The sequence below is a fragment of the Onychomys torridus genome, chromosome 2, assembly GCF_903995425.1.
Source record: "Onychomys torridus chromosome 2, mOncTor1.1, whole genome shotgun sequence".
Taxonomy (NCBI): domain Eukaryota; kingdom Metazoa; phylum Chordata; class Mammalia; order Rodentia; family Cricetidae; genus Onychomys; species Onychomys torridus.
This window is the reverse complement of record NC_050444.1, coordinates 7,080,664-7,353,086: the sequence shown is the minus strand read 5'-3', so window position 1 is coordinate 7,353,086 and position 272,423 is coordinate 7,080,664. Positions and strand designations below refer to the sequence as shown.

Below are 272,423 nucleotides of genomic sequence, written 5' to 3'. Positions count from 1 at the left end.
CTCATAATGTTGGTGGTTCTCTTTGTGGTTTTTAATTTCACTTTGTCAGTCACACATAGAATAAATGTAATTATTCCTGGAAACTCCTTTTTTTTTTTTTTCTCAAGTGTTTTCCCTAAAAATTCTTTGGGAACTGATGCTTCTTGGGTTTCTTATCTGGAAATACCAGCCGTTACACCAGACCTTGAGATTTTTCTGATTCAGTGTTGACAGGATCAGAGGCAATAAATGTTAATGGGCACATATAAGGAAGCAACACAGGAGACATTAAGTACATCTCCCAATTCTGGGAAAAGCATTAAGAGTGGTGTGGCATGATGGAAAAGAATGCCTTATCAAAGTTCACCCTTTATAGAGAGGCTTAGGCATGCAGGACCTTTTGTAGGACAAGGGAACAGTTACAGAAATACAAGCTAACTGTATGCAAGCAGCATACCACAAATCACCCCCATTTCTGTAAATATGTTTTGTTAAGTTTTGAACAATATTGTTCTTGAGAATGTGTGCCTGCCTATGTCTATTGCCTTTTAGCTTTGTTAGGACAGGATGTGCGTGGCTCTATATTTAGTCAAGCTAACAAAATGCTGAGCATTATTTTTAGTTTAGAAGTTGTTTTGATTTAAAAGTTGGAAGAGCACATTTGTTTTTGCCTGAAGTTGATGCTGGGGATGTTTGTTTTTGAATGATACATAAAGATGGCTTGAGCTATTTGGGGCCACCACTTGTATGAAACTCATCTAATGATCAGACTTTTCTTTGCACAGATGCCCCTTTCCTATCTCAGGGTCTGAACATGCAGGGGCAGGACCCCAGCAAGGGGTGTCTCCAAGCAGAATGAGAAACTTGTCAGAGGGGAAAATGTTGCAAATCACAGGGAATGGTGTCCATTATCCTTGTGATTGGAGCCCAGAGGGGGCAAGAGGAATTTCCTGACATAGCTGTGTGACATTTGTCATAACAGTAAACAAAGCAGACAGCTCAGGGGATACTTACCCAGCAGAGGAGAGAAGGAGAGGGGAGACAGCAGGAGGAAAAGAAGAAGTCCTTAGCAGGTGTAACAGGCTAGAGGTGTAATCACATAGGTGCCTACATGGAAGCCAGAGCAGAGCAGAGACGAGAGAAAAATGATTAGAAGGCAGGTAGAAGGAAGCAGCAGCTGAAGAAATGGACTCTAGAATTTGGAATCAAATTTTGTGGGTGACAAAAGCCAACAGAAACAAATAATCCCTACATATTTTAGGAGACACAGATCAGCGGCTTATTTCAGAGCAGCTGAGTTACTTGGGAGGGAACTCCTTGTGTTTGTATTCTTCTGGGGTTTCTGCACCAGGTGAGGAAAAAAATTAAATAAAAAGGAAAGGAACATGACCTCTCCTAGGTATGGTGGAGGAGAAAGTTTAGTGTAGATATGTTGGAGACATAGCCAGAGGCAGTGATCTCTGGGAGAGTCCAGAGTGGACATGACCCTGAGCCATGTGAGAAGAGGTGGGAGGGGGAAAGGGAGAGAGAGGGGAGAGAAGGCAACCGGGTGCAGCAGTCAGAAGGCCCAAAAGAAGACAGGTAACCAAAATGGCAGGAATATATAACAAAAAGCCTTTTGGGAAAGGGCAGCCTTTGGGGTAGAGAAGGTTAGGGTAGGGTGTAGAATATGCCAGCCAGGAAGAAGACCCTGTAACAGGTAGAGACTGAAAGATACAGGGAGAGCCTGGCAGTCATGTCTTCTTTGATAAGTTAAATAGGCACCTGTAGTGGGTAGCCATTCCAGCTTTGACCTGGAAATTCCAACCCCCATTAAGGCTTCAGTAACGGTCACACCTACAGGGCAGGGCTGAAAGAGAACGTTGAAGACCTGAGTTTCCAATGCCAGAGCTTGCTTGGTTCCAGGACCCTGGACGCTGGAGGTAGACTGAGCAGGGTTCTCCCTTCATTTGTAAGTTACCCCACAAAATAAATCTTCCACCAATATCTGGCACCAGCAGGACTGGAGAAAACTTAACCTACAGGCACCTCAACCATTTGTCCTGGGTTTGAAACCTAACAAAGGTTTTTTTTGAAAATGGATATATTTTAACTATTTTGAAACATTTATTCTACAGCCTAAAACATGAGTCCTTTCGAAACAGAAATGAAATAAAAGATGTGTCTGCCAAACATTTCAGTTAAATACTAAGGAGATACACTTTTGTAACAATTCTTACCAACTCAGACATTTTTCACAACTCTGGGATTCTTAAGACAGATATTTTTAGAGTGGTAATTCTGTTGGTGAGCTGAATACCTTTAGAGAAAAAGTCTCTGGATTAGAAAGAAAACGCCAAGCTGGGATTTGGAATAGCATGTTTTTAAGATTGTGGACCACTGTCAATGTTTGAATTCTAAAACATAATACTGAGTTCCTAGCACTACACAAGAAATACACACAAGATGGCAATTTATTTAACAGCTGTTGAGGTTTAACTTTTAAGAAAATGCATTTACAGGTCAAGACAAATTTCTCTCCTCTTCCCATGAACCTACAGATGCAGTACATATCAGTTTTACAGTAAACACTGAGTTGGAGGGCTTCCCTTTCAGATTCAGTTCCATGGCAATATTTTAGGTAACAGCCTATGTTAATCCCAAGGGTCAAGTAAGTGTAGCACCCAAACAAATGTGAGAAGCTTTCAGCTGAATTTATTCCAAGAACTGACATTCCTGTTGCTCTCTGTCTGGAATCCATCTCCTGTTGGAATCAATCAAAGTGTCTCACATCAGAGAGGGAGCTATGTAGCCCAGAGAGCAGTTAGGTCAGAGTTCCACCTAACAATCTGAAAGAAAACTCAGAGAAGACAGGCTTTCATGGTCTGACACATCTCAGAGGGCTCCAAGGCACTGAGATGCTGAGTGCTTGGGCAGAGAAATGTGCATTCTTGGAGCCTCTCCATGATTCCACAGGCCTCAAGATGAAGAAGATTCTGAGTCTCTTTCATATTTGGAGCTCTGTTCCTAGGGCAGAGTCCTGTTCAATAAATTTCAGTTTTGGTGATGAAGCTTGACAATGGTGAAACTAACTGGAAAACTCTTCAGACTCTACTGGGCAAATCAGAAATGTGTAAAATGAAAAGTTTCATTGACTTAGAGTTAACCCCTTTCTCTCCAGCTCTGTGTGAGTAAGTGTGTATGTTTGAGACAGAGAAAGTCTGTATGTGTGAGAGAGTGAGTGTGTGTGTATGTGTAAGTATGTATGTCTGTGTGTGAGAAAGTGTATGTGAGAGAATGTGATGTGTGTAAGAGAGAATGAGTGCGTGTGTTTATGAGACAGACTGTGTGTGAAAGAGGGTGTGTAAAGTGTCTATATGACTGGTGACATCATCAGCACCATGTTGTTTTAAGGTTTTTGTGTGTGTTTTTTGTTTTGTTTGTTTTTGATTTTTCAAGACAGGAGCTCTCTGTGTAGGCTTATATATTTTTTATAATCCATAGTTAATCTTCTCTGTTCTGTTCTGAAACATAAATATTCAATTTATTTTTAATCTGATATTCCCCATAGCTTACTAACTCTTAATCTAAATATCCTGTGATTTTGGTCTATGACTCATAGCCACTTAAAAATATCTGCCTCTAGCATCTCTTGTACTTTCGGTCTAACCGTTAGCTTTTCACACCCTCCAAAGCAGAGCTAGATACTCTCAGACAGTTCAGCAAAACCTCTGTAGATGCAAAGCAGTCAGTAAGATCTTGCAGCTGTGAAAGCACAAGCACAGGAACCTACGATGATGGAGAGCCAGACTGAGGTTATTTCTTTCACAGAAATGCTCCACATTTGAACCAAGAAGGAGAGGAATGACGCTCCTGCAGATTTACTGCAGTGTGAAAAACCTAAGGTCTCCTTTGCTCAAACCCCTGTTCACTGCAATTTCTTTCATGAACATGCAACCACCTCCTGATAACCATTCACCAATACAAAATTTTAGAAGATCTACTGTACATTTGACATTTATTTTAGAAACTGGATATTAGTCTCTGTTGTTGTGAAACATGTTTTCTAGTGAAGGGATAAAGAATACATCAAAAAGAGTCTCAAGTTTCTACTTCTAGCCAGGATAGAGTAACTATCACTAAACCTGCCATTCCCTGGGTTATGCCCAGATTGCAAGGACCCCCAAAAGACCACCACAGAGACCAAATCCCATATGTAAAAGCAAAGAGCCTTTATTTTCAAGCTCAGAACTTGGGCTCTCTGTCCAATGCAGCAGTAAGAGCAGAGAGCCCAGAGCCCAGGCACGGTGGGGTTTTCATCATAGCAGAGGTTGGGATGAGAGGATCTACAGGGTTCAGGACCCTAATTGGCTGGTATTTGTCTAGGAGAATAAGGAATTTTTGGAATGTCAGGTATTTCCTCTTAGATGCAGGCCCCACCGGGTGGACTAAGCTTATGGTTTTTTCTGTGTCCAGGGGTTACTTTCCAGAAGCTGTGTCTGGACCTCTAAGGCTGTCATGGCAGCTGTGTGGTCAAGCTGTTTGGGGGCCCCTCACATTCCTTCCCCTTACACGTACTAATGATGGGATTCAATCATGCATCCTACCTGTCCAGAGGTTCAAGTATATTGAGACCTAAGAACCATTAGCCAACAGATTTTTCCAGGGCAGCAGCATCTGTATCTATTGCCATTCTTAAGGCCCTGTAGTTCTGATCTTTGAGTATATCCAGATTATGATCTTATTTGATGTATCTTTGGTTCTACACAAAGAAGGTCACGTGTCTTATCTTATTGCAGAGTCATTTTAGTTAATAAATTCATCAACTGACAACTCTGAACTTATTTCCTGATATGTCAATGGGCATTGTAGTTGGCCATCTCGCCTCCACTCCTGGGAGTTTCCTTTTGACTCCGCATTTCAACCTTTTCTGGAGGGGAACATGGGATGATGTATTTTCTTCTGGAACTGCTTCTATCTGACATTGGGGTGCTGTTTTCAGAGTCCCTAAAAAGGCTAAAAGGCTAGTCAAAGGCTGGGTAATAGGATATCCTTCAGAAGCATGTGGCTATCTGACCCTGTAGAGACAGGAAACAATCGTATTGGCTAGGCTGGTCCACGTCAACTTTATCAAGTCTGGAGCTCATAATTATCCAGAGCAGTGCAGTCAGCAACTGAAGATTGGAGGTATCTGCCAGCCAAGTCTAGTTTAAGACAAACTTAAACTAAGAACAGAAGTTAAAATTTATGAACTTATTTGGAACCCTTAGGACCATAGTTTTAGCAACATGGAAGAGCAAGAGTCCCAAGACCAAGAGAGAGAAAAAAATATCATTCTTAGGAATAGACAAGTGGGGAAATTTTAAGCTGTACTTACCTGGGGTCCTTCCAATCTCTGTGAAGTAGATACAAGATTTATGACTCTTTTAATCCTCTGAGGCCTATATGAATTATCTTATACAGTGACATAAAAGTTTTAGATCCATTAGTATTATCAGTTTGTACTGAAATCCATATCATAGACAAAGCAGGTAATGGGTATCTGCAAAACAGCAAAAGTGGATTCATACCTTTGAGTCCCAACAAGAATTACAGATTTGGGTTAAAAGCATGTACATTTTCCTTCTGTCCATAAAGCCAGGTATGAATTAGACAGAGATTTTTGGCCTGGTGAGAAGTACTTATAGGTTTATATTTAGATATATTTAGATGACAACTAAAATAAATCTAAAATGTTGAGCCTATAACTTAACAGTAAGTAGTCATTGCTCTACCAGCTTATCAGAACTCCATTAAATGTAAAGCTCTGAACTGTTATATTATAGAAGGGGAGAGCAATCTGAAACACTTCTCATATTCTAAGTCATTTATTTATCTCTTTATAACTTGCATTTGTATCTTAAATCATGTTCTGAGATCCCCACACCTTTCTTAGATCCATATTTAAACCTTTATGACTTATTTAAACTCTTACATCTTAGAACATTTTCTTTAAAATTAGCTATAGGCTTGTGGAAGGTTGTCTGATGTTGCCAAGCTGACAAAATTATAGGTAACCTAACCATCAGTACTATCAGAGATCTAAGAAGGATAAATTATATCTGAGTGCAGGCCAAGCAACTTCTGATTCTATAAATGACAGGGACTAGTCCACATCAAGATCTCCATAGTGTTGGAGGCACAAGTATCAGAATGACGTCATCTTCTTTTGCCATCAGGACCATAAGGCAGAGTTTTTCCTGTGGAAGAGGGAAACAGGAAGACTGACAGATCTTACTTGGTCTAGGCAAAAAAAGGGTACAATCAATTCCAGTGTCCTGCTGCCTGTCCACAGTCTGGGCTGGATCATAGTGGCTGGCAGGCATTGCATTAGGGGCATCTTCCCCTATGGTCAGCGTTGTATAATCTAGGTGGAGACATTGCAGTGCCCTGTATGTAATCTTCTTTGGAGACCTTGGGTCACTGCTGGGATCTGAGAGTCTGTCTGATATAAAAAGCTTTTAGATCAACATTTTAAATGCCATATTATTGGTGAAATTATTAAAGCTACTCCATGTAGTTAAAAGGGAGGTTTATTTTGTGGGGTAACTTACAAATGAAGAGATAGGTTGAAGGGTCTGGGAAAGGTATGGCATAGTTCGGTGGTGTTCTCTGGAGAACTCTGCTTGGTCTACCTTCAGCATTCAGGGTCCAGGAACCAAGCGAAGCCTCTCCTCTCAATCCTGGGTCTTCAGCTTCCTCCCTCAGCCCTGCCTTGTGGGCATGACCATTACCGAAGCCTCAATGGGGGTTGGAACTTCCAGGCCAAGGCTGGGATGGCTACCCACTACATCTCCCCCTTTTGTCTAAATAAGAAGGTTCTAACCTAATACAAGACTATATTCAAAGAAATGGTTATCAAATATTATCCAGGAGTAATGAGGGATAATGACCTAGATAAGTTGGAATTATAATAAATGCAAACAATATCAAGCAAAAAACACATACTAAAATCCAGGGAAGTCTAGAGCATGGGTAGGTGGCATGTTACAAAGATCATTCCAAAAGGCATCCTACCCTTAAGTAATCTGAGTCTAATACTTAATATATTCTATCTAAGAATATATATATATATATATATATATATATATATATATATATATATATATATATACTAAGTTGTAATTTTAACTATAACTGCTAGTCTTCAACCTCATCAAAGACCTGAGAAGAACAGTTATATAAACAAATAGATAGTTTTTAAAAATAAAGTCTTTAAAGAGACAGTAGAGGAGTGCTGTGGCTGTGGATATTGATCTGTATAAATAAAATGCTGTTTGGCCAGTGGCCAGGCAGGAAGTATAGGCAGGACAAAAGAGAAGAGAATTCTGGGAGGTGGAAGACTAGGGCGGGGAGATACTGCCAGCCACTGCCATGACAAGCAACATGTAAAGACACAGGTAAGCACAAGCCACATGGCAAAGTATAGATTAATAGAAATGGTTTAATTTAAGATAGAAGAAGTAGATAACAAGAAGCCTGCCATGGCCATACAGTTTGTAAGCAATATAAGTTTCTGTGTGTTTACTTGGTTGGGTCTGAGCGTCTATGGGCCTGGCAGGTGAGAGAGATTTGTTCTGATTGTGGGCCAGGCAGGAAAACTCTAACTACACCATATTCTGCAGATCTCTGAAGTATAAAGGCTATCCAGGTGTATCTGAATAGATAAACTTTGTTTCTAGTTACTTATTTTAAGTTCAACCCTAAAGACATATGCAAGAGTCTGAGTATATGAAAACATATACAATTATCTATGTAATTAATTAAATCAATACTTAGCATGGCTACAATTAAAGAACTTGATTATTTATAAGATGACTATTTACTTAGGTTCTCTAACAGCCTATAATAAGTAGCCTTAAAAACAATGATTTTAAATTGAAGCTCTTCTAGTATCAAATATGGGTTCAATAAAGAAACCCAAACAAAATATCAATATAAAACATTTATATGACTCAGTTTATCCAAATAGCTTAAGGTTAACAAATTTAGCAAAGACAATGGGGCTAGGTATACATTCTTAAGCCTTGATGGTTCTTAACTTTCTCAATGTTATTTCATATCTGCAGTTTTGACATTGTTATGAATCTCAATACAAATATCTGACATACAGGTGGTCCTAGGCTCACCCTGTAAAAAGGTTTTTTCAACCCCCAAAGGGTCAAGACTAATGGAGTCAGAAGCTGTTCCAAACCCATTGCCTAGTTTATTGTCTTGCTGCATCACAAGAAATGCACATTCCAGTTTTTGGTTAGTATTTGGTGCTTATGGCTATGACCCTAATTTTTAGCTTTTTATTTTAAGTTCAAATATTAACAAAATAGAGCATTTTATAAACTTAAAATGTCCCACAGCCTTAACAATTTAAATATCTTACAAATTGTTCTTAAAAAGGTTAAGATCTCTCAAATGTCTTTTTGCAATATCAACAATAAAGTTTCTTCTTTTACTTTAAGAGGGAGAAAACATGGCATCACCACAATCTGTATAAAGCAAAACCAAGCTCCAGAAAGCAAACAATCCCAAAGCTCAATATCTGGGATTCACAATCCTTTCGGTTCTTTTGCTTAGAGGCTTGGATCATTTCTTTGGCCCTACCCTTGGCAGCATATACATAGGCTATCTTCTAGATCTCAGCCTGCTCCATTTCACTGTGGCTGGTGCTTTTGGTGACTATCACCTGGATGACTTTTAAATTACAAAATTTAGCTGCCAGAGCAAGGTATATTCTTGTGTATAAAAGTATTGAGGTTTAGCTTTAATATATTTATGGACTACCTTATTATCAAACATATGCTACCATCTATTTAAATTTTCTAAAAGCTTACTGTTGAACACTTAGCAAAGACAAAAGTTCTTGGGTATAAATCTCTAAGTTAGCTTTTGTTAATCTCAATAGATCTTTATAACCTTAGTAAAAGATGGCTGCCAGCACATGGTTTCTTATATCATGATGAAGTCACCAGGATGAAGGAAAGCCATATGGTTGCTGTTTAAAACATGGTTTTCTAAATAATTACTTGCACACATGTTCACAGTTGGACATGTTCACAGTTGGATCCAAGTTATATACATATACATACTGTTAAAGCTAGCTTACATTCACACATATAGTTAAATCCAGGTCATATAAATAATCTCCCCATTTTCACCAAACAGTTTGCAGAATCATCAGCTAATTTTAAAATGACAGTCAACCAAAATTAACTTGTTTTGTTTTGTTTTGTTTTTCGAGACAGGGTTTCTCTGTGTAGCTTTGCGCCTTTCCTAGAACTCACTTGGTAGCCCAGGCTGGCCTCGAACTCACAAAGATCTGCCTCGCTCTGCCTCCCGAGTGCTGAGATTAAAGTCGTGCACCATTGTTTGCAGGTATAAGAAATCACAACAACTGTAGTTCACATTCCCTCTGACCTTCTGCAACCTTCCATGTAAGAAATAATAACAACCATTGTTTACCTTCTGACCTTCTATAACATTCTATGTACCCTCAATCCATTTTTTTATTCCTTAGACATTTATTTTAAATTTCTTTTTCTTTCCTTCTCTTTATTATTTTAGTCTCCTGCTTTCTCTCTTATTATTGATTTATTTTTGTAATGCAGAAACTCTTGCCAAAGTCTCGTAATTCCCCTCAGTAGTCTAGAATATATTGTATGGCTACAATATTTTAAACAAGAACAGAAATACATGTACATACCATAATGAGAATAACTCTAAATTTGCATCAACATTGTACCAGTGTGAAGCATCTGAAACTAGCAGTAGTTTGTTTTTTTTTTAACAAATAATAATTTATAACCAACCCCTCTAAATGATGACAAATATTTATAATCTATTGAATCTGACTGATCAGAGCAGCCCTGGCTACAGCATTATTACACAGCCACTGTAGCTTAGCAACCACAGGCAGTGACAGACACTTCATTCCACCCTAGAAGTCAATCCTCCTTCAGATTTGGCAGACAGCTCCCAGGGCAGGTTGTAGGAGCCCCACCAATTAGCATGGAAGGCAGGCAGCATGTGGACAAAAGATTGTGACTAACCCCAGATTTTCAAGTGCACCTGAGCAGCAGATTGGAAGTGACTCCCTGACCCAGTCAGGCGCTCTTGGGGAGGGGCCCTGTAGGCCACTCTTAGAGGCAGTGACTCCAAAAGGGCAGTTCTCCACTAGCCCCAGTCCCACAGTGTGCTTGGGTCAGGTGTGCTCTGAGCTTCCTGAGACCCTCTGCTGACTTCTACCTGCTCTGCACTGCAAAGTCTCCGCCCTGAGGCTCTCTGTTCAGGGGCCTGGCCTCAAATCTGTTGTGCCCAAGCCAGTTGTGCTCATGGTCCAACCCAGCCCAGCGGCTAGGTCACCTTCAGTCCCTACGCCAGCTGCCACTTACCTGACATGCAGCACCACAACAGTGCCCTCCTGTTTGCTGTGTGTGCTCCGGTGTCTGTCCAGTGCAACCAAAGGGATCATCTGTCCCTTCCGCTGGCCATCTGGCCCCCCAAACTGTCCTTGTACAGTTACTTATCTGAAGTCACAACACATGCATAAGCTCAGGCACAAAACACAAGTACTTGTGGCCACATTTCTCACACATTCACACATTCATACAGGCGGACATTCCAGTAGAAAAGCAGACAGACTTTTTCCAGGGAAACAGTGTCAGTTGGTCCACTCAAAAATCCTAAAATAAGAGTCTATAGTTTCCATCAGCCAAGAAAAGAACAAAATTACAACACACAAGACAACAAAATAGCTTTTCTGGAACCTGGAGACAAAACAAAAAGGAAGACACTGGCCTCATGCCAGTCCCACAGGAATGACAGACCGTATCTTCTATACAAATCAAATTCAAATACAAATCAACCAAAGGGATCTGAACCCATCCAAAGGACCTTCTGCAACTTCTGCAGGTGCTTACCAATTTTGGGCTCCATAAAAAAGATATTCAAAAGAAAGTAAACACAGAAAATATGAAAGTAAACACAGACACAGAAACACAAAAAACGTACTGGCTGGGTGGGTGGTCCTGGTGGGCTTGGAGGATCCAGAATGAGCCCTCAAATGTTATGCCCAGATCACAGGAATCCCCAAAAGAGCACCATGGAAACCAAATCCCATATGTAAAAGCAAAGAGCCTATATTTCAAGCTCTGGATCTTGGTCCCTCTGTCTGTCCAACACAGCGATGAGAGCAGAGATCCCTAAACTCAGATGGGCAGAGTTCTTATCATAGCAGAAGTTGGGGTTGAGGGGATTCCAGGGTCCAGGGTCCTGATTGGCTGACAGTTGTCTAGGGGTATCTGTAAAACAAAACTAGGTGTATGCTAGACTCAAGGACATCTGGCCACCTTATCTAATGGTTGGAATGTTTAGGATGTCAGGTACTTCCTCACCCCTGGTGGATCCCTGGGTGGTATCAGCTTAAGGCTTTTCCTGGATCTGGGTGTTGCCTGCCAGTAAGCCTGTCACAGAAGCTGTGTCTAGGCTCCAAGCCTGTCACGGCTGCTGTGTGGTCAAGCTGTTTTGGGGCCCCTCCTCACATATGTGTATATATATGTATGTATGTGTATATGTATATATTACAAAATTTTTTTATATTTTACAGTCTGCCATAGGAAATTAATTTACATTAGGTCATTAGAAAACAAAGAAACTTTAACTAAGCACACAAAATTTAATATAATGAAAATAGACAACAAATGCTTAATTAATGCAAAAGGAGCCCTTATAAATAGCAAAGCAAATCTGCTAAAGTTACAATCAGCAACTCATTAAAAAGGAGATCTTTAAGACCTTTGAGTGTGTGGGTATGTGTGTGTGTGTGTGTGTGTGTGTGTGTGTGTGTGTGTGTGTGAATGTGTGTGTGTGTGTGTATTTGATTGCATGTGTGAGAGCTCCCATATGTTGTTCAGTATAGTGATATTTTATCTGTGTATCCCAATAAAATTTACCTGGGGATCAGAGGAAAAAGTCAGCCACTATATTAAACATAGAGGTCAGGCAGTGGTAGCACACACCTTTAATCCCAGTGCTAGTTAACCTTAGGGAGGTCTGGACAAACAGACAGGAAGTGATAGAGTTGAGCAGAAAGAAGAAGTGATGAAGCTGAGTAGAGAGAAAAAGTGAGATGACAGGGCACAGAAATGTATACAGGCATGAGTATACAGGAAGTGGCTCTCTCTGGAGGCTGAGGAGTTGATAAGGTGAGGTTGGCTGTGGCTTGTTCTACTCCTCCCATCTCTCAGTGTTCCCCCCAATATCTATCACCAGGTTTTTTTTGTTTTTTTTTAAAGACCATTTAGCAGTTTGTCTTACAGTTCAGAGGTTAGCACTGGGCACCTTCCTCTATCCCTCTCCATTTTATTTTTATGTTTTGAGACAGAGGAGAGAGTCTATCCTTGAACCTAGAGCTCACTAATTGGCTAGATTGGCTGGCCAGTGAGTTCCTGGAATCTGCCTGTCTCTGTTACACACACACCCACCCACACACCCACACACACACACCCACACACCCACACAACCACACACACACACACCCACACACCCACCCACACACACACACACACACTGTTACAGACCCTTACCATCATGCTCTACTTTTGTGTGGGCAATGATCTACACTTCTTTTCATGTGGTACCATCATTGTTCGGTCCTCATCTTGAAATAAATTGCCAGAAAAGTAGATTGACAACAGAAACATGTGTGTCTGCTGTTTCTGCTTCAAAAGTGTACAGATATAGACGTGAGTCTTCATGTCTACTGTCTTGCTCCTCTGAGGTTTACACTGATAGTTGAAAAAGGGTAAACGGCATTGTCAATATTCCATACCTGTTCTAGGTGTAGCCTAAAGGGCAGCGTTACACTATAATCACGGCAGGTAATATTGAACACAGAGGCTGAAACTCAGTGTTTCTGCCACTATGATGCTATCATCATGCTCCCTCCTTATAATTACCAAAGAAAGGGCGGTATCTGACCAAGGCCCCTGTTCCTTCCCATTAGCATGCATTTTGCCCAGTTGAGATAACTCTGAGACTTCCAGTTTAAATTTAATTGGACAAGGTAAATTAATTGGCATTGTAAATCAAGTGAATATTTTATTGTTGCTCAGTAGGAAAATTTTCCAGCCTACTCAGCCTATAGATCAACAGGCTTTTTGCAAAGTGTTGATACAAAATGGCAGCCTTGTCACTGTTAAAGCTAAGGACTACTGTTCACTGAGAGCAGGAACAGGGTGACACAGACACTAGGGTAATGCATCAATGACAATCTGCCTCATCACTACCAAAGCACCCACAGTTTCCCTCTTCCAAGTACACACAGAGCTTTGTTTGCTGGGTGTCACTCTGATTGTCTTGTCAGAGTGGAAGGAGAACCCAGGGCAACTAGGTGTGAGGATGCTTGGTTTTTGTCAAATCTTATGTAAAAATGCTTTTCCTTGTGTGCAAAAGTAGATTTATTCTTATCAAGTGTAATTCTAAGAATTTGTCCAGCCTTCTACAGTATGCTATGTACCTCTTCCTCTCAAACAATAACAAATTGATCAGAAATGAGTTGGCTACACCATTCTTAAATGGTGTAAGTTTATGCTGTCTCATCACAGAGCTTTGGCAGAGACTTTGCTGTATCCCAGACTACTGTCCAAAAGATGTTTGAGAAAGCCATGGTCACAGCAGCTTCTCCTTCCCAGTACCTGTCTGCAGGATCACAGAGCGCCTAAGCCATCTGTGAGCTGTTAAATCGTCTGCTATGTGCTTTCCTCAGAATAAGAAGTCTCCTAATTCAGCAGTGTGTTTATACTCAAATGAAGATGGAAAGAATGAGCATTTCTGGAAGAGTAATTATTTATACTTAAATAAGACAATCTCACAGGAAATGAAGTTCTATAATTTCCATGTTTAGAGAACAAATTTTTCATCAGGAACATTTGTGAAATTTGGGCTTGAGATAATGTCTTATTCAAAGCCCAAAAATGTAAAACAAGAACAGAAAGCCACAGTCAGGGGAAAATCTATTATTTTTAGAAGACACACTTCTACCTAGAAGAAAAAATACATATTCAGGTCACAAGGAAAACGGTCCTCTGAGGAAGTTTTGCAGCCAGGTGAATGTCCTCTGTGCCTCTCTATACTGTGAATTTTCTGTTATTTCTTCCAGAACAAGTGTTAATTTCATCTGAGCAAGAGAAAGCACATTTCATCCCCCATTTATGTGACATACCTCACTCTCAGATTAGGTCTCAGAGAAGCTAGTGACATATAAGGAACCACTGAATTTAATCTGTACAGTGAGTTTTTTAAGATGGTACTTCTTTTTTCCAGGAAGACAGGATCCCGTAGGCTGGGGCTGGTGCCTGCCTGGGTTTTGTTCCCTTTCATTGGTGAGAAAGAGACAGAGACCACAAGCAAGAAAACCAGACAAGCACGGCCACTGGGGTTTTGGGGGTGGTCTTTACTTCATCTGCTGGGTCTTTTCTAACTACTACAAAATGTCTATTCTAGAAAAATTCTTAAACCCCACCTATATGTTTTTATAAATTTCAGAACTAGTTTTTTAATGTCTTCTTAAATTTTAACTTTTATCACTTTTGTTCATTTGACATTCGTCTACTTTCATCACTTTCCAAAAAGTAACCAGAAAGAAAAGAGGGCCACTGGAGAAAAGGAGGCCCTCAGTGTTGGCAGCTGAGCACCAAGGGCTAGCTACAAATAAACATCAAAAATCAAAAAGAAAAACTTCTTTCGTTCTCTGATTCCTGGGAGCAAGCAAAAAGACTGTGAGGTAATCAGATCCATAATTCTGGATACAGGGAATTTTTTTCTTTGAAAATCCTCTATTCAGAATAATGTATTTCAATGAAAGATAATTCTTTAAACCATGTATTTCTATAGCTCTCATGGAGTATCTTATCTAGTTAAATGAGCTTAAAATTAGGTAATAAATAATTCGGTTGCCTTTTGTTCAATTCTAAAAACAATGATAAAACTGTGGGAGTTTCCACTTCTTTTTCTAACATTTTCAACAATAACAGTTTAAAAGTTGACCAATCCATAAAATTGAGTTTAACAATTAAAGAAGTTCTATACGTTTTCATATGTAAACATACAATCTTTCTCATGAATAGGAATAATTTTTAAATTAGTTTTTTGTTTTGTTTTGTTCTTGTTTTTGTTTTTGTTTTTAGTCTAGAGAGTTGTTTCTGAGGTTAGGAGCATATAGTGTTGTTGTGGAGAATCTGAGTTTAGTTCCTAGCACGCAGACCAGGCTGCTCATAACTCCATGTAATTCCAGCTCCAGGGAAATCAGATGCCTCTGTCCTCTGTGGCCACCCACATGTACACACACACACACACACACACACACACACACTAAAGTGAATCTTTAAGGAAAATGACTTGTTTTTCAAATAAAATCTGAAATAAAATTTGTATGGTAGGGGACTAGAAATAATTAGGAAAGATGCTTCTAATTATGAAAGATTATTAACAGAAGTTTTCTGTGATTTTAACATTCTATATATGGTCTTAATCTAAGATGGAGTAAAATCTAATTTCCAAAGATTTCTTCCAAAGCTTTAGCTTAATGATACATGGCACTGAATTCCATCAGTGCTAACTGACATAGCCTAGTGTCCTGTTATTGCACTGGGTGCTGGTTGGGTGCTGGCTTACATTGCAGCTGTACAGCTGTCCTGAGCCCATTAAGTTCAAGCCCCTCTGTCCTCCTCTGCACCAGGGCATATGAAGAGCTATGTGCAGTGGTTGTCACTATGATAAAATGACGTAATGAAATGAATCGTATCCTCGACAGGGAAAGTGCTTAATGAATGTTATCCGCTACTTGGGGAAAACTCGCTTGTCTGTGTGTTTGTAGATCTGAGAACTGTAAAGAGATGGTGAAGTGACTGTTTGTTTTTCTCCATGCTGCTGAGAGTTGTTGAGGTTCTAAGTGCCTCCAAATGTTCATTACAGCCATGGGAATTATGAACACTCATTTCTGCCTAACTTTTACAAATCTCCTCTACTATTGCAGTGTTTAAGTCACAGAAAATATGTAATATTTTTCTTTATCCCAAAGGATTAACAATTCATAAGTAGAAACCTCTACACATATGCATGTGTGTGTAAAGTTGTGATGTCCAGGATGCTGCATTCATTGCATTGGAGTTCCTGTGTCACTGATGAGGGTGGAGATGAAGGTCACAGCCACACACAATGCCGGTGCAGTCTCTGGAGTAGTATTACACTCCACTCTGCCCTGTTGCTGAGTTTCCTCTATACTCCATTCCATGGGTTATTTCACTGATCTACAAATACTTATTATTCAATGTGCTAACTTCGCTTATGTATCGGAGAAAAAGGTGAACTGGAAAAGAAAGAACAGTGGACTGAAAAGGCTTATTTATGTTTGTTAACTTTAAAACTATTAAGTACTCAGTGGAAAATGCTACAGGTCATCCTTATGGTTTTATGCATAAATACACACACACACACACACACACACACACACACACACACACTCCAAAATGTAGTGCTGTGCCACACTACAGTGGGCTAAGTTGCTGACTGTCAAATGGTAGGTGAGATCCTTAAGGAATCTAGAACAAAGTTAGCTTCGCGATTCATTCAGGCTTTTCTGACCTGCTGCTGCTGAGGCATCTAATGAATACAGCTAGTGAGGGTGAGATGACAGCAGGAAGAGGCTAATTAAACACTTCTGAGGGAACAGTACTGAAAAGGAGGCCATCTGCTTGATTGTCACAGTGGGCAGCACAGAGTGCTAAAATACTCTGAACACAAGGAAGCCAGGAGGGGAAACAGGAAAAATGTGCCAAGCATGACATCCAACTTTGTCTTCTCACTTGTCAACAGAGCAGAAACATTTCTATTGACCCAAAGATCTCTTTAAGAAGCAGCCAAAGCTCTACAGAAGTCTGTGCTGTGTGTGGTGGAGATCAGCTCTGTAGTGCAGGGGCATCATCTTTAAAACAGGGCATTGTTCAGGGAGATACTCTCACTGAGGGTGCAATCCAATCCAATCCAACCCACTGTTTCATTTGACTTCAGGACCTTATAGTTCAAAGTATTAGTTGAAATTGTCTATGAACACAAGTTTTCAAGTTTATCCAGTTCTTGAACAATGTCTCTGATTACAAGCAATAGAAACTGATTCACTAATTAAGGGTGAGGGGATGATAACAAAATAGAAGATCAAATAATTAGACAGGAAAACATCTTTGATGTTAAGCTGTCAAGAGTATATGGAACCCCATAGTGCAGATCGAGCACCCACAAAGACAGCTGCTCTCCTTCATACCCAACTCCTCCAGATATGGGTTCCAGCTGCAGAAAAATTCATCAGCAATTGGCATGCACCCCAAAACAGAAACCTCAAGGAGAGCCTCATGTTTCTCATCTGCACTGCATGGCACATGAAAATTATGTTTTCATGATCCTGGGTGAGGTTGTGGGTACTTAAATTTTTCCAGAGAGTTCTAAGAAGATGTGGTAGATGGAATGCAAGGCATCTAATACAGCAGCCATCTAATCTGTCATACCAAATGAAACTTCTCAGGGTAGGTAAAGGGATCTGTTAAATAATTATCCACCCACAGAGATGTGAGCCTCAACACCTCCAATGGAAGTTAGCAGGGGTGTGGTAAAGTGACAAGTACCTAATGTGCATTTCCCTAGCTTGTTAGCATCCAAGTCAAAGGTTCTAAATTTTGCCAAGAAACTTAATTTGTGTGCTCATCACACACACACATGCTTGCTCTCTCTTTCTCTCTCTCTCTCTCTCTCTCTCTCTCTCTCTCTCTCTTTCTCCCCCTGTCCCCCTCTTCCTCTCCTCCTCCCTCTCTCTCTCTCTCCCTCTCCCTCTCTCTCAGTGAAACGTGATTTTATTTGTATGTTAATAAATAAAGTTGCCTGGGGATCAGAGCTAATAGCAAGCCATAGCAGAAGCCAGGGAATGATGGCACACACCTTTAATCCAGATCACATGACACAGATCTCTGTGTGTTCAAGGATACAGCCAGCATGGAGACACACGCCTTTAATCTCAATACCAACCATAGAAGACCTGGAGGTCTGTATAGATAGGCAGTGACGAAGAAGTCATATGGTTGGGTTTACAACCAATGAGAAGGCAGAACAGAAAGTCAACAAAAAGACAGATACACAGGAAGTAGTTCTCTTGCTGAGGGGAAGGATAGCAGCAGCAGGAAGGGTAAGAAGGCAGTTTTAAGTCTCAGCTCTCAGGTACTGCTCTGACCTCTTGTGCTTTTAACTCTGCATTTGGCTCTGTGTTTCTTGTTTAATAAGACTGTTCATCTTCACACACTCGCTCTCTCCCCTTGGCACATACATACACACATCAAGAACTGCTTAATTATGATATTAATTGTTGTGGACGTTTTATGTTAAATGGATTTATGGTCCTCAAGTATGCAAGCTTTCAAAATTGAAAACTTAGGAAAATGCCCAAAGCTACAACTTTTAAAGTTCTAACTCTTTATTATTGTTATCATCGTCATCATCATCATCATCATCATTTTTTTTGGCTTGTGTTTGTGTGTGTTCCTAATTATATCATGACAATTATCTTTTTTTGTTTTTCTTTTGCTTTTTTTCAAGACAGAATTTCTCTGTATAGTTTTGGTGCCTGTCCTAGATCTCACTCTCTAGACCATGCTGGCCTTGAACTCTCTGAGATCTCCCTGGCTCTGCCTCCTGAGTGCTGGGATTAAAGGCATGTGCCACCACTGCTTGATGACTATTATCTTTAAGTACAGATAATTAGACTCTTTTATCAATTGATAATCATTTGGTCAAATTTTATCTTTAGCTTTTCCAAGTCTTTTGTCCTCCACAGTTTTGATATTTCTTCAAGATTTACAGTCAACTTCTTAAAAATAATTCTAACAAGGACTTTTAAAATAAATTTTCTTAAAATATTTACTCTTATGGGTTGTTTTGTATTGTACTTATAAAACTATGGAACTATTGTCTGAGATATTCTGCAGAAGAATAAGTTTTTACAAAAGGACCTAAACACTATTCTTTGAGATGTTAATGCATCACCAACAGAACAGACAGAATTAAAGTTGGGAATGGACTCCAGGTTACTCAACCTAAGGGCACTCCTTCTATTCCTTTTAGTTACTCTAGTGTGATTAAAAAAAAAAGAGGGTGGAAAATTAGCACTAACTTTTTTGAGAATTAGTAAAAATTATGGCTTGACAATTTCAAGAATTTATACAACACATTAAAATCAATTCTTTCTCTTCCAACTCCTTCCGTACCACCACATTTCCCTTTTAATTTCATGTACACTCTTTGTAGCTGAGTCCTCTTAGTACTGCCTTCATGCACATTACTGGAATATGAGCAAACTACCAGGGGCTGTATCCCTAAAGAAATCGAGTCTCCCTTCCCCAGTAGCCATCAATTGCCAACAGCAAGTCACCCAGGAGTGGTGTTTCCTGAGCACCTCCCCAGCCCATATCAGAATTTTGGCTGGATTAATATTGTACAGGTCTTGTGCATGCTGTACAGATAAAAAGTTAATGTATACAACAGGTCTGTCATGTCTGGAAAACATTTTTTTGCAGCAGTCATCTATAAATTCTTAGAATCTTTCTTGCCTCTTCTTTGTTGACCCCTGAGCACTGGAAAAAGGCATATTATAGATAAATTTCTAAACAGTCTTAGTAAATAAGAAACATAGAGCCAAATACAGAGGAAATAGGCAAAGAGATCAGAGCAATAGCCATGACTAATTTTAGCTTACCACCAGAAGTAGCTTCCCCAGAGAGAGAGCTTCTTCCTTCTGACATGTCTTTTTATTGCCTTTCTGTTCTGCTTTCTCATTGGCTGTAAACCCAACCATATGACTTTCTCATCAGTGCCTGTCTATACAGACCTCCAAGTCTCTATGGTTGGTACTAGGATTAAAGGCTGCTGTTTAAGAGACTCTGTCTGCCATGTGATTGGATTAAGGGTGTGTGCTACTACCACCTAACTCCTGCTTATGGCTTGCTTGGACCTCTGATGTCCAAGCAACTTCACTTATTAACATACAAACAAAATCACATTTCAGCACAAATAAAATATCACCATAGCATATATCATCATCCCATTTACAACTGCACAATACACAGTCTCTTATTCTATGTACTTTTACCAGTTGTGAGTCTCTGTACCAATTGCTATCAACTGCAAAAAAAAATTTCTCCAATGAGGGTTGAATGCTGCACTACTCTATGGAAAGGAATATAAAGTATTTAGAAACTAGTTTGATACTATGTCCACTTAGCAGTATAATAGTAATAGGTTCTTCCCTGAGGCATATGGCCTATCCTACCATGGGTTCTTGGCCAAGGTAACAGTAACATGTGGTGATATATTATTTACCCCAATAAAGCTTACCTGGGGATTAGAGGACAGAGCCAGCCACTAAATTAGTCATAGAGGTCAGGCAGTGGTGGTACACACCTTTAATCCTATCACTTAGGAGGTAGAGGTCCTTCTAGATCTCTGTGAGTTCAAGGCCACACTGGGATACATGAGAGAAACAGAGCCAGGCAGTGGTGACACATGCCTTTAATCCCAGGAAGTAATATAGCAGGACACAGAAAGGTATATATATATAAGGTGTGAGGAATTAGGAACTCGCTCTTTTGAGGCTGACGATTTCGTAGAGATAAGCTAGTGGCTGGCTGTTCTGCTTCTCTGATCCCCAGGTAAGCTTTATGGGGGTATACAATACATCACCACAGTAACAGGCATGAATTCTATCTTGTGGAGCAGGCTTATCATCCAATCAGAATTTGGTTGGCTACTCTCCTAAACATTCATGCTCTTACTGTTCTACTGGGCATATCTTGCAAGGGTGATCATTATTATAGCTCAGGAGTTCACAGCTGGTAAATAACTATTGCTTACTTTTCTCCTCTAGTAGTGTTTATAGCACCTTCTGGAACTATGAAAACTAGCTAGCAGGAGTAAAGATTTCAGGTCAAGTACGTGTGTCTTCAGCAATAGGGACTTCATCAATTTCTGAAAGGTAACCAAGGGCAATGTTATAGGAGGATCAAAAGGATTTTAACAAGACTTGATGCTAGGATTTTTGTGTAATAGTGTGTGGTGTTTGGTAGAGACTATCCCTCCATACAAGGCAAGTGCATTTAAAGTCATTTTATATATTTTGTCTAAATATTCACACATATTTGTATATGAAATTCATAAGATAGGTTTCCATATCAATTTTTCAGAGATCTTTAGTGTGAGTTATCATTTCCTATGCCCTCTCTACCCTTCCTTCCTTTTCTCCACCTCACTTAATTCTTTCTAATTCATCTTTCCTCTTGGCACTGATGTTTTATTATTTTCCTTACCTTAAAACTCCACATGTCTCTTAACAGTTTCCTAAATTATACTTGTACACCACCTTAAAGATATGCATCTGAAGATTCAAAGTGAGGATATACATATGAGACAGACCATATAATATTTGTCTATCTGGGTCTAAGTTACCTTATTCAGAATTATTATATCTTGTACTATCCATTTACCTATAAATTTCTTAATTCAGTTCTCTTACACCCAAACAAAATGACATTCCATAAATGTACTACAATTTTATTACCCATTCATCATTTGACAAAGATTTAAGGTATTTCCATTTCCTAGGTCTCATGAATAGGGCAGCAACATGCATGGATGAGCAACTATGTCTGTAGTAGGAGAGAGTCCTTTGGGTATATGCCTAGGAGAGGTTATAGCTGTATCATATGGTATGTGTATATATATGAACTTTTGAAGAACTTCCCTATTAATTTCTAAAATACCAACAGCAAGTGTTTCCCTTTCCTCAGATCTAGGCCAGCATTTCTCATCAGTTTTGCTTACCTTAGTCATCCTGACTGGAATAAGATGAAAACTTAAAGTAGTTTTAATTTTTGTTTCCCCGATATTTCCTAGATATTTATATTTTTTTTGAGAGCTCTCTGTTCAGTAGCTTATTTTTAATCAAGTGTTTTATTGGTGTTTGGTTTCTTAAATTACTTATGCTAGCATTAATTCTCTGTCATATGTACAGGGGGGAAAAAGATGCTTTCCCTTTTGTAGATTGCCTCTTCACTTGATTGATAGTGTACTTTGCGGTACAGAACCAATTTAGTTTCATGTGGTCCCATTTGTGAATTGTTCATCTTGATTCCATGCTACTAAAATCCTATTTAGAAAGTCCTTCCATTTACCTACCGGTTTAAGCAAACTTATTACTTTTTCCTCAAGCTGACCAGGGTATCAGGTCTTGTGTTGATGTGTTTATACATCTGGAGATGAGTTTTGCATGGAGTAAGGAATAAATACCTGGTTTCATTCTTCTATATACATGTAGCTAGTCAGTTTGTTCAGCACCATTGCTTTTCTCTAATGTATATTTTTGGACTCTTTGTCAAAATTCATGTGGCTATATATGGGTTCTTAATTCTATTTCATTGATCAATATTTCTGTTTTAATGACAGTAATATATAATAATAGACATGTATTTAACTTGAAATCAGAAATGGTGATACCTCCAAAATTGATTTTATTTTTCAGGATTGTTTTGACTATCGTGGGTCTTTTGTGCTTCCATAAGAATTTTAAGATTTTTTTCAATTTCTGTGAAAACAAAAGAGTTCAAATTCTGATAAAATTGTATTAATTCTGAAGATTGATCTTGTTAAGATGGCCATTTTTCAATATTAATCCTACCAATCTATGATTATGATAGGTCTTTCCACCTTCTAGTATCTTCTTAAATTTTATCTTTAATGTTTTGAAGTTTTCATTATACAAGCCTTTCACTTCCTTTGTTGACCTGGACCAGTGGGCCATTCTTCAGGGACAAGTTCTTGAGCAGGAGAACATAGGATGGGGAAAATAAAGAAGACAGGAACGTTGGAGTATGAGGTCTGACACAAGCTGATGGCTCATGCCAAGCAAGTTTATGAAGAACTACAGCATCTTATATACAGTTGTGGAGAGGGGGGCATTTGGAAGAGAGTCAGGAGAAAGCTATCATACAATGGGATAAAGTTAGCAGGAAGCTAATCAATCAATGATGCTCAAAGGGAACACAGGATATCTCATGTATGCCACAGGCTGATTTCTCAGTGGCCTTGGGACTGATAATGCATGTCTCTTCAGGGAGAAAAGTCGAGTTTCTGGAAACAGAAATTTTAACTCTTTGGAGGTCTTAACCCCAGCCACAGACTAGATCTTGTCAAGTTTGTCTCTGGTCAAGAATACAGAAATACCATTTGTTTTGTCCTTTAATCAAGGCCTCTGGAAAAGCCTTGGATTGGACTGTCTCCCAACACTTTGTTATGTTTATTCCAAGATATTTAATTAATTAATTAATTAAATTATTTATTTATTTATTTATTTATTTATTTATGTGAGGTTGTTATAAATAAGGATGTTTCTCTGATTTCACCTCAATTTGTTTGCCATTGATAACAAAGCTACTGATCTTGTGTATGTGTTAATTTTGTATTTTACCACCTTGTTGAATGTGTTCTTTAACTCTAAATTTTTGTTGGTAGATTATATAAGGTATTTTATGTGTAGATTCATATCACCTACAAATAAGGATATTGACCATTTCCTATTTGCATCTCTTTTTCTTGTATTATTTTTCTGACTAAAACTGCAATCATTATATTAAACAGGAGTAGAGAGACTAGACATCCTTGTTATATACATCAAAAAGTGCCAAGGTTTTCTCTGTTTAACATGATGTTAGCTATGGACTTGCTGTATATTACTATTGCTTTTATTAAGTTGAGTATGTTGTCTATATTCCTCATCTCTCTAAGTAAGACTTTAGTCATGAAATTATTTTGTCAAAGGCCTTTTCTGTATCTGCTGACTTGATCAAATGGTCTTATTATCTGGTACGTTATGTGGTAGATAATATTGATTTATGAATGTTGAAACATTCCTACAACTCTTAGATAAAGTCAAATTGATGTTAGTGGGTGATCCTTTTGGTCTTTTCCTTTATTTATAGGCACATTATTGAGAACTTTTGCATCTATGTCCATCAGACAGATTGCTAGATAATTTTTCTGTTCTATCTTCATCCAGCATAAGTATCAGTATAATGTTTAATTCATAAAAATAATTTGGAAAAAGGTTTTATTTTTCTACTTTGTGAAATAGTTGTTTGACAATCATCAATTTTAGTTCTTTTGAAGTTTAATAAAATTCTGTGGTGAATCCACTTGGAACTGGACTCTTTTGATGGGAAATGTTTTTAGTTTTCATTTGATTTTTGTTTTTGTTTTGCTCTTTTAATATCATTTTTGGTGGTGTATCTGTTTAAATATTTTATCTCTTCTTGTTTTAACTTTGCCAAGTCATATACATTGATAATCTGTTCATTTCTTTACAGGTTTCCAATTTGGTGGAATAAAGGTTTTAGAAGTACACCATTGCTCTCCTCTGGATTTCACTGATACCTATTTTTCATCTGTTTTCTTTTTCATCTCGAATCATTTGGGTCTTCTCTCTTTCTTTTGTTAATTTAGCTAAATCAATCTGTTATAATAGTTAATATCAAAGAATGAACTCTTCATTTCATTGATTTATTTTTTCTCATGTCTATTTTATTAATTTCTTTTTTGTTGTTGATTATTTCTTTCCATTTATTCTTTTAAGATGTTGTTTCTTTTTGCTATTTCAAGGCCTTAAACTACACCATTAAGTTGTTAATTTGCATTCTCTGTGCTTTTTTTAACAGGCATTTAGAGCTATAAACTTTCCTCTCAGGGGTATCTTTATTATATATCCCATAGATTTTGCTACATTGCATTTTAATTTTTATTCAGTACTAGGGATTTTAAAATTTGCTTTTTATTCCTTCAGTGATTCATAACAATTCCATAGTGTGTTGATCAACCTCCATAACTATGTGTATTTTCTTTAGTTTCCCTTGTGGTTGATATCTAGCCTTATTCCACGGTGGGAAGATAAAATGCAAGGAATTGCTTCAGCTTTCCTGCATTTATTGAGAAAAGCTTTCTGTCCCAACATATAGTCTGTTTAATGAAAGTTCCACAGGTTGCTGAAAAGAATGTGTACTCTGTTGTGTTTTGAAGGAATGTCCTGTAAACATCTGTTAGATCCATTTTACAAATAATTTCATTTAGCCCTAATATTCCTTTGCTGATTTCTGTCTGAATAATTTGTCCATTTGTAAAAGTGGGGTATTGAAGTAACCCACTATTAATGTGTTTGGGCTGATCTATTGCTTTATGTTTAATATTGTTTATAAAGGACTATTGGGGTCCAGCGCCTCAATAGCCCTCTCCCAGGGTCTGGGAAAAATCTACAACCAGTCAATAATCTAATCTTTGAAGATATTAAATGAATGTATGTACACGAAATTCTTAGTTCATTCACATTATTTTATTTCTCTCTACATGGCTTCTATTCTGCTCTCTTAGTTCCTTTCTTGCCTGGTTCTATCTACATCTTTCTATTTCTCTCTAAGGGCTATCTTAATTCCGTCATCTTAGTTCTTCCCTATCTTGGTCTTTCTCATCTTCTTCTTACACACCTTGTTCTTCCTCATTTGGCTCTTCTTCATCTTCCATCTTGCCCTTCTAGTTCTCTCTCTAACTCTCCAGTAACATCCTCCCAGTCTCTGAGATTTACAGATATATATCCACGTAATAGCAATGCTCTGGCTGAGGCAAGGTCACCAGGCTTTAATTCTTAGAGGGACATCAAGGCAGATAAGAGTTTTCCTCAGGCAGTGACTGTCAGGCTTTCTTTTCCAACCCAAAAGGGGAGTGGTTAAAGGAGGAGGTCAAATAAGAACTTAAATCAGTTAATATTTCAGAAAAGGGGAATTTATGTGCTCAAACTACATTTCTAGGAGTGGTTCGGTAAAATGTTAGTATAAGTCATGAGTAAAATAAAGCTGCTTATATTTCTTTAGGGCTTGAACTGTCTTAGTCACTCAGCTGTGTCAGGCAGGGATCTCTAGGTAGCCATGTCACAGCTTGATGTATCTGGTGTGCAAAATACCCTTTTGTTCTAAGTTAAATGACAAAAGGGAAGTTCTGGAGATATTGATGAGTTTGTAGAGGAAGGTCTGAGCTTAATTTGCACAGGAAACAAAGCTATATACCTATCACCCCCTGACCTAGGCAGTGTCTCCATATGGATATTTACCTTAATTCAAGAGATCAGATTTAGATGTGATAAGCTTACTCTGTCTGTGTTTGACCTTTGATGCCTGAGAGGAGTTTCAGATAAAATTCACTGTAGATGTTCTTGGAAGCACACACTGCACACAAGAAACTCATTGCAGGAACTGGCTAATATATGTACAAAAGCTAAGTATTACTAAGACTCACTAAGCTTTGGCTTGACCAAAAAGTCCTTGATCAGGTAGTAGCTTTTGTCTTTTTTAGTAGCTGATTTCCCACTACACATTCCTGTGACTTGCAGCAAATGTCCCCATGATGGATCATTCCCCTGGTAAGTAAGAAGTGACATATCACTTTTGATGGATTTTGGTTCGATGTCTTTTTTGTAAGATAATAGGATAGTGGTACCCACTTGTTTCCATTTGCTTAGAATAGCATTGCTCACCTTTCACTTTTAGTGTAGCATTTATCTTCTATGGTGGGTTGTACTTCTTGGAAGTAGCAAGATAATAAATCTTATTCTTTCAATCCAGTCTGTTCCTCTAATCTTTAACTGGGCAGCTGAGACTATTAATATTCAAAGTTATTATTAAAAATACATATTAACTTCTTTGATTTTTTTCATTTCATGATGTTTGTTTTCTTAGTCCTCTTTTGTTTAATTACTGATCTAACATTATTGTTATTTTTTCCATTATTACTTGGATACCCTTGTTGTTTCCTTCTTTCCTTCCTTCCTTCCTTCCTTCCTTCCTTCCTTCCTTCCTTTCTCTTTTTCTTTTTTCTTTCTTTTAGTTTGAAGTATTCATTACAGTATCCTCTTTGTTGGGCTGGCTTGGTAGCCATAAATTCCATTAGCCTGATTTTATTTACTGTTAGTTATTTGGCGCTCTTACCCTGTGAGAAAATGTCCCAAACACGACAAGACTACAGAAGAGGTTTTTATTGAAAGAAGGTAGAAGGCATGACAGGCCTGTGGGAAACACACCTGGTCAAGAGAAAAGGAAAAGAGAGGAGAAGAAGAGAAGAGAAGAGACCAGTGTAAAAATGGCACCGGCTTTTTAAAGAGTGGGCCATGCATGTGTACAGGAACGCATGTGGCTACTCCACGCATGTGTGTAGATTACATGGCTGTGTGTGCTTGCAAAGCCAATGAGTCCTAGTTACACAAGATGTTTTGACCCGGAAATGGCTATTTTGAACAGGAAATAACTAGGCGGTCCACCAGGCAAGCCCAACTGTGTGGGCATGTTGTGACTTCCTATCATTCCTGACTTGTTTTTCCTCTAAAAGAAAAAAAATGTGGATGAGTGGGTGTGGGGCACCATTTCTCTCAAAGACTGCTTTAGGCTTAATGGTGGGCCTCAATCGGTTCTTGGGGGGAAATGGGGAAGCTGGCTCCTGAAGTCCTGCAGCTGTATCCATCCTTCATGGTGTGGCTGGTCCTGGGATGAAGTTCTGCCATGCCTTGTCCTGCAGCTGTCCGTCCTTCATGGTGTGGCTGGGAACCTTCTGTCTGACAAGACACTGGTGACATAAAAAGCTTAGAGAAAAGACTCCTTATTTTATTTTTTGGAGTTGACATTTATCTGAGGTAGATCTGGCCTGTCTGGATGGAGACATGTTAAAAAGGTGGCTGTGATAAAATTAATAATTATTATGTTTTAGTACTCTTGCTTAATTTTTACCTGTGACAAGCCTTATTTAAGGTAGTTTATTTAAGGCACCTATTTGTTTTATTAGTTTAGCATTTAGGAAACACAGGTGATCAGTTGCTGAGTATTGGATAGTGATAGACTGTTATTTTTTGAACTTATTTTTTGAATTAGCGACAAGGCAAAGACCATGGCCTTGTCTGTATGCACATGAAAAACACAGGTGGTAACTTTAAAGTGAGACAATGAGCTCTTATCTTAGTTGGAAATCTTTCTCATTAAGTAACTCTGAAAGTACATTTAAATCTAGTGACGTAAATAAGGCTGTCCTCTGTTCCCAACATTAGAAAGGAGGAGTGACATCCTAAAAATCCCAGGACTGAGTCAATGGCTCTGGTGTCCAGAAGGAAAGAAACTGATCGCTTCCCTGCTGAGTTCTGGGTTCCCTGCTGTGTCTGTAGCCAAGCCTAGGTCTGCTGGAGGTCTTAGCTTGATGTACCCATTTGTCTTGGTGCCTGGGGGCAGTCAGCTGACTAGTTGTCTTTCTAGGCAGCACCTTTAACAAGGCTGTTGTTGGCCTGGCAGGGCATTTGCTAGCCAGTGGCCTTTTTCACTTAAAACAGGGACCCAACAGCTTTTCCGAATCAGCGAGTGCCAGCATTTGGCAACTTTTTTTTCCGGGCTTTTATCTCTTCCCGGCACACCTTAAATGCCACAGATGACTCTTTTGCCTGTGGGGTCAGGAGCCTTGCTCTCCAGATACTTAACTTTAGCTGGGAACAAGAGATGGATTTTAATGTGTGTCTTGAATTTTTCCTGATGATTGGTGGCTTAGGTACAGCTTTTGGAAGATCTGCCAATAGGCAGACTGTAAACCAATCCTTTTGGAAGACTTGCCTGAGGCTATAAGCTGATTCTTTTGGCTTAGGAGCCATCCTGATTATTGTCAACTTAATTGTTTAGATTTCAGCTGCTTTTAGACCCGCCTGTGGTTCTCAAGGCAGTTTGAGAATGAGTGGGTGGAGTTAAGGTGAGTTAGGGCGAAATCTTAGAAACCCCCAAGCCGCGCATTTGAGTCAGACAGACAAGGTTGCATGTGGCCGACACAGAAGTGGGAAAGAAAAGAAAGGGTTTAGAGCTTTAGCAGAAAGCTTGGAGATAAAGCAACTCTTATTTTCCCGTTCGCCGGCTGAAGTTCCCGCCACTCTGTTACATGGTCAGGTTTACTGGTACCACAAAGCTGTTAATTGGCCAAATTTAAAGTTACCAGCCCCATCCACCAATGTAAGTGGGTGGTATCCACTCCTTTGTCCCATGGCTGTAGCTGAGTGGAAAATAAAAAATGGAAAAAAAAGAAAAAAAAAAAAACAGGATCAGACTTCAAATCAGGCATTTAGAGAACGAAGTAAGATCTAAGATCAGCTCAAGTCCACCCAACCCCCAACCCCCCACCCCCCACCCCCATCAAGGGATGGGAAGAGCTGCGACTGTGCTGCCATTGGTCCACCTGGTAGACCCCAGACAACATTTTTGCTCCTTCTTGTCAGGAGCAAAAATGTGCCTGCTGTTGCCAGCACAGCCTGAGGACATCCCCGGGGTGTCCATTGCAAAAATATCAGACTACAGCTATGAGAACAGCAGACTCACTGTGAAAAATCATGGCAGTATCAGTAGTGGAAAGCTGCACATCTCATGGCTGGCCACCACCTGTGGCAGCCAGCTGGAGGTGCATGCTGGTTGGCGGAAGAATCACAAGCCATGGTTACCTTTCTAGAGCTTTATTGAGAGAGAGAGTGAGAGACAGAGACAGAGAGACTGCACAGAGGGAAGAGAGAAGGGGGAATGAAAATTGGAGCCAGAGCAGGGCCTTTGGAAATGGCCTCTGCTGAGGAAGAAGAATCCGGAAGAGGAGCTGAAGGAAGAGATGCTCTAGGAGTAGGAGTGGGAGCCGGAGGTTAGATAGGTGGAGGTTCATTAGCAGCATCTGGAGTCAGAGAGTCTGGAGTCAGAGAATCTTCCGGTTTAGGCATAGCTAGGAGCACATGAGCAGGAGAGAAGGAATCCAGAAGAGACAGTTTAATACTGAGAAAGAAGAAAGCAATGATATAGAGCAACTCTTTCCATTTGCCTGTTCACTGGCCAAAATTAGATAACTCCCTTAAAATATCGGGATTTTTTTGTGATTTCCTAAAGCATACTTGGGGCATCTCTCAGTACAGAGACAGAAAGCTTAGGAATCTTTAAGTAAAGCTTCAAGAAGACAGCCTAAGGGAGAGGAAGGACTGATGGGGTTGGAAGCCTTATTTCCCATGTCTGCAGTGGAGAGGCAGAAAATTAAAAAAACAAATGTGATCCGGAGCCAAGACCTCCAGGCATCCCTGAGATCAAGGATGGATCTCGGGCACAATCTGCTTTGTTGCTCGTCAGCTCGTCAGCTGAGAAGCAGTGACCCCGCTGTGTGAAGCAAGGATTCCCTGGGAAATCTTAACGTCCAACCGCCCCATCAAGTGCGCAAAACGTGCCAGCTTCACACAGCCCCAGGATTCACCTGATGATGGTGATCCTATTGCAAGAAACATCTCAAGCTGCAGATGTGGGAGATGGCTGGAAATTTAGGCCTGCAATAGAGGCCGACCATAGCCAGTGAAGAACGTGGCTGGGGGTTCCCCTGGTTTCAAGAATAACCAGTGAGGCGCCAGACGCTCAGCAGTCATTCCCACGGATCCAGGAAACAATTTATGCTAGCCGAAAAGGGGAAAACTCACCAATCAGAGGAGCCGTGTTGGTTGCAAGGTTGTGCAGCCAGGCAAATGGACAGTGGTCTATCGTGTACGGAGCAGAGTCCCTGGTCTGTGCGGAGCAGAGTCGTCCCCGGTTCCTAGGTTTCCAGGCGCAGGACGCCAGGAAGCACCTGTTCTATCACAGCACCAGAATGTTAGTTATTTGGCACTCTTCCCCTGTAAGAAAATGTCCCGAACACGACAAGATCACAGAAGAGTTTTTATTGAAAGAGGGTAGAAGGTGTGACAGGCCTGTGGGAAACACACACATGGTCAAGAGAAAAGGAGAAGAGAGGAGAAGAAGAGAAGAGACCAGTGCAAAAATGGCACTGGCTTTTTAAAGAGTGGGCGTGCATGTGTACAGGAATGCATGTGGCTACTCAATGCATGCGCGTAGATTACATGGCCATACACACTTTACACAACCATGCAAAGCCACAGAGTCCTAGTCACACAAGACGTTTTGACCCAGAAATGGCTATTTTGAACAGGAAATAACTAGGCGGTCCGCCAGGCAAGCCCAACTGTGTGGGCATGTTGTGACTTCCTATCATTTTCCACTGGAAGTTTATCTTTCTCTTTCAATTATGATGGGTAGTTTTCCTGAGCATAGTAGCATAATAGTCTGTACTGGCATCTGTGGTCTTGTAGGATTTGTAGTTTATCAGCATAAGCCTCTCTGACTTTTAAGATCTCCATTGAAAACTTAGCTGTTATTCTCATGGGTGCTTAGATAACAGTTGCTTGGTATCATGGAGAACAGGAAGGCATGGCTCCCTTGGAACATGTGCATAGGTCTTCAGATGTTAGTAAGTTTTTGCTGATTTTTAAATATCTGTTATTTAAACCCCCAATGTGGGATTAATTAGACCACTTAGGACAGGGTTTATTCCAACAACAAACATTGGTTGAGGGTAAGCTACCAGATGCTTAATACATGTTTTTTTTCAAAGACAGTTATTTGGAGAAAAGCAGAGAATTTGTCAGAATAAAATAAAATCACATTAGACACTGTACATGGTTGTAGCTCAGACATGTTAGATGCTTCAGTAAAGAAATCAATCACTGTGGTCCATTTTCAGTTTGCGGTAAGCTTAGAGCTCATCAGATAATTACATACTGTTGGTTAAATTGGCACTGCTCTTGGCTGGCAGCCACCCGGCAGCCATGCCGAAGGAGGAGAGTACTGGAGTCATGAGCCATAGTTACCTTTTTAGAGCTTTATTGGGAGAGAGGGGGAGAGATGGGGAGAGAGAGAGAGAAGGACAAGAGAAAGAGAGAGACCCTGTGGAGGGAAGAGAGTGGAAAGAGAAAAGGGAGATACACACAGGGCTAAAAAGGGTAGACATTGTGATACACCACAGCACCCAATGCCACTGAGATGAATGAAGAGGTGTTGGAGAGGTGGGAAACACAGAGGAGCTAAGAGGTTTATTTATTTTTTGTTTGTTTGCTTGTTTGTTGGTTTGGTTTGGTTTGGTCTTAGTTTTCTAAAAAAAAAAAAAAAATTCTTTTGGGGAGATGCTGCAAGGGTGAAGGGCAGATATAGAGAGACTGGTAAATGAGTGGAATTTGAGTACATGATGTGAAATTCCCAGAGTATCAATAAAGAAATTACATTAAAAATTTTTAATGTCTTCTTTTAGTCATTTTATTAAATGATGTGATAGTACAGTTGTTGAAGATCCATGGCTAGGATTATAACTGATAAGTAAAATCAAAGATCATAAGAGAATTAAGACATGGTTTGCGGCTGGGGAAAGAGTAAGGCCACACTTAAACATCATGTAGGCTTAGGTCTTAAGCATACTTCACTGCTATTTTAATACTTTTACAATATTTCTATGTAAAATGAATATTATTTCTATGTGGTAAATTTTGTTAGTTGTGCTGAAATCCTTGACTCTCAATTTGTGAGAGGCTTCAATCAGATTCTGGGGTGGGAGATTCTTTTCTCTTCCTGTGTTCTCTTCACTTTCCCCATCTTTGTATCCTGCCTCGATCATCTGGCACTAAGTGCCTACCACAAGAATTCATTCTGCAGTTGGTACTCAGAGCTATTGAGAGGAAGGTGTCTCCTGATGGAATCCATCTGATTAGATGTTCTAAGGACAGCTCTCCGAGTGTTCTGCTCTATGATGGTGTTACTGCTTTAGGTTTTAGCATCTAATTGCTTACTTTCACTTGGACTCTTCAGCCTGTATTGCCTGTCTCCTTCAAGTGTACAAGCTCATCACCTAGAGCCAGATTGGCTAACACCCTCTGTCCCTCAATATTAGGGAATGTTTGAAAATGGAGGGGAATTGCAACTGTCACTTTATAGCTGCTTTTGCTAAAATATAGCCATTCCCCAGCTTAGGCCCAGAAGTGACTAAGATGAGGATGGCAGTCTGGCACTTCTGCCCTCATTTTGTGTCTGTGTAGAGATGAATTGCTGTCCTGAACCTTTCTTCTAGAGTCAAGTGAAATTCCAGGAAAAGTAAAACTTCACTGGATAAGAACTCCCACTTAACATGCACACACACACACACACACACACACACACACACACACACACATACACACTCGCACGCACGCACGCACGCACGCACATGAATGGACAATTATCCATAAAGGTAAGGCTGCACACCTTGAAGACTAAAAGATTAACAATTTTTTAGACCAACTTCAGAACAGACCAGAGCCCAGTTAGTAATGAACAGGACTGCACTGTGCTCAAGATTGCTTAATTGGGCATACTTCTTGCCCTTTATTTAAATCTGCATCTTATATGCATCCCTAGGAATGGATATACAGGTCAGTGGACCCTTGTTATCGGTTCCTCTCCCCGACGTGGCAGGACTTAATATGTCTTCCTTCTCTGCTTTTCATCATCCCTTGTCTCTTTAACTGTCATATTTGGGGTTGTGAAAGAGCACAGACTGTTGGGTCTGCCAGAGTCCAGGATTTCACCTTAAAAGCTCTGATGATAGGGATGGGCCTGTGGTGTTCCCCAAGCTCTTAAGTTACCCAAGTAATGCACACAAAGGTATGTTGGTTTAGTATCATGCCTTCAAGTGGCAGAGACAATACATCAAAAGTATTTCCGCAGAGGCCTACATGAGCTGACTTTGCTGCTTAAATTATATGCCCACAGCAGAGAACACTTGAAAGGGAATAAAAGGGATGCTTTTATTCTTCATATTTCTATCATAAGTACTAAGCTGTGTTGTGGTAAGAAAACAGGCTAGAAACAGAGTCTATCCAGGAAACAGAACATATAAATAGCACATTTCAGCACGAGAAATTGTCACTAGGTGAGGTATCATGGACTACTTCACTTGATAGGGAACAAGATTGACATTAACTGGTGTCAGAAGCAGCCTTCTGTGATCTGAAAAGTTCTCCAGTTATCATGACACAATATCTGTTTTGAATACTAATATCTTAAGTTTTGTACACATTTATGTCTTTTTTTTCCCTCACATATTCTGCTTCAAAAACTACTATGGAGATGTCAGTCAGTAAAATCTCTGATTTTTCTGCCAGGTTTTATCATTTCATCTCATTTTAACAGTGGTTACCAACTCTGGTCTGGCCAGAGGGTAAAGGAATGAATGTCACCCAGACTCTTACAGAAGATATTCATAGTCAAGGATTATCTGTGGGTGACAACAGAACAGCACAGGGACTTGAACTGGAACTCAAAACTACCCCAGTGTCCTCACAGAGTTAAATTTCTGGGGAACAATAGACATATTTTACTTACATAGAGGATGCAAAAATACAGCTGGGGAGCTAAGGAGATGATTCTATTGGTCAACACCTTTCATGCAGCCTTGAAGACCTGAGTTCAGAACCCCAAATGCACAGAAACCCAGGAGGAGTAGCACACTTCTATAATCCCAGAAACTCCATGCAATGTGGATCCAGGAGAGTTCATGGAAGCTTCAGGGCTAGGTAGCATGGTGCACACAGCGGTGAACAAGACAACCTGCCTCTGTCAAAATGGAAGGCAAAGACTGACACCTAAGATTGCCCTCTGACCTCAGTGCATAGACTATGGCATGTATCAGCCTACATTCTCATATGAACATGAGCACACATACACAAAGATACATATGTGCATACATACAATATAGACATATACAGAAATGAGTACAGAAGAAAGAAAACCCAGATATGTTTTACGTTTACTCTTTAGAGAAATAAATGATGCATAAAAATAGCTTTAATTTTTAGTCATATTTTGTAATGAAACAACTTAAAAAATTGCGTTCCTAAAACACAGACATGGTCATTTCTACAATAGATTTATGGTGTTTTTGTGACCCATTAAAACTGCTATACCTCGAAAGTCCATTACTCCAGGCAAAGTCAACCAAGAAATACTCCTCCAGGGGCCAGTCATCCTATCCAGTCAATGGCTATGAAAACAAATTGCATTATTAGGACTTATTCTCTGGACTTCTAAAAACAGTTTGAAGGCAGAAAGTAAGAAAATTATTGAGTAGTTAGATGTTAAGTCTTGCTGGAAAATTTATAATTTTCCATAAAGGTCTTAAACACAACTTTAGCACAGTTCCTTTTGAACCATAAGATAGCTGACATTCCTGATAAAAGTTATGCAAGTCTATGTTAATGATCTAAATACGTAGAAAATAACATTTAGGAAATCATGAAATTTGTGGTAGTTTGAATGTAATTGGCCCCATTTATCTTATAGGAAGTGGCACTATTAGGAGGTGTGGCTTTGTTGGAGTCAGTATGGCTTTGTTAGAGGAAGTGTGTCACTGTGAGGGCAGGCTTTGAGGTTCTCTGTCTTCAGGGGATACTGCCCAGTGTTGCAATTGATTTCCTGTTGCCTAAAAGATATAGAACTCCTCCACCACCATGTTTGCCTGCATACTGCCATGCTCCCTGCCATTGTGATTATGGACAGAACCTATGAAACTGTTAAGTGAGCCACCCCAATTAACTGTTTTCCTTTATAAGAGCTGCCATGGTCATGGTGTCTCCTCACAGCAATAAAAACCTTAACTGAGAGAAAATTAAACACTGATCCTTCTATGTGGAACTTCATTTAGCAGGACATAAGAATCTGTCTTCTATTTGGGGGCATTGATTCACTTATTAACTTAACAAATATTTAATGAATACTAGATTCATATGTGTGCTATATTGAAGTAACAGAGAAGTTTCCAGGTGGGAGACACCATGTGTGATCTTTACCACATGCTCTGTTTAAAGGTTACTCAATGTTCTCTAGGGCTACAGGGCTCTCAGGAATCAATATGTTAAATTTATTTTTAAGATAACTATTCAGAAGGTAAACAATTGAACATTTGAACATCTGCTTGGGGACTGGAGTTGCAGTTTGTTAGTTAACTTGAGGCATGGGTTTAGTGAGGTTTCCTAGGGCTGTTTGGCCATGTTTATGAAGGGCATGCTGAGAACAACCTTGGAACTGCCAATTAATCTTTCCTCACAGTGGTCCCCAAGGTGTCTGTCTGGAGAGGAACTTAACATAGAAACAGGAAGAGGCTCCTAGATCTCATTTCATAGTTCAAAATGCTGAAGAGTGGGGTCTCTGCAGAAGGTAAAACAGATGTGATTATGAAAGGCTAGGTTTTCCAAGCAGTGAAAATATTTGATATTTACTTATATCTTTTAATAAAGAGAATGTTTCAATTTCTTGTTGCATCTTGTTAACAGAATAAAAACCTTTCAAAGAAACTGAAAAGATAGCTTTTTTTGTTTGTTTGTTTGTCTATTTGTTTGTTTTCTGAAGTAAATGTGTGTGACCACAGCTCTAAAACACAGATAGAAATACAAAGTGCATTGAGTGACATATCCTACCATGGAGCTTCTTCCATGAACTCTGATACATAAAACAAAAGGAAGTCATGAATCACTGAGTTTATAAAGTACATTGGTGGGAACTTTAGGAAGGCAGGCTACAGCAGAATGGGGTTTGAAAAATCTGAAAATCTGAGGTTTTCAGATGTTAGCTTAAATGATTCTTACCTTTCTGGTTAGTGGAGATTGGAGATCTGTCAGTCTAAACACATAATCCAAAGATTTTATCTTAGAATTAGAAGGACATTAGGTCTGATACAGAGGTTGATTATAAAGAGATAATAAAAGGGTCAAAGGCTAGCCCCTGATAACCTTGGTTTTTGATTGGTAATATTTCACCTCCCCATAATTATTGAGTTCTAGTTGGCCTCAGTGTCATGAACACATCATGTCAAAAGCATACATGTGTCTTTTTTTTTATGTCTTTCCATGATGTTAGATTTGCTGAATAATAATACATTTATAAGTTATCATAGTTTTGTTGGCATGTTCCCACTTCCTTTGATAGCCAACTGAGGCAAACATGGGTTCCTTTTTTCTGATATTAACTACTAGCAGTTCAAGCAGGCTACATCAAGACTGAGTATTGCTGAAACCTCTGGGACATTCAGGAATTCTCTGCTTATTGGGTCTTTAATACAAACATTGAGTGTTCAGATAACAGGTGGACAGTGCTCTCTCATATGCAGTGTTAGATGTCCTTCTCTTAGTAGAACCCAAGTGAAGCTTTTGAGTCCTTTCCTCAGTCTAATATATTTGATAACCTTGTGGATATGGTTTTCCTGAAAGATTGCTTTCTTTTTATTACATTCATTTATTTACTTAGAGAGACTGCCTATATGTATAAGCATGCTTGTGCTGTGGATATCGCTCTGTGTAAATAAAGTTCTGATTGGCCAGTGGCCAGGCAGGAAGTATAGGTGGGACAAGAGAGAAGAGAATTCTGGGAAGTAGAAGGCTGGGGAGAGACACCACCAGCTGCCGCCATGAAAAGCAACATGTAAAGACACTGGTAAGCCACAAGCCATGTGGCAAAGTATAGACTAACAGAAATGGATTAATTTAAGATAGAAGAAGTAGATAACAAGAAGCCTGCCACAGCCATACTGTTTGTAAGCAATATAAGTTTCTGTGTGCTTTCTTGGTTGGGTCTGAGCGACTGTGAGACTGGCAGGTAAGAGATATTTGTCCTGACTGAGCCAGGCAGGAAAACTCTAACTACATGCTCATGCATGTACCTTGGAGCACATGGGATAACTTATCCCAATAACTTAAGAAAATTGGTTCTCTCCTTCCATCATGTGCATCCTGGAGATTCAACTTTGATTCTCGGGCTTAGCAGCAAATTCCTTTACCTACTGAGACATCTGCTAGCCCTGCAGATCTGCTTTCGATGTGCCCATATGCTCTCATACTCACAAGTTTACCCTTAAGAGTAAGTTGTTTATCCGCCTGTGTTGTGCGGGTGGTACCAGACAGATGGTGCTGTCTACAAGGTACTGTACCTCCATCCTCAAAACAAAGTCAAATGCTGCTTGGAAAATGGAGACTCTGGGGACAAGGCACAGCCTGAAAAGGCCATGGTTTCATACAGTCCGACCCTCAACAAGGGGCAAGGCAGTCTGACTGCTCTCTAACAGGTGTGCCTTCTCCACAGAGATTTGGCTCCTGTACTTTAAGAGCAAGGCATTGTTGGTGGTTCCCTTACTGTCTGTCATCAACTCTGTCTTCTAGACCACCTTGTTTGTAGATGCAAAATGAAGAGCAGGGCAGCAATTATCTTTGCTACGCATTTCTGGTGAATCCCTTTGACAGTTCCCCTCAGCACTCAGTACGTGCTACTAAGGGAAATGTAAATGCCAGGCTTTGTTTACTGAGCATGAAGGTTTACAAAAGTTTATTCTGAGTCATGGCACCCCCTTGCTAGCACTGTTTTGTGTATCTAGGAGTCTCCTGTGCATTGATGAACATTCCTAATGAAATACTTCTTCTGTTCTCCACAGGACTGACTATAGAACTCTTGAGCTCTGGTCAGAATGATCACCACTTACCTGAGAAGTATTCTACATTTGCTTTTGTAACACAAGTACCCAGGTCACTGTATTAGGTTGATGCATGATGTTTTATGTGTATTACACCTTATATCTACTTCCTCTACATGGCTCTTAACCATTTTTGTAGCTTCATTGAAATTCCCTAAAAGATCACACCTTCTTGTGGACTTTTAGAGGAGAGCGCTTATACCTGCTTGGGACACCATGCATTACCTTTACTCTGGTCTCCTTTCCCTTCCATGCCTTTCTCCCTAAAGGTGAAATTGTAGACTAGAAAACTATGTTCCTCACATTCACTCCAACAGTAGAAATACTCAGTATATCATCGTTGATGGAAGGAGCCAAGAGAGGTAATTTCTAAATGAATTGTCAGTTTTAAAATACTTAGGTTTTAAAAATCCACACCACATGACATTCATGGATCATGGTATGTGGAAACAAGAGAGGGGCAAGTCATGGTGAAATGAAATAGGGAGATGCTAGAGAGTAAATATATGGAAAATAACCCACAAACCATTGGAAGTTATGTCCATTTTGACCACTTACTGACTCAGAGATAAGTAATGAAGACCGGGTAAAGCAGGGGTGGGCTCATTCACTTTACGCAAGGGGAAAGGACAGAGCATTTGGGACAGCAGCAGCTCTCAATGACTTCACTTGAAAATGACTGAATGTAAAAAAAAAAAAAAAAGGTGGTACTAGATACACACTAGTGTCCTCAGTGTTTAATGTCTCCGCAGGTCCTTGATGTCACCCTGTCTCACTTCTGAATTACAATGTCATAGCTGGATCTGCTAAGAAGAGATCAAATGACCTTCCTGTTCTCCCTATAGAAGAGAGGGACACTTCTAGTTGTCCCTTCACAGTTCATGTACAGAAATCCCCTACCGGATAGAGAAGAAGAGGCCAGGAAGGGGCAAAGAACAGGCCTTTTCAAGTGGACTTCCTGCGTGGTTTTGTAACTACTGATATGCATCATATTTTGATAGTGATTTTTTTCAGAAATTAGCCTGATTTGAATTTTTCTACCATTCTTTGTGGTATGTTTGTCTCATAAATGCTACAAGTAAAGAGGAGGTGAAGTGGAACTCAGGTGACCATGATAATGTAGGATACAGAGCGTGATCTCCATGTCCATGGGTGTCAGTTGTGAATCAACTGACCTTGGAATGAAAATACTCAGGAAAAAATGTACCTTTGCTGAACATGTGCATACTGTTTCCTTTTCAATATAAAAGAAACAATGTAGTATATTTACACAGCACTTCCATTGTACCTGGCAATATGTATAATCCAGATGTGATTATAAATGTGTGAGAGAATGTACAGAGATTTTAGTTATGTATTTTGGGATTTCAGATGGAGGACTTGAGTATGGGAGAATTTAGTCATCTGGTGGAGTCCTGGAACCAATTCCTTATAGATAATTGGGGAAGATTTCTCTATTGTATTTAACAATGGAGAAGATTTCAGTGTTAACTCTGACAATTGATACGTTCCATAAAGCAGTCTGGGGACTGGTGCTACACGTCTGCACAGGATTGTGAACACTGATCAGAGGCTCAGTCGTGAAGTATATATTGACACTGTGCTGTCCCTGCTAATCATGTGACTTTGAAGCTCTGGCTCTCATCTGTTGCGTCACTTGTCCACTGACAACACCTTTCATGTTGCTGCTACTGCAGAGGATTTGAGTTATTTGGTGTCTCATCTCTAAATCTTCAAATCTGTTCTCTACACAAAATGTCCAGTGAAGTTTTTTGAACATGCATAAAATCATATACTTATTTACTTAAGAAAATTATGGGTTTTTTTTAAAAGATTTATTTATTTATTATGTATGCAGTGTTCTGCCTTCATGTATGCCTGCAGGCCAGCAAAGGGTGCCAGGTCTTATTACAGATGTTTTTGAGCCACCATGTGGTTGCTGGGAATTGAACTCAGCACCTCTGGAAGAACAGCTAGTGCTCTTAACCACGTAGCCATCTCTCCAGCCCTTGTTGTTGTTGTTGTTGTTTATTAAGAAAATGTTTTAATTCATTTTACATACCAATCATCCTCCTCTTCCCTTCTCCCACCCCCACAGATATCCCCCAACCCACCCCTATTCCTCCCACAAGAAGGCAAGGCCTCCTGTGGGGAGGTACATCCAGTAGAGGCAAGTCCAAGCCCTTCCCCCTGCCTCAAGGCTATACAAGGTGTCCCATCATGGGTAGTGTGCTCTAAAAAGCCTGCTTATGCACCAGGGATGGATTCTGATTCTACTGTCAGGACCACAACCACCCCTGCAAATCAATCTACACAATTGTCTTATCATGCAGAGGGCCTAGTCCAGTGTAAATGAATTTCTAAATAGTCTTATTAAATATAAAAACACAGAGCCAAACAGAGGTGAAAGCCTTAGAGATGAGGTAAATAGGAAAAGCCACTAGCCAACCTTACTTCACCAATTCTGCAGCTTCCAAATGTGAGTTACTTCCTGTCTTACCCATGCCTTTATATGCCTTGCTTTTCTGCCCTCTCATTGGATCTTAGCCCAGCTACCTCACTTCCTTGTCACTGTCTGTAGAGACTTCCAGCTCTCTATGGTTGGTACTGGGACTAAAGGCATGTGTCACTACGCTTGGCTCTGTTCCCTAGTATGGCCTTGAACACACAGAAACCCTGCCTGCTAAGAAATAGGATTAAGGGTGTGTGCTGCCTGACTTCTAGTTTACTTAAAATGGCTGGCCTTTCCCCGCTGATCAGCAGGCAAGCTTTATTAAAGCACAAATAAAATATCACCACATTTCAGCACAAATAAAATATCACCACAGTCCAGTCCTGTGCAGGCTCCACAGCCATTGATCAAACTTTCCTGAGTTCTCACTAGTTTGGTTTGGTCATCTCTGTAGGTTTCCCCATCATGATCCTGATGCACTTGCTCATAGAATCCCTCTCTCTCTCTCTTTGACTGGACTCCTAGAGCTCTGCCTGGTGTTTGGCTGTGGATCTCTGCATCTGCCTCCATCAGTCATTAGAGAAAAGCTCTGTGATGACAGTTAGGGTATTCACCAATCTGATCACTGGGGCAAGCTAGTTCAGTTCAGGCACCCTCTCCACTATTTCTAGTAGTCCAAGCTGGGGTCATCCTTGGGGATTCCTGGCAACTTCCCTGTCAATCTAGAACAGGAATGGAGTGGGAAAGCAATGACAGAGATACCGTGATGGAGGGAGATATCAGGAGGATAGAGAGAAAATTGTATTTTAAAGGCACATTGACACCTATACCATCAAGTCTTGTTAGTAAAATACAGTTGTAAATATTACTTAAGAATTAGAAGTTTGCTGGCATTGGGGATGATGGATTGAAGAAGGAAGGGGCCCAAAATATATGAGAATCCAATGCAAATCATTACATTGCACCACTGTGCAACTGCCAGCCACATCAGAATTTTCCTCCCAAATAGACTCCACTTCATACTAATCCCAATTCTCATCTATCCTAAGCCCCCAGCAACCACCAATCCACCATTCCCCCCTCTATGAATTTAGTAAATTCTCTCATTACTGCTGGGGGTAGCAGTAACACCTCCACAGGAAAGAGTTTCAGAGATGTACTAGACCTTCCCGTTGCTGTAGCAGAATACCTGAAACTGATAAGAAACAAGCTGTTGTATCTCACAGCCTTAATAGCTGAAAATCAAGGTCAGGCAGTGGTGTGTGCTGGGTTTCTGGTAAAGGCCTTGTGCGGCTACAGCCAGATCAGAACAGCAGCTAGGCCTATGAGAAAAGACAACACTGAGGGTCTCTACTCCATAAGAACCAGCTCTGAAGGCAACTTTGGGGTCTTTAGAAAGGGAGAGCTCACTGTCTCCTGAGATGCTACCAATCTGTACACAGGGACCCATGCCATGAAAGCATTCACCACTAGACCCCAAATCCTGTGCAGAAGGAAAGCTCAAAGTGAGCTTCAATCCATGTCTTCATTTGTTTTGTAGATTTTGTTGTTACTGTTTTATTTTGATTTGATTTGCCTTTTTTGGGGGGAGGAAGGTGGGGGGAAACAAGGTCTTGCTGGCCTTGATATACAGCCTACGTTAACCGTGTTCTTCTGATCCTCCTGTCTTTCCCTCTATCCTGCTGAGATTGCAGGTACATGTCTCTATGCATCGTTAATGAGCTGGATATCAAGAGCCTCCTGTGTAAAAGCACACTTTATCAACTGGTGTATGCTTCCAGTCTATTTTTATTTGTTTAGACAGTATCCTATGAAGCATCCAGGCTGGCCTGGAATTAGAGATGCCTAGACCCCTGAGTGGCAAGGGACTGTACTCAACTTGATGGGAGTTTTGATGGTAAAAAGCCACATTCAAAGCAGTCAAGTGTCTAATCCGGCATCACCTACCAGATCTACAGAAAGTATTACTAAAGGGTTGGAAATCTTATTTATTATCCCACTTAACATTTAAAAACCCTTCAAAAAGAAAAAGAGGGCACAAAGTTGGGGATGGGTAGTGAAAGGATGAACAGCGCTGATTGGTCGTTGGAAGAATCACGGGCCATGGCTACCAGAGTTACAATGGGCTTTATTAGAAAGAAGAGGGTGGTGGTGGCACACGCCTTTAATCCCAGCACTCCAGAGGCAGAGGCAGGCGGATCTCTGTGAGTTCGATGTCAGCCTGGGCTACCAAGTGAGTTCCAGGAAAGTAGCAAAGCTACACAGAAAAACCCTTTCTCAAAAAACAAAAAACAAAAAACAAACAAACAAAAAAGAGAAATAAGAGGGGAGAAGAGGGAGAAGCCAGGCCTCACGGAGAGAACAGAACAGGAACAGAGAGAGGAAACACAGGAAGAGAAGCACAGAGAGAGAGAGAGCGTGGGGGTCCGTGTCCAGCTCTTTAAGGCTGTACATAGTTGCCCACTGATGATGTAAGGCACCGGACAAGATCCCGAGCTGTGCCTGTACAGAATCCTAACAGGTAGGAGGTTGTATATTCTGGCAGGAGTGAGGGGAAACAGTTGATTGGTTTCTATGATAAAGTACATTGTATAAAATTCTCAAAGAATTAGAAAAACTATTTTAAAGTGTTGGAATAACAACAACAAAACCTTTCCATGCTGCTTCAGGAAAGGAGTCAGAGTGTTTAGGGATTACAGAGAAAATGTAGGTGTATTCCTATTTCCACTTGGCTGTAATTTCACATATCGTTGAATTTACACCAACTTAATTCAACTGAGGTGTCTCTCTGAACAAATCTTTATCAGATGGAGGCTCAGACCTAAAATATTGCTATAAATTGTCATTTCCTGTAAATTCCAGTTTTGACTTATAAATTCCTATATGGATGGCTTAGGCTTCTGTGAATGTTCTGACTTAATGAGAACAAAGGAACTCTCTTTAAGGGATAAATACCAGCAAAGCAGTCAGAATGTTGCTTTTGCCTGTTAAAACCTATGTTGTGATAAAGATGATATAAAACAAAGAACAAAAAATAAGATTATTTCACTTTGACAGAATAATGAGTTCCACGTTAGCATATTTCATAGTTTTTAATTTTCAAAAACCAAGACAGATTCATAAATGGCAGAAGGACAAGGAACCAAGTCTGTGTTCAATATTGGCACACACCACTTCAATTGCACACAGCCCTCCAGTGGGGGCTCCTCACTTAGGTTCCCATTGCCTCATTTCTTTTTCTACTTGCCTACTTTCCAAATATTCCTTCCATTAGTCTTGGAGCATTGACTTATTCTGTTCATGAAGCCAGCTTTTTAACATTTTGTAGAAAGCTGGCTGATAATAAAATGACTTACCAATGCTAACATATATCCTTTTCTTCCTTCTCTCAACACTCCCCACCTCATGTCTGCCATATGTAATCAGAAATAGGGAGTATGAAAAGATGGACAGTTAGTGTCACTGTTGTATCACCATAGTGACAGAGGTCAGCTGAAATGCTCATTAATGTTCACATTTAAGGACCTATGACCACATCTGGAATATTCTTTTATCTGAACTAAAACTCAGGGTTTGATCAGTTTTACTACTAATTATCTATGTGAACTTTTATATTCCTCAGTTATCCAAAGCCTCCGATTCTATACTTTCAAAATAATTAAATCTGACTAGATTAATTTCTTGTACTATCTAATCCTAAAATCTTACCAAGACTAGCAACTGTCTACATACATACTTAGAAGTTGATTTGTCAAAATGTGAATTTAGATAAACAGAATTAAGTTCCCCCTAGTTCCTGTCTACCTCTATCATGGGCTTGTGAGTGGATTTATGGCCAAATAATTTCTAATTATTTAATATCTACATCGTGCTTAGCAGCATTAAAACTTATGTAGCGTAGTCTCAGCTGAGGGACCTAAATCTATTTCTTTTTCAGCGAACATGCTGCAGTGCCACACAGGTCCTTTCTCTGCTCTTCCTCATTTCTCTTCCTCTTAAAAGCTAATTTTGTGAACTTTCTAATTTGCAAATTTCCCAACGAAAATATTAACAGTTTAGTTTACATGTACACACACACACACACACACACACACACACACACAGACAGAGAGAGAGAGAGAGAGAGAGAGAGAGAGAGAGAGAGGCATGCCACAGTGCATGAATGGAGGTCAGAGGACAACTTGTGGGAGTTGATACTCTCCTTCTACCATGTGGGGCCGAGGACTGAACTCAGGTCATCAGCCTTGGCAGCAAAAATCTTTGCCCACTGAGCCAACTCACAATCCAAAATATAAATTTAAATATAACCTCAACATGCAAAATTAGCTATAGAAATGTATAATGTTTGGAACAAGTCCTTATTGAAGCTATCAGTTACTGAACTTAAGAACCACTGGTCATGAGGCCCTAGAGACCCACCAAACAACTTAAATAGCTTCTTGCTATTGCTCTTGATTGCTCATTAGAGGTATGACTCTTTTTCTGAAGACAACATACTCCTTGGTTGCACACTATAAGGAGAATAAGCAGGAACTGTGATAAAGTCTGGGTTTTATGGAAAGACCAGGTGCTGAGAATAAGTGATAGTTGACTACTCATGACTAAACAAGACATGTAAGGCACATTTCCTCCAAGACATGAGGTCCCTTATGGAAGAAGGGCAGAACACTGTCAGAGCTGGAAGGTAAGAATGAGGACTGTGAAATGCCATCATCTGAATAATATACAGCATGGTAATCATGAACTCCTAATAACCACAAATGATTGCCCTAGTCCTACACATGAAAAGGCCCATAAACAGACAAACAAGGATTCAAAAGGAACTCAGAGGCCTTATATCTCACTGCTGAACAGTTCCCTATAGATAGATTCAGGGATCACTGGTGACCCCCAACATGTTCTAATAGATAATCTCAACAGATATACAGGAATGTCATGACTATAGAAAATGGACAGGTAGGAAGAAGAGATATAGGGCCTGATAGGGATAAAAGGGAGATAGAAGCAGGTACAAGGGAGAGAGTTACCAGAATATATTATGTACATGTATAAAAATTGTCAAAGAACTAACTTAATGAAAGAATAATAAGGTAGCTTCACAGAAAGAGACAACATTTTAGTAATTTGAAGTCTTAATTACTAGAAATAATTGCTTTTTCTCAAAGGATGGCGTCAATTTTCTGCTGTGTTGTAACTCAATACTTTGTAGCAATAAAACCAGGTGCACTATGAAAAGGAAAGCAGAAGAGGAAAGGGGTAAGTATAGTAGCTCAAAAATATGATAAAGTTACAGTGACTGAAGATGGAGGCTGCAGATACCCCTTGGTGGCAGAACACTCACCCAGCATGTGTGGTACCCTGGCTCAATCCCCAGCACAACAGGAAAAGAAAAGAACTTCATACTGGCATGGCAATGTGCATGCAGAATTAAAATGTGTAGGCACAGCAGGAGCTGAAACACGACTGAGAATAGTTTCAAGAATATATGAGAGTTCAGCTGAACCCAGAATCTACCAGTTTATTTCCTGGTCCAGAAGACAGTGCTTTAGCAGTCATAGTACCCTAAGTCAATCACTAACAATGACACATCACCCTTATTGGGCTCAAGTTTATATGCTCCATATTAAAATAAAGTCAGTGTTGGGCACATTCCATTGCTTTTTCGGGTTTTTAATATGATGCCAGAGCTGTTATTTCACCTCCCCCAGCATACCACCTATCACTCAGAAGAAACTTAGATCCTGCAAAGTATGTAAGTTACAGACAACTTTTTAAAAATAATTCTTAGTCCTCAGTAGAATTTTCTAAACACAGCCTGATTTAAAGACTGGGTGATAGGAGCTTCAAGGACTGTTCTCAAATGCCTGCTTCCTCTCATATTGTTGGAGACAGTGTGTACCTTAGTGCCACTTTGATTTATTACGTAAGGGATATACTTGGTTTCCAGAACTCTAGCATGAGTCAGTCTAGCACAGTTCAAAGCGAATGCACTCAAAAGGACTGCTGTGATGCCTAAAAGGCCTTTCTGTAAGATGCTCAGGAGATGGCTGGATGGAAGTTTCCATGAAAAAAAAAAAAAGGAAAAAATAGTCTATGTGGCTTGGCAGGAAATGCCTGGAAAATATGAAGCAAGAAGTGGGGACGCCGTGCATAAGCTGGGCTGTTTGTGAAAAGAAAAGAAAATTGTGGCATGGCCAAGTCTTACAAACCAATAGACGAAGAACAGAGAATAAAACTAGTTTGCAATTCCTTTAAATAAATTCACTGTTTTCTTAACAACCACCTCTCTGAACTATCTGCTATGTTTGGTTCTAGATCATCTGCAACATTTGCACCTCTGAATTATAATATTGTCTTATGGTTTATATTTACAGTTTCATGACAACCTTCTATATTTGCTGCAAGCAACAATTATATCAAACCTGTATTTAACTCTGCGAATGTAAATAAAGTGTATACAAGAGTGCCTGTATTCACAGCCAAGTACTATTTTGGATGGGACAGAAGGAAAAAGAGACAGGAAATTTTAGAAATACCATAAATCTTTTTCCTGAAATGACACATTTTAGACCATACACATTTATTTTGGTTTGTACTTGATGTGATTCAGAAATTCCTGTTGTTACTGACCATAGAGAGCAGTATTATCTTTGGCATCTGAAAGGTGGACTCCACACCCCTGCACAGTACCATTTTTACCATCACAGTTAACCCCCCGCCCCTGGAAGCTTTCCTTGGCCTGTCTGGTGACTGCTAACTCTAGTCCAGCAGTTCAGAATATCTCTTCCATTTTTTCCTTAACTTCAAGCCTGCCAGCACCTTCCTGCTCATGTAGACAGAAGTTTCTGTCCTGCCTGGTCCCACAGCCATTCAGTCCCAAATAAACACACAGAGGCTTATATTAATTACAAACTGTATGGTCTATGGCTCGGGCTTCTTGCTAGCTAACTCTTACAACCTAACTCAACCCATTCCTATTAATCTATGTTTTGCCATGGGGCTTCAGTGGCTGTGCCTGTTTTCTCACATCTTGCTTCTCCTGGTGGCAGCTCAGAGTATCTACCTGACTCCTCCCTTCTTCTCCATCTCCCTTGTATATCCAGCATGGCTCCATCCTGCCCTGCCATAGGCCAATGCAGATTTATTTATTAACCAATGGGAGTAACACATAATCACAGCATCAGAAAGACATCCCACAGCATGCCCCACTAATAAAAGCTCAACAGTTCCTTCCCCCTTTCAGCTCATACTCTTCTTCCTCAGGTTTCTGAGCTTCTCTTTCTCCCTCTGTCACATTATCTGAATGTTACAGTCATCCATTCACTTTTCTACCATCCCCACTAGCCCATCTACTTCCCAAGTGCAGTGCATTGTTCAGTTTCCTTCTGAGGATAATTTGATACCCCAGAGGGACCAAGAACTTGATTTGTTTGATTCATGGCCGTGGTCTGATGTGAGCGCTTTGCAGCAGACTGAAAACACTCTCCATCTGAGAACTTCACTCAGTTCTCAGAGCATGGTATGATTGAGTCTGGTTTGATTTTGCCCTGGCAGAGTGATTGTCTCAAATCACAAACCGTGTGTCCATTGTGTGGAGAATACTCATCCTTGCCTTGCTTAATCCATTCCTGTGGTTTGGATATGATTTGAACATTCCCACCAACTGATCCTGAAACTTAACACTCAGAGAAAAATGTTAGGAAAAGGGACCCATGTGGCTGTTTAGTCCTGAAGATTCAGCCCCTTGTGTGAATTAGTCTACCCATTGTGTACTGAGGAGTGGAGGGAGTAGCTTTATTACTAAAGCAAATTCCCTCTCTGTGTTCTCCTGCACAGCCTGGGACTCTGCAGAAAGACTTCTCGAGCAAAAAGGTTCTCATTAGATTCAGAGCCTCGCACTTCAATATGCAGGCTCCAGACTATTAGAAATCATTATTTTCTTTATATCTTCCAGTATCAACTCTTTAGTTACAGCAACAGAAAGTGGGCCAAGATACCTTACTGGAAACTCTAGATCCTTTCACCAGAGGAAATGGCACCCCAGAGCAGATCAATGAGTGGTCATACACCTGAGGGAAGGCAATTGCTGCAACGAAGCTCAGCTGTTGGATGCCCAAACTGGAACTCTGTCCTCAGGGACAGATCTGATTCCTCAAGTTAGCTTATAAAGGGCTTTCCCAAAAGGCTATTTATTTCATAGCCTGGCTTTTCTAGCAGCTTCCTAAGCATCAAGTCTGCCCACTCAATCAAAAATGCTCTTGATTCCTGGTGCACAACAGGCCCCTCCCATGGCTGGTGCACAGGTTGCTCCTGGGCCCAAATGATTATATTTCTAATTATAAATAAATTGGAATGTGCTCCTCCTCTCTGTTATCTAACAATGACAAGGACCAATACAATTCAATAAGCAAACATTTCCAATACAATTCAAGTTATTACCTTGTATTATTCAAGTAATTACCTCTAGCATCTCAAGAAGAACCCATCATGCCCTCACATGCCCCACTCTATGCTCATAAACCCCTACTCAGGCAAACCATTACTGTTGATTTCTCTGATTGAAAACAATAGACACAAAATTTCAGATCATCTTGTTTAGTGTATTTTACTCAACTGCCACCTATTCTCACTCAGTCACTACCTCACTATCCTCAGATAGAGAATACTATAGAACATATGGCTGAATCAGCCATCTTTCGCTCTCCTCAAGGACAGGATCCTTCCTATGGTCCTGTAATGTGAACTATCTCCTTACACAAGGCACAGTCTTTCACACACAGGAGCACTGTGCTATTACTCTGCTTGGCCATGGGAAGCAGACAGGACTGAATCCAGGTTCATAGTCCATAGCCATTCCACCCTGAGTCTAGCGACACTTAGGAAATAAATAGAGTTCTTCCTGGTTGGCATGTAGATACTAGAAACATACTCAAAATACACATTTGAAGGGGGGCGGTGTTTTTAACTTAGAGCTTCTATTCTGGCCTTATTATCTGACCAGAAAATAATCATAGAGTAACATTTTCCTCTAGAGATTTGGAAAAGAGCAAAGGCATGCATGATTGGGTCCAGAGACAGAGTGGATCATTTTTTATGAGTTCTTACAGGAAGAATCTTTTAAAACTTTTATTGAAGTCCATCTAAACCTTTAGCATCACATCTACAAATGATTTTATAGTTCTTTCAGCACTTAAAAATTTTTTCCTTGTACAACTCCATAAGTTAGAGACAGTTGAAATAATCACAGCTAGTGTTTTACAGATGATTTTAAGATAATTTGCTTAGAAAGAGTTCTGAGCTCCATCTAATGAGCAGTAGATTTGCACAGGATTCTAGCTGTTCTCATTCCATGCCCCCCAGCCTTTGTTTCTGAACTGGCAGGTAGGATTGACCTACTTTATGCAGCTGATTTTTAATGGGACACACTCTAAGCCACTTGGCAGAGACTCTCTATTCTTCCTCCAAGGTTTCCTTGAATCCGGTAAGTGCCAAATTACACAATTCTCCAAAGTGTGAGATCTCAGGCCAATGGCCCCAGTAAGCTGTTCTCCACAGATGGTTCCTGGCACAGTCAGCCTTGGAAAGGAGGATTAAGAGTAAGGAAATCAAGGTCATGAAGGAGGACAAAGTCCTCAACACAGATGCCAACAGATAGAATTTAGCTTTTCTATAAATGGCCCTCATTCAATAACTTGTCATTGTCTATCTATCCCAAGGTGATGAGTGTTTATCGGAATAGACAAGTTGCATCTATGAATGAATGCACTGTGGATGATTGAGTTAATTTTTAAAAACTCTACCTCCAAAAGAGAAAAGGAAACAGACTGGAAATAAATTTGAAAGCAAGAATTTATCCATCATCAATGGAAAGGCTCTAAATTTAGCCAGAAAAACAAAAATACAGGCAGAAAATTGACTCAGCATTAACTGGGAAAGTAAAAAAGCAAACCTTTCTCCATTCCACTCCTACATACATCATTAGCTCAGCATCCTCTCATTCCCTCCCCAACCAAAGGAAAAATTACTTTGATCAATTGTGTTCAGACATAAAGCATAAAACATTTGGAGGGCTAAATTACTTGAGTGTCTAGCCTTTAGTTCTATACACTGATTTTATTCATCTCTCTATTACATTTCAAAATATTATAGTTAATATACCAATTTATAATGAAAATGGTATGTAGGAGCACACCAAATAAATACAACAGCTTTACCTCACTAGACTCATCTGCTTTTCTTTTGTATTGTTCCAACACAGCTGATTATGACAGACACTTTTTGGTGCTGTGGGGATGAATATGCAAAAGGGAATGTAACATTTACATATTTACCCATTTATGGTGCACATTACCATATATATGCTGCTAGTTAATGTTGGGGAAACAAAAATGAAAGAACATCCTTTTTTCTAGCCTCACAGCCATAGTTAGCCTTGGAGGCTCCCACTTGACCCATTTCAAGAGCTTCACCTTCTTTATGGAGTCCATTAAGCAAGCCTAGGTACAGCCTGCTGCCAGCCCTAATGCCTGAATACAAGGCAGCCCCAACTCCCATTCTAGTCCTTGACTCCAGTCTACGATATGTTTGGATGAATTTAGCAGCCCTGGCAATGCCTTTTTAGACCCTCAAGAGAATTACAGAGGGAAGTATTTGCCCCAGGAAGAGGGGAGAAGAACACTTCATGGATTTACAATGTGACACTTTATCAGTAGCCCTCAGGTCAGAATGAAAAGGAATTTTTCATGTTGGTGATACCCATTGGAAACTCCACCACCTGGAAAGACATTGTAACTTTGCTTTATTGTGACGTGAGAAAGCTGAGGCAGTACTGACACAGAGGAAGTGTGCAAAAACATGTAACAGTAACTGCAGAGCAGCATTCAATGATTCGCAGGTTCCTCTTCATACACCTGGGCCCATCAGATGGATCAGCCGGTAGGAGTGCTTGTTGACAAGACTGGTTATCTGAGATGGATCCCTGGAACACACATGGTAGAAGGAGATAACCCAACCCCACAGCACATTGTCTCTGACCGCCACAAATCCATTGTGTCAGGTGTGTGAACTTGTGACCTCACACATACACACACATCTAAATAAATAAATGTAAAAACCTTAATAAAAATTTAATATTAGTCATCATATTAGCCACAAATGTGCATGATTTCCTTTTACTTAGTAGCTCACGGTGAAGTCAATATTAAAAGATGAAGGGTCAAAGTCAAACCAATTAACCAAATAATGTGGGCCATCTCCTATTACAAGTGTTCTGACTTTGGTGTGCAGTGCTGAACTTCATGTTTGGCCCATATGATTTCTGAGAGATTCTAAATTAACTCCATTAAACCATACACAAGGCAAATCATCACTTTGCTAATAATCCAGATACTGTATTCTGTTATATATGAACATGTTCACTTAAAATAGCAAAATGAGATAAAAATTATCTTTATCTGATACTTCTTAAAAATTGACATGTATGGTTTGTATGGTTTAGGTCTGTCTAGGCAGCTTTAGAAAAGGGGAAAGACCGGAATCATTGTGGGCTATGGTGTGTCTTCTTTGTATAAATTAAGCTCATCAGATCAAGGGTCTACAGAAGCTGTTTGGAAAACAATCCAGGCTGTGAAGGAAAAAAGAAGTATGCCCACAGTGCAGGTGGGAAAGAGTATGGAGTATCATTACATAAGCTGTGACATGTAAATGCCTCCAGTGAGCTCTAAAATGTGGCACCTACACCTGGTATACTGCCAGAACCCTGAAATCCATGGTGGGAAGCAACAAACTGAAGTCCATCCAGGAGGCTGCATTTCAGGTGATTTTATCTACAACCTTTACAAGGCTGCCGAAGCCTGTAGGGTCTCATGTGGTACCCACAGCCTTTGCAGCAAGGGGCCCAGCAGCAATTCCATCTGAGAGAGCAGAGACCAGAGTTACCTTTAGCAGCCAGTATCCTCTTGACCCCCATTGTCTATGTCTGTGAAGTAGGTATTTCTGATTTTCCCATCCCACAGAGTCACTGGGAGGACCAGGAGATATGCAAAACCAGACATTCACTCAGAGGCACTCCCGGCTTCTCATATCCTGGATGAATGCTTCAGACATGCCTCTAAAGAAAATAAAATCAGGCTGGAGAGATGGCTCAGTGGTTAAGATGGTGCAAAAAAAAAAAAACATGGTTACAGTGGTGCTGATTTTACAGAGACCCAAGTTTGATTCCCAGCACCGATATCAGGTGGCTTGCAATTACTTGTGTCTTCAGTTCCAGGATATACAAATGTCCTCTTCTAGCCTCTGCAGCCACCTACATATTCACGGCACACAAATCAATGTACATAGGCACACACATGCGTGCACACACACACAAAAAAAAAAAAATTAAAAAAAGAAATTATGTTAAACTAATTCTGTAGTCTTCTATCACTAATGAAAAGAAGGTCTTGCAGCAAATCCCATGCCAGCTTCCCACTGCTAATGACTCAGGAAATTATTCCATCACTATACAGGAAAAGCTCTCCATTTTTTTCATTCATTTGTTTGTTGGTTTAAGAAGAAGTGGCCAGACTTTCCATGAAAGTCAAGGTGGCATTAGACCTATATTTAGTTCTCTTGTTTTTACTTGTTTGTTTGTTTATGATTTATCATTTTTTCTTTTAATTGAAAATAGATTTCTTTCTCATACAATATATCCTGATTATAATTTCCCTTCCCTCTGCTTCTCTGAGTTCCTTACCACTTCTCCCCCACTCCAAATCCATCCCCTTTCTTTCTCTCATTAGAAAGAACAGGCTTCTAAAAGATAACAACCAAACATGACAAAATAAAATATAAGACAAAGCAAAAACTATCATGTTGGACACAGCAACCCAATAAGAGAAAAAGAGTCCCAAGAGCAGGCACAAGGGTCAGGGTCAGAGACCTATTCATTCTCAAAGTCAGGAGTTCCGTAGAAGATACTCATTATGGAGTTTACTTTCCTTATGACAAAAGTTAGCCAGTTGGGCAAGAAACTGTTCTTGCCTGGACTGCTTGACAAAACGTTATATTGACTGGACATGCAGGACCCATGGGGAGATGACCATTAAATTTTGTGAAAACAAGGGGAGATGGTCTTTCAGGTTCCTGCTTCACAGAGGAGACTGTCAGACATTCTACAGGACACAGGGAGAAGCGACTAATGAACTTCAAATTTCCTGCTTCACTAAAAAGTCTGTCAGAGACTCTAGGCCTATAGGCTGAAAATTGAAGCCCTGACAGTGCTGAGAAACTTTGGGTGACTGTCCAGGCAGCCAAAATTCTGTCATTTCTAGAACTGTAGAAGTTTCTTACAGTGCATTTCCTGTTTATTTAGGTATTATTATGTTTCTTCTAAGGTCTTTGATGGAGATGAAGACAGATAGTAATAATTATAGTCCTCCTTAGTTACGATAAAAGATAAATTAGATATGAAATTTTAGACTCATAAAAATAAGGTAGATGATACCATATTTTCTTTAATTTTGCTAAATATAAGTAGACTAGATATTGTAAATGTAATTCTTGCTTGATAACTGTTTTGCTATATGTAATTGTACTATGTTAAAGTTAAAACCTTCTTTTTTGATTACACAGAAAAGGGGAAGTGCTGTGGGATATCTTTCTATATGCTATGAATGTGTTGCTTTGATTGGTTGATAAATAAAGCTGTTTGGCCAATGATGAGACAGAATAAGGTTAGGTGGTATATTCTAAATGGAGAGAGGAGAAGAAAGGAGAGGAGGACAGATGCTGTAGGCTGCTGCTAGGAAAAGCAACATATGAAAGTACTGGTAAGCCACAAAGCCATGTGACAATGCTTAGATTAATAGAAATGGGCTGAGTTTAGTTGTAAGAGCTAGGTAGCCAGAAGCCTGAGCCATTTGGCCATACAGTTTGTAAGTGATTTAAGCCTCTGTGTGTTTACTTGAGTCCCAGTGACTATTGGACCAGGTGGTACACAGAAGAACTTCTGACTACAATGTTTATTGAATATGTTGATGGGAACAACAGGAAGGCAGGTCATAGCAAAACAGGAGAACTTCTGCTGTGTGCCCCAGATGCTGTCTGATGATAGTCTTTGATTTTGGATTGGTGGAAGTCAGTGGTTTGCTAAGAACACATTTTCTTAGTTAAAATATAACTAAATCATTTTTCCTTTCCCTTTCCTACCTTCTAGCCCTTTTTGTGTTCCCTAACCTATTCTCTCTCAAATTCATGGCCCCTATTCCTCTAATTGTGTGTGTGTGTGTGTGTGTGTGTGTGTATGTATGTGTGTGCACTTCTAAATACATAAATAAAACCTGCTCAGTCCATATAATGTTACTTGTTTGTACATTATTTCAGGGCTGAGCATCTGGTATTTGAGGTATTTGTGATAGTCATGAGGATGTGCTGTATATGGCTTTCAAAGATATTAAAATTGCCCTTTTTTAAATCCAACCTGTGATTGTTGGAAATTTCAATCATACCCAAGGTAGTATCCTTATCACTTAGAGGAATCACGGGTGATGTTTCCAGATGAGCCTTAAAATGTTCTAATAAAGGAGGAAGATATGAAAGACCATTAACTGGGTATTGGGTTCATGGAGATCTACATTAGTATGTGTTTTTGAAAATTTTCAAAATAAAAGACAAGAAAATATCTGAGTCAGTGGCAACACTCTGTTAACTGCTTATAATCTAAGTGACGGGTGTGGGGGCAGGATGTATGATTGTCATGTCCATGGAAGCAAAAGCCAACAGCTCCTGGGCTGCAGACTGCAAGACTAGCTGAGGTTATGCCTACTGTACTGGCTCACCTATGCCTAGATTCTTTGAAAAAGCTGCATCAGCAGTGGATTTGATGAAAATAGAAGATGACATACAGAAAAATCAGTTTTCAACAACTGAAGCAAGCCAGCAGGGTCATATCTAGTGGGAAAAGGCAATTCATTTTGAGTATATTTTATTTCTGTTCTTATGTAGGAGAAATGTACTACTTAAAAAATAAAACTAATTGATCTAAAAAGTATAGTTTAAAGTAGTGGTGATTTGAAGCTAGAAAGGGTGGGAAATTGGGGCAGAGATCAGATAATAGATAGCAAATTAGAGTTAGCTATAGGAGGAGTAGGTTAGAGAAGGGTAACTATAACAGACAGAAACCTATTTTATATTTGATGAATAAATAGGAGAGAGGAGTTTGAAATCTCCAAACCAAGAAATGATAAATATATTAGGAGATGAAAATGGTAGACATTTCAATGTCATCATTCCATACTCTCTATATGTATTAAACTACTTCATTTTATATCACAGACAAGTATAACTATTGTATGCCGATTTAAAATGGCAGTACTTTGTGAAGCTGAGGCAGCCAGATTACAAATTCAAGGCCATCCTGGGTTACATAGCTACACAGTAAATTCTAGAAAAACCTGTATATCTTATAAAGACAGGAGGAAAGAATTAAGAGAGAAATGCATTAAAGATATCTTTTCTGTTTGAAGCATCTCAATTCTAAACATTAAAACTAATAGTAATAAATAGTATGATGAGTATTCAAATTCTGCTACTTTGTGTCAGATATTGCCTTAGTGGTTGGGGATACATGAGAGCATTCTAGTACTTCAGAAACAGACTTTAAATTAATGATTATGTGGAATTTTTGACAAAGAACCCCCAAACTGTACAATGGAAAAAAGAAAGAATCTTCAACAAACGGTGCTGGCATAACTGGATGACAACATGTAGAAGGCTGCAAATAGATCCATATCTGTCACCGTGAACAAAATTTAAGTCCAAGTGGATCAAACACCTCAACATAAATCCAGTTATTCTGAACCTGATAGACAAGAAACTAGGAAGTAGTCACTTCCTAAATATAATACCAGTAGCACAGACACTGAGAGAAACAATCAATCAATGGGACCTCTTGAAACTGAGAAGCTTTTGTAGAGCAAAGGACACGGTCAACAAGACAAAGTGACAGCCTACAGAATGGGAAAAGATCTTCACCAACCCCACATCTGACAGAGGGCTGATATCTAGAATATATAAAGAACTCAAGAAATTAGACATCAAAATGCCCAGCAGTCTGATCAAAAAATGGGCTATAGAGATAAACAGAGAATTCTCAATAGAGGAAGTTCAAATGGCTGAAAGACATTTAAGGAAATGCTCAACATCCCTAATCATCCGGGAAATGCAAATCAAAATGACTCTGAGATACCACCTTACACCTGTCAGAATGCTTAAGATCAAAAACACAGAAGACAGCTTATGCTGGAGAGGATGTGGAGCAAGTGGAACTCTCCTCTACTGTTGGTGGGGATGCAAGATGTTAGAGCTATGAAGAAAAATATAGTGAAGTAAAAAAGCCTCCCCAAATGCCCAAGCTAATAATTAGCATTTGGACTCTAACACATTACACAAATGGTCAGTTACAAGCTAGACAAATTACATTGTCAAATTTACACTCAACAAGATAAAGAAATGTCTACCTGTCCACCCAGATACAGCTTATAAGATAAGACTGCGTAACTTCCCCTAAATGAAGTTATAGAATTCCCACTCCTTGGAGGCATTATCCCACTTCCACTACCTCTCCCACTGTGGTGTAATTTCATAAATTCTTTTTCTGTTGGTAAGGAAATTGATTTTATGACCCACATTACCAGCCTTCCATATACATTTCACTTAGCAAGGAAATCCATTCAGATAGGGATTCATCAGAGGCAGGTTTAAAGCTCCTCTGTCTAAATATGTTGGTTACTAAAAATATTTAAGAGAGATAAGATGGGCAGGGACAGTTATGGTGGTAAATGATGAGGAGTGAGTAGGGCATGTGCCTAGGAATTCTTGAGGAGTTTGCACATACTCTATGACCAAAGTACCCCCTATATCTGAGAGGTGGTGTGCAGCCACATGGAGCCAAAGCTGAGTGGGTAAAGACAGGCATGACAGAGAAATCTATTAATTTTTATTAATAAATAGGAGCTTAAAACAATTATAGGAACTTAAGCATTTTTTTAAGCTGAGGATTGAACCCAGAGCCTTGTGCTTGCTAGGCAAGTGCTCTACCACTGAGCTAAATCCCCAACCCAAGTATTTTTAAATATATTTGTAGTCAATTACATACAACGTAGAGTCCTTATTCAACACTGAAGAAAGTTAACTTTAACAAAGAATATCAAAGTAAGATCTAAATTGTTGCAAGATTCTAACTCTAAGGACAATGTTGGTCATTGGGGGCTTTGTGCTTGTGTGGAAGAAAAGATTGTGTGAAATATGCCAACTAATCAACTAATAACATAGCTCAAATTTCATGAACCTAAAAAATTATCTGAAGATAGAGTATATTAAATATATAATCATAGTTCCAGATTATTTCTTCTATATGCAGATACCTCCAACTTAAAATGTTTGCTGTTTTTAAATGTTAGAATGGTACAAAAATGATACATACTCAGAAGACAATGCATTTCAATTTTTTTTTCAGTTTTAAAAGACAGAGTTTCTCTGTGTAGGTTTGGAGCCTATTCTGGAACTCACTCTGTAGACCTGAGTGGCCTCAGACTCACAGAGATCTGCCTGCCTCTGCCTCCCAAGTGCTGAGATTAAAGGCCTGCACCATCACCACCCAGTTCATTTCAAATTTTTTAAATTTGGTCTGCTCTCAGGCTACAATATACAGCAGGACACTATCTTAAGGACAGTGCTGGGCAGCAGCCTGAGGTCCAAATCAGTTTTGCAATTATGAAGGGAAACAACAAACACTCTAGTATATGCGTTGCTAACTTAGTTGTACTATATTAATTTTCAACACTCCATATCTTTGATTGTTCCAGTTGACTTAGTTACTTTTCTGTTGCTTTGATAAAACATCTTGACCAAAAGCAACTTGGGATGAAAGGGCTTATTACATTTTACAATTCTCAGGTCACACTCAATCACTGAGAGAAGTCAGAGCGGAGCTGAAGGCAGGAAGTGAAGCAGAGGCCATGGAGGAATGCTATTTGCTGCTTGCTTCCCAGCACTTACTTTCCCATACCAGTCAGGACCTCCTTCCTAGGAGAAGCATCACCCACAGTGGGCTGGGACCTCTCAAATCAATTGTTAGTCAAGAAAATGCCAGACAGAATTGCCTACAGGCATTCTGATGGAGGTATTTTCTCTACTGAGAATTCCTATTCCCGAATGACTCTAGCTTGTGTCATATTGCTGCAAAACTAAGACCATAGCTGTGTTTCTCAGAGTATAACCTCATCTTAACCTACTGAGCATCAGTATGCATGTATGACACACACACTACATATATGAGTAAGCTCTCTGTCTCATAACAGCTATGTAAAGTGTGAGGAATTTGAATATTTTATGAATCTTCTCTTAAGACTAAATATTGAATTCCAACACTTGGGAGGGAGAAACAGGTGAATCTCTGAGTTGAGTCCATTATTGTCTACAAAGCGAGTTCCAGGACAGCCAGGACTACACAGAGAAACCCTGTGTAAAAAATAAACAAACAAACAAACAACAAAAACAAAACAAAACAACAAAAGCTGAAGATACCATTGAATATGCTTATGAGCATTCACTTCACATACTGATGTTATTTAACTCATGATGAAGTTATTTCCCAATAACCCACAGTAAGTGGAAAATGTCCTAAATCAAAGCTGTATTTAATGGCCCTAAATCTACCAAGCATTACAGCTTAGCAGCACAATGCAGTAGAATGAAGTTGTTTTTCCTCAGATGACAGGGCTGACAGACTATCTTTTGCTTCCCGGCACTTGCTTACTGTGCTGTGGTGTTATTTTCCATCCATTTTGGTTCATTAATATTTGGGAGAATAACTAAGTGGGACACTGTAGCAGTAATGCCCAAGCTACCACCACAGGTTCACCATGTCCAAAGGAGGGGCTGTGGATCAAAAAACAGAGGCAAGAGACAGCAGGTCATTCACCTCAGCAGAATGCTGAATGCCATTTATTGACGAGGGAGGAGGCCTTAAATACAGGCTTACAGCACAATGGGAGAACCCTGGAGGGCAGAAGTTTGCTACCCATGTTCTACATTCTTGCATCTAAGCTGTTAACGCCCAATATGCAGGACACATAAACAAGTAACTTCCCATAAGCATTCAGGAGGGAGGAAACCAGCAGGGAATTAGCATAGGGAATATATCAAGGTCAAGGTCAGCAAGCAACGCAATAGCTGCCCAAAACAGGGGCCAGTGCCCTACAGGACACAAGATTTATTTCGGCTCACTTCCCCAGGTTTTTGCTATGGTTCTTAACTATGTTGATTTTGAGCTCATAGTGAGACAGAACCTCACTAAGACTGGAGTGTGGCAGATGATACCTCACCTCATACTGGATAAGAAGCAAAGAGAGGGAAGGGAATCAGGTATGCCCTTCACAGGTCCTCTTCTTAGTGACCCACCTCCTAATTTTTTTGTCACCTTCCCAAATAGCATGACCAAATAGTCAACTAACAAGTCTGTGTCACACTTCATACTCAGAAACTACACATTCTGGCCAAAATTGCCAGGAACTGTAATCTCTTGACAAGAGAAGCTGTGTGGTGAAGGCTTGCTGGAGGAAGGATATACTTTGATCTATTCCATGCCCTAGGATTGCCCCATGCCTTTAAAATTCTACCTATGAACACCAGGGAAATGCTTTCAGATTATTGGTTGGCTTACAGAATTAAACATGGTTTTCAAACATTGATTTGATATATATGTTTTCCTCTGAGATGAGGTTAAAATGTGTCAACAGTTGAAATTAGACTCTTGCTGAAAAGCTATCCTAAGAATTTAATAATTCAGCATTTCAAATGATCAAACAATGACGGATGTTTGGGAACCATAATATTAGAAATATCTTTGATTGTCCTATCCATGCCAGAGGTGCACTGCCAAGATCAGAACTGCAAGCCAAAGTGACACCAGAATTTAGGTCAGATAAAAGCAGGGGAAATTTATTATATCCTTAATGGATGCCTGTAATTGCATGTAACCTGGAAATAATGATAGCTCTATAACCATTCTGCCCATGAGAGCTGGGCATAAGCAATGATTCTCTACCTTCATGACAAAATGTAGCCATAAACCTGGAGGGAAGAAGAGGGCAGCAATATTTCCAATGGGAAAGCAGAGGTTTTAAAAGGAATTTCTCCATTTAGGACAATAATTTTAAAACTAAACTTACTTGAATTCTATGTTTGACCTAAAATCTACTAAGAACAAGGCAGGGAAATGTCAGTCAAAGGATCCAGAAGTTCAGTTAGGAAGAAGGAACATAATCAACTATCTATTGTACAACATATCAACAGTGACTAGCAATGCACTGTGTTTTTGAAAATTACTGAGAAAACAAGGTGTTTTTTAAAGACATACAGGGTAACACATTGGTAATCAGCTTGGTTTAGCTACTTACAATATATAAATCTTTTAAAACATATTGTACATAATAAATACATACAATTTTGTGAGTTATAAACAAGGAACCACCTCAAAAATGTATCCCAGTGTTAGTTAGGATTCCCCTTCCCTTGCATGGCAGGCAGTTAAAGCTTAGTCCTATCTGAAAAGGATGCCCAGCTCTGAGGAAATGGCTCGTGTGTTTGCTGCATAAACATAAGGATCTGAGTCTAGATTCCCATCACATACATAAAAAGCTGAGCATGTGATGCATGACTGTAACCTCAGAGATGGAAGGTGAAGATAGGAAGAGCATAGAAGCCTACCTGGCAACAAGTCTAGCTGAATCAATGAGCTCCATGTTCAGTGACCAACACTGTTACAGAAAAGTAAGTAGAGAGTGATAGAGTAGAGTCGCATCAACTTCTGGTCTCCACACTTGCACACACAAGCATGTGCCACTGCATGCATACATGCACACACACACACACACACACACACACACACACACACACACACACACACACGATGCCTTACTCACAAGTTCAGAATTTTAAGTTTGACCATTTCCATAGAGAGTCCACTGTGGACTCTTATACTTCAATCATATACAGGGCAACTTAAAACCTTGCTGAGATTGTTCATATTTTCTGGACATCATTAATCACTCTACTATGTTGTAGTGAAGGACGAATGATTTCCTTTGACTTCCTTTCATATTTCCACTTCTCCTTTACCAATGAGCAAATTTCTTCTTTTTGTGTGACACAGTAAATCTCATGTGTCAACAAATTGCTGACTTCTAAACCTTGACTAAACATGCTTTTCTCTAATAAATAAAAAATAAATAAAATAAAGTCAAGTATAAATTAAAAATAAGTCAAGCTATTTCACTCTTAGTCCACATATCCTAATATTCTCACCATTGAATGCACAGAGGAGTAGCAGACATAGCTCAGTGGAGGGCTAGTGCTTCCTTTCATGCATTACATGTATTATAGGTGATTTCCTTGCTATTAGATGTGCAACACGCACACACACACACACACACACACACACACACACACACAAACACACACACACACACATTCATTTCCTTAATACAGACATACAAATCTACATCTTTTACAAATGTGTAAAAGGCATATGTGTCTGGTGTTAGTTGTTTGGCGGAGCTCTTACCCTGTGAGGAAATGTCACGAAACACGACAAAATCCACTAACAAGAGTTTTTATTAAGATAGGAAAGAGACAGGAGTGCACAGGCCTGTGGAAAACACACGTGGTCAAGAGAGAAAGTGGAGCTGGGAAAAATGGCACTGGCTTATAAAGGGTGGGCTGCGCCTGCATACACACAGACCCATGTGGCTACTCCACACATGCGGGGAGATCACATGGCTGTGCTGTGCACTTTATGCAACCACACAAAGCCACAGGGTCCTGGTCAAGTGAGACATTTTGACCCGGAAATGGCTATTTTGAACCAGAAATAGCTAGGCGGAAGTCTCTAGGTCCTCTGGGCATGCCCAACCGTGGGAGCATGTTGTGAATTCATATCATCTGTGTATATATTTCTTTATATATAACAAAAAATACTCTTTATTACCAGAGTTATCAAAACTACAATAGCACCTAATTTGCCAAGCAAATCTTAGAATTCTAAAAAAATAAATTTCATTAAGAGTGAGAACATATTATTTAGTCATCATAATGGCTTTCTTACAATGGAAAAAAAAGCACTGATACTGCCTTAACTGTTCCCTCACTTTTACTGAGTTCACGCATTGAAATTCTACATTCTGGTGTCTAGGTATGTGACTGTAGCTGTAGACAATCTTCACAGCAGTTATGAAGTTAAACTAAGACCACAAGAACAGGTCCTAAAACAATGTGATAGTATCCTCACAAGGGCAGATTTGGAGATAGACATATATGCAAGCAAGCCATGTGAGCATAGTGGTGGCTTCTGTAAGCCAACACACCTAATACACTGATTTTAGGTACCAACCTCTAGAATTGTGAGGCAATAATTCTTGATGTTGAAGCCCCTAGTTTGTATTATGAAAAAACCCTCTTAGACAAACCTAAATCAAAAAGCCCATCATGCACCACATTCAAGTTGGGGTATACACCCAGGATATAGTTTTTGTCTTCTTAGAACTCAGTGGATGTGGCAGCCACAAAATATATTATAGAGATTCAGTTATGTATTAAAGCTATAACTTTTACCAGCCAAGAATCTGTCAAAAGGCAAGCCATTTATTATGAATATTTAGTGTTATCCAACTTTTAATATTTCCGCTGTCTTCTGCTATGAAAATCTTGCAAGACCAATTATTCCCAGACTTTTTGGCAAACAGTTCAGCTACTCAGACCTGCAGAACTTGTAGGTAACTAACTCAACCTCTGAGCCTAGGAGACAAGAGGGTGAGAGATGCATAGCTTTGTTTCTTGTGCTAATGAAGCTTAGACTATCCTCTTGCTTTGAAGCCTACTGGCTCTCCAGAGCAATAGACTGAGAACAAAAGAGGTTTTTACATATCAAGGTGGAAGTTTAGGGTGGAGGAACATTCCTGAGGAGGCAGAGGGGGTGAAGAGACAGGCATTTTCTGTAGAGTGGAGAGAATGGCATGACCAGGGAGAAGGGAAGAACACAGAGGTTCCAACATAGATGGTAAGGCAGAACTCTTGAGCCAGGAGTAGAGAACAAGCAGAGATGGAGGGAGAAGAAACAGACAACGAAGATGAGCCTGGAAGCATAAGAGCTTAGTTGTTAGCAGGACTATGAGAGGGCAGTAAAAGAGGACAAAGAGGAACTAACTGAGTCTCAGAATGTAACTGAAGCTATGGAGACAGGATTTCATCGCAGAGAAATAAAGTAGATGGACAAAGAGCTTGGCGTATCTAGTTATTCCTGCCCTGAATGCCCAAAGGAGCTGTAGTTGTATAGATAGAATTTTTTCTTAGAGGAATAAAGTTAACAGACGTAAGAGCATAGTGTATGTAGACTTTTGTTCCCTCAGATATTCCATGCTGGATGTAGCAAAATCCTTGGATAGTGGGTAATCCGTAAGTGGAGATGATACCATGCAAAAGTTTGCATAACAAACTTGGGTTAAATTTCCTGGAAACAAAGAAGAATTATGATGGCACTTTGAGGTTGTTCTCGTTCTCTGCTAAACATCTTTGTTCTGTTGTGCCAGGCATGGTCACACTTGTCTGTGTTCAAAATACTGAGGTACCTGAGGCAAGTTTAAAGTTAGCATGTGTGGGAAGTTAGCATGTGTGGGTCTCCTTTTCCTCAGGGTGAAGGTAACAGAAGCTGAGAGCAGGGTTGGGGATGGCTGTGCACGTGAGGGAAAGAACTTCTGGGAGTCAGCTTCAGAGAAACAGCCAGCTTCAGAGAGACAGCTCATTTCATAGTTCTAAGGGTAAGGTACATAAGAGATCTTAGGGTTACAGGCAAGAAAGTCTGATTGGTCATAACACAGCACCTAATTATATGGGCTGGAGGAAAGAGTAAGACTTATGTGATGAATCATACAGTGTTTGCAGAGAGCTCTGCAGCATCATCCTCCAAATAAAGTCAGGCATCTGGGCTTAGGGACACTCTCCAATTAAAGTTAGACAGAGAAGAGGAAGCCCCACTGAGAAAGGGAGCCTTCCATTTTGCACAAGCTCAGAGCTCTTCTGGGCATAGTGGAGGTGGACTACAACCTTAAAAGCAGGGTTCTCTAACAAACATAGGCTGCATAGTGAACTCTATCTCCAAAACACAACAAACAAACAACAGAACTTTTTTAAGACAAAAGAAAATGTCCACCTTCTCAGCAAAACTGTAACACACAGTGACCTGTTCACAGTAGCTGCCACCATTTGATCTGCCAGGCTCTTGAGGCATCCCCATAAACTTGGTACTCTTTAGTTGTCTGACTTTAGATGAAGCTCTTTAAGCTGAGCCAGGAATGATGGGAAGGATGTCTAGGTGAGAGGGGGAATTTCCAGAGAAAAGGAAAAGCATTGATGTATCTGCAGATCTTATGGATTTGCTGGGAACTTGACATGCACATGTGGTTCATTTCAGTAAATGAACTCAGGGGAGGTGCACAGACTGGTCTTCTCTCTGTCAGGTTCTCCTTCCCCTCACAACACTCATACACCAGCTAATTACAGTGTCCTATGGAAGAAGCAGAAGCAGAGGAGCCAAAGTCCTGAAATCATCATCACAAGATAATGTTTAGTAGCACAGCTCCTGGGAAAGGCAACTGTACACCTAGCATTGACCAAGTACAAGTTGCATGCATGGCACTGCTCAATGACTCAAAGAATGCAAACATGAGGCAGAAATCATCTGCTTTCATTCAAGACAGTCTTGATTCTGATTAATGTGAGGACAATCGTTATTTGCTTGAGAATGGCTCAGTTCTTTACATCCCTATATAACTTTGCTTAGTGCAACATTATCTCAGGGTAGGTACCTCACTATGACCACTGGGTATCTATTTTAGAATGAACATGAGTTGTGAGGTGCTTGGGGAAAAAGTTTCAGCACAACTGAACCTCAAAGGCTGGTTCAACATTGTTGTATCACATGGGCAACTGAAGGAACTACATGGGTCTCTCTGTATGGTCATCTACTTTTTCATATACTTTCATGTCCTTCATTATTCCATGTTCAGAATTCATTGAGAACACTGGGGTTATGATAATAAGGAATGCATTCATAATAAAATGCACCATTTCATTAGGTATAATTCTTATAAGTAGTAATGAGTATGAAACTTAATTTGTTTTAACAAAATATTGTCTTTCCAGGGAGGGCCTAAATACAGAAGTTGGTTCTGCAAGTAATTCACAAACAAACTTCAGAGAGGAAGTTTCCTCAAACTTCATTTAAATGAACACTTGTTTATAGTTAGAAGAGAGATTTCTCCAGCTGAGTAAACCCCAAGGCCTTTCAATAATGTTCCATGGTGATTTAATTAAAAGATAACTGGAAGCGAGGAAATATGAAGAAAAACACTCCCGTAGGAAGGAAACAGAAATGAGAGGGCAGGCAGGAAGCAGAAGGACAGAGTCAGAATAACAGCAGCTGTGGGGACAAATTAGTAGAAAGCAATGTTGGCATATCACATAGTTTCTCCATAATGACCAATGAAAACTAGATACTCAAAACCACTGGAAAAAGCAGTTCCTTTAGAGAATAAACCACACTTCTGCCAATCTCCCTCATCTTTAGCAATATAATAGGCTTCCTGAATCTGTCGCTTTATTTTTAATTACATTTATTTTATTCATTGTCCCTATGATGTGAAGGATGTATTCATGCCACAGTGTATGTGTGCATGCATACGTGTGCGTGCGTGTGTACGTATGTGCATGCATGTGTGTAGGTCAGAGGACAGTTTGTGAGTTGTTTTTCTCTTCTATCATGTGAGTCACTGAGATCAAACTTAGGTAACCAGGCTTGACAGCAGGCACCTTTACCCACTAAGCCATCTTAAGGGTTCCCAGTTGTTATTTAAATTTTATTGTTCCTTATCATCTTTTAAAGATAAAAGCCAACAGATATTGAATTATTAGCATAGATACAGCCTGCATGCATCTACACAGTGAACAAAGCCATGCCCTTATGTTTGTGTGGAAGTGAGTGCTGGAGTGAAGCCCAGAAGGGTGGCATAATCTATGGGTCTGAGTCCTTTCCTTATCAGTGGACATTAGGGACAGGCTAAAGGAGAACCTGACTTTTTCTAAGAAATCCATAGGCCACCTTCCAGTCATGAGCAAAGCTAAGGAAATATTCAATAATACTTTTCTGCATACTCAAAATTAAATTGACTTTACATGTGAATGAAAAAAAAAAAGGACAGCTTTCTACCATTTCAGTTCTGATCAATTTAGTGTTAAGTGCCATGTTAGATAGTTTATGAAAGCTAAATTTCAGTCTTAAAGGATGTAATTATGCCATGGAATTGTGCTTAAGTAACTAAGGGTAATATTTAGATTATATTTACATCTAAGTAGCTCACATTAAAACCCTACCAAGATCATGTCATAAACTTTAAATTATAGGGAGCTGTCCATTTGCAGAGATCAACTCCATACTACTTATTAATTTTTCTAAGATTATTCAGCAGTCCATTATTGGCACATTTATGATTATAATAATTATCTCAACAACACTGATTATAATTCTATCATATTTCAACTAGATTTCACCCAAGAGGCAACTCTTCTGGGAATACCCACTGCTATGATATTGGGTTATAACAGGAGATAACAAACAATAGAAGTGGGTAGTCACTTCAGAGAAGTATGAAAAGACCATACCTATAGGCTATAAATGAGTTTATTAATAGGAAACCAACTAAATACCTTTCCAAAGTGTCACACTATGAGGTGCTGTTAGACTTTCCATCTATAACCCTAAGAATTTGAGCCAAAAAGAAAGCAGTAAGCAAAGAAAGACTTCAGAACCATGATGTGGCTTCAAAATGAAGAATGGAAGGACAGAAGAAAGGAAGGAAAGTAGGAAGAGAAAGAGAGAGAGAGAGAGGAAAAGAGGGAAAGAGAAAGAAAGATAAATGATAGATAGATGATAGATGATAGATGATAGATAGATAGATAGATAGATAGATAGATAGATAGATAGATAGATAGATAGATAGACAGATAGATAGACAGATAGACAGACAGATAGAAAGATGGCCCATTTCTATCTCTAGCCCCTATTGGGGTCTATCTGCTATCTGGGTCCCTCCTTCCCTCAGAGTTCCCTAGAAGTTTCCTCATAGAATAACCTTGGTAATTAGAGAGCTCACTAATTGTGTCCCATCTTTTCAAAGCCTTCATTTTATTCATTGTCTGATGTCAAATATATCCATAACCAGTTGGTTGTTTAGGGAAATGGATCCATGTAGCTTCTATCATTCCATCTTGGTCAGGAGTGGAAATCTGGCAAAGAGATACAAATGCCTATGGAGTAAATATTTGTACAAGTAAAAACAATGTATGTGATACCACTTTGAAAACTGATGATTTAGCAGGTTTCCTCATTTTAAACAGGCCAGGTTTCTAAGAACAGATGTATTTTGCATGATTTCCACCTTTTTTTTTTCTTTTCTTTCTTTTTTTTTTTTTTTTTTTTTTTTTTTGAAGAAGAGAAATGCCATGCTCTATGAAAATCAGGGCATCATCTAAGAACAAATGAGTGTTGAATATGACATTCTAAAGTGGGAGTCTTAATGAAAGGTACAGAAACAGGAAAACATCTAAATTATGTGAATGACATTTGAAAGGTACTACTGAAAAGCTCAGACATTCTGAACATGTAAGAACATGTTATAATGGAACCAATTATTATGCATAATATACTACTAAATACTTAAAAAAATAAACAACTATGTATATATTTTAAAACCAAAAAGTTTACACTGAAAACAAAGACCACTATGGAATGGATACATAACAAGGTGAAAAGATGTAAAAATATTGTAGAAATATTATTTTTTGTTTTTATATAATCTTAGAACATATTTTAAAATCAAATATTTTATACATATGTGATTAATAAGCTCTATGTGAACCTTTTCCAAAATTAACACTGAGGATATTAGAAAAAGCCATATGGAAGCCTAAATTTTATAAGCTTCTTTAGAAAATAAAATATATATAAAGAACTTAATTGGAGTTGCTCTACATGGAAGAAACACAGATCCTTCAAGAAGAGCTGTATATTATTTTTAAAATGAAATAAAAAGCCCAGTGCCAAGTGTGAGATACCTTCCCTTCAGTTGTCAGTCAGGGGATTCTGGAGATTCTCAAAACAGTACAGTCTATTTACTGCATTACCCTTGGTTACCAATCATAACTTTGCTGAAGACACCACAGCCTTTGGTCACACAGCACAAAATGAAATCATGGTGGTACTGATCTAGAAGTTTCATCCCTGCTGGGTATTTTTCCCAGAGCTGATGGTGCTTTATGGGCTACTGGGTAAGAAACATCACTAACTAACAACTATAAACCCCTGTGGGCAACAATAATGATCATCTTTGCAAGATATGCCTATTGGCATGAATGTTATTGGAGTGAGCTACAGTTTTCTAATCGCATCTAAGTCCTGCTCTAGAAGAGGGATCCCATGTCTCATATTATAAAGCTGTGAGTGGGAAAATCATAGGCTCTAGGGGAGAACCTACTACTATTACTTTGCTAAAGGGATTGAGTATCAAATTGCCCTATAGATAGTTATCTTTATACCCACATATTAGTACATCTCTCACCTGTCATCAAAGATGTTCATTTATGTGGTGGAAATAATTAATCCAGAGACTCACAACTGGTCAAAGTAGAATAAATGACCATGGAGTGCCCAGCCCTAAGTGAGATATCTAGGAGCTGGAGAAATGGCTCAGTAGTTAAGAGTATGTACTACTTTTAAAGAGGACCATTTTCAATACCTAGAACCACAAGTCAGGTGGCTTACAACTTTCTGTAAATCTATCTCCACGGGTCTCATGCCCTACTCTGGATTTCATAAATACCTGCACTCACATGTACATATATCCATACACAGGCACACATACAATTAAAAAATAAAATAAATACTTAAAAATAATAGTGGAATATATATTATCACACCTCCCCTCCTAACCTTAGGGAATTTCATGAAAGAAGGAGAAGGATTGTAAGAGCCAGAGGTCAGGTAGCACTGCAGCAAATAGTGTTTTCTCAACATGCAGGGGAATTGCACTCATGAATTCACAGAATCTATGGTTGCCTGCACAAGACTGGCAAAAGAACAATTTAATTAATATTCCAGTATAGAAAGGAGAAGTGCTCACAGGGCCCCACCCTAATGAAACCTTTATGTGGGTGATGGCTGTTGAGAAAAGGAGAATCAGTTTTCTTCAGCGGTATAGCACATCATGAGTTGACTATGCTCCAGTGGGTGGCCCTACAGCCACATGCATACAGGCAGCACTAACCACAGTGGGTTATTTTATTTTGATGGAAGAATACATGAAATTAGAAGGAGAATGTAGGGGATATTGAGGAGGACAGGAAGACATGAAGGGTACATATTGAGGGGTGTTCCAGGGAGAGTTGTAAATGGATAATATGACCAAGATACACTATATACATGTATTATATTACCTGTAGGGTCCTAGAACCCTCAGTTTGGGTAACTGTTGCCCTGCTTGCCGACCTTGACCTTGATGTCCTCCCTATGCTGATTCCCTGCCAGTCTCCATCCTCCTAAATGTTTAAGGGAAGTTCTTTGTCTGTTTATCCTGCATTTGGGCATTAACAGCATAGATGTAAGACTGTAAATATCAATAGCGAACTTCTGCCCTCCAGGGGTTCCTCCATTGTGCTGTAAGCCTGCATTTAAGGTTTCCTCCCTCCTTCAATAAATGGCATTTGGCATCCTGCTGGCATGAATGACTTGCTGTCTGTTGTCTCTGTTTTTCAATCCACAGCCCCTCCCTTGGTCTTGGTGAACAGGTGGTGGTAGCGCGGGCAACAAATGGAGGTTCTACCGGGATCCGCAAAAGAAGGGATGTTGCTGATGGATACCCGGGTAAGGCTGGTCAGCAATTTAAAGAAAAAAGAAAAGAGAAGGGTGAATTGAAATGGGTGCCGTTAGCTCACAGTCAGTTAATTGGACTGCTGAAGCAGGAAGGCACCGAAGTTAAGAAAGGGCAAGACAGCTAAAGATTTAAAATAAAAAAGGAAATCTTCCCAATAGAGAAGAGGGAAGGAAAGGAAATTTCCTGTTAGAAAAGGGAGAAAAATTTTAATCAAGTAAAAAGGATTTTCCCAGTAAAAAGGGGAAAAATTTTTGAAACTAGGCCCAAAGATTTTGGGGCCTTGTAGAGGAAGGATGGAGGAAAGAGAAAAGCCTCTTCCCAGTGGAATGGAGGAAGAAAGGGCTCTTTCAGGATAGCTAGAGCTCTGAGCTCTTTCTGCCTGCCAGCACAGAGCGGCCACATCTGAATTACGAAGTCAGTAGGTGGGCCTCATTGCTGCTGGCTGAACAGCAAGCAATCCCAGAGCTTACACTTTTGTTGTCTGTTTTTCCCTCAGAGTGGGAATAACTCATTATTAGATAGTCCCTTCATGGGAGTAAGAGGAAGTATAAATGGGAGTGCATGTGTGTGTGGTAGACAAAGGCACTTGTGATGGAGTGTGAGATGTCCAGGCAGGCAGGCAGGTACACACCATGAGAGGTGGAGCTGTGATGGAGCACCCCAGGCAGGCGCCAGCACTAGAGCCCAAGCACCCAGGGGAGCCAAAGCCCGTGCCAAGTGAGCAGAGGCCTGGAGAGGGACAGGTGCTAAAAGTTTAATTAGGCCCAACAACTTCTGGTGAAAAATGTTTTGGTTAGGACATGGAATGCTAAGTCAATGCTGTTTGAATTTCCAGGAAATATTAATCATTCATTGCATAAAGAATGTTATGTTCTTTTGATTGTCTTAATAAATGTTTGGATGAATGGTGGATTCTCATGGTAGATAAGCTAAAGAAACAGGATTTATAATTTTGAGCTATATATTAGGTATGCTCTTGTCTGTTGATCATTACTGAAAATTTGGCTCTGGTCTTTAAGTTGCTTTCTAGAAATTCTTGGTTTAATACTATAGAAATATAATGCCTGAAATGGATTGGGTTGTTAGCTTATTAATAATGTTGTTGCTAAGATAAACACATAAAAATAATCTCTTACTAATAAAGAGGTTACAAAATTATTTTTCCAGTAAATAAAATGCAGGTAAATTGTTTGGTCCACATTGTTAATAATTGGCGATTTACATTAATGTGTTACTTGGAAATATATAAAGAAGTATCCTCTTTTCAAGATTTTATAAAAATACTTGAGTACTGCTTAAAGTTACCTCTTCAAATCCTATAGAGATTATATTTAATGCTTTTATAATTGGCATATGTAAAAAGGACCATAGAAATAGAAGCTGGTGATAGAATTGCTCAATTATTATTGCTTTCATATTTTAAATGAAAAAAAAATGACACCTATATGTAGAACTAAAGGCTTTGGAAGTACAGGAGAAAAGGTGTTTTGATAAACAGTTATCAGTGATAAACAGCCTAAATTAAAATTAAAATTATATGGGATTGAGATTGAAAGATTATTGGATTCTGGTGCTAGATATATCTATAATTTCACAAGAATCCTGAGATTCCCAACCGGCCTCTACTAGAAATCAGGAAAATGGAGGCTATTACAGGATCTTAGAGCTGTAAATAAAACTATGCTTCTCATGGGAGCAACACAGCCTGGTTTGCCTGCCCCTGTGGCAATTCCTAAACATTGCATTTAATTGTGATTGATCTATATGGACATTTATTGACTGGTAAAGATTAAAAAACTTGTCTTTGATGCCTTTTCTAAAATTGTAAGAAGTTCTTAGCCTGGATAATTTACAAATAGCCCCAGAAAAAGGTATAGGTATCCTTTCCCTATCATTATTTAGGTCATGAATATTTTGTTTTACTCATTCACCTACTGGAGTGTTGGCAAACAGGTCCTATTCTATGGGTACATTCTCCAGCATCTCCAGTGAAAACCATTGCTCCTTATCCTCAGGCTATTGTTCAGATTATATTTAAGGGAATCAAGATCAGTATTCAAACTTTTGGTAAGGAGCCAGATATTGTGGTGACCCCATACACCCAGTCTCAAATAGCATGGTTGCAAGCTAATGATAATGATTGGGCCATATTGACATGCTCCATGCAGGTCAGTTTGATACTCACTACCCTTCCAATAATGTGTGTGTCAGTTTTTTAAAATTGCATCCTGTCATATTTCCCAAGATAGTACAGATGACTCCTATTCCTCAGGCCCATGTAGTACTTACTGATGGCATGTCATGTGGTTTTGCTGTGGTAGGTTCTGGTAACACAGTGAAAAGAATGAAAGTCCAAGGCACTTCCGCCCAGATGGTGGAGGTACAGGCACTGTTGCTTTACAGATGTTTTCTGATGAGTGTGTAAATCATGTCTTGTTCGTGTTGAATTTTTACCTCTTCCTCATTTGGGAGTTAATCCCCAAGGGCTTTTATCTAATCATGTGTGACAGATGAACAACACACATGTGCCTTCCTTTGGAAAATTACAATATGTCCATGTGTCTATTGATACATATTCTTCTCTAATTTTTGCCTCTGCCCATTCAGGGGAAAAGGTTAAGGATGTAAAGAATCATTGTCTTCATGCTTTTGCTTATATGGGAGTGCCTAAATACATAAAGACTGATAATGGTCCTGCCTACAGCAGTATGGGATTTTCAAAATTCTGCCAAGATTTTTCTATTGTTAATAAGACTGGTATTCCTTATAATCCTCAACAACAGGCTATAGTAGAATGCTGCCATCGTACCTTAAAAACATATCTTGCTAAAGTAAAAAGGGGGAGCTAGGGGCTCATCTCTCCTCTCCACATTCTATTCTTTCCCTTGTTTTATACATTTTAAATTTTTTATCGGTGGATTCTGCTGGAGTATCCACTGCAGATAAGCACTGGAGGGCTCCTGTTGCAAATCATCCTCTGGTGCAATGGAAGGATCTTTCTACTGGCACTTGGAAGGGACCCGATCCAGTGTTGGTGTGGGTCCCGGGTTCTGTTTGTGTCTTTCCTCAGGACAATGAAGTTCCTCTTTGGGTTCCTGAGTGCTGTGTGAGCCCTGTGGCTGCTGCCAAATCTCAACACGGCAGAGACCTATTGGGCCTCCATGAAAAACTCTCCCCTTCTGATGCCAATGGGGATTGAGAGCCCAATACAGCCAGCCTTGGCAAGCATTAGCATAAGCCTAGGAATTGTAGCCATGTGGTTGGATTCTTCAGAAGGTAATGTATGGTAACTACTCTTTCAAGTATGTTTGAGAACGTGTCACCCAGACACCTTGGAAATTAAGGATAACCCTGAAGGTCACTGACTTCCATTTGTTAACACTACCATGGCAGCTAAGCCTTTTCATTTTTTGCAACCCTCTTCAAGCTGGTGTAGTACCTACTCTTCAGTGGTGGCTCTGTGCAACATTTATTGGCCTCATGAAATTCATCTAACCCCTTTTGAAGATACCTTAAAATCTGTGAGCCTGAATGTAGCCATTATGAGACCATTAGTTCTGCTCCTTGTCTTCTGTCTGTCCTTTTTTTCTTTATGGTTCTTAGCTGTTCTTTTACAGAGCTGCCAGCTTAAGTCATGCTGGGATCAAGAAAAATGGGCCTTGGTGGTTCATGTTCCTGGAGCTGTGTCCATGCCAGTGTACCGTGGCAGAGACACAGATGATGCTCACATGCTCCAGAAGAGAATTTGACACCGCTGCTGCCATTGTTGCTGTTATAGCAGTGGCAGCCACTGCTGGTACTGTTTCTGGGATTGCCATTTCACTACAGCTAGCACAATGGAGACCCTGGCAGCAAAAGTAGCTACATTGCTAATTACTCTTTCATTCTATTGGGCATGATAAATTTAATTCAGTAGTTACATACATTTCTATTGGCTTTGAATGTTATAAATTTATAAACTCAAGTTCCATTTGCTTTTGGGATACCATCTTACAAGGACTCCAATTTGCAGTAAGGCTCGTTAAGGAAGGGAATGGCTCAATTGCCTTTAGCCTACTGGCTATGGGTGGGTTAGGACTTCTGTTGGTCTTTTCTGTGTCACACAGATTGCAAGCCCAGTGCCACTTTGAGATCTTTGGCAGCAGTTAACTCTACAGCTCATGAAGTTGAGCCTGTATGATAATGAGTATTCAGGAACAGGTAATATTTGGGGGGCGGTTGCCAACCTAAGACAGAGCGCTTGTGTGGCCTGGACAGGTGTCTCCATGATGGGTAAGGCAACCTGCTGACATCCCATACAACCTAAGTCAGAAGCTCATTTTTTTTAGTAAAAAGGGAGGACCTGTAGGGTCCTAGAACCCTCAATTTGGGTAACTGTTGCTCTGCTTGCCAACCTTGACCTTAATGTCCTCCCTATGCTGATTCCCTGCTGGTCTCCACCATCCTGAATGTTTAAGGGAAGTTCCTTGTCTGTGTATCCTGCATTTGGGTGTTAACAGCTTACATGTAAGATCAAAGAAATAGAGAAAGCCACCAGCCAACCTTACCTCAACAACTCTGCAGCTCCCAAATGCAAGCTACTTCCTGTCTTACCCACACCTTTATTGCCTTGCTGTTCTGCCCTCTCATTGGCTCTCTTAGCCCAGCTACCTCATTTCCTTGTCACTGTCTATACAGACCTCCAGGTCTCTATGTTTGGTACTGGGATTAAGGCAGGTGTCACCACACTTGGCTCTGTTCCCTAGAATGGCCTTGAACACACAGAGACCCTGCCTGATAAGTGATCAGATTAATGGAGTGTGCTGCCTAACTTCTAGTTTACTTAAAATGACTGACCTTTTCCCCTGATCTCCAGGCAAGCTTTATTAAAGCATAAATAAGATACTATCACAGAAAGTGGATGAACTAAGGAGCCAGAGAGTTTCCCTGCATTTTATTTCAATGTCTACAGCATTGGTGGATATGCTGTCTGTTATTTTGGCATAAATATTTCCTTATTTCCACATGCAGTCTACAGGAAAGTCTGCATTGCTCACAATGTCTTATGGAAATAAACTCATTTCATATTGCATATTTAGGTCCAATCACTATTGCCCAGATATAGCAAAATACAGACGGGAGTTCTCAGAGGCCATGAAAAGCAAACATGTATTTGTATTTCAAAAACTTGAAGTGGGGATGGAGAGATAGCTCAGCAGTTAAGAGCACTGGTTGTTCTTCCAGAAAACCTAGGTTCAATTCCCAGCACCTACATGGCAATTCATAACTGTCTGTAAGGGATTGGACATGCTCACACAGACACATATTCAGAACAGACACCAATGCACATAAAATAAAAATAAATCTTGAAAAAAACCTGAAGGGAAGATTTTTTTATCTCTATGTGTTTTGTAATTGAGGGAGTCTCACTGTCCCAGACTTTCTTGAGGCTCAGAACATACTGATGAATTCTGATGAAAGTATCAATTCATTTGAATTGCTCATGAAATAAATGTAGTTCTAATGAAATATGTAAGATACATTTATGATATTTATCAAGGATCTCAAAGTATGTTTACATATATCTTCTATGGATGTAAAAACTGCCTTAGCTTAAATTACATTTTCATTTCATTTTATTTTATTTCCTTCCTTCCTTCCTTTTTTCTTTCTTCCTTCCTTCCTTCCTCCCTCCCTCCCTCTTTCTTTCTTTCTTTCTTTCTCTCTCTCTCTTTCTTTCTATCTTTCTATCTTTCTTTCTTTCTTCCTTTCTTTCTTCCTTCCTTCCTTCCTTCCTTCCTTCCTTCCTTCCTTCCTTCCTTCCTTTCTTTCTCTCTCTCTCTCTCTCTCTCTCTCTCTCTCTCTCTCTCTCTCTTTCTTCAAGAAAGTATATCTGTGTAGCACTTGCTATCCTGGAAATCGCTCTATAGACCAGGCTGGCCTTGAACTCAGAGATCCTCCTGCCTCTGGAATGCTTGGATTAAAGGTGTGCACCATCACTACCCAGCTTCTTTTTATTTTCTTAATAATTAATCTGGAAAGTATATGGTTAACAGGTAAGTGCAATTTAAAATAGGATAGACTGTAATAAAAAAAACATTGTATTATGATCAAACTACTTAAACCTAACCCAGCATACCTACTCAATTTAAAACAAAAGCAAATAGGCTCAAAAGATAATCAATAACTTTGAGATTATAATAAAGAGAATTTTATATAAAATTGAATCTGAAAAATGCAAAACCATAGCTTGAGGCCCACTGTTTTCCAGAAAACCTTTAGAATGTGTTCCTAGACCAATGATTTTAGAGGGAAAAAAAAAGAAAGAAAACTGAATCCTAGCATTTTCTAAAGCTGACTGATAGTGATAGGAAAGTCAATATCCTAGGCCCTCTTCTTTTCCAGTATTAGTGTTGAAGTGAGAAAACTGAAATCAATAAAAGAAAATACTCTAATTCTCCTGACTTAACTAACACACTCCTTTATGACCATGTAGCACAGTTTCCAAATAAGGGATCAGTTTGGATCACAAAACTATTTACCTCTCTTTAAACTGAACCCTTGGTCTTCCAAGGCCTCTATTTCTCTGAATGGATGGCTATGATTATTTTGTAAAATAGCTCATCATGTAGAAATAATTTAACTCATTTAGATAAAGGCCATGTACAACATTAGCCCAGGCTCTGTGAGATCCAGCTACAGGCCGATGATAGTTTGGTTGACTCGGCAAAGTTTTGTTGTTACTGTTTCAGTCAAAGGACTTGGCTTAGCTCTCAACTCCTGACTCGCTTTAGCTATTCAGTTAGAGAGGGTCCCTGTCCCAAATAAGTCTGCCATCACTTCAAGCTCAGACTAGTCAAGAATGTCCATTCTGCTGAAGTCTGGAGCCCCTAAGTTGATAACTGACTATTCCTCGACTTTATCTGTACTCAAAACTCAAGGTCACTCGTCCGTGTTGATATGGCCAGCTATTGTGAGTCATCTCACTTCACACAAACACAGTGGCAGACACTTTCCCATATCTTGGACCTTTGTTTAAACAGACTAGTTCTCTGCTAAGGGATTCAAAACTGATTGCCTCTCTGGACTAGTTCCTCACAGAACCAGAAATGGTTCTAATAAAGAACAAGTCTATTTCCAACAAAAACAGAATATGAAAATCTTGGTATGTAATCACACATGACAGTGAAAAATGGATGTGACTTCAAGTCCTTTCAATTTTCCTGTTTATAAAAAACTATATTGAAAGTAATTACCTGCAAATACACCACTTTCTCTTGGGATTGAAAAACTATTAGGAAAATGTCAATGTATGATTTATGTTCTGTTAGAAAAAAATAGCAAAAGAATGCTCTGTTCTGTCTTTGGAGACACTGCAGCCCAGTGTGAAGCCGACTACCTTCTGGTATTTATTTTTTTATAAAGAAAGAAAATAAATAGCAACAAGGCATTCAAATTGTTATTTACTCTACCTTTACATTATCATTCTTGAATCAATACATTGTTCAGCTTAATAAACACAGATGTAGCAATGCAAAGATAGAGAAAAGTAAAAATGTTGTTTTGTGGCCTTATGTGAAGATATAGAACAATTTAATTTCTCTTTAGCTTCTCAAGTAATATATATCACTGAAAATAAACTAATCATGTCTGCTGTAGATAGGGAAACAAATGGAATTGGTATGGGTTATAATAAAAGACCTTTTAAAACAAAAACTAGCTATCATTTTAAACATATATAAAATATGTTTATGTTTATATAAAAGACACATGGTACAAATGTTCATGAGTATGTATAATGCCTATATTTGCTAGATTAAAAAATGTAAGAAGGGCTGGAGAGATAGATGGCTCAGAGGTTAAGAGCACTGCTTGCTCTTCCAAAGGCTCTGAGTTCAATTCCCAGCAACCACATGGTGGCTCACAACCATCAGTAATGAAACCTGGTGCCCTCTTCTGGCCTGCAAATAAAAATAAAATCTTAAAAAAAAAAAAAGAGTTTAGCCGGGCGGTGGTGGCACATGCCTGTAATCCCAGCACTCGGGAGGCAGAGGCAGGTGGATCTCTGTGAATTCGAGGCCAATCTGGTCTAAAGAGCTAGTCCAGGACAGGCTCCAAAGCTTCAGAGAAACCCTGTCTCAAAAAACAAAACAAAACAAAAAAATGTTAGAGTCTGTGTCATTATTTTACTAGCATGAGGACATTACAACTGACAGACCACTAATAGGTAACTCAGCTTAAGAGTTTGGTGGGAGAACTGGTGAGCGACTGAAATAATTCACCATTGGCGATCTACCAGAGCAGATAAAAACAAAACACACAAACAAAACAAATTTATTTTGTGCACTGCAAAGAGTGCAGCAGGCAGGAATGTAACAGAACAGCCTGGGTATAATAATAGACTAAAAGAGTTTCTCTTCAGAGGTGTCCTCACCTAGCTAACACACTTTATGTGTTATTTCCCAGCAGGTCAGTCCTGCCATGGAAATGAAGACAGTTTTAATAAATTAGTGTTTATCTGAATAGTCTATGAGGACTCTCAAACTTCCCTCCGAAACTTCACTAGGTAGGCCTACATCCTTGGCATTTCTCTCAATTCACTTCCAAGATCCCACAGAACAGCCTGCTGAGCTCTGAGAAGTCAATGGCTTTTCCAGCCCAAAGTTCATTGTCACCACAGACCTCCCAAAGCATGCATGCCACAACACAACGATACCCACTATTGCTACCATAATTTGTTGTAGTCCAGGTGATGTGTGTGTGTGTGTGTGTGTGTGTGTGTGTGTGTGTGTACATATAGATAAATAGACAGATGATAGATAAATGATGGATAGATAGATAGATAGATAGATAGATAGATAGATAGATAGGTGAACTTTTAATAGTAACAAGGCCAACTCACACTAAAGATGCTGAGAATCCAGGCTAGATGCCTCAGTATTCAGAGTACCCCTAGAATAACTGTCTCTTATTAGAGGCAGGACAATAACCAGCAGTAACTAAGCCCACAAGGTAGGGTACCTCAGTAGTCCCAATCTGGTATCAGGAGGTCTGGAAATTCCTGGAGAGCCACCAGTCTCTATTCCAAGATGAAAGCCTGGAAAAGCTATCTGTACTGTCACTGAAGGAATCAGCAGCAACAGCAGCAATGGAGAAAATCCACTTGGAGACAAGGGGGAAGGCCACACTAGCCAAAGACAAGAGAATGAACTCTCTTTTCAACTGTAGTTTGTTTGTTTGTTTGGGTTTTTTTTTTGTTTGTTTGTTTGTTTTTTGTTGTTGTTGTTTTTTAAGGCAGGGTTTCTCTGTGTAGCTTTGCGCCTTTCCTGGAACTCACTTGGTAGCCCAGGCTGGCCTCCAACTCACAGAGATCTGCCTGCCTCTGCCTCCTGAGTTCTGGGATTAAAGGTGTGCACCACCACTGCCCGGCTCAAATGTCCTTTTAACTCCTCCTCCTCCTCCCAGAAGGTGCTTCGCATATTAATCAGGACAATTCTTCATGTGAGGCTCTCTATTCAGGCAATTGTAATATGTGTCAAATCGAAAAGGGGTGGGTTATTATGGTTGGTTTGAATGTCAATTTATGGTTAGAGCTAGAGGGAGACTTGGAGACTATGCCTGCTCCCCAAATGTAGAGGTGAGAACGTGGAACTTTCAGCATCACTGTTTCTGCTCAGGTCATACAAGGATAAGCAGCAGAACTAGTGCTAGAAACAGTTCCCAAGAGCAAGTACAAAGTCACTACTGTGACTAGGTACATACTGACTCTGTGCCTCTATCATAATCTAATCACTGCCCCAGGCACCGGGATCAACCGGGAGCTAGTTACAGCAGCTGTCCTAATAGATTTTGTAGTTAGTGAGAAAGAATAGTGGGAAAGAGACGTTAAAAACTCAAATTCAAGAGATAATAGATGAGGTGCCAAACAAAACAGCTAAATGTATTACTTAGTTTCTTATGTTTGAGAAACTAGATTTTTCTATCATATCTACATAATGGTGCTCCAACAGACACTTCTCCGATGTCAACTGGTGAAGAATTACTGCGTTGATTCGCTAGCCCTGGGTAAAGAAAACCCAAGCATCACATTCCTCACTTCTCAAGTGATGCTGAGACTCATTCTTACAGTCATCTGCACAGCAGATCCCCATAAGAATGGTGGGGCATAGGTGTGGCACCGGGTCTGTGCCCTACCCAAAACATGGGAACCCCAACACCCAGTGTTCCTCCATGTGCCAACATAATCTTTGTGTGCAGTCAGGATGAGACTCGGTCCCGCATGTGCAGCCTTCTTCCTTTACACGTAAGAAAACAGAATTGCCCGAGTCTCGAAAGTGGTGGTCTCAGGAATCAAATCCAAGCAAATGAAGTGCTGAGTTCATACTCTCAACCACTCTCCTAACATTTTGTCTATGCCTAGTAAGACAGTCAGTTCTTGGTACCTGTGGGCTATTGGTTGCCAGAGCCCTGCAGATACCAAAACCACAGACCTGGAGTTATATATGAAAGAATGTACCACTAAATGTAACCAGTAGAAATCCTCTTGTATACTTCATCTTATCTTTAGATTATTTACAATTCCCAATCCTCTGTAAATGTTATACAAATTGTTATGCTGTGTTATTTAGAAAATAAAGACAATTTTTAATATCTGCATATATTCAGTACAGATGCAATTTTTTTCTTTTGTGCCAGGAGTTTTCCTCTGTAGTTGGTTGAATCCAAGAACACAGAAATCTTAGACATAGAGTATGGACTGTACTGGAATAGTGGGCTTTCAATCAGAAGATGAGCCTCTGATGAATTATATAACACTATCTTTGTCAGGGGATGATTTATTGTATTTTATATTTGCATGCCAAAATATCACAGATTTTCTTAGAATTGAGATTATAGTAGCTCATCCATCTCCCTCATCTCCAACAGCACAGAGATGTTACTATAAAGTGAATGTGGGGTTTGTTCTCTGGATGATCTGAGGATGGGAAAGATTTGAGGATGGTGGTACCCTGGGAGCTAGGAAGACTTCTAGAGATCCACCCTGTTAGCTTTAACCCTTAATCACCTCAGTGAAAGCAGAGTGGCTGGCCAATCACATTAAAACCCAGTTTTCTCCTAAACCATCTGCTTTACAGAGAAATCCTTAAGACCACTGAGGACAGTTGAACCATTCAGCTGAGCAAAGCCGTTACATGAAGCAGCATGTGAGACCTCAGCCCTGAGTTCTTAAGCATTCCCATTCCAGTGTGAAATAATAAAGGTAAAAACAGCACATTAGTTGTGTCTGCTCCACCACTTACCTCCCCACCCTTTTTTTTATTTTTATTATTTTTTTGCTGTTCAGCTTAATCTCCTGTGATGCTAAAACTCTCTCCTCTACTGAAAAATCTAAAGAATTCTTCAGATATTGATGCTATTCATGACTTTGAAAATATGAAAGCTGATGTAGGTAAAATAAAATGCTTTTTTCTTTTTCTTTTTTTTTTTGTTTGTTTTGTTTTTTCGAGTCAGGATTTCTCTGTAGCTTTGGAGCCTGTCCTGGACTAGCTCTTTAGACCAGGCTTTAATTTAGACTCTTTAATTTTGGCTGGTGACCAAGAGCAGGTTTATGTCCCAGAGTATCTTGGTGTAAGGGTCAGTAGTGCAGTGCAGCATTTTTAGAGGCAAAACTCACAGTTCACCAATGTTTGATGACGGTCAGAGAAATTTAGCAACAATTGCGTAGGCAGAACATAGTAGTTATTTCAGATATAACATGACTATTATTATTATTACCATTGTCATTATTTTTTTTTTGAGACAGGGTTTCTCTGTAGCTTTGCACCTTTCCTGGAACTAGATTTGTAGACCAGGCTGGCCTCGAACTCACAGAGATCTGCCTGCCTCTGCCTCCTGAGTGCTGGGATTACAGATGTGTGCCACCACCGCCTGGCTGACAATTATTTTTTACTTATACCTCCTTCCATTATTTTAGTTTGTGTTAAGTTTGTATAAACATTAATTATATTGGTTAATACATATGGATCGAGGTCAAGGCAATGGGAATCTCTAAGATGTTGCCAAAATGGATCTCACTGTTGGGAGAGGGCTAGAGGGCTGTCGAGTGTATAAGCAGACACAAAATGAAGTCAGGACAAAATGGTGTTACCTTAGCCACTTCACCTTAAAGGTAGACTCCCATGAAGCTCACCCGGCCAGCCTTGCATTTTGGACTTCAACACTTCCTTCTGCCTTAGTCTTTCAAGTAGTTGAGTCTACTGGCTGGTGTCACTGAGCCTCATTGGCGACCTTCCTCTGAGATAAATTTACATGGAACTCTAAAGCAGCAAAAGCTAGCTGGCAGTGGTGGCGCACGCTTGTAATCCCAGCATTCAGGAAGGAGAGGCAGGTGGATCTCTGTGAGTTCAAGGCCAGCCTGGTCTACAAATCGAGTTCCAGGACAGCCTCCAAAGAAACCCTGTCTTGAAAAACCAAAAAAAAAAAAAAAAAAAAAGCAGCAAAAGCTGCCAGCTAGTGCCAGTAGCTCTTCTGAAATCTAAGAGTGCATCCTCCACATTTAACCCAGTTCTGTGATTGTCATCTGGACAAGGAAATTCTGTTTCAGCTGACAAGAAAATGTTGGGACTGCCTCGACCAGAAAGGATGATGCAACACAGGAGCTCTTCTTTAAGCAGTTTATTCAGGACCTTGTTAGTAGCGATGTCTCCCCCCAGGCAAGCCTCTCCTAGCCCTTAAGTAGGTCTGGGCTACCAACCCCAGACAGCCACGTGGGCACTATCCATAGGTCCACGCATATGCAAGCAGCACACAAATCCAGCCATAGCCAAATAAGGAGCTGTTTACCACAAAGAGTACTTGCCGTCGGGAAGGCAGAGGGTGGAAGCCAGTGCCATCTTTAAGGTGCGACTACACGCAGCTCTCTACAGTTCCCCCTTTTTGTTTTGCAGAGCAACAGGCAAGAGTAGAGGTCTGATCTCTGCTAAAATGGAACATGTACTAATGTTTGTCCAGGCGTCGTCCACACAAAGAACACTAACCCGTCCGATACCCTTTTCACAGAGGTGGGAGTTAGGGTACCAACCCACATGCAATCAGACTTGCTCTTCTTGAGGTCAGTGTATCTTAGCCTCAAGTGCAGTGTGCAGGCCTCGCATTCTGTGCCTAAATATCTTTTAAAGTAGCCAGCCAGGCTTGGGGGGACTGTCCTGCTTCAATGGCCATAAAGGCTTGGATAATCATGGCCGCATGTCGACGCTGTGAGATCCTAATGCGACAAATGCACCACAAGCACACTAGGGAGGTGAGCACCAGTAAGCCTACTAGGGCTCCTATTCCCGCCCACTCCTTCAGGTGATCCATGGCTGTAGCAATCCAGGAAGATAATCCCTCCGCCAGTCCGGTATCCATTCGGGTCGAATTCACTGTGACAATAGCCACCCTCAGCTGGTCCATCAGGTTATCAAACTCTCTGGTCCAATTGCCTAAAAGATAACTAGACAACCTTTTAGATAAATCTGCAGCATGGGTAAAATTATTATATTGGACACTAGTCACACATAACCCTTCATACTTCCATTGGCAGCAGAGTTGGGCAATCTGCCAGAGGGTATCAATTTGCTCTTGAACCAGGTCAATCCTCTGATTGACCACCATCAATCCTCCTCGTATTTGAGCATTGATGCCCTTTTGCACATACAGAGCATGTGCCACATTGGCAGAAAAATTATTGAAGGTCTGTGCTGTCTGTACAGTATGACTCATGGCAATGGTGACTGTAGTGGCTCCAACAGCCACCAAGGAAATAGCTGTAACAATGGTGGCAGTAATGCCAAAATCTCTTTTGTCTAAATAGGGTCATAGCATTAGGAGCATCAACTGGCATAGGCACCCAGCGAGGCATATGGGTAATTATGGCATAATCATATTTAGAAGCATTCCAGCATTGAGTATAAAAACAGGTATTATTATGGCAAGATACAGGCCTCCCTTTGCTCACAATAAACAAGAATGGAGGATACACACAAACTGGAGTAGAATTATAAGTAATATTAGCCAGTGGATCAACTCCATCATACGCACAGCCTGCATCAGTTCTGGCAGTGATGTCTGTGGATAACGGGCTAGGCACAGAATCCCAGGAGCTCGAAGGCTTGGAGCTACTCCATGAAAACTGACTAATCCCATACATTCCCCCAGCAATCATAACTAGGGGCTCTAAATTCATGCAACTTCCATTAATGCCACACAATAGCCAATTATCAAAAGGATTAGAAATATACAACTGAGAGGGATTTTGCTCACTATAATTACTACCTGCAAAAGTCTGATTAAAGTCTGTGCTTATTCCAGGAGAAAAAGTGAAACTCTTCCCTTGATTGGCCCAGATCACAGCACGAGACTGACAACCTGTCCAGGGCCAGACGTTCCCTCCATCTTGACCCCAACAAAAGGGGGCCCATTTTGGTTGACTAGGTGTATCATTTCCCAACACTTTAGCAGGCCACCATCCAGACACCCAAGAGGCATTGGCTGAAAAACAAGGGCCTGGTCCAGGCAAATCAAACCATCCAGCGGTCTGGTTATATATCAAAATACATGGGGAAACATTTGATCTGTTTCTCACAATTTGGAAACAAAGAGTTCTGTTTAAATCAAAAGACCTATTTTCTCCTATAGGAGCTTCCTCTGTGTCCATAGGGAGGTATGGAACATCCATACTTTTATTACTACTGAATAGCTATGGGAATAATATTGCATCATGACGGACTGGCATTGGTCTTGGTAACACTGACAGTATCCCCCATCTTAGGTCCGTCATTCCCAGCCGAATCATCATTAGCACGAACAGGGAGATCACTGTCTGCACAGACATGTTCTTCTTGGCAATGGACTCTTCTCACAAGGCGCTAAGGAACCCACACCGGGTCTTGCTGATCCTGTGGGGAAACACAAACAGAACCTTGTGCCCATGTCAGCATGGGATTGGGTCCATGCCAAACACCCATCAAGGCATCTTTCCATTTCACCATTCCTTTAGAAGGACTGTGCTGACAATGATGTCTGTCCGCAGCAGAACAATTGGAAGCATCCAAATTCAAAAAATTCAGGGTAAATAATGCAAGAGAGAGTCTGTCCTTAGGGGTATGGCCATAGCCTATTCCCCCTTTTTGTTTTTGAAGCAATTCCTTCAAGGAACGATGAGCACACTCCACAATGCCTTGACCTTGTGGATTATATGGTAGGCCATGTACAAGTTGCACATTCATCTGTTGACAGAAGGAAGCGAATTTCTGTCCGGTATATGCAGGACCATTATCTGTTTTTAACTGTTGAGGCTTACCCCATGCTGCCCAAGCTTCTAAGCAATGAGCAATAACATGAGAGGCTTTCTCTCCTGTCATTGGGGTGGCGTGAATGATTCCAGAGCAGGTATCAAGAGATACATGTACGTACTTGACACGTCCAAATTCAGAGATGTGTGTAACATCCATTTGCCATATTTTTAGGGGGAGCAGACCATGAGGGTTAACTCCTAATCTAGAAGGATGATGAAAAATGACACATTGGGGACAATCTAGTACCACCTTTCCTGCATCAGCACGTGAGTTAGAAAACTTTTGTTGTAATGTCCTTGCATTAACATGAAATTCTTTGTGGAAAGCATGTGCTCGTTGTATGGCAGAAGCCACAAACATCCATTCCTGTCTAGTACACTGGTCCACTATATCATTGCCTTTAGCCAATGGACCTGGGAGACTGGTATGTGCGTGGATGTCTTGCACAAAAAAGGGATTCTTACGTTGCCAAATAAGTTTCTGTAATTGGCCAAACAATGAGCTAACAGGGCTAGAAGATTTGATGGGCCCTGCACATTCAAGGCTTTTCAAGGCATTAACAACATAACTAGAATCTGACACTAAATTAAATGCAAACGGACAAGCCTTAAAAAGTTCAAGAACTATTGAAAGCTCCACCTGTTGGGGTGCACCTGGCAAGAACTGATGCTTTACGGGTTCAGTAGAATCCACCATATAAGCACCACAGCCTGTCTTAGACCCACCTGTAAATATAACACTGGCTCCTGGAATGGGCTGGGAAGCAGTTACCTTAGGGAAAACTACAGGATGTTCTTTAAAGAAAGTTAATAGTGGATGTTTAGGATAATGGCAATCTACATGTCCTGGATAGATACAACGCAGAATTGCCCAATCATCTATGGCAGCACATAATATCTTGACTTGAGTAGAATCATAAGGAACAACTAGCGTTTGTGGTGATGTTCCAAAATATTGTAAACACTGCTGAATATCCTGCTGTGCAAGTAATGCTACAGCAGTAGGATAATACTCAATTGATTTTGCAGGTGAGATTTTAGCATAAATCCATAATAAGGGTCCTTTTTGCCATAAAATCCCCGTAGGTTGTAACTGGGTAGGCAGAATGCACAGGGTAATATCATCATTATTTTGCACTCTTTGAAGAAAAGCCCTTTGTAACCTATCATCTAATTTTGTTAAGGCTTCTCGGGCTTCATTGGTTAGTTGCCTCGGTGAATCCAAGGCTGCATCTCCAATTAGAATATCATATAATGGTTTTAATTCATAATTGGCCATTCCTAAACTTCCTCTTATCCAATTTATATCTCCTAATAATTTCTGAAAATCATTCAGTGTGCAAAGATGATCCTTCCTTAATTCTACCTTTTGTGGCATGATATGATAATAAGTTATTTTAGAGCCAAGATAATTGACAACTGTGCTCTGTTGCACCTTCTCAGGGGCGATACAGAGTCCCTTTTGCTTTAGCAGTTCTACAAGTGAGCTATATGCTGCTTGGCGAATGCTCTCCTCCTTAGCTGCTAATAGTATATCATCCATATAATGGAGGCATCTCAGGCCAGGAAAACGTGCTCTCAAGGGTTCTAAAGCAGTTGCTACAAACAGTTGACACATAGTAGGACTATTGGCCATGCCTTGTGGCAATACAACCCATTGATATCTTTTATCAAGTTCCTCATGATTAATGGACGGTCAAGTGAAAACGAATCTCTCACTGTCTTTGCTATTCAGCGGAATGGAAAAGAAGCAGTCCTTAATATCTACCACAATAATAGGCCAATTTTCAGGCAAGGCTGACAGCAATGGAAGACCACATTGTACGGGTCTCATAATTCTCATTTGCTCATTTATAGCTCTAAGATCATGTAACAATCTCCATTTTCCTGATTTCTTCTTGATGACAAATATGGGTGTATTCCAGGGAGAAAGGGAGGGTTTAATGTGCCCTTCCTCCAATTGCTCTTTCACTAATTGATATGCAGCATGTAATTTCTCGGAGGAGAGTGGCCACTGAGGAACCCACACTGGCTCCTCCGTTATCCAGGATATGGGAATACCCTCCTCAGCGGCCCCTAGGAAAAACCCAATCCTTGTTTGGATTTCCTAGGTACTGCTTGTATCGGCTCCTTTCTGCCTTGTAAAAATTTTCCCAAGCCAAAATTAGGATAAAACCCCATATTTTTCATGATATTTTTAGATTCTTTGGAATATTCGTTACTCAATTGAAAGCCCATGGATTTCATAAGATCCCTCCCCCTAAGGGACACTGGAAGTTCAAGAATATAGGGTTGCATAATGCCAGAGTGACCTTCTGAATCTTGCCAATTCAACAAATTTGCACTAATATTAGGAGCACTGGCATAACCCAATCCCTGCAATGTTTGTGAGGAAGCCTGTATAGGCCAACTTCGAGGCCAATCTTTGCTAGCTATCATATTGCGATCTGGCCCAGTATCCAAAAGTCCCATTGTCTTGGTGCCATTAATGGTTAACTATAATGTGGGTCTCTGTTCTAAGTCTAAAGATAAAAATGTTAAATCTGTCCCTGAGGATCCGAATCCCTTGCTTCCTCTTTCTTTGTCATAGGCTGGGTGAGAATCATGTAAGCTGGGTAACAGCATAAGTTGTGCAATTCTGTCTCCCGGGGAAATGGCAGTGATTCCTTTTGGTGATTCAACCATGATTTTAACTATACCTGTATAATCTGAGTCAATTATCCTAGGATGGATTCGCAATCCCCTTAATGTAGTAGATGATCTCCCTATTAACAATCCCACTGTCCCAGGGTCAAGGGGGCCTTGAAAATCAGACTCCACTACTTGCACCCCCATTTGTGGGGTTAATATGAGTCTGGTGGTGGCACGGAGGTCCAATTCTGCTGAACCTGCAGTGGCTCGCCACAGTTTTGGGATATCTGAGGGTCAGCCACTGCTCTTGATTCCTTTCCTGTCTCTGATCCTCCATTGCCCCATATATTTGCGGGCCCTGAGGCCGGGGGCCCTGCTGTCTGTTTTTTGGAGGAGTATTATTCCTCAGAGGCTGTCCATTAATGTCCTTGATTGACCTGCATTTGCTCGCCCAATGTTTTCCTTTCTTACACTTAGGACACAGTCCCGGGTCAGGGTGTTGGTCACTCCCTGGTCTCTGGTAACTTCCCCCTTGATTACTTCCTCCTTGGGGGTAGCTATGTCTCATATGCCCCATTTTACCACATAGGAAGCAAGTCCCAGTGCCGCCTGCCCTCTTCTGACTAATTTGTAAAACTGCAGCAGCCAGCCTAGCATTGGTTAGTGGTTCCCCTAATTCCCTTCACACTTTCATCCAAACCTCCAATCCTTTAGTTTTGTAAGGTGTAATGGCAGCTCTACATTCCTTAGTGTACTGCTCATAAACCAACTGCTTAATTAATGGCATGGCTGTATCAGGATCACCAAATATCTTTCCAGCTGCATCCACTAGGTAAGCTACAAAGTCTGAGAAGGGTTCCATGGGTCCTTGGACAATTTTTGTGAGATTACCACTAACTTCTCCTCTATTGGGTAATTCCTTCCAAGCTCTGGTAGCAATGTTGTTAATTTGCTCATAAACCTGGATAGGATACACATTCTGCTGATTTGCAAATCTACCTTGCCCAAGCAACATACCCATATCCCAAGCAGCTTGGCCTCCACCAGCAGCCCTGTTAGCTGCAGCCTGTTCACTAGCGAACTCTATCAGAAAGGCTTTCCAATCTAAATACTGACCAGAACTTAAACAGGCTCGTGCAAGGTTCATCCAGTCTGAGGGAGTCATAGCATATCTATGCAGAGCTTCCAACTGAGCTACTGTAAAGGAAGCTGTAATACCATATGTCCAGACAGATTCTGCTAATGATTTAATAATCTTGAAATCTAGAGGTTCATGATATCGAGGATTATGAAATACTGGGAATGCAACTTGCATTTCTGTTCTAACTTCTCTCCATACTCTAGGATTAAAAGACACTCTGCCCTCTGCCCCCACCATTCCAGGATACGGAGGGGGAGCAGAAGGGACCACGCTCTCATGGCCCTTTTCTAACTGTTTGGATCCTCTTCTCTCTTTTCCTTTCTTTCTAACCTTCACTCGTTGCAATGACTCACAAACGGATTCAACATCCTCATCATCCAAGACAGAGTCGGAGAGATCGGAAGCATTCCAACTCAGAAAGGCTAGGATATAAACTTGTATATTTTTTCTCATCTTGTGCCTCTTTATTCTTTATTGACCCTGCCTTTTCAGGTACTGCTTTCTCTGAGGTTGCCTTTTCTGATCTTTCTTCCTGCAGTATTTCCAGAGCAGTTTGGCCATTCTCAACCGCCTCACTGCATCTCTGATCTTCTAAACACCCTCTTATTAATTTCCAGACTGGTCTAACCCCATTCTTAAGTGTGCCTTGCTCTGTGGCAAAGTCTAGGTCTCTTCCCAATTTCTCCCAGTAAGACACTGTAAGACTTCCCGAAATTGCAAACCAAGGAGCAACAACATCACACTCTTCCAGAAATTTTTCTAGGGTGCTTTTCCTTATCTTCAATTTCTTAGAGAGAAGCAGCTCATTAAGAGCCAGAAAAATTGGGTGGGAGGAGGAAGCACCCATCTTGTCATATCCTTTCTTCCTCAATTTGAGAGGTTTCTCGGAGCCTTTACCAAACAGCCCCAACCTTCCTGTTTCACTTGCTTACTTTGTTTTTCTGATTACCTGTCTGCTATGGTCGTGGCTCTACCGTCCCGCTCCCCCTTTATCTACAGGTGAGAGCAAAAAACCCGCTTTTGTCGTGGATCCCCAATTTACCTGAGGACTTACCGGTATACCCCTTGACTGCAGAAAGTTCTGAGCCCCACGGAGAGACGTGGTAGTTCCCCATACGGGCCACCACTTGTTGCGACTGCCTCGACCAGCAAGGATGACGCAACACCGGAGCTCTTCTTTAAGCAGTTTATTCAGGACCTTGTTAGTAGCGATGTCTCCCCCGGGCAAGCCTCTCCCAGCCCTTAAGTAGGTCTGGGCTACCAACCCCAGACAGCCACGTGGGCACTATCCATAGGTCCACGCATATGCAAGTGGCACACAAATCCAGCCATAGCCAAATAAGGAGCTGTTTACCACAAAGAGTACTTGCCGTCGGGAAGGCAAAGGGTGGAAGCCAGTGCCATCTTTAAGGTGCAGCTACACGCAGCTCTCTACAAGAAAACATTTTGGACTCTGTGAAACATATGTATTTTCCTTACCATCTCTCATTTAGCTATAAAACCAATGGCATGAGTTATCCCAAAATATTCTCACAGGACCAAAATTTCCCAAATGTATTAGTTTGGTGAAAACATTGTTAGAATTCATATGTTTCATTTCCTATTTGACATTTGTCTTTTTGGTGCTGTCCTCTGCCTAGTCCAGACAAAATAATTCCAAGAAGACATTGACTCCTAGAGTTATAGAGGGCAGCTCTATCCTCAATGATAAGAACTAAAGAAGAGGTTAAATAGGATCAATGTAAAATACCAGCAAACCAGCCAATAAAGGGACAGGGACAGAAGTCAAACCCAACAAAGACACATTCATATGGGAACTTTCTCTGCTCTATAATTACTTTTCTATAATCTTGGTATATATTTAGACTTTCCAAAGACTACAGAAACTTGTAGCACTGTTTAGATGGAATGGTCCCATTCCTCTAGGTTTTTATTTAGACACCCAAACATACTTGGATACAACACATCAAGTAGATGAACCACTGACAAGGTGGACTAGATAGCTTAACTTGAAGAACAATGTGGCCTTGAATGTGATGGTTTCCTTTCTGTCTCACATGCCCCTATATAGTGCTGTAAAATCTCAAAGGTAGGCATACATACAGCAAAGACAAAAACAAAATACACAGTTTCAGCCAAAGCAAGGGGTTGAGACGGTATAACCTGGGGAAAATAATGCTTTGTAATATCATGGAAAATAGAAGATGAGAATCAAGCTGGCCAGGGAAATTAGTCAAAGAACATTGCCAGATACTGGACTGTTGATCTGTGAATGTGGGATGATAATTGTCTCCAGCTTTTCATATGAAATTTCTATAGCTCATTTGTGCCCCCTTGAGATTAATTTTGTCACCAAGTTACAGTAACTTGCCCTGGAGGGGGAAAGTATGAAATTCTGTGGTTGCCAGAGTATCCCAGTAGGAGAACATGGATAATTTAAGGATTGCTAAGTGAAAGATATGCAGCCAGGTCTCACCTCTGTACTCAACATTTGGACATTGCTACTTCCACTGCAGTGAGAGCCCCCCTAGCCTCAGAAGTAAGCTGGTGGGGAGAAAAGGGATTGGCATCCCTTTCAAAATTTGGAAAAGTGGAGAAAGTCACCTTAAGTGGCTGTCTGAGTCAATTAATACCTCCCTAATCATTATGAGTTTTGAGAAAATCCTTGCAAATGTTTAGCTTTTGAGGGCATACAGTACAAGTACAATCCTGCATATTGGAATGGGATGTCTTTTGAACCTCTTCTGGAGCAATTGAAGACCCCAGCCCTAAGTCACCAAAGATGGCTGCCAATTCAGAAAAGTCAGGAAAGTTGATTAGAATATCATCTGTATAGGAGAGGCCAAACTGAGGGTTTCATAGCCTCAGCAAGAGATTCTTGACACATAGTGGGTGTGTTTTTCATAACCTGGAGAAGAATTTTCTATTAAAAGTGCTGTGTAGACAGATTATAATTGAGAAAGAGAGAAGGTGTCTTAGTTAGGGTTACTGTTGTTGTGATGAAACACCATGATCAAAAGCATGTTGGGGATGAAAGGGTTTATTTGGCTTACATTTCCATATCACTGTCCATCAGTGAAGGATGTCAGGACAGGAACTCAGGCAGGGCAGGAACCTGGAGTCAGGAGCTGCCCCATAGGCCATGGAGAATACTGCTCACTGTCCTGCTCTTCATTGCTTGCCCAGTCTACTTTATTAAAGAACTCAGGACCATCAGTCTAGGATGGTACCAAAAAGTGTTCCACTGGCTTACCTGCAGGCCAGTCTTATGGAGACATATTCCCAATTGAGGTTCCTTCCTCTGATGACTCTAGCTTGTGTCAAGTTGACATAAAAGCAGCCAGCACAGAAGGGCAAAGCAAACTTTTCAAGATCACTGGGATGTGGTGGAATGGTAAAAATAAATATTTTAAGCCAACTATAATTGAATGAGAATGTGACGGTATAGCGACTGGCAGTGGCAGTACTGACTGCAGGACTCTATTGCCTGCATGACATTATTTGAAGCTCTTAAAACTTGTAATAGCCTCTATTTACCTGATTTCTTTTTGTGATGGAGATAGAGTGTTCCTCAGACTATTTGAGAACTCTATGTGTCTAGCCTATTATTGTTTCCCTACCACAACAGTGTTGGGAGTCAAGTTTTTCCCTGTGAGTGGCCACTGATCTACCCAAACTTTTTTCTCTGAAAGTCAAGTCATCAGGTTCCCATGATTTGTAGCATCGATCAGAGCTGCTAGTGAAAAGATGCAGTCATAGAATACCCCAACCTGAGGCTTTTATGATGACCTTGAGTGTTTATGGGAGAAGCTGTACCTTGTTGAGTTATACAACCTAGTAAAGGATTAAATTCCCAGTATAGCATCTGATGACAGACAATGTGGTTAGGCTATAAAAAGGACTCCAATTTAACTTAAGATGGATTAGCCCATAAATTCACAGGCATACTGGGTAAGACATATGGCCTAAAGACACCTTGGTGATCTTAGGCACTCCACCAGTTAATCATGGCAGGAATTTATGAAAGCCTATGCATCACTTGTAGGCAATTCTTTCTGTGTCTTTAAAGCGACAATGTTAATTTGTTAGTAGGCTTGTGAAAGACAGTGAAAATGAGGGGTAGTCCCTTCATAACCTGAGGGCAAGGCCTATATGGCAAAATTCTACCAGGATCCTATTCTACAGAGAATGTTCTTTTGTGAGGAAATGATCACAGAGTTGTGGAGTCACATATAAGATTCCATAAACTGAAAGTAACAATGAGAATATGTTTGGTTCCCTTGGCAATGTATCCATCCCTCAATCTTGCTACCATGTCCTCTAGAGCAGCCTGAACCACATTCCCTTTTGGCAACCAAGGCATGTCAGTCCAAAAACTGTGGTTGCTCCTCAAACTCTCACTCAAAGTATCAATGACTAATTACCCGTCTCTAGATTCCTCTCTTCCCTTACTTTATTAAAGATGCATAGAGCTGTGCCCCGACTTTTCCTTTACTTGCATGCTTCTCATGGGAACATCTCCTCCTCTGACCAATAAGAGTTTCTCATGGTTGAATGTTCTTGTTCAGATAACTCTTGCTGCTGCCAGAAACTTGGTGAATTGATTTTGTACATCTGAATCAAGGAGCCTGGTTTGTTGTAAATAGCTGAACAAGGACTGGGGTGGTCTAGGTAGGTTTGGGAGCCCACAGAAACCCCAGCTTGTGGCTTGTTTTCATCTTGACTCAAGGTCAGAGAGTCCGAGCTTGTTTCTACCCCTGCCCCTCTGCAAGGCAGCATGACAGGATGTTTTGGCCAAAGGCATGGTTATTAGGTGTTTTATACTTCAAGGCCTAATTACAGGATGCTTTGCCATAAATAGTGGTTACCAGATCTCTTGAGTACTAAGAAGGTGTTCACACTTGACTGTACTTTGTACCTTGAACCATGATGTCCTTGAAAGGAGATCTTTTGCCCACCTTGCTTTGGGTATATAAAAGCTATGAGTAATAAACTCAGGCATCTGTGGTATTGACTCAGAGCTCTCCCAAAGCTATCCTGTGTCTCTGTCTTTTTCTTCATCTATGTCTATATTTCATAACTACCATTTCTCAATTCCACATCCACCTTCTCCACCTTCAGAACTATTCAACAGATGGAGCAGGACTGGACATGTAGGAGAACAGTCTCTGGCTATAAACACAGGCTAGGAAAAAGCAGCAATCATTATTTTCTGTAAACATCATTAATATTCACACACAATCCAGGGGAAAGCTTTGATACATTCATGGATCTACAGCACTCGATTTCTTAATATCACCATGTTCATGTCAACAACTCACATTCACTCCAGCCTTCCTCTACTTGCCATTGAACACTATTTGTTATTTCACACAGATCTGAGACACAGCAGTCCAGCCTACTGAAGCCACATTCTGACCACACCTCTGCTTCCAAGGTAGATGCAGCTTTGCTTCGAAGTAGCACACCTTCAGCCTGAGGTAGGGGAAGTAGTCCTGATGATCTGTGTGCATGGCCACACCTGCCTTTCCTGGAAGGACTCAGCATGGCTGCAGTCTACTAACTCTATCCATTTGCTCTGCAGAAGCCAAGAAGCCTGGCAGTATCCCTGTCTGCCTTTCTTTGTTCCGTTCGCCTCCTATCCTCTTCCCCTTTCTTACATCTACAGTGTCTGCTTATGCAGTCCTTAATCTCTTTATCAAGTAACTACCCTACTATTCCCTGTTGCTCCCTTCAAATGCACTTTCTTGGCTGGGCAGTGGTGGCACACACCTTTTATCTCTGCAGTCAGAAGGCAGAGGCAAGTGATCTCTGAGTTTCATGTCAGTCTGGTCTACAAAGTGAGTTCCATGACACTCAAAGCTACACAGAGAAACCCTGTCTCAAAAAATCAAAATGCACTTTCTTTCTCCTTTTTGTAATATGGCAGGCTGAGCATTTCTCAGATGTTTAATGTTCCATTCAATTAGTCTCTTTTTAGAAAAATACCCAAACTTACTGCAGGGGTCAGGAGGACATAAAGCATGCCTTCAATCCTTCCTTAGAATCACCTCCATTCAATGGTCACTTTCATTACTTGAAAATTTGGCCTTTTACCAAGTTACAGAAAACAATCCAGCTGAGTTATTTGGCATTTTATAGCAAGGCTAGCCTTTCCTCTATTATAAAGTATTCCCCACTTCCATCTCAGACCTTTAGCATCACTAGTATTACCTCCAGCTATCTTCCCATGAAAATATAGGCTTGTGCCAGTATGCACCTGAAAAGGCCATTGTAAGGGAAACAAGGGCCCCCCACTAGCTCTGCTAATTGTAGATTCAGTGGAAAATACTGCACTCTGCCCCCACGCCCCATACCAGAAAAGTTAGCCCATCATGCTGTGCTAACAGGATGCTTGCAGGATGACTGCCTGCAGTTGTGCTTGCAAGATAAATTGCTTGAGAAGAATGCTTGCAAAATAACCCCTTGCTAGATAAGCTTGGAATTTGTTTACCTACCCAGACTCTGAGAAAGAACGCAGAGACATCTAGTCTCCAGATGTCTGCACTCTGGATGACCCCTGCTCCCCCGCCCTGATAGAACTGCCTCTTAAAAGGCCTGTGAGCCTTAGACTCGGGGTCACCAGCTACTTCTCGTGCTGGTGTCACCGAGCTTGTGTCCCACGAGCTTGTGCTAATAGAGCTTCTTTTGTGACCGGATATCGGAGTGAAGCTCTCTGTTTTGGATGCTGACCCTAACATTTGGAGGTCCCACTGAGATTGGTAAGGACGGTGGTGAGTTGGCGGGGAAGCAGCTGTTCAAGTGGCCTGTGAGGACCCTTGGACGGTGGGGGACAGATGTGTCCTGAACCCACAGGCTGAAGCTCTGGAGGACGCTCTGGAGTGTGGGGACCCTGAGACAGGGGCCCTGTCTGGTTCCCTTTTGTCTAGGAGATTTTTCAGACTGCCCGGGCCAATAGACAATCTTTTGGTTTCATTTTCCCTACCATTTTGCTGGCTTGTCTTGTTTATGTGTTGTGTCTCGATTTTTGTGTCCTTCTGTGTCTGTTTCTACTTGTTTGGAATGGGACAGTCTGCCTCCACCCCTTTGTCCCTAACCCTCTCTCATTAGTCGGCAGTGATGGACCGCGCATCGAACCTGGCAGTTCGGGTAAGGAAGAAAAAGTGGCAGACTTTCTGTTCGTCTGAATGGCCCACCTTCGGAGTCGGGTGGCCAGTAGATGGTACTTTTGATCTCAATATAATTAGGGCAGTCAAACAAAAGATTTTCATTCCAGGTTCACACAGACACCTGGACCAGCAGTCCTACATTTGGGTATGGGAGGATCTGGTGACTGACCCTCCTAAGTGGGTCCCACCCTTCCTGATTGCTCCTACAGCACCTTCGCTAACTTCTGCTCCGATTCTCGTGACCAAACCTTCCCAATCGACTCCATTACTGACTCCATCCCCTCCTCAACCCCCCCTTACCTGAATCTCAGAATGACCTCATTTCATTTGCCTTAGACTTCCCGCCACTGCCGCGGCCGCCTCCCTATCGGCCCGAACCATGACCACCGGCAGAGACTGGGCCTGAGTCTGTCTTGGTCTCCCCGTCAGGTCCAGCACAGGGAACCCGCCAGAGGAGAGCAAGGCCCCCGGATGAGGCACCCCCGGCTATCACACTGCCTTTGTACCCCATTGGGGGAATGGTCGATGATGGGGCCAGGGGTGACATGCCCGCTCTCCAATACTGGCCCTTTTCCTCCTCTGACTTGTATAACTGGAAAAATAATAACTCTCCATTTTCTGAGGACCCCTCCAGATTAACAGGTCTCTTAGATTCCATCATGTATTCCCACCAACCTACTTGGGACGATTGACAGGAGCTCCTGGGGATCCTCTTCACTACAGAAGAGAGAGAGCGCATTCTCCTGGAAGCCAGGAAATTAGTCTCCAGGCCAGATGGGTGACCGACTCAACTCCCCACCCTGATTGATGAGCACTTCCCATTAAGACGACCAACCTGGGACCCAAATACCCCAGAAGGTAGGGAGCATCTGTCCCTCTATTGCCAGACTCTAATGGCGGGTCTCCGTGCGGCAGCCAGAAGGCCCACTAATTTGGCTAAGGTAGGTGAGGTTCTCCAAGGGCCTGACGAAACCCCCTCTGCCTTCCTTGAAAGGCTCATGGAAGCATACAGGAGGTATACACCTTTCAATCCACAGTAGTGATGGCCTTTATAGGACAGTCAGCTGCAGACATAGATGCAAGTTACAGAGATTAGATGGTTTGCAGGGACTGAGTTTGAGAGATTTAGTCAAGGAAGCAGAAAAGGTTTATTATAAAAAAGAAACTGCAGAGGAAAAAAAAAGCTAGGTTAAAAAAAAAAAAAAACAAAGAGGACGAGGCCGGTCAGTCTTGGCCCTTGACGACTGAGGAAATCAGGGTTCGGAACCCCTCCCCGAGCTCCGGGTAACCTTTGAAATGGAGGGGACCCCAGTCGACTTTAAAGTAGATGCGGGGGCAGTCTTTTCAGCAATACAACAACCACTCGGGCCACTATCTTCCCGCAAGTCTCTAGTCCAAGGGGCCAACAGGAGTAGAGAGAGACCCTGGACCACTCAGAGAACAGTCAACTTGTGGAAAGAACTCCCAGCAACAGAGGAATATCGGCTGTATGGGACCACCATCCCCGCAGCCCAACTGACTATGGTCCCCACAGGACTGGGAAATGAAGAATGGACCCACAGGTTCCCGGAGTCTTGGGCAGAGACGGGGGGACCTAGACTGGCAGTAGAACAGCCACCCGTTGTGGTCACCTTAAAACCCACAGCAGTTCCGGCTCAGGAAAAGAACCCCTTTGTCTGGCAAGAGAAACACCAGACAGCATTCGAGACGCTGAAGAAGGCACTCCTGTCGGCACCTGCCCTCGCCCTTCCTGATGTGAGTAAGCCCTTCACCCTGTACCTCCACGAGAAAAAGGGGGTGGCGGTTGGTGTACTAGCGCAAGCTCTCGGACCCTGGAAAAGACCCGTCACCTTCTTATCCAAACGACTTGACCCAGTGGCTAGAGGGTGGCCCACTTGCCTCCGGGCAATGACAGCAGCGGCTACTTCGATGAGAGATGTGGACAAATTGACTCTGGGGCAACACCTGACCATCACTGCTCCCCATGCGCTAGAGAGCATTGTTCGCCAGCCGCCCAAACAATGGCTGAGCAATGCCCGGGCCACCCATTACCAGACAATGCTACTAGACCGAGACCGCATCACATTTGGGCCCCTGTCCCTTTTAAATCCGGCCTCCCAATCTCCCCGGAGGAAGGTGAAAATAAACTAGTCCATAATTTCGAGGCCATCCTATCGGAAGAGACCGGGGTCCGAAAGGACCTAACAGACCAGCCTCTAGCCCACTCTGATCTGATATGGTATACGGATGGCAGCAGCTTCCTGAGTGGGGGGCAGAGGAAAGCGGGAGCAGCCGTAGTGGACAAAAATCGGGTAATTTGGTCTAGTAGCCTCCCGGAAGGAACTTCAGCCCAGAAAGCAGAACTGATAGCACTCACGCAAGCTCTCACCATGGCTGCAGGGAAACAGGCCACAATCTATACTGACAGCCGGTATGCGTTCGCAACAGCGCATGTGCATGGGGCAATATATCGAGAGAGAAGGCTACTAACATCGGCTAAAAAAAAAAAAATCAAAAGTAAAAAAGAGATTGAGGCCCTATTGGAGGCTGTAATGTTACCCCCGAGAGATGGCCATCGTACATTGCCCTGGGCACCAAAAAGGGGACTCCCCAGTGGCAGCGGGAAACAGGAAGGCCGATCAAGAGACAAAGGAGGCTGCCCTCCAGGATCCAAGGAGCCTGGCCATTCACGCCTCGACTCTGGAGGATTCAGCTCCTGAAGAGGCTCCACCCCCGGAACTTCTGAAAGACACTCTGGAAAGGATCCACAAATTAACCCATCTGGGCAGCAGAAAATTGATCCAGCTGACTACAAAAGATAAGACCCTCTCCCCATCTGAAAAGAAACAAATGGCAGAAAAGATGGTAGCTGCTTGCCGGGCCGGCCAGCAGGTAAATGCATATCCTGGGAAACTGGCCCCGGAAAAAGGCTACAAGGAACCCGCCCTGGCCAGCATTGGGAAGCAGACTTCACCGAGGTAAAGCCAGCTAAGTATGGCCTGAAGTACCTGCTAGTGTTTGTAGATACCTTTACAGGATGGGTAGAGGCCTTCCCTACCAAGAGAGAAATGGCGATCATGGTTGCCAAGAAAATCTTGGAAGACATCTTCCCTCGGTTCGGGTTACCACAGGTAATAGGGTCAGATAATGGACCAGCTTTTGTGGCCCAGGTAAGTCAGGGACTTGCAAAGGTACTGGGGATTGATTAAAAATTACATTATGTCTATAGACCCCAGAGCTCAGGACAGGAGAACAATTAAGGAGACCTTAACCAAATTGACCATGGAGACTGGCTCTAGAGATTGGACGATGCTCCTACCATATGCCCTCTTTAGAGCTAGAAATACCCCTTCCTTCATGGGTCTTACCCTCTTTGAACTGCTCCTTGGGTGTGCACCCCCAGTTAAGAACCTAACCCTCCAGCAAAGAGAAATCATGCATTCCCCTCTGTCTGACAGGCTGCAAGCCTTAGCATCTGTCCAGCATACACTGTGGAAGCAACTGTCCACTGCATACCAACACGGTGGGGACAGCACTGCCCATCAGTTCCACGTGGGGGACTTCGTATATGTCCGCAGACACCAGCATCAGACTTTGGAACCCCGGTGGAAGGGACCATACCAAGTCCTGCTGACCACCCCAACGGCAGTCAAGGTGGGCAGGATCGCCGCCTGGATCCATGCCTCCCACCTCAAGCCAGCCAAAGTGCCAGAAGACTCCTGGACTGTGGAATGGACTGACAATCCTCTTAAGCTTCGGATTCGTCGCCAGTGTGACCGCAAGTAACCCACATCAACCAGTGTCTCAGGCTTGGCAGGTTATATCAGGCCAAGGGAAAATTGTATGGAAAATTACCTCTAATCAGCACCCACTGTGGGGCTGGTGGCCTGACTTGCACCCGGACCTCTGCCAGCTAGCAGCAGGGTCAGATGACTGGGATATCTCTACAACTGACCCTAGGAACCCTTGATTGCCAGCCGTCTGTCAGGATGGAAAGGGAACTTTTAAATATAATGGGAGGAAATACGGGTGTAATAAGGGAATCAATGACAAAACTTAGCAAAAGATTAGATGCCAGAGAAAAGAACTTACGAGGCTCTTAAAGCTGGTTTGAGGGATGGTATAATCAATCCCCATGGCTAACTACATTATTGTCAGCCCTCACAGGACCACTTGTTGTATTAATTCTTGTCCTCATGATTAGACCATGTATCCTCAATTGAATCTCGGCTTTTGTACGATCCCAGGTAAATGGGGTTAAGATGATGGTCCTGAGACAACGATACTAGCCGGTATCTGGCAGTGACCTTTAAGATTGAAGGTCGGCACAAAAAAAGGGGGGGAATGAAAAGGCCATTGTAAGCGAAACAAGGGCCCCCCACTAGCTCTGCTAATTGCAGATTCAGTGGAAAATACTGCACTCTGCCCCCACACCCCATACCAGAAAGTTAGCCCATCATGCTGTGCTAACAGGATGCTTGCAGGATGACTGCCTGCAGTTGTGCTTGCAAGATAAATTGCTTGAGAAGAATGCTTGCAAAATAACCCCTTGCTAGATAAGCTTGGAATTTGTTTACCTACCCAGACTCTGAGAAAGAACGCAGAGACATCTAGTCTCCAGATGTCTGCACTCTGGATGACCCCGCTCCCCCGCCCTGATAGAACTGCCTCTTAAAAGGCCTGTGAGCCTTAGACTCGGGGTCACCAGCTACTTCTCGCGCTGGTGTCCCACGAGCTTGTGCTAATAGAGCTTCTTTTGTGACCCGATATCGGAGTGAAGCTCTCTGTTTTGGACGCCGACCCTAACACACCTTGAAACTCACCCTGCCTCTACTTGATCCTAAAGCTCCTTCTACAGTTTTGGCTACTTGGTACAGCAGCACTCTATGTCATAATATCAGATCTGCACTAGTTAAGTTAGACTGCCATAAGGCTACTACAGACTGCATGGCTGAAAGAAAAAAATAAACAGACAAACAAACAAACAAAGCCACCATGCCCCATGTTGTAGAGGCTGGCAAGTCCAAGTTCCAGGTCTGAGCAAACTTAACTCCAGTCAGCGCACCCTTCCTGCCTCATAGGTGCCTTCTTTAATCACAGCCTCATCTGTCCCTTATTTTAAGTATGTGTGGCTGTGTGAGAGAGGTCATGCGAGGTCACAGCTATCTCCAGTGTTGTACTTTAAAAACACCATACAATAGGGTCCATGCAGGAGGTTTATTGAGGGGAAGGAGAGAGAGAAGGGGCGGGGATCAGTCCCTGGGGAAAAGGAAGGGAAAGAGAAAGGAGAAAGGAGACTGGAGGTGTACAAGGTCCACCTTTTATAAGGAAACATAGGCGGTGCTCTTAGTGGCTGCAGCTGAAGTATATCCTGTCAGGACCCTTAGGGCAGGCCAGTACAGATGCCTGAATGCCAACATTCCTCCCTTTTGTTTATTAGCCATGGCTTGGGTTGGATGCTCTGTGAGTGCTCAAGCCATGCTGCAGCCTGGGGGGTTCCCTCTCTCCTGCCCAGCTGCACTGCTACTCTGTTTCCTGGTACCCTCCACGGCACCACCTCTGAGCAACAATGCATTAACTATAAAAGTTTCTCAAAAACCTTTTCTCCATCTTTCTTTCACAAAGTCTATTTCCTATGTGCGAATGAAAATGTATGATTAATATGGTCATTTACATTTCTTTATGACTGACTTTTAAATCCTTCTGCTCAGTCTATTTTGGGGGAAACAACATGAACACATGGTCAGGCGCCATATTTGATAGGGATGATCACATGGTCAGGTGGCACCATCTTAAATAAGGACAATCACATGGTCAAGCTGACATCTTAAATAAGGTCAAAGCTGACACATCATATGGCCTCACTGCCATCTTTACTAAGGGCAGCAAAAAGTCACTCCCTGTCCATGGCTCAGGCATGGGTGGGGCACCTGGCTCTCAGTCTGTCTGTGCAAGGTAGAGATAAGGAAATTGCCTCATGCCTCACATTGTTTTACAGGCTGAGGAAAGTCCTTTGGTCTTGGCCTGGTATTCCCTAGAGGCTACTCTCAGGGGGGCCTGGAGACCCATCCTCCCCACATGCTGGTTGTATAGTCAAGTTGCCAACCCATTTCCTTGCCTGACTCAATTGTGGGCAGGCGGGTGGGAGGTGGGCAGCATGTTCCTATGCTGGGATAATGCAGCAATAGTAACACTTAAGATATTTTAAATATTTTTAAAATATTGTGTTTATTTTTGATATTGCAAGAAGACACTTGAGAGATCTTAAACCTTTCCTTGGGAGCAGTTTTTAGGAAATGATTCAGAATATACAGTTATACATACTTTTAAATAACAAATCTGTAATTCTTCTAGGACACAAGGGTATGCGTCTACTTCTACTGTTTTGTAGATTCCTGTTGTCTGCTCTTCTACTACATAGAATTCAGTACTCATTGGTAATACTAATTTATCTAAAGCTTTTATTTCCCTTCATAGAAGCCTCAGAGGATCAAAAGAAGCCATTGGATCCCCTTCACAGAGGTCAAATGAGCTCCATTAAATGAGTTTCCTCACACCTTTGTTCCTGAAGATGGTATTTCTCTCCCTCCTCGTCTTCCTTGCCCAATCACTAAGACCATGGACCAAGAAGTTCCAAATAAATTTGTAAAATTTTAAGTCTTGTCTAGTCTGTGTCTGTTTCAGTGGGCTTCCATCTGGCTGACTGACATATCCAGGCATCAGCTACTGACTTTAACCTATAAGACATGGACCTGCTGAAGGCTGATGCAGATCAATCCAGCCAAACGTAATTATTTCCTTTCTCTACAGCCAGGTCAGAAGATCATACACCTCTGATAAAATTCCCCATTTCCTAGGTTCCCTCCTTACTTTTAACTAGCCAGAGTCCTGACCACTTGTGCCCTGTTTCAGCTTGAAGTAGCTTTGGAGAATACATCATCCTGTGCTCTCTGCTCCCAGGACAGGCTGGAGAGCTAGGTTAGGGATGGAACCCTGGCAAAGAGTTCACAAGGAGGGTCTTTTTCCTTTTCTCAGAGTTGGGCTGTTCCCTGATTCACAAGCCCCTTTTCTCCTGTTCCCATTTGACCTTGAGATCTTTCTCCTGTCACTCTTCTTTGCCTTCTCAGGATATAGCTTAATAAATAGTTGTTTCTATATAAGTCATTCAGTATTGTAGTCTGGCTATACTCAGGGGTCAGAACTACAGCTACAGAACATTAAAAATGGTGGTGGATTCAGATGTCACTGCCAATGGCTTAGAGAATATCCTTCCTTACTCAGGATCTATTCAGGCCTAAGAATGTAGGTCTCCCTGTCCTTATTGACTTCATTGGGCTGTGATCAACTGGAAAACCTGTGTACTCAGATTTAATTTTTATATATGCTTTCAAATATATATATACTCAAAGTTTTATATATATACATACACACATTTAACATATTTTGTTCCCCAGTCCTCAAACACCTGTAGAGATCTGAGAATATGGCATTTAATATAAAAAGCTTTTGATGATAGATATGTCAGCTCCTGGAAGTATCCTATATTTTCTCCAAGAAGATAGATGGCCACAAAAGAACTTCTACCCAGAAGCTCGTTGAAGGCTGGCTATGCAGCAAAAAGCTGAGATCCTGTCCAGACTGTAAATAAGAGAAACAACAGGGATTGATTGTTCTCTCTGCCAAGACAGGTCAGATGATCTTCCCTAATCTCTACTTCACAGAAAAAAATCCGTCAGATCTTCTGGGCTTATCAGCTGAAGAACTGCTGCCATTGGGGCTTCTGTCCTTCAATGATCATGGAGAGACTTGGGATCGCTGCCTAGGTAGCTGGAAAGCTGTCTCAATTCTTAAATTTATCCTTCTTGGATCCGATGATGTTTGATGACTAGAGTATCAGTTTAACAGCCCCAATCTCAAGATTACTGACAGCTCATTAATAAGTTTCCTATTAAAATTACAGACAGGTATTGCCTCATTCACACACTTCATGGTACAGGGTAAACTGGTTCAGATATAACTCCAGAGTTTCAAAATTTTAATATTGACAAATGCGGTTTTGATAAACTCACACAGCATTGACTACAAAATTTTTTTTTTTTTTTAAGGTTTTTAACCCTTTTGCTATGATGTAAATGTATTCCAGCTGTCTTACAGATATCTTCAGGTTCCTGGGGGAAAGTTCTGATACTGTATCAAGGAATCTGGTCTGATGAAAGCTAGCCATCTCCAGAGCCCAGTTTTGACTCACCCATTTTTGAGCATATTCTGCAGTTTCCTTCCCTGCCTAGGCCAAGGGCTCCCCAGATACACCAGCCCTGCACCAGCTGGCACCAGCTCTGAGGACACCAACCCCTAAATGAGGATGCCAACTGAATGGCTGTACCCCCACCTCCAGAGACACGGCAAATGGGATGGCTCCTGTACTCCTAAGGAACACATCATCTCTCAATTCATTGCTGGCTCAGATGGACACCTGCCTAGCAACTGGAAACTTGTTTTCCAAGATGTCCCAATAAAAAGCATATTTGCTTTCATGTCTCACTCATTCATACTTGCCCTTATGTACAACCAGGGCACTTCACTGTTCCATTCTTTCTGGCAGTTATCATTTTTCCCACAGCCCCACTCATAAGGCCAATGACAACAATCTATTTTTTCTCCTAGCGACCTCAAGGAACAGATGCCTGAGAGCTCCACAGTGACAGCCAACTAAGCTTCGCTCATGCCTCCTACTGAGCATGACTCCCAGCTTCCCCTTCCCCACTTCATCCCTTGTCAGCTTAAAGCAGTCTCAGGAATTCAGCACCCTTATTCTCCCACTCACTGTCCATAACTCACCTTTTTATAATAATCAAAATGGAGGAATGTTAATATTCTGACCCACCCTTTGGAAACCAATGATAGTAGTCTGACTTACCCCTTGGCGCTACCCTGAGTCCTTATGTAAAAGTCTCATCTGGGGGAAAGGCCCTTCTCCTTTCTCTCTCTCTTCTACTTTTCCTCCCACAAGGTGTGCACCCTTGAGCCCCTTCTCTCTCTCTTCCTCTCTCTTTATCTCTCTTCTGTCCCTCTTTCCTATGTTCCTCTTCATCTCTTATAATAAAACATTTCTGCATGGATGCAGCATCTGGATTGTGAATGGCTGTCCACTGCTGCCCTGCCACCATCAGCCCACCCCTGCATCTGCCCATCATGCCAGCATGTTTCCCTGCATACACAGGATACCCTCCAGGTCCCCTGAGCAATATATCATAACACATAATCCCCAAAGAGAGATGTCACTAGAAGTCAAATCCTTCTGGATACTGATCTTGGACGAGTCAAGCTCCAAAGCAATGCAAAGATCAATTCTTGTAAGCTCATGTGTTTATGGTGTCTTTTTATAACTGGTGAATGAATTAGTGCACTCTACACCTTCTAGTACTAATGGAATGCTGCTTCATTTTCAATGAGGCATTAACCTTATGAGAGCTAACCTCCCATAGTCATCCTTTTGAAAGCTGGAGAAATCATGTCTGCTGAAGAACAGTAGATTTTTGTTCTCTCATCAGGCAGAAAGAGGTAGAGCTTTGGTTCTCCTACTAGGTTCATGTCAGCAAACTGAGCCTCAGGGGACTAAATGATACAAAGTTCCCACTACCTGCCTAATCTGCCCTTATGATCAAGGTGGCCCAGTGGAGAGCTGAGCCTCACCTTCAGAGGATGCCGATATGGCAGGAGGTGACAGGAACCTAGTGATCCTGTCTCCAAAAATACCCAGGCTAACCATAACACTAAAAATTATTTGTCATGCCAACAAGCAGGAAGATCACAGTATTCAAAAAAGAAAATCTATAGATACCTGCCATTAGATGAATCAGAGGATGAAATTCTATGGCCCTGTGTTTAAAGTAGCCATCATAATGCTTCAGCAAGAGACATACATACTCCAAACAAATGATAGAAAATCTATGCAAAAAGAGAGATTATAAAATAATTAATTAAATAAGTAAATAAATAAATAAATAAATAAATAAATAAATGGATCAGATGAAGATTATAGAAATTTTTAAAATGTAGCCTGTGAATTAAAACATGTTAGGTGAGATGAATATGAGAGTAGATAAGAAGAGAATAGAATTAGGAACTTGAAGACAGATCAATGGATTACTTCCACCTGAGTTAAGAAAGAAAATGTGTTGGAGGAAAGTGAAGAGGCTCAGGGATCATGGACAAGAGCAAACAAGACAACCTGAGTATAATCAGAGTCCCATAAAGATATGAGAAATAGATTAAGAATAAAAACAGAAACAAAGGAAAAGTGAAAACTCCACAAATTTGGCAGAGCATTAAACCTTCACATTAAGAAACTTAGAAAATACCATGGGGGTAAACACAAATATTTGCTAAGGAACAAGTTTAAAGTAATTAAGGTAAGTACAAGTTTAAAGTAATTTAAAGCAGCCAGGGTGAACTGGCCTACTTTCTTTCTACCAAACACCATTTCAATTGATAGAAAATTTCTCATCAGAACCATGTGGCCTAAAGGAAGGGGCACAGTTGTTTTCAAGCACTGATGGAAAACAATTGGCAGCCATGAAGATGAAATATAGTGAAATGAAGATAAAATAGAAATATACTCAGATAAGAAAAAATGCCATCAGTAAAGGTGGTGGCTATTTTCCCACCTTTTTGTGCCATTAATATGTTTTGCCCTTGACTATTTCCTAATGTCTCTTTATGCTTCTTAGGATTAACTGAGTTTGTTATTGCCTCTTCTTTCAGGGCACCATGCTGCTAAGGAGCCAGTGAGCTACAAAGGAGCTGTGCAGCTCATTATATGGTCATACCACAAGCACCTGCTTGGCTTCCAGAATAACTACAGGGCAAAAACATGAGGCCTAGGCAAAATGCTTATTTGTCTGCTTTTGAGCTAAGTATTTTTCCCACTTGGAAGATGTTTGTGCCATTACAGTCAAACCTTTTGTAAGTAGATGGAAACTATAATCTAGAAGTTCATCTACAAAGATGTTTACAATTCTGAATTACGGAAGTGTTTTGATTTTTGTCTTTATACCACTCACATTATCATTTAAGAATGAAGACTTGTGCTGAGTAATGAAAAGATAAACATTAGTATCGTAGTGAAAAATTAAGACTCCTGTGCCTATGGCTAGTGATAATGATAAATAAATATCACAATGAATCTGAACTACATCAGAAGAGACATCAACAGACAAGCCTACACAAAAAGGAAAGACAAGGCTTCAAAACAGCTGATGCTATGAGAGTCTGGTGTGAAAGTAAGGTTGACTTCATCTTGTCATTCTCATATACACATCCCCTGCCTGCTTACACACACACACACACACACACACACACACACACACACACACACCCACCACTATCAACTTCCATCAAGGATACATATGCTTGTAAGGTATTTTTAAAAGAGTTTAAAAAAAAAAAACTGCCCCCAACAAGAAATCAATTTCATATAGAAATGATTTCTAGGTCCCTACATAGGGATCTTTGAGAACAAGTAAGCAAAGAGAATGAAAAGAAGGATATTATGAAGTGAGGTTAAAGATGAAAACACAAGACACCAGAGGGAAAGGGATCCTGACTTGTAGGGAAGTCAAGCTATAACTGAAGCTGGGTTCTGGTTCAGGAGTGGTCTCCCTCAAGGATGTGGCAATCCCACTCCACTCTGAGAAAGGGCTGCTACAATTAAGCTCTGCTTTGCTCCCCAAGTGAGTTTCTTAGAGGAGACATCTGTTTTTCCTTAGCTCCGGCCCAAGTTGTTGCTTCTTCTGCTTCACTCTGCTAAGGGGAAACCCTTGCAGAATGTAGCAGTCTGCTCTAGCCCCAGTGAAAAGTTCTTACTTCTGCTCTGCTCCCAAGGGACTTTCCGGACAGAGCTGCCAGTTGCTTCTCTGCTCCACTACTGTGAAAGAGGGCCTTCACCCAAAACTCTTCCAAGAGATTTTGGGGGGCAGCAGGAATCCAGAAGAGTGGCTGGATTTGCCATCCTTTGCCAGAGTGGAGAAGGGCAGCTTCCAACTGAACAGGCAGAGGGCTTCTTAGGGGTGGAGTTTTTCCAGGGAGAAGATTTTCAGGGAGGGAATTGGTCAGATTTCGATCCTTTCCTGTACTGCCATTCCTGCTGAGCTCCTGGTTTGGCCAAACCAGAGAGTGGCACCTAGCCCTAATCCTTCCTTTGTTTAACCACACCTTTTGTTTCTCTCATTGCCCTGTGTGAGTCTTGTCTGAGAGTCAAGGATCAGAGAGTCTCCCAAGGATCAAAGGCCTATGCAAAACTTGGTCCAGGAAACCCAGAAAACCAAGGTACCTGAAAAATCAAGTAATTTGCACCTGGCATTTGGTCTCTGGGAGCTCCTTTTGGTATGGAAATTAACTATCTAAACTGTCAAAAAGAGTAAATAAATATGCCCTAGGCGAAGGGAAAAGTGCTTCAGTCCTTGGAGGCTGGACCCCCTGCAGCCATGATAGGCTAAATTCATTCTTAAGATGCCTCTGTGTCTTCATTCCATGGATCCGTGTGAACTCAAACACTCCAGTAGCAACCTCACAGCTACATTTGGTGCCACTTCATCGCATGGCTTGAAGAAAGAAAAGGATGTTATCTTAGGAACTGGAGGGAGTGCTCTCAGGGTAAGAGGACCCCAGGATCAGCAGGGTCATGGGAAATTTAAATTCCCCATCTCAGGAGCAACAAAATGTACAGTTGCTAAAATGCTTGTCAAAATAAATGGTAACTGCACAATTTTTAAAGATAGAAATACAATGGCTCCTGTGACAGGAAATAAATAAAGAAAAAGACCTTCTCAACAGAGAAAAGGGAAAGAAAAAAAAACAATAAAAAAGGATATCTTCCCAATAGAGAAGAGGGAAGGAAAGGAAATTTCCCAGTAAAAAAGGGAAAACTTTTAATCAAGAAAAAAGTATTTTCCCGGTATAAAGGGGAAAAATATTGCAACTAGGCCTGTAATATTGAATTTAAGGCCCTGTAAAAGAAAAATAAAGGAAAGAAAAAAGCCTCTTCCCAATAGTAACAGAGGAAGAAAAGACTTTCCAATATAACACTTCAGGGTAGCTAAAACTCTTAACTTTTTTTGCTTGGGAACACAGAATGGCAGTATCTGAATTACAAAGAATTGATAGGGGGGCTCACTGTTGCTGGCTGAACAGCAAGCAAGCCCAGAGCTTAGAATTTTTTTGTCTGTTTGCTTAACTTTGGTTTGAATGCTTTTTATTTTTCCCTCAGAGTGGGAATAATTCAATATTAAAGATCCCTTCATGGGAAATGATTTCTGTTTTTCCCTTATGGTGGGAATAACTCATTATTAGTAGTCCCATATGGGAGAAAGAGGAAGTTTAAAAAGGCCCAACTTCTGGTAAAGAAGGGTTACAATCAAGGCATGGAATGATGAGTCAATGCTGTTTAAAGTTCCAGAGATATTGATCATTCAATGTATAGAAGATGCTCTCTTCTTTTGATTGTCTAATTAATGTTTGGATGAATGTTTGATTTTCATGGTAGATAAACTAAAGGAGCAGGATTTATAATTTTGAACTATATATTGGGTATGATCTTGTCTGCTAATCGTTACTGAGAATGTGACTGCTTTTTAAGTTGCTTTCTAGAAATTCTTGGTTTAATTCTATAAAAATAAAACACCTGAAATGGATTGGGTTGTTAGCTTATTAAATAATGTGATTGCTAGGATAAAAACCCATAAAAAATAATCTCTTACTAATAAGGAGGTTACAAAATTATTTTTCTATTAAATAAAATACAGATAAATTGTTTGATCCACATTGTTAATAATTGGCTATTTACATTAATGTCTTACTTGGGATCTATAAAAAAAAACAAAAAACAAAAAAAAACACCTCTTTTTAAGATTTTATAAAATACTCTAGAAGAGTATTACCTAAAGTTACCTCTTCAAATCCTATAGAGATAGTATTTAATGCCTTTATAGATGGCATATGTAAAAAGGACCATGGAAATAGAAGCTGGTGATACCTTAAACCCAAAATGGTGCCTATATATAGAACTGGAGGCTTTGGAAGTACAGGAGAAAAGGTGTTTTGACAAACAGTTATCAATGATGAATGTCCTAAATTAAGGTAAAATTATATGGGATTGAGATTAAAGGATTATTGGATTCTGGTGCTGGATATATCTATAATTTCACAAGAATCCTGGGATCTCAACTGGCCTCTACAAGAAGTCTCCACTCAATTTGTAGGCATTTGAACTCTATCTAAAGTAAAACAATGTAGAATGGATTAAATGTATAGAGCCTACAGAACAGATAAAAATGTTAAAGCCTTTTATGGCTGATATAGCTATGAATTTATAAGAAACAATTTGTTGTAACAATGGAGACCTCAAATTAATATTCCTACAATTTCAGAAACAGTTTGTAAATTGATGTTTAAATCGGGATGTTTAAAAGGAAAGAGCATCAAAAAAATATAAAGATAGGTCACAGATTATGCAGGTTATACAAAGGTAAGATAGTACAAGAACTGGCTATCAAAATTTAGAGTAGGGGCCACTGCCACTAGCCCAACATTGTCTCAATATTTTGTAAATCAACCACTAAAAATGATACATAAATAATTTCCTCAATCTATTATTTATCATTATATGGATATTTTATTGGCTGCTTCTGATACAGATACCTTAGAAAAAATGTTTAATGTAGTACAGAAAAAAATTAACTCTGTTGCAGATTACAAATTAATCTTGAAAAAGTACAAAGAGGAGATTCTCTTAGCTATTTAGGCTATAAATTAAGTAAACTGACAATTCAGCCTTGGAAAGTACATATTGGGAGAGATAGACTGCTTGCTCTGAATAGTTTTCAAAAATTATTGGATGACATTAACTGTTTGCAGCCTACAATAGGATTGTCTACTCAAGAATTAATTAATTTGTTTCAAAATTTGCAAGGTAACTCAGATTTAAACAGTCCAAGACAGTTTACAGCTGAGGCTGAAAAAAAATTAGCCTTGGTAGAACATAAATTACAAAATGTTTATATGGATAGATTAGACATTATGAAGAGATGCTTGTTAAACAGAAGGGGGGATTTGAGGACCCCCCAGAGATAGACTGAATAATGCCCTATTAATTTTAATTTTTAAACACTAATGAAGCAGGAACAAAATTGAGTTATGAAAAAATTGCTGAATCAAGTCAGCCCATGTATTATAAATATTTAACATCTAAATAGTCCAGGGAAAGTGTTAAGTTAGGGCCAAGGTTATGCTTATGTTTCCACAGGAGATCTTTGCAACAACTAATCCTTCCAACCTGGGGACAGCTTAAGAGTTTGTGTGACAAATGAGAGATGATACTTCACATAACTTACAATCACAAGCCTCTGAATGCTACAAACTTATTTCTTGCCATGCTTTCCATGGTAATGGTGCAGGTAAAAGGGATGGATCATAATTATTGGGCTTATATCCCCAATTCTCCAATTAATATGGCAGTAAGTTGGGGAAATAGAAATGTTCCTGTAGTGGTTAATGAATCTTCTTGGCTACCTGGTCCTTAAGACAACTGAGGTTCTGCTCAGCCAATAAAGGAGGGTAAAGTGATTGACAATTACATTGTTGGAGTACAAGGAATTCCTATTTGATTGGGAAATGTAATTCAGTGTCTAAAAATGACCTCTCAAGTATGGCTATCCATAGTCAATACTACCCAAGATTGTCGTAATAAGTTTTATAAGCTTCATGCATCTGGTTTTAAAGGACAAGAGATTAATGCTACTAATCCCATAAATCTACCATTATGAGGGTTATGAGATGAGGGTTACAAACAAGGAATCTGGCTGGGTACATTGGCAAGAGTGTAAGAGTGAGAAACCTCTAGTGCTAATTAATGTCTCCAATGGAGACATCATTGATTGGAGCCCTTATGGATCCCCTCAAGGAAAATATTCTCACTCAGAGTAAAGATGGAAATGGTATAATATAAATGGAACTGTGGAAATCAGTGCTTCAATATTGACACTACTTGGTGGCATGGAGTTGGAATGACAAATCCTTTCCTACAATTTGGCGATTCAATTCAGAATAACTTGTGGAAATTGGCAACTGCTTTCCACCCTCTTAAGGTGTGGAAAAGAAAATTAAGAATGATAAGTACACTCTGTCTTTTAGACTAAATCAAAGCCATCCTTTTATGGCATGTGTACCATTGCCTTACTTGCTATTAAAGGGGCTGGGACAATGGCACCCTAATAATTACAGTATCACTTGTGAATGGTGTACCCTTCATGCCTGTGTTAATTCTAGTATGTTTTAAATTTGACCTTTGAAAGTTTAAATATTCTTAGAACAAAGCCAGCAATCGGAATACTGGTAAAATTGTCAAGGCCATGGCAAGACTCTCCTGTGATGACCCCTGGTACAGAAACTCGTTGAAAGAATATTAAAAAGAACACGTTTAATGGTTGGAGTGGTGGTTGCAGTTATTATGGGAAGCATTGCATTGACAGCTATGGCAGCAATGTCTGGAGTAGCGCTTCATAAAGAAATCCAAACTGCTGAATTCATTAGAGACTGGCACAGGCATTCAGAAGAGCTTTGAACTGAACAAAGCAAAATTGATAATGAGATAGTAAATGAGTTAGCTGAACTAAGACAAGCTGTTGTATTGTTAGGTGATCAGTTAGAGATTTTAAAGGAACAGACAAAATCAAAATGTGATTGGAGTGTTTCTTGTTATTGTGTCACACTCTTAAGATTTACTGGGAGCAAATACGGTTGGGAAAAGGTTAGAATGCATTTGTTGGGGCACCCTGATGCTTCTTGAATTATTTTTGACTTACAGAAAGAAATCAAAGAAACTTTTGCAAAAAAGTCACCTGATACGGCAGGAATGGACATTATGGAAAATCTAGCAGACACTACATCCTCATTCAATCCTACGGATCACTTTAATAGACTTCTATCCTGGCAGGTGTTGCCCTTGTGTTAGCTGTAGTGCTCTGGGGCTTTCAAATGTGTTTTAGTATACTTGCGTAAGATTATCAGACAAATAGATAAAAAAAAGAAGGTTGTATTTGCTGTAAGGCTACATAGTCTTCAAGATAGTTAGTTGATTTTAAAAAAATTTGTTTTAATAAAAGGGGCATCTGTAGTGGCATTCCTGCTGAGCTCCTGGCTTGGCTCCAGAGAGCAGCACCTAGCCCTAATCCTTCCTTTGTTTAACTACACCTTTTGTTTATCTTACCTTTTGTTTCTCTCATTGCCCTATGTGAGTCTTGCCTGAGAGTCAAGGATCAGAGACTCTCCCAAGGATCAAAAGCCTATAGAAAACTTGGTCCAGGAAACCCAGAAAACCGAGGTACCTGAAAAATCAAGTAATTTGCACCTGGCATTTGGTCTCTGGGAGCTCCTTTTGGTTTGCTTTGAAGGTATGGAAATTAACTATCTAAACTGTCAAAAAGAGTAAATAAATATGCCCTAGTCAAAGGGAAAAGTGCTTCAGTCTTTGGAGGCTGCACCCCCTGCAGCTGTGATAGGCTAAATTCATTCTTAAGATGCCTCTGTGTCTTCCTTCCATGGATCTGCATGAACTCAAACAGTCGTGTACCAACCACACAGCTACACCCTTGAGCTTGAACAAGTTCAGATTGGCTAGATTTTGTGCTCAGGGACAGGTTGGTTTAGTGTTCAGTTGGGTGGGGGCAGATTTGGCTCTGGTTTCAGGGCCAAAGTGTGTTCTTTCACTGGCCCTTTTCAGCCTCTCAGCTCTAGTTTCAGGGCCAGGGTGTGTGTCTTTCACTGGCTCTGGTTCCAGGGCCAAAGTTTCTTTCTTTGGTTCTGGTTTCAAAGCCATGGTTGGTCTCTTTGGCTGGTGCCAGATGACATAGAATATACAGCAGATAACAACTAATATTCATAAGGTTGACCCACCAGTTGAATAATTATTTGTTGGAGCAGCCCCACTAGGCAAAGACTGTGGGGTTACAGGCTATTAATAACTGTTTGTTTTTGTCTATAAAATTCTCATGTGCTGCCACAATTCCTCCCTAAAAGGAACAACTATGGAATCTCTTCCCCTGCCCAGACTGGTAGTATGCTCTCTCCATGAACATATTGGGCACATGTATATTGGAGGATGGTCATGAAGATGATTTCTTCTTAAGCTGTATAATTTTGATGAATAAAAATAATACCAAGATTTTTTCATAGCCAGGCCTTTATTTCACAAAAAACTAATGAGAAACCTGTTTCATATCATTAACTCAGATGGACAAGACAAGCTACATAAAATTATCCAATTTAAAACATCAGAGTAAATGAAAACTAGACTGAATGCTTTGTAAGATAAAATACACATAAAATACACAAGGACTAATTCCCAGGTGTCTAATTGTAGAACCAAGATCAGGCACAAAGCAACTTTGATGCCAGTTCCTTGCTTGCAAAAGCCTGGCTGATTACTTAAGACTTAACTCCCTGTACAAATTCCTCAGCAGCTTGTCTCACTGGGCACTATGCTCCCAGCCTCAGATTATAGCCTACACACCAAGAACCTTGCACCTGAACTTTGCCATGGTTACTCTCTCCCCACAAATGTAGCTTTTCATTGCCTTTTGTGAGATTTTTATAAGGGAAGGCAAAACAAAGAAATAAGGATCTGCAAATTGGAATTGGAAGAAGAACTTGAGAAAAATAAAGAGTGTATGGGGCCCAAATTACTCAAGGTCAGAGAATCTGAGCTTGCTTTACCAAACAGGGATGCATAATGGGATTATTTGGTCACAGGCATGATTACCAGGTGTTTTAAAGGGTCTATACTTGACTGTATATTGTGCTTTGATCTTGAAAGGGGAAGGTTTATTGCCTTGCCCCTTGGCATTGTATAAAGAGCCCTTTGGAATAAACTTTGAGGCAATTGGGTGACTGAGCACTCAGCCAAGTCCCTCCCAAACCTATCCTGTGTCTCTGTCTTTCTTATCAACTCTTTCTATCTATCTAATACTTTCTTGTTCCTCTCTCCTCCTCCTGAGAACCATTTGAAAGATGGGAGCAGGTTAGAGTTGTACTCAGGCAGATTTCCACATATGGTGCCTGGATGTGGAACTTAGGCATGGAGGAAAAAGAGAAGGAACACCATGGACTAAGGGGGCATGACCAATATTTAAGTGAGGTAGTTATTTTCTATTCTTTGGGAGTAAAACTGTAAATACAAAGCAGAGTAGTTGAAGGTAGGCTGAAGTAAGTAGTTAAAGTAAGGCTGTAGCAAGTATCTCTATCTCCATTTCTCTGTTTATCTATTTATCATCTATCTATCTGTCTGTCTGTCTGTCTATCTATGTACTAAGTTAGGTTTAAAGTTGTAATAAATTTGTGTTGAAATTTGGAGAATATAGGCTTTAGATCTAGGAATATGGTGAAGGTTTAATATAAAGTAACTTAGAATATGAGCAGATTTTCCTAAGCAGGACCTAGGACACACAAAAGCAGCATTTGGGACTGAGCAGTCACTGTGGACTTCTTAACAGTCACAGAAAGATTATCCATTTCAGAGACTGCCATCTTCAGAAAGCAGCAGCAGCAGCAGTGTGAGTGGTTGCCCCAGCCAGGCATCAATGGCTGAGACCCAAGGGGCATCATTGAGTCACAGACAGCAGATGTCAAGAGAGCCAGCATGAGCAGCAAGGGTTCTGTGTGCTTTCTGCCATGGTGGAGCTGCAGGGAGAACACAGTCAGCCAGGTGTTTGTGAGAACATGGCTGGAGGACATACTCTGCAACCTTGACCAGCAGATAAGCCATGGGAGAGGCTTTAGACCCCCTTGGCCAGATCAGGTCTGTCATCAGAGAGCTGGAGGGTGAATTCAGGGCACCATGGTGGCTGAGTGAGAGACAGAGCCTCCAGAGAGGGATGCCCATGGGGCACATACCAGGAGGGTCAGGGAGTAGGCACCTCTGTGTTTGAATCTGTTCTGGGGAAACTGGGGTCCCTATGGAGGCAGGGAAGCATATCTCTAGGGCAGAACTATGGCAGAGGTAGTGCTGCAGATGCAGGGGAAATAGCTGGCTGTCAGAACACATAGGTAAGATATGCTGGAACTCAGGCCAGCCTGAGCTCCCAGTAGCAGGGTATGACTGGAGCCATGGAGCTGCACTGAGTATAGCATTTGGCTGTGCAAACAGGGTAACACATGGAGAAGAACTCCTGGCAAAGCAGGTAATAGAGACGGTACAGCAGTTTTGACTGGCCAAAGCTGGGTTTCCTCCTGGATCTGAGGTGCTGAATGAGAACTATAGTTCATAGCAGTGGCACTTGAGCGATGCAGCACAAGGCATGAAGGAGCCCTTGGGGCCTCAGGACACAGGGTCCTGGGCAGACAGGCTGGTGATGGGAGGTGCAGACATACTAGGACTGTAAAAAAGCTAAATGGGAAGAGCCAGGAGCCAAAAGCTGTGCAGTTTCTGTTTGCTGGCTGTGAACAAATGCATGGCTCCTGTAAGTGACATTTTCCTGGTTCATGTTGGCTGCTTTTTTGAAGAGGTTTTCATGGATCAGCTAGTGTGGCGCATGCACACGCACACACACACACACACACACACACACACACACACACATATATAATTAACTGTGATGACTCACAAATTGTTTTGTGTAGAAATGGAGAAGTTTGTGTTTTCTACCCAGGCTTAAGATGCAGCTTAAAAAATTATAAAGAAAAGGAGAAGTTAATATTCCTCAGTCTCTTTAATTAAAAAATATTTTCTTGTCCCTTGAGTAGATTAATATTAACTTGTATTAATGTACCCTATGTTTTGCTAGCAAAAAAAATGTTAATAGTTCTATTAAGAGATTGCTTTTGGATGTTTGCTAAAATTTATAAAGTGTAAATAGGTTGGTTGAGAGTTTGCTTTTGGCTATAAGTTTGTGAGAATTGTAATTATGTATAGTTATACTTATGCTAGACTTAGGATGTTAACCTGTCAATGTTGATGCTAAGGAGTCTTTACATTTGATGCTGTTGCATCAGGAGTTTAAAAAGGGCTTGGTGCAGCTAAGACTGCTATAGTCATCTTAGAGCCATTCAAAAAAAAAGTATCATCCTCTACTTCTTTCCTAGGAAGTATAGCAGCCATAAAGAGCAGGTGTATTGCTATAATTATTCCAGCTACTTGCAAGCTCTTAGTGGAAAGCTGAGCTTCATAGAGTTCAGAGCTGTACAGAATTAAGCTCTGTATCCTCACTTGAAAATTTTATATTATTAAGAAGGGGGAATTTGTAGGGGCCCAAATTACTCAAGGTCAGAGAATCTGAGCTTGTTCTATCCAACAGGATGTATAATTGGATGATCTGGCCATAAGTGCGGTTACCAGGTGTTTTGAAAGGGTCTACCCTTGGCTGTACATTGTGCTTTGATCTTGAAAGAGGGAGGTCTTTTGCCTTGTCCCTTGAAATTGTATAAAGAGTCCTTTGGAATAAACCTCCAGGTGACTGGGTGACTGGGTATTGAGTCTGGGCTCTCCCAAAGCTATCTTGTGTCTCTGTCTTTCATATCATCTCTTTCTATCTTTTTATTTAATACTTCCTCATTCCTTTCTACTCCCTCCAAGAACCCTTTGCAAGGTAAGAGCAGGTTGGAGCTAGACTCTGGTAGACTCCTATAAGAGTGTATCATCAGCACATGTATGAGTATTATAACCTCAGACGGATAAAAATAAGTCCCACTACTCTAAGGCCTTCTCATTGCAACCCTGGAGCAATCCTGAGAACTAGGCTCCCCAGGCTGTAATAAACTGTCTCTGGTTTCAGGATCTGGTTGTATATCTTTTACTGGCTCTGGTTCCAGGGCCAGGATGGGTTTCTTTCACTGGCTCTGGTTTCAGGGTTATAGTGGGTTTCTTTGGCTTGCCCTTTAACCCTATACCAGAGATAAATGTGAATTAGCAGTTGCCTGGGTGTATCCTGTCATCCCAGGCAGAAAATGGCTATACCTCTACATTAGCCAACACCCTGAGAGCAATAGGCTGCTCCACCACAACCACTATTCCCCTTTAATTCTGACAGTCTTGCCTATTTTTGTTGCATTTTACTCAATAAGAAATGATTAATGAATATTTCCAGACAGGCAGGACAAACTACATCATCTGCAGGGACCCATTCACAATAAAATATAGAGAAACAATGTTCAAAAAATAAGCTTTAGGACAATTGAGTATTACAATAACTCCTAGATCAGAAGTATCTCATCAGAAAAGGTTCTCTGTGTGGTAGATGGTAATTAACACAGAGACCCATATCTGGACAATGTGCAGAGTGAGAGACATTGGAGTACTCAGCTCTTAATGAGTTATTTACCCTCAAGGCTCAGGGATTTACCAGGAAGAAACAAAAATATATTAAGAAACAGGGTGGTATTTGACTCCAAAGGAAGAATACCTTCCAGGTCCAACATGGTTGATGCACATATAAACTCAGAGATTGTGGCAGCACACAGAAGATCTGCACAAGTTCAAGTCATGAAAAAAATCTCAGTACAGAGAAGGCAAAGTGGGTTGGTACAAAGTTTAACTTCTAACCAAGAAGCTATTTATAACTGATACCTTCTGAGGCAGAAATACATTTTCTCCAATGGAGTGACACTGGGTATATCAACCACACTCCAGAACATGCCTCATGCTCAGTAGTAGTTGGCCAACACAAAATAGACACCATGTTTAGGTTTTGATTTGGCTTTTTTTTTTAAAAATATCCCTTGTTGTTTTTATTTGAGGGTATTGTTTGTTCATATGTTTGTTTGGGAAAGAAAAGCCAGGGAGAGAAAGAACATAAAGTTAGGTGAGTAGGAAGGTAGGGAGGCTCTTGGAGGAGAAGTTGGATGAGAGACAGAATATAATCAAAATATATTGAATAAAAAAATAAAAGTAATAAAAAAACAAGTGTGAGTCCTTCTGAGGCAATGCTGTGTGGCTGCTATACATACCCAGAGCCATCTCTAAGAACAGTATATGTTACTTAAACAAAGAAATTGTAGTAGATGACTATTGTATCCAGATGATAAGTCCCTGGATTTTTAAATGCCTTTGAGCATATCTGTATGAAATTTATTTATGAGACAGAGTTATCATGTGGTCCTTGTCTTATCAATAGCACTAGGAAACAGTTACAACTGCAGCTGTATGGAGCTGGTTAAACTGATGCAGAATGCTGGAGAAAACACAGGTATCAGAAACAGCAATAACATATTATAGAGGAAAACAGGTCAAAAATAAAATTTTGAACATGTGCCCTGCCTAAACACAGATACAGACCCAGACACACAAACACATACACAGACACACACAAAGAAAGAGAGAGAGAGAGAGAGAGAGAGAGAGAGAGAGAGAGAGAGAGAGAGAGAGGTGGGGGGGGGATCTGGTAGTGTGGGAAACCTAGGAGGGGTTCAATGAAGGAAGCTGAGAAGGATTGGAGAGTGGACAAGGAAGGGATAAATGTCTATTTTAATTAAAAATATACTTAAACCAAAACCAAAACCAATGACAACAATATAAAAGCCCAAGAGCTATACAAATACAAAGAGGATAAATGATTAACCACCATCTTGTAATCACCATATTTTGTCACTGGGAGCATTCAGTGCATAATTTAACTATGGATTATTTCCTGCAGTTTCTTCTTTGGTAGTTTGGAAGTATAATGTGCAAAAGAATATATAGCTACCATGATTTATTTATTTATTTATTTATTTGTTTGTTTGTTTGTTTGTTCGTTCATTCATTCATTCATTCATTCATTTATTTTGTTTGTTTTTTGAGACAGGGTTTCCCTTTGTCGCTTTGTGCCTTTCCTGGAACTCACTTGGTAGCCCAGGCTGGCCTCAAACTTACAGAGATCCACCTGCCTCTGCCTCCTGAGTGCTGGGATTACAGGCGTGCGCCACCACCGCCCAGCTTCCATGATTTATTTTAAGCTATAGTTTTCATGTCAATTTTCAGAGAATGACCTTTAGATTAACTTTATAGAAATATAAATGGTTCTACAAAGAGTTCAAAGTTTTCATCTTACACAGAATTAAATTGTGATTTTTCAAAGGTGCCTTACCCTTCTTACGTCTGGCTACATTTGGAGCCAAATGTGTGCTCCTCCCCTCCTGACCCCTAATTTGAGCAGACCATTTGCTAACAGATATTTGCCTATAATGTCCTGCTATCACATCACTCCCTCATGATAGGACAGTTTTCTGAGATTTTGCTTGCTAAGAATGCTGTACAGTGATTTCCAAATATTAGGAAAATTGGCCTAAGCACCTGGACTGTGTTTTCAGATGTTCTACTTCCCAGATGGACAATGGAAAACCAGAAGGAAAGAATGCCCTGATATCAGGGGTAAGCTCTGAGACACTAGGGCAGTGGTTCTCAGCCTTCCTAATGCTGCAACTTTTAATACAGTTCCTCATGTTGTGGTGACCACCAACCATAAAATTATTTCACTGCTACATCATAGCTGTAATTTTCCTACTGATATCAGTCATAATGTAAATATCTGAAATGTGACTCCCAAAAAGGTCATGACACACATGTTGAGAACCACTGTTCTTGGACCTTCTGTTTTTCATAAAAATACAATTCTGATGAAGTCTTTTCTGTATCTAACTTCCATGCAAACAATCTAACTGTTATATTCTTATATTCATTGCTGCAATAAACTCTGAACATTTGGTATGTTCACAACACTGCATTCAGGGTAGAGAACTCAATAAGCAAGTACTCTGCCCTTCAATAAATTCTCATAGATTATAAGATAATACAATGAAGATATTTAAACAGAGTAAGAAAATTCACCACTGTTATTATTCAGGCATCTCTACTGGCCTGTCCTTAGGGTCCTGACAGGATACATCCTCAGCAGCAGCCACTAAGAGTACTCCCTTGTGTGCATTTGCTATGTTCCCTTATAAAAGGCGGCCTTGCCCACCTCCTGTCTCTTGCCAGGGATGGGTATCTGCCCCCTTCTCCACCTTTCCCCCAATAAACCTCCCACATGCGCCCTGTTGTATGGCTTGACTCCTTCCTGCTGCTTTTAAATTACAACAACCCTAGTTTGAGAGGAGTTATTTGGGAAATGTCTGGTGGGTAAGATGGAATTGGGCAGATGACAAAGGAAATGTCAGCTGAAGTAACAGAAATATGACTCATCAATGCTAGAGACTGTGGAACCACATGGGAAATGCTTAGGAGTCAACAGACTCCACAACAAGGAAACTTTAGGTGTCATGGTAGCACTTTTTGTTCTATCTTGCAATAATAAAAAGTGGAAATAAAATATAACTGACACTCAGAATCTATGAGGGTTTGTTCTAGGACACCCTCTAACATCAAAATACATAGATGTCCAAGCCCTTAACATAGAGCAACACAAAGCATCTTCCTTCGTACTTTAATTCACCTTCTTGCTGTTACTTACAGTGCCTAACATAAAGCAAATGCCATATATTCATCATGAAGTGTTGTTAAGAGAAGAGTTAAAAGAAAAATATCCATAGCACAGCTCTCAAACCTCATCAGAGATGCTTCCTTTGCAGGGGATGTATTAATATAGAGACTCACAACTGGCCAGTGAACAGAAAACAAGTGACAGCTACATGCTCATTCCTAAATAGGACACCTGTATCTCATCCCTTTTCCCAGAGTTCAAAGAACATCATGAATGAGAAAGCAGAAGTTTGTAAGAGCCAGAGGTTGGAGAGAACTTTTGCAAAACTGTGTCTTCTAGTTACAACACAGACAACACACACATGGACTCATGGCAGCTATGGGCCCATCAATGTGTCATCATGGAAAGGAGAAGTTATCATTAGGCCACATCCTTATGTGTGGTACAATTGAAAGCTGATGGTGGCTTCAGGAAAGAGTATCACTTTCTTCATTGTTATAACCACTGATAAATTGCTCATGCTCCAGAAAACCTCCCCACAATGCACATTCAGGCAATCCCACTTAAATGCAGTGGAACACACACACACACACACACACACACACACACACACACACACACATACACACACACACAGACAAAAGTACATGTAGAACTTGAAGGGTTTCAGTGGAAGAAGGTTCAGAGTAAGAGGATGTGAAACAACTAAAATGCATTATATGTATATATGAAACTGTCAAAGAAAAGCATCCATTTGCATTCTGTTCAGATGAAAGTTTTTCTAATGGTTTTGATCTATGACTGTGGATGCAAAAAAAAAAAGCTTACTGTTTAAGCCATTGATGTGCTCTAGTCCATTTTGCACTGATCTAAGGATTTCACCTCTAGAAGTGCAATGTGAATGCCTCTTACTGTTCCTCTTAACTGTGGCCTCAGTTCCATAACCCAGCAAAACAGAACTGCGGTCCTATTCAATGGTTCTTAGCTGTGGTATCCAAGCCTGGACTAAAGCCAAGTTTAGCGAATAGTTTTTTCAGCTAATTGCGTTAATACAAAGGAAACCACTTCCTCTGTGGCAGTGGTTTCCAAAACATGTCTCCATATTGAAATCTAGAAGCATTTCAAAAATGTTCTGATGACCACATTCCATGCACTGTGAGTGGGCAGAACTCACAGTGGCCTGTGGTTGGCTACTTTTCCAGTCTTTCAAGTGACTCTGCTCGTAAATGAGGGTTAGAGACCATTGCCAAAAGCGTTATGTAGAATTAGAAGGAGTTGGATGAAGAGATAATCCTAGCTGAAGTACTGAGGAAGAGAATGGGAGAGGAATTTAGGGAAGAAGAGAACAGAGGAAATGTGGTTTCTTGCCAAAGGTATAGGTGGGGTGAAGGGATGGTACAGAAGCATATGAGGATGCACAGGTTGTCTAGAGTTTGATGACCTTGCAAGTATAGTTTTAAAATAAATATACATATTTAATGAGTTTTCAAGTAAATGAAAAATAAGATGGAGAATATTTTTCATAAACATATCACAAAAAAACCAAGTTGAGACTTAGGTCACTAAGAGACCCCAATGTAAGAAGACAGATAGGCCATTTTTCCTTTGCCCATTATCAGTATCCTTCAAAGTCAGCCATAGCAATTATATCCTTTAGATTTAACCCTCAAAATCAAATTATACCCATCTACATGTCCCCAAAGTCTACAAAATAAAGTTTCTTCTTGGGATCAAGAAACTACTCTGATATATTAAAATTGCCTTTCTACCATCAGTACTTAACTCTGAGCTCTGTCTTGCTGGGGTGGAAGTATATATTCTATGTCTGTAGAAAGCATTGCTGTGTGGAAATGTAAATTGCTTTATTTGTGCTTTCACTGTTAGAGGAGGTCACTGTTGCCTTGAAAACCTCAGTATGCAAGGAATAGCAGGCAATGTATTTTGTGGGTGGATGCTAGAGTCCGGGTACACCTGGGTAAAAGATGTGCTGGCCAGGTTTTGCCAGCATTAAGATTGGAATTTGGTTTTGGCATATGTCACATGTTAGCCAGAGTATATTTGTAAAATATTTCTGAGCCAAGCAAATACTACAAGGATCATAACTTAGTGGACTTTCTTTCGAATATATGGCTCACAGAAAGCATAGCCAAGAGGGGAAAAATGACTTCAAACTTAAGCCACATAGTTAAGTCATTCACTGACTGTTCCTGAGATGTGTGCGAATGTTGCATTTATTCTGTCTTCATTATTGTTAAGCTTGTGGCTCATTTTCTGGAGCCAGAGCTCACAGCCAGTAAGAATTTGATGGTTTTTATCACTATGGGAAACAGAAGAATTTGGGTGTCTTGGCAGAAGATGGAAAAAAATCATGAACCATGGTGGCTATTATGTACTTAAAAAACCAATTACTGTTCTTGTAAATTATCTTGAATGTCTCTGGAAAATAATGATTAAGAACAACAGTCTTTAAAGACTCTGACCTATAATAGGAAGAGCTGATTATAGCCATCAATTTATAATTTTCCCTTATGGAGAAAAAGTATTCTTATGAATAAATTCAATGTCCCTCCATGGGACACTTCTCTCCTATTTAGATAATTAAGATTTATTAAGTGATCAATTTGTTCTTTCTCGGAGTACAAGAATCCTCAAAGATCATTATTTCATTCAATAAGCACATTGTTTAGTAGGGAAGAGAGAGTCAAATACAAAGAATCTACTTGGAGGTCCAAAGATCAATAATATTCAGGAAAGTACAAAATAATAATAATGACAGCAACAGCAGCAATGAACTGAAGCCAAGAAAGAGCCTCTGATTTCTGAACTCAAGTGTTCTCTGCCAAGTGGGCAATGGACCAGGCATTTTCATCTCAAACTGCTCCCCCACACATTTTCTTCTCTTAGTCACTTTGTCTACCCTAATACCACTTAGGCATGACAGAAGTGCTTTGCTATGAGGGACACCTTTTATTAGCAGGCTACCTTGAATCTTGACAGTCCTCAGCTGTCTCCTTAAATGCCCAGGCAATAGAGAAGCTTATTCTCTCAATTGCATCCAACTAATGGCCAGCACCTGATGACAATCACAGATTCAATGTTCTAAACTTATCATTTATTTTTGATAAGTCAGAATCATAGTATTTAGACACATTTGACCATATTATGTTATACTATTTAATGATAGATTTTTATGTTATTCCTCTGTCCTCCCTTCTTGGGAAAGAGATATTCTAGTTATATACAAATATACCTATTAGATGGTTAAACTAATTCTCAGCTTGCCATCTATATAGATTATTGATTATAAATATATTTTATAGATTATAAATACAGATTTTATAGATTATAGATAGTTATTGATCACATATCAATATTTACTTATTATTTATTCCAGTCATCTCTAAACCAATATTAATCCATATTAGTCATTGCCTTAGAGCGAATTAAACATCCTTTTTTACTATACAAGGAAAGAGGAGATGTGGCAGGCCACAGAATATAATATAGACATTCAGCTGTGTATTAAAGCTTTACTTTGGCCAAGGGTCTGCCAAAAGGCAAGCCATTTATTATGAATATTAGGTGTTATCCAATTTTTAGTATTTCAGCTGTCTTCTGCTATGAAATCCTTGATTTCTAGGTAACTAACTCCCCCACTGAGCCTAGGAGATGAGCTGGTAGGAGATGCATAGCTTTGTTTCTTGTGTGCCTGAAGCTTTGACCATCCTCTTGCCTTGAGGCCTACTGGATCTCCAGAGCAATTGACTGAGAACAAAAGAGGTTTTTACATATCAAGGTGGAAAGTAGAGTGGAGCAACATTTCTGAGGGGGCAGAGAACCACAAGGCCAGGGAGAGAAGGCATAGTTGTTTTTTGTAGGACAGAGTGGAATGACCAGGGAGAAGAGAAGAACACAGAGATAATGTAGATTGCAAGGCAGAACTCAGAGTCAGGAGTAGAGAGCAAGCAGAGATGGATGGCAAAGAAAAAGAGGATGAAGATGAGGCAGGAAGCATAAGAGCTTAATTGTTAGCAGGACTTTGAGGAAACAGTAAAAGAGAGGACAAAGAGGAGCTAAGTGTCAGAATGGAACTGAGGCTATGGAGACAGGACTTCATCCTAGAGAAGTAAAGTAGATGGATAAAGAGCTTGGTGTATCTAAATTGATTCCTGCCCCGAATGCCTGATGGAGCTATAGCTGAATAGATGGAATTTTATCTTAGAGGAATAAAGTTAACAGACATAAGAGCATAGTGTGCAAAGATATTTTTCCCTCAGCGATCTCATGCTAGATGTAGCAAAATTCCAAAACCCTGGGTAATCCATAGCTGAATGAACAGTATATAATAATATATACTCAGTATTTAGCTAGAGGGGTTTTCCAGGGGACAAGAGTGTCATTATTGGGGATAACATGACCAATCAACAATAGGATAAAATTACCTATAATTTAACTATAAAATTTTAAGACATACATGATATAGAAAAATTACCATATATGTTTTCCAGTAGGGAAAAAAAAATCATCTGCTTCACAAACTGATTTTTGAGAGCAGGAAAGATGTTGATTTCTCCCAAAACATTGCATAAAAGATGATGTTGTAGGTCACCAAATTCTTAATGAAGTGATAGATAGTGTAATACTCACATGGGAGTTTATATATTTGGACCTGTACCATCTAAATAGCATTTATCTTTCATCCCTTTGCTCTCTTGAAAGAAAGTGTGGAATACCTTCTTTGATGACAAAAATGTATGACAAATGAGGTCTGACAGGTGGGAGGGGGAAAATGGTGTTGAGTAAGAGGTGAAGGGGTTCCTGGACTCTTGGGAACACAGAAAGAAATTTATTTTGTCATGCTTCTGGAAGCTAGAAGTCCTAACTCAGGGAACTGGCAAGGTTGGTTCCTTCTGAACCAATATCCTCCCCCAATGTCTTCCTATTTCTTCCTCCACTGAGTTTGCTCTATACCCCTCTCCTCATTTAGGCACAAAATATAATAGGTTAGGATCTAGTCTTATTATTTCAGTGTACTTGACTCACCTTTTTCAAGATCTTATTTTCAAATACAACCACACTGCAATGCTGGAGACTAGAAGTACAACTTGGGAGTTTTGAGAGAATGCACTTCTACCTGTAGCATAAATGAAGCATTCAGGGTAAATAAGGATAGATAATCTGCAGTTGAAAAGAGTCAGAAGCATCATGTTTTTATCTATGAATATGACTCTCACTCTAGTCTTGATGCAGTTGTATTCCCCAGAAATTTGCCTAGAATTAAGTCACAAGAATTATTATAAAATAGCTAAAAGAAAACAGAAGACATCTTAAAGAATTCCAGAATTCTGTTTTTAGAGATGGCCCCATCATAGCACTGTGACAGTCACCAGTGCAAATAGTCACATATCTTCCCAACTAAGCATGATCACTGTTGGAGTTTGGCTCCTACAAATGTTTCAGTCTTTCAGTAACATTTTCTCTCGTGATTATTCTCTGTGGTGTCCCTTGAAAGGCATCAACCACTTCCATTCTTAGAGTTGACTTATTCAAATTAAAGATAAAAATCATAATTTCAGAATAATGGTTCCAATTAGTAGAGTAAATCAAAAGACCCATCTAACGAGCATGGATAGCATTTGTTGTAAACCAGCATAAGCAATAAAGAGAAAAAACAACCTGGGGTGAGCTAATTAGGTAAAACTAGGTGAAGAGAGACCCAATGCAAAGAGGAAGCATTTCTTTTGAACTAGCACTTCTTGTTTTTTTCTTCCTTCCTTTATTGTTTCTATCTTTGTTTTACATTTTTTACTCAACTAGTACAATATTTTGAAGAGATTTTCTCACTCTGTATGTGTCTTCCTGCCACCACTCCCCCACAACTCACACTGAAACTTCTAAAACTGTCAGCCAAAATAAACTATATCTCCACTTATTTGATTGTCTCATATTTTGTCGCAGCAGTGGAAAGGCAAAACTCCTTGAAAGGCAATTTAAATGACTTTATAAAAATTTTATATGTTGTCTACGTTGGTGTTTTGGCAATGTATTGAACAACCTTTATATTTCTTTAACACTCCTCAGCCATAAGCAATGAACAAGAAAACAAAATTCAAATATACATACAAAAAGTAATGAGTAGAGAAGTACTGTTTCCAGTCTATACAGCCATGCTTAAACAGACTTCCTATGAAACCGCAGTGGAACACCCTCCAAACATATCATTTGATTTGTTCCCCCAATCAATAGAATTTGTTTCAGATTTCATTTGTTAAAAGCATTTCAGGAATCCTATACTTTCCTTGAGAAGGTCATCCTTCGTCATCCAACCAATCTTCTAGTGTAAATATTCACAAGAACTCAAGAGTCCTGAGAGTTGCTGTCTGAACGGCCATTGCTGAAAAGCAAATTCATGGTGTTAACTCCAGTAGTGGAGAATAAGCATCATTCTTATTTTCAGTGCTAGACTTGCGAAGGCATCAACTGGCTGTGGTGAACCATGCTTTAGAACTGCCTGTCACTTGAGTAGGCAAAGTCCCATATACATTACCTGGTTTGATCCTGAAAATGACTTCAGTAGGTTAATATGGCAAACATTAATTCCTTAGAGGGTGGGCTATCTAGAAGCAAAAACTGGTTTCTTAAAACAAAGACTAATTTATAAGTGATTTATTAAAGAAGTGATCCTATAAGGAAGTAACAAGGGAACATGAATAGAGTGGAAAGAAGAATGGAATTACCAAGTCTGGGGAGGTTCAAGAGGATATGCTGATCAAAACTACAAAAGTTTCAGTAGACAATGGGAATTAACTTTAGTGATCAATTGCACAGAATAGTAATAGGATAAATAATAATGCAGTGTGAATTTCAAATTGCCAGAGAGCAGATTTTAAATGTCTTCCCTCAAAAAATAGAAATGTGAGGTAATAGATTGTACAAATCATACCCATGCCTACTCACCTCTACTACCTCTTTCCAGATCCTAGCACTACACCCTTTTACAGTTTCATGTCTTTTTTTAGTCCACTAAGCTCATGCGTGCATGGGTGGGTTTTTAATATAAAATAATAATTTGGAACTCTTTTACAGTGCTTGTGGTATTGTAAAATACTTCAGATGAGTTAGAAAATTCCTCAAATGAATACTCACTGAGTCACCATGTAACTTAAGTACATCATGCCTAGGATCTTATTAAAGAGAATTGAGGACTGGGGATGTGGCTCAGTGACAGTACACATGCCCAATGTATATGAAGCCTTAGGATTCACATCTAGCACAATTGGATTGACAAATAATCTTACCTAAAATAAATGACTCCAGGTACTAAAACAAATACAAATTCACATATGCTTATAGAAGCACTACTAGCTACAGCGAAAAGAAAGAAAGAACTTAGCTGAATGATTTTTGTGTCCTAGGACTTTAAGGAGACTGGAACTTCAAAGAAATAAAGGGTTTTTTTTTTTTGTTGTTTTTGTTTTTCAGAAAAAAGTATTTTAAGCAATAAGGCATGTATGGGGCTGTAATGGCTTTTCCTAGCTTCTTATAGTAAAGTTCAAGGAGGAAAAAATTTAAAGATATAATTCATGATTAAATGAAAAGCAGAACAAAGATAATTTGAAAATTCCTAACTTAGTTATACAAAGAACACAACCATATGTTCAGTGTCCAGGAGAGAAAGTGAGATGTGTGGCCAAGTGACTATTTTATAAGATTGGTGTAGCTAGAAGGAAGCCAACTGCTATTTATTAAGACAATGACCCTAAAGGTGTTTTGGGTATCTTTGAGGCTGCCCTGCACATCACAGGCTTAGAGTGCAAGGATCTTGAATGTAGAAATAAGAGATGGACCCAGGGTACCCATGACACTTTAGAAGTCTGACTAAGGCTGTCTCAGATCTTTGCTCCCTCCATTCTAGCATAGTGTTCCAAGGTTGCCTGGGAGTCTGAGGAACACTAGGCCTTCATGTGGTGCTAATTACACAGGTGCACATAGTGTAAGATCTGGGTGATGTTGGTTCTGCCACAGACATGACAAAGGAGGCACAGGACAAAAGTAGAGAAAAAACAGAATTAGAGTCTCCACAAAGAGTAACAGTTTTGGTAATTTCCCAGTGAAAATATGAGGGCAAGTCTATCATCAACAATATTTGCTAGGACAATACCTAATGAAACCACTGGGGAGCTGTGTTTCCCTCTAAACCTCATAGTTATGCAGGTTTGTGATTGACATCTGAGAACTACGGTGTGTGCTGTGCCCAACAGATGCATAAAGTAGATTTCCAGAAGTCTTCATAATATAACTGCCACCCCAGGTTGTTTAAGAGAAGGGCATAAAGTCAAAGATTATTCTCAAGCTGTAGGATTTAATTGTGCGTTTTGCATTGGAATTTAGACTTATGCTGCCCTCTCCCCTTTTCCATTTTTTTCCTCTTTGAGAATATAAATATCTATTCCATGCCTATCCCATCTTTATAAATTGTCTCAGTTCTCAGTTTCACAGCTAGAGCAGAATTTTCCTATGACAGTTAGTCCTCATTACCAATTTGATTGGATCTAGAACCAAACAAAGAGACTGGGTGGGTTATTGGGGCCATTTTCAGGTATGATTAAACAAAATGGAGAGACTCTTACAATGTGGGCAGCACCTGCTGGTGATGGTCCAGGTATAAAAAGGTCAAAGGGAAAATCAGTGCTGTTATTTTGCCTTTGCTTCTTGGTGTTGAGAATAACTGTTCCTCATTGTCTCTGTTTCTGCCATTGCCATCTTCTGCTAACATCAAAATCCAACGCAGACTGAGGACCAGCATCCTCCATGAATTTTATAGCTCTTCAGTGCCACATCGGAACTGCTGAGACATCCAGGTTCATGGACTGAGCAACCATCAGATTCTTGGCCCTGCCCCCAGTATATAGACAGTCATTATTGAACTGCCCACTCCCAATTGTGTAGACAATCTGATATGACTTCTTTTGTAATGTATTTCACTCTCTTGGTTCTGTTCCTTCAGAGAATCCAGACTGATACAGCTCAGCATAGATTGCATCCTTATAATGTTCATATGAGACTTTGGTCTTAAAGTTGACACTGGAGCAAGTTAAATTTTTAACAGCTATTCCATGGAGGAAGCATATTTTGAATGTGAAAAAAAATTAGGGGCACAAGAGCTAATGCTGCAGTGATTTATTTATTTATTTATTTATTTTCCTTCAAAATTCATGTGACACAATCCTCTCTAACATTCAAATGTTGCCAGTATAATAGCATTAAAAGATGATAGCTTAAAAATGTGATTAAACCATGAAAGCCCTTTCCTTATTCCTTATTTGTAATAATGAGACAAATTGTACAGCATTTGGCTAACTCATTAGTGTACTCTTTTTCTTCTCCCATATGGAAATGGTTCTTAACTCATTCTGTGAAGCCAGTATTATCTTGAAACCAAACCAGACAATGATAGAAAAACTACATACCAATATCACTTATGAACTTAAGTACAAAGCTCTTCATCAAAACACTAGTGAATAGAGGTTGGTGTGGTAGCACCTGATGTAACACCAATGCTTTGGAAGCTTCGGCAAGAAGAGTAAGAGTTCAGTGCCAACTTGAACTATATAATGAGTTCTAGGCCAGTGTGAGTTACATAGTGAGACTGTGTGTGTGTGTGTGTGTGTGTGTGTGTGTGTGTGTGTGTGTGTATGTGTGTGTAATTAAGTGTTAACAAATAGAATTCAGTAATGTATATATTATAACTAAGTGGGACTTTGTAAAGTCTAAAGTTATGTTTTAAGTTTACATTACTATGCTTAAGAAATGTATAATACAAAGTTCTTCTAATCTGTAAGCCCCACTTGCCCAAGGACAGATAACTTCCTGGAATGCTGGGGGCTGTTGTTCATGTAAATTAGTAATACAAATAATTTAGCTTCTGTAAACAAGCTTGGTTGCCTCAACTGCATAGGATGTACTTGATTACATGTAGGTGGCAGGTATGGAAGCAGGAAGTATGTTAGAATGCATGCTTGCTCCTGGTTGGGTAAAGGCAGGGAAGTGTGTCATTCTGTGGGTTTTACTTTATAAACCTCTGACTAATATAATTTGCTGCCATACTTTGGGAGTCCTTGGTATTGACCTGGCCAGTGTGCATCATCATGGCCAGCACTTAGTAAAGCATGCTTTAAATTGGGCTCAAAATTTGCCATAATGATCTTATTCTCATCTGGTGGGATTAACAATTTATCCTAGGTAGCCAAGATTAATTCAATATGCAAAAGTCAATTAATTCAATATGTCATAATATCAACATCTAGATAAAAATATAATAAGAATCACATGATTATAGTAATAGAGGAAAAGCAAATCTAAGTCATTTGACACAAATAAACCATTCTTGATTAAAACATTCAGGAAGTCACAATAATGAGGAACATACTCAAACTTATTTTAAAAAAAATAGGTACCAAGAGAATCAACTGGACTTACATGTGGTTGTGAAACATGTCGTTGCTAAGAACCAAACCCAGGTTCCCCTCAAATACAGTAAGCACTCTTAACTGCCAAGTTGTCTTTCAGGGCCCTAAATAATACTTTTATTCTTTAAAGTTCCAGATATTCATACAATGTTTATTGATGATAAACCTCTACCACTCCCTTCCTCTAATACGTTGTAACCCCCCCCCCCCCCCACACACACACCTGTCTTCTCAGCAGTATGTCTTTTGGGATGTGATCTATGAGTAAAACTGTGTGAGGAGATTTCTGAGAGCTTGTGTAAGAATTCCAAGTAAATCAGAACAAGAACCTTGTAACTTCTGTCCATCCATTACATGGGTTTGTTCCTGGAATGTGCTTTTATGTCCCTGCCAGGTATAATATAGGAATGGGTTTAATTTAGATTACCCATCATCCTATCCATTATTATTCAGAATGAGTTTCCAAGCATGGGTTGCCCTTGTGACTGTGTACAGTCTAAACTCATGTGACCTTGCCCTTGTAACTGTATACAACTTAAACTAAAGTGAGCATTGCTCACATGACCTTGCTTAACCCTCAGAGTGTCCATGCCTCAGAATATAAATTCTCTGATGCCTTAAATCAAGTTGGCTATTATGTGAGACTTTAGTTCCCCTGCCCCAGCCTAGTCATTTTAGGCTCCACTCTCCCAAATTCATGCCACCAACTAGAGCAGTAAAATGTTCTCTTTTTATTTAATTTTTGTTGTTGTTATTAATAATCCCAAGTCCAATCAGTGTTGCCCATATGCACACACTGGGCCATCCACTGGGGCATGAGTAACCCACTAGCTACCATACCCCCCCCCCCTCAAGGAGTGACTCTCCATCCCTCACTAACCATCAGATGCAAACAGATACCCAGACAGGAGTGGGAGTTTAATGACCATCCCTCCACCCAAGCCGGGTTTCTGACTGTTTGATCCTGTGCAAGTAACTACAGCTGCTGTGAGTTGATATGTTCAATAGCCATATCACGTCTAAAAGTCAGCATTTCCCACATCACAGCTACTACCCCATCCAATACATTCTTTCTGCCCCAGCTTCCTTGAATAATAGGAGGTTGACAGAGATGACTCATTGTAGAATAGAATATTTGTTCAACTATGTAAAGATGTGTTGCATTTGTTTATGCTACATTTATTTAACTATATAAAGATGTGTTGCTGTTTTACCTTGCCTGCCTAAGGCATCTAATTGATCTAATAAGAAGCTGACTTGCCAATAGCTAGGCAGAGAAGGAATAGGTGGGGCTGGAGGGCAAAGAGAAAATGGGAGTCAGCCAGTCAGCCAGGGGCAAACAGACAGACACAGAAGAAGCAGGAAAGCAGGATGGACAGTACAGAGATGAGGTGAACAAGACTGAGGGCAGCACATTGTTTAATAGAAATCAGCTAATTTAAGTTAAAAAATATAGCTAGATAGAAACAAGCCTAAGCTAAGCTGAGAATTAATAATTAATAATAAGTCTCCATGTCATAATTTAGGGGCTGGTGGTCCAAGAAAGCCTGCTACAACCTATTGTCTCAGCTTGATGAAAACACTACCCACCAGCAGAGACAACTAACTCCTCCACTCCCTCCCAAGCCTCCACTTCAGGTTTTGGCTATTGCAAGATCTCTGAGCACCTCTCCTTATCTAACAGAAGAAGGAAATGTTGGTCCCTGCTGCCCTAAGACTGTGCATCTGCAGCCCACCAGGAAGTTTGCTTACCTGGGGCTTCTAGCTCCTGAGGTTTATTGGAAATGCCAAGGGTGAAGGAGAGGCAGAAGGAGAAGGCTGGGGTCTGCTACTGGAACTAGCATTCAGTAGGCCACAGAAACAGGCAGAAAAAAATTAGCAAGTTGACAGAGGTCCCCAAAACTAATGGGTTCCTGATGTGCTCCCAACAAAGACTGCTGTAGGACTGCCTGGTCTAATAGTCCTCCACAAGTATTCCAAGATGTGGTGCAAAAAGGTGCTTTAGTCACTGTCCTTGTGGATAAGGGGGCAATTTAAACAGCCCTGAAAGTGATGCAGACTAACTGTGGGATTACATGCTTCTTTCTGAATTTTACTAAAGTGGTGACTACCAGTGACTTGGGTTTCAGTACTTGAAAAAGTTTTCTGGATCCCTCAGGGGAGGTGTGCTCTGCCTGCCTGGTCCAATGCCACGCTCCATTGCTGTGGGAACAGGGCACCACCACTCTGCTGGTATTATTTAGGGAAGGCACAACTAGGGTCCCAGGCACTGCCTCTGCTCCTTCCCAACCTACCCTCTGTGATTAGAAGTTTATAAAATGATGACAAATAAACAGTGCCATTTTAAAGGAGAAGGGGCACTAAAAAGAGAAGGAATTTTGTTTCAATTTGCTCATTTTAACAAAATAAAAGGATCTCCTGTAGACTGATGCAGAAGGAAAAGGTCTCTTGGTTTCATAGTACTAATGCACTGCAGACTTAGTATCCCCAACATTATTGACAGCTTCTCTGTACTCCCTAGCCTGTTGTGGTAGCCCCCTGCAGTCCATGCAGCTTTGATTTGTGAGCCCCATCAGAGGCAGTTCCCTGGAGCAGAACATTCCTCCTTGAATAGCTCAATTTGAAAGTTTCTTCACATTATCAACTAAGATAGGCCACCCTGTGTGACAAACCTAAGCCATTGTGAACTTAATCTCGAGATGGACCTAGAGGCAGCCTCCAGTCCTCAGGCCAGCACTGATACATACTACATCCACTATGATTCTGAAAGTCAAAAGCAAGTTAAAAAATACGGACTTTTGTTGTTGTTGTTGTTGTTTTCAGTGTTCAGAATGTAAACAATGCATGCAATGTACACACCCTTCATTTCTTCCTGCTGAAATTCTCAGCTGCCGCTCTAGGGATTCTCATTTGGAAACCCGACATCACCTGTGATCAAAGAGGAAGCTGAGAAAATAGGGATGTGAACCCTTACCAGATTGCAGTGTGAACTAAGGAGGTAATCAAAACAGTATACAAGATAAAATAAGAATGAATCAAGAAACTACAAAAGCTACACTAAACACACACACACACACACACACACACACACACACACATGCACACCCTCCACAAAAAGCTATAAATAACCTGTCATTTCAATCAGTCCTTCTACAACCCTATGAGGTAGCCAGTATAGCATTCCTGTTAAACAGGTGGAGAAGCCAAGGAAGAGGTAAATTTAAGATCTTTCTCTCTCTCTCTCTCTCTCTCTCTCTCTCTCTCTCTCTCTCTCTGTTTCTATCTATCTACCTATCTATCTATCTATCTATCTATCTATCTATCTATCTATCCATGTTAACTTCCATTAACAGAGTTCTATCTATTGTGCTGACCTGGCAGGGTGCAGGGCCTGCTCTCCCAAGAGTAGCCGCTGGTGGGGATGGTGGTAGCTCTCCCATTCTTATGACCACAGAGCCAGCTCTCCCACCTACCCCAGGCATTGGGGCCCATGCCACCACAGACAGATGTGAAATGGGGACAGCTTTCCCATGGTCACATTTCAGGGCTGGCTCTCCCATACCTGTACCAACAGTGCTGGCTCAGTTGTGCTGCCCAGGCAGGGTGCAGGGCCTGATCTCCTAGTATTGTAGCTGATGGGGGCCAGGGATGGCTCTACTGCTCTTATGACCACAGAGCTAGATCTCCTAACTACCCCAGGAGTTGATAGGCAGGGTGGCAGGGCATCTCTCCCCAGCTCATGTCTCTATGTGCAGATGAAGGATGGGGCTAGGTCTCCCATGCTCACATCCTCAGGGTTGGCTCACCTGTGCTCCCATCAACAGAGTTGTCTCTGCTATGCTGCCCAGACAAAGTGCAAGATTCACTTTCTCATGTATTATAGTCAAGGGGTCAGCTCCCTAACCACCTCAGCCTGCTGCCATCCTTTCTCATCTCTTCAGAACCTAAACCATTCTATCTCTCTCCCCACCCCTCGGTTTCACCTTCTCTTATGGTTCCTCTCTCTCTCTCTCTCTCTCTCTCTCTCTCTCTCTCTCTCTCGGTTTCTCTCTCTCTCTTGGTTTCTCTCTCTTTCTTTCTCTCCCTCTTTCTCTCTCTCTCTTTCTTGGTTTTTCCCTCTCTCTGTCTCTCTCCCTCGGCTTCTCCCTCTCTCTATCTCTCGGTTTCTCCCTCTCTCCCTCCATTTCTCTCGGTTTCTCTCTCTCAGTCTCTCTCTCTCTCTCAGTTTATCTCTCTATATATATTGGTTTCTGTCTCTCGGTTTCTGTCTCTTTCAGTTTCTCTATGTCGGTCTCTCTCTGTGTATCATTTTCTCTCTTTATCTCTCTGTTTCCCTCTCTCTCGGTTTCTCTCTCTCTCTCTCTCTTCTCTCTTTCTCTCTCGCTCAGTTTCTCTCTCTCTGGGTTTTTCCTCTCTTTTAGTTTCTCTCTCTCTGGGTTTTTCTCTCTCTTTTAGTTTCTCTCTTGGTTTCTCTCTCTCTCAGTTTCCTTCTCTCTCTTGCTCAGTTTCTCTCTCTCTTGGTCTCTCTTGCTCACTCGGTTTCCCTCTCCTTTCTTGTTCAGTTTCTCTCTCTCTCGGTTTCTCTCTATCTCTCTTGCTGGGTTTCTCTCTCTGTCTCTGTCTCTGTCTCTCTCTCTCTCTCTGTCTCTCTTTCTCTTCCTCTCTCTTGGTCTCCCCTCCCTTTCCCCCTTCCTCTCTCCCTCTCTGTCTCTCTCCCTGCAGGTGTGTCTCCCTGTCTCCCTCAGGTTGCAGTGTGGCAGGACTGGACCATGCTTCCTCATCACAAGGTGATCCTTATAGTGTCCCATTGCCCAGTGCCAGAGGCACTGGGCAGATTCCTGGTTGGTGTGTTTGGCTGCTTTCTGTCCACCCTGAATGCATGGCATTGGGTGGGGGCTTGGCTGGAGTTCCACTGCAAGCCAGGGTTAGAATTCCATGGCCCTGCTTGGCTGTATTGTGACTGTTTTGCCAATTTCATTCAGGCCTGGGTAGGATCAATGGATCCTGCTTGAATGGGGCAGCACAGACCCTAGAGTCTGGGGGGCGCCCTCTGGGTCACATGCTTCTTAAACAATAAACCGTAAACAGGCTTGAAGTGAGGAATTGGGCTGCTGGGACTTCTACCTGGTAGTGGACAAAGCAAGAAGGAGGAGTCAGGGACCTCAGGTTCTAGATTGGATGTTTCTATCTACTCTCTGTTTGATTTGTGGGAACTTGGGGGGGAGGCATTTGGTTAGTTTCTTTGGGCTTCTCTACCTCTCTTCCCATTTCTCTTCTTCTTCACTCTCTTCTTTTTCTTCCTTTCCTCTTCATTCTTTATCTTGTCTCCTTCCCCTGCACCTCTTCCTCCTTTCCTCTAGAACTATACCTGGTTAACTCCTGGAGCCCCTTCAATTTCACCCACTCTACAAATCCTATGCTGTAAATAATTTAATACAAGTAATTGTATGGGGAAGGCATTTCTGAGAATATTCTTAGACATCGTTCCAGGGTGAAAACTGTTTCTATAAATGAACGCAAATGCTTTACTACACTTTCATGGAAGTGGGAAAGCAGAAAGTGAGGAATGCGGGAGTCTTTGACTCTGTCAACTGTGTGACACAGTTACTTTCCAGCATAAGAGTGAAACAAGGCAGTCATTTGACTGGGAGGGTTTCCTCATTTTACTGAAGAGAAAAGGCTTCAAACTTAAGTAAGTGCAGCAGCTGACTTCGTTAGGTTCCAGTCCCTTTTCTATTGACAGTTACTGATCTTTTCCTCCTTTGCATAAAAACAGTTGAACCTTATGTTAAATGAACCTTACTTGAGTCAGTGCTACAGAGAAGTGGCTACATCTGCCATTACTCTTTCATTATCATTTGGTACCTATAGAGATGAGTCCCCAAAATAAACATTCTCCCAGATTTCTCCATGAACTATAATTATAGTTCAAAATGAAAAATCATGTCTTCATCTTGTATTATAATTTCCTTTGCTAGAATATGAATAAATGATCAAAATACAGCTGTTACTAAATGATTATAACTGTCATCCATGCTTTCCTGTAGGGCTATAGTCTTTATTCCATTGAACACAATTTTCGTAAATATATCTAAATAGCCACAATCCCTGCTCATTTATTCAAATCCATTTGATGTACTTACAAATAGAAAAGACAAACTTTTTATAAAGTACCTTTGCATTACATGTTGCTGTCATTTGTATATCCAAAATCCTGCATGCATAGTCAGAGCTATAAAAGTGAATTTCCAATTATAGTTAAAAGGAAAGGCATTGACAGAATTAATTGTAAGTATTGAGTGGGGTTAGATGCTGGGAAGAGAAACTGTATATATCTAGCAAATACAGAGGACCAAAAAGATGAATCACAGCTTTTTAAAATAGCACCTTCACATTGTTGAAGGATTTCCAAACTGCTGAATTATAAACAGTGCTGTACAAAGAACCAAGCCAGAAATTACACACAGGTGCAAGAAAATCATAGGTCTGAATGGCTTAGAAATGGTTTGCAGAGGCCCTAGGAAGACATTTTTGTGTCTTTCAAATAGTACAATCATAAGAACACTAAACATCTAATGTTTCTGCAATGTAATGACCAAGTCATCTAGAAATCTGTTCAATGAATAATTGACCAAATGTCAAAAATTCAGACCTTCATTTCCTATGTGGAGCAAATATTCCAATCCTATGAAGCTTTGTTTTGAAATTCAAATTAGATCACACATAGATGCTCTAAAAACACTCAGGTTATAATATGTCACACAAATGCAGAGTAATAAAATAATTGTGATGTTATATTATGTAAATATTTTGCAGTTTATTTTATATTAGGTCTAAAGTGGTTGGATAAACCTCCAGAAGTCTTATTAACATTCACATTCATCATCATGTGTGCAAACAAGCTGGGGATCTCTCTATAGTTCCCACCCCAAAGAGAAAGTGATTATTCCCGGCACATGGACTCTTTTTCTGCCATTCTCTTTCATCACAAAGGGGTTGCCTGGAGTCAGCAAACCCAGGCACCTGATTCCTCTCACAAACTTCCAAGACTCTTCCTTTTCACAGGGTCCCACTTTTACTTGTTCTCATATAACCCTGTGGAAGTTAGGAAGATTATCATCTGCAAAATGCCAAAGAACCAATGAGAGTGAGGAAGGGGCATGCCTGAGCCACTGCTGTGTCAGCGGAGAGACAAGAATCCACAACTCTTTTTGAAGCTTTGCACTTGTTCAGACACTCTCTAAACTTCTGTGTCTTCTGGCTTCTGAAATTCCTGACTTAGAACTCATTTCTTCAATGTTAGCTTTGTCTCTCAGACAATCCAACTAGAATGGGGATTTTATGAGATATCAGTAATATCACCTGAATTGAAATGATTTTCAATTATTTCCATGTGATCATTTTAAGGGGAAGGTAAATTTTAAACAAGAAGAGACACAGGAAAGGGGGAATGCCAGCAGACTTGCCCTGGTTTCATCTTTTTTTTTTTTTTTTTTTTGGTGAAATGACATAGACATTGTCAATCTCTATTCCACTGTCATAGGAATCCATGAAGACACAAGGAATTGTCTCAGGAATTCACATATTCAGGACTCATGAGTGGAAAATTAACCAAAATTGAACACTGTGAAACACAATGAATTGCTCATTGGATCTGTGTTTATATAAATGGAGTGAAATTTTTACCTATTTGCTCAAATAGGCAACATCCAAAGAGATCACCTCTGTTCTCTTCCTTCTCACCCTTCTTCAGGCATCTCTTCCTCTTATTACCTAACATTTTAAGAAGTCTGCAAACTTGCAGGCTGGTGGTAGCAAGCACCTTTAACCCCAGCACTTGGGAGATACATGCAGACAGATCTCATGCAGACAGATCTCTGTGAGTTCAAGACCAGCCTGGTCTACAGAGCTAGTTCCAGGGCAGCCAGGGATACACAGGGTTTAAAAACCAAAACCAATTCCCCCCCCCCAACAAAAAGAAATCTGCAAACTGTTTACCCTTCTTCTCTCCTCCCCTCTTCACCCAGCCCATGGTAGCTCCTAATGCTGACTACGAAAACATGTCTCTGATCCATCCCTTTCCCACGGTCAGTGTCCATCCTTTTCACCATCTCTTGCCTGGGTAACTCCAAAGACCTTTGTTCACCCTCTAGTATCATCACTGTCTGTTGTCTAGTAGACATTTCTAATAAGTGTGTGTTTAGCCAAATCACTTCTACCATTAATTATTATGAATGTCCCCAGAGCTATTGAGGGTTTAACATAGTATAATTACAACTAAGAGATCCCAGTTTGAGAAATCCTCCTAGTGAGGTATGTTGAATAAATAAGGTCATAAACCCAAGAGGAGATGTAGACAGTCAAACTGCTTTTATTTAATTACAAATGATTTACCAGCTATCAAGTTATTTGGTCTCTATTAGCGGAAATTTTCACCATTTCTTGCAGATAGGCTATAATGGAGTAGTTAAACTGAATTGTAGACAGTGAGATGTGAAAAATGATGTGCTCTATTTCCAACCCTCTGTAGACTGTAACCTGTTATGTGATCTCTTTGTAAACTTGTATGTCCTTTGAACCAGAGGAAGGACATACATGAAAATCTCGACTAAGTTTACTGATTATGCCAAAATCTCCAATGTTCAGGTTCCCTGAAGAACCCATTCTGTCTAGCAGTTTATCAACACATTACCACATGAGCATTGTGGATACTTCCATTGCATTTGCAGGAGACATTAGAGCTTTTTGTTAGAAAACAGAAAATTGCCCACACTAACTAATCCAGTAAGTAATTTGAAGTTTCCAAATTAATTTGCATTTTATTCAGATTTTCATAAATATAAAAACACCAAATTATAGATACTCATTTTGAAAATCAAAGATTCAGATATGATATTAAACTCCATGACAGGCCCTGTATGCTTTGCTTGAGACTGACTTCATTGCTGCACACACTTCTTTGCTATCCACTCAGAAACCACAGAAAACTCAATTCTGCTTTTGTGGACATCCTGCTCACCTGCCAGCCATGTCCTGCCCCACCTCTACTGATCGACTATAAAGCCCAGACTTATTGTTTCATGTCCCTATTGTTTCATGTCCCTATTCCTCTTATTAGAAGATTTGTGTAGTCTTTATTTGGCAAAACAATTTCCATGGTCTAGCATGAGTGTGTAATAGTGTTTTCATCTTTGTGGGAGACCAGCTCCCACATTTTTATGACAGGGAATTCTTGAGGAGTGAGGTATAATAGATATTAGATAGAAAGATAGAGGGGAGAGAAACAGATAGAAACACAGGATATCTTTGGGAGGGTCTGGTTCTTTATCCACCAGCCTCTTCTGTCTCTTCTAAAGGGCTATTTATAGGAATGTCAAGCAAAGACCTCCCCTAGCTCAGCCAAGTGTAGAGCATTCCAATCACCTCATAACCATGCACATGGTCAAGTATCCTCTAATGAAGCCCTGCTGGATAAAGCAAGCTCAGATCTCACTAGGAAACTTTTGTGGGACTCTTACATCTTATTCCTAATATCCACACGGTTTAATGGAATCAAATGCCTATAATCAGGGTGCTTTTGAAAAAAATGTTTATTAGGCGTATGTGTTAGTTTCTTTTCTCATTGCTGTACTGGAACAAACACTGGACAAGAAGCAACTGAAGAAAGAATAGGCTTAGTAGACTTACAGTTCAAGGGCAGGATGAAGTCAGGAAAATGGGGTGGACAGGAAATAGGCTAAGCTCTAAAACCTCAGCTATCAGCTCTAGTAACTCACTTCCTCCAGCACCCCACCTTTTAATGTCTCCACATCCTACCAAAAGGTAGTGCCACCATCTGCGTATCAACTGCTTAAACACAAAAGCCTCTGCAGATCATTTCACATTCAAATCACAGTGTAAGTTCAAAATGAGGAAGTTAACAGATGGGCAGCTCATTATTACCTCTTTGCAGAAAGCTTAGTGGGTTCATACATCATCACCACCCCCGCCTCTTTGTCCCAGATTTATACAAGTGAGATTGGATGTAGTTGTTATTGTTGCTTCTGGTCAGACTTGACCACACATGGTCTCATGGCTTTTCTAGACCAGTAGTCTTAAGTTCTATTTCATAAGATAGTTGTAACTGAAATACAATAGCTCACTCCATTTCCACCATTAGGCTGTTCTACAGTAGCCTTGCCTACACCTATAATTCTGTCTTGAGAGCAGAGCCACACTATGATGGATTCCCTTGACCAAGATATTTTCATCAGATGGGGATTACTAACCTATTTTCTGATCAAGGACATGATGTTCTGTCTCAGTTATTCATTTGCTCATTTCTCTTATGATTCTACAAAAGAGAAAGTAAACAGACATCCTTGGTTCAATGCTTTATGATGTATAGATAGATGGGAATATGAAGTCCCACCACCCTGAGACAGAACACAGGCATCAAGGTCAAAATTTAATAAATGGGACCTCATGAAACTGAAAAAGCTTCTGTAAGGCAAAGGACACCATCATGCAGACAAAGTGGGAGCCTAGAGAATGGGAAAAGATTTTTACCAGCTCCACATCTGATAGAGGCTAATATCCAAAATATATAAATAACTTTAAAAAACTAGATATCGAGAAAAAAATTAACCCCATTAAAATATGTGATACAAATCTAAACAGAAATTCTCAAAGGAGGAAACACAAATGGCTGAGAAACACTTAAATATTTAACATTCTTAGCTAGCCATCAGGGAAATGCAAATTAAAACTAATTTAAGACTTCATCTTACACACATTTAATGTGTGTAAGAATGACTGAGACTGGCTAAGATCAATAAAACAAGTGATAACTCAAGCAGGCGAAGGTGGCTTAAGGAGAACATTCATCATTGATGGTGGGAGTGCAATGTGGGAGAGCCACTGTGGAAAGCAGTGTGGTGGTTCCTCAGGAAGACTGGAACAAATGTACCTCAAGATCAAGTTATCCACTCCTGGGTATATACCCAAAGGATGCTCTATCCTACCATAGACATGTATGCTTAACCATGTTCGTTTCTACTTTATTCATAATAGCCAAAAATTGGAAACAACATAGATGTTGTACAACTACAAAATATAGCCATTTAAAGAAGTGAAATCATGAAATTTGCAGGTCAATGGATAAAACTAGAAAAAAAAATCTTCCTGAATGAGGTATCCCAGAACTAGAAAGACAAATATAGTATGTACTTGATTATATTTGGATATTTTCTGTTAAGTCAATGATAGCCAAGTGTATTGGTTGCATTTCTGTATCAACTTGATACAAGCTAGAGTCAGAGGAAGAGCCTCAGCTGAGGAAATGCCTCCTTGAGATCCATCTGTAAGGCATTTACTCATTTAGTGATCAGTGAGGGAGGGCCCAGCCCATGCTGGGTGGTGCCATCCCTGGGCTGTTGGTCCTGGGTTCTATAAGAAGATAGCTCCTGTCTCCAGGTTCCTGCCCTGTTTGAGTTCCTGACTTCCTTCAATATGAATATCAATATAAAAGTATAAGCCAAATAAACCCTTTCCTCCCCAACTTGCTTTTGGTCATGGTGTTTTGCTGCAGCAAAAGAAACCCTAAGATATTAAGTTACATCTGTAGAATTACAGAATGCAGGTACAGACTGGAGGGAGCCAGATAGATCTCCCTAGGAAAAGGAAATAGAATAGATAGTTATGTGTGGGGCATTTACCCACCAACCCACAACTCCCCTGAGTTTTCTTGAGTGTGAGCAGCAGGAAATATTAGATAGAAGGATTTATATTGCTGAGATAAACAGAAAATAAAGGATAGCCTCAAGAGGGCCTGGAACATTTTCCAACTGGCCCTGACTGTCTCTGCCGCAAGGGTATTTATAGAGACACCAAGGGGTGTGCTGGTGATCAAGGGTAAATTTCTTCCTTTTCCATTTTTATTTTTTGAAGTTGTATTTTAAGCCTGCTATGAGCTCTTTCCACAATACCTTGTCCCTGAGGATTATAAGGAATACCTGTTTTATGTACCATTTCCCATTGGGTACAAAATTGTTGAAATGCCTTACTACTATATTCAGAACCATTATCAGTTTTAATAATTTTTAGTATACCCATATATGAAAAAGACTTCAAGTAGTTCACAGTTACATGTTTTGTAGCTTCTTCAGGTTGTGCACTAGCCATTAAAAATCCTGAATAAGTGTCAATGGTCACATGTACATATTTTAATTTGCCAAATTCTGCAATATGCGTAACATCCATTTTCCATAGATGATTAGGAAGACCTCGAGGGTTTACCCCTAGGTGAGGGACAGGAAAATATTTTGGACATATTCCACATTGTTTAACTATTTGACAAGCTGCTTCTTTGGTAATATTAAATTGCTTTCTTAAGCTTTTGACATTTTGATGAAGAGTGTGTGACTATTGAGCCATTTCCACTTGGGATAATGCTACTATCTTTGTTAACTTATCAGCCATTGCATTACCCTCAGCTAAAGGACCAGGAAGATTGGAGTGAGCGCTAATATGGCCCACAAAGCATGTCTTTTGTGGAATAGCTTCTTGAATTTGTTGAAACATTTTGACTTGATTGTTGTTAGTTCCAATATTTTCACCAAAACTGTTACTATTCAAAGGATTCAAGAATAGATGTTCTTTCATGAAACATATCCTTCATTAGCTTACTCTGAGATAAGGCATTTTCAGGATGTAGTGTTTTCACTTCATCAGCTTTAACTCCTGATATTATTAGCAGCTGTGATATTTGCATTGATTTCTTATAAGGAACTTTCAGGGAAGCAACTCTTTTGTAAGACAGCTAGATTTTCTGAAGTTTTTTTTAATCCCATCTACAAAGCAGTCATTTCTGTTTGAATGCCTGTTTCCTTGTCTCCTTATTAGATCTGCAGAGGAATCACTCACTGCAGGCTGTTTGTTCACGAGGTAAAGAACTTTTAGTTTCACTTAGTTTCTTCATATCTAAGACGACGGTCAGTGTATAAATTCTTTCCCTTGTTTTAAGGATTTTAAAGTGGCTTGCTTGCTCTTATAGGTAACCTTTTATCTGATCTGAGTTCAAGAGGCAAGATTAAGCTTTCTAGCATTGCTTTGAGAAGAAACTTCATTCTGAGCTGAAAAGTTTTTTTGACAGTATCATCATCTTTAGTTGAAAAACTACATTTCCTAGAATGCACTTCTCTTACATCAGTCCTTTGTTGAAAGCTAGCTTATGGACTCCATTTCCCATAGTTCTTTTTGGGTCTGGAAGTCAATATCTGGTACTTTTACCGATCTTGCTTAGGAAGTTTTTGCTTTGCAACAAGAGATTTGAACCAAGCGTTTTAAGTTTTCAGTTATGGGACATTGAGAGATTTCTATTCTCTCCTCAGTTGGCTTCAACGGGTGTTTCTCCTTCATCAGACTCTGGCCCGGGATCAGAACTGCACCTGCCTCATTAGCGGGCGTTGAGACTGGCATTCCTGAGAGCAACTTTCCTTAGGGTTTGTGTTTGCTTTAGCCAGTCAGTGAAAAACAAAAACATTTACAACAGAGCTTTTCCATAGTTCCTTCAGAGAGATTTTCCCACACTGATAGACCTTTTTCATATTTTGCTTGTCCCCCCTCCCAGATGCAGAGCTTCAGGTATCTGTGACTCTGTACCTCTGCTAGCTGCCTTTGGCAGTAGGGGCTCCTGCCTCCCCCCCAATCTGCCTCAAATTCTAGCAGCTTCTTCAGGTCATGCATTTTCTGGGGAGGTTTATGTCCCTTCTCTGTTTCTTCAGAGTCTTTCTCCCAGACAGTTCCCAGTTTGTTCTCAATTTACCCCTTCTACCCCAGAAACATTTCCCAACGCCACAGTGACAGCTTTTTTGCTTCTGAAGATAGGGGCTTTAGTCTGTTTCTGTTTTCGGGATCTATGTGGCCTGTGTACAGACTGAAAATCTAACAAGGGAGGGTTTTGCCTTTTCTAAACTCCCATTAGGATAGATGTTTTTGCCTCATCAGGCCTTCACCTGGCCCAGTCCCCCAGTGGGTTGTATTTGCTTGTCTGGGTGCTCAAGGACAGAGCTTATGCCAGAGGCAATCACCCCTTAGGGCTACACCCCCTCAATTCACCGGGAGTCAGTTGAAACAAAGCTTTTCTCAAAAAGATGCTTTCTCTAACAGAAAAGAAAGCTTTACTCCAGGATAGTTCTGTTTTGCCCTGGCTGGGCTCTTTCCCCACACAGCATTCTGACTCAGCAACATGACTGCTTCAGACATAGTTCGGCTTTACCGCTTTCCCAGAAAGGTCCTTTCTCTGGTAGGAAAGCTTTTCTCAGAATTTTTGCAGCTGTGGACCTGTCAACCCAGGACTTGTAGGAAAGCGGACAATTGTGCCATTCCCACCAGCTTTAGCTTTGTTTGTTCATTAGTAATCTTCCCCTGGGTCCTGCACCTTCCTGCCTCAGCTCTGTGCTCCAGGAAGTTTACAACTGCAGGAACGCTTGTATCCCTGAAATGCACTCCAACTCAGAGATGCTGGCCAGTCGCCTCTGGGTTTTTGCTCAGAAGCCAGGATATAATGCTAAAAGAGTTTGCATTGCTTCAGGGGATCTTTGCTTTAGGAGAATTAGGAGCACCTTTTTATTCTGAAATGCTCACTCAGAAACAAAACCCTTGATGCCTCAGCTCAGCTGTAACTGAAAAGCTTGGCTTTTTTTGCTTTTGTCAAGTAAGGTTTCCTGCCTTTTTGGGCTCTCTGTAGCTCTTCATCCTTACTCTTCCAAGTGTTTCCCTCAGGGGACTCTGACCCACTGCCTTTTACTAGCTTGAAGAGACAGAGCTTAGAAGAGGTTTTTAGGAACTCCATCCCTGCCTCCTGCATTGCAGGGAGGATTTTTAAAGCTTGAAAGAGAACTTAGAGAGGTTTTGCTCTCTTAAGAGGTTTGTTGTTTTCCCTTAGAACTAATCACAGGTGATTTGCATACTACTATCTTCAGGTGATTCTAGTTGTTCTGAAAGGCTTTAGTTTTTCCTTCTGAGAAAGTTAAAGGTTTTAGTTTTTAAGTTTTTAAAGAGATTTTGAGAAAGATTAAGGCTTTTTAGAGAGATTTTCCCAAAAAAAAATTTCCAAGAAAAGCTTTAGAGTTTAAGAGAAAGATTTTTTTTCCAAGAAAGAGAAAGACCAACTTTCCCCAAAACTTCAGAACTTTAAACATTTTGGCTTCTTACACCCCAACTTTTGCCTCAGGGAGAAATCACTTTCTCCTGCCACTTGGATTTAGCATTTCAGCTGTCCCCAGGTCAAAAGCTTCCATAGGAAACTTTTTCTCCCCATAAGCTCAAAGAAGAGTTTTTTTTTTTTTTTTTTTTTTTTACCACCCATAAAGCTCAAAAAAAGATTTTGTTCTTCCCCAAGTTGGAAAAAATGAAGAGTTTTTCTGTCTAGTTGCTTTTAGTTATTTTAAAATTTTCTAAACGGATCTCTGCATCCACTTCCATCAGTTATTGGATGAGAGTTCCAGCATGACAGTTAGGGTGTTTGGCCATCTGATCACAAGACTAGGTCAGTTCAGGCTTTCTCTCGGCCATTGCCAGTAGTCTACAGTGGAGGTATCATTGTGGATTTCTAGGGACCTCTCTTGCACTTTGCTTCTTCCTATTCTCATGTAGTATTCATTTATCATGGTCTGTTATTCCTTGTTCTCCCTTTCTGTTCTTGATCCATCTGGGATCTCCTGCTCCCCTAAGCTCTCTTTCCCTCGAAACTTGCCCTTCATTACTCCCACTCTCATCCAGGTTGTTCATGTAGATCTCATCCATTTCACCCAGGCCCCAGGTGGAGCTCTGGGAGTCCAATTGTCTAGAAAGAGAAAGGACTGTAAGAGTGTGAATTGTTGAGACCAAGACTGGAAAAAGCACAGGGACAAATAGCCAAACTAATGGAAACACATGAATTATGAACCAAAAGCTGTGGAGCCCCCAACTAGATAAGGCCCTCTGGATAAGTGAGCCAATTGAATAGCTTGAACTGTTCGAGAGGCACCCAGGCAATGGGACCTATCCTTAGTGCATTAGCTGGCTGTTTGGAACCTTGGGCTTACACAGGGACACTTTGCTCAGCCTGGAAGGAGGGGACTGGACTTGCCTGTACTGAATCCACCAGGTTGAGCTGAATCCCCAGGGGAGTCTTGGCCCTGGAGGAGATGGGAATGGAGGGGAGGGGCTGGGGGGAAGGTGCAGGTGGGGGCGGGAGGGAGAAGACAGGGGAACCCATGGCTGATATGTAAAATTAAAACACAAATATAATTAAAAAATTTTCTACACGATCTTACATTTCTAAGTTTTTCCTACACTATATTACTACATGCCTTATATTATTCACTGATAGAAATTGAGAAAGGGATAGAAGATAGAAAATTTTGACAGAAGAGAATTTTGTGCTGCAGCATTGGACATCCTTCCAGTCTGTTTTCCTTTTCTCTCAAGGATAAAGCCCCTGCCCCTCAATTTTATATATATATATATATATTTTTTTTTTTTTCCATAACACTGGCATGCCACTTTCCACTAGCAGGGCTGACTCACACTTTCAGCAAAAACTCTGTAATAAAACTATTATTCTCCTTTTTCTTTGGTCCCTATTACTTTGTCTTTAGTTCCTGTTCATTTGTCTTTAGTCCCCTTTTTTTCTTTAGTCCCTTTTTTTTTCTTTAGTCCCCATGAAAGACCATTCCCAGACTCTAGGAATAGCCTTCCACACACAATTTATGGATCCTTTTCTCCAATTCAGTGAGTTAACCTCCTCTGTAATCAAAGGCTTTCCTTAGTCCCACCTGGTCCCACATCCCCTTTTAAAATAATTATTCAGAGGCCTTTATTAATTATAAATGTTTGGCCAGTAGCTCAGGCTTATTACTAATTAGCTCTTACACTTAAATTAACCCATTTCTATTAATTTATGTATCATCACATGGCCTGGGCTTACTGATTCTTTCACATCTTGCTTCTCAGGCAGCTCAAAGTGTCTGCCCTGACTCTGCCTTTCAACTCTGTCTTCAGTTTGAATATATCACCTAACCTTATTCTGCCTTACCATTGGCCAGTGTTATTTATCAGCCAATAAGTACAACATATATTCACAGCATACAGAAAGACATCCCACAGCACTCCTCCTTGTTTCAGGTCTCTACTGGCTTTTCTTCCAACTCTTCCACTTTGCACAACTGATGTTCAGGGTCCATATGATTATATCAAGACCACCCAGATTATCCAAGATAGCATTCCTGTTTAAAGTCAATGAACTAGCAGCTATGTTTCTACCTTGACATGTCATGTACCATAATCATAAGAGGAATTCCAAGAAGTAAGGTAAGAGTCAAATTTCCATGTTAATAGGACTCCACTTATATGGAAGCAGGTGAGAGAAATTCTAGAAATAGTTCTCCTGTATGTGGATTTCCAAATGTTGATCCATCATGTATTGGAACTCTATTAGATGACATTAATGAAATCTTATGTGCTGAATATAGCACACATGTCACATTTGGTGTCTGTGAACTTCTCTCTGATTATGGCAAAGTGGACAGTGACTAACCTAGGCACAGATTTAGGCAATTCAGAGTGCCACAGAAAATGTGACTCATGTGTGTTTTCATAGATAAAACACAAATGAGGCTCTCCCATGGTCCCCTAACTGGCATTGGTATATCTGCTCTACCCTCCAGATGAAAATAGACTTTTCCCAATGAAGTGATGCCCCATGGAAGTGTGCTAACAAAAGTAAGCTATCCCCCAATGATCATCCAATACCAAGTAATTAGTTTTGAACTCATATACATACAAGTAACTCTAAATAGATTGAGTAGGCTGTATTTATATATGCAATTTAATAACAAAAAAGATGCCAGGAATTCAAGAAATAGCAAGGGGTATATATAAGAGGGAAGAAAGATAAGGGAGAAAATAATTGTCATTGTCCTAGTTGGGTTTTTGTTTGTTTGTTTTGTTGTTGTTTGTTTGTTTGTTGTTGGGGTTTTGTTTCATTTTGAATTTTGTCAGCTTGACAGAGGCTAAAGTCATTTGAGAAGAGAACCTCAGATGAGAAATTGTCTCCACAAGTTTGGACTGTAGGCAAGGCAGTAAGGCATTTTCTTGACTGATGATTAATGTGAAAGGGTCCAGCTCACTGTGAGTGGTTTCACCCGCAAGGATGCAGTCCTAGGTTTTATAAGATAGAGGACTGAGAAAGCCATAAGAAGCAATCCAGTAAGCAGTGTCCTTCTATAGCTCCTCCTTCGGCTCTTGCCCCAGGTTCCTGGCTTCAGTTCCTGTCCTGGGTGATAAGTTACAAGTTGTAAGTGGAAATAAACCCTCTCTTCCCCAAGTTACTTTTGATTGTGTGTTCTATCACAGAGGTAGAGATATGAGATATGATATAATTATTTTAATTTAAAAATAAAAAAGAATAAGTTTTTTAAAGTGGGCTTGAGGTTTATCTGAAAGTGGTAACACGAGGGCCAGGTAACCAAAATTATAGATTGATCTTAAATAGAATGAATAACTTTAGAGAGTCTTGTTTTTTATTGGTAGGAATACAAAATGGTATGACTGATGTGGTAAAGAGTGGAGAAGTTACTCAAAATGGTCATCTAGATATCCATCTGGACCAGCAATCCCATTTGTAGATATGCATCCAAAAGGATTGAAAGAAAGATCTCTAAAAAATGTTAAGAAATAACACCTATGCTCATTTCACTATTATTTATAGTGGAAGTAATATAAAAACCCAATGTCAATTGACAGCTAATGGATAAGAAAATATGACTTATGCATAAACGACAATGTTACTTAATTTTAATAAAGTCCTGCCACATTCTGCAACATTGGTGAAGTGTAATTCCATTTATATGAGGTATCCTAGACAATCAAATGCATAAAGAGAATGTGAATCATAGTTATCAGAGTGGGAGAAGTGAATTGGGGGCTATTGCTCAGGGAATGCAATTTTACTTTTGTAAGATGATAAAGCCCTAGAGATCAGTTTCATGGAAATTTGAATGAATACATTTCATTCTATGAATCACACACTTGAATACTGTTAAAAAGATATATTTTCTGTTTTTACCATAATATTTTTTAATTCATTGCTTTTAATTTTGCAATCCATTACATTATTTTGTTTGTTTGTTTGTTTTTTTCTCAAAGTTCACTAAAATCCTGCATGTCTTTCCAAAAGGATGAATGATAGAATGTTCAGCAATCTAGCATGCTTCTTTATGGGTTGAAAGTTCAAGAACATAAGCTCTTAACAAATATTTTACCCAGCACAATTTGCACTACTCTGAATGTCCACAGACCCCAATATGGATCTTTGTTATAAAAACACATAATAAGAGCTTCCATGTAGGAATACAGTTAACAACTGCCTCTACATGACCCAAAGATGAAGAGTCAGTATTACAGAATAGACTCTTCTGAAGAGACAAAGAAAAAGTTGCAGTGACTCATAATAGCAGTGACAGAATACATGGAAAGTGCTAGAAACAGAGGAGTGACACACCAAACACAGGTGAGTCCAGCTGACACAGCTCTGTTGTGGAAGATCACTTCAACTATGTGAAGATTGTTACACTTGTTTATGTTGTGGAATATCACTTCAACTATGTGAAGACTGTTACACTTGTTTATCTTGTAGAATATTTAACTATGTAAAGGTATGCTGCATTTGTTTAACTCTGTAAAGATGTGTTGCTGTTTTCCTTTGACTGCCTATGGCACTTGATTGGTTTAATAAAAGGCTGAATGGTCAGTAGCTAGGTAGTGGAATTTATAAGCAGGGCTGTCAGGCTGAGAGAATAACTAGGCAGAGGAATCTAGGCTGGTGAGAACATGAAAGGAGAAAATGAGGGAGAAAGTGAGAGAGACATCAGGGGCCAGCCAGCCAGGCAGCCATCAGCCAGCCAGATATGGAGAGGGACATACAGAATGAAAAAAGGTAAAATCCCTCAGGCAAGACATAGATGAAGAGAAATGGGTTAAATTAAATTATAAGAGCTACCAAGAAATGAACCTAAGATAAGGCTGAACATCCATAACTAAATTCGTTAACTTTACCCCAATGTGATTTTTTTTTTTCATTTAAACACTTACAGCTATAAATTTCCATGTCCTTCTTTGCTTTTAGTTGGTGAGAGCCATTTCAGTGATGAGGATGTGGAGGAAGGACACTTTACTGTGCTGATGGGAATTTAACCTGGTATAGACTCAATGAAAATCAGTGTGGAGATTTCTGAGAAAGCTAAAAACAGTCCTTGGTAGACAACCAAAAGACTTTATGTTCTACCATAAAAATACTGGCACGTTGATTTTTATCATTGCATTGTTGACAACAGCAAAGAAATGGAACCATCTAAGGTGTCCAATAAAGAAAATGTGGCACACATACTTAGTGGAATTTGTGTCAGTCCTAAAGAAAAATTAAATCATGATATTTTCAGGAAAATATATGAAATTGCAGGTCACCTTGTTAAACAAAATAAGTCACACTCAAAATACAGAGAACACATTTCCTTTGTATGCAAAATCTGGTGTGCAGATGTGAGTCATGAACTAAAAAAAAAAGATCTATCTTCAGAAAGATACATGCAATGATAAAAGAGAAGGGATGGGAAGAAAGGAGACATACTACATGGAAGCTAGACAGAGGCAAGAGGAACTGAACCAACAATGGAGGGCCAGGAGAATGGGCGAGTGATGTGATAGCAGAATAAATAAGAACAATATATCATGATATGCATACATGAAAATGCCATAAAGAAATCTGTTGTTTATATGCTTAATTTTAAAAAGTGGACAGAATAAGCATATTAATGAATGAGTTGTTTAAGAAAATAAATAAGCCAAAGAAAGCAAAAGAAGTCATGTTCTTATGTACATGGGACTGGGAAGATTTAGCTAAAAGAAGCCTTTAGGAAGATGTAGAACCTCTTCTAGAGAAAATGCCCAATGTAATTCCACAATGTCACATTTGGGAACATTTATCTGAGAAGTGCAATAAAAATGTGAGGATCTCCAGGGAAACATGAAGAGCTGTTAAAGAGGGATCCTATAGTTTCTAGAAGAAGGTCCTTCATAAAATGAGATGAAGGACTGCAAGAAGAATTTGAAAAGTGACTACACTACATGATATGAAGGTGGTCATGGAGGTTGAGTGTGGAACACAAAAGAGAATGAAGAGAAAGCCATGAGAATAACCCCAGGAGAGTGTACTAAGTCCAGCTCAAGGCTGACACTTGACAGTATTAAGAGAGAAGAAGAAAAGGCATCCAGAGGGAAAGACTATGTGGATGAAGATTGCAGTGAAAGAGGGTGGCACAGAAGAGGCAGGTGTGGAAAGACACAGAGGATCAGGGATAGGGTGGAAGGAAGGATGGGGAGATTTACTTGCAATCCTCCTTCCTAACTTGTTGTTGTTGGACATGATTCCTCCATTACAGATTCTATAGTCTTCACAGCTTATTAGATCTGCCCATTCAAACTCTCAGGAGTTCCTTGCTACCACAAGTTAAATGAAGCTCAGAGTTTCTCATTCATTCTCAATTCTTCAAATTCAAATTAGAAAATGTAATCATCATGAGTTCTAGGACAAAAAGAACAGAAAACAAATGTCAGTGGTCACCCTGAGATTTCAGGCCTGAATGAGTTAAGAATATCATTGGCAAGGACTAATCTAAAAGTTAGAATAACATGTAGCTTTCTTCTTGTGCACAGGAGATTCTAGGCCATAATCTAAGGCAGGCATAAAAGATTTGCTGAAATCGGATGTCCTGCTAATCCTCCATGAATAGTAGGAGATGAAGGATTCATAAATCAGGTTAAAGAACCAATATCAAGAAGCTTTAGATCAAAGAAAGCAGGAGAGGCCTCTTAGTGATGCATCCCATATCCTCTCACCTGTGCACACTGCATGGACTACACAGATCGTATGGCAGGTGATCAAGAGGCATGGGATACTTGTCCAGAGCCAGTGGATATCTAAGAAGGCAGTTATTTGCTTGATCATGTGAAAAAGGCACAATAAAGGGGAGTACACCAAGTCTAGCATTTATTTTTTCATTTTTTTTATTGAAAGTAGATTATTTTCTCATGCAATATATCCTGATTATAGATTCTCTGTTGTAGAATGTTATTTTAAGATGTGTTACATTTGTTTATGCTGTAGAACACTTGCTTTAATAATGCAAACATTTGTTGAATTGTTTTATGGTGCATATGTTTTTGTTTAGCTCTGTGAAGCTGTGATACACCTGATGATCTAATAAAGAGCTAAATGGCAAATAGTGAGGCAGGAGAAAGGATTGTGGGGCTGGCAGGAAGAGAGAATAAATAAAAGTAGAAATCTGGGAGGAAAAGAAGAACCAAAGAGAAAGGAGAAGAGGATGTTAGGGGACAGCCACACAGCCAACCATGGAGTAAGAGCGAAAGTAAGACATACAGAAGTAAGAAAAGGAAAAAGCCCAGAGGGAAAAGGTAGCTGGGATAATAAATTTAATTAAGTTAAGGAAAGAAAAAGCCAAGCTAAGACTGGGCATTCATAAGTAATTATAAGCCTCCATGTGTGTGATTTATTTGGGAGCTGGGTGGCGGGACCCCAAAAGAGGAACAAAACAAACAACAATTCGCTCCTCCTCCTCAAAATTCTTCCCTACCTTCCAACCCTTCTGTTCTTGCCCCCTTTCTGTCTCTCATTAGAAAAGAACAGGATTCTAAGAGATAACAATAAAACATGACAAAACAAAATATACCCAAAAGGAGGAAAAGGGTCCCCAAAGCAAGCAAAAGTGTCAGAGACCCACTAATTCTCAGTCAGGAGTCCCACATTAAATACTAAGTGAAAAGCTATAACACATATGCAGAAGACCTGGCATAGACTCATGTAGGCCCTGTGCTGGCTGCTTCAGTCTCTGTGAACTTATTAGTGCCTTGTTCTCTTAGAGTCCTCCATCCCCTCTGGCTCTTACAATCTTCCTGTCTCTCTTCTGTGGGATTCTCTGAGCTCCAAGCAGAGGGATTAGATGGAGGACTCCACTTTAAACTCTCTCTCTCTCTCCATGTAGTATCTGCCTGTAGGTCTCTGAATCTGTTCATAACTATTTCCACAGGGCTCTTTGATGATAACCAGATAAGGCACTGATCTATGAGTATAATAGAATGTTATTAGTAATCTTTTTACTGATTTTCTTTTTGTTTTGTTTCTTAGTGGTAGTGTTTGGTCTGGGCTATCTACTCTCTGGTTCTTGGTCATGCAAGCACTGTTGAATATGGGTTCCTTCTCATGGAGTGGGCCTTAGGTCAGATCAGACATTGGTTGTCTACTCCCACAAGTTTTGTGCCACTGTTGCCCTAGCATATTTTGCAGTCCTTACAGATGGTAGGTCAAAGCTTTTATGGCTGGGTTGGTGTCCATATTTCTCATTTGGTAGCCTGCCAAGTACCTTCCCTTACCAAAGAAACTAGAACATGAGGGTAAAGATTCCAATTAGGCACCAGATCAACTTCTCCACCTTCAATGATTTACGTGGGTGTTGTCTTTGGCAATAGGACCCTGCTATCAGTTTGTGGTGAGCAACTTTTTTGTCATAGCAATAACCTGGACTGTTTGTGGGATTTCCATGGATCACTCTTGGCCAACAACTCAATTAAATGCAACCATGTCCCAAGGCAATGGAAGCCTTGCCTGGCTACAAGCTATGGCCAGTTGAGATTCTGTATCCCCTATCACTAGGAGTCCTCATTAACATCACCTTCATATATTCCAGCAAGTTTCCACTGTGGTAGATTTCCACACTATCCATCAAATGCCCCCAATTCCAGCTGTCTCTTTCTGCATTCTCTCCTTCAACCCTACCCCCTCATATGTACCTGATCACCTCCCACTCCCACCACCACCTGCCCTCAGTCTGCTCATAAAATCTGTTCTATTTCTCTTTTTCTGGGAGACCGTGCCTCATATCCCCAGACACTTGCTCTTTACCTTATTTCTCTGGTTCTACAGACTGAGCCTTGGCTATCATTACTTAATGGCTAATATCCATTATAAGTGTATTCACACCATATTTGTCTTTCTCATTCAGAATGATTCTTTCCTAGTTCCATCCATTTGCCTACAAATTTTATGACGTCCTTTTTAAACAGATGAGTAATACTACATTATATAAGTATATGACATTTTCTTTATCAATTCTTCTGCTGAGGGATAACTAGGTTGTTTCCAGTTTAGGGCTATTATGAATAAATCAGCTCTGAACATGGCTAAGCAAGTGTCTTTGTAGTAGGATGGAGTGTCCTTTGGGTGTATGCCCAAGAGTGGTATAGGTAGGTCTTAAGCTAGATCAATTACCAACCTTTTAAGAAACTGCCATAGTGATTTCCACAGTGAATGTACAAGTTTGCACTCCCACCAGCAATGGTGGAGTATACCCCTTTCTCCACATCTTCTCCAGAATTATCTGTCATTTGTATTATTGATCTTAGCCATTCTGACAGGTGTAAGATAGAATCTCAATGTAGTTTTGAATTGAATTTCCCTGATGGCTAGGGATGTTAACTTTAAATGTTCTTTAAGTGTTTCTCAGCCATTTGGGTTTTCTCTATTGAGACTTCTGTTTAGATCTGTTGGAGGAGCCCATTTTCCTACAATCCTCCCTACCTTCTGCAGTGTTTCCCCAGCTCTGTGTGATGTTTGGCTGTGGGTATTTGCATCTTCTCCCACCAGCTGCCAGTACTTTTTGGTTCTATCCTGGGTCTGTGGGCAGCTGAGCCTCTGGTTCCTAGCCATCCACACAGTATCAGGTGTGAACTCCTCATGGCATGGGCCTGAGGTTGGGCCAGTCATTGTTTGTCCACTCTTACAAGCTCTGAGCCACCATTGTCCCAGCACAACTTTCAGGTAGGACAGGTTGTAGGTCAAAGATTTTGGGTCTGGGTTGGTGTCCCAGTCACACCACTGGAAGTCTTTCTTGGTTACAGAAGATGGCTGGTTCAGGTTCTAGGTCCTCCATTACTAGAAGTCCTCACTAGAGTTATTCTCGTAGATACCAGAAAGTTTCTGATAGGAAATCACAACATGTCCACACGGTTGGGCTTTCCCGGTGGACTGCCTAGTTATTTCCGGTTCAAAATAGCCATTTCCAGGTCAGAACATCTCGTGTGGCTAGGACTCCATGGCTTTACATGGTTGCGTAAAGCACGTGCGGCCATGTAATCTACATGCATGCGTGGAGTAGCCACATGCGGTCCTGTACGCATGTGCGGCTCACTCTTTAAAAAGCCGGCGCCATGTTGCACAGGTCTCTCTCTCCTCTTCTTCTCTTCTCTCCCCTCCTCACTCATGTGTGTGTTTCACACATGCCTGTCACCTCTATCCTCTATCCTCTATTAATAAACAGCTGTTCTGTGGATTTGTCAAGTTCGGGACGTGTTCCTCATGGGGTAAGACCGCAAATAAATAACAGTTTCCACTGCACCAAGTTTCCATATTGCCCTGAAAATACTTCCCAATTCCATTTGTCTCTGTCTGTATTCTCTCCCTCCACCAAACTGATGTCCCTGTTCCCATCTCCACCCACCACCAGTCCACCCACAAAATCTTTTCTATTTCCCCTTCCCAGAGGTATCCATGTAGCATGAATCTTAAAAGGTCTTATTAATAAAAAACCCCAAGAGCCAGGTGTAGTTGGAGACCTTCTCTCCAGCCCCTGCCAATCCCTGTTAGACAGCCCATTTATAAAATAAATGCACAGACATTTATATTATTTAAACTGCTTGGCCATTAACTCAGGCCTACCGTTGTCTAGCTCTTACTCTTATATTTAGCCCATTTCTATTAATCTATACTTTGCCACGTGGCTCGTGGCTTACCAGTACCTTATATCTCGCTTCTCATGGTGGTGGCTGGCAATCTCTCTCCCTCCCCTTCCTGTTCCCAGAATTCTCTTCCCTGCTTCTCCCACCTATACTTCCTGCCTGGCTACTGGCCAATCAGCATTTTATTTACACAGAGTGATATCCATATCACTTCCCCCACCCCCTTTTTTTAAAGGAAGGTTTTACTTGGTTGGGTCTGAGTGACTGTGGGACTGGCGGGTAAGAGAGATTTGTCCTGACTGTGGGCCAGGCAGGAAAACTCTAACTACAAATGGCGCCAAATGTGGGGCAAAAGTTTCCACCTAAAACCTGAGAAAAAAAGATTCTAAAATGGAGCTAAAAACAGCTTCCTAGTTGTCTCTCTTAAGTTAGCAGCAGCCTGCTGGTTTGAGCTACTATGGTGGGTTCCTGTCATGTGCGTCTGACCTGCAGTGTGGCAGGAATGAGGAGTCTACAAACGACACTTTACTCTGCTGTGTGGTGGATTTAGCTTTTGCGAGTTAAAATTTAAAAAAAAAGTTTCTGGGCTATGCACTACTTTGATAAAACTGCTTCTGATAGTTGATGGTACACATGGCTCCAGACCCAGAGCTGGCAGTAAACTGTACCACAGCCATGTTGGAAAGCTGAGGTGGGCGAAACCAGCAGCCACAGTGGCGCTTCAGTCTTACAAAGATGGATATTACATGGAAAATCTGGTTTATGTTGTCTTTGGGATTTTTAACTACAGAAAAAGATTTGATCTTAAAAGCTGTTGAGTTAAACAAATATGTAAATTTTAAAGGTACCTTGACTTCAAAATTTGGATATAAGAATATGTTGCTTTGGAAAAAAGTCTCTGCTTTTGTTTCCATAGAAAGCCAGAGTCTATGGATTTGATCCAGACTTAGATACATCAGGTTTGATCAGCCAAGACCACCTGAAAGGTCTCCGATGAACCATGGCTCAGATGATCCGACATCCAAAATGTTTTCAAGGCAACTGGCTCAGAAGTTTACCCTCACAGACTACTCCATAATCCTAAAATTTTCTTTATGTCCCCATAAGATACAGCGCCCCCCTCCAGCAGAAATTAATAAAAAAACAAAAAACAAACAAAAAAAACTACGCCCAAATTCCCAGCTGGCTTTGGAGATGGAATTGGCTCACTCCTTCATGATTTTTGTAGAAATGCCTTGGGTTTGGAATTGCCTCTGTTTAATTTTATGTTGAATATTGGCTTGCTGTAAATTGCCTGAATACATCTGAATCTCTAAAATATATTCTTGCAGCCTTCTAGATATGGTGATTAAATTTGTTGCTGTGTATAGTAGTCTGAATTGACATCTGTGGTCTCTTGGAGTTTATAGGTCAGGTCCTTCTGGCTTTTAGAGTTTCCATTGTAAAGTAAGGTGTAATCCTAATTGGTCTGTATTTAAATGCTCCTTAGTCTCTTTCCCTTCCAGCTTTTAATATTCTTTGTTCTGTGTGTTTAGTGTTTTAATTATTATGTCCTACGGGGATTATATTTTCTGGTCCAGTCTATTTGATATTCTCTGTACTTCTTGTACCTCCATAGGCATGTCCTTCCTTAGGTTAAGGACAATTTTCTTCTATAATTTTGTTGAAAACTTTTTCTGGGCCTTTGTGCTAGAATTCTTCTCCTTCCTCTTTACCTATCATTCTTATGTTTGGTCTTTTTACAGTGTCCCAGATTTTCTGTGTGTTTTGTGTCAGAAATATTTTGTTGTTGTGGATTTAACATTTTTTAAACCTTTATATTCATTTTTGCTATCATGTCTTAAATGCCCAGATTCTCTTTTTCACCTCTTATATTCTGTTTGTAAAGCTTGCTTCTGTATTTCCTGTTTGAATTCCTAAATTTTTCATTTCCAGAACTCCCTCAGTTTGTGTTTTTTTTTATTGTTTCTATTTCCATTTCATGTCTTGAATAATTTTATTCATACCTATCAATTGTTTGTGTTTTCTTGGATTTCTTTAAGGAATGTATTAATTTCCTCTTTAAGGACCTCTATCATTTTTATGTGGTTGGTTTTAAAGTCTTTTTCTTGTGCTTCAGCTATGTTGGAATATACAGGGCCTGCTGTGGTAGGGTTGCTGCACTGTAATAGAGACATTTTGTCCTTGCTGTTATTGTGTTTTTATATTAACATCTTGGCATCTGGGTTTTGGATGATTGTAGGTCTAGTTGCTGATTTCTGGATTTTTCTTTGTTGGATGGCTGTTTCATTCCTTGGTTCCTGTTTCCTCCCTGTATTTTCAGAGAGTGTGGTGTCTGTGTGTTACCTGTTTCCCTGGCCTGCTCAGCTAGTGTGTTCATAGGGAATGCCTACTGGTGCTGAAGGCTGGGATACTGAGATGAGTTGGGGGAAAGGAAGTTGGAGAAGGTCTTTGTGAACCATTGGGGATGGGGTCAAAAAGGAAAGGGAGACCATATCAGGTTTCTAGCTACAGAGCTGGGGATGACCCTGAAGGGATTGGATCTCAACAATAGTAGAAGAGGTATGGGTCTACCTTCAGCCTACTTGTTGCCCTGGGAGGAGGCACTTGGGTTATCAGCACCTGTGGAACTGAAGTCTGGGAGAAAGCAACAAGTGGGGGGAGGGGGATTAGAAGGGTATGGTTTATGGAATCCACAGGAGGTATGGGCAGGGGTTAGGGAAAGCTACAGATGGTATTCTGTTGCAGTGCTAGGGAAGAGACTAGGGAGTTTGATCTAGGGGAACAGAGAAGAGAAGGTCTGCTGGCAGCCTAACTGGTGTTCTGGCAGTTACAGCCTGTAATTAAGTAGTGTAGACCTACTGGGTATGGACATTTTGCATACAGTGACAAATAGGTGAAGGGAGGTTAAGAGGGGAGGGTCTATGAGATGCACAGGAGATGTGTAAATTCTCAAATTTATAACCATGTTCTTTGTGTGTATATATTTGGTTACTGGTCTGATTTTTGAGACTCCATTCAAAAATAACCATGTGTGTAGTTAGAGTTTTCCTGCCTGGCCCAGTCAGGACAAATCTCTCTTACCCGCCAGTCCCACAGTTGCTCAGACCCAACCAAGAAAGCACACAGAAACTTACATTGTTTAGAAACTGTATGGCTGTGGCAGGCTGCTTGTTATCTACTTCTTCTCTCTTAAATTACCCCATTTCTGTTAGTCTATACTTTGCCACATGGCTTGTGGCTTACCGGTGTCTTTACATGTTGCTTTTCATGGCGGCAGCTGGCAGTGTCTCTTCCAGCCTTCTACTTCCCAGAATTCTCTTCTCTCTTGTCCTGCCTATACTTCCTGCCTGGCCACTGGCCAATCAGAACTTTATTTACAAAGAGCGATATCCACAGCACATGTGGGGCTAGGGGCATTTCTCAGTGCTAAACACCAGTGCCTGGAACTGAGCTTCTTCAATAAACATCTGTTTATTCAACAAATAGTAAGGTAAGAGTCATGTATAAAGATATCCCTTCACTGACATCACACTTTGCCATTATTAAATATTTGGTACAGATACTTTCCCCATGATTATACAGCTTGTTTTCCTAGCTAAACCACAGGAATCATTCTTGATTTTATATGCCATTAATGCCATGGAAAAATGCAGTGCAGATAATTTTAGTTCTTATTCATTCTCTAAGTCTTGGAGGAGAGGCAAAATGTAACATGGTTCCTTGAGTCTGCACTGTAGATACTCTCCTTGTTTGTGGTTTCCATCAAGAGCATATCATCCTTCCTAAAGTACTGCAGGGAGTCCTCAGAAGCAGAGTGCTGCTCATGAAGTCTCCTTTCTAAGCCAGGGTTACTATGCTGAAAAGGGGACAGAGTCCAGGGCTCAATTTCCAATAATTACACTTACCTGTTAGGTCCCTATTATAGCCAAGTATTTCTTTTTTATTTCATCTGTCTGTGTGTTAGTGTGTGTGTGTGTGTGTGTGTGTGTGTGTGTGTGTGTGTGTGTGTATGCAGACACATGCTGTGCCACATAGGTGTGAAAGTCAGAGGACAACTTTCAAGAATGGATTTTATGGCATCATGGAAGGGCTGAGATTGTAGATGAGCATCACTTTTTCTTGTGCTTTTATTTTTGCCTTTTTAAAAAAAATGTGGGCTTCAAGGATTGAACAGTAACCAGCCTTGTGTATAAAATAGTCTTTCCTGCTGAGCCAGCTAACCAGCCCCACAGCTAACTTTGTATTTTTTTCTTAGAATTCACTCACTAATAAAGTGTGAGAGATCAAAGAAAGAACATTAAACATTTTTAAATTGCAAGGCAAAAGCATGGAAAATCTGTTGAAATGCTAAAGTGTCAAGTCATTGATACAAAGCAATGCTGACATTTTAAAAACAGATAAAATTCAAGAAGTTTCTTGCACTGTATTATCACTTAAGATTTCCCAAGTTATTCATGTTTTAAATGTCAAACACATCAGGTAAATTCCCTTAAAACAAAGATAAATGCTACTTTAACCCTGTAAGCACCAGTTACATATTTACAGCATCCCTGAGCAAATGCCAACACTGCTTACCATCCTTTCATTTTAACTGAGCTTTGTGAAGAAGTCAGTGGTCTATTGCACTCACAAATAGCATGGTTGAATGTAGAAAAATCATGTCTATACTCAATATAGCTTGTTTTCTTTTTCCTTTGACAGAGTCTCATGCAGTTCAGGCTAGCCTCAAGCTCAACTGCATTGGTGAGGAAATCCCTGGGTTTCTGATTCTCCTGCTTCTACCTACCAAGTTCTGGGATTTCAGTCATGCACCAATTCATGTGATTCTAGGGACAGAGCCTAGGGCTTCATGCACAAAAGCAAACACTGTACAGCTGATCTTTATCCTCTATGTATCTTTTCAATCTTGTTTTAGGGAACAAACAAACCAAAAATTCATGATGGTTGTCTTCCTAAATAATGACTCTTAATTTTTATGACATGGCTACAAACCTAGAACCACAACAACAAAATAAATAAACAAATGGACACATCATCAGAATCCATACTTTCCCTTTTACAGTGCCGTTGGTAGTCCCTGCATAATAAATCTTGTGGGACTCTAGCTGCCCAGTACCTATCATAGTCTGTGCTGTCCTTGTAACTGCCTTCTACTTTGTAAGACAAGACCTGGAACCCTTGCCACTGACCCTGGGGAAGTTCCCCATAATCCTTGACTGATAATGAGAATGAAGTCAACCTGTACCACCTTAGCTGACAGCTGTGTTAGTCATGGATCTACAGCTGTGTGCTGTAACTTTGTTCCCTTTCATACTAAACTTACTTCTCCTTCCAGCTCACCTGCCTAAGAATTCAGTTCCCAGGGAAGTTAAAGGCCTTAGCAAGGCATGATGTCTAGCTCATGCAGGCAAGTAGTCCTCAGGGGAGGCTGTGCAGTAAGCACAGGGATAAAGTAGAAACACTTATACAAATATTTTCTTTGGTATAAAATGTATATTTAGTTAGAAATAAATGGATGTCTAATTAACAAAACAGCACAGCCACTTAGAACCCACAAGCAATTAAGTGATTCATCATCAGATTTCCTACAACATTCATTTTGTAGGCAAAAGTGGTGAGACAGAAAGAGTAGCCAAAACACTAACATTCACATCTTATGTCAGGGGCCAAGATGTCAGGAACCAAACATGAACCATGGAAAAGTACCAGCTAGGCCAGAGAACAAGGTATAAGACCACTGCCTTTCCCCAGAGCAGTAACACCTGTTTACTAACCAGAGGCTCCCAAAGATAAGAAGACATTTCACAGTCAGGTGCCATGACAACCAAATATAAAGAGCATTCCATGGTCAGGTAGCCTAGCAACAGAACAAATGGCCCCTGATGAGTGACCTTAGCCAATATCTTGCAGTTGCATGATCTGCACATCTCCCTCATTCTGCACCTCTTCCACATCCCTTCACCTTCCCTCCTTCCTGCCCCCTCCCCTCCTATGCTATATAAGCCTTGAGGAGGAAAATAAAATTTGCAGCTTGATCAGAATCCTGTCTTGCTGTCATCCTTTTGTGTCCCCTGCTCCTTTCATTCACTCCCACAGGTGGGTTGCCCCCCCCCCCCCCCGTTGAAACCCCGCTGGCCAGGGCAATCTTAATCTAACAATTTTCTTTAAACATCTATGCTGAGAAAGAAGCTAGAGTTCAGAAACAGAACTGGCAGTCTACAGTCCTCAGGAAAGTACCACTAATTAAACAAAGTCATCCTCTCTTCATAGCAGTTGAGTTGTTAGCAATTAGACAACAATGTCAGTTTTTTTTATAGTAACTTCAATGCCAGAAAGATGGTCCAGCCTGCTCCACTACTGGAAAAGAAAATGATTACAATGAAATTAACAAATTAAGTAAGGTTATTCACAACCTGCTAAATATTATTTATTATGTCTATGTTCTTCATGTTTCTTTCAGAGAGAGAGAGAGAGAGAGAGAGAGAGAGAGAGAGAGAGAGCGAGAGCAATATGTCCTACACCAGTATATACTTCCAGGGTATTTGTGGTCTCATTAGAAACCTCTTCTCTCACTCTCATAATTCCTGAATTATGAGATATTTTATTAATTCACTACATTATTGTTGTTGTTGTAACAAGTCTAATTATTACAAATAGACTTGGGAGCAAGCACAGCTGCAAAGGATCAAAGATTCTACATCCTACTGTGACTATGGTAGAAATTTAACTAACAGAATAAACAAGCAGCAGCTGTTGAAGAGGCTCTCTACACAGAGCAGCATTGTTTACCTAAGCACACTATAAGTATTTAGCAGACTTGGACTGGAGTGATGGCTCACCAGTTAGGAGCACTGGCTGCTTCTTCAGAGGATGCAGGTTCAATTCGCAGTATACACATGGTGGATTACAACTATCTGTAACTCCAGTCCCAGGGATCTGATGTCCTCTTCTGGCTTCCTTGGGCACAAGGTTTGTAAGAGGTACACATACATACATATGGCAGAACACCCACACAAAATAAAAATGATTTTAACAAAGAAACTCTGGGCAGGACAGACTGTAGGTCATAGGTCCAATCCTTCAACTGGAAGTCTTTTCTGGTCATAGGAGATGCACATTCAGGCTACATATCTGCTATTGCTTGGAGTCTTATAGATTCCTGGGAGTTTCCCTTGCACCATGTTCCTACCTGATCCTGAAATGCTCCCTCTTTCTAATAATCTCTTTTAGTACTCTTCCCCCACCCCACTCCCACCTGATGCCTTATGTACCTGCCCCCTACCTGCCCCCAGTCCACCCCCCAAAAAATCTTTTATTTCCATTTCTTAGGGATATCCAAGTGTCACCATTGGTCAGGATGTTTTGTTTTAGTTCCATCCAATTGCCTTCAAATTTCATGATGTCACTGTTTTTAATAGCTGAACAATACTCCATTGTGTAAATGTACCAAATTTTCTTTATCAATTCCTCAGTTTACTGAACATCTAGGTTGTTTCCAGGTTGTGACTCTTACAAATAATATTGCTGTGAACATAGTTGAGCAAGTGTCTTGTGGTATGATTGAGAATCCTGGTATAGATGGGTCTTGAGGTAGATCAATTCTCAATTTTCTGAGAAATCACCATATTGATTTCTAATGTGGCTGCACAAAGTTGCACTCCCACAGCAATAGAGGAGTGTTCTCTTTGCTCCTGATCCTCTGTAGCATGAGTTGTCACTTGTGTTTCTTATCTTAGGGTAAGGGTGATACAGAGATTGTAGGAGTGGCCAACCAATGACTGGTCCAGTGAGACCCATGCCACAAAAGTGAGCCCACCCCTGACAACATCTGGAGCACTGGGACCCAGAAGCTGGATGATCTAAAGATCTAGAATAGAAACAAACACAATGAAGGAAAAAATGTCAATATACTGATGCCTACTGATATTCTGCTATACTCACAGATGGTGCCTAGCCCAATAGTCATCAGAGAGGCTTCATCCAGCAACTGATTGAAACAGATCAGAAACCCACAAACAAATATTAGGCCAAACTTTGGGAATCCTGCTGAAGAGGGGGACTAAGGATTGTAGGAGCCAGAGGGGTCAAAGACATCATTAGAAAACCCAGAGAATCAACTAACCTGTGGGGTGATGTTTTATATGTGCTGAAATGTGGTGATATTTTATTTGGCTTTAATAAATAAAGCTTGTCTGGAAATCAGAGCCAAACCATTATAAGTAAACACAAAAGTCATGCAATGTTAGCACATGAGTTTAATCCTATCACTTGGCAGACAGAGATATGAATTCAAAGCCACACTGGAAACAGAGCCAGGTGTGGTGGCACATGTCTCCAATTCTAACATTAGTTAACCTTGGAGGCCTGGAGGTCTGTACAGACAGACAAGAAGTGACAGAGCTGGACAGGAAGAGGAAATGATGTAGCTGGACAGAGAGAGCAAATCAGATAGCAGAACAGCAAGTCATATAGGCATGTTTAAACAGGAAGTATCTTGCATTCGAAAGCTGCAGAGTTGGTGAGGTGAGGCTAGCTGTGGCTGTTCCTATTCCTCTGATCTCTCTCAGATTTTCACCCCTACATCTGGCTCCATGTTTTTATTTAATAAGACCATTTAGAAATTCATCTACAAATCTGGGTTCATAGGAGCTCACAGAGACTGAATCAACAACCAGTGAGCCTACCTGGGACTGACCTAGGCCTTCTGCATGTATGTAATGGTTATGTATCTTGGTCTTCTTATAGGAATACCAACAGAAGAAATGGGGCTGTCTCTAACTCTTTTACTGGCTCTTTGGACCCTATTCCTCATACTGTGTTGCCTTGCCCTTCCTTAATACAAGGTGAGGTACTAAGTCTTCCTACAACTTGATATGCCATGTTTTGTCAATATACATAGGAAGCCTTTCCTTTCCTAAGCAGAAACAGAAGAGGAGTGGATTGGGGGAGCAGAGGAAGAGGGGATGGTGGGAGGAGGGGATGGGAGGAGAGGGGGGACAGGAAACTATGGTCATGATGCAAAATAAATAATAAAAGGAAAGGAACTGTGATGTCACTGACTTCAAAGAATAGCCTAATTTGGTTAAATTTGGAAAAATCCATGCACATATATAACTAACATTAATAATCATGTAGTTGATCATACTATTAGTGTTTTTTGTTATGAGCTTTCTTAAAAATCTATCTGTCTTTCAGTAGTGACATCTTAATCAAAATTATAAATTAGCACTATAAATTCAGAACTCATTTGCTAAAATTATTTATATTATACAATCATATTTTCACCTTATTCTAGTACCCAGTTTCTCCATGTGCTAATTTTTAAAAGCTTGTTATAAAGACAAAGGGATTGAGTGCACTAAGGAATGTGGACTAACGTACTTTAGTCTCTCCTCCAATAATCCATCTACACACTAAGAAACTATGTGCTTTATAACAGTTATTTATAAATAACTGTCTCTTTATAACAGACTTGCTCTAATAATGATCATGTAAATTAACAAAATACTTCATAGTCCAGGAATTATGAGAGTAAAAGGAGAGGTTTCTAATGAGACTTTGAATACCCTAAAAGAGTGTACAAGTATGAGATATTTGAAAAATGTCTACACTATGAGGCAAGCCCACTCTCAGTGTTTAGAAGATAAAGTTGTTGCTTAAATTCTAATTTGTCTTCTTAATAAAAACCTGGAGTCAGATATTGGGATATTGATGAAAGATCATAGAGGCAGAACAGCCAGTCACTAGTTTTTCTATTGGTTTTTCAAGACAGGGTTTCTCTATGTAGTTTTAGTGCCTGTCCTGGATCTCACTCTGTAGTCCAGGCTGGCCTTGAACTCACAGAGATCTGCCTGGCTCTGCCTCCCAAGTGGCTGGGATTAAAGGCAAGTACCACCACTGCCCAGCTTAGAGGAAGAAATAATATCACCTGAGTAAACAGGAAACGCAAGCAAGTAACTTCCAAAAAATGTGAGAAATGACAGAAACAGCTGGTTGCTTGGACAATCACCCAAGGTTCCTCTATTGGGGCATCCGTCTTCAGCCTACAGGTCTAGAATATCTGACAGACTTTTCTGTGAAGCAGGATATTCTGAAGGGCTGTCCTACTTTATCTGGGAAAGCTTGGCAGTCCTTTCTTTTGTGTCCTGCTTGTTCCATTTGGACAGCATACTGTCAGCAGTCAAGGCAAGAGAAAATTCTTGCTAAGTAGCTAAATTTTGCCACAAAGAAAGTAAACTCCATGTGGAGTTTCTTCAATGCCCATCATCTTCTATGAAGTAAATTGGTGCTTCCTGGAGTAGACATGTCTCATTGTCATAAAAAGAGAACTTGTGTTATTAAAGCATCTTAAATACCATATTCTGTATATCTCTGAAGTGTTACAAGATGACCCATGTAAAATGTATCTGTTAGACCTTGAAAATATATATAATATGACTATATGTTCCATTGTAATAGATGACTCATTAGTAACCTGCATTCCCTATTAACCTAAATTGAATCATCACACCAGTTGATAAACTATCATCTTTTCTAATTAACAGGTCTCGCTTGTTCAAATTGTACATTTACCAATTTTGATGGTATCCATAGCTTTTCTTCTGCTGAGGAAACAAAAGCAAAACCTCTTTCCCATTGTAATAATATCCTGGTTTCCATTCTGAGGTCACCACATCTTTAAAGTATGCAGGCTGATGTAATTCTGTAAATGGCTGTCTGCAGTTGTTGTTCCTTTCTTATTAGCATTTAGAATATTCATTGTTAATAAAGCATTACACCATCTATTTCATGGTGTCTTTATTATCCCTTTCAGTTTATTTAGCATATCCTTTATAGTTAGATTTGATCTTTCTATGACTGCTTGCCCTGTAGAATTGTGTGGTACACCTATAATCTGCTTGATATTGTAATAAGTAAAAAACTGTTTCATTTTTCTTGAACATTGTCAGTCTTAATTTGTACAAGTATACCCATAACAGCCATAACTTTTAGCAAATGTGTTATTACTGAATCAGCCTTTTCAGAACTCAAAGCAGTTGTCCACTGAATTCCTGAATAGGTATCAATGGTGTGGTGCACATATTTTACATTTCCAAATTTTACAAAATGAAATCCATTAATATGGCAGATTTCATTCTTTTGAGTACCCTTTGAGTTACTTTCTGAAAGTAGTGGAGTTTGTATAAAGAACAAGTCAGACATTTCCTTATAATTTCCTTGGCTTGTTGCCAAGTGATGGAAAAAAATCTTTTCTCACACCCTTACCATTGACATGATTTTTTTAAATGAAATTCTGAGGCTTCCAGCATATTTCCTAAACAGACCTGTATGGGATCAGATGTGTGTTATATATAAGGGATGATTCCTATTCCTCATTATTTCTTGTAACTGAGTAAATAATAAAGTTAATTTTGACTCATCAGGAATAAATTCAGCAGTTTCAATGTATGAAACAACTCTTTCTACATACTTAGAGTCAGTGCCTATGTTAAGAGGTTCAATGAAATCCATTAATACCACCAGGATAGTATATAATTCTGATTTTTGGAAAGGATCATAAGGGCTTTAAGGCACTTAAATTTTCTGATTTGTATCCTACCATTTTGATTTGTTTGTATCAATATAGAATGTAGGGGTTCCAGATATCGGTGTCCTCCATAAAATGTGAGACAGGATTCAGTTAGTTCTATTTATAAATTGAATTTTCTTGCTTTAGGGATATTTGTTGTTAATCTCTCACAAAAAATTACTGCAAACTCTTTGCCAAGGCTCACTTTCTGCTCATACTTTGTCAATTTCATCCTTAGTAAAGAGTACTACTATTTCTGCTGGCTCTATTGTTGCCAGTTGATGAAGCTCAATTTTCCTTTTAGAATCAACTCAGAGACTTTTTCTACATAAGTTTTTAATTTTTCAATCTGTTTATGTGGTAAAAAGATCTATTCTAATAATATCCACTCTCTGCATTAATATTCCTGTAGGAGAATGCTTAGAGTGTAAAATAACCAGCATGCAATCAAGATTTGGAGCCAAACAATCCACATGTGCATCCTGTGTTTTCTTTTTCACCAAGTCAATTCTCTCTTAGCTTCCACTGATAATTGTCTTGGACTATTTAAGTCCTTGTCACCATCTAAGGTTTTGAACAAATGACTCAGTTCATCACTTTTTACTCCAATAGTGGGCTATAGACAGGCAGTATCTCTTAGTAATCTTTGAAAGTCATTAAGAGTCTGCAATCAATCTCTCCTAATGTGTACCATTTGGGGTCTAATTTTTGTAGATCAATTTTGTATTCAAAATAATTAATAGAAGCTCTTCCTTGTTTTTTTTTTTCAGGAGTAATTTATAGTCCCCAACAAGGCAATTTTTTCTTTACTTCTTCAAACATTCTTTCTAAAGTATCTACATTTGAATCATCTAATAAGATGTCGCCCATGTAATGATAAACTATAGAGAGAGGAAATTGCTTACATATCATTTCCAATGGCAGTCTTACAAAATATTGCAACAAGGTGGGCCTATTTATCATTCCTGTGGGAGAACCTTTGATTGCTATCTCTTAACAGGCTGAGAATTATTTTAAGTAGGCACCATGAAGGCAATATTTTTCTCCTTTTCTTGTAAAGGTATAGTAAAGAAACAATCTTTAAAATCAATAACTATAAGAGGCCATCACTTAGATAACAGAGAAAGCAAAGGAATTCAAGACTGTAGGGAGTCCATTGGCTGGATCACCTTGTTAACAGTTTTTAGATTTGTTACCATTCTCTATTTTCCAGATTTCTCTTTAATAACAAATACAGGAGAATTTCAAGGGCTGATTGATTCTTCAATATGCTGAGCATTTAATTGCTCCTGTACCAGCTGTTCTAAGGCCTATAATTTCTCTGATGTTAAAGTCCATTACTGATCCCATACAGGCTTGTCTGTTAACCATTTTAAAGGTAGGGCTGTTGGTTCTTTGAAAGATCAGCAGCTGTTGTGCCTTGTTCTTGTATAACCAGAATGGTCATTGACTGTTCTTTATACTTTTTAATATTTTCCTCATTAACATACATTAGTTTATGGTTTATTTCTGAGATTGGAGGAATGTTTATCTGGGTATTCCATTGCTGTAGCAAATCGTGTCCCCATAAACTCATTGCAATGTTAGCCTCACATGGCTTTAATTTTCTTCTCTGTCCTTCTGGCACTATAAATTTGAGCCATCTCATACTCTGTTTTACCTGAAATAATTTACCAATCCCTAATAGCTGGACATTTACCTCCTGAAGAGGCCAATTTGGATGCCAAGATTCTGGTGCAATTATTGATACATCTGCACCTGTGTCTACAAGACCTTTGATGGTAACATCATTTACTCATATTTTTAATTTTGGTCTTTGTTTGTTTATAGAAGTTTGCCAAAATATTTGCTTTATGGTTTCTCCTGAATTTTTTGTTTTCTCTTCTATAGCATTTCTATAATTCAGAGCAGTATGATGTCTTACAATAGGCATTAGGTTTTTAATTGCTTGGGTAAGGAGTTTCTTTCTGATGATAGGAAATGACTGAACCAAATTTGACATGGGCACCTGCAAGAGAAGTTTCAAGGCATTTCTCAATGGCAAAGGCAGATCATTACTTTGTCTGTCCCTTGTTGACCTACATTCATTAGTCCAATGTTTGCCTTTACCACACCTTCTGCATAATCCAGAAGCAAGGGGCATTCTGTTTGGATGATGCTTAAAAAAAAAAACAAAAAAACAAAAACAAAAAAAAAAAAAAAAAACAAAAACAACAACAAAAAAAACATTGTTTCTAGGAATGCCCTATTTACAATCCCATTTTAGGTGACGTTGTTTACCACAATTGAAACTCTTTACATTTTGATTTTTCTTCAAACCTCTGGAAATCACCTCTCCTATCCAAGCATCATCATGGCCATGAGATTCAATATTGATTGTATCTCAGATCCAGTCCTCTAAAGGTGCTAATCACGCCTTTAATGGTGACCTACTTACCCTTTTGCATTGTGCATTAGCATTTTCAAAAGTCAGAGATTCAATTATCATTTTTCTAGCTTCTGAATTTTGTATCATCTATTCACTACTGAAGTCAATCTTTGTAAAAAATCAGTAAAGGTTTCTTTGGGATCCTGTATAGCTTTAGTAAATGACTCAATTCTCTTTCTGACTTCTTTAATTCTTTCCCAACTATTCAAAGCTACCACATGGCATACAGCCAGGGTGTGGTCATCATATAGAGATTGCTTTTGTACATTAGCATAATCTCCTTCTTCAAAAAGTTTGTCTTATGAGATTTCCATACCTATAGTCCTATTTCATTGTTCTATCATTCTAACATCTATCTGTATCTGAATATCTCTATAATCTGTTTTAATAAGTTTTTCTAAAACTTTTATCTTAGCACTCACATTAACCAACTTTTAAAATAATCAAACAAAAATGATCAAACAAATAATGTTAATAATTGACATTACCTCTTCCCCATCTAAGTTAATTATCCTCTTATTTAATTGCTCTCTTTTCAAACTTCTAATGTATTATCAGAAACCTAAATCTTTCCATTGTAATAGTGTTTCCCATTTTTTAATATGGGGAAAAATCCTCTCTTTTAACTAATTCCTCCCTTTAAAAATTTCCAATTGCCTCACCAAATTTGCCAATAATGATGATTCAGATGTAAGATTGACTGCTTCTGCATAGAACAGTAGAGGCCTGAGTGGGTTTTCAAGGTAGCTACCTAGTTTGGCAGCAGTCTGAGGAGGGGGTCCAGGGCAAGCCTACAACCCACATAGAGAGAAGAAGACAAAGAGCCAGCCATCTCCACAGGGAAATGTGCAAAAGTGGCTTTTGGAGCCCCAAAACCTGTGGTGTTTGTTGCAGATAGGCTGCAACAAAACTTACCTGGAGGAGTAGTAACTCTGGCCATATGTGGCTCTGTCCTATGGTGGCTGCAAAGCCAAAGGCAATTAACTTTTTTGTGAATCTGTGATCCACAAGTTGGACACCAGATGTTGCTTAAATTCTAATTAGTTTTAATAATAAAAACCCAGAGTCAGATATAAGGGGTAAATGCTAAAATATCAGAGAGGTAAAATAGTCAGCCACCAGTTCCTATCTCTATGAAATCCTCAGCCAAAAAGAGACCAAGCTCCTCTCTCCACCTAGTCTTACTTCCTCTCTCCACCCAGCCATATCACTTCCTGTCTGTCTGTACAGACCTCCAGACCTCTATGGTTAACTAATGACTAGCTCCTCCTTCTGATTTTAAGGCAAGCTTTGTTTGTTAGAGCACAAATAAAATATCACCACTTGTAGTTTTAAAAACCAAAGGGCATTCTTTTCCAAATTCATGTTTTTTGAAAAAATGCATAGGCAATTATTCATTTCTAAAGCTTAGGCTTCACTATGGCCAGTTACCCTCATTTTTCTGTCATCCCAACCATACTATTGCTTCTGCATTTCCCTCACCCAGAGTCTTGCTTTTCCTTTCTTGTCCTATATATATATTCATGACTATCTGTTTATGTTTGCTCACAAATGATTACATATCTGCACAAGAAAGAAAAGATGGTATTTGTCTGAATCTAGCTTATTTTGCTTACCATGATGATTTCTATTTCCATCCACTTTCATGCTAATGACATTTATTTCCCTATAAAACTCCATTTAGTATTTATTACTCATCTCTTGGTGGACACCCAAGCTTATTCTATAATATAACTGTTATACACAGTAGTTCATAAAACACAATGTACAGACACCCCTGTGGTATGCTGGCTTAGATTCCTTTGTGTATATTCCCAGGAGTGGTCTAGTGGATCCCATTATAGTTCTAGTTTTAGCTTTTGGGGATGAGAAACTTCATACTTATTTCTATAGTAGCTGAGCTAATTTTTAAAATTTTAAATTGAATGGAAATGCCTTTTTCCCTGGTTTGGTTATTACACACTACAAACATATATTGAATTAGTATAATACAGCCAACATAAAGATATATAAATATTCTACCTCAATAAAAATAATAAATTTTGAAATGAAAAGTCATAGAACACAGCTGAGCAATAGAAAAATTTTAACTAAAAGAAGATGACAATTAAAACCAGAGTCATTGGTGTCATATTCAAAGGATGGAGAGGACTATGACTGGGGAAAAAATGGAGGTGAGGGATGCATGGATGTCTAAGGCAACCAGGTATGAAGAAAGAAAAGCATCCCTTCTGAATGCCTTAGGGAAAAGCTACAGAGGACCAGATTGCAGCCTGGAGAGTAGTGCAGCAGTGCAGAGGAGACAAAGAGAAAGCTGTTACAAATGCTGGACATGCACAGGTCAAAGAGAAAGAGTTGCCTGCTCTAGACAAGATGTTGTGTGACTGTCAAAATCACTGGCAGGCATGTCTGCTTTCACATCTGGGCCATGCTGCTTATTAAAGAGAAAACTCACCCAAATTAGTAAATTGGATGTTGGATGAAAAGAAACACATTTTTGAAATTCCTTCACTCATCTCTTTTATTCTTAACAATTTGCAGGACATTAGGCTTGTTACACTATTTGGGAAGCACTATTTGGGAAGAAGTAGCAGAGAAAAGAAAATACTTACACAGTGGAAGAAGTGCAGTTTTCCAGAGCCCCATGTAGCTTCAGAAAGCTGCATGACTGTGATGGCCCAGGTGAATCCGCATAGCTGGCAGAAATTTTATGCCAATTGAGACTACAATTCCATGTTACAACTTATGAGATGTTTTATATGTGATTGTTGCACTGGAAAGCCTCCTGCAAGAAGTTATTTGGAATGAAAATAGAGAGACAAGATCATCATCAAAGCTGATTTTTGTGGCTGAAAGTGTATGCTAAATATCTTGAAGTCACATGGGCTATGCTGAATGCAGTCTTTCTTTACTTTAAATACTGTACATGACTGATGAGGCATTTTCTGTATTGGAGCATTTTTTTTAAAGCCCTTTAAGAAAATTATACTATTCTATGTCAAATATCCTGCCTGAATTTACAGTTCTTCACTCTGCAACATGACATATTATAATATATATATGTAAAGAATTTGAGATGCCAGCTATATTTACTTAATTCTTTAATATTGGACCACAGAATAACATATAAGAATAGAGGAATAATTCTTGCAGCCTGACATCATTAAGTAGTTTCTAAGAATTATCAAATATTGTGATGATTCTTTTATCCAATGCTTTTTAAAGATTTTTATTTTTACTTTTAATTGTGTGTTTCTGTAAGGGTGGGGAGTGCCTCTGAGTGTGATACCCACAGAGGCCAGAAGAGGGCACTGGATTCCCCTGGAGCTGGAATTACAGGCACCTGTTGGAACTACATGTAGTGTCAGTCCTCTGCAGAAGTAGTACATGATTTGAACCACTGAGCCATTTCTCCAGCTTCTCACAATCTGTTGTTTAAGGGGGTGAGATAGTAATAATTCTTTCCACCAGCAGATATAAATCCTATTACCAGACTGTCAATAAACTATTTTTCCTAGTGATTCTTATTGTCTTTATTATTCTAATGTAACATGCGAGAAAAGCATTTTCCTTGGCTTGCCAACTGCAGTGATCATCAATATTTTATCTATCTGTCACTCTCATGGGTTTTCCTTAAAATCCATTGTTCTCTTGCATATAATCATACAAAATGTGAAGCAGTAAAAAGGGCCAAGACCATATGATGCCAGAACTCTTGATTGCTGAAGACCTGGACACCAGACCCGAATGAAACCACAGGGAGTCTTCCAGGTATGTCAGAACTGCTCAGGGGCTGGAACCACCTTGTTTCCTGCCATGAGGGACCAAAGAAGTGATGGAAAATGATCCATAGGATAGGAAGGAGAATGAATCATGTCAGAATATGTTTCAGGTCATGTTGCCAAGGTTATGAAAGCAGAAGGAAAAATAAGAATAAACCTATGTGATCCTTTGCCAATCTGCATTCTTATCCATGATTTCCAAGAGATGTCTCAGCAGTGTCTTGGTGTACAGAATGCCAGAGCTACTTTGTCTGGAATTTTTGCTTTCTAAGAAAGCAATAATATATTGAGTATTCAAGAAGTTATTGTGACTGTATTCCTTTTTGTAATATTTGTAATTTATAATCCAAAAACCTTGAATTTTATATAAGCAAACATTTTGAAAGTACCTCTCCCAAATACAATTCTTTTAATAATAATAATAATAATAATAATAATAATAATAACAGTTAATGTTTATTTGGGGGCTGTGAAATTCTAAGTGTTCTGTTCCATAAACTCCAGGCATGTTATTGTCAATCTACATGCAGTGGTAGGAAGAAAATGGAAGCTCAGAGAAGCTTATTGGGGTGGATAAATATTGGTCACAGTGACACACTGTCAAAGAAACACACACACACACACACACACACACACACACACACACACACACACCTGTACCAGGTTAAGGCCACTTCACCTGTGAGCTCCTTTAAAGACAGCCTCAGGTAGAGAGAGAGTGCTATCTCCTACGTGAGACTTCAGTTTTGTTTCTTGTGTCCAGTGGTTGAATGACAACATAAAATTCCATAGTGGGATCAATTCCCCAAGCTCCTTTAGTAAGGGAGGGGAGGCTAACAGGCATACCTTTCAGCTCAACTTCTCCACTATACACTCTGCTTCCTATGACACCTTTACACAATGGGTGTTCCCTAATAAACACCTGAACCCTAACCTCTGTCTTGAAGTCTGAACCCTAGGCAACCCACTCTGTGACATTATGTTCACTTCTGCAAGTTCTCTCAGCTGACTCAGGCAGAACAGTAAGTAACGTTCATCTCTTTTATCCCAAAATAATGGACTCCTCTGTGCTAGCCATGGTGTACATACTACTCCCTGAAGGACCTCCCACCTAGTCATAGCTGTTTAGTTTAGCAGGATGCTCCATTGGTTAGTCTTGAAATAATAGTCCAGGAGTAAACCAACTGTCTTTTCCTTGCAACAAATACCTCTGTACAGTCATAAAATAATAAATTAGATAATGGAAGGTGTATTCAGTGGACATTCTCATTAAATTCAGAGATAGTCAATTCAACCATCAAAGGAAGTTGTGTTCCTTTGGCTGGTTTTGATGCAAAAGGCACCTATTGATAATATAATGCATGGCAGTTCTAACCTCTCCCTCAAAACTCAATAGTTTCCAACAAATTATTGACTTACTAGTACTGAAAAAAATCAGAACTTAAAATTTACTGGGGACAAAGTATAAAATTAAATTAAAAAGTTAACATTCCCCATTCACAATCTTGATCCTTTTCCTACTGATAGTGTGGTGGTTTGAATGTAATTGGCCCCCATAGGCTCATAGTGAGTGGCACTATTAAGAGTTGTAACCTTGTTAGAATGGATGTGTCCATGTTGGAGGAAGTGTGTCACTGGGGGGCAGAATTTGAGGTTTCAAATGCTCTAGCCAGGCCCACTCTCTCTCACTCTCTGGTTGCTACCTGCGGATGCATATGGAGAACTCTTTGTCTGTTTTCTGCCATGCTTCCCACCATGACAATAACAAATTAATCTCCTGAAACTGCAAATCAGTCCCAATTAAATATTTTCTTTTGTAAGAATTGTGGTGGTCATGGTGTCTCTTCACAGCAATAGAACCCTAGCTCAGACAGATAGGGATTTAGTATTCTACTTTTAAGAGCAACTAAATACACAAAGCCCTTTCCTTTTAACCAAATACTACAGAAAACTCTTCCCAAGAATCTAGCCAATTGGAAAATAAAATAATTCCAAAGATTAATTTGGGATTTGACCAATGAGAGACCAACATTAAAGAGTTAATGGCTAGGTAATGCTTCATGAGTCCTATTTCCTACTCCCCAGTGGACCAGAAGGAAACTGAGAGCTGGCAAAAGAACAAAGGTTCACCAAGGCTGCTCTGAGGAATGGAGCCCTGCTGCTCTGTGGGGGGAAGCCAGCTGGGCAGCTTTTATCCCAGTTAGGAATATGCCTTTCTTCCTTGATGTGAATTAGACCATACAGCTACTGAGAAGCACTGTCTGTTCCTGAATGGTCCTGTGCTGTTTAATTTGATCTCACATTCTGGATGACCCTGAAGCATGAGAAGACATATTGACTTCAAAAGAACTGTGGTGAGTTGCAGAAGCCTGAACTGAACCCTGTGCTGCCCAAGCCCTCAGGATTTTCTTGCAGAACTGATGACTGTCCTACCTGCACCCCATGGAGCAGCAGTGAGATCCCTCATTCAGGTCCCAACACTGACCCCTGAACAGCACCAAGCACAAGAATCCATGGCTGGACACCCATCCCTCAGCTTCCGCTTGCCAGTGGGTAGGGTATCTCCTACTTTCCCACTCAATTGCTGCTCTAAAATACTCACACAAAAAAACTTAGTGAAAAGAGCTTCATTTGACTCACAGTTCCAGGTTATACTGCACCACTGTAGGGAAGTCAAGGCAGCAGGAACTTTGAGCAGCTACTCATGTGACACCCACAGGCTAGAGCAGAGAAAGAATGAAGGTGTGCTTGATAGTGCTCAGCTCCTTTCCCCACACCCTGTCTTGGTGGTCTTCCCACATAAAATAAAAATTAATTCTAAATGTATGACTTCCTGTGATAGTTTGAAGGAGAAGAGCCCCCATAGACTCATATATATGCATACTTGGTCTCCTGTTAATTAGCTGCTTAGAAGGATTAAGAGGTGTGTCCTTGTTGGAATGGTTGTATCCTTATTAGAAGAAATGTACCACTGGAGGTGGGCTATGCCAAGTACAGTCTCTCTCTCTCTCTCTCTCTCTCTCTCTCTCTCTCTCTCTCTCTCTCTCTCTCTCTCTCTCCCTGCCTTCCCACTGATTAGGATGGAAAGCTCTCAGCTACTGATCCAGTGCCATGCATACTACCATACTCCCTTCCATGATGATAATGGACTAAACCAATCAAAGGCTTCTCTTTAGAAGAGCTGCATTGGTCATAGTCTCTCTTCACAGCGATACAACAGGGACTATAACAGTCCCTCACATCTAGGACAACCAAGTGCCATGGAATCCCAGATTGGAACTTTGTGGTGGGTCAAAAATGAGAAGTCCTCAGTGGCCTGCCTAGTGCAGGCCCCAGGTTGCTGTTGCAGCTGTGAGAACCAACGTTACATTAAAGTTTTAATTACTTCTGATCTGTAAACCCTTTGCCCAAGGACAGATAGTTCCTGAAATGTTGGAGGCTGTTGTTTATGGGAGATAACAATCCATGTGTTTTTCATTCCCTTAAAAAAGTTTGTTTGACTCATCTGCACCAGATGTGCTTGATTACATGTAGGTGGGAAATTTACAGGTTAGAGGTATGTCAGGATATATGCTTGCACCTGATTGGACCTGAAGAGAAATACAATGCATTGTGGGTTTTCCTTCTTAAGCTACTGCAAACTGTGATTCTAGGCCACTTCCCAGGAACCTGTGTATAGATCTGGCAACAGCCCATCCACCTGCCCAGTATTTAATTAAGGCTTGCTTCAAATTTGGCTTTAAACTGTGATGGTGGTCTTACTCTCAATCGGTTGGATTAAGAGCAAGCAGTCAGCAGCATCCTCTCCAGGCAGGTGACATTAGGAGCTGCCAGTTGAATCCCGGTGGGCAAGTCTTCACTAACACAAGAAGAGAAATGGCATAGAACATAGCACATGTCTAAGAAAGCTAATCCTTCAAAAAGAGGTTAGAAGCAGTGATCATGCACACCGGGGAGTGGACATTTCTCAGGGCCATTCATCAGCTGGGCAAGCACATCTAATGTCTCTCTTGTATTGGATTTGACTTGATGGCTGTGGTACTATATTTTATGGCCTGTTTGCATATTTCACAATTTTTTATTTGTAGCCAAAATTTGAAAATCTGGTTTCAATTTCTGGCTTCCCTAAATCTACCAGTACTAAGTCAAATTATAGAATGCCGTCACTTAGCCGTGACTGATACTGTGCCTAAAGGGATGCCACTCTCCATACTACCTTATCCCTGATATGTGCAACACTCCCAGGCAAAGCGGGGGGGGGGGGGGGGGGGGGGGGCAGCTCCTATCAACTGGTGGAGAAGCTAAGTGGATCCTCTAAGCTCTTTACTTCTTGCTGTTTGCCTGTTTATTTTTGCAATGTAAAGGAAAGAACTTTGCCAAGTGATTAAGAGAAAATGACATTTGAGTTGCTGCTACAATCATAGGTTTAAAACATTCACACAAAAAATAAAACATTCTGAGTGCCAAATAGCACACACTTGTAGTCAGCACTTGGAAAGTGGAAGAGGCAGATAGGGAGCTCAGGGCCAGCCCAGGTTACACAGAAAGCAGGTCTCGAAAGGGAGAGAGGGAGGAAGAAACTTACAAGACAAACTAGTGAAATCTGAAGTGGTAAAATCATAAAAATCAGTAAAAACTTAGATGGGGAAGCAATGTCCAAAACTCTGAGGTAACAGAGTCTGAAGACTTTGAAAGCAAACATTATGGTGATATTTTGTTTGTGCTTTAACAAATAAACCTTACCTAAAGATCAGAGGGTATCTAGCCATCAGTTAACCATAGCTAGCCATTAGTTAACCATAGAGGTCAGGAGGTCTATACAGACAGGAGACAGATAATAATATGGCTGGGCAGAGAGAGGAACATAAGGCAGGAGGAGACAGGAGCTCAGCCCCTTTTTGGTCTGAGATTTTGTGGAGGTAAGAAGTGACAGTGGCTGCTCCTTTGCTTCTCTGATCTTTCATCATTTACATCAATATCTGACTTGGGTTTTTCTTATTAAGACAAATTAGAATTCACACTACAAAACATCTTACAGTGTCATGGCTCAAGTGCAAACATCCTTATTTATAAATATGAGGAGAGAAAAGCTATCCTCTAAAATTATTCTCCCATGTATAGATGTTCTGGTTGGGACAAATAGCCCAAGTTAAATTACACAGTCCAGAGCTACTTTTAGGTACACTTGTACTGCCTGGCAATACATTGAAACCAAGCTGTGTTTCACACCTCAATAGGCTGCAAAATTGAAAACTCACATCTAGAGTTAATTTGTGGACTCTGATGATGTAGTGCCCATGTTTCAAGACCCTACCACAGAGCCAATATCTGATGCAAATACACAGGAGTTTATTGATCACAAGCTTGAGTTTAGACCATTGTCCAGCACTCCAATGGAGCAGGTAGAGGATTACAGCCCTGAGAGCTTTTGGGGTTTGGGGTTTTTAAAGGGAAAAACTGAAAGACACGTTGGTGTCTCATGATTGGGTGAGGGTATGTATTCTTTGAATTCACTGGTCAGGGTCTGGAGGAATTTTCAAAATGGTTATTAGAAAGCCACAAGGACATTTGGAGCCCACATATGTTATTTGCCAAATTTCTTTATTGGCCAGTCCAGCCTGGTGGGGTCAACATGACTGGGGCCCTGGCAGTTTGTGATTTTTCTTGGAACTATTTGTGCTTTTTACTATAACCAGGTTCAGCCTCTGGTGAAGTACTATTTAAAATGGAGTTCTTTCTTAAAATGGAGTCTGTCTTGCTCTCTCAATGATATGTCTGTAAACAGGTTTTAAGAAAATGTCTTCATAGAAGGTAAATCCTGAATTTCTTCTGAAGGGAAATCCCCCCATATCCTCCCCCCCCCCCCCCGCCCGCTGACTTGGGAAACACAGGAAGCATGCTGAATTTTGATGAGGTTGTCTGCTTCCCAATGTCTCCAAAGTTAGACTGCTATCAGTTCACAGGAGACACAGTAGTTATTTCAAGAATAACTTGCTTGCACAAGGTTAAGAATTCTGTTTAACACAAGTGAGCAGATGTGTTCTGACTTCTATGTTTAGCTGAAGCTGGGTAGAGTATAAGACCTTCATAGGGAGTCTCCTTAACTGTATGACTCTCAGAATCCACAAGCTCAACAAGGAGATTCAGAAAGGGTCTGTTGACAATGGGGACAGCAAATGTAACCTATCTAGATGAGAATTGTAATGGCACAGTGCATGATCAGAAAGCAACATGGCTGTACTAGCCTCAAAAACAAGTGACTTAGATCACCCTTGAAGAGGCACATGGCAAAACCACCCCTCTGAAATGTTGTGCCCTTCTTTTAGCCCAGGGCATCATACAATAAAGAACCACAAAAAACTGCTGTAGCTATTGATGGTCACAGTGAATATGGATTTCTTGAAATAAGAGAAAGGAGACACAGATAAAGGGAAGCAAACTGGGAAACAAAGTGTCCAGCAAAGACACCAATGGGCCTGACTGAGAGCTGAGCTTTATCGATCAACTACAACAACACTAATGTGGGCACTCTTACCCATCTTTGTGTTCCATGAAAGAAGACATGCTATACCAACATTGTCTGTTGAATTTATTTTGAAACAATTTTTGGCTTATAAAAAATTCACATCCCACCTCTCCTGGTGATGAAACTTTCATATCATAATACAATTACCAAAACCAGAAAGCTAACTTTAGTGTGACTTTGTTTACTAAACTTGAAGCCATGCTTATGAAATAAAAAATGCTACCAGTTTTTTATTCAGTGTCCATTCCTTATCTGTAATCTATGTCAGGGTCCTATAAGACATCAGCTCTGCCATAATGTCTTCTTGGTAGTTTGCAGCTTTCTCTGGCCCTCATTCCTTCTCTCTTTTTATGTCTGATTGCTTTTGATAAGTAACACTGCCATCTGGTAGAATGCCTGGTGCTTTCTCTGGGCCTAGTTTTAATTTTACTTGAATCTCCACAGAAGTGATGCTACACCCTTAGTGCATCATGCATCAGATGAGGTAAGATGTGGTGTAAAAGTGGCTTGCTACTGGTGTTCTTGACCTCAATTACTTGTTTACACAAGTCTCTCATTGCCATTACCATTATTTCTCATTATAATAATAAGTATGCTGTGAGATCACAGAGCTATTCCCCTGAAACACTAATTTTAGTACTCACTCATTCATGGATCTTCTGCTCTGTAGTGGTTTGTGTAGTGTTTGCCTATCTTTTTTCTTTAGTCTTGCTTTCTGTTTAGTAAGAATGTTTCTGTGAGACCTGTACCTGATTTGCAGAAGAGGTAGATGTCTGGGTACCCAGCTGGACAGCTAGGCTTCTGAGGTCCTAGCTCCCAGGGGCACATACTGTGCCGCTCTTCTACTCACCTCAGTCCCAGCAGCAGGAGCATTGCCCCCACCAATCATCCCCTGCTGCATTAGTGACCACAAGAGCCACAAGCCCCATCTGTACTGAATGAAGGAAAAGGCCCCAGTGACCAGGCCACAGCATCCTCCCCCTAGCCATCCCCCAAAGCCTCAGAAACCCCTGAAGCCACAGGACCCACATGTACCAATTGGAGGAAGAGCTACGTCTGGAGCCAAGGGACACACCTGCACTGCTTAGAGGAAGAGGGAGCCCCAGAGGCACAGACTCCACCTGCACCAATTGGAGGAAGAGATGGGCAGTGTAAGAATACATTCAACAACATAAGGAGCAATATTGTGCCACCAGCAACTAGTGGTTCTACAACATCAAGACCTGAATAAACTTGCCACCACAGGTGAAGCGGATGAAAATGCCTTAAAAATAATTTTATGAAGATGATAGAGGCCCTTAAAAAGAGAATGAAAAATTCCCTTAAAGAAATGGAGGAAAATACAAACAAAAAAATGGAAGAAATCAATAAATCCCTTAAAAAAAACTAACAAAGCCAAGAAAAAAAAAATCAAACAGGTGAAAGAAACAGTTCAAGACTTGGAAATTGAAATAGAAACAATAAAGAAAACACAAACCAAGGGATTTCTGGAAGTGAAAAATCTGGGTAAATGAACAGGAACTAGAGATGCAAGCATAACCAACAGAATATAAGAGATGGAAGAGAGAATCTCAGGCATTGAAGATACCATAGAGGAAATAGATTCAATGGTCAAAGAAAATGTTAAATCCAACAAATTCTGAACACAAAACATCCAGGAAATCTGGGACACCATGAAAAAAACCAAGCCTAAGACCAATAGGTACAGTGCTGTGTATATCGCTCTATGTAAATAAAGTTCTGATTGGCCAGTGGCCAGGCAGGAAGTATAGGCGGGACAAGAGAGAAGAAAGAGAATTCTGGGATGGAGAAGGCTGGGGAGAGACACCGCCAGCTACCGCCGCCATGAGAAGCAACATGTAAAGACACTGGTAAGCCACACGCCATGTGGCAAAGTATAGATTAACAGAAGTGGGTTAATTTAAGATAGAAAAGGTAGATAACAAGCAGCCTGCCATGGCCATACAGTTTATAAGCTATATAAGTTTCTGTGTGCTTTCTTGGTTGGGTCTGAGCAACTGTGGGACTGGCGGGTAAGAGAGATTTGTCCTGACTGTGGGCCAGGCAGGAAAACTCTAACTACAGTACAGTAGAAGGAGAAGAATTCCAGCTCAAAGGCACAGAAAATATATTCAACAAAATCATAGAAGAAAACTTTCCCAACCTAATGGACATGGCTGAGAAGGTATAAGAAGCTTACAAAACATCAAATAGACTCGACCCCCCCCCCAAAAAAAAGTCCCCTTGTCACATAGTAATCAAAATACTAAACATGTGGAATAAAGAAAGACTATTAAGGAAAAAGGAAAAAGGGCCTAGTAACATATAAAGGCAGACCTATTAGAATTACACCCAATTTCTTGATGGAAGCTATAAAAGCCAGAAGGTCCTAGATAGATGTTCTGTAGACACTAAAAGACCGTGGATGCCAGTCCAGACTACTATTCCCAGGAAAATTTCAATCACCATTGAGGAGAAAACAAAATATTCCATGACAAAAACAGATTTAAACAATACCTATCCACAAATCCAGCCCTACAGAAAGTTCTTGAAGGAAAACTCCAACCCAAGGAAGCAAGCCACACCCATTAGAAACACAGCCAATAGATAACCTCACACCAGCAAATCCCAAAGAAGGGAAACACACACACACACATTACAACTAACCACTAACAAAACCAAAAATAACAGAAATTAAAAATCACTGCTCACTAATATCTCTCAATATCAGTGGACTCAATTTGCCTATTAAAAAGAAACAAGTTAACAGAATGGGTATGAAAACAGTACACATCCTTCTGTTGCATACAAGAAACACACCTCAACCTCAAAGACAGATGTTACCTCAGAGTAAAGGGTTGGGAAAAGATTTTCCAGTTAAATGACCTAAAAAAATTATAGCTATCCTAATATCCAAAAAATAGACTTCAAACTAAAATCAGTTAAAAGAGATAGAGAGAAGAACATTTCATATTCATCACAGGAAAAATCCATGAAGATGAAGTCTCAAATCTGAACATCTATGGCCCAAATACAAGGACACCAACATTTGCAAAAGAAACACTACTAAAGCTGAAATCACACATCAAACTCCACACACTAATAGTGGGAGACTTCAACACCAAACTCTCACCACTGGATAGGTCTGCCAGACAGAAACTAAACAGATAAATAAGGGAACTAGCAGATGTTATGACTTACATGGACTTAATAGACATCTATGGAACATTTCACCTAAACACAAAAGAATATACCTTCTTCTCAGCACCCCATGAAGCCTTCTCTAAAATTGAACACATACTTGGCAAAAAGCAAACCTCAACAGATACAAAAAATTGGAATAACCCCCTGAATCTTTTTCAGATCACCATGGCTTAAGGTTAGAATTCACCAACAACACAAATTGCAGAAAGCCTACAAACTCATTGAAATTGAATAACATTCAACTGAACCACTACTGGGGCAAGGAAGAAATAAAGAAAGGAATTAAAGACTCCTTGGAATTTAATGAAAAGGAATGCACAACATACCCAAACTTATGGGATACTACAAAAGCAGTACTAAGAGAAAGTTCATAGCACTAAGTGCCTACATAGAGAAATTAGAGAGTTCTCATGTTAGCAACTTAACAGCATAACTGAAAGCTCTAGAACAAAAAGAGACAAACTTACCCAGGAGGAGTAGACAACAGGAAATAACCAAATTGAGTTCTGAAATCAATAAAATGGAAACAAAGAGAACAATACAAAGAATCGATGAAACAAAGAGAAAACCAACAAGGAAAACAAACCCTTATCCAAACTAACCAAAACACATCAAGAGAATATCCAAATTAACAAAATAGGAGATAAAAAGGGAGACATAACAACAGAAAACAAGAAAATTCAGGGAATTATCAGGTCATACTTCAAAAACCTGTACTCCACAAAATTGGAAAATGTAAAAGAAATGGACAATTTTCTGGATAGGTACCACATGCCAAAATTAAATCACAATCAGATAAAAAGTTAAATAGACCTATAAACTCTAAGGAAATAGAAGCAATCATCAAAAGTCTCCCAACCAAAAAAAACCTGGGACCAGATAGTTTCAGCAAGGAATTCTACCAGAATTTCAAAGAAGAGCTAATATCAATACTCCTCCAATTGTTCCACAAAATAGAAACAGAAAGAATATTGCCAAACTCTTTTTTATGAGGCTATAATTACTCTCACACCCAAACCATACAAAGATGCAACTAAGAAAGAGAATTAAAGACGAATCTCCCTCATGAACATTAATAAAAAAAATACTCAATAAAATACTGGCAAACTGAATCCAAGAACCTATCAAAAAACAAAAAACAAAAACAAACAAACAAACAAACAAACAAACAAACAAAAAACACCCACCATGATCAAGTAGGCTTAATGCCAGAAATGCAGGGATGGTTCGACATATGAAAATGTGTCAATGTAATCTACCATATAAACAAATTGAAAGAAAAAAATCACATTATTATCTCATTAGATATTGAAAAAGCCTTTGACAAAATCCATCACCTCTTTACGATAAAGGTTCTGGAGAGATCAGGGATACAAGGAACATATCTAAACATAATAAAGGTAATATACAGCAAGCCAACAGCCAACATCAAATTAAACTGAGAGAAACTCCAAGTGATACCACTAAAATTAGGAAGAAGACAAGGTGGCCACTCTCTCCATACTTATTCAATATAGTACTCAAAGTTCTAGCTAGAGCAGTAAGACAACAAAAGGATATCAAGGGGATAGAAATTGGAAAGGAAGAAACCAAACTTTTGCTATTTGCAGATAATATCATAGTATACATAAGTGACCCCAAAAATTATACCGGGCAACTCCTACAGCTGATAAACCTCCAGTAATATGGCAGGATACAAGATTAACTAAAAGAAAAATCAGTAGCCCTCCTATATACAAGTGATAAACAGGCTGAGAAATAATCAGAGAAACATCACCCTTTACAATAGCCACAAATAATAAAAAAATACCTTGAGGTAACTGTAACTAAGCAAGTGAAAGACCTGTATGATAAGAACTTTAAGTCTTAGATGAAAGAAATTGAAGAAGATATCAGAAAATGGAAAGGTCTCCCATGCTCTTGGGTAGGTCGATCACCATAATAAAAATGACAATTTTACCAAAGGCAATCTACAGATTCAATGCAATCCTCATCAAAATCCCAACACAATTTTTCACAGACCTCAAAAGAATAATACTCAACTTCATATGGAAAAACAAAACAATCCAGGATAGCCAAAATAATCCTGTAGAATAAAAAAAAATTCCTGACTTTAGGCTCTACTATAGAGTTATAGTAATAAAAAAAATCAGCTTGCTATTGGCATAAAAACTAACATGTGGACCAATGAAATTGAATTGAAGACCCTGAGATTAATCCACATACTTATAAACACATTTTTTTTTTTTTTACAAAGAAGCCAAAACTGTACAATGGAAAAAAGAAAGCACCTTCAACAAAGTGTTGGCATAAGTGGATGTCAACATGTAGAAGATTGCAAATAGATCCATATCTATCACCATGCACAAAACTCAAATTGAAGTGGATCAAAACCTCAAAATAAATCCAGTTACACTGAACCTGATAGAAGAGAAAGTTGGAAGTTGCCTGGAATGCATGAGCACAAGAGACTACTTCGCAAATAGAACACCAGTAGCACAAACACTGAGAGCAACAATTAATAAATGGGACCTCTTGAAACTGAGAAGCTTCTGTAAGGCAAAGGACATAGTCAATAAGACAAAACAGCAGCCCACAGAATGAGAAAAGATCTTCACCAACTGACATCTGATAGAGGGTTGATCTTCAAAGAATATAAAGAACTCAAGAAACTAGACCTAAAAATATCAAATAATCAAATTAAAAATGAGGTACAAATCTACACAGAGAATTCTGAACAGAAAAATCTCAAATGGTAGAAAGATATTTAAGGAATTGCTCAATAATTTCAGCCATCAGGGAAATGTAAATCAAAATGACACTGAGATACCATCTTATACTTGTCAGAATGACTTAGATCAAAAACACTGATGACAGCTTATGTTGGAGAGGATGCAGAGTAAGGGGAACATTCCTTCACTGCTGGTGGGTGCACAAACTTGTACAGCCACTCTGGAAATCAGTATGGCAGTTTCTCAGAAAATTGGGAATCAACCTACCTCAAAACCCTGCAATACCACTTTTGAGCATAAACCCAGAAGAAACTCAATCATACTACAAGGACCCTTGCTCAACTATGTTCATAGCAGCATTATTCATAATAGATAGAACCCAGAAAAGCTAGATTAAAAGGAGGACACTAAGAGGGACACACATGGAAGGCCCCAAGAAGGGGAAAAATTTAAGATCTCCTGGGTAAACTGGGAGGGGGTGTTGTGGGGTGGGGGAAGGGAACATGAGGGATCTAGAAGGCTGAGTTGGGGAAGGGCCAGAGAAGGAGAGCAATGAAAGAGATATCTTGATGGAAGGAGCCATTATGGGTTTAGAGAGAGACTTGGTGCTAGGGAAATTCCCAGAAAACCACAAGCATAACTCCAGCTGAGACTCCTAGCAACAGTGGAGAGGGTTCCTGAATTGGCCTTACCCTGTAATCAGATTAGTGACTACCCTAATTGTTATTGTAGAACCTATATCCAGTAACTGATGGAAGCAGATGCAGTGATCCACAACCAAGTCCTGGGCTGAGTTCCTGGAGATCAATTGAAGAGAGGGAGGAGGGATCATATGAGCAAGAGGAGTCAAAATCACAATTGGGAAAACCACAGAGACAGCTGACTTGAGCTAGTGGGAGCTCATGGACTCAGGATTGACAGCCAGGGCACTTCCATGGGCCTGAACTAGGCCCTCTGAATGTGGTGACAGTTGTGTGGCTTGATCAGTCTGTGGGGCCCTGGCAGTGGAACCAGGACTCATCCTAGGTGCATAAATTAGATTTTTGGAGCCCATTCCCTGTGGTGGGATACCTTGCTCAGACTTGATGCAGGGGTGAGGGACTAGGCTCTGCCTCAACTTGGTATGCCAGACTTTGTTGACTACCCAAGGGAGAGTATATATGCTCTAAGGAGTGGATGGGGGTGGGATGGGGAGAGATCAGGAGCAGGAGAAGGGGAAGGAGGGAGAACTGGGGTTGGTATGTCAAATGAAAAAAAAATTTAAATAAAAAAATATTTCTATAAGCAAGTGAATTCTCCTTTCCTCATGTGCGACTTATGGTACTACAGTCTCACTGATCCTGTGTTACATCATGAGTGACAGTCAACCTATTATCCTTTGGTCACTCATATTGCTCTGTGTGCATCATCAGAAACTTCTCAGTGGCTCTTAAATCATTCCAATAAGCTTCCCTGTACTTTTTCTTTGGATTGGAACACATTTTTACTTTCACCACGCCAAGGAACTATGATTCTTTCCAATGACAGATTACAGAGCAGTGGTTTAATTGGCAGCTAGGAAAAAAAAACAACATTCTTCAGTGGAAGTAAGAAAAGACAGGGTTTCCATAATGTTTTCTTCACAATGTGCAGTATACATTAAAAATGATTGGATTTGTGTGCAAGCAGAACAGTGGCATCTGTTATCCAGAGAGCAAAAGGAATACTAGAAAAAGTGTGGCAGACAAGCCAGATATGGAAACTACTTGAAAAGGACATTTACTTTGATGGGAGAGGTATTTGAAACAAGGTCATGATGTAGAGAACACACTAGCCTCAAACTCATGCTTGTCTAAGTGTTAGCCTTCTGAATACAGAGATCATAGGTATTCTGCACCTCAGCTCATGCAAAGACTCAGTAATTTAAAACTGAGTAAATATTTCAAACAGCCCATAGAAAAAGAGATAGAAAATTTCAAGAGACCCTCAGAAATTTGAAACAAAACAGGAATTCTAGAACTGAAAAGTATTTCTAAAATGTTTAAAGAACTGTGAGCCCAAGTTTGAGCATAGCTGGATGGATTTTGACAAATCTTTCTGCTGCATTTCCTTCAGGCCTCAATGCTCTTCTGGACTCTCCTCTGATGCTCTTCTTTTTCTTTCCCCTCAGAGCTTATTGTCATTCCAGCTGGAGGTTTATTCTTTGCAAAAGTGAAGTTTCCATTATTTTGTTCTCTTTTTGATACATATTCTAAATCTTTAAAAAAAAAAACCTCAATGTCATATGTTTTGACTTTATCCATATTGGAATTTACAGTTTGTTACCTATAGCATAGTAAATTATTTATTGAATAAATCACTACTTAGTTCTTTGTACTTTTGATGTATACTTAATGTATAGTAGTTAATATTAAAAATAAAGCTACCATAGGATAAAGCATGGTAATCCATGCCTATAATTTCAGCACTTGGGATTTGGAGGCAAGAGGATCAGTAGTTCAAGTATGTCAACTCTCGCTATAAAATAGGCTTGAGGATACCTGGAGTTCTATGAGACTCCATCTCAAATTATCAAAAATAAAATAATTACAATGCTACTGAAACACTCTCTGTCAGTCTGCATGAGAACAGGTGAGAGACTCTAAGATACCCCATGTATTGTATACCCAGACAAATAGTTCTTTGTTTTATGGTTTGAACCTTTGTATCAAATTTCCTATAGTCAAGCTTTGTTCCATGTTGGTTATATGGCTGTACCTATCTCCAGGATTAAATTCAGTGTATAAATGTTCACATTCTGAGTATTTGCCAAAATGTGGCATTCTTCATCTTTGAATATATTACCAACACAATGCCTGATAGCACTTGTTTTAATTTTATTTAAGGTAATGGTTGGTAAAATTCCTACATGTTTAATTCCCATTTGGCCATCATTTGGTCAGCTCCTCTGTGCACTTTCTGCTGGGTGATTTTATGTATAACCTCCATGTAAAAATTCTTCAAAAGTTTTCAGTCTTATAAGCCAGCATTATATATTCTAAGCAACCATTCTATATTATAATCCTTCAAATATTTTCTGCTATAGTATTTAAGTCTAAATACATTTTGAAATGTTAGAGAATAACAGTATTTCCTATCCGTTTCCACCTTCAAGACTGTATGTACACCTATCACTTTTCACAGTATCCTTGTGGTGACCTTTAGATTATCTTAAACACTCTTGGCTCTTCCTTTGTGAATTTTAGTATTAACTTTACAACCTCTACAAAAGAAGCTCCGTATGCATTTTCAAAATAGATTTGTATTGAATTGACAAGCTAATCTTGGGAAACAGACACTTTTCTAACAGTCATATTTTAGCCATGAGCATGTTAGAACCCATCTTTTATTCAGACTTTTCTTTTCCTTTTTTTTTTTCTATAATAACCTGATTCCCCGCACCCAGAGTGTTTGCCAACCTACCATATGTTTTTGCTGCTATTGAGAATATGATCATTTCTTTTTATTATATTTTCTAATTTGTTGTTACTTTTGTAGAGTTATTGCTTTTTATGTGGTGTGTTAGAAATATTTCAGCTCTCGGAGCCTGCTTGATAGTAATTTGAAATGTAGAAGTAAGTAAACAGGAGGTATGACTCAGTCTGATTCAGACTCATTGGACACATGAAGCAGATGTTATTGCATTTGCTTGGAAATTTGTATTCACAGCTTGAAAGTCTCTGTCTGCTGTCATTTTAAAAAGCCTTAAATGGAAAGTATTTTTGAATCACTTAAGATTAAGCTAGATCCAAGCAACTGGCTTGACTGCCAAACTCTTTTCTTTTACTTCTCTTCAGATTCAGGAAGTTGTGTCTCTAGGCTAACATTTCCATGTGCATCAGTTCTTGGCCTTCACAGTGAACCAGAGTCAGCAACAGTGCTAATGCTAGAGGACATCAAACTGAGCTAAGTTACGCACAAGGTGATTTGTATAAGGGGCTCCTGAGGATACATGACCCTGTGGCAAAGATCAACTCAAGTTTTTATTTCAGTTGTGTCATTATGAAGGGAATTGAGAAGGTCAATAGACATCCATTGTCACCTAGTTCTTATATTTCTCTGAGACACATTGCCCTATTTCTAGACAAAAGGTAAATTTCTTAACTGTGTTTAAATAACCTGCAAACATAGCATGATTTGAATTCTGTTGTGCCTAATTCCAATGTTGGTGGTTTTTTTGTTTGTTTTTGTTAAGATTTATTTATTTATTATATACACAGTATTCTGTCTGCATGTATGCCTGCAGGCCAGATGAGCACACCAGATCTTATTACAGATGGTTGTGAGCCATCATGTGGTTGCTGGGAATTGAAATCAGGACCTCCGGAAGAACAGTCAGTGCTCTTAACCTCTGATCCATCTCTCCAGCCCCGGTGGTTTTTATTCTAGGTTAATTTATAACCAATTACTTCCTCCCCTTTCAAAATATGTCTTTATCACCATTAGATATAAAATGTAGAAGAAAAATATACTGAGAAAATAATTTGAAGAAAAACACTTTGAAATAATAATTTCATTCGTCTGGAGAAATGTATCTTGTCAGTTCATCCTTCCACCCCATGTCCAGGTTAACCCCATCACACCACCACTTCATTGTGTACATTAGCCTCACCAAAAAGTTCTCAATCTCATATGTGAACCACACAGAATGTTACTGTCTGGTGTGTTAAAATCTGAATCAATTGAGTGAGAAAACCATCCCAATCTTGAGCACTGCTGCTATCATCCTTTGCACAAGCAGCTGTTCATTCTTTGCATTTAGAATGACATTTGCAACATGGCCATAATTCTTCCCAGGGGTCAAGAAACAAATAAGCCTCTGCTTAGTCAGGGTGAAAGTTTTAGGTAAAACATTTTGAGAACCTATAACAATAAAATAAAGACTGCTATCATCTTTAGTGATCTCTATGTGCTGGGCATTGTTCTAATGTTTTAACTCATTTTCATTTTAATCATCAGAAAAGTTCATAATGGTGGCTGAAAATAAAAAAGGAAAGGACATGACTACTTCTGTGTTTGGTGGAGGAGAAAGTTTATTGTAGATAAAGGAACATAATCAGAGGCAGAGTCATATGGGAGCTGGGCCATGTGGAAGGGGTGAGAGGAGAAGTACCACTGACCAAAGGGTAGCCTAGGCCAGACTGGCCAGGGCGAGGGCATAGCAAAACTGGCTGGATTATACAAGGAAGGGCAGCTGGGGATGGGAAGGGAAGCTCCTGGGCTGGAAAACTTTAGGGCGGGGGACAGGCATGCCAGCCAGGAGTGTGATTAGCTTTCTCATCAGAATTTCACTGAACTGCTGGCCCCCAAATAATGACACAGAGATTTATTGTTGATTTTGAAAGGTTGGCCTTTAGCTTAGACTTGTTCCCAACTAGCTCTTATAACTTAAAGTAATCAGTTTCTATTCATCTGTGTTCTACAATGTGACTTTTACCTCTTCTCCTTTCTATATGTCCGACTTCCTCAGTATTTTGCTGGCATCTCCTCACACACTTAGATTCATCCTGAGTTTCTCTCTCTGCCTAGAGGTCCCACCTATTCTTTTTCCTAGCTATTGGCCATTCTTCTCTTTATTAAACTAATCAGATGCCTTAGGCAGGTGAGGCAAAAACATGGACACATCTTCATAATATATACTTCCCGCAACACAGGAGGGCCCTGTAACAGGTAGGGACCCAGGGATGTAGGGAGAACCTGACAGCCAGCATCCACTTTGATTTGTTAAGTAGACACCTCATCCATGTGTCCTGGACCTGAAACTTAGCAATGGCTGACATATTGCATAGTCATGAGTCACATTTGTGCCGGGTGCAATTTTAGTTATCCCGTTTACACAGCCCTCAGAGGAGGCAGGGAAAGATTTCCCCTTTTCAAAACAAGGGAAGCAAAGCAACACAGGAATAACTAACTGCAGTAGATGGCCAGTAACTTGAAGGAGTCTTTGATCCCAAGCTTGTACCAGAACCACATACTCCTGCATGATGTCACTCATCTCTCCACTCCATAGGCCAGGTTTATAAACCTCCAGCTGACAGAGAAGAAGACACAAGTCCAGAGAGAGTGGCCTGCATCACACCCTGTTGTGGACGTGCTGCAGTCTGAGTCGTATGATGATGAAGCCAAGGCTGTGTTCCTTGGGGGAAACATCTATTAGCCACTCTGTGTTCTAACTGGAAGTTGCCCTGCAGGGCTTTGTAGAGTCCACAGCTTGTCACACAAATAGAAAAATCTGTTCTCCAATAATGCACCACATATGGTTAAAGACCACCACGGTCTGTGAGAATAAGAAGCCTGGCATGGGATGCATGATGGTGTTCTCCTCCTTCTGTTCAGAACAGATGGAGAGGGGAAGGTGATGGTGAAGCACACAAAGAATGGAGGAATGCTGAGGCAGAGCCAGCACCTGTGGGTCTGGAAACACACTGACAGGGCAGCTGGCTAGTGCTTTTTCTGTTTCTTATAATTTAACTTGCTATGTGCAAATGTGAGAGACATATTGATTTGTTGAAAGATTTGCCATAGCAAAAGGGAAAGAAATATCATTGTAGACATTTGTGAATTCCACACACTATGCCAAGCTACCCTGAATTTATTGTCTTATTACAATCCAATGATATAATTAAAAGCTACAGCTGGGACATGGTAATTATGCAGTATCCACCATGCTGCTTCTGGGCTTTAATATTTATTTATAATTTTCTGAACCAAATAAAACTAGTCCTCCTAGACAGCTATATAGTAATTTTGGATTTTTTTCTATAAGTAGACTTATTACATGCTGCTGCCAACTGATATTTGAAGAAAGGACTCTCAAATCATTATCACTTTATAGCTAAATATGAAACAAGCATGCAAATGGATATAAATATTGCATATTAAAATCTATCAAGCCTTTTAAAGATAGCACAGCATTTTAAGTGCAAAAGATGTTTTAAAGAAATTCACATATTCTTCATGAGGTCAAAATCAATGACTAAATTAGATGAGAGGTTTCTAGAATAAGTTGGGCAAAAGAGAGGTGCAAATAACAACTACTTAGAGATCATCTCTTTAAAGAATACTTTTGGAGTGCAATGGTGGCATTTATATCTTGGAGATAACCAATAGACATGTAATTGGACTTTCAGCTGGATCAGTAGGAGGGAATTCATGCCTGGTACTGTAAACTTAGCCAACTACTCATATCCTCATGCTGGATGAGGCCATAAACCCTTGAGGAGAGTTTACTACAGCCACTTTGCTAAATCAGGGTACTTCTTAATTACATTCTAATTACTAATTGTTATGCCATGGATAAGTATAGCTCTCACTCCTCATCAAAGAAGCTTCCATTTGCTGTAAACAGAGATCATTACCAAAAGCCAAGACTAATCAAAATGAAGAGAAAAAATTAACCATGGATGACCGGATCCAGTCGATACATCCACAATACAATTCCTATACCTAACGTTCAGGGAACAGCAAGAAAAAGGGAGACAAAATATTTTAAGGGCCAGAGGACAATTACATCTACTGCAATATTGTGTCCTCTATATATGACAGGGAAGCTGCACCTACAAACATGACCTGACCAATGACAACACCAGGTTACACATCAGTGTGAATGGGGAAAACCTCAAAAGGCCCTGTCATAGTTAGGATTGTATTGCTGAGAAGAGACATCATGACCATGACAGCTTTTATAAAGGAAAACATTTTATTGGAGCTAGCTCACAGGCTCAGAGGTTTAGTCAATTGTCCATCATGGTGAAGAATATGGTGGTATATCGGCAGATATGGTGCTAGAGAAGAAGCCAAGAGTTCTATATCAATCAGCAAGAAGCAGGAAAAAAGAAAGATACTGGGCCTGGCTTGAGCATCTAAAATCTCAAAGCCCAGCCTCACTTCATCCAACAAGGTCACAGTTCCTAGTAGTGCCTGTCCCTAAAGGCTATGGGGGCCATTCTCATTCACACCACCACAGGGCTCCTTAGATGAGGAGCTACGTGCAATTAATGACTGCTGAGAGTAAGAATCAGTCTTCCTTAGAGATGGACCCTTTCATTAGTTATTCAATACCAAGTGGTCAGCCCTAAAAACATGTATGTATATATATATATATATATATGCAACACTAAACAGATACAGCAGGTTGTATTTATACATGTATGAATAAATGTAATGATAATTCAAGAAAAGGAGAAAACAGAGAGAATGAGGAGGCAGGATGGATCTGAGAGGACTAGGAGAAGAGTGGGACAGAGAGGAAAAATCACATTGTACGACATGCTCAAGGAATTAATAAAAAATGACTATACTAAAAGTGACCCTCTCAGCATACAAATAAAATTGAATCACGTGTCCTGACATCTTGTGCTCATATCAACTGGAAGCAGCACTCATTAGCTGCTCCATGTCAGCAGCATCCTTCTGTGTGCCTCAGCACTCAGGGCATAGCAGTGTGGCTGTCCTCCTTGTTTCACCAATTGTCAGCTCATATTCTACGAAGAGTCAGACCTCAGGAAGATGTTTTTCCTTTACTTAATTTATCTAGATCTGATTCACATGCTTCATAAGGATTTTAATTTTGAAAGGTAATTAGTGAAGGTCTGATAAGGAGAAGATAGGTGTTTGAGTGTTGTCTTTCATCACATGAACAACAGCTCTGGCCTGATTGCTGGGTATTTGGATTTGGAGAAGAGATGCCTCTCCCCAGGACTCAAGTTGGTATTAGGAATTCCTGTGGTACCAGGTATCAGAAAACTTACATGTGGAAAGGAACTGGGAAATTATTAAATACTAACAGTTTAGGATTTTGAAGATTCATTTACTCAGTCATGGGTTTTTTTCTGCTAACTAGTACTCCATTATGTATATGTACCACATTTTCTTTATCCATTCTTCAGTTGAAGGGCATCTAGGTTGTTTCCAGGTTCTAGCTATTACAAACAATGCTGATATAAACATATCTGAGCAAATGTCCTTGTGGTATGATTGAGCATTCCTTGTGTATATGCTCAAGAGTGGAATAGCTGGGCCTTGGGGGAGATGGATTCCTAATTTTCTAAGAATGGATAGGCAGGATTAACATTGTAAAAATGGCAATCTTACCAAAAGCAATCTACAGATTCAATGCGATCCCCATCATAATACCAAAAACAATTCTTCACAGACCTGGAAAGAATAATACTCAACTTCATATGGAAAAACAAAAACCCCAGGATAGCCAAAAGAATCTTGTACAATAAAACCACATCTGGAGGCATCACAATCCCCAACCTCAAGCTCTACTATAGAGCTACAGTAATAAAAACAGCTTGGTACTGGCATAAAAACTGACATGTGGACCAACGGAATCGAATTGAAGACCCTGACATTAATCCACACACCAATGATCATATAATTTTTGACAAAGAAGCCAAAACTGTACAATGGAAAAAAGAAAGCATCTTCAACAAATGGTGCTGGCATAACTGGATATCAATGTGTAGAAGGCTGCAAATAGATCCATATCTGTCACCGTGCACAAAACTTAAGTCCAAGTGGATCAAAGACCTCAACATAAATCCAGTTACTGTGAACCTGAGAGAAGAGAAAGTGGGAAGTAGTCTTGAATGCATTGGCATAGGAGATCACTTCCTAAATATAACACCAGTAGCATAGACACTGAGAGAAACAGTCAATCAATGGGACCTCTTGAAATTGAGAAGCTTTTGTTGGGTAAAGGACACAGTCAATAAGACAAAGAGACATCCTACAGAATGGGAAAAGATCTTCACAACCCCACATCTGACAGATGACTGATATCCAGAATATATAAAGAACTCAAGAAATTAGACATCAAAATGCCCAACAGTCCAATTAAGAAATGGGCTATAGAACTAAACAGAGAATTCTCAACAGAGGAAGCTCAAATGGCTGAAAGACATTTAAGGAATTGCTCAACATCCCTAATTATCCAGGAAATGCGAATCAAAATGACTCTGAGATACCACCTTACACCCATCAGAATGGTTAAGATCAAAAACACTGAACACAGCTTATGCTGGAGAGGATGTGGAGCAAGGGGAACTCTCCTCCACTGATGGTGGGAATGCAAGCTTGTACACCCACTTTGGAAATCAGTCTGCTTTCTTATAGAAACTGGGACCACCGGCCCAGGCATGGTAGCATCCCAGGTAGGCAGGGCCCTCCCTGACCAATCACTAATTAAGAACAATGTTCTACAGGTTTTCTATAGCCCAGTCACAAGGAGGCATTTTTTCAACTGAGGCTTCCTCCTCTCTGGTAACTGTAGCTTGTTTCAAGCTGATATCAAACTAGCTAGTACAACTGAACCTTGTCAGCTAAAACACAAACACACCACTTTTTCAATTAGAAGCTTTCCTTTCTCACTTATCCCCAAGATTGCATGTTAATATTAATATCACAATATGAAACATAAATTACTTTAAAGTCCCATAGTCTTTACAAACTTAAACACATTAAAACTCCAGTCTAGTGGCTGGAGAGATGGCTCAGTGGTTAAGAGCACTGGTTGCTCTTCCAAAGGTCCTGAGTTCAATTCCCAGCAACCACATGGTGGCTCATAACCATCTATAATGAGATCTGGTGCCCTCTTCTGGCGTGCAGGCATACATGTAGGCAGAACACTGTATACATAATAAATAAATAAATCTTTTTAAAAAAGAAAAAACTCCAGTCTGTTTAAAATATCCAATCATTGGGGGTTGGGGATTTAGCTCAGTGGTAGAGGGCTTGCCTAGCAAGCGCAAGGCCCAGGGTTCAATCCTCAGCTCCACCAAAAAAAAAAAAAAAAAAAAAAATACATACATATATATATCCAATCTCTCCAAAAATCAAAAATCTCTTCAAAGTTTGAAGTCTTTCAACTATGTGCACATGTAAAAAACAAAAATTAAATTAAATACTTTTCCATTTCAAGAGGGAAATGAAGGGACTCTGGCCAGATTGAGCATGGTGACCCTGGCTCTGGCAGGCCTTGCCCTTCTCTCCCATTCCCTCTGCCTTACTAAACACCATTAGATTACATCCCCAAAAACTGGCCACCAATTTCCATTCCCTTATTTGCCCACTTCTTCCTTCTGAGGCTGAAAATGAAGGTCCAGCAATCACAAGCCTCCTTTGGTTCACCTAATTAACATGCCCAGTTCAAATTAAACACCTCATCCTAATGTCAGGTTTCCCTCTTTACCTTTATATACTGTCATTTTCCTATGTGCCATGTCTGTTTCCTCTCTATCCAGAGGTAGGTTGTCCTTTGTCCCTCTGGAACAAATAGCCCTGCTCTCTTTCCCTTCTTCCCTTCCCCTTCTCCCTAATCCTCTAGCTCCTGTCTTTGTCTCTCATTCCCTCCCATTTGTTCCTCTGGGGCAAATATATCTCCCTTGTGCTGAGAACTTGGTCTTGGGGTCCTAAGCAGATATTTTTCCATTCAGGAAGAACCAGGGCACAGTCACAATCTGAACAAAGCAAAAACAAATTCCAACAGCATAAATAACTTATTGTACAATGTCTGGGATTCATTTACAATCTTCTGGGCTCTTCCAAAGGCCTTGGGTCAGTTTTCTCGCTCCACCCTCTGTAGCACACACAGCTTGTCTTCTAAGCTCCAGCTGGCTCCACTCCATGACTGCTGTTATTCTAGGTGATCTTTCCATGGTGCAGGCATCTGCAGTATACTGGAGTCTTCTGCTATGACTGAGCTACACTTTTGCCAATAGCCTCTCCTAGGCTTTCTTTATGAGGCCAAACCTTGACTTTGCTGTATGTCCTCTTCAGTCCTGGACCTTCTGTTGCTACTGAGGCTGCATCTTCACCTGCTCAGCCATTCTCTATGACCTCTTCATGCCTTCAAAACCAGTAACCCCTGGGTGACTCTTACATTATCAAGTTTGGCTGCCAGCACAAGATACAACCTTGGCAACTTTTGGAACACAGTTGTTATGCACTAACTCTGAGGAAACACTTCTTAGAAGACTTCACCCCAATAATGCTTGTATCTTCTTAATCACATCTGATTGTTCAATCCCAGCTGACCAACATCTATTACCCTAGCAAAGCAAAGGTTTCACTTTAGTGGTTCTGGTATCTTGATAAACATAACCAATTCTTCAGTTACAGCTGACCAGAATCACCAATTCTTAAATCAATCGGTCTAGTAGTCTTTGCTTCCCTCTGAAACTTCACAAGTCAGGCCTCCATCTTCTGCACTGATCTCAATATTTTTTTTCTCCCGAGCTACTATAGAACATCCCACCAAGCTCTCAACACTCACTCCTGGTACAAACTTGTCTTAGTAATGCTGCTTTCTGGCTTGTTCCTCATGGCTTTCTCAGTCTGCTTTCTTTCTTTTTTTAAAAAAAGATTTATTTATTTATTGTGTATACAGCATGTTTGACTGCAGGCCAGAAAAGGACACCAGATCTCATTACAGATGGTGGTGAGCCACCATGTGGTTGCTGGGAATTGAACTCAGGACCTCTGGAAGAGCAGCCAGTGCTCTTAACCTCTGAGCCATCTCTCCAGCCCAAAGTATTATAAACCAGGCAGTGGTGGCACACACCTTTTCTTTTCTGTAGTTCTTTGAAGTGTTTGAAGATTACCTGTCTATTGAAAATTTTCTCTGTATTTCTGGAAAACCTAACTAACATGGTTATAAGTTTGACTATTATAGATGACTATTAATCTGTATTTCTTAATTGTATATTACATTTTTAAATGAGTTGCTTAAACAATATCTTAAACAAGAGTAGAAATATACCTACAGTATATCAAAATTGACCTTAAATTTTTATCAATAATCCAAAATCCATATTAATGTAAAATATCTTGAGATTAACAGTTGTTTTTTGGATTAGATTCAGTAATCTACCCTTTTATCCTTTCTTTTCTGTATCACACATTTCTACATCATATCCTCTTTCTTCTTTTAGAAAAAGATTGACTATGAGCTGTAGTTAGAGTTTTCCTGCCTGGCCCACAGTCAGGACAAATCTCTCTCACCTGCCAGGCCCATAGATGCTCAGAACCAACCAAGTAAACACACAGAAACTTACATTGTTTACAAACTGTATGGCTGTGCAGGCTTCTTGTTATCTACTTCTTCTATCTTAAATTAACCCTTTTTCTATTAATCTATACTTTGCCACGTGGCTCATGGCTTACCAGTACCTTATGTCTTTTCTGTCATGGTGGTGACTGGCAGCGTCTCTCCACCTAGCCTTCCACTTCCCACAATTCTCTTGCTCCTTGTCCCGCCTACCCTATCCTTCCTGCCTGGCTACTGGCCAATCAACACTTTATTTATTTTGACCAATTAGATCAACACATTTGACATACAGAATATCCCACAGCAATGAGCAATAACAATTTGTAACCAAACTCATTTAAATGAAAACAAACATTTCTAAACAATATTTTGGGAGTTTGGGCATAGTTTTCTATACTACTTCCTGCTGATGAGGGGGTGTTGGTAATCTTATTGGGATCTGGGGAAAATTTAGAGTTATGGTCAAGTCTTGACAGGGGTATTCTATGTGGTTGGTCCATCTCAGCCAGTAGCCTTGAAGCTGTTGTGGATTTGGATCACTTGGGCCATCTTTCCCATCTGAGACCTTTCAGGGGGTTTTGTTCAATCAAGCCATATTAGCCTGGAAGCAATCCACAGGTTCTCATCTTCTGCAGAAACAAAAGCAGAACCTCTTTTCCAAAGCAACATATCCTAAGACCCAAATTTTGAAGTCAAGATACTTTTAAAATATATATTTTGTTTGACTTAGTAGCCCCCACAATCAAATGTCTCTTTGAAGTTAGCTCATTAACAGTAAAAAAATTTTCAAGGAAAATACAATAATATACATAATCCAGACTCTGTGTATTTTCTATATTTATGTGGCTTATTTTTTTATATTTTACTGTCTCTTTAAAGACTTTATTTTTTAAAGATATTTATTTCTTTCTATAACTGCCTGTACTCTTTTCTCTCTCTCTCTCCAAAGCCTACATACATTTTTAAACACACTGTGACCCATTTAGAGATTTCTTTTTATCTGAATCTGTCTTTATTGTGTTATGTGTAACCTTTTTCTGATCAATGCTTTAAACTGCTAAATAGGTATGGCTAGGACGAAAGTGACTGGCTCCACCCCAATCCTTGGCTTCCTAAGAGTCTAGCTCCATGGTGGAGGTACTGGCAAGAGCCATATGTATCACCCCCAACTCTAGGGAGGTGTTAGGTCCATGCCACCACTGAGTAGCATGCTGCTGGCTGCACATAAACACCATATAAGTGTTTGGCAGGAGGACTTCTTAAAAGAGCTGCATAACTTTTGAGTCAAAAAGCCCTCTTTTAAAGGATCCTTGTCTCTACTCACTGCCAGCAAATAGAGCCCACAAGAGAAAAAGTAGTTACCAAGAAACCAAGTCTGACTCTTTTCATGTGCTTAGAATCCTTTTTTAAGCTCTCTCCAGGTATATGTGGAAATTCTTGCCCCTCATTGTACAGCAAATGTAGCCAGAGGCTTTTCTGTCACACTGTGTCCCATGGCTGCTTGTAAATAATCACTAAGAAGCTTAATATTACATATATGTAATATATATTTGGCATATATATATATATATATATATATATATATATATATTTGGCCTATTGCTCAGGCCTATTATTACTTAGCTCTTAAAACTTAACCCATTTCTATTAACCTATGTATTTTCATGTGGCCATGGCAATACTGATCTGCTGGCATGTTGTTCCTTGGGTGGCTGGATAGTGTCTTCCCCTGACTCTACTCTTCTATGTGTATCTCTTACTGGATTTCCTGCCTAGCTCTGTTCTGCCTTGTCATAGGCCAAAGCAGCTTTATTTATTAACTAATGGAAGCAATACATATTCACAGTGTACAGAAAGACATCTCACATCAGACATACTTGAAAGTTCTAGGAAAAAAAACCCAATACTTCCATAGAGCAGATGGGCAGATATAATCTTCAAAAGTAATATATACAAATATATACTTAAATACTTTTCATACACTGTATTTTGATCAAGTTTCTCCTCCCCAAACTCCTCCCAGACTCTCATTCCCCTGTTCACCCAACTTTATACTCTCTCTCTCTCTCTCTCTCTCTCTCTCTCTCTCTCTCTCTCTCTCTCTCTCTCTCTCTCTCTCTCTCTCTCTCTCTCTCTCTTTCTAACACACACACACACAGAGTAAAAGCATGAAAGTAGATGAATTAGTGAGTCTGTTCATGAGATGGGCCTTTACTCTGTCCCTTCATATGTTTGAAGCACCTTGCTACTTCAGTGTGTGTGTGGCTTTTTTGCACTAGAACAGAGGGTAACCATGAGAACAAAAATGAGCCCAATTTGCTGCTTGTGAGCAAAATTAATGTGTAACTTATTTAATTTCTTGTTTACTTTGTTTTGTTTTTATCAGCATTTAAGAAAAAACATAAAAATGTTATGCTACTGATAAAAAATGATTCACCACTTTTTCCAGCTTTAAGTTACTAATCTTCATCGTGCTTAAGGACACAAATAATCCTAACCACTTTTAGGGAAATTGTTCTGGTACTTTCCACTCTTTGTTTTGAATTATAGACTCATTTGAGATACATTAGCATATTGATATTACCTGTTTGATAATGGTACAGTTTTAATGCTAAATTGAATTACTTAATACTTACTGAGAATACCCAATGAGCAGGAAAGGATTCCCCAAGATAGTATACATTTTATAGGCAAGTTGGGGATTAGAGAATCTCAAGGACTCCCTGGGTAGGCACTGCTCCTCATATCTCCAGGCATATGTACATGGGTTACTGTTATTTGCATCACAGAATGGATGGCTCAGGGGAGAAGCCAATATGTAGAGGGGAAAGCAGATGAGAAGAGATGATGGCACCAGATTCTGTGTCAGAACAAGCTTTTTTACTCTGCATTTCTCCTTAAATTCAATGTCTAAAAGAAAGCTTATGTTAAATCGCTTTCCTCAGTCTTCAAGAGATAGAATAATCATCTCATCATGGTAGCAGCAGAGCACAAATTCAATCAACTCTCACAAAATCACTATCATGCTTTAGGTTAATGACTTATAAAACATTCTAAAACAACACTAATATCAAAGAGTTTATAAAGAAAGTTTCATTTCATGCAAATAGAAATATGAGTAGGTAGCATTTTGTTTTAATTTACTGCAGATAGAAGCTTCCCTGATGATGGCATGGATTTATGATTATAGACTATCATTAGGAGTCATTATGTTGCTACATTTCTTTAGCAGAACAATTTTCTAAGAAAGTTCCATATTGATTTCCAAAGTGGTTGTACCAGTTTGCATTCCCTCCAACAGTGTAAGAATGTTCCCCGTGCTCTACATCCTCTCCAGCATAAGCTGTCTTCAGTGTTTTTTATCTTAGCCATTCTGACGGGTGTAAGGTGGTATCTCAGAGTTGTTTTGATTTGCATTTCTCTGATGATTAAGGAAGTTTTAGCAGTTCCTTAAATGTATTTCAGCAATTTGAGCTTCTTCTGTTGATAATTCTCTGTTTAGGTCTATAGCCCATTTTTTTAACTGGAATGTTGGGTATTTTGATATCTAGTTTCTTGTGTCCTTTGTACAGCCTGGATATCAGTCCTTTGTCAGGTGTGGTGTTGGTTAAGATGTTTTCCCATTCTGTACGCTGTTGTTTTGCCTTATTGACCATGTCCTTTACCTTATAAAAGCTTCTCAGTTGCAAGATGTCCCATTTATTAATTGTTTCTCTCAGTGTCTGTGCTACTGGTGTTATATTTAGAAAGTGGTCTTTTGTGCCAATGTGTTCAAGACTACTTCCTACTTTCTCTTCTATCAGGTTCAGAGTAATTGGATTTATGTTGAGGTCTTTGATCAACTTGGACTTGAGTTTTGTGCATGGTGACAGATATGGATGTATTTGCAGTCTTCTACATGTTGACATCCAGTTATGCCAGCACCATTTGTTGAAGATACTTTCTTTTTTCCATTGTACAGATTTGGCATCTTTTTTGAAAATCATATGTTCATAGATGTGATGATTGATGTTGGGGTTTTCAGTTTGGTCCCATTGGTCCACATGTTGGTTTTTATGCCAGTACCAAGCTGTTTTTATTACTGTAGCTCTATAGTAGAGCTTGAAGTCAGGGATCATGATGCCTCCAGAGGTGGTTTTATTGTACAGGATTCTTTTGGCTATCCTGGGTTTTTTGTTTTTCCTTATGAAGTTGAGTATTATTCTTTCCAGGTCTGTGAAGAACTGTGTTGGGATTTTGATGGGGATTACATTGCATGTGTAGAGGAAGTGATGTAGCTGGGCAGATAGTGGATAGGAGATCTCTCAGTCTTTCACCCCAATATATGGCTCCAGGTTTTTTATTAATAAGACCAATTAACAATTTGCCTTATATCTGGTGGCTCAATGTTTGTGGCATGAATTCACTAAAAAGTCACCGGGGCTTTGCAGGCCTCCAGCTCAGGGCGGAGCTTCATGCAGAGGCACTATCTAACCTACATGGGCCAGAGTCTCTTTGGCTTCTATTCTCCTGGTGGGTTGTGGGCTCTCTCTGGATTCCCATCTCTGATTGCTACAACATGAGGAAAGATACCTTGAAACTCCCTTGGACTTCTACTCTTCTACACAGTTGGCAGATTTGGCGAGTCAATTAAGATATCTTAAAAGGAGGAAGTAGTTAAAAGGCAATTTTTCCCACATTAAAAAATGTGAAACATTTTTACAATAAAGGAAATTTGGTCTCTGTTTGATAATACATTAGGCCGTCTGAAGATGTAACTATTAAATGAGAAGATAATTAATGTTGAGATTTACATAACATCAATTATGAATATTATTTGTTTAATCATTTATATTTTAGCATCAAAAAGGTTGGTTAATTTGAGTACCAAGATACAAGTTTTAGAAAAACTTGTTAAAACAGATTATAGAGATATTCAGACACAGACAGAAGAATTTAGAGATGAACCTATCTCAGCATTGAATTATATGGTTACAGAAAACAGCCTGGGGTTTCCAGATAGCAAACATTAATCTGCCAGGTAACTTTACAGGAACAGGCAAATGCTCAAGGCTGTGTACAAGTTAATTGGACTCCAGTGTAAATGTTAGATTTGAGATTTAAAAAAGCTACAGTGCCATGTGTTATGAATTCTCCTTTTGTAAAGCAGATGTTAAACTCATGATCAATTTGTAGTAGAATTATCCCTCAGGACTGGAAAGATTTGGTTACAGATTTCCTAAAGGGTGGTCCATTGTAACAATGGATGACCTGGTAGGAAGAGGAGGCAAAGATTATAGAACAACAATGTAGGGTTAGAGGTATTGGAATTTCCTAGGATCAACTTCTTGGAGAAAGTGATTATGCTGATATACAAAGACAATCTTTATATGATAACCATACTCTAATTTTATGCCAAATGGCAGCCAAGAATGCATAGGACAGAATTGAAGAAGGAGGGAAGAAAGTTGAGTCATTTACAAAAGTTATACAAGGCTCAAAAGAAACCTTTGCCTATTTCTTACAAAGGCTGTCTTCAGCAGTAAATAGAATGATACCAAATTCAGAAGCTAGATAGAAAATAATTAAATCTCTGCCTTTTGAGAATGCTAATGCAGCGAATACTAATTAGGCTATTTAAGGCAGGATCAGCACCCTTGGAGGAGTGGATCCAAGATACAATTAATATTGAATCTCATGACCATGATGATACTTGGATAGGAGAAGTAATTTCAAAAGGTTTGAAGAAAAGTAATATTGTCAGATGCTTTAATTGTGGTAAACAAGGTCACCTAAAAAGGGACTGTAAACAGGGCATTCCTAGAAACAATGTTTCTTCAAGGAATAATGGCAACAGAATGCCCCTCCCTTCTGGATTATGCAGAAGGTGTGACAAAGGCAAACACCGGACTACTAATAAATGTAGATCAACAAGGAACAGACAAGGTAATCCTTTTTTCCATCAGGAAACCTCCTGAAGGGCCTCTTGCAGGGCCCTGTGGCAAATTCTGTTCAGTCTTTTCCTATCAGCATAGAAGAAACACCTTTTTTCTCACAGCAATTAAATAACCTAATGCCTATTGTATAAAACCATACTACTCAGGGTGATACAACAGCTATAGCAAAGAGAACAAAATTTTCCAGAGAAACAACAAAACAATTTTTTGGCAAACCTTTATAAATAAACAAAGACCAAAATTAAAATATGAGTAAATGACAGTTCATATGGAGGGTCTTTGTAGACACAGGTGCAGAAATAACAATAATTGCAACAGAATCTCAGCATGCAAATTGGTCTTTTCAGGAGGTAAATATTCAGCTGTTGGGGACCAGAACCTTATCTAAAGTGAAACAGAGCACAATATAGGTCAAATATATAGGGCCAGAAGGACAGAGAGGAATATTAAAGTCATATGTGGTTAATATAGCAATGAATTGATGGGGACGTGATTTGCAACAATGGAATACACAGATTAACATACTTCCAACCTCAGAAATGAACCATAAACTAACATGTTTCTGAATGAAATATTAGAATATATTATAAACAACAGTCACCAGCCAGTCAGATTGTACAAGAACAGGGCATAACAGCTGTTATCTTTCAAAGACACCAACAGCCCTACCTTTAAAATGGTTAACAGACAAGCCTATTTGGGTTCAGCACTGGCCTTTAACACCAGAGAAATTGCAGACCTTGGAAGGGCTCAGACAAGATGCTTCAAATGCTCAGTATAGTGAAGAATCAACCAGCCCTTGGAATTCTGTATTTGTTATTAAAAAGAAATCTGTTAAATGGACAATGATAAGAGACCTAAGAGCAATTAACAAGGTAAGTCAGCCAATGGGCTCTCTACAATCCGGAATTCCTTTGCCTACTCTGTTACCAAAAGGATGGCCTCTTATCATTATTGATTTAAAAGATTGTTTCTTCTCAATACTCGTACAAGAAAGTGATGGAGAAAGATTTACCTCCACAGGGGACTATTTATAATAATTTTCAGTCAGTTAAGAGATATCAATGTTGAGTTCTCCCAAAGACAATGTAAAATAGCCCAACGCAGCGCTAACATATTTTATGACAGCCATAGGAAGTAATATGTAGACAATTTCCTAAATCTATAATTTATCATAACATGGACAGTATTTTGCTAGCTGATTCAAATGAATGTACGTTAGAATGTTTGAAGAAATAAAGAAAAATTTTGCCTTGTTGGGGATTACAAATTACTTGTGAAAGGATACAAGAGGAGATTCTATTAATGATTTAGGATATAAAATAGGTCTACAAAAAAATAGACCCCAAAAGGTATAAATTAGGAGAGATTGATTATGGAGTCTTAACAATTTTCAAAGATTATTTGGAGACATTTTTCATCTATGGACTGTTGTTGGGGTAAAAAATGATGAACTGAGTAATTCATTCAAAACCTTAGAAGGTGACAAGGACTTACATAGTCCAAGAGAATTATCAACTGAACCTGAGAGAAAACTTCCCTTGGTGGAACAGAAAGTACAGGAAGGACATGTGGATTGTGTGGATCCAAAGCTTGATTGCATTTTTTGTTATTTTACCCACTAAGCATTGTCCTACAGGAATTTTAATGCAGAGGGGAGATAATATATTGTAATGGATATTTCTACAAATAAACATAGTAAAAAAATTGAAAACTTATGTGGCAAAGATCTCTGAGTTGATTTTAAAAGAAAAATTGAGACTTTGTCAACTACCAGGCATAGACCCAACAGAAATTGTAGTACCTTTAACTAATGATGAAATTCACAAATTATGGGCAGAAAGTGAACCTTGGCAAAGAGCTTGCAATAATTTTTTTTGGAGAGATTAACAGTAAATATCCCAAAAGCAATAGAATTGAACTTATAAAGAGAGCTGATTTGATCCTGCCTTGCACTATACAGAAAACACCATTATCTTGAGCCCCTACATTTTATACAAATGCAAACAAGGAAAGGCAGGTTACACGTCAGAAAATTTAAGTGGTTTAAAGTCTTTATAATTTGGTTCAAAAATCAGAATTATATGCTATTCTGATGATATTAATGGATTTTTCAGAACTTCTCAACATAGTTACTGACTCTCGGTATGCTGAAAGAGTGGTCTTACATATTGAAACAGCAGAATTTATCCCTGATGAGTCAAAAATATTAAGTTTGTTATTTATTCATTTACAAGATATAATCAGGGGAAGGAGTCATCCTTTATATATAACTCACATCTGATTCTATATGGATCTGCCAGGCCCTCTAGCACAAGGTAATGATGAGATTGATAAACTATTGATAGGAAATGTGGTGGAGGCCTCAGAATTTCATGAAGAATATCATGTCAAGTATAGTGATATTTTATTTGTATTGAAATGTGATTTTATTTGTATGTTAATAAAGTTGCCTTGAGGTCAGAGCAAGCCAGAGCAGAAGCTGAGCAGTAGTGGGGCATGCCTTTAATCCCAGCACTTGGGAGGCAGAGCTAGGTAGATCTCTGTGTGTTCAAGGACACAGCCAGCATGGCAGACACACGCCTTTAATCTCAACCATAGAAGACCTGGAAGTCTGTACAAACAGGCAGTGATGAGGAGGTCATGTGGCTGGGTTTATAACCAATGAGAAAACAGAACAGAAAATCTATAAAAAAGACAGGATACACAGAGGTAGTCTCTTATGGAGAGGAAAAACAGCAGAAGCAGTGAAGGGTAAGGTTTTCCACTCTTGCTCTGACCTTGTGGTTTTTAACTCTGCAATTGGTTCTGTGTTTCTTAGTTAACAAGCCAGTTACATCTACAGTCAAGAATAAGGATTTTAAAAAGAATTTTTCCATCATCTGGCAACAAGCGAAGGAATTTATAAGGAAATGTCATATTTGTTCTTTTTACAACCAAACTCCACAACCAGTAACCCATAGGGTACTCAGAGGAATGAAATCTGGCAGACTGATGTGTTTCATTTTGCAAAATTTGGAAAATGGAAATATGTAAACAACACCATTGATACCTATTCAGGATTTCAATGGGCAACTGCTCTGAGTTCAGAAAAGGCTGATTCTGTAAATCACACATTTGCTAGAAGTTATGGACATCATGGATATACCTCACAAATTAAAATTGATAATGCTCCAGCATATGTCTCTGGTAAAATGAAACCATTTTTGCTTATTACAATATAAAGCATATTACAGGTAAACCACATAATCCTACAGGCAAAGCACTCATAGAAAGATCAAACAGAACTCTAAAGGATAGGCTACATAAACAGAAAGGAGTAACAACTCCCCCAGAAATAAACTGCATAGTGCTCTATCAACTTTGAATTTTCTCAATGCTAATGAGAAAGGAACAACAGCTGTGGAGAAACATTGAATAATAGAAAAAAGTTACAGAATTAAATCAGCCTGCATAGTTTAAAGATGTGCTGACTTCAGAATGGAAACCAGGATATGTATTACACTGGGCATGAGGTTTTGCTTTTCTTTCTTTTTTTTTAATTAAGAAAGTTTTTTCATTCATTTTACACACCAATCAAAGATCCCCCTCTTCCCTCCTCCCATCTCCTCTAACTGCCCCTCCCATCCTATCCCCCACTCACACCCACAAGAATGCAAGGCTTCCCATGAGGAGGTACATTCAGTAGAGACAAGTCCAAGCCCTTCCCCATGCCTCAAGGCTACATGAAGCATCCCATCATAGGTAGTGGGCTCCACAAAGCCTGCTCATGCACCAGAGATGGATTCTGATCCAACCACCATGGGTCTCCCAAGCAGATCAAGCTAAACAAATGTCTCAACATGCAAAGGGCCTAGTCCAGTCTCATGTAGGCTCCACAGTAAATGACTCCACTTTCATGAGTTCCCACTATTTGGTTTGGTCATCACTGCATGTTTTCCCATCATGATCCTGATGCACTTGCTCATAGAATCCCTCTTCTCTCTCTTTGACTGGACTCCTGGATCTCTGTCTAGTGACTCTCAGCATCTGCTTCTATCAGTCTCTGGAGAAAAGTTCTGTGATGACAGGGTACTCACCAGTCTGATCTCAGGGGCAAGTCAGTTCAGTTCAGGCATCCCCTCTCTGCTTTTGCTAGTAGCCCAGGCTGGAGTCATCCTTGGGGATTCCTGGCAACTTCCCTAGCACTGGGTTTATTTCTATCCCCATGATATCTCTCTCTATCATGGTATCTCTTTCATTGCATTCTCTCTTCCTCCCTCTTCCACCTCAACCATCCCATTCCCTTATGTTCTCATCCCCTATCCCCTACCCTCCACAGCCCACCCTTCATCCCCAGTTTACTCATGGACATCTCATCTATTTCCCCTTCCCAGGGTGGTCCGTGAATCCCTCTTTGGGTCTTCCCTGTTAGTTAGCTTCTCTGGAGTTGTGGGTTGTTGCCTGATTGCCCCTTGCTTTATATCCAGTATCTACTTGTGAGTGGGTACATACCATGTTTGTCCATCTGAGGCTGGTTTACCTCACTCAGGATGATATTTTCTAGATCTATCCATTTGCCTGCAAACCTCATGATGTCATTGTTTTTCTCTGCTGAGTAGTACTCCATTGTGTATATGTACTACATTTTCTTAATCCATCCTTCAGTTGAGGGGAATCTAGGTTGTTTCTAGGTTCTGGATATTATGAAAAATGCTGCTATGAACAAAGTTGAGCATGTGTCCTTGTATGATTGAGCATTCCTTGTGTTTATGCCCAAGAGTGGTAAAGCTGGTTCGTGAGGTAGATTGATTCCCAATTTTCTAAGAAACTGCCATATTGAATTACAAAGTGGCTGTACCAGTTTGTACTCACACCAACAGTGAAGGAGTGTTCCCTTTGTTCCACATCCTCTCCAACATAAGCTGTCTGCAGTGCTTTTGATCTTAGCCATTCTGACAGGTATAAGATAGTATCTCAGAGTCATTTTGATTTACATCTCCCTGATAATTAAGGATGCTGAGCAATTCCTTAAATGTCTTTTGGCCATTTGAGCTTCTGTTGAGAATTCTCAGTTTAGCTCTATAGCCCATTTTTAATTGGGTTGTTTGTTATTTTGATGTCTAGTTTCTTGAGTTCTTTATATATTTTGGAGATCAGCCCTCTGTCACATGTGAGGTTGGTGAAATTTTTTTCCATTCTGTAGGCAGTCATTTTGTATTATTTACTGTGTCCTTTGCCTTACAAAAGCTTCTCAGTTTCAGGAAGTTCCATTTATTAATTGTTCTCAGTATCTGTGCTACTGGTGTTATATTTAGGAAGTGGTCTTTTGTGGCAATGTGCTGTGGGATGTTCAAGTATGTCAAATGTGTTGCTCTGATTGGTCAAAATAAAACATTTATTGACCAGTAGTCAGGCAGGAAGTATAGGTGGGACAAGCAGAGAAGAGAATTCTGGGAAGTGGAAGGCGGAGGGGAGAGAGCTGCCAGCCGCCACCATGACAAGCAAGAAGTAAGGTACAGGTAAGCCACGAGCCATGTGGAAAAGTATAGATTATTAGAAATAGGCTGAATATAAGAGTAAGAGCAAGACAATGGTAGGCCTGAGCTAATGGCCAAGCAGTTTAAATAATATAAGCATCTGTGTGTTTATTCTATAAGTGGGCTTTTGGACCACAGGGCTTGTCAGGCGCTGGAGAGAAAGTCTCCAACTACAGCAATGCATTTAAGACTATTTCCTACTTCCTCTTCTATCAGCAGCTAATAAATATCTTCAGTAATGAGGTAGGATACAAGATTAACTCAGAAAAAATCACTAGCCCTCCTATATATAAGTGATAAACAGGGTAAGAAAGAAATCAGAGAAACATCACCCTTTATACTAGTGACAAATAATATAAAATACCTTGGGGTAACTCTAACTGAGCAATTGAAAGAACTGTATGACAAGAATTTTTAGTCTCTGAAGAAGGAAATTGAAGAAAATGTCAGAAAATGGAAAGATCTCCTATGCTCATGGATAGAAACGATTAACATAGTAAAAATGGCAATCTTATCAAAATAAATCTACAGATTCAATGCAATCCCCATCAAAATACCAACACAATTCTTCACAGACCTGGAAAGAACAATACTCCACTTCATTTGGAAAAACAAAAAACTCAGGATAGCCAAAAGAATCCTGTACAATAAAACCACCCCTGGAGGCATCACCATCCCTGACATCAAGCTCTACTATAGAACTATTGTAATAAAAACATCTTGTTATTGGCATAAAAACTGACATGTAGACCAATGGAATTGAATTGAAGATCCTGACATTAACCCATATACATATGAACACCTGTTTTTTACAAGGAGGCCAAAACTGTTCAATGGAAAAAAGGAAGCATCTTCAACAAATAGTGCTGGCATAACTGGATATCATTGTGTAGAAGATTGCAAATAGACCCATATCTATCACCATGCACAAAACTTAAGTCCAAGTGGTCAAAGATCTCAATATAAAACCAGTTACACTGAATCTGAAATAAGAGGAAGTAGGAAATAGTCTTGCTTTTGTTTCTACAGGAGAAGATAAGCTATGGATACCACCAAAATTGATAAAGGTTCAATTTGAACAAGACAGACCTCTTAATTTTAAGTGATAGTTCATCAACCAACATGACCATTCAATTTAAATTAATTTATACAACTAACAGTTGCTTTTTATTTGATCAGATATAACTTGTCAAAAGGGAATCTCCCCAAAGTTAGGGTTGGAGAAGGGTTTTTGTTTTTTGTCTTTCAGGAAAATGAAGGCTAAGGAATCTGAAGAATACTGGACAAAGGAGACATCTGAAGAAAAAGGACAAATTATCCAGAAAAAAAATGTCCCAAGAAAAAGAGTAAATTGGCCTATTGGTATATAACATACAAAATTTCATGTCTTCTTAAATGTTTGTTTTTGCTCTTCTCTATAGATACTCAACACAAATTGTCTTGATGTAGTCCCAGTTCAGTTAAAAATTAAAGCTGGCTTTGGAGTTGGAGAATGGCTCTTTCCTTCTTTAAATTTAAGCATGTTGTTTAAAGGAAAATGCAAACTCTCTATACCATGCCAGAAGAAAGAGCCATTTTCTGACATGGGGCAGGAGAAAAACCAAATTAATTAAGGGACTATTCTATTACTAATCTCAATTCTTTGATTCTATTCTGGTTCTTTAAACTCTTCTTAAAGTATGAATTTTATATCAAAATTTACAAGGTTATATATATATATATTTAAACTTCATTAAGATAATAGTGGTCATACAGAGTACTAACTAATTCTAGAGAAAAGGCTTCAATTATCTTCCTATACATGTCTTTGTGTTCGAATCCCTTATCAGTTTTCTGCAGGAAATCACGGCCAGGCCTAACATCAACTGAAATCTCCAGGAAGAAGATGGGGCCCTACATGACAATTCCACATGGACAATAATAATATTACTAAGCTGACAAACATCATCTACAGATCAGCTTTGGACTACAAAAGTGATCAGAGCAATTTTGAGATGGCTAGCTGAGATGATCCAGTTTCAAAGACTACTTGAATAAGGATTTGAGATTAACCCTAAACTTTGGCATTATGTTCAAACTAGACAACAAAGGATATAGCTACCTTTCCTAAAATTTGACAATTACCCCAAAATTTTTCTTTTCAGAATAAGGATACCTTCGCCCATACCCAGCAGGAAGCAATGCCCACATTCCCAAAGAGGTAGTGTGGGGCGGGTGGTTTTTTGGTCTTTTAATGGGTTTTGGGTTTGGGATAGTTTTCATTGTTTAGGAGGGTTGGTTACAAGTTGTTGTTAAGGATTAGGAAAAGGGCTAGGCAGAGGAGATTAGATTTAAGGTGCTTGTTTAAAAAAGAAAAACAAAGAAAGAAAAGAAAGAAAGAAAGATATAAAGAAAGAAAGACACAAAGAAAGGAAGGAAGGAAGGAAGGAAGGAAGGAAGGAAGGAAGGAAGAAAAAGACAATTACTAGTTGTAAATACTTTACATTGGATTGGATTGTTTTACATTGTATAATATATATATATATATATTGAGATTGTTAGAATATGCCATACATATTTCTAATCTCACTCAAGATATTGTACTTATACCATTCATTTAACAATGTAATACAATTTGCTGATCCTTGAATGTTATTATTACCAACTATTAGGATATATAGAAATGAAAGTTAGTAGTTCGACATTACAATCAAACTTGTAGTCATATTAGGTGTGTTTTCAAAATCGAACAGATATATTTTAGATAGACAGGTCATCTTCAAACCCCTCAGAGATCTACAGAATATGGCACTTAAATGTTAGGAATTTTTCTTTTTTGTTATGACTATGAGACAAGTTGGCTCCTGACAGTACCAATCTACTTCAGAGAAAATATGGGCATTGAAGAAACTGCATATGGAGTTAACTTTCATTGTGGCAAAAGTTAGCCACTGGACAACAAAGTATCCTCAAATCAACTGCTGACAAACAGGACAGACAGGACATGAAAAAAAAAAGGACTACCAATTCTTGCCAAAACAAGTGTGGTTGTGGCTTTAACAAAAGGCATGTTCTGAAGCCAAGACAATATGGCACCATCCCTGTAGTGAGTGCCCTTTGCAATCTGGAAAAGATACCATGCCCTTTTCTTCAAAGGCAGCTGAACAGGGAGTGGGCCAATGGCTTCTGATGTGCAATGGAACAACAGATAAAACAGTTATTCTTAAAGAATAACTAAGCTCACCCCTCTCAATAGTAGACTGGCATTTAATAGAGGTATGTGGAGAAGAACGGGATGCCAAGATGAGGCCACATATACACAGCCATGAAAAATGGACAGCTAAAATCAACAATTTCCAGAATTTAAAATCCTGAATTATGACATGACACTAATGGAATTCAGGTGTTTCTGGTACATGGACTGCTCTCACCAAATGTGAGGTCGAACTGTTGACCTTTTATACATCCTAGTTCACAAATGAGTCTGTCAGATATGCTAAGCCTATAGGCTGAAGATGATGCCCCAACACTGTGGAGAAACCTCAGGTGACTGTCCAGGCAGCTGGCTGTTTCTGTCAACTCACTTTTTTTTTCTTTCTTTTTTTTTTTTTGGAAGCTGCTTGCACGCACTTCCTGTTTTTATTTTTTATTAGGTAATATTATTTCCTTCTTGGGTCTCTGAGGGAGTTGAAAATCAGTTAGTTATAGAGTTGAAAATCAGTTAGTTATAGTTATAGTTTTCCTTGTTAAGAATTTCAGAAAAGAGGGTTGGGGATTTAGTTCAGTGGTAGAGTGCTTGCTTAGCAAGCACAAGGCCCTGGGTTCGGTCCGCAGCTCCAGGAAAACAACAACAACAACAACAACAACAAGAATTTCAGAAAAGAAACTCACTAGAGGTGTAAGTGTATAAATTTGAAAGACGTTATAAGGCAGTTCTGTTAGTAATATAAGTTAGGATAGAAAATGAATCAGGTACATTTTGGATTTACCAAAATAGGATAGACAATGGAATTATTTTCTCTAAATTTGTCAAATACGAACGGATGAGACATTTTTTAGGTATTTATTGCTTGTTTATATGGTATATATTTATTGTACTTTTGTATATAGTTTTTCTTATATTAGTTATAACTTTTTTCCTTTTTATTAAAATAGAAAAGGGGAAATATCGTGATATTTTATTTGTACTGAAATGTGGTTTTATTTGTATATTAATAAAGTTGCCTTGGGGTCAGAGCAAGCCATAGCAGAAGCTGGGCAGTGGTGGTGCACACCTTTAATCCCAGCACTTGTTAGACAGAGATAGGTGGATCTCTATGTGGTCAAGGACACAGCCAGCATGGCAACACTACTCCTTTAATCTCAATACCAACCATAGAAGACCTGGGGGTCTGTACAGACAGGCAGTGATGATGATGAGGTTATGTGGCTGGGTTTACAACCAATGAGAAGGCAGAACAGAAAGTCTATATAAAAGACAGGACACAGGAAGTAGCTCTGTTGTGGAGAGGAAAGACAGAACAGCAGTGAAGGGTAAGGTTTTCAGCTCTCAGCTATTGCTCTGACCTCTTAGCTTTTAACGCTGCAATTGGCTCTGTGTTTCTTATTTAACAAGACAGGTACATCTACATTTTTCTTTCTAAGTTTTTAATACTTTCTTTGTTCTATGCATTTAATGTTTTTATCATTATGTGCTATAGGAAATTTCTTTTCTTGTCCAGGTTTGTTTTTGTTGGTGTTGTTTGTTTTTGTTTTTGAGTTCTAAATTATTCTTTTGCCTTCATGGGCATGTCCTTCTTTAGGTTAGAGAAATTTTCTTTTATGACTTTTTTTCAGAAACATTTTCTGTGCCTTTGATCTGGATTTCTTCTCTTTTCTCTAGTAGTATTATTCTTAGATTTGGTTTTTTCATAGTTTCTCAGATTACATAGATGTTTGTGGCCTGATTTTTTTTTTTTTATTTTATACTTTCTTTGACTGGGATATTCATTTCTTCTATCTTGTTTTCAATGACTGAGAGTCTTTGTTTGTTTGTTTGAGACAGGGTTTCCCTGTGTAGCTTTGTGCCTTTCCTGTAACTCACTTGGTAGCCCAGGCTGGCCTCAACTCACAGAGATCTGCCTGCCTCTGCCTCCCGAGTGCTGGGATTAAAGGCGTGCACCCCCATCGCCTGGCCCGAGAGTCTTTCTTGTATTACTTATATTTTATTAATGAGGCTTGCCTCTATAAAGTTTTTGTTTTCTTACTAAATTTTTCATTTCCAGTTTTACTTCAATTTGGGTTTTCTTTAGTGATTCTGTGTAGTAGGACAGGCCCATAGGGTTGAGGAAATTGGCTCAGACCAGTTGCCAAGGCATGCACATAATATATTTCTTATGAGTCTACCTGGAGTCTGCCTGAGGGCCTAGCAACAGGAGCTATCAGAGTTCCTGATTGATGCCAGCGTTCCTGATTGTGCCTAACCAATGAGGGACAACCACACAGATTAGGTGCTAGGGGGAGGGTATATAAGGCCTTTCCTGTTACTGAATAAATGACTTATTTGCCTTCAATGGACTCCTTTTGTCTGTGTTATTGATGCCAAGCCTTCTCACCCATCCTCCAAGGGAACCATTAGGATCCAAGCTACAATTCTGTTCCTACTTTTGTGTCTTGAACTGTTTTCAATGTTTCATTTCAACATTTGTTTGTGTTTACAAAGACTTCATTAATGGATTTATTCATATTCTTTATAAGGCCATTGAACATACTTATGATTTTTATTTTGAAGTCCTTGTCTTGTGCTTCAGCTTTATGACATTTCTCAGGGCTTACTGTTGTAGAGCTTCTGGATTCTGGTAATAACATATTGTCTTGGGTGTAATGATTGTGTTTTTTTACTGGTATCTAGGCATCTGGGTTTTGTATGATTATAATTCTAGGTGTTGACATCTGATCTTGTTTTTGATAGGTAGGTGTTCCATTCCTTGGTTTCTATTGTCTTCACTGGATCTTAGGGTAGCTGTAGGTTGAATGGCAGAAAATGCTTCTGAGCCGGCACCATGTGTGGATACTGGGACTCCTTAGTATAACATGTTTCTAGGTAATGAGGGCTTACATGAAGGGAAACAGATGGACTGAGTGGCCCACAGAAAGGAAGAAAGCTTAGTTTGCTATAACATTATGCAGAGTCCTCAAGGAATGGAATTAGAGAGGGAAGACAGACTTGTGAAAGTGGTTTGCTACAGGGTTAGGATGGGACTGGGGAATTTGCAATGGAGAACAGGAAGGAGAATGAAAATCACCTACTTAATTCCCAAACTGGCATGGCCGTTGGGTTCCCAGGTAGAGAGTGGCTCCAGGTATTGGTGGCTGACACATAAGAATGGGGTGATGGAAGAAGGCTGGTTACACTGTGAGGATCCATGGAGTCCCCAGAAAATGGAGGCAGAAAGGGAGGACAGGCTTCTGTAAGTGGTCTGCCTGAGGGATGGGGATGAGTTTTCTTAGTGTGAACTATTCTGAAAAAAGCCACTAAGTCTGTGGAGACCAGTGCTGGGAATGAGTCTCCTCAATGTGAACTATACTGGAAAAAGTCACTGAGTCTGTGAAGGCCAAGGAGACCTGTAGACTTTTTTAAATAACAGCACAGATTTAAAAGCCTAAATGTTAGACAAGAAAGAGAACACAGATCTGTGACTAAGGAATTACAGAGTGAATGACTAAGCAGCAATTTAACACGATGTTTACAAAGAATTTCTAGTGACAGAAAACTGCTCAAGACAGAAGTTAATGGTGGGAAAATAAAATTTTTGAAGACTAATATGACAATAATGACCAGTAACATGTTAAATGTGTACATATAAAGATCTGTCTGAAATATACTGAAAATAAATACAAAAACATATATTTGTAATATTTTACAATTTTCTACAATTTGAACACATAAACATAAGTATGCTAACTTCATGAAAACATATCCTATACAAATAAGATTATAGATTTTGGTGAGCAGTGACTGAAAACACAAGTTTAGTTGTGAGAATAACTTAGGTTTGTATCCTACTCCTACCAATGTAAGATGAGACACTAAATGTCTTTGAAACCCAAGAAAGTGATCTAATATATTAGTTATGGTTCTCTAGAGTATCAAAATTTACATAGTGAATCTATCTATCTACATGTATAGAAAGGGAATTTATTAGAATGACTTACAGGCTGCAGTTCAGCTAATCCAACAATGGCTGGCTGTGAAAGGAGAGTCCAAGAATCCAATTCACAAGGCTGAATGTCTTCTGTACATGCTGGAGTCACAAAGAAGTAGGTTCTAAAGCCAGTGAGGGAATGGATGTACTAGCAAGGCAAGGGTAAGCAGACAAAGCAAAAAAGCTTCCTTCTTCTATGCCCTTATATGGACTTCCAGCAGGTGGTATGGCCCAGATTAAAGGCATGTCTTTCCACCTGAAGATCTGGATCACAGGTGGGTCTTCTAATCTCAAAGGTCCCGACTAAAAGTGAATTCACCCACTTCAAACCAAGCAAAAAATCTCTCACAAATGTGCCCTCCATTTCTGGACTGTAGTTCATTCCAGATGCAGTCAGGCTGACAGCTGAGAATAGCCATCATAGCTAGTTACCTTTTTTAAATAGGCAAAAAAATTGTATGCTCTGAAGAAAAAAACAAAGTGTGTCATTTTAAGACAAAACAGAAAATGAACAACAACAAAAAACCCAGCCAAACTTAAAAAAAAATCTATAAAGGAACTAGGTAGTCTCACTATTGAACTATACCAGACACATAAAGAATAGCCAAGATCAGTTCTTCCCATATTATTCTCAAATAAAGGAGCAAAGAAAAAACTTCCTGCCTTATCACATGAGACTACCATGGTCTTGGTAATAAAACTGAAGAAAGGGAACCCATATGTTAATGTCCCCCAAACACAAAGGTACTAAAAACCACAACAAGATCTTAGCAGAGTCCAGCAACACAGAAAATGGCTGAGGTCTAACAAGATGCCTCTGTGGATAAAGCATATGTTGGACAAGCCTGAGGACCTGAGTTTCATCTCCTAAGGACCTGAACCCATGGTGAAATGAAAGAACTGACTTCTGAAAGTTGTCCTCTGACTTCCACCTATGTATTCACATGCTATGGCACACATGTGACACACACATTATCATCATCACTGTAAAAAGGAAAACCATTTTATAGCACAGCCAAGTAGGACTTTACCTAGGCTAACAAGGTTGATTCCATCCCTGAAATCAATGTGATATTAGAGATGAGAGAATAAAGAGTCCTGGGCGGGCATGATGATTCTTGCTTATCACCCTGTCCAGAGCTGATACAGAAGGATTGACCTGAGTTCAAGGCATTGCAAGTACTAGACCAATGTAAACCACATAGAAACAGCCTCTCATAATAAGAGAGAGAGAAAGAGTCCAGTGTCTTTTTTATTTATTTTTGAGACGGTTTTAATTACATTTCCCCCTTCCCTTTCCTCCCTCTAAACTTTCCCAGTATCTTTTTTATTTAGAAAAAAATATCCCTTTCTCAGAAATCTAGAGCATAATGGAAGTTCCCCAATGTAGTAAATGGTACTTAAGCAAATTCGCAATTAAAATTGTATCTGATAGTGAAATGCAAGTCCCCCTCCAATGTCCGGGAAGAAAGAGCAGTGTTAACCACGTTCTGATGGCTATGACAAGGCCTCCAGAAGGGCAATCTAAGTAAATGGGGACTGACTTGATCTCACAGTTTCAGAGGTTTTAGTGCACAGTCCTTGGTTTTGTTCTTTCTGGGCCAGTGCTGAGACTGAGCTTCCTAGAGGAAGCATAGAGGGGGAAAGCAACTGCCTTACAGTGGCCAGGAAGCAGAGAGGGAGTGGGCAGGATAAGACACACCCTCATCATCACATACTTGTGACCTGTGTCCTTCAGTCAGTCACCAATTTCTGAAGTTTCCAGAACTTTCAAAAATAGCTTCTTTAGCTAGAGACACTGCCATCAACACTAAGCCTGAAGGGACATTTTATATTCAATCATGACAACCAGAGTGCCCACTTTTATAAGTTCTCTTCAACATTGTAGTGGAGATTAGAAAAGTAATCCATTGCAGTTGGATTAGAAAAGTAAATAAAAGATGTCAAGACTGGGAAAGAACAGATAAGACCATGTCTATTGGCTGATGGCATGTCTTTATAGAGATCACAGAATGCCAAGAACAAACACATGCATTAGAGTTAACAAAACAAATTCACCGAGGCCAAAAAATACAAGTCAATGTAGAAACTCCACTGTATCTCTATGTATTGAAAATATAAGTCAATAAGTGAGGAACTAAGAAAAACTATTCCCTTTATTATAGCATCAAAAAGAATGAAGTGCTTAGGAATAAATACAGCCAAGGAAGTGGAAGGCTTATACCCTGAAAAGTGTAGAGCTAGTAAAAGAAGTGGAGGTTTCACTTGCTTGGAGGGCTAGAAGTCCTTATACTGTTAATGTAGCAGTGTTCAAGGCAAAATCTTCCTGTTTTACAGGAAGGAAGAAGCAGGCTGCAAAGACTTTAAGAATGGCAAGGAACCCAAAATAGCAAGGACAGCCTTGAAAAAAGTTAATTGGAAAACATACTTTTTAAGGCAGTTCTTTATTTGACACTTCAGCAGGTTAGTTCTCATCCACATTGACTGTAGATATTTGAATGTGGTAATAGGCACATCTGTTATCAATGTGTAGATCTTGTTTGGTGAGTCCTCAAGGTCATTACAATTCCTGGACAAAAGTACACAGCAGATACAGTATGGGACATTCCTTTTCCTTTGGCCCAGATGGCTTTATTGATCCTGGTATTGATGTGCACATCTGGAGTCCTCATCTCCTTCATGGTAAACTTCCAGATTGTTGTGAGTGCCTGTGGAGCACACTCATTGAAGCCCACTCTGTGGATACATGTGTGGATGTTGATGGTGTATTCTCGGGTCACCATCTCTTTGGTAGCAGAACAGTCCTTCTTCTCACCACCCTTCTTTGCAGGAGCCATCCTGCCAGGCCAAAGTTGGAAAGCGAAAATTTACTTCGTAAGTTCAAAACTGATTGCAAGCTATACCAGACGTGTGGTGATAGCATGGGGATAGAGATGGAGATACACAGATTGGAATTGGAGTTCACAAACAAACCTGTATATCTGCAGTCAGTTCATTTGCATAAGGGCCTTAAGCCCTCTCAATACAAAAATAATGGTCCCTAGAACAAATGAGACTGAACAACTAGACATGCACAGGGATGGGCTCAAGCCACTCTGCCCATCATGTCAGGAGGTTAGTCCAAAATGGATCAAGGATCTAAATGTTCAAAGTAAAAATAAAAAATTCTTGAAATATAGCAAATAAATCTTTATTATCTTGGATTATGCAACAATATCTTAGACACACCATCAAATGCCCAATTAGCCAGTGAAAATGGATTAATCAGGCTAAAAATATATTTTAAAAAATCTCATTCATATGCCAAATGACACTGCCAAAAAATGAGGAGATAACAAACAGTGGGAAAAAATATGCCATCATTTATCTAACGCAAAGAAGCTTCAATTCAGAAATCATGCAAAGCACTTACAAGTCAACAGCAAAACAACACAGATTTGCACCTAATCATATTCAAGTAACAAGACACACAAAAGTCTAATAAGCCAGGAAGCTATGTTGAGCACCATGAGTTGTTGGATAAACACCACCACCAAGAGCAACACTCAGAGTCTGTGAGCCTGACTACAACAGAGAACACAAGCAAGTCTTGACGGAGAGGTACGTACAGGCCCTTTTACACTGCTACTGGAACTCAGGTGATGCAGAGCCTGTGGAAAGCAGTGTTGCAGGTTAAATGCAGAATTGTTAGAAATGCTAAAATGCAGAGTTACCATGTGGCCTGGTGTTATACTCTTGGTATAAACTCAAGAGAATTGGAAAAAAAAATAGCCAGGTATGATGGCTCATGCCTACAATCCTTGCCCTCAGAAGGCTGAAGCAGCAGGATTTCTATGTGTTTAAGTCCAGCCTGGGCTACATAATGAGTTCCAGACCAGCTGTTCTACAGAATGAGATGCTATTTCAAAACAAAATAAAACAAAGCAACATAAAATGTGTACCTGAGAGTTCATAGTGGCATTTTAATGATTTATTCATAATGGTAAAAAATTCAAAATAGCTTATCTGTCCAACAACTAAAAAATATCTAACCAAAATATGGTTTTCTCACTGTCACTGAGTTGGTAAATTTTAAAGAGAAAAACATTTATTTTTTTCAGTGCTAGGGCAACATCTGTTGAAGGTCTTCTGCATCATTCTATGGTGGAAGATAGATGGGACAATAAGAGCATGGCAATGGCACTAAGTCATACACAATTGACCTAGCCACTCCTACAGGTACCCACCTCAACAGTTGTTTCACTGATGATTGACTTTCCTGCACGTGAGATTTGGGCTCCACATTAAACCATTCTGTCCATACAATGAATTGTCATTCAGGCATAAAGAGGAATGCCGTGCTGATTCTTACCAAAACATGGATGAACTGTGAAAACATTACACTAAGTGGACGAGCCAAACTGAAGAATACCATGTATTGTCCAGTCAGTCCTATTTACATGGAGTAGGAAGAGCAGACAACGGGAGAGGATGCAGAGGTGGGGTTGCTCTGGAGCAGGTGAGGCGGCACTGCAGTGCCTACTCCATAGCTTTTCTTTTCCGTGGTGAAAACTCGCAGCAGATTCCATGGTGGCAATGGCTGTGCAGCCTTGTGAACACATCAAATGCTGGCTTTTGTGGTATGTCAGTGTTTAAATATGTGTAAAACACCTGCCATATCTGATGGCTAGGGCGGAACCAATCCTCCTCTTCCCCAGGCCGCTTCTCCGCCCACTTTACTCTAACCCTGAAGGAGCCACAATCACCGTGGTGGCAGGCAGAGGTTCCCAAAGCACAGAGTGGAAAATGGGGAGGCACTGACCCCACAAAGGGGCCCGAACAGTGACAAGCTCAAGCCGTGGGGAATGAGAGACTAAATCAAGATGAAATTTTCACTTATGCATTTGCTAGACATTCAACTGATTAATTAATGCTGTGTCTTACAGCTTGAGAAGAGATTTCCATTATGTAAAGAGTTTAAAAAAGGTATACTCTCTAAGGACTCCCCTTTGGGGACAGATAAAAAGCCACATGAAGTGTTTAAAAACAACAGAAGGTACCAGTGAAGTCAGTCAGCTGCTACTTGCTCTACTCCCCGCTCAACATGGTGGGTATAGGGGTGGTGTAGAGATGCATAACCTTCTAAAATGTTACTGAGCTATGTCTGAATCAACAAAACGCAAGCCATGTGGCACCTCCTCCTTGCTTCAGAGCATCTATCCATAGGGGCTTGCACTCCACAACTAGGGACCCCTGAGGAACTTATAGGGGTTTATTTCTAGAACATCACCCTCAGTGCCCATGGAGATTGGCCACAGTACACTGATTCATAGAGAGATTGGTGGATGATCTAGCCTCTGGGGTAGTATTCGCATAGAACCTCCACATCGTCCCATATACTTTTATCATCTCAGATCACTTACAATAACCTAATAAAGTGCAAATGTTATACAACAGTTATTATACAACATTGTTTATGAAATAATGGCAAGGGAAAGTCTGATTATGCCCAGCATACTTGCATTCTTGTCAATAGTTCTAGGCTGTGCAAATGGCTTAGGAGGTTCTTGTGTTCATGTTCTTGAAGCATGATGACTTGAATTCAAACCCCCAGCACTCATTATACACACAGAAACCCAGGCTTGGTTGCATGCGATGTGCTTGTAATCTCAGCATTGAGGATCATAGGCAGGCAGTTCTTCAGAGCCTGATGGCTAGACAGCCTAGCAAAACACAAAACAGAAAAACAAAACAAAACAAAACAAAAAAAACCAGTGATCCTCCAGTTCACTGAAGTACACTGTCTTGTTGTTGACTGTTTTTATTAATTACACTGAAGGTCACTGACCTCCATTTAGTAACAGTAGCATACCAGTTAAGCATTTTCATTCTCACAACCCTATTCAAGCTGGAGTAGTACCTACTTCTCGGGAGTGGCTCTGTGCAACATTTTTTTGCCTCCTGAAATTCATTTAGCCCCCTTTGAAGATAACTTAAATTTTGTGAGTCTGGATGTAGTCATTATGAGACCATTAGTTCTGTTCCTTGTGAGATGCCTGTCTTTTCTTTATGGTTCTTAGTTGTTCTTTTGCAGAGCTGCTAGCTTAAGTCGTGTTGGGATCAAGAATAATGGGCCTCAGCAGTTCGTGTTCCTGGAGTTGTGTCCATGCCAATGGATACCCACATGCTCCAGAAGAAAATTTGACATTGCTGCTGCCATTGTTGCTGTTATAACAGTGGCAACCACTGCTACTACTGTTTTGGGGATTGCCATTTCATAATTGGTTACTACAGCTAGCACAGTAGATACCCTGGCAGCAAAAGTAGCTACCACAGTTAATTAATCTTTCATTCTATTGGGCATGACAAATTTAAATCAATAGTTATATACATTTCAATTGGCCTTGAAAGCTATAAATTTACAAATTCAAGTTCCACTTGCTCTCAGGATACTACCATCTTACAATTTGCAGTAAGACTCATTAAGGAAGAGAATGGCTCAGTTGCCTTTAACCTACTGGCTATGAGTGGGTTAAGACTTCTGTTGGTCTTTTCTGTGTCAAACACACAGATTGCAAGCCCAGTGCCACTTAGAGATCTTTGACAACAGTTAACTCTGCAGCTCTCACACAATTGAGCCTGGATGATAATGGGTATTCAGAGATGGGTAATGTCTGGGGGATGCTCACCAATCTAAGACAGAACGCCTGTGTGGCCTGGACAGGTGTCTCCATGATGGGTAAGGTGACCTGCTGATGTCCCATGCAACCTAAGTCAGAAGCTCATTATTTAGTAAAAGGGGGGAACCTGCAGGTCCCTGCCCCCCCCCCCATTTTGGGTAACTGTTGCCTTGCTTGCTGACCTTGACCTCCATGTCCTCCCTATGCTAATTCCCTGCGAGATTCCACCCTCCTGAATGCTTAAGGAAAGCTCCTTGGGGCATTAACTGCTTAGATGCAAGATTGTAAAACATCAGGAGCAGGGGTGGGGATTTAACTCAATGGTAGAGCGCTTGCCTAGCAAGCGCAAGGCCTGGGGTTCGATCCTCAGCTCAAAAAAAAAAAAAATCAGAAGTGAACTTCTGCCATCCTGGGTTCCCCCATTGTGCTGTAAGCCTGTATTTAAGACATCCTCCATCCTTCAATAAATGGCATTTGACATTCAAAAAAAAAGAAGAAGAAGAAGAGGGGGTCAAGAACATGATGGGGAAACCCACAGAGACAGCTGACTGGTGCTAGTTGGAGCTCACTGACTCTAGACTGACAGCTCAGGAACCTACATGGGACCGAACTAGGCCAGCTGAATGTGGATGACAGCTATGTGGCTCGATCTGTTTGTGGGGTCCCTGGCAGCAGGACAAGGAGTTATCTCAGATGTATGAACTGGCTTTTGGGAGCCCATTCCCTGTGGTGGGATACCTTGCTCAGCCTTGATACAATGGAGAGGGGTTAAGCTCTCCTTCAACTTGGTATGCCAGACTTTGCTGACTACCATGGGAGGCCTTACCCACTCTGAGGAGTGGATGGGGATAGAGTGGGAGGGAGGTAAGGAGGTGGGAGAAAGGGAGGGAGGGAGAACTGGGGTTGGTATGTAAAATGGAAAAAATTTTAATAAATAAACATATTTAATTTTAAAAAAAGAGAAAACATGGAGGAACACTGTTCACTGGCTTGTTTCCAGGCTCACTTTGTGCTATGTTTCTTACAAAGCCAAGGACACTCCCATGGCAATTAGAAGCTAAAAAACTGTTCTACAGACTATGGACAAGGCCAAAGAACAATCTGAGAGAGGCAGTTCCTAGGCCAAAGGTCCCTCTCCCCAGGGGTGTTAAGTTGACAAGATGGGGAACGTAACAAGCCTCAGAAAGACCAAGGAATTCCCATCAACAAGTATTTTAAAGCACCTAAGGCAGTGGAGCAAATCAATGGGAAGTGGACTTTGTTTTGTGTGACACCAAACCTGGGGGCTGTGTGGGGTTCTCCAACCCCTTCTTTTACAGATGGCGAAACTCTAGCAGAGAGGCTAAATGGATTGTACAAGCAGAGAGAGCTTTGCAGACCAGATGCTGGCTGCCCCAGCCCTTGAGTGAGGACTCCTTCTGAGATTGTCTCCACCCAAGCTGGTGTTGTATTAAACAGAGGTAACAATTGCCCTTCCTGTCAGACATGCAGCAGCAAAGAACTCTTTCAAAGCCAGTTTTTATGGACATGTATCAAGAGACATGTAGATTTCATTGGATGTGTACTTTTCATGAATTCAATAAGAAAGCCCAAAATTATAATTGAATGACTTTAGTTAAATTTCAATAAATTTTCACTTGATTTCTCTTGCCACTCAGATTTCAGCATATTATTCTATTATCTCTGATTTCTGTCATTTGATGTAGGCTGTTGCCCATTTCCTATATTATAAACCGAGAGATAAAAATTAGCCACGACATATTTCTCTGAGATCCTACCATGGTTTCTGTATAGAAGCTATTTATGTTACTTCTTACAAAGTCTTGGATAAACATAGAAATGAATTTCCTCCCAGTTCTGAAACTGGGATTCTGAGACTAGGGTAATGGTTTGGTTTCTACTAAACCTCTCACCTTGGCTTACAGATAGTTCCCCATGTCTTCTGGGCTTCAACTTACCTGGGTTCCCTCCTTAAAGATTCTAGTTACAGGCACACACACAGTATGAGATGTTGGGGTTAGTGCTTCAACTATGAATTCTGTGGATACAGACATAATGGAGCCTGTAATAAATTCCAAGTGTTGATTTTCATATCAAATTTGATGTGTCACAGACTAGAATAAATTTTTTAGAATTCTTGCCTCAAGTGTTCTTAAGTCCATAGACAGTATTGACTCAATATCAAAACCCCTATAGAGACTAGGAAGTCATTCCCAACCTGCAGCACGGCCTCCACTCCTGAAGCCACTCAGGGAAACCTTGGAAAAGCAGTTACTCATTTCCAATGCCCTGTGTGACTGTGTTAAACTTGTTCTGCTTTACTTAAAGGTGAATGTATTGAGGGTCTTTTACTTTGTGTAAATAATTGTTCTGAAAGTCTTACCTTTTCTTTTTTTGAGGGAGTGTGACAGAGAGAAAGAAGGGGGAAATGACATATATCTGAGTGAATAGGGAGGTGAGATGATCTGGGAAATTTGAGAAAGGGAAAAAATATGATTAAAATATATTGTATAAAAATATTTTAAATATAAAGAACCATAAACTAAACAAAACACATGGACCTGGTTTGGAATGAGTTTGAAGATGATCTTCCTCTGAACATATTTCTCTGGGTCATGGCCACCACATGACTTCAGTGTCATAAACTTGTATGCCCCTGTTCTGTACACCCTTTAGGTCTTTCCCCTGACTGTAGCAGAACCCAAAACCATGGTAGGATATTGGTCTCAAGATTTGATGGCCAAGCAATTACATAGATAACTAACCTGGGTGGAACTGACATAATGAAAATAAATTTTAAAGTAATGTAAAACATCAAAAAAAAAAAAAATCTGTACAGCAACAAGAAACGAACTCAGCCAATGTCTGATGAATCTCCAGGGAGGAGGCCCTTGAGATCCACCAATAACTAAGTGAGTGGTATGGCTGATGCCTGCATTCTAGCCTGGCAATAGCCTGGTAGGAAAGCTGGGTTGGACGTCTGCTCCACAGAAGCAGGAAGTCAATGTGAGTTTACTTAAACTAATTAGTTCAGGAGCATTTGTTCATAGTAGAAAACTTCTACAGCCACCACCACCACCATTCACGGGTCCTACCCTCTGCCTTCAGTGGTAACAAAGGCTTATAGAGCCTGTTCTATGTTGGCCTTAAGTTCTATTTGTGTGGAAGAATCATAGAAACACTGAGCTGTCCAACAGAGAGAGCATGGGAGTTTTTTTCTAGTCCATGTCAAAAATGGAATATTTGTGCTTTTTACTTATGGTTAAACCTATCAGTTATTTCCTGGGAGAAAAGGAACATTTTCTAAACAGAGCTGGTATGTCTACTTAACACATGCATATTACTTCATCTTCACAAACCCCTCTAAGACAATGTTTATTGTTCCCATTTGTCTTAGTTAGGGGTTCAGTTGCTGTAAATATGGTGATATATTGTGTACCCTAATAAAATTTTCCTGAAGATCAGAGAACAGAACAAGCCACTAGATTAAACATAGAGGTCAGGCAGTGGTGCACACACCATTAATCCTAGCATTTGGGAGGCAGAGATCCAACTGGATCTCTGTGAATTCAAAGCCACCCTGGACTACATGAGATTGACTCAGTCCAGGAGAGAAAATAGAGCCAGGCAGTGGTGGCATATACCTTTAATCCCAGTACTGAGAAACACAGGATGCCTTTAATCCCAGGAATTGATGGCTGAGTGGAGAAAGGCATTTAAGGCATTAGGAGACAGGAACTGAAGGCTTTGCAGCAGAAGCGTCCCTTTCAGCTAGAGGCTTTTTTTTTTTGGCTGGAACCTTTCAAGTATGGACTCAGAGGATTTCATTCAGAGAATTCATGGATTTGGTGAGGTGAGATGGCTTGTTCCTTTGTCTTTCTGATCTTTCAGCATTTACCCCACTATCTGGTTCCAAGTTTTTTATAATAAGATTTGAGCAGCAGTAAAGAGACACCATGACCACAGCAACTTTTATAAAGGAAAACATTTTATTGGGGATCGCTTACAATTTCAAAGGTTTAGTCCATTATCAACATGGTAGGACATGCAGACATGCAGGCAGACATGGTGTTGGAGAAGGAGCTGAGAGTGGAGGAGCTATATCTTGATCTGAAGGCAACAGGAAGTGAACTGAAACACTGGGCATGGCTTGAGCAAATATGAGACTTCAAAGCACCATCATGACATACTTCCTGCAACAAGGCTATACCTACTCCAACAAAGCCACACCTCCAAATAGTGTTACTCCCTATAAGCTTGTGGAGGCCAATTACATTCAAACTACCATGCCATTATTCAGGGAAGTCACTAAAACTCAGAAAGTTAAGTTAAACAGCTTGTTCACTTATGCAATCAATAGAGAATAGAACCAGGTATTCAAATGCTGAGATGTGCATTTGACCTGTTGTTTGTTTTATTAATGACATGCTACAATTTATCTGCCTATAAAGTTTTTGAAAGGTTTTAGATCTGAGTTGAAACAGTTGCTCAGAATTCAAGAAAAGGTATTGCATAGCTCCTCAGAGTCACACTACCACTTGCCTGCCCATCATGGCTGCTTCGTGCCAGGAAATCATTGAATTAGGACAAGTTCTTGACAGGTGGCTTGGTGAATTTCCTGTTGACATATTAATTACAAATATTTTTCTTTTTTGACAGACATTCCAGATACCAAAAGAGGTAGGTTGATTTTTAACAGAACATTCAAAATATATCAAGACATGTTGATTGCCTGTGGTGTGTGTTGTTCATCTTTTTATCCCCCCAATATAATATAAAATATGGATTTCACACAGGAAAACCTCCAGTGAAATACAAAGGCACAAATCCAATCTTCAAACTGCCTTGAAGCCTCACATTATAGTATTATGCTTAATATCCCTAACTGGCAGCCATGTCCTCACACAAGAGGCAGTGTGCATGGGAATATATTAAGCTCATCAATCAAAGGACAAGATGGAATAAATACACCTTGAGGAATGAGCTCATACAAAGTTGAGGTGACATTCTTTCACCTTTCTGTCATTTACAGCTGACCCTGTGTATTTGTGGGGAACACAAGCCATGTGCCCTTCCTTTTGAGATGTCAGTCTCTATATTATCATAACAATTTAAATGCTGAGCCAAGAAAGCAATCAAAGAGCTAAATGTCTGAAAATGGCATCCCTGTTGCCACAGTGAAATGTGTGCATAATTATTTTCACAAGGCTTAGCTGTGACTTTCCTGGCTCTCCCATCCACCCTCAGCCTAATGTACAGTCCACTTAATTATCGGAAACAAGAAGTTGTGGATGGAAGAAGCAGGAGAGTCAGAGTGACTTGGGGTCTTACGGTTTCTTTTATTTAATTTTCTTTTTCTTTCTAATGAAACATTTGATTAAAAGATTTGGTTACTTTTTTTCTTTAGTTCTACAAATAATGCTGAGTCATAGTCTTTTAGAGTTTTTCTCCACTGCCTTGCACAGATCCTAGTGCACCAAATAGTTCCAAGCACAAGAGAATCTGAGTGCCTAGTTTTAGGGATACTAACAAACATCTTTTACTTTACTTTTTTAAAGTCTGCAGATACATGCAGCCATGTACCTGCCACAGACCACTTGCAGGGGGAAGATTAATCTCCTCTCATTGTTTTAGAGGTTTTGACGTATGGTTGCTTGGTTTCATGAGCTGCTCACTTCACAGTCCTAGGGAGCAAGAAGACAGGAAGGGGCTGTGGTGATGGCAGTGACCCAAGATGTTCAGGTAAAAGAATTTACCAGACTAGAGCTGACACAGAGCTAGTAAAGAATAAAGTCTGTGGTCAGAAACATGGTGGGAAAACTCCCAGAGAACCACAAAAGAAATTTTGCCTTTCAAGCAGACAAGGCCCTTCTACACAGTTGACAGAAATTACCTGGCTGAGCCTGCTGAGCCATGTGAACAGGGTTATATTTAAAGAGAATGAAGTTTAAGAAGGTCACTCACTGTCTAAAAGTCGTAAGAATTCCACTCAGAATGTTGAAAATATTCTTTAAATAGAAGGGTGGTGATTGCTGTCTATGTTCAAACACCCCTGAACTATGAACTAGAAAAGACCCAACAATGGTAATTTTTATGTGTGCCACATCAATTTTCAAAGGTAAACTTATTTTGTACTATTCAACTATCATAAAATTGATGTGAAGTCTCCAACATATGCTTATAATGGGTCACTTGTTCAAGAACTAGCATCATTTGGCACATGGCTTTGGTTGTTCCTAATCTGGAGCAGGTCATACCACCTCAGGCAGCCTCGGATTCATCGTAGGGAATAGGGACAGCAGCCAGCTTGCTGCTGTGGCTTCATGGCATTCCATATGCTGGAATGACTATGGCTTGCCAGCACACTGAGCATTGACTCTTGTCTTAGTTAGGGTTTCTATTGCTGTGACTTTAGAAACACTGTGACCAAAATTCAAGTTGGGGAAGAAAGGGTATATTTGGCTTACACTCAGCATTGCTGTTCATCATGGAAGGAAATCAGGATAGGAACTCATATAGGGCAGGATCCCAGAGGCAGGAGCTGCTGCAGAGGTCATGGAAAAGAGCTGCTTACTAGCTTGCTTATAGAGGTTCAGTCCATTATCGTCATGATGGGGAGCATGGTGGTGTGTAGACAGATGTGGTGCTAGAGCTGAGAGAGAGATACATCTTGTAGGCAATAGAAAGTCAACTGACTGTCACACTGAGGGAAGCTTGAAAAAGAGAGATCTCAAAGCCTGCCCCCACAGTGACACATTTCCTCCAACAAGGCCACACCTCCTAATACTGCCAATCCCTCTGGGGGCCATTTTCTTTCAAACCATCACAGCTCTGATTTGGTGTTGGTGCTTACTGCTTAGTTTTAAGTTGTTAGTATGCTTTTAGTTAGCCTTTCTAAGGCCAGCAAGCCCACAATCTGCTTTAGCAAGCATTTTTCTGTCTTCACATTAGCCTTCACTGTATTCCTTGTTGGTTAAGGCCACATTGCCTGATATATTTAATATGCAGTTGTCCTTTTACATCCATGGAGGATAGTTTTATTTCTTTTACTATTAAGAAATTATTTTTATTCATTTTACGTATCAATCACAGATTCCCCCTCTTCCCACCTCCTGCTTCTCCAGCTTCCCCCCACAACCCACCCCCAATTCCCTCCTACTAGAACCTGACTCCCATGGGGAATCAGCAGAACCTGGCATATGCAGTAGAGGCAGGTCCAAACCCCTCCTCCTGCATCAACACTGTGCAAGGTGTCCTACCATAGGTAGTAGGCTCCAAAAAGCCTGCTCATGTACCTGGGATGGATCGTGATCCTACCTCCAGGGGGCCCTTCAAGCAGATCAAGCTAAACAACTGTCTTGCTATGCAGAGGACCCAGTCCAGTCCTGTAGAGGCTTCTAAATTTCATGAGCTTCTACTAGTTTAGTTTAGTTTAGTTGTCTCTGTAGATTTCCCCATCATGATCTTGAATCCCTTGCTCATAGAATCCATCTTCTCTCTCTTGGACTGAACTCCTGGAACTTGGCCTGGTGCTTGGCTGTGGATCTCTGCATCTGCTCCCATCAGTTACTGGAGAAAGGCTCTATGATGACAGTTAGGGCACTCACTGATCTGATTTCTGGGCTAAGATAGTTTTCTAGGAAGCTCCTTAGACAGCTTTAAAGTACAACTGTGGTATTTACACAAGGCCTCTGTACCACCCCCAGCACATTTTAAGTCACTTTGGATTGTTTGTAACACATTGTAAGGTCAGCCTGTATGGAAAAAAGTCTGTCCTTATTTTGTATAGATTGAGTGTGTGTGTGCATGTGTGTGTGTACACGAAGGTTCAGGTCTACTCCTCTAAGCATGTGTGTGTTGAGGCCAGAGGTCGATATTAGTTCCAAGGTCCCTCTCATTCTGGCCTCCACAGCATCAGGAATATAATAATTATTATAATGCCTGGCTTTATTACATGAATTTGAACTTAGGCTCTCATTCTGATGCAGGAAGCACGTAATGGCCCAAGCCGCTGTCCTAGTCTCAGACACAGTTTCTTAATATTCTTTATCCCCTGTTGCTTGAGTCTGCACATAGAGAACTATAGACATAGGGAAGAAATGCAAGTGATAGCTGCACAGACCTGACATGTATTGGCCCTGTAAGCGGGGCTCCACAGTCTCTGCAACAGAACAGCTCTTCACTAATGCTTACCGAGTGTGACTCACAGGGTCCATCTCTCCCTCTGCACTAATAGTGCAGAATAAAATTTCCTGCTCTAAGGAGGATAAAAGATGAGTGTGGATGATCTTACAATCACCTCAGTTTGGTATGGTTATATTTCTACAATACTCCTGTTTTATCTAAACTATGATATTCAAGAGCAATCATTTACAATGTGAGTCAGCTGTGAAAAAAACAGCTGACAGCATATTGTGTTCAAATTCTCTTTCTTACCATTGCTAAATAGCAGAGAACATTAACCACCTACACTCAACTTCCCACCACAGGAATGAAGCCCGTCCCAGCCTTCAGTGTGAGTCCTGAAGAATCCTACAGACCACAGCAAAGCCAAACCAAGCTGTGCCACTAAGTACTCTGGAAATTTCCTTTTTGTGGAGCCTGGAGCACCTACTCTATTAATATTGCAGCCTTGTGTTTCAAAACAGTGTACTAAATGTAACAATAAAGCATAGAACTTTCACAAGCTGTTTGCCCCTGGAAAGCCTGCTTCAGGAGACATGCATGGGACAAGTAGGCTCAAACTCAGCAAAATTCATTTCATATATGGAACATGAACAAAGCTGACATGTTTCATAAAATCTGATTTTGCAAATTAAAGTTACTACAAACCTAAACCAGTTTTTCCTACAAGTCAACAAAACTCCTCCTTTTCCATTTAGGTGGAAGATGAGCTTTTGAATTTTTGAACACTTGAGAATTACCTAGAAAGCACAAATTTCATCTTGTACACTGTATACACCACACAAACACAGCTTCAAGACTGCTGGAGGTGGTGTTCTTTCCCTCTGTCTTAACTGTTTAATGATTTACTGAGATTATGTAAGCTCATCCACCAAGAAGTGGAGGTGGGGGAATAAAGGAGAGGAAGAGGGAGCTGCATGAAGCAACTGCATTTTCTTCTTTTCCTTCTAACTGGTACTGAAACTGGACTTCCATCAGAGTCAAGCTATCACAGGTTCCTGACAGACCCAGTGTTTGCACTTGGAAGCTGAGGAGACGTGAGCCCCAGCTTGTACATTTCTATCCAAGTTGACATTTTAGGTTAATACTGCTTCTTCTTTGCATTTTGCAATGTTTTAACATCTTAAAAGTCTTGCTAGCTGGAGAGACATTATCCCTAAAGATGGCAATTTCTAGACAGAACAAAGGATTTGACCTTAATCAAACAACTTTCAAGTGCAAACATCTGAATGCCAGACCCATATCCTTGACCACCAGATTAACCAATGTTCACATGCCAAGGCAATATTTCCTTTGCCCTAACTCATCCCAAGATGAGATACTAGGAAACTAGAGACCACCAGACATGATACATTTGGGCAAGAGCTGCCCAAACTCACCCACATCAAGCTGCTGCTGCACTTTCCTTTCTTCCAGAAAGCCCCAGGAAGGCCCTTATCTATGCTCTCCTCAGTCCAGCCCTTCTGTCCTGGCCTAACTTGGTGCTTTTTGTTCATGGGGGAAGTGTTCCTTCTTTTGGTAAATGTAAATAATTAATTCTTTTTCAGAGGCATTGGCCTTCCACACCTACCACCTCTGCATCACCTCTATTTACTACCATCTTGTGTCAACATGAAAGTGGAGCACATTGCAAACACATAACTCTTCTGGTCTTTCACTGCATCACTTTGTTGGGAGATGCTACACACCTTAAAATTAGTCAGAGAAGGACAATTACATGAACAGATTTGTAAGGGAAAAAAGCAGAACTTTGTTGCTGTGCTTTTAGTCATCAAAAAACAGCCCATAAGTTTATTTTAAGGGACTTTCATAAAACTTGCTTGAATTAACAGATAAAATGGCTTTTGAAATGGAAATCCAGTCCCTTGGGTGAAGCGTCCATGAGCCAGCTGCACAGGATGGAGTTCTTGATAAGAGTGCAGACTGGCTAGTGAGCTCCTCCCACAGGAGAGAAGGAGAGAGCTGGTGCTTAAACCACTCTTAGGTCCTTAAAGTGCTTGTGTAAGACACAGTAGGCCCTCTGCTGGTAGCAACAATAGATTGTATGGTAGAGAAAATGCTGTTCACCAAACCTAGACACTGTAGTCTCTGTGGGAGTGGTTCTGAAATCTCCCTGCACAAAAGAGCCTTTTGTGGACGTTTCTAGAAAGGTCAATGTCTGTGTTCCACCACAAGTTTGCATTCAGTTGGTCAAAGCTCAAACACTGAAACTTTTAAAAACTTGTGTTCAAACATAATTGAGAACAATGTCATCCGTTTCTCATCCTGAAGCCAAGCATAGACCCTATAAACTATAGATTTCCATCCCATCCTGCTTGATGATATCACAGGAGCATGTACATCTATCAGTGAGCTGCTTACCAATGGAAAATAAAGCAATTTGGTTAGCGAACAGAGGAGAGTTAATAGGAGTGCTAATCCACAGCTACTCTACCTGCTAGGAGGCCCCGGGTAAGCTGTCATTATATGCTTGTTCCAAACTCATTTACTGGGGTCTGTTTTGTAGCACTTCCAAATGATCTGGCTTCCCACTAAAGGAGAGCAAATAAAAAGAATGATCCTGACAGGAAGTAGTAACCACAGTAGAACAGACCCCTTTGGCCAAGCCAACTAAAATTTGATGATGTGCCAGCATATTTTGTTAATAAGGAAAGAAAACAACACAACAAATATATTCATGTTTGTGAACACAAGTGAGGGAAAGCTGCGTCTTCCCGGGTGGCCATCCTGCACACCTATGCCTGAGCTCCTTGAGCAAGCACAACTGAGGAAACTGCTGTGAGAAGGCCATGGCATGATAGTCACAGAAAACACCCCTAGTGCCGTATCTGCTCTTCTAAATCTAATATAATCTAAGTGCTGTCAAACTTGTTTCTTTTTCTTGATATAAAACAGATCTCAGATGTCTCGTGCACATCCCATTTTGTGACAGATGACTCACCTTTTCTAATACACTGGTAATGCTTCACAACCCTCCATGATTTTGGAACAGCACCCGATTGAACAGTGTCTGCACACCTTGCATACAGATTAGTTCCTCTCCGGACCATCTAGAAGTATGTGAACTAAGGTCAAGCTAAAGTACTTTGCTCTATCCTAACTTCCTAATGTGGACGTCCTCCTCTGTTACAATCCTACACTGTAGGATTGCAACCTCAACCTCTAAAACTGTAAGCACACCGAGGGTGTGGAGTGCTGACTAAACAACTTTAGAAAGTTTCCTAGGAGCCATGGGAGACCCAGAATTCCTACCAGGAATCTAGTATGAGCCAAAGAAAACTGGCTTTCTCACTGCTGTGATTGGATGCCACAGGTCATGCCTCTAGACTTCTTTTCTCCCATTACTCAAATATAGATTTTTAGGTTCCACTTGGTTCTGTGAAGCATATCATCTACCTAGGTACCAAGGTGGAGGTGGTAACAACTCAGACAAGGGCAATGATCCTCAAGATTTCTCATCTTGATAAGGACTCTAACAATGATGACATTTTTGCAGAGCAAATGAGAAGAGGTACCTTGAAGAAGCCTATGGAAAATGAAACCATGACCAGATGAACTTGCTGATCTTCTCTCCAGGTGCCATCAAGGACCTGCAGTCCCACAACCCATGTATAAAATAATCACTCAGACGCTTATATTACTTATAAACTGTATGGCTGTGGCAGGCTTTTTGTTATCTAGTTCTTCTATCTTAAATTAATCTATTTTTAGTAGTCTAATTTTGCCACTTGGTTTGTGGTTTACCTGTACCTTACATCTTCCTTGTCATGGTGGCTGGCAGCGTCTCTCTACCCAGCCTTCCACTTCCCACAATTCTCCTCCTTGTCCCACCTACCCTATCCTTCCTGCCTAGCTACTGGCCAATTAGCACTTCATTTATTTTAATCAATAAGAGCAACATATTTGACATACAGAACATCCCATAGCACTTCCCCTTTTCTTTTTTTTTTTTTTTTAAAAGCAAGGTTTTAACTTTCATATAGTAAAATTTTAGAAAACAAAAGATAGGGTAGGTGGGAGAAGGAGGAGGAGAATTGTGGGAAGTGGAAGGCTGGGTAGAGAGACCCGTCAGCTGCCGCCATGACAAGAAAGATGTAAGGTACTGGTAAGCCACAAGCCATGTGGCAAAGTATAGATTAATAAAAATGGGCTAAATATAAGAGTAAGAGCCAGACAATGATAGGCCTGAGCTAATTGCCAAACAGTTTAAATAATATAAATGTCTGTGTGTTTATTTTATAAATCGGTTGTTGGACTAACAGGGTTTGGTGGGGGCTGAAGAGAAGCTCTCCAACTACATGAATTGACCTGGAATTGATGACAGTCTTTCCCCTACACCAGAATCTCACAGACATCACTAGTTCCCAGATAAAAATTAAGTAGCTCACACAGAGAGAACTTACCTTCACATACACACACACACACACACACACACACACACACACAGAGACAGAGAGACAGAGACAGAGACAGAGAAACAATGCAGTACTTCATACACATGGACAGCAGAAGCTGTAGGGAAGGAACTGAATGTCTGCCTGTCTCAAGCCTGCTTGAGGAAACAAAGTAGCAATCCAGCACCTCAAAGGTGGGAAGAGAGCAAAGCCAACAAGCACTGTTTCTGAGCCTCTTACAGGGTCCCCTGCTGGAGTTGCTCAGCCTAGGGCTGCACAGTGCTGCAGAGCAGGTGCAGAGATGTCAGATCCCTTTGGCCCAGCTTCTTGTATTCTTGCAGATAAAAGAATCTATAGACTTACACAGAAGGTCAGCAAGCAAATGCTTTCTTTGACAGGGAAAGAGCTTGAGAAAAAGTGAAAGTAAAGTTCACATTCTGGGAAGATGCATCAGAGACCTCCAGAGAGAGAAGGAAAGCAGACGCAGCGGACATTATTTTATGGACTCAAATTACTACGGCTATCTTTAGTCTCTTTAATAATGATCTCTTTGTGTGATCAAACAGCCTTGAGATCAGCATTACTATTCTTTTTCAGAATGTACAAAAGGACTGCTTAGCTTCTGTAGCAGGTCAGGCCCACAGGGTCAAGGAAATTGGCTCAAACAAGTTGCCAAGGCATGCACATAGTGTACTTCCTTAGGAGCCAACCTGCAGTCTTCCTAAGGGTCTAGCAACAGGCATTGCCAGAGTTCCTGATCACGAGGAGTCTGCCTGAGGGCCTAGCAACAGGTGCTGTCAGAGTTCCTGATCATACCCAGCCAATGAGGGATGACCTTGCAATGCCACCAGATTAAGTCACAGCCGGGGTGCTGGGAGGAGGGTACATAGGCCTTTCCTGTTATTGAATATATGAGTCTGCTGTTTGCCTTCAACTGAATCCTGATGTCTGTGTTATTGACACCATGCCTTCTCACCACATCCCCTGAGGGAGTCTTTAGGACTCAGCAACAAGCTTCCACCAATCCAACTGCTCATACTGTCATAGATAGTATCTGAAGCCTATCACAGAGACCTCCTGTTTTCATTGTTACATGACTACCTGCTGTTCTCAGTCCCCCAAAATGCCTTGATTTGAAACTCCTGTTTATTCTCTTACTATAAAATCTGCATGAAGCTGTTTCTACCTCATTATAACATGATATTTGAAGTAGCCTGAATCTGTGTTTCCTGGCCAAAGTCATTCATATTTGGCTCCAGAATAAACTATGTCTTTTCCTCCCTTGGGTAAGGACTATATTTTTGCATCAAGCTATTTATCTAGTTATAAATAATATTTACATATATGCTAATATTTATTAAGACATCACTTCATGCTTGCACCTGGATTTAGAATTTAAAAATAAAGACACCCTCAATCTGGGCATGATGGGCCTTACCAGCTACTCTGAGGATGCTTAAGTGGGAATATCTCAAATTCAAGAGCAGCCTTAGTAATAAGGAACACTTAACTCAGGGAAAAAGGGAAAAATTGGAGGACATATAAAAGGCTTCTCTGTTGATATTGATTCTGTGTCCAAGTGGCCATCTCTGGTAGATATCTCACAACACCTCAAGTGCAATCTGGAATAGAGACTACAGAGAATAGACAGAGCAATTGAGAGGAACGTGGATGGGATAATTTTGAAAGCTAGTGTTTTCCAGCATTTTGGAATATGTGGCATTTTAGCTTAACCTCCCTATCTCATCTGTTCATGACAGGCTCGCCTTGCAGTTTGGAAACACAACATGCTCTAGAGGAAGCGTGGTTGATCCTTAAAGTGTCTTCACTAAGCTACATACGATGTGCTGAAGACATGATTAACAGATGGAGCACCTCTATAAAACTAGGTCCCTAAAATGAAGTGTGATAGTACTAGGCTCACAATGCTACAACAGTAAAGAAATATGCAGCAGCGTGGCCAAAGGTAAGTTGCTTCTAGAGCTTGTTATTGCTCTTAAACAAGATCCCAAAGTGAAGGTTAGACAGACTAGGGCTTGAGCAATGCTGATGTGGAACACTGTCCACTACCAGCAAATAAAAAGCAGTGTGGCCAACATTTCCTGCTTTTCTCCTCTGAACTGCTTATTCAGTCAGTTGTTTTTAATATGGTTTATGCAATCATAAGCCATATGATTTCAGTTTCTCTCAGGAGCAAGTCTGCCGGCTGCTGATGGTGGTACCTATTTGTTCTAGAGTTTCCTGGTTATTTCATCATGTCTTAGGGACTGATGTAGTCTGGAGCACAGGGGACTTTTTGGATTGTCTTCTGCATGGTATAAATTGATAAAACACCATTTTTTAGGTTGGTTTCTCATCTTGGTGTGTCTCATCCAATGCATAGGGTGTAGATACCCATTCCTGGAACTTTTCAAAGATAACACTTTGTTACCCTAGCTTAGAAATCTCTCAAACCTAGTGATGAAGTGTCTTTCCTCTACCGTTTAAGTGTTGCTTGCCAGTGATGGAGTCCAGGTCCATGTATGCACCTGTGGATTCACTGCCCACCTATCCCTTTTCTAGTCTAATAATCTCCCAGATGTTTCACACCATTAGCCTGTGGGCTGTCAGCTCATGTTCTTGCTTCATATTCACAACTTATATCTTTATTGCTTTAAGAATCCTTGCCAGGCATGGTGGTGCATGCCTTTAATCCTAGTACCTGCGAGGCAGAGGCAGGTGGATCTCTGAGTTAGAGGCCAGCCTGGTCTGCCTAGTGAGTTCCAGGATAGCCAGTGCTACACAGAGAAACCCTGTATCAAAAAACAAGACAACAACAAGAAAAGATCCTACCCAATGAGTTTAAGGAAGAGTCTCACATCAAAGAGCCACATGCCCAGGAAGCGCTTAGGTCATTTGCTTGGTAGGAACTCATCTGGAATACAAAAGGAAGAAAGATTGAGAGGCTGACAGTCCGTTGGGGTTTTATTCATATTCCCTGGGGATGTGAAGAAAGAGAAATTAGCGGTCCACTGGTTCTAGGGCTTTGCATTGCCCTGATAATCCTTTCTGTATATCAGTAAGGTGTAACTTCTACCCAGAATGGCAGAAGCAGCAATTCCTCCCATCCCCAGCTCAAGAAGAGACTAGACCATTGCTTAAAGCCTTCCTTTGAAGCCTCCTTTTAGTCTGACCCCAGCAGCCCTCATATTAAGCACGTATCTCAGGACTGCTGAGTTTTTATTCATCTAATTCCTGCAAACCTCCTTTCCATTTCTATTATTTCTTTAGGTTTGAGTTTGGAAGAGAAAGCCAAAAGTCCATTTTTGACATCTTCATAGAAACCAGTCATCTAGCTTATGTTCTTCATCTCTGATACCTACATTGTTCTTGTGACTCTTAGTACTTTGGATATAAATCTGAAATGTTAGCATAGTACACTAACATGCAATGGTTTGTGGGTTGGCACAATCTTAGAAGTCACTGAAATATAATTCATCTCAGAGTTTTCAGAACTACAATACATATCTTTATGTATCTGGATTGGCAACTCCCCTTTCACTGGTTGCCAAGTATTCAATGAGTCAGATTTAACATCAACTTAATCTTCTTGCTTAATCTCATATACATTTTGTGGTAAACACTGTGAAACTGAAGCAAACAAAAGTGTGGTAAAGAAAAAGTTAAGGACCTTGTCTCAGTATGTGTGGGGCAGCCCACCAACCCCACAGTTCCCCAGAGTTTTCTTAAGTGTGAGCAGCAGGAAATATTAGATAGAAGGATTTAGATTGTGGAGATAAACAGATAGAAAATAAAGGATAGCCTCAAGAGGGCCTGAAACCTATTCCAACAGGCCCTGACTGTCTCTGCCCCAGGGTATTTATACAAATGCCAAGGGGTGGAGCAAAAGACCTCCCCCCAGCACAGCCAAGTGCAGACCATTTCAGACACCTGCACTCAGGCCTGTGGTCCTAATCATCCTCTCTATGTGGACCTGCTGGGTAAAGCCACAAGGAACCTGAAAATGGCCTCCCACAAGCATGATGAAGGAAAAAAGAGGACTTTCTAGGTATATTGTTGTATAACTATGGTTGAGATCTCAGCTTTACATCTGAAATTCAACTGGATTCTGTACAGGCTCAGTCAATTATTAATTACATACCCTAGAGGTTGGATTTCTAATCTCTTCAAGCTTTAGTGTGTGTATCTGTGGCTATTACTATCACCTACCACATGCAATACTGTGAGAGTTAAGTTCTATATTTTGCACTTGGCAAAGGCCTATTCAGGCAGTAAGTGCCTAATTAAAAACTATCATTTTTGTTATGCTTATTCTATTTTACAAACTAAGAATTTTTAGAAAGATGAATCAAGATGGTAGGTAAGTCTTCCTTTTGAGTATCTCTATAAAACCTCACCTAGTCCCATGATTCTCATTTATATGTTTGAAAACTACAAAACATCTAAGTTTTCATGTAAATTCACCTTTTCTTCTTTAAATCTAATTATTCTTTCCATTGTTTTCAGTTTCCAAAATATTAAATAAAGCCTCCAAAAAAACTTTATAACCAATCAAATGTAACACAATTTTTAGTCAGATGGTGTTTGCAATTAATATATGTATCTTCTAGGCCTACTGAGAATCACAGGTTTTGTTAGGATTCCAGGAAATAATGCACGTGAGAAGATATTAAAAGTATAAAATTATGTGTGATATGGGATATAAAATAGCTTAAATTATGCCTGCTTAATTTTGCCATTTAGTGGGTTGCTAATCATGTTAAGGACTTGAGAAAAATTTGCATATTAATGAATGGAGATGACTTTGAAAACCCTATTTTGTTTCGTATTTACTTGAGACTTTATTTCAAAATTATGTTTTGTAGTTTAAATGGAGTTAGTGGATCTTTAAGCCCTTCTTTAAAGACAGAGTTCAGGGGATTTTCACAGACCAAAATGAAACAACACACACTAACACCTCCACCTTATACTTCTGCCTTAAACAACAAAAGATTCTGGTAGAGTGTACATTTCTGAAAAATAATAATTCCAGACATTGAATAATAGAGATATCCTGGGACAGCGACCTATGCAAGAGCAGTAATCCAGATAAGCTAACCATCACCAGGATGTTTTGTGCTTGTTTCTGAGATAGGATCTCCTTGTGTAGTCTAAGCTAGCTTGAACTCAAGATTCTCTGCTCTCCTCCTGAGTACCAGGATTGCAGCCATGCAGACCATGCCCAGATCATAGCTGATCATGTTCCTACTGAACATGATCAGAACACAGACATCTTCCTGAGCTGGGATGTATTCAGTGCTAGAGAGTTCAACTGCAACTAAACCAACTGCCCACCAGAACAAAACCTAACAATTTTAAAGGAAGTTCACAAAACTAGACACAGAGTATAACAATGTGAACAATGATAAACACCTAATTGAAATTAGTATACTTATAAAGAGGCAGGAAAATGTAATATATCAGTAGAATTCAAATGCTTAGAAGGAAACATTAAAATAAAGAAAAACTGAATTTTCACTAATTTTAAAAGATTAAAAACCAAAGATAATATTTTCTGATGACACCAGGTTCAAATTAAGAACAAAGAAATATTTATGGTATCCTAAACTCTAACAAGTTTAAAACAAGTGTTTTTCAATAACATGTGGCTCAAAACTAACTACAAGAAACAGTAGAAAATATGTCAAACTAAAAAACTAATGTGGCTCAGGCAGGTGAAAGACACCCATGTGGCAGCCTGGGTCCTCACAGTCCAGCTTGCTTGAAGCATCCATATGTCTGCCCAGTGCCTTCTGACGCCAGGAGGTTGGGTGCCAATATGATGAGCAAGTATATGGTGGTGAAATTGGAGAGAAAGAGGTGGAATGGTTAGTATGCTGTGTCAACCAGCACTTCTAAAGAAGCAAGGGCCATGAGGAATGGGCTAATGTTGGTAGCCAGGACCAGAGTAACGTCAGGGCCTAGGCTGCGGCCTACGGCCATATCTGCGTCTGTGAAAGCCAGGATCTATGTTGACATCTGTGGCCCACGTTGCCACCAAGGCTACAAGGATACCCAGGGTGTGGTCCACCCCCTGTGGCCATTTTGGTGTCCAAATACCTCACCTTCACTAGAGCCATGTTGATCTGAGTGGCCTGTGCTTCTACCAGGGGGCATGATGACACCTGGGCCTGGGCTGTTGCCAAGGATCATGTCTGCGTCAATGCCCCTGCAGCAACCAGGTGGGGGATCTGAGGGTCATGCTACAGCCAGGGCCACACAGAGCTGAGTGGCCTGCACTGCTATGGTGCCATGGTGATGTCTGGGCTGGGCTGCAGCTATGGCTCATGATGCCATCAAGGGCTACGCCTTTGCCACACTGCCATTGGAGCCTTACTGAACTGAGTGGCATGCACTGCCACCTGGGGCCACGGTGACATCCAAGTCTGGGCCATGTTAGCACCCAAGGGTCATGCCAACCTGAGTGACCTGTGCTGCCACCTGGGATCATGTCTGGATCCGTGGCTCAACAGCAGCCAGAGTCTGTGTTGATATCAGTGGCTCCTGACGCAGTTGAAGGCCATGCTGACGCTGGTGGTCTAGGACCCCACCTGAGGATGTGTTCATGTCCGAGAGTCACTCTGTTGTGGGAGCCATGCCAATCTGAGTGGCCTGCACTGCCACCTGAAGCCATGATGACATCTGAGCCTGGGCTGCTGCCATCTGGGGGCCATGTCTGGGTACGTGGTCCTATCACCATCAGGGTCTGTGATGTTCATGGTCTGTGGTGTCACTAAAGGCCACACGGATGCCCAGGGTCTAGGCTGCGTTCTGTGGCCATGATGTTGTCCAAAGGCCATGTTGCCACTGGGGCCATGGCATCATCTGGGCCAGGACTGCTACCAAAGGCCAATAGCAGACAAGGTCTGGGCTGATGTCCCCGCTGGTGCTACAAATAGAGAGGCGGGTCATAAGAACCAGGTGGGTTGAAATCTGAGGGCTATGCTGAGCCATCCCTGCCCCTCCCTGGCCCTGAGATAGCTGACCTTGTGACACTGCAGCAGGAGAGCTGGTGCCAACCCCCCACAGCACTCAGGAGAGATAGCCCACCCTCACCACAAACATGGGAGAGCTGGTCCTGATGCCATGGGTCTAGGAGAGTTGTCTTTGCCACTCCCCTGAAGGGGTAGTCCCAGTTGGCTGGACCAGCCAGCTCAGCTACTACCCAGATGCAGATCCTGTGCCTTGAGTTCAGCTGCAGCATGTATGACCTTCTGGAGTGTTTGAAGGGACTGGTTCTATGGAATAATAACGCCAGGATCTCCATGACTCTGGGCAACAACAGGATATCAGAGAGGAGTTTTGATGAAGGCCCAGTGATGATGGTGTACCAGAAACTAGAGGCCTTGAATAAGATGGATGACTTACTGCAATGAACATTTTGTGAGTGGGGCTGACTGGACAAAGGTGCTGCACTGCCTGATACACTGCAGCTCCATATGCTACTAAGTTGAAAGGGTGTTGGAAAGATGGAGGAGAGAGGTGTTTTGTTTGCTTTCTTTGTTTGTTTTTAATTAATGGGGGGCATGTTATAGGAGTGAGGAGTGGATATGGAAGGACTGGGAGGTGAGTGGGATTGGGATGCATGATGTGAAATTCCCAAAGAATCAACAAAGACTTTTGGGGTTTTTTTTAATATAATGCATAAATTTTGGGTGATACAAAACATATAAGTTTAAATTATAGTTAGAACAGTTTAGTAATCTAAGCTTCTAACTTAAAAAACTAGAAAAAGAATATAAGTTAAATTTTCAAGTAAGTAGAAAGAAAACAAAAGCTAAAAATCAGTAAAATTTACAAATAGAAAAAACAGAATTCTACAAACTCCAAAATTATAATTTGACTCAAGTCCATTTTGAGTTGACTCTAACTCATAACAAAATCAGAAGAAAGTATTGCAAAAAAGGAAACTATGCCAATATTCCCAATGAATCCAGGCAAAATGCTGTTTAATGAGAACCTGGAATATAGAATTCATGTGTGTGTGTGTGTGTGTGTGTGTGTGTGTGTGTGTGTGTGTGTGTGTGTGTAGTGTTTGTCTTATGACCAGCCAAGCCTTGTCAAAGGAATGTTTGGTTGATAGGACATTTGAAAATCAAACAATACAATTCACATATCAATTGAACATCTATGATCATCTCAAAGAGATTCAGAAAATATATTCAACTAAATTTATAACCAACCTACTTGTGGTAAAAAGTTTCTAAAGTACTAGATGTAGCTGAAATGATTCTAACTAGGAAATTAAAGTATGCTCTTCTTAAAAGATTGGGATAAAACAAAATTTTTGCTAAGAACTTGCACTGAATATTGTACTGTACAGTTTCATATAGAAAGTTTAATATATGGTCTCTCGTACAGCAAAGAGGGAAAAAAGGATAAATACAAGAAGAGGATTAGAGAGAAAAACTATTAGCAGATGACACAATTATGTTTTGAAAATTCTAATCTTCAAAACAATGACCACAGCTGATAAGTGAATCTGTCAATGCCAATATGCATGAAGAGTTTATTATGTCCTGGAAACTATAGAGAAATTTAAGAAACAATACATAATCAATAGCATAAAAATACACACAGATTTACAGATGGTTATAATTACCATGTTTATAGAAAATTCATAATTTCAAAGTCACACAAGCTTAAGAAAATAAGGTCAAGAGCTGTATGCTAACACCTGAAAAATGACTTTGATGGAAAGATAGGACTTTCAGGAGAACAACTGTGTTCATTGACTGTAGTCTAAGAACTGTCATGTAGTTAGAATTCCTCGAAATTGAGGACTTACTGCCATCTCGAACTCTCAAGGGGATGTATAGTTTTATAGAATTTGACAGGCTCGTTTTGTAATATCATGAAAATGCAAAGAAAGTAAAAATGTTTTTAAAAGTTGAAAAAAACCCCAAAGTTTTAAAAGCTTTGACTGTATAACATTAGCACTTCCCAGATAGTGTGATATAGTCATAATAGTAAACAACTAACAGATAACAGACTAGAAGAGCTCCATACAATCAATCCAATTTTGTATAGATAACATAATTATTTCATGGGACAGAAATAATTTTCTACCAATTGTATGGGAATAACTGAGTATTTGTATGAGATAACACACAAAGACAGACCTAAATGCAAATGTAAACACTAGAAAACATTCATGAAGAAATTTTCAGAATCTTCTATTCAGTGATTTCTCCAGCTGGTGTTTCAAATGTAATATTAAATAGGAAAAGGAGTAGTGTAGAGTCTTGTTCCTAATTTCAATGGGATTACTTCAAGTTTTTCTCCATTTTGGATGATGTTGGCTATCTGTTTCTCATATATAGCTTTTATTATGTTCAGGTATGTTACATTCTCTAGGACTTTTGTTATGAATTTATGTTAGATTTCATCAAAAGATTTTTTCTGCATCTATTGCAATGATTATGTGATTTTTGTCTTTTAAGTTCTTTTATGCAGTTTATTACATTTACTGACTATTGTATGTTGAATCATCTGAGCATTTCAGGGATAAAGCCAACTTGGTCATGGTGTTTAATCTTTTCAGTGTAAGTCTGTATTATTTTTGCAAGTATTTTAATGAGAGATTTTTTAGTCTATGTTCAGCAGGAATATTGGCCTGTAGTCCTTCTTCTTCTTCTTCTCCTTCCTTCTTCTTCTTTTTATTATTATATCTTTACATGGATTGGGTAGTAGAGTGATACTGGTTTCATCAAAGAAATTTGAGCATGCTCCTTCTGTTTCTTTTCTTCCCTCCCTGTCTCCTTCCCTCACTCCCTTCCGTTCTTCATTCCTTCCTTCCTTCCTTTCTTCATTTTTATAATTTAAGAAGGGTTGGCTGTGGATCTCAGAAAATCTGTGGAACTGTGCTGTGAACACATGTGGGCCTGGACTGCTTTACTTTATAAAGTTTCTGGCTCCTCATTCGTTATGGGTCTGATAAGGTTGCTGAATTCTTCTTTGTTTAAGTTTGGTGGTTTGGCTAAACTAAAATTTCATTCATTTCTTTTAGATTTTTCCAACTTAATAGAATATAGGTTTTTAAAAATATTGCCTTCTAATATTCTGAATTTCTTTGGTGTCTGTGATAGAGTTTCCATGTACATTTTTGATTATGTTAGATTTTGATTACATTTTTATTTTGATTCTCTCTTTCCTTTGGTTAGTTGGGCCAAGGGTCTATCTCACTTGTTTATCTTCTCAAAGAACCAGATCTTAGATTTATTGATTCTTTGTATTGTTTTCTTTGTTTCCATTTCATTAAGTTCTGCTCTGACTTTTATTATTTCTTACTGTCTATTGGATTTATGGCATGTTGTTGTTTTCTAAATTTTTGAGCCACATTACTAAGTCATTTATTTATGCTTTCTGACTTTCTAGTATAGGCTCTTGGATTTATAAATTTCCCTCATAGGGCTGTTTTCAATGTGTCCTAGAAATTTTGTTGTGTTATGTTTTCATTTTCACTTAGTTCAAGGAAAGTTTTTATTTCTTTTTTTTTTTTTTTCGTTTTTGTTTGTTTGTTTGTTTGTTTGAGACAGGGTTTCTCTGTGTAGTTTTGATGCCTGTCCTGGATCTCTGTCCATAGACCAGGCTGGCCTCAAATTCACAGAGATCCAACCTCCTCTGTCTCCTGTGTACTGGGATTAAAGGCATGTGCCGCGGCCGCCGCTACCACCACCACCCAGCACATTTTTATTTCTTTATTGAGTTTTTCTTTGACCCATTGACCATTCAGTAATGAGCTAGTCAATCTCCCTGAGTTTGTGTACTTACTGGTGTTATGTTTGCTGTCAATATTAAGTTTTATTACATTATTGTCAGATAGGATACACAGTTATTTCAATCTTTCTAATATTTTTTTTCCAAGACAGGGTTTCTCGGTGAAACAATCCTGGCTGTCCTGGAACTTGCTTTTGTAGGCCAGTCTGGCCTCAAAGTCACAGAGATCCTCCTGTCTCTGCATCCCAAGTGCTGGGACAAAATGTATAAGCCAACACCACCTGACTCAATCTTTATAAAACTGTAAGAGTAGGTGAGACAAACAAATTGATAAATTGAACTTCATAAAAATCAGATCATTTAATTGAGCAAAGTGAAACAATAAATGTGCATGGAATTTTATAATGAAACCCATGAGTTTTATACCAACTAAAATATAATTATGTGTGCTCATTATTTACCAAACAATTCACAAATGTATAGAAAATATACTCTGAAATGCACGTAAAATATATGTAAAAATGAATAGCTCCAATTATCCCATGCATATGTCCAACTCTTCCCATGTCCTGGTATCAAAAGTTGTGACACATAAGCAACTTGCTGCACATTCCATCTCTTCAGTTAAACCTGAGCAGCCATCCACTTGAGAATGACCTTTAATTTACAAAAAAGTATTTCACAATATATTTATATGCATACTATATACATGAGTTGTATTCTGAATATATTTTCTCTATAATGTGATTTCCACTGAATACATTTCAAGCATATTTTAAGTTAATAATAATAGAATCAACTTAGACTTTTTTTTAAAAAAATGCATAATTTTCCAGAGTGTGAATGACTACAGTGTATTAACCATACTGGTGTTTGTATATATTCAGGACAACACTACTCTCTCTCTCTCTCTCTCTCTCTCTCTCTCTCTCTCTCTCTCTCTCTCTCTCTGTCTCTGTCTCTCTCTCTGTCTCTCTCTCTGTCTCTCTGTCTCTCTCTCTGTCTCTCTCTCTCTCTCTCACACACACACACACACACACACACACACACACTTGGTCTTACTAACAATACCTAAGAATGATTAGCTTATAGTACATTCTTAATGGACATTGTTAAACAAGGAGTGAGTCAGGTACAGTGACAACACCTGAAATACTAGCAAGTGAGGATAGAAGCAGAAGTATCATGTATTTAAGATCATCCTTGGCTATAAGTTAATTTAAAGGCCGCTTGGATTATAGGAAAGCCTGTCTCAAAAAAGAAAGAAGGAAGGAAGGAAGGAAGGAAAGAAGGAAGGAAGGAAGGAAAGAAAATAATCAAGGAATGTATGTTGGAATAAATGTTCTGGTATTTATTACTCTCTCTCTTCTACTCCACTTAAACAAGCCATAGATATTTAACAGTGGAAGCAGAAGTTTCCAATTAAAAACTTATTATTCAACCCTATAAGGCATCTCAGTGCTGAAGCCCCAAACTGCAAGTCCCCAGAAACTCAGTGCACAGTTGGACAGAAAACTTCAGGCTCTCATGACAGTACAGCCAGGGTAAACTACCTCTACAAATAGCATCGTCTCCTGTGCAAAATCCAACCAACCACTGTCTTTAGTATATCCCCAAGTTACTTAAAATGAATAGCAATGTGCAACATCCAGATTTTTAAAAAAAATTCTGACAGTAATATTTATATCCTGTACTCATACATTACAATCATTGCTTTAGAAGTTAGTAACATATTGCATAAGAATTAGAGTCAAAGCTGTGGCTTGAATATTTCTAATATTCCTGGAAGCATCTTTACTGAATAAATATTTTCACAGTTACTGAAGAGAATTAGAGTTGCTTCATAGTTAAACACTGACCACAGAAATATTACTTCATAAGAATAAAAATATTGGTCTCTGTGTAAAATGATTAAGCTTATTTATTTCTACTTGTTCTATGTAAATAGAAAATAAATTTCAATTTTCTTTTCAATAGTAATAAATTGGATAAAAATTATAATTTTTAAAAATTTGGTAAATTTTAGTATACAAACCTTGAAAATAAATAGAGACATCACATATAAAAACTAGCCAGACCTAAAGTCTGTAAAATGTAATGAACTTCTATCCAGTTAGAACTGGCATTCAAAACAGACACCGTGAAGCTTCATATTCAGTTTTACACTCTCAGTATTGAGTACTTTTTATGCATTTGTCTCCCCATGGCAAGGTTAGAACCAGAGAAACAACTAGCTCTACATCCTCTTGCATAACTGTCTCCCTAACCTCTTGGCAAACTTTATCCCATATTTCCCAACCCTTTACAAGTGTCTAGCAGGCTTTGTCAAATATATCTAGTCTATATATTTTGCACCTCTAAAGTATGCTTATCATCAGTTAGTGTAACAACATTATTATTACCAAATCTGATATGACTCAAAGAGAAATAAAATGTTTATTTAACTGTTTTTTTCTCACAAATTATATATCACAAGAAATTGATGTGAAACCCATACAGGAAATAATTTATTAACATTAGTATTTGGATGAATATTTCTTTCTACGTATGCTACTCAATCTAATCTTTGAGAGCAAAGGCATCTACACCCAGTATCGTTTTAGATTGGAAATGTAGAACATCTCTACAGAAAGGATTGTCTCATCTTCACTCTGACAAAAGCAACCCAAGGGAAAGAGTTTAACTCTGGCCCACAATTCAAGGGTGCAGCCCAGCATGGCTTGTGGTCAAGACAGCAGAAGCTGGAAGCATGCATTACATACATCCACAACCAGGAATCAAAGAGTGAACAATGCATGCATGCTAGTACTCAGCGGGTTTTCTTCACTCTTACAGTATCTAGGATTTCCTGCCTAGGGAATAGTGCCACCTCAGTGCTCAATTATCCTGATCAAAATAATCCCCCATAGACATGTCCAGAAGCTAACAGTAGATAATCCTTGACAAGTGTGGCCAAGACTTGTCTCTTAGGTGGTTGTAGATCTTGTCAAATTGGTAATTAACACTGACCAACCCAAGAACCAAATTTTATAAGCTACAAATTTCTGAAAGGAAGAAAGTGAGAGACATTTTTATTTATTGATGCAAGTGGTGCCAATTACATCATTAAGAAAAAGATCTAATAACTGGATTGTTACATTCCTTTTCAGTGGTGTTTTCATAAATTCTGATCACCTTTGAAAGTCCCTGTATGAGCAGAAGACCAGGTAAACAAGAATTTGCACTGCACTAAATTTTAAAAACTATCAACCTCCCTTATAATAAAAATTTATTTTTTTCTCATAAAAGGTCCAGCTTTGATCATTTTTATATTCTCAATCACTGAAACAGATATATTTTATTTCATTAAAACCACTTACTCGACTAAACATGTATTGTGGAAATGGAAAAGCACTCAGTAGTTGCCCGGGAAATTGTTTCTCTTTCGGGTTCTTATTTTCATTAATAAAATAATTAAAACTGGATTCATTTGAAGGGCATCTAGGTTGTTTCCAGGTTCTGGCTATTACACACAATGCTGATATGAACATAGCTGATCAAATGTCCTTGTGGTATGATTGAGCATTCCTTGGGTAGATGCCCAAGAGTGCTACAGCTGGGTCTTGGGGGAGAAGGATTCCCAATTTTCTAAGGAAGTGCCATATTGATTTCCAAAGTGGCTGTACAAGCTTGCATTCCCACCAGCAGTGGAGGAGAGTTCCCCTTGCTCCACATCCTCTCCAGCATAAGCTGCCTTCTGTGTTTTTGATCTCAGCCATTCTGACAAGTGTAAGGTGATATCTCAGAGTCATTTTGATTTGCATTTCCCAGATAATTAGGGATGTTGAGAAATTCCTTAAATGTCTTTCAGCCATTTGAACTTCCTCTGTTGAGAATTCTCTGTTTAGTTCTATAGCCCATTTCTTAATTGGACTGTTGGGCATTTTGATGTCTAATTTCTTGAGTTCTTTATATACTCTGGATATCAGCCCTCTGTCAGATGTGGGGTTGATGAAGACCTTTTCCCATTCTGTAGGCTGTCACCTTGTCTTGTTGACCATGTCCTTTGCTCTACAAAAGCTTCTCAGTTTCAACAGGTCCCATTGATTGATTGTTTCTCTCAGTGTCTGTGCTACCAGTGTTATATTTAGAAAGTGATCTCCGGTGCCAATGCATTCAAGAGTACTTCCTACTTTCTCTTCTATCAGGTTCAGAGTAACTGGATTTATGTTCAGGTCTTTGATCCACTTGGACTCAACTGAAGAATGGATAAAGAAAATATGGTACATATACACAATGGAGTATTACTCAGCAGAGAAAAACAATGACATCATGAGGTTTGCAGGCAAATGGATGGATCTAGAAAAAATCATCCTGAGTGAGGTAACCCAGACTCAGAAGGACAAACATGGTATGTACTCACTCATAGTAGGATACTAGATGTAAAACAAAGATGACTAGATGGCTACACAACTCCCGGGAGGCTACCTAGAAAATGGGACCTTAGGAAAGACACAGGGATCACCCAATGACAGAGAAATGGATGAGATCTACATGAACAACCTGGACGACAATGGGAGCAATGAAGGGCAAGGTTTCAGGGAAAGAAAGCTTAGGGGAGCAGGAGATCCCAGCTGGATCAAGAATAGAAAGGGAGAACAAGGAATAAGAGACCATGATAAATGATGACCACATGAGAACAGGAATAGGCAGAGTGCTGGAGAGGTCCCCAGAAATCCATAATGATATATCCTCTGTAGACTGCTGGCAATGGTCAAGAGAAAGCCTGATCTGACCTAGTCTGGTGACCAGATGGCCCAACACCCTCACTGTCCTGCTGGAACTCTCATCCAATAACTGATGGAAGTGGATGCAAAGATCCTCAGCCAGGCCCCAGGTGGAGCTCCAGGAGTCAATTGTTGAGAAAGAGGAGGGACTGTAAGAGCATGAATTGTTGAGACCAAGATTGGAAAAGCACAGGAACAAATAGCCAAATGAATGGAAGCACATGAATTATGAACAAAAGGCTGTGGAGCCCCCAGCTGGATCAGGCCCTCTGGATAAGTGAGACAATTGAATAGCTTGAACTGTTTGGGAGGCATCCAGGCTGTGGGACCAGGATCTGTCCTTAGTGTGTGAGCTGGCTGTTTGGAACCTTGGGCTTACACAGAGCCACTTTGCTCAGCCTGCAAGGAGAGAACTGGACCTGCCTGTACTGAATCTACCAGGTTTAAATGAATCTCAAGGGGAGTTTTGGCCCTGGGGGAGATGGGAATGGAGGAGAGGGGATGAGGGGAAGGTGGGGATGGGGGCAGAAGGGGGGAGGACAGGGGAACCCATGGCTTATATGTAAAATTAAATTAAATTATAAAATAACAAAAAAAATATAAGAACCCTCACCTGGTGCCCCGTACCCCAGGATCTAAAGAAGACAACCACAGGCCTGCCAACTGCTACATGCTTCAGCCAGGCAGGCACCACTACAATGAACAGTATGTGGTGGATAAATGAGAGAAAGAAGTGGATCGACTAATGTGCTGTGGAGAGAAGTAGAACTGAAGATTCGAAGGTGGTTGTGAGGAGCATACTCATCTGAGTGGCCAGTCTGACACCTGGGGCCATGTGATACCCTGGCCTTTACTGCTGTATAGTGCCATGTCTACGTCCATAACTCTGCTGTAGCTGAGGTCTGTGGTGATGTCTGTGGCCCATGTTACTAGCAAAGGCCTTGCTGATGCCCTTGGTCTGGACTGCCACTGAGGCTATGTTGGTGTCCCAAGAGCCAAGCTATCACAGGGGTCATAATAATCTGAGTGGCCTTCACTGCCACTGAGGCCATGGTAACATCCAGCCCTGAGCTGTAAGTGAGGGTCTTGTCTGTGTTCATGGTCCTATTGCAGTTGGGGTCTACGTTTTGTCTGCAAGTCACATTACCACTGGGGACCATGGGACAGTTGATCCCAGTGGCCTGGGTACCAGAGAACTGGTTCTGCCCCGTGTCAACTGCCTTAGCAGGACAACTCCCAATACCCCACCCTATCCCCAGCTGGCTCTAATGGAGTGGCCACAGGAGAACTGTCTCATCTCCTCTCCAGCTGCTGCAATGGGAGAAATGGCCCTGATATCTCAACTGAGAGGGTGGTCTCAGCAGAGGCCTGAACTGATGAACTCAGCTACCACCCAGGTCCACATTTAGAGCTTTGATATCTAACCAATGGGAGTGGTCCTGTGGAACTACAGCCATAGGATCTCTATGACTCGGGGCAACAGCATGAAATACAAGAGGAGTCTAGGTGAGGATCCAGTATTGATGGTATACCAGAAGCCAAAGGTCAACAACTCACTGCAATGAACCTTTGCAAGTAAAGCTGTTTGCACAAAGGGGTACACTGTGTGACACACTGCAGCTCCCAGTGCCACTATGACAAATGAATATGTGATGGAAAGGCAGAAAAGATGGAAAAAAGAAATGTTTTGGTTTTTTTATTTTTTTTCCTTGGTGGGGAGAGCTACAGGGGTAGAGGGCAGATACAGAAGGATTGAGAAATAAGTGGGATTGGGATGCATGTTATGAAATTCTCAAGGAATCAGTTTAAAACAATGTAATAAGAGTCTAATGTTCAAAGTATATTCATTTTTTAAAAGGGGAAATATAGTAAATAAAATAGTTTAAATACTTTGATTCATTTTTCAATACATGAATATAAGATCTAATTGTATCAACTTTATTGTATTAAGTTGCTAAGATTCAATCTTTCAATTTCTTGGTATATCAGATAAGGACTAATACTGACATAACAAATTCATTGAATTTTTAATTGTGTATAATCTATACCTAAAAGCATATGAGTAGGGTCTGTAAGTGACTAAGATATGAAATTAGCCACCTATCTGGACATGGTAGTTCATGCATCATTAGGCTGAGGCAGGAAGATGGCCACAAGTTCAACAATGACAAAAAACAATAATTATTTCAGTGTAGAAATCATTACTACTATAATTTCTAGAGATTCCTATGTTTAAGAAAGAAAGGTTTAAGTTGGTGAAAATACATAGCATAAACATTGGGCTGCTACTACACAAACATGCTTTCTCATACTCACAATATATCAGTTCATTATTGCTCAAGCAAGTTTCCTTTACCAACTAGAAATCATTGTGGACTTTTTGTTTGTTTGTTTGTTTGTTTGTTTGTTTTGTTTGTTTGTTTTGTTTTTCAAGACAGGGTTTCTCTGTGTAGTTTTGGTGCCTGTCCTGGATCTTGCTCTGTAGAACAGGCTGGCCTCTAACTTTATAGGTTAGTATCTCTCTGTGAATGTCTTTCATTTCAGATAAAAGCTGATGAAGATTGTGAAGGTGGTCATAAAGAAACTTTCCAAAGAAGACCTGAACTTGTAGATTTCTGTGTGTCCTACTGCCAACTGCTTGCCTGAGCTTCTGAGGATAAGTGGAGCCATCTGTCTGTTCATGATCTTCAGAATACTTTTTACCACCTTAAAAAGGCCTTATTCACAAAGGCATCATTTCAAAGGAAGCAATTCCTTTCTTAAAGTGTGATTGTACCTCTATCAGTCTCAAAAGGAATTACCCACAGACACAGAAAATAGTTCCCTTAATCATGTTCTTCTTTCCTTGGCGTTAGAAAGTTTGAGCTATTCAGTGCCTTATAATAGCTTTATTTATTGGAGACAGGATGGCAAGAACTTGCGTAATTTCTAATGAAGCCAACCTCTGCTTCTATTGCACCAAGTGCATTGCAGATATTGTGTTCACTTGGTTGTTAATGAATGTCCTATTAATGCCAAAACACATTACACTGGTGGAATGGGAAGGAAACCCCACCAGAGTTTTCTTAGAAGGGTATTTACTATAGAAATACCTGTCAAGGACAATAACCAACGCTGGATCATCACTGTTGGAATTAAAGCCATAGCCAGCTCAACTGCCTCTTGCTCTGCATCTGTAATCCCCAAAATAGATTGGTGAATGAGAACGGCTGAAGCAACTGAAGAATTCATGTCCAGCAATATTTTCTAGGGCATTCATTCTTTTGAGATAGTTTGTAGAACTGTAGAAATATTAAAGGTTAAATTATAAAAATTTAAAACTAGAACATCCTGCAACTCTGCTTCCTTTTTCCAAGTAGAAATATTTTATAGGAACAAAGATTGAAGTTGGAGGGCAAAGGCTGGTCAGCACAATTTATATTTTCCTTCAGCACTTCTGCAAAACCACTGGCAATCTGACCACACAAACCCCCAGGAGCAGAGAGTGCATAGCATACACAGACATGCCAATCCATGTCAAATTAGCTATATTTAATTAATTTCATTGTTTAGAATATGTCATCCTCAGGAAGGATGCAAGGACACTACAATTGCAGTTGTGTTATTAGGCTTGTTATTAATAATAGCAAAAAGAAGAAGGGGATAATTACATAATCAGCCAATTAGAAAAATGACTTAAGAGGAAACAGGAGAGCCATGCAGTGGGGTATTACAAAGATATTTTAAAGTATTGAACAAAATATAAATGACATAAAATATATTTTTGGTGTATTTTAAGTAGAATAGCAGGTTATGAACCCTTGCATTTGGGCTGGAGAAATAGCTTAGTGCTGTTCTTGCAGAGGACCTTGGTTTAGTTCCCAGCACCACATGGTGATTCACAACCATCCATAATTCCAGTTACAGAGAATCCTATGCTCTCTTCTGACCTCTGCAGGTGACATGCATGGACGTAGAACACATGTATCCACTCATTTACATAAAAATTAAATGAATAAATAAACTTTTTAGAACTACAACACTATGTAATGTTGCGCATTACTGGTGACTTCTACTGTCACCTGAAAAAAAGACTTGTTTTCCTCACCATGGCTTGCCTAAGCGACATGCAGTGCTTGCTCAGGAAACATTTGCATATATTATTTATCTCCCTCCTCTCATAATGAAATTTACTGAGATCTATAATCATTGACAGAATAAATTATTTTCTTATTTTTCATCCCTTTCATAAATACAAAGAAGGTTTGCCATCTGAAAATTTCATAGTTCTCTTTCTCTTATTATTTATAATGTGCTACTAACTCAAATCAGATTCAGTCCCCACTATTTAAAATGAAAAGGAAGCTAATGCCATAAAAAGTGGTTCAGGACAATCCTGAAGATCTTGTGGCATTTGTACCTATTAATATCCCATATCAGTCTTTGGAAATCGCACCCTTTAGATGTGTATTAACATCAATGTAAAACACAGAAAGCAAATTGAGCTCTTATTTCTTCAGAAAGTGTTCTGACAAGATTTACTCAGTGTTTGAATATTTTATGTTTATTTCCTTTTGACATAATGATTTGAAAAGTCAGGTTCAATGGCTTCATTGTACCCATTAATCCTAGCACTCAGGCAGTGGAGGCAGGCAGATCTATGGGAGTTCAAGGCCAGTCTGGTATACAGAGCAAATGCTGTTATATAGTATTATGTAGTAGGTAGCCATCTCAGCCCTGGCCTGGAAGTTCCAACCCCCATTGAGGCTTCAGTAATGGTCATGCCCACAAGGCAGGGCTGAGGGAAGATGCTGAAGACCCAGGATGGAGAGGATAGGCCTCTCTTGGTTCCAGGACCCTGGACACTGGAGGTAGACCAAGCAGAGTTCTCTGGATTGCGCCATACCTTTACCAGACCCTGCAACCTATCCCTTCATTTGTAAGTTACCCCACAAAATAAACCTCCTTTTTAACTACGTGGAGTGGCTTTAATATTTTCACCAATATCTGGCACTCACGTGGGGTAAATTTTGAAGGCCTGGGAGGCTACCACCCTCAGCCTCCTCCCTGGCTGGTGGGTAGCTAACCCCCCCTGTAAGTTCCATTTAACCAGGGAACACCTACACGGTTCCATTCCCAAAAAATGAGCGGCTATTCAGGTCTCAGTTCCCTAGCTTAGCCCCCAGAGAAAACCACTGTTAGTGAGGCATTCCCACTCCTCCCAGAGTGCTAGCTCCCTGCCATCTTAGCTCCTGCCTTCAGCTGCCACCAGCCAAGGTCGCCAGCAGGCCCTACTTTGTAGCTATACCAACGCCTCCTGCTGGCTGAAAAGTGCTACTGCACCCCCCCAAACCACGGAAAGGTAAACTTCTTTCAAGTAAAAGTACTTGATACTTTTGCACCTTAAAACTGACTAACAAGTTTTGAGTAATTCTTGTAATATGGCTGACAACATTACCTCACAAGAATTTAAAAACCTTTTTGCTGGTATGATGAATGACATTTTCCTGGAAACATACGACCTTCCTAAGGCGTATTTGGCCTGTACCATTTTGGCATTCATTCTAATAATTCACACAGTGTTCAAACACTGGTTTAATAATGAGAACAAAGATGAGTCATTATTGGGACTGATACAGGCTTTAAAAGATAGCAATGAAGGCTTACAGAAAAAGATTCTCTGGAATCTGCTAACCAGGATTTTCAGGCTTTAAAAGATTGTAGTAGGAAACTTAAAAGTTCTTATTAATAAAATCAAACCCGAGGCCAGTTATTGGGGTGAATGCTGGAAGATCAGAGAAGCAGAGCAAGCCACAGTTTCCTCACCTTGCCAGTTCCTCAGCTAGTCTTGTTTCCTCAGTACAAGCTCTGAATCCTCATCCCAATGACTCTCAGCTGAACTGTGCTTGAAAGCCTGAATGCTTAACCAGCTGAATGCTTAACTGACTAAATGCTTAACTCCTTTAGTTCCTGGTCCTCATGCCTTATATACCTTTCTCTTTCTGCCCCCACTCCCTGGTATTAAAGGTTGGGTTTCTGGGATTAAAGGCATGGATCACCATGCTTAGCCATTTCTAAAGTGGCCTTGAACACGCAGAGATCCGCTAGCTCTGCATCCCAAGTGCTGGGATTAAAGGCGTGTACTACCACCGCCCAACTTCTGTTATGGCTTACTCTTCCTATTTTCTAGCCACCATTTTTGGCTTTGTTCTAGTGGCTGTCTGTTCTCTGACCCCAGATATGTTTATTTCGGGGAACACACAATATTTCAGGGAACTCAATACCCACCACAAAAGATAGCAATGAAGACTTACAGAAAAAGATTCTCTCTCTGGAATCTGCTAACCAGGATGTATAGGTTTTTAAAAGATAGCAATGAAGGCTTACAGAAAAAGATTCTTTCTCTGGAATCTGCTGACCAGGACTTACATAAAAAATATTCTCTCTCTGGAATCTGCTAACCAGAATTTACAAAACAAGCTTATACCTGAAATTGCTTTTATGGATAATAAATATGAATATTTAATGGATAGAACACTAACTCTCCAGAGTGAAGTTGTAGCTACTCAGACACTATGTAAGGAAGAAAAATTATCATTAATTGATAAGATAAGGTCCATGGAATTATGTGTTTCAGAAGAACATAAAAACTTCCATGATTCCATGAGTAATCTGGAATCCCTTACAGGAGAGGAGGTTTACTCCCTGGAACAGACCCTAGGTGCTCGTTTACAAGCCCTGGAGGAAACTCTCAATAAACATGAAAAGGGACCTAATAAGCAGAAGGGCAAGACCATACAGGTTGTAACATCTCCAAATGGCTCTCATACAATGGCTTATCCTGTTACCATCCATGAGAAGCCAGCAGACGACACACACCCTGAGCCATATATGACATATACATTACAACCAATTTCAACAAGGGACTTTAAAAATATAAAAGAAGCAGTAGTTACATATGGGATACACTCCACATATGTAAGACAGATGTTAAATTCATGGTCTACCTCACATAGAATCATTCCAGATGACTGGCATCAGTTAATTTCAGCTGTTCTAGAATATAGCCAGCAGTTACAGTGGAAAAGCTGGTTGAGAAAAGAGGCAAGAAATTTAGAACAACAAGGTAAACTCAGAGGTTTTGTGGACTCCCAAGATCAAATACTTGGTGAGGGACAGGAATGTACAAGCCATTTATGATGAGCATACAATATCCCTATGCCATACAGCAGCTCTAAATGCTTGGGAAAAAATTCCAGAACCTGGAAAAGCAACTGAGGTATACACAAAGATATTTCAGGGACTGCACGAATCCTTCACTGGTTTTTTACAAAGGCTGAACACAGCTATAACAAAAGCTGTGTCAGATAAAGAATTAAGAAAAGTACTAACTGAGTCCTTGGCATTCAGCAATGCTAATGCAGAATGCAAAAGAATACTTACACCATTAAAGATCAGATCAGCTCCTTTGGAAGAATGGATTCAGTATACTAATGGTGTTGAGTCTCTTAACTATGGTAATGAGGCTTGGATAGGAGAGACAAATCCCAGAGGTGAAAGAAGGCCCCGAGGCACCAAATGTTTTAAATGTGGTACACCATGTCATATAAGTAAAAACTGTACATGGGGTAATCCTAGAAGTAATACTCCTTCTAGGAATAGCCTAAATAAGGGAAACCAACCACCTCCTGGACTATGTAGAAGATGTGGCAAAGGCCGACATTGGACCAGTGAGTGCAGATCAAAAATAGATATACGAGGCAACCCTTTACTGGTAGGAAATGCCTCAGGGGGCCTCTTGCAGGCTCCCAAATCAAATATGGTAACAACATTCCCAGCCACTGTGGAAGAAATTTCTCTCTAGGACAACTGAATAAACCAATGCCTAATGTAAAAACTGATACTGCAATGGGTGATAAAACAGCTCTGGTAGATGAATCACAGTTTACAAAGAACAAAATAAAACAAATATTTTGGCAGACTTCCATAAATGAACAAAGACCAAAGCTTAGAATTCCAATTAATGGCCCGATTCTGGAAGGCGTGGTAGACACAGGTGCAGATGTGACTATAATTACACCAAAATCATGGCATCCGAATTGGCCTCTTCAAGAGGTAGATGTCCAACTTCTAGGGATTGGCACCCTATCTCAGATAAAACAGTGTTCGAGATGTGTTGAATGCATAGGGCCAGAAGGACAGAGAGGAAGGCTGAAGCCATATGTAGCAAATGTAACAGTAAATCTACAGGGCAGAGATCTGTTACAACAGTGGAATACCCAAATTAAAATCCCTATACTCTCAGAAAAGGAATACAGGCCAATGCATGTTTCTAGGAATAATATCATAACATGCTATAAAAAAAAGTCACCAACCATTCAGGCTGTACATAAACAGAGCACAACTGCTGTTGAACTCTCAGAAGTACCAACTGCATTACCTTTAAAATGGCTAACTAATAAACCTGTCTGGGTTGGACAGTGGCCTTTGACAAAAGAGAAGCTACATGCTTTAGAACAGCTGGTTCAAGAACAATTAAATGCTCAACACATTGAAGAATCTACCAGCCCTTGGAATTCTCCTGTATTTGTTATTTTAAAAAAAAGCCTGGTAATTGGAGAATGCTGACAGATCTGAGAGCTATTAATAAATTCAGCCGATGGGATCCCAACAGTCTGGGATGCCCTTGCCCTCTCTGCTACCCAAAGAATGGCCTATAATAGTTATTGACTTAAAAGACTGTTTCTTTACCATACCCTTACAAGAAAATGATAGAGAAAAATTTGCCTTCACAGTTCCTAATTATAACAATTCTCAGCCAGTCAAGAGATATCAATGGAAGGGCCTCCCACAGGGAATGTTAAACAGCCCTACCTTATGCCAATACTTTGTGCAAAAACCATTGGAGATAATACGTGTAAAGTTTCCACAATCCATAATTTATCACTATATGGATGATATCCTATTAGCTGATTCAAAGATAGACACATTAGAAAGCATGTTTGAAGAAGTAAAAAAAGTTTAGCCTCGCTGGGGACTGCAAATTGCACCTGAAAAAAAATACGAAGAGGAAATTCTATTAATTACTTAGGATATAAGATAAAGCTACAAAAAATTAGACCCCAAAACGTACAACTGAGAAGAGATCTATTGAAGACTCTTAATGATTTTCAAAAGTTGTTAAGAAGCATTTCCAACTTATTGGGTATCATAGGAATACCCAAAGATGGACTACAAAATTTGGCTACTACTCTAGAAGGGGACAAAGAATTAAATAGTCCTAGAGAATTATCAGCCAAAGGAATTGGCTCTAGTAGAAAAGACAATTTGAGAAGCACATGTCTATCATGTGGATCCAGAACTTAAATACATTCTTGTCATATTCAACTACAGACATTCCCCCACAGGTATTTTGATGCAGAGGGAAGATATTATATTGGAATGGATATTTCTACAACATAAACCAAATAAGAAATTAAAGGCTTATATAGAAAAGATCTCTGATTTGATTCAAAAAGGTAAATTAAGAATTTGTCAGTTGACAGGAATGGACCCAGCAGAAATTGTAGTACATTTAACTAATGAGGAAATTTTATCACTATGGAAAGATAATGAATACTGACAGAGAGCCTGCAGTAACTTTTTGGGAGAGATTAACAACCAAGCAAGAGAATAGAATTCATAAAGAAGACTGAATGTGTCCTTCCTCACATTGTACGACACAAGCCAATTTCTGGAGTCCTCACATTCTATACTGATGCAAATGAATCAGTAAAAGCAGGATACAAATCAGGAGACTTAAGTAAAGTGGTACAAAGTCCACACAGCTCTGTACAAAAGGCAGAACTGTATGCCATTCTTATGGTACTGATGGACTTCACAGAACCCCTCAATATAGTCACTGACTCTCAATATGCAGAGAGAGTTGTTTTACATATTGAAACTGCTGAATTTATTCCTGATAATACAGAATTAACTTCATTATTCATACAATTGCAGGAAAACATCAGAAAAAGGGAACATCATATATATATATATGACACATATCAGATCCCATGCAGGTCTGCCAGGACCTCTAGCACAAGGTAATGATGAGATTGATCAGTTACTAATAGGTAATGTGCTAGAAGCCCCAGAATTTCATAAGAAACACCATGTAAATAGCAAAGGTTTGAAGAAGGATTTCTCTATTTCTTGGCAACAAGCTAAGGATATTATGAAAAAATGTCCTACTTGTTCCTTCTATAACCAAACTCCATTACCTGCAGGGAGCAATCCAAAAGGTATACAAAGAAATGAAATTTGGCAGATGGATGTGTTTCATTTTGCAGAATTTGGAAGATTAAAGTATGTACACCATACCATTGACATCTATTCAGGATTTCAGTGGGCAACTCCAATGAGTTCTGAAAAGGCTGATTCTGTGATTACACACCTATTAGAAGTTATGGCCATCATGGGAATACCTGTACAAATTAAGACAGACAATGCCCCAGCATATGTCTCCAATAAAATGAGACAGTTCTTTGCTTATTACAATATAAAGCATGTTACAGGTATACCACACAATCCCACAGGTCAAGCAGTCGTAGAAAGATCCAATCGAAATTTAAAGGATATGCTAAATAAACAGCAACAGGTAACAATGACTCCAAGAAATAGATTGCATAGTGCTTTATTAACCTTGACATTTCTCAATGCTGATGAGAAAGGAACAACAGCTGCGGAGAGACATTGGACAACAGACAAAACTCCTGAGCTAAACCAATATTTTTATGAGAATATGTGAGAGCATATTTATGTGGACACATGTGTATGGGAGGGTTTGCATTCATGTAAGTGTATTGGTATCCTGGTTAAAGTTTCTATTGCTATAATAATATACCATAATTAAAAGCAACTTGGGGAGAAAAGGGTCTATTTTATCTTATAGCTTGTAACTTATCATCTGGGGGCAGGGGAGAGGCCTGGAAGTCAAGGCAAGAGGAACCTGAAGACAGGAACTAGAGCAGAAGCCAAGGAGGAGTGTTGTTTACTGGCTTGATCTTCATGGTTTATTCAGCCTACGTTCTTATAACATCCAGGACCACCTACACAGGGGTAGTATCAACCCCTGTGGGATGGACCAACTCACATCACTCATTAATTAAGAATATTCCCCCACAGGCTTTCTCATAAGTTGATCTGGTAGGAGCATTTTCTCAATTGCGGTTCCTTCTTACACTGACATAAATGGAGTTGACATTGGAGGCCAGAGGTCAGCCTCAAGTGTGGCTCCTCAAGAGCTATCTACCTTTGTTTTCTCAGAGAAGTTCTCTCATTAACCCAAAACTCATCACCAAGAAAGCTTGGCTGTTAGCCAGAAAGCCCCAAAGATCTATGTTGGAGGGCTCTGCTGCTCAAGATTGCAGTCCACTCTGTCCACACAGCTCTCTGAGCTCCACACAAAATGGAGGACTCCCTTGCCCAAGCAGGGCTTCCTGCTCTTTGCCTGACCTTATTTGGTAGCTGTCCCTGAGCTTGGATGCCTGACTTTTCTTAAGTGTGGCCTTTGACACAGTTCCCTGCAAATGCCCCCAGCTATCCATATAATTAGGAATTGTCCTTCAGCTATATGATAAGACTGTGCTGCCAAATGCAAATTAGGTGATGCTCCAGCCACTGACCCCATCCTATATATCCATTTCCCCCTTACTCTGGAATAAAGCTGATTGATCTCGCTGAAGCTGACTCCTGGAAAGCTATTTCTGTCATATTCACAGTCATATTCTGAACCCTGCTTGTGGCTTCTGTTTCCTCCTCCCTCAGGGACTCCTGCCCTGGAGGACCTGAGGAAGTAGACTCACAGCTCTGGCTGCCTGGTTCTGCCTTCCTCGTGTTGGGATTATAACTGCATGCATTTTCATATGTGGGTTCAGGGGATGGCACTGAGGCTGTCACATTTACACGTGCTTAGTGAGCCATCTCCCCAGCCATCATCACCTAAGTCTTCATACATGGGTTTTTTTTCTTTCCTTGTTGTTGTTGTTTGTTTGTTCTGTTCTGTTTTGTTTTTTCATTATTGCACAGATCAAAGCACCTTTTACCATTCTGTTAGTTGAAAGTCAGGAAATATTTATTTTCTGAACCATGAGTTATTGAGAACATTGTTTAATTCCCAAGTACAGTGAGATTTTTTTCAGAACCTAAAACTTTGCATCTAGCATTGTTCTATTATGATCTAGCATATGTTTTGCATTTCTACCTTTAGAAATCTGTTGACTTTTTTGGTTTCTCTCATGGCTAGCCAATTGGTGTTGGTTGATGACTCAAGTGTACTGATAAATAGTGTTGTTTGTTATGTTGGGTGGAGTATTCTGTAAATGTCACCGAGGTCCAGCTGCACAACAGTTGGCCCTGCTGCAATTTTCGGTGCGCTTCCTGGTTCTCTCCTTTGTGCACATACTGTAACACAGAGAGGCATGCTAAACCTTCCTCTGCTCCTGTTGCTTTGCCCTGTTCCTCCATTCTCAGGATTTATTCTGCCCATGGTGATAGTCTTAATGAGGTGTACACATGCTTAGATCATTATGTCGTGATGAGTTTCTAACTCTCACAACATCAGGGAATGTCTTAATTCTGGGTACTATTTATTTGTCCAAGTTCTGTTTGCTTTACTATTACTAAACTTTGTCCATTTTTTCTCTTCTTCCACTCTGAGAAATCCCACAATCCTCCTGCCTCAGCCTCCTGAGGGCTGGGATCACAGGCATGCTCACAGCTAGGCTTACATTTGAATGAACTACTTCTTCGATGTATGTTTCTTATATATCTACATAACAGGGTTTTTTTTTTCTGTTTTATTAGGTCTAAAAATCCCTGCCTGCTAAGTACTGTGTTTAGACAATATTCATTCAATGCTATTATAAATGTGACTTATTCCAAGACTATATTTTTCTATGTATCTGGTTCCTTTTTAACCCTCTTCCTGCTATTTTTGGATTAATGTAGTTTTGTTTTTGCTGTTGTGGTTATTTTGGTTTTTTGAGAGAGGGTTTCTCTATGTAAAAGTCCTGGCTGTCCTATAACTTGCTTTGTAGACAGGGCTGGCTGAGAACTCATAGAGATCTGCATGCCTCAGCTTCCTGAGTGCTGGGATTAAAGGTGTGAGCCACCACACCAGGAAAATGTAGTACTTTTTAGGATTTTAAGATTAGGTTCTCCTGGGCTGACATTATGGTTAGATTGTAAGTATGTCTCTAGCCCCCACCCATCACCACCAAAGGCCCTGGTATAGAAGATTTGGTTCTCAGTGTGCAGGGAGTAGAGCTTGTGACCCACAATTAAATCATGAGCCTCTGACCTATTAAAGGACTTAATCCATAATAATGTAAAACCTGGTGTCATTATTGGAAAATGATGTAAACTAGGAGTTGAACCTCCTTGGGAGAAGTATATCATCAAAGAATGAGCCACGATAAGTATTTCTCTGATTTTTGTTTTTTTGTTTTTTGTTTGTTTGTTTGTTTGTTTTTGGTTTTTAGAGACAGGATTTCTCTATGTTGCTTTGCACCTTTCCTGGATCTCACTCTGTAACCCAGGCTGGCCTCGAACTCACAGAGATCCACCTGGCTCTGCTTCCCAAGTGTTGGGATTAAAAACTGTGCCACCACTGTCCGGCAAGTATTTCTCTGTTTAAATTACATTTCTCAGGAATTTGTCAGGCTATCTGAATTAAATAGCTGAGTGGCTATGCCTCATGCTTTTTTCCCTTTGTTGCTCTTTTTTAACTTATTAGCACATCCCTTGAAATGGAATACCACCACTGTTTACTAAGAATAGCAACTTCTAATAGCAAACTTTATTTCCCCATCTTACCTTGTTCTATCATTGTGATACACTTCAAACCACATACAAACACAGCAATATGTTGTTGATTTTCCTGAAATAATTTTGAAGAATTTACATAAGTAAGACTCTTGCTTTATATTTACCAATATGTTGACTATCTTTGACAGGCTTTATTCCTTTTGTGTGGATTCAAATGTATATTTAATATTATTTTCCTTCTGACAGCATTCTCAAACTTTCTTAGGTTATCCAGAAAAAAAAAAAAATGAATTTTCCCCTTTTGTCTATCAGAAGTGATCTTTGCTTCAATGTCATTTTGAAAGCCATTCTCATTGACCATGAAATTGTGTTCTGGAACCATTTTACATCCAGCTTTTTAAAGGTCACTCCGTAGTTTTGTGGCAACACTATTTCTGATGTCAAGTTCATGCTTGTCTCCCGCCTTTGTGTATAACATATCTTTATTTCCTTCTTTCCTTCCTTCCTTCCTTCTTCTCCCCCTCTCCATCCCTCTCTCTCCTTCTTTCTCTTTGTCTCTCTTTCTTAACAGGGTCTCACTAAGAGCACTGGCTGTCCTGGAACTATCTATGTAGACAAGGCTGTCCTCCAACTCACAAAGATCTGCCTGAGTGTGGTTATTAAGGGCAAGCTCCACCATGCCCATCTCTGTCTAAAATTTTAAGGTTTATTCTTTATTGTTGTTTTTAACATTGAACATGATGCACCATGCAGACATTTTCTGCACTTTTCACACTTGAGCTTCTTGGATTTGTAGGTGTAAGGTTTTAATCCAAGTTGACAAGGTTGAGACATTCTATTCCAATACTTTCTGTCACTGCATCTTCCTAGTTCTGATGGCATGTAGGTCAGAGCATCTGTTAACGGTATAAAGGCTAATGGCATTCATTTTGCTTCTGTTTCCTGTAGGCTAAGCAGTGTCTCTGACCTGTTGTTAGAACCATTGCTTTTCTACTGCAAGTGCTGTTCTGTGGCTTTTCATCTGAGTGTTGCCTTTTTCATATCAGTCTCACTCAGATCTTTTTCTTTCATTGCTTTCTTCACATTGCTGCTAACTCTAAATTCGGAGCTTATTAGTAACTGCCTAAACCCTTGTCTCAGCATGCCATTATATCTGTCATTTCTAGATCTCTCTATTGACTTGATTTTCTCCTGGTTACATGCTCCCTTTCACTGCCTAGTCCTCTTTATTGTGTTCTGGGTGTTCCTAGGATTACATGGCTGAATGAGTTTCTGTGTTTATTTTTACAAATAGTGTCTTTGTTTAGAGTGCCAGTGAAGTTACCCATCAGCTTTATCTTCAAAAGTTTTTGTCTTGTTTTTCCAAAGTTTTGTAAAGATGATCTGTTAGATTTTATCTAGAGCTCTACAGCATTAATCTTTGATCAAACAAAGGTCTGATCCTATTGTAGCTCTATAGAATGCAATGAATCTTCAGCTAAATGTCTGTATTCTAAGCAGTTGTAGTTACAGGTCATAGATTCTCTCACTGAAGTCCTTTCTATTTCTAACATTATGGAGTTTGTCTGCATGTGCACATTTTAACATTCAGGAGAAGAATCAGATATACATATAGACTTCATATTTTCTATGACCTCCCTGTGTCTGGGAATTACAAGCCCCTTACCATCATGAAATTTGAATCATTGTTTTCTCAATACAGAGATCTCTCCAGGTAGTATTGGGACTTTTTCTTCTTGAACTGTTTAGAAAAAAATAAACACAAATACAAGGGTCTTTGTTTTCTGGTAATATTACAAAATGTCTGAAACTGAGAGCAATGGTTTGTGAGAAAATAGCCCCATAGGGAGTGATAATAGTAGGAGGTGTGGCCTTGTTGAAAGAAGTGAGTTACTGTGGGCCTGGGCTTTGAGGTCTCCCATGCTCAAGCTAAGTCCTGGGACACAGTTGCTTCTGCTGCCTGTGGATCAAGATGTAGAAATCTCAGGTACTTCTCAAGCATCAAGACTTTTTCATTCTGCCATGTCTCTCCATGATGATAATGGACTAAACCTCTGAAACCATAAGCTAGCCCCAATTAAATGTCTATCTGTGTAAGAGTTGTTGTGGTCATGTCTTTTCACAGCTATAGAAACCCTAACTAAGACACTGGGCAACTTCACATACAAAGGTAGTCACTTAAATGAAGGTTCAAGGACATAATGCTGTATCAGTGTGGTTCTGGTCAGGGTTCCATGGCACCATAATGGTGACAGAGAATGTGTGGAAAGGATCACATAGCAGAATAAGAAGCCAAAGTACAGGAAAAGGCTAGTCTTATAACCCCCACTGAGCCTACTGCTTAAGGGCTCCATGTCTTCAGGTAGACACAATGGGGTCCAAGCCATCAACACACTAGCCCCTGGGGGACACGTTCTATTTATATCTAAACCAGAATATAAAAGTAACCTACAACTTACTTTCCTCAGCTCCCTCAGAGATCATAACAATACAGTATCTGTGCCCAGTATCCAAAATTCACTGTTTCATGTAGTTTATCGAGTTGTTTGTAGAGGGAGGGAAAACCAAGTCTCAATCATTATGTCAAGGGGGTGGAGAAGTTGGCTCTGTTCTGCTATGTTTTCCCAAGGCAGATTTGCCAGGTGGCAATTCGGATAAATTTTCCCATGAAAAAAATGGTTTGCTTTACTGAGGAAGGACAAAGACAAGCAGATGCAACCTGGGCACACTGTAGAGGCAATATGATCAGTATGCTGTGTGATAAAATTCCACAAGTCAGGATCAGACTAGAGTGGAGAAGCGATGTGGTCCAAAGCTATTGTTTTACCAAGGAGAAAACTCCAGCAAGGGAGTGGTATGTGGTTTTTACAGAAATAATTGGTGTCAGAGGGGTATTCTGTATGTCACTCCTGAACTCCCATTGCCAAAATCTTTAGCAGCCCATAATCCTTATCAA

General features: G+C 40.0%; 1 pseudogene; it reads right to left on the bottom strand.

The window, feature by feature from the left end:
• Positions 1-30,283: 30,283 nt before the first annotated feature.
• On the bottom strand, positions 30,284-223,755 carry LOC118577431 (annotated as a pseudogene).
• Between the last annotated feature and the right edge of the window lie 48,668 nt (positions 223,756-272,423).